General features: G+C 39.5%; 6 protein-coding genes across 12 annotated transcripts; 1 reads left to right on the forward strand and 5 right to left on the reverse strand.

Annotated features, from left to right (window-relative positions):
• Positions 1-270: 270 nt before the first annotated feature.
• On the reverse strand, positions 271-43,085 carry st18 (ST18 C2H2C-type zinc finger transcription factor). 4 transcript variants are annotated; one of them, XM_044369006.1, is made up of 23 exons: positions 41,587-43,085; positions 40,414-40,588; positions 22,675-22,790; positions 20,132-20,183; positions 19,280-19,310; positions 18,846-19,033; positions 14,399-15,112; positions 13,493-13,627; positions 12,545-12,635; positions 12,357-12,449; positions 11,602-11,810; positions 11,094-11,293; positions 8,268-8,513; positions 6,894-7,006; positions 6,171-6,233; positions 5,778-5,846; positions 5,474-5,536; positions 4,961-5,041; positions 3,370-3,591; positions 3,116-3,201; positions 2,875-2,978; positions 2,626-2,772; positions 271-2,492 (listed from the first exon to the last, which is right to left on the reverse strand). In XM_044369006.1, exons 1-23 carry the CDS (start codon positions 41,638-41,640, stop codon positions 2,352-2,354), a joined length of 3,393 nt encoding a protein of 1,130 aa, XP_044224941.1. In that variant the 5' UTR covers positions 41,641-43,085; the 3' UTR covers positions 271-2,351. The 4 variants fall into 4 exon arrangements, with proteins under 4 accessions (XP_044224941.1, XP_044224939.1, XP_044224940.1 ...); XM_044369004.1 differs by having other exon boundaries at positions 40,408-40,588; XM_044369005.1 differs by having other exon boundaries at positions 2,626-2,769; positions 40,408-43,085.
• A 5,299-nt stretch (positions 43,086-48,384) lies between these two features.
• rb1cc1 (RB1-inducible coiled-coil 1) lies at positions 48,385-66,658 on the reverse strand. 2 transcript variants are annotated; one of them, XM_044367536.1, is made up of 23 exons: positions 66,429-66,658; positions 62,654-62,786; positions 62,425-62,551; positions 61,854-62,024; positions 61,420-61,622; positions 60,757-61,171; positions 60,476-60,646; positions 60,200-60,384; positions 59,848-60,034; positions 58,574-58,655; positions 58,376-58,440; positions 58,163-58,266; positions 56,997-57,123; positions 54,596-56,523; positions 54,168-54,354; positions 52,967-53,075; positions 52,375-52,678; positions 50,938-50,989; positions 50,788-50,835; positions 50,267-50,325; positions 49,920-50,047; positions 49,548-49,617; positions 48,385-49,280 (listed from the first exon to the last, which is right to left on the reverse strand). In XM_044367536.1, exons 2-23 carry the CDS (start codon positions 62,722-62,724, stop codon positions 49,190-49,192), a joined length of 4,884 nt encoding a protein of 1,627 aa, XP_044223471.1. In that variant the 5' UTR covers positions 62,725-62,786; positions 66,429-66,658; the 3' UTR covers positions 48,385-49,189. The 2 variants fall into 2 exon arrangements, with proteins under 2 accessions (XP_044223471.1, XP_044223472.1); XM_044367537.1 differs by lacking the exon at positions 66,429-66,658 and adding an exon at positions 63,804-64,149 and having other exon boundaries at positions 48,385-49,278; positions 49,547-49,617.
• Positions 66,659-72,866: 6,208 nt separating this feature from the next.
• Positions 72,867-194,405, forward strand: agap3 (ArfGAP with GTPase domain, ankyrin repeat and PH domain 3). Of its 2 annotated transcripts, none has more exons than XM_044367844.1 (18): positions 72,867-73,729; positions 127,630-127,688; positions 130,900-130,987; positions 134,415-134,500; positions 138,122-138,263; positions 138,802-138,936; positions 141,669-141,796; positions 142,103-142,258; positions 147,379-147,462; positions 152,187-152,291; positions 154,043-154,214; positions 160,721-160,870; positions 166,889-167,044; positions 176,893-177,047; positions 177,514-177,604; positions 178,969-179,191; positions 189,267-189,522; positions 190,629-194,405. In XM_044367844.1, the coding sequence occupies exons 1-18, from the start codon at positions 73,360-73,362 to the stop codon at positions 190,857-190,859; spliced, it is 2,787 nt and encodes a 928-aa protein (XP_044223779.1). In that variant the 5' UTR covers positions 72,867-73,359; the 3' UTR covers positions 190,860-194,405. The 2 variants fall into 2 exon arrangements, with proteins under 2 accessions (XP_044223779.1, XP_044223778.1); XM_044367843.1 differs by lacking the exon at positions 72,867-73,729 and adding an exon at positions 118,624-120,647.
• A 6,928-nt stretch (positions 194,406-201,333) lies between these two features.
• Positions 201,334-203,875, reverse strand: gbx1 (gastrulation brain homeobox 1). The gene is made up of 2 exons (XM_044368313.1): positions 203,117-203,875; positions 201,334-202,424 (listed from the first exon to the last, which is right to left on the reverse strand). Exons 1-2 carry the CDS (start codon positions 203,565-203,567, stop codon positions 201,910-201,912), a joined length of 966 nt encoding a protein of 321 aa, XP_044224248.1. The 5' UTR covers positions 203,568-203,875; the 3' UTR covers positions 201,334-201,909.
• A 1,834-nt stretch (positions 203,876-205,709) lies between these two features.
• asb10 (ankyrin repeat and SOCS box containing 10) lies at positions 205,710-210,369 on the reverse strand. Of its 2 annotated transcripts, none has more exons than XM_044369359.1 (5): positions 209,922-210,369; positions 208,289-208,556; positions 207,674-208,178; positions 206,997-207,110; positions 205,710-206,439 (listed from the first exon to the last, which is right to left on the reverse strand). In XM_044369359.1, exons 1-5 carry the CDS (start codon positions 210,232-210,234, stop codon positions 206,254-206,256), a joined length of 1,386 nt encoding a protein of 461 aa, XP_044225294.1. In that variant the 5' UTR covers positions 210,235-210,369; the 3' UTR covers positions 205,710-206,253. The 2 variants fall into 2 exon arrangements, with proteins under 2 accessions (XP_044225294.1, XP_044225295.1); XM_044369360.1 differs by lacking the exon at positions 209,922-210,369 and adding an exon at positions 208,819-209,152.
• A 6,012-nt stretch (positions 210,370-216,381) lies between these two features.
• Positions 216,382-217,044, reverse strand: zgc:92591 (uncharacterized protein LOC436997 homolog). Its single transcript, XM_044367140.1, has 2 exons — positions 216,804-217,044; positions 216,382-216,715 (listed from the first exon to the last, which is right to left on the reverse strand). The coding sequence occupies exons 1-2, from the start codon at positions 216,966-216,968 to the stop codon at positions 216,479-216,481; spliced, it is 402 nt and encodes a 133-aa protein (XP_044223075.1). The 5' UTR covers positions 216,969-217,044; the 3' UTR covers positions 216,382-216,478.
• Between the last annotated feature and the right edge of the window lie 2,853 nt (positions 217,045-219,897).

Below are 219,897 nucleotides of genomic sequence, written 5' to 3' on the forward strand. Positions count from 1 at the left end.
TGATACCACGTGGTCAGAGTCTTAAACCTCCTAGGACACCAGGACCGTCCTGTATTTTGATTTTTACCCCCAAACAGCTCTGGATGTGCAGCTTTAACTGTCAGCATCTCCCCTCCATTGACCACTCCCTGTTGTTTCAAATGTAATGCCTATTTTTCACCACTAGGTGCTGCTAACACCAAAGGAAAGTTGATACCTTTGACTTGAGGAGTAACTGGGTTCACATATATTTGATTGACAGCAGAGTTAAAAGCTTTGAGAAAACACACAACCATTTGAAAAGTTTATTTCTACCATACACAAACTGTACAACACAGCGCATATCTGTTTATTATGAAATAGTAAAAGTAATAGGAAGTTTCAATTTACAAACTACGTAAACTGAAAAAGCATTACATTTTAATGTAAAAGAAAAGAAAATACAATACAATTTCATATCATACTAATATCGTTCCACAAAAAAGCATTTCACATTACAAAACATCAAATACTAATAGGGAAAAATAAATATTATTCACAAAACTTCCTGAGCAAACAATGTGTGGTGTAGGAATTAAATATAAGAAATTATAAATAAAGGATTGTTAAGTTTAAAGAATGTGATTCAAATTTAAAAGATTAAAATTCTTTAAAACATATTTGAGTATTTGGATAAAATAGGGTCATACGTTTTTCTGTAATTTGGCTCTTTTGCTGTTACATTTTTTTCTTCGAAATGTCCTAGGCTACATGTCTTTGACTTCTCTTTGCAGAAATGAAAAATGTATTGCTCAAATTACTGTCTTTTTTTTTTTTTATTAACCTCATGTAAAATTGAGACCTGTATATAATACGGTGATATGACTACATTGTCCCATTTCCCTCTTTTTGTTGAAGGGCAGTGTGGTGAACTAAAAATACAAAATAATTGAAATACAAAAGTGCAATTGATGCAGACAAACAACTGATTAGCCAACAACTATCATTTGTCTATGTTTTCATTTCTTTTCTTTTTTTTTTTTTTAATTTAATGATTGAAACTGAAATGTAAGTTGTAGTGGTAGTCCGCTCGGTTTTGAAATAGCTACTATTCAAATCTGCCCCAAGCTTTTACAAGAATATTCAAACTGTAAGACTGGTTGAAATGTTAAGGCTTGTAAGCAGTTTAAGATAAACAGGAGTAGATGTTTGTTTTTAATTCACTCCTTCCTCTTTTTTTTTGTACCTCTCCATGCTAACAAAAAGTTAAAATAAACACCAGACTCTTCAGTCTCAGTCATGATATTTCAAAACCTGACTTTGAGATTACAGCTACTGAGACAACAGTATTTAAACAGTCATCAGGAACATTTCCTCCTATGAAAATAATTGTACTGTATAATAAATTAGACACCATCCACATAATACTGTCCTACCACAAAACATAGTACTCGTATATTTTTATGGATTCATATACATTTAGGCACATACTATATGCACACTCCAAAGTGTGTGCACAGAAGGCAGTTTAATATCTATATTTAAAAAAAAAAAAAAGAAAGAAAAAAAAAGAAAGACATCTCGACAAAGTGGATTTTTGTTGCACTCTTCTTGTGGCACGCTATGCAAAGCAGATTCTGACATTCAGTTCACTGAATGATACATTGCATGTTTGCTCAGTGTCACCTCCTGCTTGCATTCAGCTGTTATTGGTTTAAGAGAAAAAAAAGGTACAGTACAGTTGCATTGCATTTTTTTTTTTTTTTTTTTTGATCTCAGTGTTCACTTTGTCTTACCATACATTCAGTTTCCAATAAAGAATAGAAAGCAAAAGCAATGCTTAAAAATATCAATGCTTAGTAGTTTTGGTAGGTTTTACTTTCAAGGGAGATCCAACTTAGGGTCTAATAATATACGTTTTTCAACACTAGATGGCGAAAGTATGCCATGAAATTGGAATGTGCTTCTATGTAATTTACAATGTGCAGAAAGTCAACAGATTTTTTTTTTCAAATATTAAGCATTTACAATTCTAGAAATAAATAAAAATTGAGGAAATAAATACACTGATGAACAAATATAATAATAAATAGCGGTAATATAAGAATGACATGAACACATACAGATTAAAATCAAGCAAACCATACAAAATAATTAAGTGCAAGAGGAGTAAAAATCTCACCAGGATAAACATATCAAGTGAATGCAGAAACAGTAAAAGCATTACAAATCTGGCTGGTAATTTTCTCAGTGCAGTGTATTTACCGGGAAATGCCAAACACATTTCCAAAAGCCTTGTCTTATACATGCAGCCAAGCCAGCACTCTTCAGTAAAATAGAGCTATCTAGTGCCATTATCCCAAGTCAAAGAAACCTCTTGGTAGCTCTACAGCTTAAACATGGATGCCCTTAATAGCCTGTTTGATATTATCCAAGAGGGCCTTGCACTCTGGAGAGTATTCATGCTCCGAGTTGTTGTACATATCAGTTAATGTGTTCACATAGGCTTCAAAATTATGCTCACTGATGGGTCCCTGCAACAAAAACATGTTTGACTATTAGTGAAAACAGCACAGCAAAAAATGACAATTTTATAGAACATTAGATTTCATCCAGGACAGGTTAGATATAATGAGTTGTAGAGTCTTTGGTCAAAGCTTACTGTACCATTTGAGGCAGCTGAATGTCTGTTAGACTGTTAATGAGGGCTTGGCTAAGGCGAGCGAGCTCCTTCAGAAGGCTGTCATTGTGCTGTTCGATCATCTTGTTCTCCTCTTCAATTGTCTTCAGGTTACATTCCATTGACGAGATCTGCTTTCGGGTAAAAAGAAAATAAAAAAGAAACTAGTCAAAATTGGGCGACTAAAGATATCAAGCCACTGTCGTCAAAATGAACTTGTCGGAGTAAATACTTACCTGGGTTTGGAGTTGCATCATATCTGCCTCTATTTTCATGTTGGATTCATTCAGTTCATTTATTTCATGATCCAAGTGTTGAATGTCCTCTTTGTTTTCAACACCTGAGTTAAAGGAGATAATCAGATTTATCATATTCAAACTGAAAATCTTGACATTTTTGACGAAATAAATGTAACTGGAATAAGCTGCAAAAATACTCATGTAGTTTCACACCACACAGCATGTCAGAGTAGCTTACCGCTGCTGGCTTTCAGTTTGATAGTCATCTCTTCCTCTGAGTGCTTTTTCTTGATACTCTGTGCGTTCAGTGGGCAACCCGACAAGCTAGTTCACCGGGTCATAAATGACAATTTTAGGTGGGAGAATAAAACAAAACTCACCAACTTAAGCATCAATAGATATTGTGAATGAGAGTGAAGGTGCCATTGTAAGGATGCAACATGTCGACCAGCAGTATTGTTCAGAGATAAAATGGAGGACAGGCGACCTCACCTTCTGTGAGTGGCAAACACATTATTGGCATGTCCAAGGCCATTGCAGCCAGGCAAGGGACAATGGGGCAATTCCTGTTTATTGGCCTTCCAGGCAAAGGGCAGCCCATTGATGGACGACTCCTTCTGTCTTTTGGCAGCAAGTGGACAACTGCCTGCACTGCGGTGGGATGTGTATTTTCCCGATATATGGCCCTGTCCATCACATCCAAATACTGGACACCTACCAGAGAAACAAACAATCATGCATGTTGTAAACCTGCATTTTGCACACATGAGTATGTTTTTGTCACTTGCTAGAGACGTCTAACAGCACCAAAAATAACAACACAGCTGTTAAACTGCAAAGAATATTTTTAAAATACTGAAACCAAATCAGTCTCTGAGATCATTAAAAAAAAAAAAATCTCTCTTTCAATAACTAGACCGGAAGATTTGTTAACCATTAAGTTGATTAATCCAGCCAAATGCTGATTAAAAATGAAGTCACCAAAACTAGAAATGGACTCAAATAATCGCATTAACTATAAGTTACTAATCCACTAAAACTTGACTTAGAATGAAAGCTGTGTTCAGTGCGTACTGTACATTTTGAGGTGACTGATATTTGTGCTCGCAAACATAAGCTGAATATCATTAAGAGTTTGTCAGTTGCATTTCCAGCCCTGTTTTCTGCAGGTCAGTAATGGAGTGACATGAATTACAGATAATTGTCATGTATCCCCTCATGCGAAAGAATGTAATTTGGAGGTGGCTAACCCTTTCCCTTATTGATAAAGGTGAAAGGTCACCTGAGATGATACAAATGGCACACATACTGTAGAGTGCTGCTGCAAAAAGCCTGTTTCAGCATTTTGTTACTCAACAGCGCAGCAGCACTTAGAGGACAAAACAACACCAGTCCCATTACTTACTTATCTACCACAGGTAGGTAGCTTGATGCAAGGCACCAGGACAATGGAGGGATGCCATATGGCCCACTATTTACAATAATCTAGGGGCATTTGCTACCCTCCCCCTTTCTCTCCCTTTCTCTCTTAATGTGTATGAGGTATATTCCAGTCTAATTCCTAAGCTCATGCCCTTGCATTAGTAATTAAAAAGAAAAAATCAGTGTCCAGATGTATAAGTAAACAAGGGCTCATATATCTGACTTTGGATTTAAACAGCAAATCAATTACATTATTTTTTTTTTCAATAACACTTTCACAGACAACAGAGAGCGCAATGATTAAGCTGCAAATGAGTGCAATGCCATCGGAGTGGGCAAATCAACATTTTCTTAATATACTATAATTATGAAGAAAGCACTCAGTGAAGAGTGATAAGCCAGATATTCCATTCAGAAAATAGGAACAAATACAAAACCCTGAAAAATCCCACAAAAACACGCTGCTAATCCTTAGAAAATAATTCACTAATGTTACAACAAGAGAAGTATTATTTTCTTTGTTTAACTTAATGGCCTCCAGGTATAATGCCCCCCCGGGCACAAAAGCATGACGCATTTTCACAATATTTTCTTTGTTTTATTTTTTCGAAACAAAAAAACATGACAGCATGGGATGAGAGAGAGAAAAAAAATCTCTTACTTAAGCTCTTGCTCATCTTTTTCATCCTTGTTTGGTGTGAGCTTCAAACCTCCCTTTCTGGCACGTGGACATCCTGACAAGCTATAAATGTTTAAAAACAGCATTAATGAAAACTATCCAACTGTTAACAAAAGCTGCTATGAAGTTTCAGTTGCACATGTTTAAGCAAATCTAAATCTATAAAACTAAATAAATATAGTGTTCAATTATTGTAAAAGTTGTACTCTGCATTAGTATGTAGCAGAATATTCTGTTGTTGTAAAGTTGTACCAAAACTGCTCTGATAGGTAAAACAGTAAACAGATTTTAAAACAATAAATAAATGCTTAGACACATAGACGGATAGATAGATGAAAAGGCAGCCAAATAAATCAATAAAAACAAGAAATCAAAAAGTGCAGCATGTTTGCAGCATAAAGTGAGACTTTCACCATCTGTTTGAATGTCATGCATCTGACAAATGTATTTCATGCTCAGTTGCAATGTTTTTTTGTTTTTTTTTTTCTCTGCTACCTTCTGTGCGAAGCATAGTTCCCAGTCACATGTCCAGATCCATCACAACCAGGTGTTGGGCACCTGCAGGTTGAGAGACACAGGGACCAGGTGCTTTTTACAGCAAAAGACTACGAGCAGTGGATTCATGCAAATGTGCAGAAAAAGTTTCACAAATACCAAACAATGTTCAGTACATAGAATAGTGTGTAGTAGAAAGGAAAAGGAAAAGGAAAGCATTGACCCAAGCTGAGGCAAAAACAAGCTGCCTAGTTTCATGTGAAAAATCCTCAATAGCTACAATAACAGTTTTCAAAACACATACTTTAGTTCCTGAGAGTTGGCTGCCATCAGTGATTTGAGTGTTTTGTCAGCCAGGGGACATCCAGACACACTAGAGAGGATAAAGAGCTAACAGTCATTTTAATGCACTCTTTGATCACAGCTGAATTAAATAATCTTAATACAATGTCTCAATGCATATTTATACAAACATTATTTGGAAACACAATTCACTTCCTCTGTGTGAGAAAGCTTTTTCATGTCACAAATGTGAAAAAAAAAAAAAAAAAAAAGACATATGATATGAAATCTAACTCTACAAGCTATATGACACGTTTTCAAGTGTAATAATCAACATAATTAAGCAATCAGCACTGTTTCCCTTGTCTGTATATCTGCTAGCTGGTGCTAATGAGAGTGTAATTAATTACAGTACCTCCGATGTGATGCATAATTCCCCGTCACATGGCCACTGCCGTCACAGCCTGGGGTCGGACAGCTGCAGGAGAACACAAAGCATTTAATACACAGATTACTCTACTTCCCACAGACTTGCCAAGCTTGAACTGAATCTTTCTCTTACATTGAGAACCTTTTCATGGGCATTAAAGAGAAAAAAAAAGAGTTAGTACAGCGGGAAATTTAGTAGAAATTTAATTTGTAGCATAACTTTCAGTTTAATAATGTCTCTGAATGTCACTGAGGAAATCTGAGGGGGTACTGCGCTGTGGAAAAACTAGAGGATCCTACTTTTCTTGTGGTGTGATTCTCAAGAGGAGACCCAGCAGAGCATGCACTCTAACTACAAGAGTCAAGAGTTGTAAGCTTTGTACAGGACATACAGGGAGGAAACTCACTTTCAAATAGATATATTTCTTCTCCACATGAACCTGCAGACATACCAGTTACAATGATATGTGATATATCTTGCAGAATGGGATAGAAAAGGGACAGTTTCAGTGTGATTTGACTCAGTTGTATCACACTGCCCTACTTAAATAAAGTTAAGGCCTGGAATTACACTTATTATTATTATTAATACTGACCATCTGTCAAATAACATTTTCAAATGGAGGCTCACATTATGCACAGTTGACTGAATAAAGATGCCTTGAGATGTTTGACTCTTCCCTTTACAATAGTTTCTCACATATCATACCTCAAAAGCTCCTTCTTTGAATCTCGTAATAGCAGCTTGGCTTTGGAGCTCTTCATGCTAGCGTCTCCTTGATAGTGTTGGTCCTCCAAGGAGACCTGATCAAAATCCTCCGGCTAAGAAATAAGTGAAAACACATCCAAAATATTAATCCTGACCATAATATGCAATGACCTAAAAGTCAATAATTAATGAAAAACCCTGTATAATACTCTTAAACCACAAGCGCAGGGGTTAGAGTGCAAGGCAAAGAGATTATGCTTTAGGATACTTAAACTGTAGTAAACCATACATCCATTTAAAGTCATACTTAATCCACATAGTATTTAGTATGTATAGCCATGACATATGGATTTCCTTTTTTCCCTACAGACAAGATTCTGTAATCACCAGATCTTGTGTAAAAGCAGGTCAAATGTGACAACCCCTGATATCAACTACAAATGAACACCACCTGAGAAATAAAAAGAAATCCTATAATGTGTTGTGTTAATGTTCTGTGAGACCAGATTAACACTAGTAAATATATTTGATATATTTTATAGATTTACATATCTGACGAGAGAAGCTGCTGCTTTGTCTCAAAAACTGTCAGAAAAAATGTTCTTATCAAGTTTATCGTTCAATTTCCCTTGGAAATTTGGATGTTTTAGCAAACTGCTGGATTTTACATCGTACAATGAAAAACTTTTTTAAGGCTGATTTGTGTATGTTTTGACTAAATTAGACTACTTTTAGGCCATATAAATACATAAATAGTGGATGCAGAATTTCTCCACCAAATTTTGGACCTTCATGTTTGGAAATTAAATGTTAATGCTTCAGTAATTTCTTGATAATTCCTAGAAGGTTTCCCAGGATAATGTAATGTATGACAGTGTAATCTAGTACTAATTACAGGGAAAACAAAGACAAAATTGTCAGACAGTTATTTTATTCAGAGTTTATTTTTTTGTGTTGAGTTTAAACACAGTCGTTGATTTAAAGAGGAAACTTACAAGACATGTAAATAAACAACAAACTGAATCAATAAAATATAAATAAAAATTAAACTTCTGCCTATGACACTCTTACTAGGAAAACCATTAAACTTAATCTCTGTCTTGTTTCTTAATCTTCTTATGACTCTGCTGTTGAATCTCATTGTTTTAGTTGCACTTTGTTTAGCTGAAACGCTTTTGTTTGATGACACCAGACACTCTGCACCTTTTAACCCTCAAATTCATTCATTGACCCTCAAATTCAAATCCTATACCACACATTTCTCATGCTCTTAATGCATATATTACATCTTTAGATTACATCTAAAGTGACAGTTGTGGTTTTTTTGTTTGGGGGGCGTGTGTGTGTGTTTGGGGGGGGCGAGGGGGGGGGTACCTCTTTGTCCTGTAAAACGTGTGCTTTGCTGAAGTTAACAGGGATGGGGCTCTCCCAGCTGTCTCTCTCACACAGCGGATGGTAGAAGGCGGGGCTGATGAGCACGCTCCCGCCTTTGGCCACAGTGGACTCGGGAGGAGACATCGGGTCGTCTGAAGGTGTTTTTGTCTGGGCCTTCACGTTATCCTTACATTTCTTCATACTCAAGTCCAGGGTCCCATTTTCATCCACTTCTATGAGCATGTCCTAAAAGCAAAGAAGTTTGATCAATCAATTAACACATGCCACAACATGTTGTAGAGGAGCACAACAAATAAAGTAGATATGATTGCAGTCACATGAAAACAAATGAATACAATCAGTCAAAGGATAAAAATAAAACCTTTTTCTAATTACAGTGAAAAGCATGTAAATAAAACAGCACGATGCTCCATTATTATGACAGTAGCGATATGGTAAACTTGAACCCTAACAACATTTCTCTGTAAACATGAAAAATGACTTGAAATTCACTGCAAAACAAACAATGTATTTAAATAATACATACAGTGGTTATCTCACACCAGACAAAGTACCAAACTAAGCCAGCGTTAATTCTGCTGAACACAAAAAAAAAATAATCACTGGTGTGTAGTTTTCCAGTGACAGCTGTGTCATCTATTTTCTAGGACACACAACCAAGATGGCAGCTGGGGGTGGGGGGGGGTAGGGGGGGAGGTGGGAGGGGGGCTGCTGGTTTTAGGTCATCATTATTACAGCAAAAATTAAAAAGCTTAATGTGGCATAAGTTTCCTTGCTGACAGATGTGTTTGTCGTTTTTGCGCTGAAATGCAATAGCGTGATGACTTATGGCTGTTTTATGGTATTAAAAGTTTTACCTCATTAAATGCTGAAATCCTTTTCCATAAATGAAACCAATTATTCAACGCATATGTTTCATTAAACCCTATACATCATTATTTTTTTTTGTAACCAAGGGGAGCCTTTCAAATTAATTAAAGGGGATCATTTTCATGAACATTGGATGTGGCTGTCCACTTTAATTATCCAGCCATTTGATGACGTGTGTACCTAATCAAAATAACACCAGTGTTAAACTAAAGGATGTACGAGACTTCTAGTGATTAATTTTGATTTTGTTTTTAGCCTCAACTAAAAAACAAAACGGAAGACTTAATTCTTTCTTTTTATATTATTGATTATTTAATGATGTCATTTAAGCATCTCACGTTGTTAAATAAGTCAAATCAGCTTATATTCACGCTTTAAAGGCCAGCTTTTTGTGTGTGTGTGTGTTGTTGCGTGTGATATTTCAAAGTGTAACATACATATGCAGATGAGCATCCAACGACATATAACACTCTAAATATGGTCCCCTTTTTTCAGTCTTGAAAGCTGCTCTTTATTTTGTACATCTCAAGACAACTAAGCTGTAAATGAGAACAGATGATTAACTTGCTAACACTGTTTTATTCATTCAGTGGGCTGGTACCTGGTACAGGGCCACATTCTCAGCTCAACAAGCTGGGAGACAAGGATCTGTGCTGTGTAGGTGTGGAAACCTTGAATCATCTACAGTACAGTGAGCACGTATGTAACCCACAGAATGTGATCAATGTTAATCACGGAGTTTAAGTTGAACACAGTGCCACGTTGGAGATAATAACAGCAGAAGAAGATTTTGGATCCGCACACATTTCCGAGAAGAGTTTGGATTTTGTGTGAATTAAACTTTTCAGATGTTAACTCCTCTAACTGATTGGCTTAATCCATGAAAATGCTTTTAAAGACTATCTGGTGTAGACACACAGCCTATGTTGGATCATATAACTAAGCAAAATATCCTCTGCCATCTGCAGCGTGCAAGATGCGGTTTCAGACAAACAGTTCAGGGTTTTTACATGCCAGCTGATGTCGAAACAAAATACAATCTCCTCTCCTCTCGGCAGCTCCCGTTAGGGGTCGCCACAGCGGATCATCTGTTTCCATGTCTTCCTGTCCTTTGCATCTTCCTCTGTCATGCCAAACACCTGCATGTCTTCCCTCACCTCATAAACCCCCTCTTTGGTCTTCCTCTTTTCCTCTTGCCTGGCAGCTTCATATTTCTCCCAATATAAACAGCATCTCTCCTCTGCACATGTCCAAACCATCTCAATTTCACCTCCAAACCGTCCAACCTGAGCCGTTCCTCTAATATATGTACTCATTCCCTACAATCCTGTCCATCCTCATCACTCCCAATGAAAATCTTAGCATCTTAAACTCTGCCACCTCCAGCTCCATCTCCTGTCTTTTCATCAGTGCCACTGCCTCCAAACCATACAACATAGCTGGTCTCACAACCCTCTTGTAAACCTTCCCTTTCACTCTTGCTGGTAGCCTTTTGTCGCCTTTTGTCACCCACTCCACCCTGCCTGCACTCTTTTCTTCGCCTCTCTTCCACACTTCCCGTTACTTTGTACAGCTGAACCCAAGTATTTAAACTCATCCACCTTCGCCACCTATACTCCTTGCATCCTCACCATCCCACTGTCCTCCCTCCCATCGAAACAAAATACAAAACCACATGTAAAAATAAAAAAAAAAGAGGAGTATTTGTAATTGGGAAAGAAGGCTGATTGTATTTCTTCTTTTGATGTGATTACACAAATTTTCATTTGTGTACATTAAAGCTTTATGGAGTGGAAACCTTGTTTTTCTGCCACCAGAGCACCAAGCTCCCCTTGCCAAATTCAGTCTTTTGATGTCTTCCCTTTTTATACACAAATCAGAGTTCCTTTAAAATGACCACATTAAATACCTTTCCAAGTGGTCTAATTTGATTACCTTTGTGGAGGTTGCCAAGGGCCGGCCAGCAACAGCCTCCATGTTCTTCCGGTAGCGAGTGGAGAGGTTAAGGATGGCGGCAGTCGCTGCGGCGGCTTGGAGACCGTCTTCTTTTTTGAATTGACTCGGTGGGCTGTGTTGACCGGAGGTGGGCAAGCGGCCACCTGGAGCACCAAGAAAGCCAGGATACTGCTGAGGTGCTAAAAGACAAATAATTAGCGAATAATTTAGTTACTGAGACACCAGGTGTTCCAACAAAACTTAATAATACACAGCAAACAAGTTGTAATTTGATCATTTTATCTGTTTTCAACCATTGATTTAGAAGATAGATGCAAAAAAAATAACATTTAAAAATTATAAACATGGATGTTGTGGACTAATAGGCTCCATACTTAAAAAAAATACACATGAAAAAATTAGTTTGCCTCATTGATTCATCTTCCATAACATGTTAACTTGCAAACAAATACATTTCTTTGAGTGAAATAAAATATATGAAGCTTACAATCGGGGAAATGTGAGATTTCCTGGTCCTGGTTGGTCCCCATCAGAGGCTGTTTCCCAAAGACCTGTGCATCAAAGCTAGCGTAATCAAAGCGGATTCTGCTGTACTTGTCCATGTCTTTTGTGAGGCTCGTTTGCAAGGCTGCTACTGGATGAGAGAGCCTGTAGTTTAACTGGTTCATCTCGAACTTCTTTATCAAGCCGATGTTTCTGTGAGGAGACAAATTGAGGCTTTATATTGTTGTGTATAACTTGTGAAATAACGTGCCCAACAAGTCATTATAAAAGAGTTAAGTATAGACATTGTTTTAGAAGCACTCAGGGATGCCAGTGCTTTTGTACACATCGTCTGGGATCTGATGTGTGTTGTAGATCCACAGCCAGGTTGCCAGACTAATTAATATAGTAGGAGTGGGCATCCTGCCCATGATATATCCACAGGGAACAAAGAGTTCTGCTCTTTTATCATCTCTAATAGAGAGGAACTCACAGGAGCAGTAACCATTGCTTGTGTCTGCTTGGAAAGCTCAAAATAGACTGCGTGTTCTTTTGGAATCAGTGAATAAAAATATCCCACACTCTCCTCAACAATAATAGTGTTTATCACTTTTTTGCATAACCTCAGTTACGCTTTTAGAACTCCAGTCCACTACAGAGCTGCATATGATTTTTGGATGCTTGTAGTAATTATTTTTTTCTGCAAATGCAACCACATTTATAGCAGTTGGAAATCCCTAAGGTTATCTGGCATTATACCTCGGTGAGCGATCAGGTGTTTGTCTGCATTTCAGGCTCTCGTCCTGAGGTTTGGAGACTTTCACTGCAGCAGCGATGGGGCAGCCTGAGAGACTGGATGAGGAGGAAATCAAACACATTAGCCTAATACTGTAACTCATCTATGAACAGGGTGCAGATTCCTAATGGCTTTCTACCGATGCATATACCTCCGGTGGGTGCTACGGTTGCTGTTGACATGGCCTCTTCCTGTGCACCCGGGTGTAGGGCACTTGAGGACGTTCTCATGCATGGCCAGGACTGAGGAGACAAGGACACAGAGAGAGGAGATAAGCTCAGTAAGGGAAACACGTAAAACATAATCAAGCTGACAGATTATAAGATGGTAAATACACATACTGAGCATTTTGGCAATGAAACAAATAGAAATTTTCATACATTAAATGATGATTTATGTAACTGGTTGGTACATTAGAGCCTATAGAGAAAAGATCCTACAGAGACAGAAACAGGAGAAAAAAGCAGACAGCTTTTCTCATTGTGAGGAATGCTGTAATGTGGCTGAAATGTAAATAGCTTAGTGCAAAGAGGAGCGTAACAAGACAGCTGATTATATTCTTCAAAACAAACGCGTCGTTAAAGGTCCGCTCTGTATCCTTAGAAACTTCCTTTCTGTACATATTCTCCAATTAGTTTGTTGGAGTTGTCTATTTATTTTTGAATACTGCGTTAGCTAGCCCTTTGATTTGCAAATACTGCCTCCAGTCTAAGAGCACGCGCTTTTTTGAAAAAGTTAATTACTTTTTCTGTTCCTTTTGTAACATTACTGTTTAATGTTGAATGTTTGTTGAGTTATATTGAAATGACTTAACAATCGCCAATGTGAAAAAAAAAAAAAAGGAATTCAATATTCACACATTACAACACATTACGAGAGAGAGAGAAAAAATCCTTTAAGTGTATTTGAAAAGTTTCATGCACATCTTTGAATTGAACTAAATGTATAAGCAAGTATTTCTTGTCTTTGGGTCGCTGCTAAGAGGATTCCAATTACTGTGGTTGATTGTAAATCCTAAAACTGCCTGTTTTTACATGTAGGAATCATCCATTATACAGTATACACTGTATACACACACAGAATTGCTTGTGTGACTTACTCTCTGGAGGAACTCTGACTTTATGAGGACATCCAGACAAACTCCTGTGATGTGGGTACAGGCCGGTCACATGACCAGTGCCATCGCAGCCAGGAGTTGGACACTTTATATCCTTCTTATCTGTCCGTGGAGAATCTGTAGACACAGTGAAACAAGATGTTACACTGAATTAATACAAGTACTAGTGCTGCCTGGATGTACTGTAGCCTATTTCTTTATATACAGTTTATAGATTCTATTAAGAAATGTAGAAATAAGTGAAAAGTAAAATATACATCTAATGCACTTGTACTGTCCTGTATACATATTGTACAAAGGTCAACAGATTGAAATATCATGCAAAGCCAGACACTTTTTTTTTTTCTTTTTTTTTACAAAATGCATCTATTAATCTGTCATTTTAGTTAAGGCTGCAGTTCAACACAGAGCATTCACTTCTTAATGCCCATCCATCGAAAGATTACATCTAGGATTACACATTTAGCTGCAGTCATTTGAAGAATCAGAGGGAAACATGAGAGGTACTTTAGGAGGATTTAAGACTTATGGTCATGGTTAAATATCCAGTTGATTCCTATCAAAATCCAATATTCTGAGTAGTAGCAATTCCATCAGAAAATTTTGTTCTTCTTTATTTTAGTCTGTTTATTTATTACTTCACTTGTTGCCAAAATGTTTTTAGTACTTAAGAGGATTTCCACCCTCTGATTCCCCCACCCTGAGTCTGGTTCTTTTATTCCTTTTAATGTTTTTTGAGCACCCAATCATCCAAATCACAATTGGTCTGATTTAAACTGGATAAAGGTGCATTTTTGAAAGCCACTAATTCCTATACTGATCACTTTTTCTTTTCTACTTTAGATCAACTTTATTTTGTATAATAGGCGTTTCCCTCTTCATTGTTACCTTTTCCTCCATGATAGTTGAGCCTGCTGTCCATGTCCATCATCCTATGGTGCCTTCTCTCATTGGTCATCTGCTCCATGAGGAACCGGTCCATCTCCCTGTAGGCGTGGTGCAGGACCTGTCTTTGCTCTGTCTGCAGAGCTATGGCCTGCTCTAACAGGCTGAAGTTCACTCTGCCTCGACTCATTTCGAGGCCTCTCTCGTGCAGGCCCAGCGCCCAGCCCTCCAGCCGAGGTGGCCTCTCCATCTCTGACTCCCCTTCGCTGTCCTCCTCTGTGGGGAGCGGCCTGTATCTCAGTGCCTCAGCCTGAAAAATGCTTCCTCTACCCATCGGACCACCTAGTTCTGCGTGAGGCTCTTCTTTCACATGGCCGTTCCTGCCTGAAAGGTCTTCAGAGGCTCCAGAGGGGCTGCAGTTGGAGCCGTTCACCTTGGCAGACAAAGACAGAGGCTCCCATTCAGCTTCCCTCATGTCTCTGTATGGACTCTGTGGTGACGGTGAACCGCTCATCCTGTCTTGACTTTGGTCTTCTTCTTCGTTGTTAAGGAGCTCCTCTTCGTCTTCATCTATCAGAGGTTCGGGTGTGTCGACCTCACACTGTGGAGAGCCATTAGATGTAACTTCAGACCATCCGAGTGAATCGTTTGACTTTGCTGCCGCGTCCCGGCAGCTGTTTCTGTTGGCCACTCCATTGACTGCATTTAAGTTTCCATCTAAAACAACAAGAAAACACTCATTATTTCATGTGCTTTAACAGACCAAACATGTTCCTTTGTGACCCCTCAGTCACACACAGGATAAGAATTGTATGTCCTTGGTAATCTTCTGCAAATCCATTTAAGGTTTTAGATTTTGTGTTACTTTTCTATGAATAACATCTTGAGAAAAACATGTTTTTATAACCATCTAGAGGATTTTAAGAACACATGCTGCAATAGAAATGATAATCATAAGGTTGCAAGATTTCAAAGCAATTACTTGAGTATATTCTAGATAACATATGTGACCCTTCTTTCTGCTAGTTGAACATGAAACCCGAACATGAGAAACACAATTGTTTTCTCTTTCCTGTGTGTCTCCAATTGGACAACAACACAGATTTAGGACAAGATTATGGAGGGATTTTGCAGTACGGTGGACAGTTAGTTATGTGTATTTTTAAGTGCAAGCTAAGCAGCAACATGTTGTCATGTGCGCAAAAATGATTTAAAAACACATAATTACTGTTTCTAGGGATGAGAACAAGGAAAGTGAAGAGGATTCCTGAAAACACAGATGGAGGAAATCAAAAACACGGAGATGAAAAGAGAAAATCTCTGTGAGCTGCTGCTGTCTGTGTGGCAGAACTTGGTTTAGGAGAAGCCAACCGTACACCTCATTCAGAAAACTGACAATAATTTTGCTAGAAAAAGAAAATGATAAGAGCACAACAGCCAACAGTGCTGACAGAAATGACTGCTTTGTGAACATGACCCAAAACAAAATAGCTGCAAAAATACAAGTAATTAGATTAATTTTAATTAGAATATGTCATTTTTAATTCACTTGTAGTTTCTTTGTAGTATATTTGAAAAATGATTATGAGCATGGTTGTGAAACTGCTTAAAAATCGGAAATGCCAAGGTATTAACAGTGCATTTGATTGGAAAAAGTAGCTTTTCTATTGGTGTGAACTAAAACAGGATGCTTTTTAACGTTGAAAAGACAAAAAAAATAGTTAAACATTTTTTTCTTTTTACTACAAGCTCTCTAAGTAATTATTTATGTGGGTGTCTTTTTGATATCACTATTATTTCAGTGTAAAATGTTAAAAACCTACAATTATCCAAGATGCTGCAGAAGATGGTTGGTAGATTATTTAAGAGGAAGTTTTAGCGAATTAGAAGAGTTTTTCTAATGATATATTATCATATTATATATTGGTTTTGGAAAATGGCTTCTGTTTCTTACATTTTGGGATTTTGGCTTTTAAAAAATCCCTAAGGGTGTAATAAGATACCATTTACTGTATGATAAATGTAATCCCATTATTACAGATTTATAAAATACATACTATATGTACTTTTCATCTTAAATTTTACACTAATTTCATATAATCTTTTTTTCTCTGGCTTATTTTGCTGAGTGCTCTCAATAATTTAATTTGCATTGCCCTTTAGCTGTCTGTCTTTCAGCAGAAATCCCGGTCACATGTACAGAAAGCCACAAGATTGTGGGAAGCCTTATGCACTGAAAGTCTGATCAGCCGAACAGACAAAGAGGGTTATGGTTATCCCCCAAAATGCATCTGAAACAACACTTTATTAACACCACTGATTATATTAGGTCATGGTCAGTGATTAACAATGGAAAGCTATCATCTGGATTGATTCAACAAAATCTCTCTTGATCCTCCCAAAACCATTCAAACTTATGCTCTATTAAGGCTCTTTGGGCTGTGGGGCTTTTTACTTTCAGTAGGCTGTACTGTAGGTCTCTATCCTCTTAAGTGGCTAGACATCACAGACCAAACTGAAAAGTAGGATTCGATAGGTCGAGATAGATAGAGATGGATTGTGTGAATCAGATCACACTGCTGAGGATGATACAGATACAGGCATTATCAGACAGCTACGACTTATTAATGGGTGCAGCACAAAAAATTAATCCTTGCCAAAAGAGCTTTAAAATCTATGAAATAAAATATGTGGCACTAATAAATAGGCAAATTGTCTTTGCAGATAAACGAGTTTGATTGACATGTCTATAGTTTTATATGCATTTTGCTCGGGCAACATTACAACATGTTACTGTCAGTTCCTTGCTGTAGAAATATTTGAAAAGGGACATTTAAAGACAAACCCTGTTGAATGAAAAACTAAAGCCAGTTACACGTATTTACATTTATGAGGCAAGCAACAAGAGTTTTGTTTTTCATCCAGATGGACTCCCAGGCCTGACACAGCCGCATACAGTCAGACAAGCACACAGACGTATACACACACACACACACACACACACACACACATAGAAGTGCAGTGAAAAAAGGAAAGAGATGGAGGAAAAAAACTTGGATCCCTCCGGTGGTTTGTGTGTTGGAACAGGTGAACAGTTTGTACTCCAGAATAGCCATTACCAGCACTCTGCAGCAGGACTGCAGTTGGCTGGAGTTGAACGCAGTGTGGCTCGACCAAACGAGAGGCTTATTTTTCTCCCTTTTTGTTAAAATGCAGATATGACCAGCTTCCCGCTGCAAAAATTCTTACAGCCTCCGGTCCACTTTTCCAATTTTTTTTTTTTTTTTTTTTTGACAGAAAATAACCCCCTCAATCTGACAATGACAGCAAAATATGTTCTGAAAATGTTTATCAATATCCGTGTTCATTTGACACTCTTCAGACTTTGCAGTTTTTATTCTGGCAGGATTCTGTTTTGTTTTAAAGTCATAGTCCATTGAATGTGAGGTTGAAATAAGGGAAAATAGTCAATCAATGTTGGATGATAAAAAGATAAAGTATCTAGAATACACAACAACAAAGGAAACCTGATGATACACAGTGAATTACTTAGATAATTGTAATGTAATATGAACCCAGGAAACAAATAAATTCCATTTCCAATGAATCCACACAATTCAGTGAGCTACTCTCCTGGTCCATTTAACAACACACATGTGTACTATAATGAGCTGTAGACATTATGCCTAATTATGTATTAGACTGTGTTAGAGGGCCTAACAAAAGCTTTTGAAAGGGACAATTACGTTTGTTGCTTAGTTACATTGTTAAAAATATACCAAATCAGTGCAGATTATGGTGGACGAGAATGCACATGTACACCACAAGCATTGTTGCCAAAACGCACAAAATTCAATTCATTAGGAAAAAAGAAAACATTTTTGCTCCTGAAAAGGACAGTAGCATAAGTGAAAATAAATAATTTTAACTGTTGTTGATGAAATGGTTTGTGGTTGAGTAAAGTCTTTGTAAAAAAAATAAAAAATAAAACATTGGAACATCAGCCAATCTTGCCAAACAATGCTGACAACTCATTTGTTTTCCACAATAGGCAACTTCAATAAAAATTCAATTTAAAAGAATGGGAGAAGTTTAATTTAAATCAAAGTGAACTGGTGCACTCCCCCATTCAGTTTTTCATTCTATGGATTCAATGGGTTTGGACTGGCTATTGAAAAAGGACAGATGAGGGGTCTGAAATCTGGCCTCATCAAAAGAGGGTAAAGCCACGCCAAAAATATCATGGCAGATCAGCTGTCAAAACTTCAATTTGTGGACGTGAGACACAACTAATGTGGACCCAGCAGTGTAGTCTTTCACTTCCACTGCACAATGACTGCGGCTGCTGGCTGATGGCAGAGGGAGGGAAATATGAATGCAACAGATGGGATTTTAAAATTCAGCGTCAATTGTTCATCAAAACAGACAAAACAACAGGACATCTGTTTACCTGCTGGAGTGTCAATGTTCCTCAGCTCGTCTTTGTCCTGTGGCAGTGCCAGGTCCTCACTCTCCTCTTCACATGCCTCGCTGGGGCTGTAGTGGCGGGGCTTCATCAGCAGGGACTTTCTCTTGTTGACGGGGGCGCCCTGCACCCCTTCCTGTGCACTCCTCTTCCTAGCCATGGACCCATATGGGCTGGAGAGAAGAGGAGAACGGACAAAAAGCGCAGCAGGGTCAGCAGAGGCCTCGGTGGCTGCTTGGGCTCACAGTTTGAATAGTCCAACTTGTAAAATTTGGGGGTTGAGACAAAAACTAAAGACTTTTTTTTAATACATTATAAAGTTAAAACCATTTTAATGAACCCCATCTGTGATCTAGCAGGAAAATATTTAATTTTTGGCAAACAGATAAAAAAAGCTGTTTATGTCGTGAAATTTTTACCTGTGAGTCTCAGTGATGCAGTCGGCCAGCCCTGTGAAATACAGGCCAAGAAAGAACAGATAAAAAGTCGTGTTTACATTTCCACTACAGTAGCACAGCATCTGTCGACATATTCTTCATCAAAGGTTCAAGGCGACCGACTACTTTTGGACAATTGCTTATGAAATTTTACAATGTTCTGTAAATATTTGTTTTGTAGATAATGTTTTAGGGGTGATAGCACCTGAGCTAAAACAGCCTTTTACCATAGATTTTATTCTTTTTTTTTTTTACAATGCCATCGGGTGTAATCAGCATAAGGATGGAGAAGTGGTCTCTTCATTGATCTGAAAAGCTTTTCATTCTGTCTGCTTATTCTCTGGGAGTCCAACTGTAGCTCATCCTTTGACAGCGCTGACAACATGATCTAAAAGGGTAAATCAATTTTCCCAGAGGCCTGCGTGAATCTCATTCACAAGTTCTACCCCTACTCCTATGAAGCACAACCAATAATAACACTTTTCATGAATTTCCCCAGATGTAGTAATAGCTCCAGCGTGAACAGGCAGGCCTCAGAGGCCCTGAACACTTGCATAATGACATATCCAGTCTAGAGGTTTTCAATCACACAATATATACACACTCCTTAACTAATTTGAGCCAGTGTTCCAATTTAATGAAGTTATTCCCCTCTGAATAATGAAATAGCAGTGCAGTGCTCTTCAGACCGGTAAGATAATACATAAAATTGACAGTTATAAAGTTGGATTGTTGAACTGATACCCCTAACCCATGGCGATAAGTGGAATATGTGTGTGTGAGCGTGTATGTGTGTGCAGTTAAAAGCAAACTAAAACTGAAAGCCATACTCACCTGTGCTGCTGTTACATGTTTTCAGGGTTTGGTCCTCACCGTCAGAATCCATCTGTAAAAAAACAACAACAAAAAAAAAAACACATTCAATGTACAGGTGATGCCACAAAATAAAAGATTTTTAAGTATGTATTTTAATTTATTTCTTTTATTTGAAGTGGAAAAAAAGCTTTAACACTAAACAGATTATTGTTTTGTTAGATAAGCTTGGAGTAGCCCACAGCCAGTGAGCATTAAAATCAATTTGTGTGCAGCACAACATCACAAACAGCCACTGAAAAATCCAGTAATATGCAAACACATAAAGTATGATGTTAGGGGGAAAAAAAAAGTTTCAAAGGTGAGTAAAAATGTAATGACACTAAATAATGACATTAAAGTACGGACAGCACCTCGCAGTGTGTGTTTAGACAAAAATAGTTGCTAAAATCTATCCACTCTCGCTGGCTGTTGCTTGTGAGTCCCAAATAAAACCTATTAAACATAATTATTCCAGGCTGATGGTGGTGTATAGTGGTCACAGGCCAGTGAAATCTGTGAGTCATAGGATATGCTGTTACTTTTCCCTGGTAATGGGAAACATGACTCCTCTCTCTCGTTTGCTGTTGTGATTGAAGGCACTGACCTGTCATACATTTATAATAGGGGAGCAGGTGTGGCAGTGATGGACCTTAATTTCCTTTAATAAACCTTTTATGTGCCACACTCTTAATGCCACGCCGGGCCCTCAGAGGTCCTGCTCATAATAGGTTCATTACTTTTGATTACTACAGCCTATTGAGACAAACAACTCCCAAACACTATAGATTACATTCTGTAAAAATGAATGTACCTCATTAGTTTGTAACACTTTTCCACACAGACATGCTTCAACATTTTGTATAAATTTGTCGTTCTGAAGGCAAAATGTTGCTCTTACATCCTGCAACCCGAGATTGTAACATGGACATTAATCAAAGTTCAAATGATGTTATCAGTGTACCTAAATATCACCACTGACTCACACACGTTTATTACCAGGGTGTTTTTTTTAATTTTATTTGACATTTTAGATGTGCCCCTCACTACATAAATGTTTTAAAAACAGTATTTTATCATTAAGTTGTTTTACTTCTTTATATTTCTCTGGTTAAATTAATAAGACCGTATTTGTAAAAATAAAAGAATGATTCAGTTTAATAATAAAAAAAATGCTACACATATCAGAATCACCTAAACAAAATGTGTAATAGGTGCAAATCCTCAATATATAGTCAGTCATATGTCCATCCAGCCAATAAAAGCAAATTACACAGACTCACAATTTTTTTCATCATAAGCTGCGTATCCAGTTTCACATATAAGTTTGAGTCAAACAAGCAAAGTCAAACCTTTCTTTTGTCAGCGCTGCTCTTAAAGGACGTCACATGTGCATTTATTTCATAATAATGACCAAACGTACTGGTGGCAGTGATTTAATGCCCATAACAAAGAATGACAAGTAACAAGATGAGGAAAGCCTCGGTAGGTATCCGTGGTGGACTAACAGGTACTCCTGGCACGGCAACAACATGAAAAAACATGTGACGCTGAGTGTTTACAAAAGCAGAGCAAACAGACATATTCAGCATCAAATGGGAGTTTTTACTGGACATTCCCTACGCAATCTGGTTGAGAACTTTATATAATTAACCTTTTCATTATTATTGTATGATGATTCTCTTGATCATTTTTTAAACACACTATTAGAATATGTGTTGTCGATTAACAGTGGCCTTATTCCAGCATAATAACTTACTGAATAAGAGTGTAAATACAAAGCAATACCCCTTATTTTGAAGAAAAACGTTTTTTTCAATGATTTTTCAGTGTCATAACTAAAAATTACATCATGTTGTGTCACAATAAGTGTTAAATTGCCAAATAATCACGTAAAACATGGTAAAGACACAATAGGGATTATTGGAGCGTTGCTTTTTTTTACACACAATAAGGCTACCATGTTGAAGAACGATACCAGTGTTTTTGTGTATTCTATTACAATTCTTGTTGAGTTTACATCACTGCTGAGCATTTCCCATACAGCATACAGTCTTAAATCTTACATTAATATGTTTCTGACCTTCTAGGCAGTCATTGATTGACATTCATTTTTATATATAGTTTGATGTTCAACTCACAATGACTTAAAACACTGGCATAGTCCTTTAACAAAGTAAATGTCTCTCTAAACTTTCTATTAGGGCTTCAAAGAAAGTTTTACAGGTTCAAATCCAACTGAGGCAACCTGACAACAAAAGGCAACGGAATCACTTTAGAAAAGCAGACTCAGCAATACCTTTTAAAGAGTATATTATCTGCCAGCCACCCACAGCTCTGCATAAGTAAAACTAATCTCAGTTTGTGATCACCGTGGTCAAAGGAGCAGTGACACTCCACCACTTAGCATGCTACTTATCCAAAACACTGTTACACAATAATTTATCCCCAGAGACTTTTTGTCCCTAACAAAAGTTACTTTTCACGTTGTATTTAGAGTTTAACATCCGCGCCATAAGGTTTACCTTTGATTGTTGTTTTCCGAGCGCTCTGTAGGATAAGATGCCAGATCCACACTGTCCACCCTGGTTGATGCTTTCACACTTCTTATCTCTCAGGAGGTGATCATGTAATTCATTCTCTGTAACAGAAAACACATCACACACACACACATATATATACTGTATATATATAATGGATATATAATACCGTGAATAATATTGTAAGACTTTTTTTGCTCATGAAAAATTGATTGTATGTCTTTAACCCTTGTTTGTTATTAATATTTTATAATCTATAAGACATGGATGTCAGTCAGAAAAAGGTGGAAAGAGCATATTAATACCTCACATGGAATAAGGAACACGGTGCCAATTGATTGCTTGACAGAGATCAAATTGCTTGCTTCTAATTAATACAAAACATCCAAGAGGGAAAACAAGGATGAACACAATGAGTACATTAAGCCTCTTCACTTCACAGATCTTATTATGGAATTATTTATTTCTGTTAGCTTTGAAAAAAAAAAAACAACATCTTCTTAATTATAGCTCACAGAGCGTTTCCCCGGAAAAACAAAACTGGGGGAAAAAAGGATAGCGGGGGGAGGGAGGGGTATTCACTCAGGTTCATTAGCATATGAAAAAAGACTCACTACTATTTGAGCTGGTTCGTCATCTGCTGAATCATATTTATGCACCCCACCCCCCCTTATACACACACATACACACACCCCAAGTCCAACACAAATAATGCTTCTCAGAGGACGGTTTCCCTGCGTCTAGGGCAGATTTCTCAGGGGGAAAGGAGGCAGCCTGATGCTGAGGGTCTATGAGATTTTCTATGTGTTAATCTGGCTGCTAGCTGTCCTTGAGCCCAACCCATTCCCCCCTAACCCCATCTGCTAGCATTCCCACCACAGAGGAGAGAATGGGCTGCGACTGGGGGAGAAAGAGAGAGACCCTTCCCAGTCCAACAATCATGAATAACCATTGCCTCGCACCATTATCACAAGGCTGGATCCAAGCTGAGATGGTGGAGAGGAAATATCTGTAAAATACCCTGACGCTCCTGACAGTACTCTAACCACACTCTCGCATTTTGTTGTAAGTGATGCTATTATTATTATTTTCATATAATGCCTTATTAATACCGTGCAGCTGCTGTGGATATTCATCACTGACCTTGAGTCTTTGTGTCCCCTTGTTCCCAGCTTATCCGTGCACTTGGGACGCTCTCACGTAATTAACACAGACATTATTGTGATGGAGTAAAAAACTCAATGGTACTGGGCTGATACCTCATCTTGAAACCAATAAAGCAGGCCAGAGTAGCAAAGTAAGATTCTGGAGACCATAAAATTAATTACATTATTTACATTTCCTTTAGATAGTGGGGTACAGGCGAGATGATAGAGGCAAATGAGATTACACCAAAATAAGATTTCAAAATGTCAGTGCTGCACACTCAACCAACCAACTGTTATGATTAGATTACTCTTTTAATATAATTACTGTCTAAAGCTGTGTGTGGAAACAATGCATACATAAAAAACAGGAGCCGCGTCTTAACTGATTCACATCCCTTTTTCTCCATGAGCCTTTTTCTCTTAACCTTTCTTCAACAGTATCATTTTGAATTATAGGGAACGGATGGGTGCTCTGTGCAAGGTCACTGTCTGGTGTGTACTCCCCCCCCCCTCTCTCCTTGTTTTTGTTTCCTCTTCCAGAAGCACACTGAGTGAAGGGTTAAAACTGGAATGGATTTAATTATGGAATGAATGGAATTATAATGCGCCTGCAGCAAGTTTTCCTCCTTATTTATTAAAGCAGCTGATGGGCCAGGTTTGATGAGCCACTTCTGGCATAATTGAGTCATCACACAAAGAGGGTTCCTCGCATTCAGAGTGGTTTTATCAGCAGCAAACAGACCTGATTACTGGCAATTACACTCTGATCTAGGGGAAGGAGAAAAAAAGGGTAAATGTGCGGGGTAACTTCTGTGTTTATAGTTTACCCCGGGAATAATTTTCACATTAATTTTACATGCTAAGTGTTTTCTGTTTATGTATAATAAAGAGCAAACGGCAAGAGATAGCACTTTTTACTTTCATATTTCCTTGTAATGAATGTCTGAGGATATAGAGAGTTGATCTCAATTTATATTTACCCTGTAGGTTTGAGCTTTAGAGGTTTGAGCAGCGTTACCATCCACTGTGCAGAGAAACAGCTAAACATAAAGCCTAAAGGTGAGCTGGCAGAAATATACCTGCTCACACCTATTCTGTTGGAAGAAGGTAAAATTGTATACAGAAAGCAGGCGATTGCTTTTGCCATTTTCCATTGACATGCAAATGGCTTCGTGGTGAGTAAATTAAGCTCTGCCGAGAGATTAAAATCAACTTCTGTTCAGAGAGTATTTAGATAAACAACTTTTATTTTTTTGTCTTCTTTGTGAGGTGGCCAGGGAGCCATCAGACGGCCTGTGCCTAAATACCAGCTGGACATTAGAATAATAGCCGAGATACATTTTAGGAGGGGGGGAGGGGAAAAAGAGCTCCATAATGTCTAATTTATGTTTAAAGCATGGCCTACAATGATGGGTTTTTTTTTTCTCAATGTTTAATTATTGATTATATGAACCTAATCAACACTTAACAGCACTGGAAATTTCAGTTGCATAAAGGGGCATAAGATAACAAACAATTTTGTATAAATTTGCCCCCTTGAATGCTTTAAACATCAAGGCGAGTTTTATTTCTAGAGCTAGATCAAAGCGAAAGAAAAAGATGGCGACTTTTACATCTGCCTTGTATGTATATGCCCTTTCAAATAAAAGGAAAATACACACTGTATCTACAAGAAAATTATTCTGCCGACAATTTATGAGCATTCCTCCGTTTGATGAAGGTTCTGGATTCATGCAGACAGTCAAAAATCTTGAAGTCAACTGCGATTTCAGATATAACAGCCTCACAGCTACCCTGACGGCCAAGCAAAGTGTTTGTGCCTTTTGCCAAAGAGTACTTTTATAGAGGAGCGTATTGGCATCTTATCACTTCTCCAAGACAGAGATGCTTCAATAAAAGAACACAGCTCACAGAATTCTTAACAGACAATTAGGAGCCTGGCTAGCCACTATCGCTTCAATGATTTGTTATGATGGCATAACTACAGGGGAAACTTGTTATTGGATGGAGTTAGCAAGAGTCCCATAAAAGAGTCAGATGGTGACACCTTTGCCGAGGTGATTTATGAATCTTGTAATCGCTATCCAAAGTCATCCCAAAGCCTTCCCTCTAAATTGAGTTCATCTGGAGCCGGACCACACAGAGGCACCAAGTCCAGATTGTTTCTTCTGACATCAAAGAGCCAATTTCTGTTTTTGACCAAATTTCTGGTGCTCTTAGTTCCCTCATTGTATGAAAGGGGCCTAGATGATATGCTATTTTATTTGTGAATTTCAATCCAATTAAGAACACCAAAATATTGAGACAAATAAAATTAGTATCTTCTTGCACTACACTATGCATCAATAGCATAATAAATGGAGCGGCAGACAATTCATCCATTGGCAAGTCTCCAGTCTACCAAACCACTCTCATGTTAGTTTGAATCTTTGAATTCTGTCGTGAACATGGTTTTTCAAACCTGTCTAATTTGGGGACAGGTGTTTGGGGAAAAAGAAGTTCCAGCCCTGGTGTAACAATGAGCAGAGTAATCCTGCTCATTGTTCCTGCCCAAGGAGGCCCTTTCATGGAGGAGGTTGCACCAGGTGGTCTGCAATTTGGAGAAACGTAGTAACCGTTCCAGCTAATCCCCCATCACAAAAGGCAGGTCTCCAGTGCTCCAGGGCTCTCCGGGGCAAAGGGAAAAGTTTACCTCGAACACACAGTGTCTGAAAGGAGTCAGGGACTCGAGCAGTGATTCCTAATCAGATTGCGCTGAAGTGAACAGCTCGCATGGCAGCTGTAGTTTTCCCAGGGTTAATTACCTTTCACTGCTCTCTCTAAATGAGTCAGCTGTTCCTGTCATTAAACAACTCCACTCTATCTCTGCTCCTCTGTCCTCCACACACATGTGCACATGTGCACACGGACACACGCGTTCACACACGCACACTCGCCCATACACATATAGAGATGCACCATTGTTTTTCCTATAGTACATCTTTTATATAATGGGGTATGGTGATCAAGCTACAAGCCACTAAAACATTAATTATTTGGATATTATAGCAACTTTGATCACCTAACTAATCAGCCAATAGCCATTTAAATGGAGGTTGCTATCTTTTTATTTATGCTACTGATGTTTATGCAGATTGAAGGCAGTATTCCCAATACACCTCCCCTACCCTGTTAAAGGAAAATAATACCAATCTGTCAAGGTCTTATTCTAAACAGCCCCTTTGGTACTAATTGAGTATATATAGGAAGCAAACATGTTCACATATGCGCACACACAAACACGGGCATACGTACACACACACAAACACGCGGATTCACATACATGCACACACACAAACAGAGTCCAGCTCTGATATAGTTGTGCTGTCATCAATTCTGAACAATCTGTCTGCTTACTGAGCTCAGTGGCTCAGGATGTTGGGGGAGTTTTAAGTGATTTTTGCCACTGTATGGTAAAATCCCTTGGCCACCTGGATTACAAACTCTAGTCCTTTAACTCATGCCAGTATAAATCCGTGTTAACTCGGATTTACCTCTGGCATATGAATTCTCAATCTGCGTAAGCTTTGTTTGGAATGAGTCAAACATAAGTATTTCATGCAGTAAGGATGCCCAATGGTGAATTCCTATTTCTGTGAAACACATGCTGGGAAGTAGTTCAGGACTAAATCAGTTATCAGAATAACAAGAAGAAAAAAAAAGCCTTCAGCAGTGTTTTATTACACTGAAGAGGTGAGGCCCGTGCTGTCGTCCTCGGTTCACAACCAGGTGGAAGTGTGCAATACTGCGCTGTGAAATCCACGTAACCATGGTGACGGATATAAACTCAGAGCTGTACGCTGTGGTCAAGAGTTTAATCAGATTCCTTATACCAAGATTTTGCCTTGCTTATTGTCAGACAAACATTATTTGCTCAGTTGTTCAAACACAAGCCCTGGTCTGCTACCAAAGCGATCATGATAAAATAAAATATGGCATGAGCAGCCTGGAGGATCTAAATTAAGTATTATCCAATATCCATACAATCTCTCACACTCACACACACACACACATACACGCTTCTGAGCTAGCAGAGTTAAGCCAGACTATTTTGTACTTAAAAGGTTAGCAAGGCTGTTTTGTGAGTTTGATCCATGCTTGCCAAATCAGCAGATGGTCCATGAATATGATTATATGCATCAATAAAAGGAGTAATCTTTAACAAAATGTAAATTTGACTTAAGTCCAGGGTTTAATATACACGATGGACTTTAACCCACTTTCCTGCCTGACAGTAGAGCATGATAAGCTAATGCACTTAAATTTTAGCATTACAGCAATCACTACTGATGCTCCAGTGCTACCATTCAGAGATCAAAAAGTGGAGACCGAGGAAAGGTACATGATACTGTAACTGCAAAGTGCTCAAAATGTGCATGTTTGTGTTGAAACAACATCTATTCACCTTTGAGTGAGTATCTTGAGTTCAGTAATCAATACAAACTGAGTCTGGGTGCTTAACAAGAACCTCTCTTGTGCTGTCATGCTTTTATCTATTATACATCTCAATGCTTTTTAGATAAATCCTTGGACAACACTGAGTCAAGCTTTACTTAAGGATCAACAACATTAAACTATCTCTGAGTAGCCTACAATCTTAATACAAATACACACACAAATCTATTTGTGAATAAAAAACAAGTCATAGCTCCTCTACAAACTAACCTGAAGTTCAAGTACAAAGCAAGAAAGCGGCTTAGAGAAGGAAAAGTTTTAGTAGCAATTGAGAAGTTAAGAATGGTCGAGTAAAATGTGATGATCTTATTCTGAGTCACATGAAAAAACAGCATCACTGTTATTGACCCTTCCATGAATCTACTTATCTGAGCCAGAGGCTTACAGCACAGCATATCCTTAAACAGACAAACAGAATCACTTGTCTCCCTCATCTAAATGCACTCATGTTAACATGTCCGACAGGGCAGAATCGCGAGCTCGACTTACCATGCCCCTTTTAGCCTTTGTTTTGCATCTCATAGTGACATCGGGGAGTAGACGGAGCAGAAGGATATCGAGGTGGGGTACAGGGTAGTCCAGAGTCTCGCTGCTGAGAGTGTGTTTGGTGTGTGTGCACTGTGGACACTGTGATATTCTCCCGAAACGCTAAGCTTTTTTTTTTTTTTTTTTTTGTAGCCTTTGTGTCATTCACTTAACAACCAATCTCATTAGCTGCTGGGCTACAATGGGCTGAATTATTTTCTGTGTAAATACACCACATGGTGATCCTCAAGGTAAGACCTCTGAAGGTCTTTTTAATCACATAAAAAGATAGATTCTCCCCAGAAAAAAAAAAAAAAAAAATCAATGACTACTGGAAAGAACAGACTGCTCCTAAAAAGAATTGAATAAAACAGTCATTTAGAGTGTTTTTAATTGAGGAATGGGATTATTTATATTCCTCAGGGTCTGTGGTGAAGAGAGTATGAATGTGTAATTATGTGACTGTAATTAATATAACATGATCGTATAAACATGTAGCCTTGACTTGGTGATATTTGGATCACAGATGGGTAATGTGAGAATGAATGTATGTATGCCTCTACTCAGCTTTTTATTTTATTTTGGGGGTAAAATATATGATGATAGGTAACAACGCATATAAAAAAACTGGTTGTTTTCAAAATCGTGAACAGATTTAGTTTTTTAACAAATCTCTAGCTGCTTTGCTTGTTGGTGCAGAACCATGAATCCATGTAAAATGTAACTATTGTAAGTACTTGAAGTCATGACAGCTGTCTATAAGCATCAGGGACATGTCTATTGGCCAACTTGACCCTTGTTAGAAAACAAAACTAATACAAAAAGAGAATACTGCAGCCTGGGACTGCCGAGCCGGGTCACTGGAGATTTTCCAGACAAACGCCGCACAGGGGAGGGGAGGGGAGGGGAGGAAGAATAAAAAGGACAGGCTCAGAATCTCATTTTAACAGACCGCACACAATCTGGGCTCCCACAGAACTATCTCTGCCTGACCGCTTTCTATTTATCCCTTATCAGTGTTTACCAACCGCTAGTTTTCTTTCATTCACACTGTGAGGCAGTTCTCTTACTATCAGTCAACAGCTGACACCGTGGAACAGCCTCAAAGGCAAGAGGAAGGGATCAAAACTAAACCAAAGCTGTTTAAACAATACAACAGAGGAAATAAATTCATAAATCCTAATTCTTCCCAACCCACAAGGGTATAAGCAGATCCTTTATAGTTAGGCCAACAAACAAAACCAGAGCCAATGAGGTACATTACAATCAAGGTAAATTCTGAAATATATTTAGAAAAAAGAAAGGCGGAAAAAAATCCCATGTAATATTAATTGGAACATTTCATAGTCTTGCCCTGTCAAGCAAATATAACTATTCACTAAAAGGGGTTTTCTGTTGTGCTTTATTATCTTTTTTTTTTTAGCAAAAATCCCATTTGATTCAACCTTGTTAACATTTTTAGATCATTTTGCTGTATAGTAGTACCAAGCATGAAAAATGACATCATAACAACACTATTAGGATTTTAAAAAATATATAATCATCATTAAATACCAAGTTTGTTTTTATTTTTTAACGTAAAGTGTTTCGTTAGGATCAGTCCACTCATAAAGGAACAACCAGAAAAAATAATGAAAATTACATTTTAAGCCTGTATATTTAATATAATGAGGATTACTGTTATCTAGAATTCTAACTTATTTCTATTACGACATTAAATTTATTATAGGCTGAATTCAAATGTATGTGCTAATACTAGTATTATTTTAAAGTAATACATAGCTACTGGAACAAATTCCTGACACTATATGGATTATACATTTACACGAGACCAATTATAAACTATATTATAGGCTGCATGGAAAGACTATTTATACATTTTTTCAAAAAGCTATGAGTACCAATAGAAGAAAAAATAAATTTGAAAGGAATTGTTCACACTGTTGCTTTACATTTTTTTCCAGTAGGACACAGAAGCAGTACTGTTTTTCTGGAATACTGTTCAAAAGTTAAGTAATTAATTACATTTATCCTTTCACCAGCTGCTCAACAGCAGATGGATCATTTCTGAGACCTTGTTGAATTAAATCCACATAATTCATTTCCCTGGATTAACTAACTGAAGTTTAGGGGAAAAACAGGTAACACAATGTGTGCTAGATTGACATGCATGCTGGGGGTTTTTCGTGCGATTTTGGCGTTTACATTGTGTGCACCCGACGGCAACTTTCATCAACGTTTAATTTAGAACTAAAACGAGCTATTAGAAATCAGAAGATCCCGAATTATAAATATCTTTATTTGTATTGTTTTGCTAGATAAAACATTTTTTTTTCCATCAGACAAGTTCAGAGTGTATTGAAACTATTTGAGTAAGTTTTGTGAATCCAGTTTTGGTCAACACTGTTGGACAGCAGGTACCATGGACATTTCCTGGAGGCGAACAGAGGTTACATTAATGTGTTGTGTAGCAACTAACATCCCTGTGCTTTGAAGAGGAGGGTGGGGGACAGAGAGGAATAATACCTCTTACTTATCACTGTTTTACCACGCAGCCCTGCCATTGCCTGTGCTGCTTTTGTGATTAAAACAACGCGTAGAGGTGTAACTTTATAACCTCATTAACATCTCCTGTCTTCATATGTTATAACCTCTACATAACTTGCCAAACTTTACCATGGCTTATCAAGGTCTGACACTGACAATGTCTTTTGTCTTTTTCAAGCAGAATGACAACTGGCATCTCAATTTATTTCACCACTTAAGTTTTTCACTGAAATTCTCCAAATTTAAAAATGATTTAAAACCCCCTTCACAGGGTATAATGTCTCTGAAAGGCAGCCAATTGATATGAAGAACAGATATAACACATAATTTCAGTTTACAGAAATATTTTTTGAGCCTAACCTGTATTGTTTATTTTCTGTTTCAGTTCACAGAATCAAAAAGACAAGGAACAAAAAGTACAAAGACATTAAAGGTGTTATAATATCAGGAAGAATATAAGTTCACCCACTAAGCTAAGCCTGCTCTAATTTGAATAAAAGCAATCCTACCTTTGTTTAATAATGATCAACTTAAAGTTGGGTCATTCAAGCAGATTCTGAGCCATTAGTGTGCCACAACTTACTAGTAAATGATGAACTTTTCTAACCAGCATCCGTCCTCCTAAATCAATAGTTACTCTGGAGACTGTCGAGTGCTTTGGCCCCTCAGAATCTGTTCAAAGCTAAGACTTGCCCACATATAACACAAAAGTTCACTTGTAGACTATGTTACTATCATACTACATGCAGCATTAGCATATAGTTTTCAAACTTTACCACAGTTACGATGCAAATAATTACAGAAATTAAGAACAGATTGTAATACCTTGGCCCTGCTGAATTTGTACAAATTTGTAAAAAGACTTGCCCACAGAGTATAACACAAAGGCTGATTTGTAGACAATTTTACTATCACACTACATTCAACATTAGCATACAGTTTGCAAACTTTACCGGACTTACCACGCAAATTACAGAAAGCCAGAACAGGATGCAATAAAATACTTGACTGACTGTTCAAATATGTTATTGGAACATGGAGTCAATGTTTAAGTGCATTAGGCTCAGTGGTCTTGTATGTACAGCTGTCACTGTCAAAGCCACAGGCAACCTGACAATGCTTTGTCTCTGCACACAATACGAACATGTGTTCTTCTAAGACAAGCTTATACTCCACACAAATGCTGTGAATTTAATCTAGGTAGACAGTATCTCATGCTATCTGGATGATCAAAAATAGGTCATGCCTCTCAAAAAACAGTTTGAGCCATTTAATCTCCTCTCAAACTGAAACCTGGACAGAAGCTGCGTTCGCTTTCCAGCAAAGATTTTCAGAACACTGATTTACATCAAGCAAACAATGTTCATCATCTCTGCAATATTTTCTAAATACCCACTGACACAGTTCCAAACAATTGCCAGCATAATTCTATTTCACATAATCGTGTAAAATCCACAGCACATAAGTTTAGCGGTTGAATAAATCTAAGTGTAAATCTAGATAAGTTTCTAACACATTTCAGCTCCTGTTTTAGATTTCATATGACAGCATCTAACAGCATGAGCTAAAAGGCTTGTCGTTCACATATGCGATACAGAGTATCAGTGATGATAAATGCTGACCAAACTGACAGTATATTAAATAAAAAGAACTTTGACACCAACCTAGTGCTGTGATCCAAAAAGTTTGATTTTCTCCCAGTCTCTTGATAGCTGAGCTGGTGCTGTGGCTTTGAAAGGTAGTCCCCAGGAATATGACATACTGTGCCTTTGACAGCCTCGAGATAAGCACCTGCGTTCGGGTCCCTTTTTACGTCACACCTCCCCATTCACAGCCCTTCAACATGATGCACATTTGCACATCAACAGCCACCAACCCCCCTCCTCGCTCTACTCCCACATCAAAACACACAAACAGGCACACAAGAAGGCAGATGCGCGCACTAGCCTCTACTCATGCGCGTGTGCACACTCGCACAGACGCCACAGATTCATGTGCGCTAAGTGGAGATGCAACATACATGCATGCAAACGCACACGTGTGCACACATACACACTCACAGGTGATTTATTCCTTTTTTTTTAACTCTTTCATCCAGCCCTATTCCTCTATCGATCCTTATTCTATGTGCTGTTTTTTTTAAACTTTCACTTGCTTTGTCATAAGACCAGGGCATATGCCCCCCCAACCTCCTCATACATCACTCATCATGCAAATGAGAGGGAATGTCACTCCTCAGCAGCAGATGGCCAGGGATGATAACAATGGCTCAACAGACCAGTTTCAATGTCTGCGACTTTATCGCTACGGCAACAACAAAAATAGATGATATGAAATCCTTGTCTGTTAATTTGATTTCCTCCCTTTTAATGTTTGTACCTGTCAGTCTGTTTCATTTCTCCTGGTCCATTTGAATGTAAAAGCTTTGTCCGAGGTCTTTCTGTCACAAGAAGTCTAGCTATCAGTAAAAGGCAGAGACCTGGAAATGATTTTTGGTGACTACGGAAGGCTGCTGCCTAGCAGTTATTCAAGTAATTAGGTGTAATTCCTCCCTGTAGGCCATGTTAGCCTCCTGAGTTAGCTCATGCGTTCGACAGGCCTGGATAGAGACGGGGAAGAATAAAAGAAGAAAGGGGCCCCGAGAAATCACAAATGCAGCTTTTCAAACACCCCCCAGCCAAAGTGATGTCACCCTGCGTCCTGCTGACTCCTGTTCATACAAGCCCCCATAGCAGAGAGTAAACAGTGGAAGCGTTTAGCAAACAGGGCCAGATTACAATGACAAAGGCAACCACACTTCTGGGTGGAGCCTGGGGCGAGAGGGGCAAAAGAGGGGGGTGGGATGGTGTGGCTCAGGATTTAAAATAAGTGATACCCATGAGGGGGCCCCCCCTCAAGATCCAAGCGTAACCCTTCCCCAGCTGATGGTAGGGGCCACCCAAACATGCTTATCTCTCGGTGATGTCCCCCCCAGTCCCCGGGGACTGACGTGTGAACACAATATGTAATAATAATGTATTTTCAGTTCTTTTTTCTGTGATTTGTGCATTTGGTTATGCAAGGCTGGAGACTTGAGGATGGAGAATATCATTACTTAAGGTTTGGCAGTTGATCATCACCTTGTTTAATGCCTCATTTGAAAGTCTAATTTCTAACTGTCTTCAAGAGCCAATTCATGGTACACTGTGAAAGAGACATACAAAGAGGGTTAGACCTGCTCTGTTCTCCCCTCTTTCACCATTGGTGTCTGATAATCGTACAAACATATGAAAGTAAAGAATCATCTATCTAAGCATCTTATCAAATAACATGTTCCTTCTTTGTTTGCTGATGCAGACAATCTCGCTGTGAGGACACAGCAAGCTTGTTCTAGGGAGGATTATTTCATGTTCTGAACTAGACATCACTACTGCTTGAAGACGAATTCACAAAAAGAATCAGCTCATGTAAAGCAATCTTGACAAATTGTGAGAGAGCAACATATTTAGGACTACACAACACTGCCATTATAAAATGTAACATTTTCTTTTGGCCCTAACATCTGTTCAAATCTCTAAAAAAAAAAAAAAAACACAACCTCATTCAGAGCCAGCATAAAACATAAACTAGTGTTTTGTCAAGCTTTCATCAACTGAAAATGTGGGCATAACTGGCGAGAGCTGATGGAGAAATGAAAGAGGAGTGGGTTGGACAAAATTACATGTCAAACAAGGGTTCACATTTAAAAAGTCCTGCTCATATTTGTAGAAAGTGTTTGATTGCATTTAGAAAGGTATTACAATGGGTCACATCTGTGTCTAAAAGCTTTTTGCATTCTGCTGCAAATTATGTAAGCAAAGTGAAGTGTCACAGCACCCTGTTGTTTTGAGCACTATACCTTCCTCCTGTGAAACCTACACAAATATGTTTAACTGAATTCTTCTAATGCACTGCAGGATCAAAATGTCAGCGGTATAACTTCAACAAACCCCCTCACTCAACACCGCACCCCGTAATTTCAACAAAGCAATGCGACTAATTTCACATGGCAGCCCGTACACCCAAACAACAATACATATTCACACTGTGCCATAGAATATGATAGATGTGTAAAAATCTATATTAAACTGTGGTTAATTTCAGCTATAATGCTTTAAGCTTGGTCTAAAATGACACAAATTCATCTCCTTGGTGGTACTGAACCCTCATTGTTCAACCACTTGATGCTGCTTGTTCATCACAGAAAGTCACATAAAAGGACTGAATTAAATTTTAAAAAATGTATTTGCATATGCAAATATGAGGAACCAAACATAAGTGCATGTTGTTGATATGGCTCCAGGATGTAGAACTATCTTTATGTTAATGTCAGCAGACAGGGAATATTCTTTTGAAAATACAGTACATTTTTCATGGGGATCATTATCTACACTGCATGTCACTGTGTCTCAGTTAAAAGAAATGATTAGATTACTTCCCAGCAATCCCCTTTGGGGTGATTTGTGTGTGACTGTGGGCAACCTTACAATATGTTTATTCAGTGTCCTTTGAAGACACTTCAATAACATTTCAAATGTTTTATGGACAAATATAGGATGTTTTCTATCTCTGCCTTGAACTGCCGCCTTTAGAACAAGGGCCCTAGCTATATTTGAGTTTGTTGTCCAAACTCACTGAATCCTCTTCTCACAGGGTTAATACATTCAGGTAGTCCTCATAAACTAATAAAATGACCAACGGGCCAAAGATCCAGTTTTAAAAGAAGTGATATGTGACAAAACTTCAACTTCTGCAGCATTAAAACTACAATTATATGTTGTGAGTGTAGATTAATTCCTAAAACCACGTGGATCCAGAAAAAATGTTAATCAATATGGCCGAATAAATAATTATCTACATAACTGCAGGTCTAATTTATTCACTTTATCAGTAAGACTGAGCATCTGATTGCTTACATCTGAGAAATCAATGCTTGACTGGTCAGTCGATGCGTGGCTTTTGTAGTTCATAGGCCATAGACTCATTGTGTTGTGTCATTGAGAGGTTAGGTCCAGATCTGGGCGTCTCTAGGGGTCCCTGCCCATCTTTTCTACTCAGGCGGGCAGACAATGAAGCAGACACGCCTATAAATGGCCAGATAGAGGCTTGGATGTTCAGCCAAAAACGAGCATCTAAACAATGGTAACAGGTGTGTATAATGTGTGCTTTGATAATGACCTTGGTGGCCGTAATAGTATGTCTAGACACAACTAACAGGAGGCATTTCTGTCTGGTCTCACAAGTCCCGTGGGTGCTCAATTGCAAAATCTTAAGGAGTGGTTATTGGTCGGTGATCGTTAGTTAAGACTAAAAGAAAAATGCATTAGATGATATAGCCTGTAGCAAGCCGGCAAAATGTTTTACTATGACACTGGAAGCAGGAGATGCATCAAAAAAGTTAAGTCTGCCACTCAATGGTAATTTTTTTGTTCTGTCTTTAAAATATTTGTAGGGCAGTTTGCATAATAAGCTAAAATCATCTTGAGTATTCAGAGATATGCACTTGAATAAAAAGAAAAAACTCCATTAATGTGGATGGCTTGCATTTTTTGATTGCGCCAGATACAGGAAGCTTGCTGACATGAACTAAAATGCAAATGCCCCTTTCAGCAAAACAAAGAAATTGATTATGAAGTAAGTTTCTTCAGCGCAAGTAGCTGGCTTTGAGTGATTAATGGGGGTGGGTCATTGATTTCCTTTTGTTTAGATCTTGGTTAACTTTCTGGAGACACAATTATAATTTGTTTCCAAACAATAAATCCAATCTAGCTTGAGCAAATTAAATTTCCCTGTGGCCTCTTCTGCGTCATTTTACATCTGAAATGGATTGTTATCAAAAGGCATTGCATGTAAATGTCTGCTGTTTCTGTTTATATTTGTTACATTTCTGATTAGATATTGTTTTTCTCAGTGCATTGGAAGGTGAGCACCTCCTAAGATTAGAAAGAGCTGTTTACAGAGATCTGCATGACTTGTCAGCTACATTGCCAAGGGTTAATCTTCCAATTCTCACTTCAATCGCTGTATGTCACACACATCAACATTTCTGATGAGCCATCTATCTACAGTATGTGAGAAATACTGTCTACATGTTATCTGAAAAACACAAAAGTGTTGTGTATATGTTGAATGATGAATCTCCACATTAGCTTTGCAAAAGGTTGTTGAGATGTTTTTGACTTATCGCAGCACAATGTACCTTATATTTGTGTATATTTGCAAGTCAAATTGCAGTGTTCAGACTACTTTATTGAAAGGCTTTTGCCACATTCTTCAGCTTCATAACTTTGAAAACTTCCACAGATCCAGACATTTATACTTCCTGATTTCTCGCATCATCTCTCCAAGATAGTGATAATACGATTTCTGTGTTTTTCGCTGTTGAGAAACAAACTGGATTATGAGCAGATCACTACATAAACAGCTTTCTAAAAGGAGGCAGCTATTTTAAAAAAGGCTGAAGAAATGCAAAGAGGGATTTAAATTTTAATTTGAATTTATTCCAGCAAGTGAAAGGTTCTTTTGAGAGGGGATTTCAGCAAAGATGATGGTATTTAAAAGTGATAAACAAGCATCTAAACCTCCAGTGGAAAACAGTCATTTTGCTTCTTTCTAGTGTAGGGGAGGAATTGGGCTTGCTATGGTCACATCCAAAAAATAAGAATAAGTAATAGTAGTAATTAAAATGTAAATAAGCGAGATCCATGGAGATATTTCAACTGATTTCTGTGATAAATTGTGTAATTAACATTTTGTCTTGACACACCTTATGACTCTGGATGTATAGCTATATGTCCTCAGGTGTAAATTCATGTTCTCTGTGTACTTGGCATAGAGTACTTTATACTGTATATGGATGCTTAAAAAATCTTTCACACTTATCACATGCAATTTGAATCCTGTGCCTCAACACCGGAGAGGAACATCAAGCAAAGTTCAAAATGAAATGCCTTACAAATTAGGAAGAAGATGAAGAATTGTGGTTGTGCAGTTTGAGGCAGTATCCGGAAAATCTAGTGATTTTTTTTGGATGAATAATTCACTCTGGGCAGTCACATGTCACATGTATGTGACGAGGATGATTAACCAAGGCTGTCATCTATTATAATTGTAATATATGGATTATAATGATGTGACTGGATTTCAAATGTTGCTATTCTCTTCTGGATGACCACTAAACTTAAGCAGAGAAACCTATGCCACACAAGAAAGACAAAGAGTTACATCATTTTGTTGAACAGTTAATCCGATCATGGACAGTGTTTGTGCATTTGCTATCTTCGGAAAATGCCAGCAAAGGCGCTAAGTAAACCTATTTTACAAGACTCCCTCACAAGGATACAGTGCCAGTATCGGGATAAAATTTCACACAGCGGCATGGCTCAGTCACATAACCTAAGCAGGCTTAGGAAAATGGAACACTACAAAGTATTGCACTTTCTTCCTGTATGTCTGTTGCAGCATACAAAATGTTTGGATGACTGATGCGAGTTTGAGCATGAAAGCCAAAGTGAACTAATGGCTGAATAGCATGTAGATACTGTTGTTAATGCTCTGAGTTGTTTAAAATGGTAGATTATGGAAGTGTGCACCTGGCATTCTGCAGGCTAGCCTGGCAACACTCCTCCCTTATAATTATAATGAACACACAGTAATTCAGGGTTGAGGCTGAAATACGAATGATGTCCTCTGAGACAGCTTGTTTTAATGGTTATGCAGAAGAGTTCCTAGAAGTGCAGATGGCAGATGCAAAGCCTTTGAAGCTATTTACAGATTGTACACTATAAGGTATGGAAAGACCCACAGTGTGAGGCCATATTGCTCTTTTGTGCTTCTGAATTAGACATTAGGCTGGCTCATGAACCACTAATGAAAGCTTAAGATATATTTAAGAATATGTTTACTACATTATTGATAATCTGTTATACTAACAAGTTACATAACATAGCAGTAAAGAGAGACAATGGTATGATAAGGACTGCATGGCCTGTTTGTTTCATCCAAATACCCCACTGTTCTTACTTTGTCCACATAGGGGTGCATTTGCTCCGAACTGGGCCCTCATTTATTCTTTAATTTCACTGTCTAAAGCCCTACATCAGTATGTTAGAAGGATAAAAATGGAAAATATGGAACATAGTAAGCTGTAAATAAGATACATGCTACATGAAATAAATTCACAAATGGTAGTCTGAAAACCATTTTGCTTTGTCACTGTCACTGAACCACCAAAGCTGTCTCATCTGGCCATCCATAGCAACATGATTCATTTGCTTTAACTGTAAACATGTCTCATAATTATACTTTAGACTATTTAATTTCTCCTGTCTTGCTCATGAATTTAAAATATTTGTACCTGTTTGCACCGAAAATATTCCACCAGTGTAAATGTTTCCTCATGTACATCATGGTTAATGTATGTCTATCCCTGGCACAATCCCAAAGTCATATAAACGAGTATGAAGCCTTTGAATCAGTCCACAACTGTGATACAAGAACAGGTATTGAAACAACAAAAATGTTAAACTCCAAGAAAAAGTTTTGCCGCATTAAAGTCACATAGGAGCCACATTAGCATGTGAAAAGAATAAACAGGAGCATTCTCAGTTACACACTCCACCTGGCTGCTAACCAACGTCCTTGTCAGAAGTCCACCCACCGCACTGGCTAACACTGAAAGACCTCCTGGGGACCGCAGTGACCATTCACTCGGTTCTCTCTTTTTCCCATGCACCTGTGACTGTTTTTGTGTTTGCTATTTTTTGCTTTGTCTTTTTCTGGCAACACCATATCATCGGAGACACACTTTCCCTCAAAAGGAATTCTCTTGCCCAACAATGTGGTTTGTTTGTTCACCGGATATGGCAGGCCACAGAGTCAAACGAAAAAAAAACAAGTCACCACAGTAATAATTAAAATTGCCACAAGAAAAATAAGCTAAGAGACACAGCAGTATGAATGAACTTGAAATAAGAAAATAAAGTACTTTTACCAACTGGTTTCTTGCCGAGTTGGGGGGCTTCACAGGTGCAGTTGGATAGGTTCTCCTCCTTACTCTCCTCGGACGGCTCATCCGGCTTCTCCATGGTCCTGGACCTTAGAGAGCTGCTTTTCCATTTTCCAAAGGACTTTGCCACAATCGCTTTGTCCGCTCCTTTCATTGTTTTCTGTAAAACACATTTACAGCATGACTTCCCAGGTTTATCCCTCTTGTGAGCCATCTGCCCCCTTTTTTGGCTCTCAATAAACCTGGGCTCATCTTTCCCAAACCCAAAGTAAGAGAGAATTAGGGCATTGTGTGCATATGCATTCTCTTAAGCATTCCAGAAAATTTCCTGATTGCCCTGGCATCTTTTTTAGAGAGCGCTTGGACATTGTTTTTCTCCTGACATTTTGCAGTCCTGTGTGGAGAGAACGGTAGTGATTGAAACAGTATAAAACAATACTTTGCAAAGTACCCACACAGTAAACAGTAGATGGAAACTGAAAAAAAACAAACATGTTTTCACATTTAATCCAACTTAAAGGAAATAAAAATAGCACATTATGCCCTAATTGAGTGCTGTACAGTCCGCAAATACTATTACAAGGCCGATCAGGATTAGCAGTGGAACATACCTAGTTATCTATTTCTGAGTGCCAAGACTGCTAGCAGTGGGCAACTAAATTTCAAAAGCTGGCAAATCCAGTTGTCTCCTAAATACAGAAAGTACTTAAATCCAGAGCTAACAGAAGAAAAAGACGGATAAAGGGTGCTCTGCATATCACCGAAAAGCTTGTGCACTTTTCAGAATCACTGGCTAGGTTAAACAAATATGCTAAGTAGAGATCAAAACAATCCTTTGATCTGCAGCCTAGTTTCCAGAGGAATGGCTTGGCTGTTGTTGTAAATAACTTGTATAAATCTATATACCATTTGCCTTCAGGTAATATCAAAAGTGCCAGGGATTCACAGGCAAATACCTTGTGGTTAGGAAATAGATCAGATAAAAGCATATAAATATTTCAGCAACACTGCACTCTGTCATTTTGTGTATTATAGCTGAGTTTTTAACCCCATATGATCATTTTAGTTGTTTAGTTCTACAGTAAAAACATGAATGAGTAATATGGTAAAATTACATTCTACCCCTTTCTATTTTGTAGTTAGTAAAAATGTTCCTACCTCCAGCATGCCATTCAGGTCAAATACAGAGTAAAACATTGTGCTAAACTTCATACAAAAGAGGCTTGAAGAATCAGAATGCAGAAGCTATGCAACTTGCTGACTAACTTTGCCCTCTGTTTTGATCGAGCACACAAAGAAAAACGCTGTCCATTCAAAACAGACAGCATAACTCTTTTCAGAGAGGGGGGACCGTGAACAAACGAGGCCATGTCCTGAGCTGCAGTCAGTTTCCCGTCAGGCTTGGACAGTGCACGGTGAGGGCCACAGGGACTGGGACCGGCTGACACCACACTCACAGGCAACAGAACAACTTTTGTGCACACTATCTTCCTCTGGTGATTTTTTTTTTCTTTCAACCCAATTTGGACCAGTGTGCTTTTTGGTTTGCAACTTGCTTTACTGCAACCTCTTCGCTTATACTTCATAAATACATTGGCAAATTTGACAAACTAATACTTTCTGCAACATAATTTAATAGTGATACATCCTTCTTAAGAGTAAAATATCGTCATCATAATAAAACATGGCAAACAAAACAATACAACAATCAAAATTAGTCACTCAAGTATTTCCTAGATTGAAGGTCACCCAAAACACACTAAACTTTTTTAAACAAAAAACAACATTGAACTTTTTTTTTTTAGCTTTTAGCTTTTGATTTTTAGCTTTGATAATAATGTATCATCTACATTAATACAAATAAAGCTGATCTGAGTTTAGTACCATGCTGACTTACTGACATTTTGTCGCTAACTACTCATTTTACAATCTAGCTAACGTCCTTAGTAGCTGCTTACTTCTAGCTTATTTTAACTTTGACTGAGCTTTATTTTTTATCAACTCAAGAAATACTGTAACTAAACCATACCAAACTGGTTAAATAAAGCCTGACAAACAGAGAAAAGCCAGTTGCACAAAACCAAACTTTGAATTTAAAAAATTGCAAGTCTTTCGGATAAAACAACCAGCTGGGATCAATTTTAACACCAGGCTAAGCTAGCTAACGCAACAGACAACATGTTAAAAGATGTAGATGTTAACTAACTTACATCAAGTATAGACCAAACTTTACATGGTTTGTCTGGTCTGTTCAAATTACAACATTTTAGTATTTTTTTGTCAATTTTTTTGACAATGTCATATGTTGATTAAAAACACACACAACCCCAATGTTTCCCAATATTGCACATATTTGCTATAGCATTACGACTTGAGACTGCACACCCCGGGTTTAGAATATTTTACAGGATAAACTTCATTCAGAAACACTGTCTTCACATCACTTTCAAATGTCACATGTATGATGAAGAATGTTTAAAGTAGTCAATCTTTCTCTTCCATGACTCTCAGGTCTCCCTAACTGTGCTATGAATGTTGTAAATTATTTGGGTTTGTATTTAAATTATGTGTCCTAACTACAGACTGCCATTTTGCCCAAGTTTTTCCTGTAGAGATAATGTATTTCAAGAAACTTAATAGAGGTGCAATAAAAACTTTATTCATGACTATCAAGAATCATGATAAGATTAGTGAAAAGCAGAAAGGCATTCATCTTCAGAAAGGAGATAATACATTTTTTTCATTAATATAAAAACTTTTGACTCCCAGTTAGTGTTTTAAATCCTAAAAACTCATCTTAGGTGTTTGGAGGATATCATAGGAGCTTTATCTTGCCTCTCTAGAGTCCTAGAAAAGCAATTTTGAGAGAGAACAGAATGTACCATATTCTTGACCCGTCTGCCTCAGATGCTTGCTGTATATGGAACTGAATACTGGACGTGAATTGTATCATTCTCTGTGTCAACTTGTTAGATGGCAGTTGCTGTAGTGGAGTGGTGAGAGCGGCACATATGCATTATAGGAGAAAATTGTGAAATGACAGATTCCGGGTGTGATACTGAGGGAATGACTAACTAATAGGAGGGGTGCTCCAGGCTGTTAGCTTTGAAAAGCAGTTTGCACATTACTTTATCTTGTCAATCAGATTCCTGGAATGGAAGAGGTGACTGATAACTTGAATTAATTATTTTCTTATTGCATGCATGTGTTAATTCATGTTAATTTATGTCCTTTACAGGCCCAAGCCAGAATATCCAGAGTAAAGCGCCACCTCTGGCACCCAGATCACCACACCACTCTCTTTGCATATATTTATATCAAATGAAAGACTTTTTTTTAATCCTGTTGGAACAAGGACTGACTGCCAAATTTGATTTTTAAATGTACTTTTAAGCTGTTCATGGTTTACGTTTGCATTTTTCTTAACAACTGAACAACACGGAGCAGTATTTATGGCTATGATGGGATTTAAAAGTTACAGATTATTTTTTATAAGAAAATCCTACCCCTTAAAACATACCCTCATTCTCAAAGAACACAGCTAAATAACGTAGCAAAAGGTCAACACTCCTATCTCCCACAAGCCCTCTACATTCTTAAATCCTGTACGTACTAAATTTAATTCATTTTAATTATGTAGTTCATCCGCCAAAGCAAGGGTTACGTTTATAAGAATAGTTTTTTGTAGCAACAGCAAATCTGTATAATGCACAGAGCCTACTTTAAACAATTGCATTTCACTAAACATCTTTAAACATTTTGACAAATTTAACTTCCCCTGAACACAGAGGATAAGAGGAAAAACATTTCTCTGATGAGAACAGAAACAGCAAGAAGTTCTAACAAGGAAAAGCCTGCCAGGTGGCGAACTGGCTGCACCAACAGAACGCACAATCTGTCTGCTTCTCCTTCCAAACCATTGACAGCTGCCATCACCAGCCTTGCACACTCGCACTCAGTGGCTCCTCAGCTCCCTGCCCATCCCTCTTTAGTGTTTCCTGCTAACCTCAGAGACAGGGTCACCTGGCCCCCTAGTTGCCCGTCTGTGGGGCCCTGCTGGCCCCCTGGAGACCTGCCTGCATGGGGATGCATGGCTAACAGAGGTCTAGCAAATCCTCTTTAATATGCAAACCAAGGGGCTATTCCTTTGACCTGAGACCATAGCTTTTCTAACAGTGAAATCCAAAAATATTCAAGTGATGTATAACGATGAGATTTGATGAACAGTTTTTGATCTGCTGGTTATTTGATATTAAGTATTATCACAGACAAACAGCACCATATTCAGGTTTTTTAATCTTGAACCAGGTAGGTTATTTCAGTTTAATTAAAGTAATATGTTACATGATTGAATTACATTATGTTCCCCTCATGTCATCTGAAAATAAAATAACCTACAGTTTTAACATTTTTGTCAAATTGGAACAGCATTTCTCCTCTGAGCAAACCTAAGCACACAGATGCACAGAGGCTAAACTGAAGAGTGTTCCACAAAGCTAGCATTGCAACTGGGCTAAAAATAAAACCTGGCAAAGTTATTCTGATCCCTTATTGGTCCCATAGTTTGATTTCACATTTAGCATTTGCATTCCCCTCCGCATAAACATTTCATTCTTCCCTTCCTGCAGTACAATGAGACTTGAGTGACTTTGGCAGCAGATTTTGGATCGGTGCTCCTGAATCCACCAGTGTATGTTATCAGCAGGTAAACAAGCTTTCGAACAAAGCCATAATGGAACTGCAAGCGGCATAAAGAGGCTCATCTCAAAAGCTATACAACCCATCAAAGCTGGTGTCATTTCCTCAACACTGCACTGCAGCTGGAAAATGCATGGCTGTTAGTTACAGTTTAAATCGCCTGTCTATTTTCAGACACTTCAGAACTATTTGTATTGATTATTTACTTGTCAGTAAGCAGCCAGATTACCAAAATAAGACAACAGATTTTAATGTTTACTGGATTCTTTTCCATTTTGTTGTGTGGTAGGAAATCAAAAACTGTGTCATGCACTAAATTAATGGGATTTGCACTATAGGGTATTTGAATAATTATTTTCTACTGAAAATGAAATAGTTCTATCTATATTTGGAAGGATTACTGATGGCATTGAACTTAATGTGAAAATAATTTGCCCTTTAAATACATAGTTAAGCTATATCCTACACTTTCTGCTCACCAGATGCAATCTTGTTAACCACACTCCTGGATGCTTGTCACCAAACTTTCCACATATTTGCCTTTTGGGTACAGCTCAGATGCACAAGTAAACCTACGCACTCTCCTCCCAGTGAGTGGAGAAGCCTCAAAGCTCTCCTTTCATATGCTGCATTATCTCTATGGCGGTAATTATCCATAAAACTATGCCATCAGATGGTGATGATTTCCAATATGAACCCAGTAAATGTGTTTAAATTTTTGAATTATCATATTTATATGGATATGTGTTACTAATAGTGATTATGTTCGTCATGTGGGTAGAAAATCAACCATCCTTATATTGCGCATTCTCACATATTTCTCAGACATTTCATCACACATTTAATCTGCCCCTGTCTAAGATTTTCTACTGAACCTGTAGTCAAGGCAGAGAGGGGACAATAACGGATGAGATTATGAAGCATGTCTGTTAAAGCATGTCTGTTTGATCATCATTCTGTTTAGGTGAAGTTCTCTACTTGGTCTCTTCAGTCCCTGACAGCAGATATATAACCTAATCTCTTTCCCTAACCCTTTTCTTAGGCATGAATAGGGTGGAAATGTGATGGCATTAAGTCGATTTACTCCTTGGTTTGCAGTTTCAGCCTTAATGCCTCTTGGCTCTTCTTCAACACACTCGTTCCATTTAGATTTCAAAAATATAAATGTTATGTTAAGGCTTTCCTATTTATTTTCATTTATCCATCATTTGAAGTTCATGCATATATTTGCTCTACAAATAATGCTTGTTTATTTGCAGCTCCATCTATCTAGTATAGTGTCAAAGATATTGGAAAATCAAATACAACTTATGTATTATCTTCAAATACAGAAGATATCAGTAACAAAGGGCAAGATCTGAGACTATATGACATTCTTTGTGGATCGTCTCTGACATCATTTTGATATTTCACATTTACTCATCTAAACCTTAATTTAGTGCCTCCAGCATATTGACATGCAAAGAAAAGCCATTACAATGTGTCTTTGAATCTCAGCTGATGCCATTTAAAGCTGCATTAACATACCTGTCCTTATACAATTACTGGAGTGTATTTGTGATGAATTTATGCTTTTGTACATAGAAAAGTTAATCACTTTTTAACTTTTTTGCGTGATAGTGATAAGGGACATTAAATGTTTTGCATTTTGATACAGTATATCATTCAGAAGGTCAGTACAGTGTTGTGTTTATTTCTGTCTTTTCCTCGTGCATTTGTTTATTGCAAGGGTTCAACAGACAGTAACCTGGCGTTGATATAAAGTAATAAACATTTGTTAAAAAGAAATATTAAGTCTTACAATCCCGAGCACTATCAGCTGTCTACATGAGAATTGCGGGAGACAATTTTTGTTTTGTCTGTGATTGTCTGGACGTCTATTTGAACAAGTTCTTAAATAAAACTGTACTGTCAGGGGATCTCAAATCTGGGAGGACCTACCTTACTAACCTGGACTTGCAAAGTCTTATTTAAAATCCCCTTTAAAAATGTATTTTTTTATCAAAAGGCTTTTATTTTAATTAATTTGGGTATTATGTGTCTGTGTGTTTATGTTTATATGTAGGTTGGTATATGTATGTATGTAATACATATGCAGCATGAATATTTGTATATATGACCTGATTTAAATTTTTATGGTTTGCTATTTTCACTTTGTGTTAATTGCTTTATTTCCTTGTAAAGCACTTTGTAATCTCTAGTTTATATATCTCTGATATGTGCTATATAAAGAAAAGCAGCATTATTTTTTATTCTGACAGTCCTAAGACACTTTATAACATGTAATGTTTTTAATTACATTATTGCTACTTTTCTCGTTGAATTAAATGATAAATTCCTGTTGAAATAAATATTATAAAAAATAAAAAAAACAAAGACGCACACCACATTGTAAACTGCTATGCACACTGCTTAACAACGGCCAAATTTATGATACACCACTGAAGATAAGTAGTCAAGTGTTAGAGAAAGAAGTTTGACAGCAAGTCAAAGGCAATTTTAATGGTGGAACTAGCAAGAGACTACACATGGCAATGTTAAATCCCATTCAGCCTGATGAGAGTGACTCCCAGCAGCACTGAGCTCAGTGGGGGGTTGTAAACATTTACACTAAGAGCCTGTCCAGTGCACATGGTTGGTGCTTGCCAGCCACCTCGGTATCGAATGTTGTGTTGCATATTTTGTCATTCAGGCCTGTCCCGAAATTGTAGGAATCACACCATCAATTTATGAAGGAGCCATCCAAATGTGACAACAGGCTTATGCTAAATGGAGAAAATAGAGCTAAACATTGTTAAAACACCCCTAGACCCACATGGTAGAGAGTGCTCGGCGGAGAGCTGCTATGCTCCCCGCTGTGAACTGGGAAAGTGATGTTGGTGGGCTTCCTTCTCCATGAGGGCCGCATCGTTCTTGGGCCCCGATTTGAAGCCTTTTTGAAGTCTGTTTCCTGCAGCAGTGTGCCAACATTAATGTTTCCACAAAAGCAGAAATGCTAAATCAAATGAATACACTATACTGTGCTATTCCATGTTGACTCCTGAATCCCCCAGAAAATATTAAAAGCATTATTAAAAAGCTATTTACTACAAATGCCCTTAAAGTCACTAACATTTTATTTTTTTAAATACAGAAATCTGTTTTTATCCATGATAAAAACATGATAAGTGTGAGTCTATTGTAATTTATATTTCTTATCATCAACTATAAATACCCAACAGTGTACAGTAATTATCCATGATCACAAAAACAGCAGAATATGTTTGGGATCAATCCTTTATTGTTTCAAAACTCTATCTTTTACAATACAGTCATTTATTGTTACATGTGTGATTTGATGGGTAATGTACAATGTCTTCCAATAACGAAACACAGTCACAAGTATTCCTTTCTACATATCAATATTCTATGATAGTGAGAAGTTTGTGCTGATATATTTACTTAGTTCTGACAGCTCAATTACTTCCCTTTTCAAATCAACAAAAGCATTGTTTTTGAAAGTGCATTTCAAGGATTGCAAAGACTGCTTCCATCAGTCAGTCATAATGTACATTTCAGTATTGACAGAGGGCCATACTGCTTTGTGAGTAACAAACAGCATTAACTACATTTCCAACTACAACATTTATCTGGATAAGTAAATCAAAGAAAATATATCAATATGCATGCCATGAACATTCCTCCATAAACATTTATAATAAATGTATATTTTTATTTAATTATGTTGATAATGACACAGTATTTTCCACAAAAGGACAAATGCTGATAATGAGAACTAATATTTAACATCCAAATTTTGTTCAATTTTACACACAGGTCAAATGGCAGAATGCCACAGTGTATAGGGGCAATGCCCTAATAAGGTTAATAGCATTTGGTCCACAATAACAATCTGGGTTTAAAAGAAAACAAAAATGTGGTAGCGGGTGGGATTTTGAACTAAAACTCAAAATTGCATGATGGCGATCTTTCCATTTTTAAGTTCTTTCAATTTTCAAGTTATGAATTATGTTGTGAAGTTTCTTTTCAAAAATTAAGCAATATAAATATACATTTTAGCTCATTACTTGGCTATTATACTTTTCTGTTCCATGGAACAGCTTTCACTCTGTAGAACTTGGTTCCTAAAGGAACCTTGAACCTGTTCTGGGCCTGGTGAAGGAAAAGAGACAAAAAGAGAGACAGCTCTGTGAGACAGCAAGAAGATTCAAACCGAATAAATACATGAATGTAACAGCATTACTGACACGGATCAAGTCTATTCATCAAAAATGAAATCCCTCCCCAATGTGGAAATCGTTACAAAAAAATATAAAGGAGACTTCCAGGAACACACTTATTCTATGTCAATATCTTGGTTCTTAAATAACCATTAAAACATGAGTTAAAAAAATGTCGGAACTTTTGATTAATTCCATACCTTTTTTGCCTGGCAATACTCTTTCTCCATCACCTTTCCAAGTACCCATGGCCGTCTTGAGGTCCCTGATGCTAAAAAACAAAACAAACAGACTCAGTAATCACATAGTTAACCATTAATCAATTCCTGTGTGCAACATAAGGTTTATAAAGCAAATTGTAGGCAAAATACAACCCTGAAATAAATCCCTGTGGCACAAGTATTATTTGAAGACATACGTTCAGTCCTTGATATAAATTGATTCATTCCTGAGATACAAAAGGCATTTTAGCAACAATTACTGACACTTCTTTATTCTATTAGCGCATCACAAAATAAATGCCGACACTACAGCTCTAATCATGGTAACAAAAAGGTACAAGGTGAAGCTGACCTGGTTTGAGGTCCAGTGCAGTGAGAGACTCTGAGTGGAGGAAGTAGAGGGTGGGACCAACTGTGAACAGCACGTAGTTGTCATGCCTTTCATCCAGGATGATTAGAACCAAATCGCCTACCTGGAAACTGAAACATAAAAAAGACGGGACACGGAAACAAAGGGATGATGACACTGGATTCTGTAAACTGCTAACAAAAAGACAACACATTAATGGTAATTATATAATAATATGAATAATTATACTGCATTTCATGATGGTCAGGGTTTTAGCTAAAAACAAAAACTGCTAAAAATCACATCAGCAGGGACATGTTAGGGCCCTCTGTTATTATTTATTCACTTACTCTCTGATGGCGATTTTGTCTGAATGCCGTGACGATACGGACGACATGCTTTGAGACATCTACAAAGAAAAGGATTAGGGCAATGTTACACATGTTACAGAGAAGGGTTAACAATACTGGCAAAGGATGACTTCCTAAAGGACTTAACATATGTCTGATTAGGAATTTGCTAGAAATAGGCTTATAATTAGAGTTAGTACTTTTACCCTACTGACAGCATTATACTAAAATGTAATTTCAGTTGTTTCCTTATGAATGATGCAATGTCAAGGATGATGAAAAGAACCTTTCAACAACAAAAATGTATTTTTTTTTTTACACTTAAACAGTACATATGTTTGTGTTTCAAGCATGTAATTTCACTAAAATTCTGTTTGCACATTCAAATAGCAATCTTCCTAAAAAAATGATTTTTCTTCACTGAGCTCTTTGGCCTCCTGGGTCAGGATTCTACTCTTTCATGCTACTGCCACCTAGTGGTGCAGATGTTACATAGCCCACAGTGATGACGATTAACTGACCAGTCTTTGACTGAGGCGCTTGTTTTCTTCTTCCTTCATGTGTAAAGTCTGAAACATATATTGGATTGATTAAATAGAGACAAACAAAAAAAAAATCTTTGCTTGCTGTGCAATAGAATGCAATGTGATGGATAGATTATGTGTATTTACCCTCTCGAGTAAGAGTATCCGCTGTTTCTCTTCTGACATCAAGATATTGTCACTGCAAAAAAAGAAAAGAGTATTCAGAGATGTCTAACAGATCTCTATGTATTATGTAGAAGGTGAAAAATGATTAAAATATGAAGATAAATCTGTCATTCTGAATCTTGCAAATACTTAATAATTCTTAATCTCAATAGTAATGAATGGAAGACTTACTCTGTCTGATCCTAGCCTGCCTCCACTGTCAAATGTCCTCTCTGTCCATCCACTTTTAGCTATTTTACACAATGTCACGGTCTTTTGAAATCCCTCAACAACACAGAAGCCTCTTTCTGTCACTGACCGATGACCAATCTCAAATCATCATGACAAAATGTTCTATATATTGTATATAAATGCTGCCATCTTAAAGTTTGTTTTAACTTTGCTATGGGTATGTTGTATATGACTTACACACAAAACAGTTTTCCATAATTGTTTCTTATATACCTTTCCTTGCTTGTATTATATATATAAATTGAAATGGTAAATAATGTTATACAATGTCCTTTAGTAAGCCAAAAGGCCAACTTATTTTTTAAAACATAACACTGTGGATAAAAAAACAAAACAAAGGACAAGAAAAAAGTGCAGCAATCTAAATAATATAAAAATTATATCCCAGTTATGACATAGTAAAATACCTGGGACATGGATACGTGCCTAAATAAAATCTACTGGTGTCTGTGTTATATTTGCTGTCATATTACCTCCATTCTCACAAAAGCAGAAGAAGCAGAAAATAGATTTTAAACCTCTGATGGATTAAAATATGTCTATAGCAATCTTTTCAAATTAGTTTTCCCTTTTGGTAGACAGATTGACAGATGAGAGAATAGAATTATATTCTTTTTAAGACAACTACACTGTACTGAAGACAGAACTGTAATTCAGTGGTATTCATCTTTGATTGCACAAGACTCTTTGTATATACTTGTATTGTCCTCTCAGTGCTCTGTCAAACCACTCTGACCTAAAAAAAAAACATCTTTTTAGACTGCACCGTGGCATGTCACTCAACAGGTTTCTTATATTACATTTAGAACACCTATAATTTACCAACCTTGGTTAAAAAATAAGGGGTGGCGTTGGGAGAAACACACTGACTGGCCAAATTCATGTTAGCACAGGTTTTGTAACAATAACGTTAAGGCAGTTAGTGCATGTAAAGATGTTCACCAATTTCCTGCCTTGTCCTGATTTCTCCCAGTAACCATGGTTCCAAGTAACCCTGTTTTTCTGTTTTTTGTGTGTATAAAAACATCATCATAGATAAATAGGTAGGAAAAGATTTAAAACTTATCTAGCCAAACTGTTTTAGCTGGAACTATATCTAGTGAGATAATTATTACGACGCATCTCAAACTATTATGAACACATGTTTATTGGAGAGTAGATGCTTACTGGACTGTCACCATACTAGCTTCCACTGCTGAGTCGACATGTTCGTCATCTCTAATGGCAGCCACAGAGGCCAATCTCTCAGTTTCAGCCAGGGGCTCAGAGGAAGAGGCTCCAGCGACAACCAGAGCTCTGGATGCTGCTGCGGCTCCTGCTCCAGCTTCTGTGACCTCCTGAGCTGAGGGGTTAGGAGTGAAGAAGGCAGAAGAAACCAGAGCAGTGCTGCGGAGGCGGTTAAGCTCTTCTTCCAAGTGTTTCTTTTCCTGCATGACGCTAGCCCGGTCCTCGGAAAGGGTCTCTATCAGAGCTGCAAAAGGTTAATACAAATAAGCAACACTGACAGGCACAACATGGCAAACTATAACAATATAACATCAAAGAATGGTTATTCATAAAATACTGTAGCAAGCAGTAGAGAAAAAATATTAGTGACCATTTAATAAGTATAACATAAGAGATTCCATTTCTATGCTCATGTTAAGACAACAACTTATATCTAAACATGAACAGGGTTCAAAAATGCAATTTGTGTCAACAGTATCTTGTGTTAGACGTGACAACATCATAACCCTCCACTCAAAGCTGGCTCACTCACCTTTGTCCTTCTCCTGCTGTTGGGTAACTTTCCGCAACTTCTCTGTAAGCTCATTGATGATCTGCTCCTTCTTCAGCTTCTCTCGGGTTAGAACAGTGTTGAAATTAGTCTGGAGAAAGAAAGAAAATAACCTTTTAGGAGGAAAAAAAAAAAGCTTAATAGCCAACAGGTGATCTAGATCAAAATATAAATAATTTAGGAGGATGGTTTTTAACTGCAGAGTTCTAAGGATGCAGATGAGCTTGCAGCCATGGGGATTCGTTGTTTTAACAAATCTGTTATATTTTGTGTATTTTCTCTATAACTGATGTTTTATTAATTCATTATACCTGGTAATAAAAAATGAAACAGAATTATGTGAGCTCAGCTGGTATTTCACTAATAGTAATGACAGTATAATTATAATATGCAATATGTTGTATTTTGTCTTGGGAGGACAGCAGAAAGAGGTCTGATATGTCAAGATATCAGAGATGCCACAAATTACCAATTCTAGACTTGTTAGGAATTTGAAAAGAGCAAAGGATGAATCAAAAGTTAGGAGCAAAATAATTAATAAAAGTTATGCCAATCCATGCAGAGTTGAAAAAAATCTTCGCCTGCCTGTTTGGTATCATTTGGTGTAAAGAAATCAGACTTTAATCGGAGATTAATGCCACCACAGACTTACTTCAAAACATACTGGGCTTTCCAGACAAATAAACTGATAGATTGAATATGTGAGGACTGAACTTGAATGATAATGATAATGTCAATAAATATTAAAAATGAGAGGTTTTACTGGTTAGTATTTATCATAGGATTGGTATATTGGGTTTATATTTGTCTGTTCACTCAGTGTAAAATTGACTAGGCAGTGCTTGTACATAGTTGGAAATGCTTTTACAAAAAATACTAAATATGTGAACATTGGGTTGCTCACATATTTCAAAATGCTAAAAATGCTGTCTGAGTTAAGTGAATCGCAATGCACCCAAAGCAGTCACACGTCAAATTGTGAACAAAGTCAACAGCTGTATGTGATTGTGCAGTGCAGATGGATATGAGGTGCTGATAAAGTTTCAGGCAGTGTGTAAACATAATAAATTACTTTGCCATTACTTGGTCTTACAAGGAAATGAGATAAAGGTTTAGTTACCAATCTACTTCAAGCTCATGTGACACAGTGTTTTTCCAGCCTATTTTAAACCTAAATACAAACCTGCTGCTCTGCGATTAGTGATGTCTTGAGATTCTGTATCTCCTCATTCTTCTTCTGCTCCAGGAGCTCCATCTGGACCTGCAGGGAGGCTCTCTCCTGCTGCAGCCGCTCTTGTAGTGCTGAGTCTAGAGACAGAGGTGCTCCGGCATCTGCACGGCTGTCAGCGTGCAGCGACAACCCTGCATCACTGAAAAGTACAAAGAACAATTAAATTCTGACAAAGGCATTATGTATTCTGGACATAAGAGCACACACAAACAGATGAATTAGTTAATTCAGTACAGCAGACTATTTACATATTTAATCTCAGATTTCAGTGAGCAAGGATAAACCATCAACATCAGTTTTTATAACTTGAAAAACACAAAAAAGTGCAAAACAATAACTAGACTTCTGTGTGCTGTTTGTTATCGTGAACAAATATTTACCTCTTTGAGGATTGTCTGTCCTGAAGCTTATTCTCAAGTTCTCTAATTTTGTCTGACAGTCTCTTTTCCATCTCCTCCTTTTTCTGCTCTAACTCTTTAAAGGCATCTGGTGATGCAACCTTAAAGGCCTCTTCCTTCTCAACTTCTTGTCTGTCCTGCTCTAGTTTTTTACAGAGCAGGTCATTCTCTGCCTGCAAATTACTGATAACAGTCCTCAACTCTTGCTCCAGTTCTTGAGAACTCCTCAACTGCTTTTCCTTTTCTTCACTTAGAGCAGACACTTGCTGCTCTAATTCCTGCTTAAGTTTCTGTAACCCCTCAGCGTGGGTCCTGACAGAATCCTGGGCTTGCTGCTGCAGGGAGGAGAGCTCGCTGCGCAACGAGATAGTCTCCTCCTCGTGTCTGTCAACCAGCTCTGAGATGCAGTGGTCCTTCTCAATCCTCATGAGAGTCCTCAGCTCTGCAAGGTCCACTTCATACTCCTCGTTTTTTACCTGAAGCTGTTTTTTGATATCTGTCAGCTCTTCGCGGAGGACTTTAGTCTCAGCCTCTACCTGGGACTTTACAGCCTCAGTCTGCTGCATCTTGGCCTCCTCAAATAAGAGCCTCACCTCTTCTGTCTCTGACTCTTTGAGGGCTAACTCCACCTCTAGTTTGCAGCGAAGTTCTGCAAGCTCAGTAATACGAGCCTCTATGTCCTTGATTTGGTTGTCCTTCTCTCTAAGAGCAGCGGTATGCTGATCAGCTGCCTGGCTTAACTTGGCCCTACTTTCAGCAGCCAGATGTTCCAGAGACTCCTGGTTATCCTTGGTAAGGGTCTCCAGGTCTGCCTGGTGTTCCTGCTTCAGTCTGTTTTCCAGATCCTTCAAGTGTGACTGCTCAACAACCTCCAACTCCTGCCGGATCTTCTGCTGGCCACGTTCAATCTCAAAGTGCAGATTCTCAAGCTGGCTGGTCAAAGAGTCTCTTGAAGCTGAGAGAGTCTCAAGCTCTTCGGCTTGATTGCTGATCTTCTGCTCCAGGTCTTTGATCCTCTCTGTCTGGCTGTTCTCAGTCTCAAGCCATCGCTCTTTCTCACTCTCGAGCTGAGTAAGTTCTTTCTCTTTGCGCTCCATGAGTCCCTCCAGCTCCAGCATGGCGCGCTGCACGTCTCTGACAATATTCTGGTTTACTTGGTTTTCCTCTGTTAGTGTGTGGACCTGTTTCTCAAGCTCTTGCCGAAGGGAGAGAAGCTCACTTTGATGCTGCTCCTTTAACTCCAGTTCATGGGTCTGGCAGATGTTGTCCACAATGTTGTGCACTTCTGTGGTCAAACTCCTCAGGACAAAGCCAAAGTCATGTTGTTCTTTTAATACCAGACCTCGTAAGTGATACAGATCATCCTTTACACTTCTTAAGTTGGAATGGGACTCCTCTGCAGCAGATCGGTATTTGTCGATAACTTGTCTGAGAACAATGATCCTTGAGTTCTCCCTCTCTAGTATTGTGGTATCATGCATACGCTTGTTGTCAATAGCATTGATGACAGAAGAATACAGCGACTCCACCATCATTTCAGGACTAGTAGGGTCACTGATAGGGTTCGGAGAGGTCAAGTTCTCTTCAATCACAAACTCATTGACAGCAGACATGAAGTCTGATTCCGGGCTCTCTGCTAGAGAATCCAGGTCAAGGGAGCCCTGCTGCAGGACTGGATCCATGTTCGGATGGGCAATGGTTTCAAAGTCAAATGTTTGTGCATCAATGCTGTCTGGAGATAGGTCCTCTAAGGGAGCTGGGACGGGAACATGTAGGGGCTGGCAGCTGGGCCCTTGAAGGTTAAGTGAAGCGGGGGTTTTGGAGGACATCGATGCGGTGGTCCCAGGTATGCTTTCTGTGGACTGTGGGGTCAACGGAGTTGATCTCTGGGCGCTCTGACTATAGGATACCTTGAAAGACAGAGGACATGAAGACCAGGTGAGAGCGTATACAAATAGGTGATTTGAGTTCAATCATGAAATTAGAAAGAATAGAAAATCATACTAAGAACAATTTTGTATGTGTACAAAGGGCTATTATCAATCAAAAACGTTTAATGGCTTAAAATGTATGATTTGAAGCCAACATTACAACTAAGTTTAAAAGTTATCAGCCTGAATTTCCACTAACTTTAATGGCCACTGTATCCATTTCAACATAATTGAGACTTCAAACATTTCTCTATCTTCCACGTTTTACTGGTATCCATAAACTACCAAACTGCAATAAAACAGCAAAGGCATCACTGTATTTCTGTGCAGTATAAGTTCTACAGAGAAAGCAGACAGACAGAGAGGAGGAGTAAGCTGACATGTGACTTGACAAAGTTAGTTAAAGTTTTATTTGCATTTGGTTTCAATGCATTGTGTGAAGGCATCGTTACCCTTTGTTCACTTAGCAGGTCGGTTATAGTTTGAGACATCTCATCCACACTCTGTGCAGCTTGGACAAGCTGTTGAAGCTTCGCTACATGGTGATTCAAGGGCTCGAAGTCACACATTGTAGGAACCCTACAAAAATACCAGGAATTAAATCAAGGACAGAATGTGGTTTTCTTTTAGTACAAGCAGTCTAGGGCAGAGGTTGCAACTCAGAGCTATTAGGACATACTAGCCTGTGTTAACGTTAACTTTATAACATGTCAAAAACAAACAAACAAAAAAGCAGCCTGTATATCTCCCATACATTTCCCTGCATGGACATGAATCCCGGCCCCTCCTCAACCAACATACTCTGTATGATTTTACGAGCTATGATGTCTCACACAGGGTGTGGAAAATTGGCTTAACTGAGAAGTGCCTGATGAAGTTGGTAGTTCCTAAAGATCCACAGAAAATGTAATCTACTAGTTGATGAAGATTTAGTGTGAAGAAATGCAGAAATCAGCAAAGTTATGATCAGAGACCTGACTAATGAAGCAAGATATTTGCATTTGCTGGATAACTATCCTGTGTAAAATTCATTATTGGATTACTTGAGTTGAGGCTGATTTATGGTAGGTTGCTTGACACTTCTGAAAATGTCGCTCAACAGAAACAATGTGTTTGACAGAAAAAAGTGTCGCTCAACACTTTCATGTCACACACCTGGAGGATTTTGTTATGTTGTGAACACCGTCATTTTGTCACGCAATGTGAATGGGTAGTGTTACCAACGTCACTATGGAGATTGTAGTTTTCACTGAACTTCCTCATTGATATTTTGGTCTGTAACTTTAGATAACTTGTAACGTCCTTGTTTTATTACTCCCATCAGGATGATATATTGTAACTAAACAAGCTGACTGGAGGATAGCATCTGGTTACCATGGAGACAACTAAAATTTTTCGTCAAAGCATTACTGAAAACACTGCGCAATTCTTCAATTTCTTTTGAGCGACACTTATCAAAAGTGTTGAGTGACCTACCATAAATTAGTCTAATAAGTCTCATTATCCTCCGAGATTCAGGAAAATAAAACTTCCAAATGTATCCGTTTTTGTTGGCCATATCCTTGGACACTTCTGGTTAGACCGAAAAGTATTTCAATAGCCACAGCTGGTGACTTACATGAGGAAAGGCTGCACCTCTAAAGGACAACAAGATTTCAAGTACTGCAGGTCCTCAAGTGAGATGTCTGGAAGTTCATCATCAAACCTTCTGGGCTTCCGTGTCTATGAACAACAATGAACAGAGCAAAAGAAAATAGACCCTGTAAAATACTGTAAAAATATTATTATACATGATTTCAACAACTCAAAATGGTCTTAAATTCAAACTTACACAAAATGATGTTGGAGGCCACGAATCGAGTCCTCTGAACAAACGATTTCTGAGGAATGACTTCCCTGAAAAAGGAAAAGTTAACAGATCTCAGAGCTCTGATCTTGGTCGGAATTGATTTGTGATTTCAAAGGGAGCGCTACGTTGTACAGTAACAGCTCAAATGTCATCAGATGAGAGTTTTCAAAAGACACCTACTGAAGAGTTTCCCAAAGGTTTCCCTTTTGAACTTCTCCGCCTCGTACAGCTGTTTGCCATCTTTCACAAGTGCATAGGCCCACTGAAAAGGGTAAAAGTGAAGATTTTACAACATCAAAATAATTCATGTCTTTGATGGAAGATGGAAATGTAGTTATATCTATGTCCATGACTGTACAATCAATGGCTTATTGTCCCCGTTATTCATGATTCAAATAAATCAGGCTCTTCAGATGAAATATGTTAAAGATGCAGTTTAAAAATAGAAAGGGAAAGCAAAGAAATGCAACAGGAGCAGCTTCCTGTTGCATCAAATATGGTCACAGAGCAAAATCAGCTGTATAAAAGAGATGACAAATACGAGCAAAATTAATGCATTATTAGTTTCCAAAGATTTCCCATGTTTACAGTGCATTTAGGCATCGTGATACAAAGGGAAAAGAGACAGCCATTGTCAGGTGAAGCTAAATACACTCACCGGCCACTTCATTAGGTACACCTGTGCAATTTAATGCAATCTAACACAACAGCTCTGCCATAAATTCTACATTTACAAAGCTTATACATTTTCAGTTTTAGTTGACATTGTCAGAAAGGTGATAATTCTACTTTATGTATATTATTGAGGTTGTAGTGGATGGTGGTAGTGTACTGGGGTGCATTATATTCAATGGTGTTCCTAATATTTTGTCCACTCCATTAACATACATGAGGGAATATATATATATATATATATATTTATTTTATTTTATTTTTTTTGGCGTTATGCAAGAGGAGCAGCAGCATATGGCACAGCTCCAAAACTACACTGTGGTAGACTCCTAGTCCTTCACGAGCCTGCAAAATAGGATGTGCCACATCAAATGCCATCTAGACAAGGTTTAATTCTACAGATAGATAAGATACAGAAACACAGTGCCACAACGCCAGTTAATCTATGCCTCTTATCATATTATAATTTTCAACAGTTTCAGGAGTGTTAGATAAATTGCAAGGTAAAAAGAGCAAGCAAGTATTCCCTCAAATATCAAAACAAAACAAACATTTGGTAATGAACCTAATTGTCAAGCACCAGTGAACAACATAATTCTCTCTTTAGCACAGTGGCAAAGTCAGACAACAACAGCCCAATTACAGCTAAATATGTAAATTATGTGTTCAGCGCTAAAAACACGCCCAAAAGCCACATATTCAGTGAGGCAAGAGACCCTGCCTGTTTGTATCAGGATGTCTGAATACATAATTAGTGTCCAATAATAACATTTAGCACTGACCTCTCTGTAGTGGCGCATGAACATTTTTCTCCTGACGACCTCCACCACCGCCAAGCAGTACATCTGGGGCACGGTACTGAGGGCATCCACCACCCTCACTCTTTCAATTAGCTCTGTCAGAAGTCTGAGTAGAGCCTGAAGCTTCTCTCCATCCTGGTCTGCATGAAGCATCACATAGCAGCACCATCTAACGCAAAAATCATAAAGTTAGCAACATGTTTCTCTTGACTTTGGCATTTTTAAAACCAGCCTAAATTCCATAAAACAGGCCAAAATTACAATATATGGAAAGTAGTGAGTTATGGAACAAGTAGGACAGGCATTAAATATTAGGAAAGATTATGGGTTTTACTTGAGTCGAACTTGAAGGTTGTTTGCAAGTTCTTGTTTGGCAGTGGTGCACTTCTTTTTGATGTCTAGCAGCTTCCTGTGGTTGTTCAGCATGATCATCAGCTGGTTGGTGTGACTCAGACACAAGTCAGGCAGAACAGATGTATCCTTCAGGTTTTCAGCCCGCTTCTGATTGGCCAAAAATCCCTGTAAGAGATACACGTAAGCACAAATCTTGAAAACTAGTAGAAAATGTAGAAAGTAAATTAAAAAGCGTTTTTTCTTTTCCTTTACGTACCTGAGCAAGTTCTTTTTGTTCATTCACCAACTTCTTACAGCTCGCAATCATTTGGTCTAGAGCATACAACCTGTCCTCGAGCCCTTTGATGGCTTTCATGTTTTGATTATCTAGCTTGGCAATTGTGTCACGACAATCTGCCAGGAAGGGTTGAATGATCCGTGGGTCAAGCTGAAAGACAACATTTCCATTCAGACTTCCATGATTTCCTCCACCACAATTTACGACTTCATATTTAGAACTCTATTTTAAAAAGGCCTATTCACAAAACGGTGACTCACCCGAGTGATGGAATCAAAGCATTTCCTCACAACTGATTCCACATCATTGGGTCTATCTTGCACATTGATCCAGTCTAATAGTGTGACATTGAAGAAGGACGGGTTGGCGAGCTCGGGAGTGTCATCATCTAGTAGGGCAGCTCTCAGTCCACCACTGTCAGTCATTTCATTTGTTTCCTGGTCACCAGTTGGCTCACAGGTGGCTGTCCCCGAAGCAGAGAAGGATGTTGATAACTTGGAGGGCCTTTTTGCATCAGTAGCACAGCGCACAGAGTCAGTGGATTTTTCTTCTTCTGTCTCATCTGATTCCTTTTCTGGGGTTGAGCTGGACTTCTCCATGCTTTCTCTGTAACTATGTCTTGTCAAACATTCCAGCAGTGGTATCCTGGCCATTACAGAAACGGCTGTCCCCAACCTGTAAGAACAGGAAAAGTTGCATTCAGAAACCAAGTTCAACCTCATTTTTTCTTTTTCAAAAATATATCATTACTTACATTTCTTTACTGTTATTTCTGAGTTATTTACTTGAGCTAAGATTGTTACTTTAAATGAATGTTACATCAGCAAATGCAATATGTAGACATTACAAATAAGCATACAGCACTTTGTAACTTAAGTTCAAAACTGTTCACAAAATATCATTTTCTAGGTGGCAATACTTACTTTGTAAGTTTCAACTTAATTTCTTCCAAGTCCTGTTGATAATTTGAGTATGCGGTGTCAAATTTCATGAGCAACTTCTGATAGGACAGAGTGCAGTCATCCAGATTAGCCATAATAGCAGCCCAGCCTTGGTGTTGGAGGTGTTCATCATGAACCAAACGTTCACAGAAAGAGCAAAGTTTCTTGGCAACTTCAAACATTTCCTGGAGAGGCACAAGGTCAGGACAAGTCAGGGGTATTCCATATTTAATGGGTCATTTAGAATGATTTTATATTACTCCTATATTACACTTAATAACAATGTACATCATTTAAAAATGAGTTAATTTCAAAAGGGTAATGCACAATAACAGAAAAACATTCCAAACAAATTGCAAATCCAAACAAAGCCTGACTGTCCCAATGAAAGGCAGGTTTCCAGAAAAATAAATTACCAGAGCAAGTTGTGTTCGCGAGGCAACGGTGTGAAAGACAGCTGGCATCAGTAGTGACTCCTCCACCTTGACCTGAATCTCACTCTCAATCGAGAAGGTGGTTTTGGGGATTGTTGGATCCCGGTCACACAAGATCATCTCTTTGTTGAATAGGAATATGGGGTTGGTTTCCTAAAGATTGAAAGCAAGACATCAACGATCAGGGCATAACATATAGAACCTGTTTACCTTTGAGACAAAGAAAGGCGTTTTCAAACCTGTGTTGTTTAGTCTGGTTAAATCTGAGACTGGTTTGTTTCCCCTATGGTATATTTAGTTTGGGCAGATCTGAAGATAGCAATCATACTCGGGTGTGGACTAAAACAATTTGTGGTGAGAATGTGATCCAACATTGATCTGACCCAAGAAAAAGGCAATTACAACTGCATTTTGTTTCGCTTGAATTTTTTCAGTGTGAAAAAAAACTGAACCAAGGGGGAAAAGCAACAAGTTTACCAACTAATCCACTGTTTTGGATCAGAGCAAGCGAAAGACAGGTTTGAAAATGCCCTGACAAATTATATACACTTACAGTGCCAGCACTGTAGCTGCAGACTCGCCTCTCCGCAGCCATACATTCCCCTCCATTGACAACAAGGACTTGATGTTGAATTGCAATCTTATATTTGGCTTGGATGGCATGTTTAAGCTCCAGTACACTGAGACAAAGAATAAAGAAAGAAGAAAATATTTAGGTAAAAACAGCCAAAATGTACTGACCAATATTTCAGAGTAATATTGATATAATGCCAGTTTCTTACGTTTGGACAGCAAGATCAGTGTCAAATGTCAATGTGCTGCCATTGTTGACCTGGAACACATACAACTTCATGTTGAATCTCCCAGAGTTCTTCGCTCTTGGCTATCTTGCTCATTTAGTCATTCAAGGCCACCCTGCAAAAAAAACACAATCAAACATGAACATGAGAAAGCTGATAAACTCAGCTTTTACATTTTATTGTCTTCCTTTAATGAGTTCTGGTGACAGGTGATGCCATTCACTCACAGCACAAAGCTATATAGCTAGATGATTGATACCTATTCTGTGTGTTTTCTTGTTACAACATAGGCAATAATTATAAGGATATTTTTTTTATCATACTCTATTCCTTAAAACTGTTTGTATCAATAGTTTTCACAGAAGGCAAACATATACCTTTCCACCTTAATTTGTAAGGCCCTTGCATTTTCTTGTCTACCGAGTAATTATCTAAGTAGCTGAGTCACCAGTCGTTGGTTACTGCCTATTGTCAAGTTTCTGACATACAAGAGGTCACCTAATACATTTGTCTACTGTGAGTGGAGTACAGTAAGACAAAGTCAATCTTTCTTAGCGGCCTCACAAAGACAGTTCACATTAGTTTCGTTTTAAAGGGGAAAAAGCTGCACTAATGAGACACCAAATTCAACGGTATTATATAATAGAGTTAGTGCTAACTAACCACCAACAGCTGACTGTTGTTTACGTTACATTTTAAACACCTTAACAGCAAAGTTGCTGTCACAGACTATGTCACTATTAGTTAGCTACGTTAATTGCCATTAATAACGGCTTGGACGTCTGCGGGCCTGCAATCATTCAGGGTTACGCGAGTTCAAGTGTGTTGTTTTTAGAGCTGGAAACACGTAACCGGTCCTATTAACCTCGAGGCCTCCGGTTAGTCATAGTTTCGGTGCCAAAGAAGAGGCTACCAGCAACTGCTAGTCAATAATAACCCGCTGACGGTGCTAACTGGCTATTAGCTAACACAGCTGTCAGGCTAGCGCTATATAGCTGTTTCTAACGTCGATTAATTTGACAAACATAGTAAGATTAGCCAACTTATCTAACAACACCTGTTTAGACGTATATTGGTATAAGGGTGATGTTCCACACTGGATTAATTAAATAAATGATTTCGTTGGTCTTACCTCACTTTGCTCGCATCTCCCTGCTCTTGGTCTCCACCTCGCCTGGGCGAGTTGGCTAGCTAACAAGCTAGCAACAAAGCTAGCTAGCTAACCTGTTTTAGCTTGGCATACATAGAGCTAGCTTAGCAAGCCATTTAGCCACTGTTAGCTGTACTAAACTACACTAGAATAACTGGCAGCCATGTTTAGTTGTACATATTAACCATACAGCTATAAAATAAATTTGTAATTTGGCAACCTCCACTCGGGATGGTGTAACAAACGGAGTGAACCACCAGTTGTTTATCTCAGGTAGCTAACTCCGCTAACACCCTCTCAGTGCTCGGTCTGTTTTGTTGTTGTCATCTGCTGGTGGGCGGTTCAAAACGATCCGCTCAGCAGCGATCCAACTAAAGGCCAGTGTACCACATTGTTTTTGTAAGCTTATCTTAACTTCTACATTTGATAACTTTGAAAGTTCAGTGTCCTACCTTTTATGCTGAATTTATCAGCTTAGTTGTATGCTTATCCGTCACACTTATAAATAGTTAACTCTGTCACTGTGCAATAACTCTTTAAAACTATAATACCCACGGCACCTACAAATTATATTTATTTTATTCTAAAACACAAAATGTGCAATACATTTAATTCATTATTGTATATTTGAACAGGCTGTGCATACTGTACATAACCACCTACTATATGTGTGTAAAGCAACATGTCACTTTTTTACCATTCAATATTTATCTCTTTGCATTATTTGTATCCTGTTAACAGTTTACAGAAAAGATTTTGCCTGCTTATAGACATTCTTTGTACAACATTCTGGAGATTGATGTGTTGTTATTCTGTGTAATCACACTGAATCATTAAACTGGAGGTAAATTTCTTGTATGCGTAAACATACTTGGCCAATAAACATGATTCTGATTCTGATTATTCATTAGTCATTTTTTTGTATATTTTCAATGAGCTACATCAAATATTTAATATGCAAGTTATAGTAACTTAGCTAAATTGTCTTGTCCCATCATGTGAGTCTAATTTCATAATAATTTTTATATATTATCTTAGCTGTCATAAATTAATTATTGAGATTTTACTACTCTATTCATTAATTCTAATTGTATTTTAAAATGTATTCATGTATTTAAATCAATTGTTATTTGTTTATTCAATTATTCTTTTGGCACATCAAAATAACATTCAGCATGAAATCAACCCCTTTATCAGTCAAACATTAAGAGATAATCTCTGCTTGAATCATTTTGATTATTTTTTTAATATTTAAAATTTTACTTTTTAATTAATATATTTAGTTTATTATTTGTTTTTATTTACCATACTGCTTTTAGGATCAGTTAAGTAAAAATAAAAATGTGCACCTTTTTGATTAAGTTCAAAAAGTTAGAATCTCATATTAGTGTCGAATTTTCCATCAGTATGTTCGTTCGTCACTGTATTTTTCAAGGTGTATTCTGGGAAAATAACAGGAAAAAAACGCTGTCGAGTGTTTTGCTGCAACATGAGAAGGGGTGTGGTTAATGTAAGGCTGCAGTGTGTGGACGATTCTCCTCTGCTGCAGAGAGGAGGTAGTTTGGGGATTGGAGTTTTCATATATAGAGAACTTTTCATGTACATATTTCATATTTGTACACATTCTTATGTGGATATCATTTGCAAGCTAAGATATAAAAGCCGAAGAAATGCAAATCTGCTCTATGCAAAAAAAAAAAAAGTACAAAGTTACATTAAAAGATTGTCTTTTTTTTCTCAAACAACAATCAATACCTTTATATCCTTTAGTGTTCTTTTTTTTTAGTATGTCTTGATTTTAATCAATGGACATGGGTTGCTGTCATTCTTCCAGTTTTACTTAGTGTATGGTTCTGGGACATGGTCTAGATTTTGATCTCAAATATCATCTCTGTACATTATGTATTAACATTGATAAATCTGTCCTACATAAATTGGCTGACTGAAAATTATGCTTAGTACCGTCATAACTGTCAATGCAATTTCTGATGCACAATATGACAAACTTTTACTAAAATGTGTAGGAGTTTGTGTATTACAAATTGTAAAAGCAACATCAACAGTAATTAAATTGTATTTCTACTAACGGTAAGATATACTGAAAACTTTCCATAGGCACATCTGGATTACCCAGGGCCATTGTCTCTGTTTCTGTTCTGTGTATTGATTATTTTAATATAATTTAGCTAAGCTGATCTTTTAATGAAGGAGGTTAAGTTTTATAAAGCTGAACTTCCCCTAGAGGTCACTGTATCACCATAATTTATTTCAGCCAAAGACATCAGTGGAAACAAATGGGTGTTTCCTTTTTTCTCCTCTGCAGCTCTTGCACCATCATATATCACCTAAGTCAAAAGTGTTGTGACAAAAAGATCTGATCCTGATCCTGATTGTTGATCTTGAAGAAGGCCTGAGGGCCGCAACATCATCAAAATAAAAGAGAAATACATATGGAGTCAGAGTATGTGACACTTTTTTCCTGTTTTTGAATCTGCTTCCAGTGATCAGCACCCTACTACAACCTTTGGTGTGCGTTACTTTTCCACTATATGTGACAAAAAGATTTTATTTTTTTATTACAGTGACTAACAGTTCAGTTACACTCACCATGCAAGGGGCCACTGTACAGGAGGTCACTGTAGTCCTTAAAATGTCCACAGATATGTTGTAATCCTGACGCAACATTTTAAATAAAAAGGCAGTTCTTTGACCAGAAGTTCAAGGTTCAAATCCTTACATTTGTTGGTATAGACTATTCTATGAACCTCCTGTGGGTTCTTGTTGGTGCAGATGAAGAGAGAATTTCCATATGGGAATGATTTAAACTAATTTCAGTGACTTTCACATGCAGGTCCAGTATTCAAACATATCTTGTGTGGCCAAGCATTTTTCAAACCCACAGAACTTAATTTTAAATTCTGGTTAAGATTCCAAGATTTCCAAAGATTGCAGTTTTTATGCAGAGTTGCAACAAGCAGATTCGAATATTCTGTAATCTGTATGTGATTGAGTGTTGTAGCATGAAAAAAATAGTTTTGTAAGTATGTTGCTATAAGGATAAATTAAACAGCTTTGTTATATGTATCATAAAAAAATCATGTTCTAGTTGACATTGTGGATGTATGTGATATGCTATTGTGTGTAGCTTTATATTTTGTATTATGTGTCCTGTGTGTTTTTTGCTATGTACTGTTTGTTATTGTGCTGTTATATGTTTTAATTGTGACCTGCCTAAGGGACTGCAGATAAAAATTAGCTATAAGCTAACTGGCACAGTACATCAAATGGTAACATTTATGTTTAAATACATAGATAAATAAATAAATAAAGTACATTTTGTGATACAATGCAATGTTTGTGTGTGTCATTTTAGTCTCCTCATTTAATAATAAACTCAATACTTCTGTTATCGTGTCCCATCATCTCCTAAAGTTCTTGCAGCTCATCTGTGATATTTTAGCAATTGACTTAGAACTCTGTTGAGGTTCAAAAAACATCAATATGTGACAATTCTGAGACTTGGAGGCACTAATGGGCACTGTGCCTGTTTTCTACTCATTATCCATGCACTATTACAAAATAATTGTATCTTTAAGATCAAATTTGACAATATTGAGCAAATCTGTTACATTTAACAACAATTAATGCAACAGCAAAATTATTCCTCTAGACACACGCACATGCAATCAGTAATATGAAATTACTTGTTTTTCTTGCAGAGTCTTATTCAGTGTGTTTGAAATCGTTTCATAATTGTAACCTTAGCAAGAAACAGAGTGAGTCACTCAGCAAAAGCAGCCAGTGAGGTCACTTACCTGATCCAGCCACAGCTCTCTGAAATCTCTCAGAAGCATGTAAGGCCAGTCAGTGCCTTTTAGAGCTGCATTGGTTACATCTTTAGACTGACTGACTGTGTCTTGATGGCACAGAAGAGTGAAGAGAATCAATACAAACTCATGCTATTAGTTCAGTTTGCTCATGAAATGATGCTGCCCTCGAGTGAGCTACTAGATCAAGTTTTTGCACTGAGAAACATATTTTTGTCCTTTATTACTAATTCCCTCTTTTCTCTCGTCAATTAATGTTTGAAAGGTTTGTAATGTTTTTTTTATGTTATTATGTATTTTTATTTTAAACTCTGTTAAATGAAATTTTCCACTGGGCTCACTCAAATATCATCAATAAACCCAATATGAGAGACCAAAGCAAATCACACAGGACTCATTCTTAGTTTTATGTCCATGGAAAACAAACCACTTCAATGTGTGTATGACCACATTTAACAGAAGATGATTGGACTAAGTAATGTGGCTCTTGCTCCTATATAATTTTATATAAATAAACTATCTCTTCTTTTCTGCTAAATCTGAGGTTTAAAAAATATATAAAGCTCCAGCAGACTGAAGACTGAGCACACAGTGCATTATACTTCAATAAAGGGATGACATTAAAATCAGCCTCACATGGTTCATCAGTTTGACCTACGTTATTACTTTGCCTTGTGCTTTTTCAATGAATAGTTTACTAACATACATTAAAGATTGTTTTAAGACATACAAAAGACTCTGCTTTGAATAATAATTTGCGTCTGTCTGTTCTTTTTCAATATAAAATTACCTGGTTAGAAATTCTTAAAATTACATCTCCTCCTTCTACCTCATTAAAAATCCAAAAACTATGAATATGCAAATATTTTTCATTTCAAAAGTTTAACTGCTGGACACAAGATGCTTCCTATTACTACGTTCATTCTCAGCATATGTGCACTGGAGGTTTCAAGTGTCCACATCACTCTTGTGTAAGCCGCATACTGGACTAGAATTGACATCAAAACTAGTTATGATGTCATGCACGTAGGTACACACCTTGAACTCAGATTATCGGTAAGCACAGAGAAAATTTCCACTTCAGTAGCTGAATGTGAAAACAGCCTTCCTGTGTCAAACTCTGAACATACATCATTCTGCACAGTGAAGGTCAAACATTCAAGTGAAGTAACAATGAACAAAGCACATTTGCGGAGGGGGACTTAAAGCTATGAATAAAGCTCCATATGAACCTCAATGAGTTGCTGCTGACAATTACCCGCCTATTACACAGGTAAGTCAATAGGCTCTTCCTTTTTTGTCAGGTAATACTCTATATAAACAGGATATCTCATTGAGATCAAGATCATCTATTTACATACACAATAGACACATCAAAGTTTTTAAAAAATCCCAAGTGTAGGGTTTTGAAATCTTCCACTTCCACAATTTTGAGGTTTGGCTGGAGGAATGACACATAGGGAAAGATGTAACCAGATGAAGAGGAAACTAAGGGAGCCAGGAACATCAGATGACTTCACACACTGCCATAAATGTATCACATAATGCTTTGTCTATATTTTCTGGTCAGCTGGAATGACATCGCTGCTTACCATTGAACTAAAGAGCTTCTATGCATGTGTTTTAAGTGAAGAAAAATAGCAGAATTATTAGTAAATAAAGCAATCAATGTAAAAATGGAAGTATGTGAAATCTTCCCTGCATCTGGCTGAATGTGAAAGCATGAAAGTTCTTCCTTTGATTCCATTGCTCAGCTGTGCGTTATGTGCAACTATGGCTATATGATTTAATAAATAAATATGCAACTTCATTTCATTCAGTGTGCATGATGCATTGCCAGAAGGCGTTTCCACTAGATCATCTGTGGTTGATGGTTAAATATGCAATGATTTGAGACTGGCTCCATCTTGTCTCCAGCAAAGCAATGTTATCACAGTTCAAGAGCAAGATATCCTTCATGTGAAATGGTTTTATTATGGGGGCCTTTGTAAAGATTCACATGAAGGTTTTGGAAACAAGAACTCACTAAGATGAGTAAAATTCAGCTTGAATATTTGGATTTTGTCCTAATCTCTGCAACTGAAAATGAGAATCAATAATTCAAACAGGTTTCATAAATATTGCTGTCCCACTTTTCTTTCTGCGGGTGTAAATGAAACTCTTCTAGTATTCATGGCAACTTCTAGTGTCCCGGGGCAGCTCTCAGACGCTCTTGCAGATCATTTGGAGCCAGAAGCTTAAATTACTCAGCTGTGAGATGAAACACTTTAACTTGCTAAGGCCATTGTGCAGCTCTGTGAAACAGACCTAAACTTATTTTTTAACTTATTTAAATAATTTAGGAGGGGAAGCGTTGAACATAATTAAATACACAATCTCCTCTTGCTTCTTCTTTCAGTTAGTATTTATTTGTACGTTTGCATAAATAAAACTGGGTGATGGCCATGATATTAAGGGACCTAATTGATTTGGTAAATTCTCTTTCCAGACATATTGTTTCGTATTCAGATATATAATGTGATGAGAAATCAGTATTACTTATAATGCAGAATCTATGTGCCACATTACTGTTATCACAACATGTTAGATTAGACATTTGCCAAGAATGAAAGCCCTAAAGCAGACTCTTGTGTCATATCCCTTATGACACGAGGAGCCTGGATGAAAAGATGGGTCATAATAACAGTGCCAGCATTAACATGCGTAAATACATATTAAATGAGCCCGAGAATTGTCTGCATAATTTATATTATTGCACAGAGCTTAGAACCCTGAGTAAGGCTTGCAATCTTCAGATAATAAGAAAGTTATTGCATCAAGTTGTTTTCAGATCCGCCAAATTTAACTTTTGGCTCCCCGCTGCTTCCTATTTATGAGAAGAGCTCACCTACAAGCAGGGCTGGCATCATTATGCAAATAAGTCATAAATGTAACATTGTTATGAAATGAACTGGAGGGTGATAAAATCCTTACAGCCAGATTAAACAATCAATGTTGCCTTAAATGTTGTTTACACTAAAATGGAGAGCAACAGGATGAGCATAGTAATGTGTTTATTGGAAGGGAAAGTTCCAAAATTGGTCAACAGATGGTGGCAGAAGGCTGAAGATAATGCACACAGAATGTGACGTGCAATATGTTGAAGAAGTAGTTCACTGTTACGTAAACAGAAGTATGTGCGTATGTCTGCGTCTTCAAATTTTAATAACTTATAAGTGTCCAGAAATGTATAATCTGCCAACTTCAAACATGCATTAACTAGGTCTCCCTTATCAGTAAGCACAATGTATGGACATAAAGGAAGTTGTTTACTTAGCAAAATATCATTCACTATGAAAATCATAAATAATGATCATGATGTTCAAAACAACAGCTTGTTCTTGGTCCTGAATTTGTAATTGCTCAGGCAAGATGCTGCTGGTACCAAAGAGTAGAAAGTTATGTGTCATAATGCAGCTGCTCAGTGATGTAAATTATCATCTCTGCTCTCACAACTGTTTTGGTTACATAATGAATTAGGTAAACACAATGAGATTAACATAGGAAAGAAAAACAGACTCCAGTACTGTCTTTTGTAGTATGTATTGTTTCTGAAAGATGTGACAAATAGTTATTTTGATCACTAAGATGGGTGTTATCTTAATTTCATACATCTATGTACAGTCAAATTCATTCTTGACTTCAAGATGGCGCCGTGCTGGGTGGCAGCCTGTTGCGGCAGCTCCTGTTGTGTGTTTTGACTGGTTCATCTTTGCTGTCACAAGGACCGATACACCTGCCCAAAGCAATAACTCTCTACAATACCTCACCTCTGTCTAATAGAGACCTCTCAGCTTTATAGTTTCTGTCTCAACAAAAGTCTGCTCTGTTTTTCTCCTTCAATAACTTTGCTCATGGTGAATTTGCACATCTTCATACTCCCACTCTACCTCATTGCATCTATCTATCTATCTATCTATCTATCTATCTATCTATCTAGGGAACTTTATGCCAAAAAGACTAAAAATATTGCAGATATCCACTTAATATGACTCAGACTGCTAAAGCCTCATATAAGGTTCGGATAAACTTTTAAAAACATTTTTCACTAAATGACTGTGGGGATACACTGTGGATTTGGGCCCAAATCACTTACATTGAAAGCACATTTGAAGGAGATCTTTTAATTGCTATTATGAACAGGAGGAATGATTACAGCAAGGAAAACCTCTTTCACTGTTTGTATAGGCACCTGACTGCTGTTTTACTGTGAGACAGACTGTGAACCTGTCCTTTACAGTGTGACATATGTTAATACATGATACACGTGATACAAATGACATTTATGTTTATTTGTCTCAGATGACCAACGTGTACCACACTGCTGCACCAACAGTGGAACCTTGACTGTCTGTGTCAGTCATTTGGCCTTGAACAGCTGTTGTTGTGATGTGCATTCAAACCAGCAGGTGGCTCTGTCGCTGCCTCTTCAGTGAGGAAAGGTTTACTATGATCCATACAGTATCACATCACTTCTTCTGAGATAAGACCTTTTAGATATGTAGTGATGTTTATAAAACATTCATGATGTGGGGAAACTTGGTCTAATGACCAAATCCTGTAGCCCATTTGTTCACAATAAGAAGACAGATGTGTAATACCTTTTTGTGGTTTACCTTTAGTGATTTTTTGCTTATAAAGACTACTCTTTCTTTTTTCATTTACCAACACAAATGTGTGCACGTGCATGTCCAATAAATAGGACCATAATACCTCTAGCAAAATATACCCCTTGCTTGTTTGTTGAGCTAAATGTGGTTTAGAAATATGTTGTAAGATATAAAATGGAAGATAAACATGCAGTATTTTTGCATTTTTTGCATATATATTGCAATCTGCGCGCGTGCGCGTGCACTCGTGTGAAAGTGTGGATGTGTGGGCCTACAACATGAGATATAGTACTTAGGGGGCTTTGATCTGACCGCGACAATAACACCTCACAATAAAATGCTACTCCCAGTGTAATTGCAGCATCTACATTTGTATCTTGCAAGCAGCCAGTTTTTATGTATTTATTTATTTTTTTTGCGGTTGCATAACTGTCAGGTAGGTTATTATAATGATGTGCACGTTGCGATTTTCTCTCCCCCCCCCCCCTCCCCACTTCCCCCCACCACCCCTCCACCAAATCCAATCACACCCTCCCCCATCTCAAGTACAATTACGTGATGGGTGACGTTTCAGCATGCGGAGGAGGGCGCTGGGCAGGGACCACTTGGACCAAAGAGGACTAAACGCTATTTCATTTCAGCGCAGAAACAACGCATTCAAGGCAGTGGACCAGGGCGCCTTGCTGAAGCCTAGCCCATTGTCTCCCTACAAACAGAGCAACTAAGGAAACGGCTTTGACCACAACAGCGGTGTAGCCCATAAAGGAGTGTCCAAGTGGTAGGCATTGCGGGTTTGTAAGCCACAGAAAAAAAGGGCCCTGGACAGATCTGGCCAATAACGGAAAATGAATCACAGTCAAGTTTTAATAATATGAACAAAAGCCGCGTTTTGTTGCAATTGGCGACCAACTATTGATGCTTCTGCGCCGATCGTTTTCCAGACCATCAGTTCGCGCGGACTTCTTTTGTTCGCATCGCTTGAATCCTAAATCCTAGTCTGCATATTTGTGTTTGCCGTTGTAAAAAAAAAAAAAAAGAGTTAGTCGCTCCAAAAACGCCAAGATGAATTTTCAGTCGAGCGTCCCAGTGTCCGGTATCTCGCAGCAGTCTCAGCCAGCCATGCCCACTCCAGGAACGGTCCCGGCTCCCGTTCCCGTCCCAGTGCCCCAGTCCATCCCGTCCCAGTTTGGATCCGGATCGTCTGCAAGCTCAGGGGCTGGCCAGTTCGGTTCGGGGACTGTTTCGGGGCAGGCTGCCCAACCCGGCCCAGCGGGCTCGCAATTTGTTTTGTCCAACTCAGCGGCCATCAGGGCAGAGATCCATCGGTTCGAGTCTGTCCATCCGAACATTTACGCAATCTACGACCTGATCGAGCGCATTGATGACCTGGCCCTGCAGAACCAGATCCGAGAGCATGTAATCTCCATTGAAGGTGAGTAGTGGCGGTGGGGGGGTCATACTGTGTTTTCACTATCGTTTGGTGCCTTTCATTCATTTAGGGCTAGGGGGAAAAGGGGGTTTATGTGTGTGTTTAGAGGGGGGTCTCCTTCTCATCCTTTTATGCAGACTGGTAACACTGTGGGCGCATAACAGTGTCAACAATCACACTTTGAGGTTGGGGGCGTAGCCGATCTCATAGTCCCTGTTCAAGTATTGAATTGCCCTCATGCACTGCAGTGTTAACAATAAAATATTCAGTTGCACTCACAACAGGCAGCTTGTGCAATTGTAATTAGCTCTCTCTAAAAAAATGGTTCTGCTGCTTAATGGGATTTGATAAAGAGGACAGTGTCTTCTTAGCATATCCACTGTTAGGTCTGACCTCCATCCTGATATCCTGATATATATATTTTTTCTTTAATTCAAACCCCTGTCAGTAATACAAGGCTGCCAAATGTGAAATAACGTGTTACATGAAACTAATGATTGCCCTGAACAATGCAGAGGCACATTCACACAGAGAGAGAGAGAGAGCAGGAGGGAAAGAAATAATAATGTGCCACTAGAAATGGTGTGATGGACATCATTAGGTTTGTTATAAACTCACTCAGTGGGCATATTCTTATTTCATATTGTTACTACCTGTGTGAGGAAGGATGACCGTGACTGTATACCTGACCTCACGGGTATTTGGAAGGCTGCACGAGCTTCAAATTCAACTCAAGATGATGTACTGTCAGATGTGAGTGTCTTAAATGATGGTAGTGGTTTCTTATGTGTTTCTCCCTGCTACTCATCCATCCATGTATCTGATCAGTGGCCGTGTGACATAGCGGTGAGTCTACTGTACGACAGTCAGTGTACTGTCCGTCAATATCAGCTGTCATGGGTCTTCAGAAGGATTGCAGGAGCCCTCTAAATGTCAACATTTGCGCCAGTGGTTCCAATCCTAACTTAGGTAGCATTATCTACATTTGTACGCATTTCTTATGGTTAAATTGAAGGAATCTATATGCAGTTGGTTTTGAAAACATCACTCATAGCAGTCATTAAAATATACCAACATATGCAATTGTTTAGTTATGTATGTTACATTGGAAGAGTGTGTAAATTAACACTCAGCAGTGTTATTGGCTAGTAGCTGACAAAGATACAGAATGATTATTTTGTTATCATTTAACAACTACAGTTCCCATGAAGTTCTGACAGTATGCCAATAGCAAAGACTCATGGGATATGTTGTTAAATGCTGATAAAATAACCACTTAATGCATCTTTAAGGAAAATAGGGCAAATGATTGATGTAATGTTTGCTTTAACATAGATTAGAAATACAAATATCCATGGTTATCAGCAGGCCTCAAGATTGTCAGATAAGTTTTTGAGAATATTTATGTTATCAGGGAACAATCAGTATATGCAGTCAACATTGATAATGCATCAGGATGTTCGATCTTTAACTGTCAAAGACACAGCAGGGACAGATTTGGTACTTTTGGTTTTGCTTTTGATGATTTTTGAACAATCTGTTTTGATTTTTACCTGGATTTACATCCTACAACATACACTAATGGTTTTCAGAAAATCTTAAGGCGGGATCAGACTGTTATGATGGGACAGATCAGAAGGAAAATTAAAATCATCTTGATGTGAAAATAAAGCATCAACTGGTGGGCCTGTGGTGTCTCAGTTCAACCTGAGACACCGACCGTTTTTTCTTTTTTTCTCTGATGTCTTAGGATTGTTACATAATTTTCTCAATGAAGGCATGTCTTTATTTTGTATCTTGATAGGACAACACTGGAGCCTTTTATGAGTTATCTCTTAGATGTGCCTTTTTTAAAAAACACGAAGGTTATTGCTCAGTTCATTCTCAAATCACTTTTGAACCAAATAGTTTGTTTCTTCCTCCTAAAGAATTGCCAGGAAAACTCCACCTTCAGGATGTTTCCACTGTTCGATGTCATACATTTGGAAAACATTCCAGGTGTCATTTTGTGATGTTGAACTTTACTTTTATGGTAAGATCCACTCCATCAAGCTGGTGTGTCAAATTTCGTATTTTAAGGATACAATGTGACTATATAAATAGATTGATATCCAGGCAACTAGTTCATGAACATTGAGCAGAGTAAGAGGTACAGTGGCAAATGTACATGTGGCTGCATTGCATGTATTGTCTGTTTGGGTTACTACTCTTTCTCTCAAAAATATTAGAAAGAAGCCCTTGTTTTCTTATTGCATGCTAAGGCTGGTGTTTATTATTGACGTTTGAGGCTAACTATGATATCACATTGTCTGTATATTTGGTCAGGCATCGTTGGGAATGAAAACAAAACTATGATTGTTGCATTGTGTCCACACCTGCAGGCTTATACTAAGTGTTAAACTGGAAAATATTAAACCCCAGAGGAAAATCTGCTACTAAGCAGCAAGACAGGCTCAGAAATGTATCTATTTAGCACATTGTTAATAGGTTAAGGTGTGCTTTGCTTTTACATGTGTGGAGAATGTTGTTGAATTGATATTTCTAGATCCTGCATAATGGCATACACTGCATGTCAAAAAGGCAGATTTTGGTGTCCCTCTCACAAAAATATTAGCTTTGATGTACATTCTGGTGCTTTTTCGTGCTGTTAAATGAGATGCAGTCGCCTTAATAACTGTAACTTCGAGAGGCTTTGAAGAACTGCAACAGGAGACATTGGCCGACTTGCCTTCACCTGCACTGTGGAACTGCAGATCTGTTCCTCTTCAATCTTGCATCATTGCGGAGTCTGTTGCTAAGGAACCAGTGGCTCATGCATTTAGCTGGAAATGCTGAAGAAAGAGTGAATAGAAATGACAGCCCTTACAAAATGAATTCCCATCGTTACTAAGGTTTCCCAGTTGTTCTGTTGATTAATAAGGCCTTCATATGACGATGACACACCGTGCTCATTTATGTATATGTGCGTGTGTGTGTGTCTGTGTGTGTGTGTGTGTGTGTGTGTGTGTTATTCCTTCTGCAGTGATTGATATTCAGGACACTCTTTGGTTTCTGTGAGCCAATTCATATTACAATTCCAAATAGCATTTTAGAAGAAGTGATGGCTTGTTTTTCTCGTTTCTCTTTTTTTAAAACAACGTCGGTGAATACAGGATTACTGAAGCTCTTCAATTAAATGAGCATGTAATTCAGGATAAGCTGTAAGAATGACCCGGTCGGGAAATGTGCAAGCCAAATGGCAGTGCCAAAATATAGAGAAACACTAAGTGGTTGGCCAAGAGGATTCAATGGTAAAGTCTTGAGGCTTTTGCCGCTAATCCAAGAGTCTTGGATAAGGAACCTAAAGTTGATGACATATGACCCGGATTATTGAGAATGTTGATGCTAAAATGACTTCCTCAGGATTAGGTGGTGGGGTCGCTGGTGTGGCAAACCTGTGCTTTATCAATGGAGCTAAATTAAAAGGTACAATTGTCTGGTCAAGGATTTGGCCTAAATGTTCTCCAATGCCTTTGTTAGCAGACCTTTGTCCATAATTTCGGAATGAGTCTAGGACTAGTCTTCATCTCCATGTAGACACCTATATGTACACTTTGTAACTGTGACCAGTGATGGATAATATTCCACAGTTAATTGAAACTAGTCGGACACACTAACCAACAGATTGACTCACATTAACTTGCTGGATGCTGCTACAGCAAATCGAAGACAGAATCAACCATAATTACAAATCAATCATTGATTCACTGTATAAAAGAAGAGAAAAATCTAAAACATATATGAAAAATTTAGGTGAATGTCATTAAACAAAGAATAAAGTACATAATCTGTTAAGAAGTTTGTTGAGTCTACATGGAAACATCACTAATGAGTTGGTAGCCCTGTCTTCTTATTGACAGCCAAATCTCTTAATTCTCTTGATATTCCAGTGTTCATCATCACATCAGTTACTTGCTAGTGGCCATCTTGAAACCTCTTTGAGTAACATTGATGATGCAGCAGAAACTTGAAGTTTGTTGCAGGGGAGTGTTCAACTGCCAACCGAGAAAGGCAAATCCAGCGGAGGATTGCACCATAGCAGTGGTAAAGAGATAGCAGATTAAACTAAAACAGTATGCGCCTGAGTCACACGTTGTCATGGGGAGAATAAGAGAAATAAATAGCAGCATAAAAGCATCTGCATCACCAGAGTGTTGCAATTAAGGCACAATGTGCTATGCATGGTTGGACAAAATGTTTTCTTGCCCTTCACATGTAGACATAATTATTGGGAATTACATTCTACAGAGTTAGAGATATTCTTACTTTGTCCTTAAAGCTTGCCTAAGTGGGAAATTACAGTGTACTTGATACACAAGAGTTGAGTTCAAATAGCTAAGCTAATGAATACCAAACATCTGGCAAGACATTGGATACCATGCCCTTGCTGCATAATTAATTGTTTGGAATAGCAGATAGGTTAATTTATTCAGAGGAAAATATTATTTGTTAATGTGGGTTTTACTGATTCCAAACTGGATCAGGAGCTAGGAGAGGAGGTTGGTTTTTACATGGTAATATCGCTGTTTACACCTTGAACCTCGAGCTACAGTTGGCGAGTGGTTTGTTCAGGGAGTTGATTGGTAGGAATATACATGTGTCCAGGTTTGTAAGGAGAGTAAAATCCAGATCACTGAGATGGAGATGGAGATGGAGACAGCTGGTGAGGCGGTATCTGTAACGTGATTTCCAGTATATTTTTAGCTATTCATTTCAATGTGGAGGAGTGTTCCATTAACAAGACTATGTCGTGGGAATAGTTTGGTTCTTTTTACAAAGGAAGTTCTGATTGCTACCCTAATTTATACTCTTATCAAACTTATATAATATTCTCTAGTTTTTAGTTCTTGTGTAGGTAGTATAAGAGATATGTGGATATACGCAGGTATATGAAGTATAAACGCATCCTTAGACTGTGTAACATGACTGGCATGTACAGCAAAGGTCAAGAATTCCCCAGATCAGTGATAGATGTTGTGGCTTAAAGGTTTGACTCTTTCCTGTGATTTTAGCCTCAAGGTGGCATTGTACTTTCTCAACAGCGGGTTATGATTTCAGGACACTGACCTGTGTGTGTTTTTGGTGATATCCTTGAGCCAAGTATTATGATGTTACATTGTTGTAATGTTATCTTCTGCATTCAGCAATAACCGTTTCTCTCAAAGCTGCAAAAGCTCACGCTGACATTCATATTTCCATCTGACAGCCCAATGTCAGAGCAACGCCGGTCAAATCCACTGATACTCAGAGGGGTGCTTTGGATTTCAAGAAAGGACTAATAATTCTGCACAATGGGACGTTGTGTGCTCAAACAGCAATAGGGACGACACAGAGAGATACAAAAAGCACACAGACTGAAGCCTGAGAGCTCTCTGTTGGCATTGCGTGGCACCTAAGCAGCTTCCTGGTACACACTGTGTCTCTCTTGCAGTCAATTGCCAAGGAGAGCATGAGCAGAGTGCTCATCTGCTAATCACAAGCAGAGCATGATGATAATGCATCTTTTCCATTGCTGCTGAAGCGGGATTAATTTCCTCATGACCACTGGGATGTAAAACTCTGAAATATCTTAATTAAGACTGTTATCATTGACCACATGGGGTCATGGTGTAGCAGAAAATATGTATAATACTGCTTTTGTAGTTTAAATAATCATGGTGGGAAAATGGACAAGATTAATAATCATTCATTAAACATGAAATAACAGACTGGGGCTGCAGAGGGTTTTGAGTTTGAGGTGTGTTTGAGTGTGTGGTTCAGGGGTTGGAATTTGATTTGGTGAACTGGGCTTACAGTTGTCACTGTGGGCCATCTGTGTCAGGAGAATGCCGCTGCTACTTCTGGCAAGTGAAGTCTTCACAATGTGCTCATTATATTTCAAAACTGTATCTGTGAATATGGATTAGAAACTGTTATAGAGTTAGAATGTCAGTCAATACCACCAGCTGCGTTTCTTACACGGTATGTCAATGTAAATTGCTGTTAAACGTGGAATGTTGGTGTTTATAGAATAGCTCAGTAAGTATTTACTAGTCGTAGATCTTGTGCCTAAATAAAGCCTCACATAAATACATCTGTGAAGCATGGAATAGGCCCAACCCTGCCCTTCTTTTTTCATTTTTCTATGTAACAAATTACTTAGAGTGGACAACTGGAGATGATGGTAACTTTAGAAATAGACATTATTATATATTATATTCAGAGGCATTCATCTAAAACACCTTGAATTTCTTGCATTTTGTGAGCAGGAAGTTCTTTTTTATGCCACAACCTCAAAACTTACAATATATGTGCATGTACAGTACAAACCAATAACTTATCCTCTTCGTCCCAGCTCTGACATAAGGCCGCAATTATATGCCGCCACTGAACCCTGTCTCGTGCTTTGGCCTGTACTTCGTCCCATGAGAGACCCATCTCTTTCAGTTCCGTCATCACTGTCCTTCACCAAGTGTTTTTTGGTCTGCCTCTCTTTTTCCTCCCAGTTGGGGTCCATATCAAAGCAACTTTAGGTATCCTTTCAATGGGCATTCTCAGGACATGACCGAGCCATCATAACCTGCGTTTCTTTATTTCAAGGGATGTATTCATGCTGCTTGTCTTCCTGTACAGTTCCTCATCTGAGATCTTCTTAGGCCAGTAGATATCGCAGATGTTATATAAGCGGCTACTTTGGAAAACGTCGACCTTTCTCATGTCATTTTTCGTTACTCTCCAGCACTCAGAGCTATACAGAAGGAGGGCTTTAACATTGCTGTTGTAAAGCCTGATCTTAGTTTTGAGGCTGTATTGCTTGGATTTCCAGATATTACGAAGTTGACTAAAAGCACCTCTGGCTTTGTTAAGATGGGTCTTGATGTCTTTTGAGTGCCGTTCAAACCAATAAGGTGGTCAAATATTATGTATGACAGCCAAAATGTAATATTAAATTTACAAAAATGTCACATGTCACATATTTACAATAACCTTTAGCCAATATACTTTTTAACATGATCAATTACAGGTCTCAGTGCAAATACTCTCTACATTCTTTCCAGCACCAAGTTGCTCTGTGCCACTTGGTTTTTAATCAAATAGTGAGACTAGTCAACTGGTTGGTCAGCATTACTCTATTTATCTAGGTTTGTTGATAACCTTAAGAAACTCTCTTGCAGAAAGTTAGATGGGTAGCTTAATATCACTCTCATTTGTGTGCTAAGAGCTAAAGCCAGATTAGCCTAGCTTAACTTAAAGACTGGAAGCAGGGCTAAACATTTAGCTTGGCTCTGTGTAAAGCTGAAAAATCTGTTTACTTATCTAAATCTTACCTATCAACATGTTGTACAGTATATTGTTTGTTTAATATGTTCACAAATAGAAAGGTAGAGTACTCCAAGGAAGTCACTGCTCCTGGATGTTGTTCGCCGAGATATAGTTACGACACGCAACTCTGAGTAAAACTACAATTTGTTGTTTTTACTGTACATATTTGTTTGTTAGGTTAAAAAAATGAGGTTTTGAGATTTTGCTTTGAACTCTGGACAAAGCCAGGCTAGCCATTTCTTTCCCGTCTTTATGCTAAGCTAAGCTATCACCTCCTTGCTTTTTCTTTATACTGAAAGCAACAACATAAGTAGTATTGTCTTCTCAAATATGGGCAAGAATGTTAATAAGCATATTTTTTTATTTTTATATTTTTTTTATGGCCTTGTCACAAGAAACACAGAAGGTTAGGGGGGATGACGTTTACACTTCTGTAATCAACCCTGGGGTCACTATAAATGGCGTGTGTCTTATGCCGTTGGACCTCTAAAATGCTCAATTTGTCCTTTTATAAGTCTGGTGCATTTTTCTACAGTACATGTGAATATCTCTTAAAATCAAGAGAGCCATACAGATTGCCTACAAAAATACACATTTCACTTTTGTTGCATCTGTGTTTTGAGAAGAGATTGATTCAGTAACTGTAGGTGTAAAGATGTCTCATGTGTCTCAGAGGTCCACAGCACCACTGTCAAGCTTTCAGTTGGGCCTGTTGATGTGATTTAACACGGATTAATCTGAACACCTGAAATGCATATGAAGCTCACATGTCAGTTGCCCAAGTGGGGATTGATAAAATGTAAGCTTCTTTTGATTTCAAATTCAGCTGGAGACACTTTTAGATCCTCTGTAGCATCTCAACCACCTCTGTGTTGTGCATGGCAAGTATCAAGCTTCGGCCATGTTTAATCCTTGAGAGCTGTGTTGAAAAAACACTTCACATCAGGTTTACGTCACAGGTTTATTCTCGGGAGTGTAGTAGTAACAGACTTTCCTCTGACAGAGGCACTCCAGATAACAACGTTTGCACATGCCTCACTCTCAAAAGACTCCCCGTTTTGTGATCAGCCTATACAGTTTCTCCCCTCTGCAGCCTCAGAACGTTTATTACAGCCCCCATTGAAACGCACTGTGACACTGCACCCGACTCTTGACCACAGGTCAGCAGAGATGAGCTGAACTGGTGAGCTGTAAACAGAGGCTCAGCCTGGGAGGTCTGCAGGGTCAGAGTGCCACTTCTACATCAGCCCTGCTCCCCTCTCTCTGCTGCAGCACCATAGCATTGGCTTATTGAATGTGACGCTATCCTCCACAGCAGAATGTCCTCCATTGTGCCATTGAACAAAGGCTTTCTCTCTCCCATTGATGGACAGCTAATTTTTTTCTTGTGTTCTGAATGTTGATGGGTAGGGGTGAGCTGGTCAGGTTTTTTTTTTTTTAAGGAATACTATATATACTCTAGACTACGTATACTCATTCTAATCTCTTACGAGCAGAAAGTGGAGGGGTTTTTTTTCTCTTTCATATTGTGACAATGTTAATGGGTAGCGTGAAGTAGTTCTGATTTAATGTTTTATTAAAGGGAAGAGCCATTGAATTTCTAAGCACGGTTCATTTTGAATGGCTTTCACTAAAGGATGAGAGAATAAGAGCGGTAAATGTTTGTCGCAGCCATGCATGAATCCGTGGTTGTTCAGCATTAAGCAGCCTCATTAGATTTAGATGAAAGAAAGATTGAAAAGAAAGACTTTCTGGGGACATATGGTGACGTAATATGATTGATATTTTTTCTGCTGCAAATATATTGGGAAGTTAAAGGATGTGACTCTTCCAATTAAATTTTAAAGTTATGTGATATGAACTAGGATATGGTGATGAAACGGCATGCTGTATTAAAGGGGGAACTCCACCGATTTTACACATGAAAGTCTGTCTGGGTAGCACTGCTACATATATGAAAAAAGTTGTATGAAGCCTTTTGTAGTTTCAGAGGGAGCTGCGCAAAGAGAGATCGGCAGTGTCGGTTGGAGCTGAAGACTACAAGTTTGAAAATTAAAACAATTTCGGGATGAAGAATTAGAAACAAGTGAGGTTACCAGACCTCTCTAGCCCGCTACTTGCCTCTGCTTGAGGCTAGTGGCTTGAGGCTACATTAGCTGTTACTAGCATAACACATGAGAATCTCCAACGGAAGTATGGGCGGTTGAGTTGCATTGTGGGTAATGTAGGCAGCAGGTTTTGACAAGGATAAAGACTGGATGGACTTAAAAAGATAGTATTTCTGATTCTGCTACATCGATTTTGATACTTTTTTTAACTGTCCATCCTGAGTTTGATAGTCTGTGTGTAATGAGTGCAATGTTAAATCGGTGGAGTACTCTTTTAATGTACAATTTATACCCTTTAAATTACCATAGTACACATCATCTTTTCATTCCGTATAAGTAGAGCTGAAATGATTTGTTAATTAATCTTGTAGTTGACTTACAGAGAAGTAATTGACAAATATTTTGATAATTGATCAGTTTAAGTAATTTTTTAAGCCAAAATACCAAACATTCCCTTTTCCCATCTCAATTGTGAGACTTTGCTTATTTCCTTTGTCTTAAATTATAATAAACTGAATATCTTTGGATTTGGAGTGTTGGTCGTGCTTAAAAGGCAATTTGATGACGTTTCCTTTGGCTTGAGGAAATAGTAATTTTTTCTGTTTTTTAACATTCTATTGACCTTTTTAAAAGGTTAATCCAGAAATTAATTAGATTTTTAGATAAGCAGATCACTTATTAATGAAAATGATAATCAGTCGCATCCCTACATCTAAGGTTGTATTGTCTTGTGATATTTCTAATTCCCTTTTTAACATCTTGTTTTGTTTTAAGGCTGAGACAGTCAATTCAATTTTCCTTTCTTCAATGTGTGCATCGCCCATATCCAATGGTGGAAGTGCTCATGTTTCCTGCCAGTGGGGTAGGGCTGGAAGCAGATGGCTCCTGACAGAGGAAGGGGTTTGGAAAGCAGTGAGTGAGCAACAGATGGAAAGGCGCATATGCCTCCAAGTCCCCTCAGCCTGCCAGCAGTCCCGTGACTAACTGTGGGAAGATTCTGGCCTCATCCAGGTTGGGGATGGATAGAGGATCATGGTGAAGAATGAAGTGTCCTTAGAATAGAAATGGTTATCTGAGACCATTTTGTCTCTGGAAATTTAACTGGGGAAATTCAGATCTCATTTAATTGGGGATGAATGGAGAATCATGGCAAAGAATCAACCTGGACCGCAGAAGCATTTTTATGTAGCACCATTTAAGAAGTGCTGATCTGTTCAGCAGTGATCTTGTTCTTTTTGGAAAAAATGCCCTGTTGTCCGTTCTCTTTGAAGACAAATATCATACTTTCTGGCCCTCAGGGAGCACATTTTTCTTCACTGTAGAGGAAAATACTGGACAAAAGAAGTGTTGCCTATGTAAGGCCACAATGCTGTAGAGTATCACAGCATACGCTATGTTAGTTATAGCTTTGAGGTTAGAAGTCAGTTACTCCTGACTTTGGAGTGCTTTGTAATTGAGAACACACAGACTATTTAAAGGATGCATGGCTGTGGAAATTCAATGTAATTCCCTTAATAGCGCAGGGACATGTCAGTTTTTCTGCGTCAGACAGTCTTCAAGGATATGCCTTGAGTTTGTTTATTTCCATAAGCTTGAAAATGGCTGGTGGAGTTATTCATGTAAGTCACTGCTCTGTTGTTTGAATGGATTCTGTTGAGCAAAGGGTTGAGGGGTTTTGTTGTTCCTAATCTGGCAGTGTTACTACTACCACAGCCTGACTGAGTGTAAAACCCCACATAAAGGTCTCACCTTCTTAAACTTGTCAAATAAACTTGTTTTAGTGATGATAAAATCAGTTCTACAACTCTTTTCTTCTTGCTTTAGCCACCCCCAAGGGTGGAATCATGTGGTGCATTTGTAGTAGTTAAGGCTAGATATGTATGCAGCAGTATGACATTTGCTCTCACACTTGGCTGTAAATAGAATATCCTTACTGTACGAATAATGTTATTTCTTTTCAGTTTATTTTTCATTGAACTGAAAATAGTTTAAGCATTGTCAGCACTGCTTTTCTGCGGTTAGCCATCTTGTCAGTACAGCTTGTTAAACATGTGCCAGCTGAGTGTTATCACTCAGGTCCGACATTCCTTTAGTAGATGTCACTGTTTTGATGGTGTTTCGACATGTCCTCTGGCCTTGTGTACACTGCCTTCAAAGGGCTCAACTCAGGCAATGTGCCAGGTGCTTGTTTGTCAGTTTATTTTTTAAGCTGATTGTGGGGAAATAGATGTCTTAGTGATTCAAAATGCTTGATTGCACAGTTGGTTTCAATAAAGTATAAATTTGAATCTGCACTGTAGCATCTGTTACTCAGCTTAAGTCTTGATCAAACTGTGATATTTTGGTCACTTGTTTTGCGAATCATAACAAAACTCTGAGGAGGGTTTGTTGTGGAGAGATGTTTTATTCTCTGGGAATCACTAGAGAGGAAGTGTAATGTGACCCCCATTACTGTTTATACCCCCGTTTCCTGCTTTCCATGACTGGAATAACCTAAAGTTGTTCCACTGCTGAATCCCCCTGGCCATGACCCAGGACTAATGTCATGTGGTGGGGTATGTGAACTGCATGTACTACAACCCCTCTAGGAATACAATCACAGTCCCATTTTGGATGCAACAACTGAGGAGTTTTCAGAATGGCCTCTATTAGCACAGCTCCAAGCTGTAAAGATTTACTTCCTGTGGCACTGTGTGGCTGAATGTTGTCCACTCTTTTCATGTCTGAATTTGTATTTCCCCTCTGTGATTTTTTTTTCAACCATAGCTTTAACATTAAGGTTTGAATGGACCCTATTGTTAGTGGTACAGAGACCAGATGCTGCCCATAACAGATAACCGCATGATTAATGAGATTCCACTTTAAAACTGTGGAACATTTAAAGTATGAAAACATTTTTCTCTACTTTGCAAGCAAATAATGGCTTGTGGTGAGCAAAAATAATAACGTTAGTGCATTATACCCATGTGGTTTAAGGGTGTAAGTTTATGATTGCATGCTAAGCCTTCATTTTCTAACTGTTATAGAGGCGAAATAGTCTCTCTGTTTGTATGTTACTCGAGTGTGAGAGAGAGCTTAATGACTTCAGTGCTGCAGTATTTTGTATACATATGCATAAATCATGAAAAGGACTGTTAGGAGAGTTGCCCTTTGTTAAAAAAGTAGAGCCTCTGGCAGAAAGACAGCACATTTATCTCAGTGTTCAGCCAGAATTACAGCAGGACCGCAAAATGCCAGGACACAAGAGGCCAACACCAAACATCAGAAAGCAAATGTGAATAAAATCTGAAGAAGTCATTCACAAGAGTCATATTCTTAATAGCCTGCCACTTAGGAGCGATGTTACTATGGAGATTTGGAGGAAAAAAGGTTACCAGAATGCGACAAGCACTATTTTGTCCTTTTTTTAAAAATGCAGCGTTTCTGAGATTCGAGACAGTGCTGTAAACTGAATGACTGTATCGTCCTCTGTGTGAGCGGACACTCTGCAGTGCCCATTTGATATAAACCGTTGAGAGTCTTGCTCAGGGCTGTGTCAGTGCAGCTTCTCCATGGCACCGGTTTGGATGATGAGATTTTCCTCATTGAGGAGTCTGGCATGAAAAGTGCACTGTTCAGCAGCCTGACACTGCTCTCCGAAGATGAGCTCTCTCTCGATTTTGTGTTCGCGCACTGGAACGAACTACTGGCCTCAAATAAAATACTGTACAGTTAAAAAGCAAGAATTATGACACTTGTGTTGCCACATAGTACATCTCAGGGCCCGCTGTGCTCTTGGACCCATTCTGTTGTGAAATTGGACCAACTGGTGTCTAGAGATACTGCACCCTGCTGCTGTTTTAAGGCATAGTGAGCAATTTGTATCCATTTTGCAAGACATTTACAAGACATTTATTTCCTCAGCATATTGTTTTCTTAGTAGCACTGTGCTGTAGACTTGCAGGGCCCTGTGCTATTTGTCCAGTTCTTGCACAAAAACTATGTTTAAAGCAAGAGATAACTCACATTACTCATGTTTGTTTAAGGCCTTTGTGAGGATATTCACACGACTAAATGGTGACTTTTCACATATTTGGCTTCAAGTGATTGTCAGCTTAAAAAAAAGGTATCTTTTGTTGTGTCAGAATCTAGCATGAAATCTGGCTTTGGCCTAAAAAAAATTGGCTGCTAATGTAGGCCCAAGCTAATTCAAAGCTACATTTTGTCTGTTTACACTATAAAACAAATCTTCCTGTGGCCTCTTCATGCCAACAGGGCTTTTAGTAAATAGGACCCTACCTTTAGTGTGCTGGCGAGTGAGAGCTTGGGCATGATTAGTGGTCCACTTTGAAAACAAATCCTTTGGCCACACTTACCCTCATTGGATTGTCAGATGTCACGTTGGGAAAAGGCCATCTGACTGAAATCTCAGTTTACGCTGTCAGGAGAGACATAGGTCGTTTAGCATCAGCCCCTTGTGTCAGCAGCCCTGAGGACCTGTCCTCATGTCTGAAATGAGTCTTTCAGTTGGGGAGATGGGGAAGTGAATTGTTATACTTTCGCAGTGTAAGAGCACTGGTGATGCATCTCAGTCGGTGGCTGAGTACAGTGCAAATCTGCCAGTGGATGGGTAGGCAGTGGCATGTGTTATATAACACAAGTAGGTGGCTGGAGTAGCTCTGTGTGAGTGTGTGTGTATGTGTGTATGTGTGTGTGTGGTACTCTTTGGATGTGTTATTTTCCTCACACGTAAGCCTCTGCCCCTGAGGGGGGGGGGGTGGGGGGTTGTGGATGCTGAAAGTATTGGAGTGGTTTCATGTGGTGACGGAGGGTCAGGAATTGGGGTTGTGGGGGCAAGTCTGCCGTCTAGGAAGCCTCTTAACACTACTTGTCTGGCAGATTCAATCTATAGCATTTTTTTCCTCTCAGGGTCTCTATAGCCTCAGTACAGATAATTGCCCCTGTATTGCACTCACTGCTGGCTCAGATCCCTTTGTTTGCAGCTGGTTCAGGGCTGGACATCTTTATTTCTGGCAAAGAAGGGATCAGATCTCATCAGATAGAGTGCCCTGAGGGTGGGTCGGCCTGAGGTTGTCTGAGCCTGAACTACTGGTTAGAGTGGATAATTCAGCACGCTATTATTCTCTAAAACATCTAGTGGTTTGTTTGCAGCAGTGCACTTTGTGCAATCACACATGAGGAAAGTTTTAACCTTTCAGTCACCCCTAAACATTCATTCATTTACTTTCTATATCCATTTAGTCATGTGTAGTGTTACAGGGGGATGGAACACATCCTAGCATGCACTGGGTGAAAGGCAGGAAAAGCAGCTTGTAATAAACAGTCTCACACTGACTGACTTATGCATATACAGCTGCAGTTTAAACAACTACTTAATTGATTGATTAATCAGTCAACAGAAAATTACTCAGCAACAATTTTGATAATTAGTTGTGTTAAGCAAAAATGCCAAACATTAACATTTCAGCTTCTCTGATATGAGTTTTTGCTGTTTCTTTTTCATATATACGATTAAACTGAATATCAATTTGTTGAGGACTGCTGGTCAGATAAAACAAGGAAATTAAAGATTCTATCTTTTGCTCTGGGATGTTATAATGGGCATCATTCACCTATCTGACGTTTTATAGACAAAACGATCAATCAATCAATTGCATCACCTCATTTGTTTTTACTTTTAGTTCAATGGTGTGTTGCTTTAATTTCCTGGTATGTGTTTTTGTTGGACACAGTGTCTCGAAAATGCATCTACACGACTGCTGGAAGAAGTGAGCAAGCTATTATATGATGCACTGTGTGAGATAGCTGGTATGCTGATGACTCATTGAAAATTCTTCTGGTTGCATATGACCTTGCTGAGCAATGCAACACCTCAGCCTGCGCCGACTTAAGAACAGGGACAGCAACTGTGCAAACTAAGCCAAACATGGAGTGGTTTTGGATACCTATGAGTTATGGACATACAGTGGAACCAAGAAGAACCTTTGCACACATTCATTTTCCCTTGAAATGGAAGCAGTTTAGTTTGTTTGGATGTTTCTACGGAGGAGCCTTACTTGAACATCCTGGATAGTTTTGTCCTCTTGTGTCCATCTGGAGAAAATAACACCCACTCTAACCAACATTTTTGCTGGATCCCTTGCTTATTAAGGCTTTTATGAAGGAGATTTCAAATGCTTTGTACTCAGAATGTTATAAAATGATAAAAACCTTTTTATATGTTTCCTAATATCAATCATATTCTGCAAATACATGCAGTAGAGAAGCATAGGTTCCTTTCTACTTTGGAAGCTGAGCTGGTTCAACTGTTTAAATAAAGGTTGCACTGGCTGTAATATTTAGTCTGTCAGACCTGGATGGCTCTGGATAGACAGACAGTTACTCTAAATACAGGGCAGTGACATAATGTCTGTTCTGAGTGGCATTTTTTCTGTCAGGCCTTTTTCTGTCAGGTCAAACAGAGGCAGAAGAGAAGAGGGGCTAGGATACATGGAATAGATGGAGAATCAGTTAACTCAATTAAGCATCTGGGCGTCAGCAGATTTTGTGGACTGGAGATCGAACAGCACAACCAGAGATGATCTAAATTCAATAAAGAACATCTCTGATGTGATTATTTTGATGTGATGTCACTGAACAGTAATGTTGTTTGATATCAGGTTTTGTCAAAAACATTAAGCTGACATAAAAGTGTTGAATTTTTAGGCAATGCTGCTATTCAAAATTGACCGTTTACCACATAACTCCTATGCTGTCGGCAATGAAAAGGTTCTTGAAATACAATCTATCACTAAGCTTCGATGTCTGACATCTTACTTATTTTTGACATATTACAAAAATGTGAAAATGCCAACCATAGCGTCTTGTCCTGGATCTGTCTTTGTGATGATTTCATGAATTATTCATGTAATATTTTGACATACATTATTCACCTCCTTTATTGAGTTAGCTGTGACAGATTGCAGTGTCATAAGTATGTATCAACAGACTGTCAACAAAGGAAACATCAATTGCCAACCGAAAACATGGATTATTACTCAAATGAAACAAAACTTATCAGGTGGATGGTCTAGAATTTACTGTGAAAGGTGACTGTAATTATTTTGGCTAGAATAAGAAGAATGGAAGATAATAAAAATGCCAAGAAAGCAGATATTTGATGACAGCAGCCCTTAAGAAGTAACTGTCTACATTTGGCAGAATATCAGCTCTGTCCACAGATTTTAAAAATAATATTCTGATATCACTTGTTTATACTAATTATACTAATTCATGGAGCCATAACGTTTGCATGTGGTCACAGATCCTTGGAGTAATGTGGTCGGATGGCATATGTCAGTAAATAGCCTCAGGGGCCCTGTATTTGCTTTATTGGGATATACATATAGGCAGATAGAAATAATTGATTCATAATGGAAGACACTGTCTTATTGAGTAACCCACTACTGAACTGATTTATTTTCAATTTAACATTTATTGAACTAATTGATTTTCTTTTCTTTCCTCTCCCTCTTACCCCCGCTGCTGTTGGCCCATCTTGATGAATTCCCTACATGATACAACTCTGCAGGTAAGCCTTGCAAACATAGACCATTACGAACACACACTCAACAGCATATTGTTAGATATCAGGATGTACAGTCACAGCATAATGTTTGTTACATGACACACCAGTGCAGGGTTAGCTAGCCTGGGCTGACTAGAGTTTCACCTTCGTTCTGCTCTGTCGATCCTCAAGCAGACAAGGCCTTGACTTACTGCCCTCTCACCGTCAGTACCTCTAACAGCCAGCTGTTATATTGTAGTAGCACCTGTATATCAGTAAGACTTTGCTTTGTGGTCATGGCTATCTGTGTGTGACAACAGGAACCCTGAGGGTCTCAGGACTCAATAAGGACTGTTTAAGAAGTACCAAATTTTTGCTTTTCATGAGCTCAAGAGCTTTCCTTTCTGAATTCTGACCTTCTTTTTTTCAATGTGCAGGTAGTCCATCTACCCATAAGCCTCCTAATATATTAATATGTTGACTTGGCTGATTTGACTTTCAAATCTGTTTAAGAATCAAGTGCAAATAAGCGGGGCGTGCTACTAAAGCTGCTGTTGTGGGTGCACAGCTGCCTCTTTTTGGTTTCTCTGCTGAATAGATTTTCAGCGTTATTATTTCTGACATATGCTCTGTGAAGGGGTCAGGAGCGTACAGCCCAAGGCTGGGTATAAGCAGGGCAGTACTGATGAAAGGTCTTAAGAACAGGAGGGTTTCTGGATCTTGCAGATTCTTCTGGAGCATGGGGATTGCTCATCGTCATAACCCCCAGAGAGGATCCCAGATGGGGATGCCATCCTCTCAGCTGGCCTACTTCCCTGTCATTTGTAATGCATAGGAATTTGTCCAATCCGCCTGCTCCTCTTCTCTTGCTAAGCCAGCCATGTAATTATTGTGTATATTTTGGCCTTGCTGCAGTGGAAGACACTCTTCTCATGCAGAATTTCCATACGGTTAGGACGCTCGTGCTGTGCTGTACTGTGGGCAGCTGTGGTCAGGGCCTGGCATGGCACGAGTGACGGGAATGGCACAGTAGAAGGTGTTGCTGACGTGATGATGTTATCTGGCAGATGAAAGTTAGAAGAGGAACGCGGCAGTGGAACAAAACTCCAAACCACAGAGACTGCTTGAACACAAGAGCCACAAAATACTGAGCACCGTGAGCCTTTGAAAAACATCAATTTCTCTCCAGTCACCTGCATGACAACAGATGTTAAGCCAATGGGTTTTCTCGATAGCACAGCTTTGTTGATAGCAGAGACTGTCAAAAGCAAGACCTCAATATTGCAGGTCAGCTCCGGTATCTGCTGCTGTTGAAATGATCACAGGTTGGCATGCTATACTGAGGCAGTGGAAATGGGGCAGTGTTCAGTAGTAGTCACCTCACATTTGAAAAGGGAACCCACTGTGTATCAGGAACTGACTGCAAGCTCATGATTTGAGCTTGCATGTGAGTAATTCAGTCGTCTGTCACCTGATAACTGTAAACTCACCAGTACAAAGTACTTTTGTATCTGTTTGATATAAGTAATATAAAATATACTTTGATTTTTTTTTAAATGTATTTTTATGGTAAAGATATTTTGATTATATCCTTTGATTTAATGGATGAGTTTTGATTCCGAATAGGAAAAGTTTGGAACAAATTTTGATTTTATTGCATCAATTTATTCTAACAGCAGTTTTTTTTATGTGCAGTTTCTTATTTTGATTTATGAACATGAATGATTTAATTTACTGATAAAATGTCATTCATTACAACTCTGTTCACTGTTTATCATTCAACATTTATACTGGTCTGAGTATTTCATGTGACGTATCAGTCAAATACAACGCCTATGACTGTTCAGCTTTCATTTTATGGACTGATAAAGCTCCCCAGGGTCGCGCTGCAGTTGGTGGTAAGGGTCTGTGGTTTTTGGAGCTGTTTGAAGCTCTGTTTGGCACCTGATGTGGACTTTCTGTTTACTTCCCTTCCCTCATTAATTGCTTTCTACATATTGACACTGACAATGTGGACAATGTGGCAGTAGGTGGCCACATAAACAACATCTAATGTGTGGAATAAAAAAAACTTTTTACTGTGCCATGACTGACAAACTGGACAGTGCACATATTATGTGATAAATGCTCATACTGGTGCATAGCTGAAAATTTTTGTGGAATGACCAAACAACAAGCTAGTATTTATGAATACTGGTCCTTATTGAATCAAGTTTGTTTTAATCAGATCTCTCATGTCTTTGTCAAAACAAATCACAATGAGAGAGAAGATTTTACAACCCGATTATACTTAACATTTGATTTTATGATTTCATTTATCTGAATTCTGTGAAAAGAAGAACTCCTGCACACTGTCTCACTTACTGCTGGTCTGCCGGACCTTCATCAGGCATATGGGCAGCACCACAACACTTCCAGACTTTCCTTATGAGTGCAACCCATTGTCTTCTTCAATTTTTTTTGTTCTGTGAGCTTTGGTTACTCCACAGCCCTGGAAAACGTATGTAGCGTTAGTAACTTTGCCCTTAGTTTTTAGATTAGGTTGCTATTTCCCCACCTACCCAACCTCCCATTCTTCAGTCCAAACATACACAGAGGAACCCACACTTTAAGCTAACACTTGCTGTGTTAGCAAGTATGTTTTTATGTATGTTTTGATTTCCACCGACTCCTGAGAAAGAATATCAGTGCTTTTAGTTTCCTGGATGCTTGACTAGCTGGTGGTTAACTTGCAGTTTGCTGCTGGGAAAGTTATGTGCAGTTGGTTTATCAGAGCCTTTTGCTGGAAACAGCTGCTCGCTGGGGCTGTTTTGAGTGACTGACAATGACCTCACAGTAAATGTGCAGTACAGTTAATGTAAAACCAAAACACTAAAGCTAAAAGCTAAAAGGGCTAAAAAAGCTGCATACAGCCATAAAAAATGGTTGCTAATACCATTTCAAAGCCACAGCTTTTACCTGTTGGGTGAGAAGCTCTGCTGCAAGAAACAGCTGCTCAAAAAGTAATTTTTTTCCATGTATATGCCAACATGCTGATGTGTAGTGGGTACAGTTTTGACCAAATTTACCACCCTGGTTTAGCATGTTAGGATGCTGACATTTTCTAATTAGATAGATTAGTTTGGGCACCCTAAGAGTTCCGAAGCCTCAGATTCTTCTTATAAGGTCTCAGATGTTAATCAGCTCATTAGGCCTGAGGCTTGCCAATGACTGTCATTAGGAAATGTCAGCTGGTGCCAATTTCAAATCTTTACAAATACTCTTGACTCTTCAAACCTTGTGCGAACACTCAGCAACCATGGGTTCCTCTAAGCAGCTGTGTTATAAGACTCTGAAAATGAAAGTTATTGATTCCCACAATGCAGAGGAAGGCTACAGGAAGATAACAAAGCATTACTTAGTCATCTTGCAGTTTACACATTTTGAAATGTAATTAAGAAATGGCAGTTCAGAGGAACTGTGGCGGTCAAGATGAGATCTTGAAGATCAAGAATACTCTCGGCAATCACTAATCGTATGCTGTTCAGAAAGCCAAATCAAACCCCCCATTTGCCTGCAAAAAACCTGTAGTAAGATTTAGCAGACTCAGGAGTGGTGGTGTATCGTTCCACTGTGCAATGATGCTTGCACACCCAAGACCTCCATGGAAGAGTCAGTAGAAGAAAATCTTACCTGCATCCTCATCTTAAAATCTGACGTCAGAAGTATGCAAGCCTGATGCATTTTGGAAGCAAGTGCTGTGGACTGATGAAGTTAAAATAAACTCTTTGGCCACAATCAGCAAAGGTATGTTTGGAGGAAAAAAAGGAGCAGTATTTCGTGAAAAGAACACCTTGCCAACTGTTAAGCATGGGGGTGGATCCATCATGCTTTGGAGTTGTGTTGCAGCCTGTGGCACAGGAAAAATTGCATAAGTGGAGGGAAGAATGGATTCCACTAAATATCAGCAAATTCTAGAAACAAACATCAAATAATATGTAAAAAAAAAAAAAAAAAAAAAAAAAGTTGAAGCTGAAAAGAAGATGGCTTCTACAACAGGGTAATGATCCTAAACATACCTCGAAATCTATTATGGACTATCTCAAGAGACATGAACTGAAGGTTTTGGAATGGCCCTCACATACTCCCTTTCCACCAACTAGAACCTGATGATGGTGCTGGGCTGGTGCTGGTGTTGATTCAATTTGCAGTTGGTTCAACTAGTGAACCTTCTAAGAACGAGCTTGCTTTTCCACGTGCTAGAGAGCCAGGTCATTACGTAACTGTACACGCCTCAGGTTTCCTAGCAACGCTAACACCAACTTCAAGCACTTCACACTCATATTATCATAACATATTAGACAGCCGTCGCCGGCACCCAGCCAGCAGCTCCTCACATCTCATAAAACGTTGTAGCGAATTTTCAAACAGGTGTTATTTGGATAAACTGACCACATATTGGGAATCTACATGGTTACTTTCTCATGACATATTAACAGCTTTTAGCCTGGCTCAAAGTCTCGCAATGTATTTTGGTTTTGGTTGGTCACGGTGATCCCACCCCTAGTCCCTGACATAAGCAGTTCTTTATTCTAGGCCAGCAAAGTGTTGGTGCCACTCTGGAACCATTTTTCCTGGCCGAGAACTGGTTCTTTGGCTTTGAAACACAAAGAACTGGTTCAAGATTAGGCACCGTCTCCAAGCTGGCCCGGGTCGACAAGGGGTAACAGTCCGCTGACTTAAACATAATTGAAAATCTTTAGGTAGATCTTAAAAAGTGGTGGACCAAAGTGGAAGAACAACTGACCATCCAACCGACACACTGCTAGTGTGGCTAGAAACTTTTTTTCTTAGCTTTTTTAGTTTGTATTAGACACGCCCTCAGCATTTATTAATCATTTGTAGCTGCATGACTGACTGTGTCTCAAGTCCTTGTGAGGCTACACAGGAACACAAACTGCCTCAGAAACTTATGGAAGCTTTGATTCACTTCTTTTATCATCTTTTTTTCCACCAAATTGGCAAATTTAAGCACCACTGATTGATTTGTTTTTAATGAATTTCTTCTCCGTACACTCACAGTATTTTTTTTTATGAAAGGGAGCCTACAGTGTAATAATGATTTGGCTGCCCTTGACTGTTAAAAACCATGACAAAATTTAGTGGTGCTACCTCAAAAACAAAAATTTATATATATATAGGGGTGGGTGATATGGCCCTAAATAATATCATGATATTTCAGGGTATTTCTGTGCTAATGATATTCTTGACAATATGAAAAAATACTCTTTGTGGGATTTTTGGCTGTCCTCGTACTCAACCGGGTGCTTCTGCTTGAGGTGGTGAAATGAGTTTGTTGTTGGTTGTTAAAATCTTCTCACACTCCACATATTATTATGGTTTGTTGTACATCTGATCTTTTGTAACCAAACCACTTCCCCTTTTTGGAACTAAGTCCTCCACCATGGAGCCTATAGCAGTGTTACTTTTGCTTTCAGTCGTGCTTGTTGTTGCTGTGGGTAATGGTATGACGTCAATATGTCAACATGTCGAAATATTGCCATTATGACGATATGATTTTTTTATTATATTAAAAATTATACCAATATTATTGTGAACGAAATGATATAGCACACCCCTATACCAGTATCATGACCATGGGTCATTGTCAGTATGTACATACATTTGATTCGTCATTCACTGTCTTCCCAGGTTGCTTTGCTCTTTTGATTCCAGCTTCGGGAGAAACACAGCTCCACACCGCACTGCCTATAATCACGTGCCACATATGATTCTGTTTTAGCTCTTGAAGCAGTATTTGTGAAAATTGCCTAATTGACTTAAATACACACCATAATACTATGCTGTGTCAGATCAAAAGAGAAAATGACAAAGTATGCTTTTAGGTGATTTTTGGATGCCTTTTGTAAGATCAGATACTGTATGTGTTGTAATTGGCATGAAGACCTGATGCTTGACAGCAGCATCTGGTGATGGGAGGCTTTTGTGATCCAGGTGGCTAAAGTCTTTCTTTGCTTTCCAGTCCTGTTTCTGTAATGGCTGTAAAATCAAGAGATGTGACAAAGAAGCATGGGCGCAGGCGGCCCAGGACTCATTCATTACCACCCTGTGGAGTGGCTCGTGGCTTCTCCAGTTGAATTGAGTTACATAAGATTTGGAAGCTCATACTTTAAGAGAAGAGTCATAAATCAACCTGCACAGTCACAACAATGCAGCAACTTGTGTCTGAGTTGTTCAGAGTGCTTCTCATCTCTTCCTCTTCTTTGTCCTCCACTTCAATCTCTTTTTACATGCCCTTTATGTAATCTGGTGGAGATAGAGTTGACTATGAGGGAGATGATGGTAACATTTTTATAAGACTAGCAGTTTTGGTGATTCATAGCGGTTCTGTCTGCAGAGCTCTGCAGAGTATGCATATGGATAATGATAGCAATTTGGCAAAAAATTAGTAAAGTCATGTCACCACTTCCCTTCACATTTCTTCACTGCAATGCGTTTTGAGCCCATAATTTGTAGGCACACAATCTTCTTTGCAAGACTTGCCACTTTTCCTTGTCTCATCAACTTTTCCGAACAAAGGGGGAAGTCTCCGATTCGTTATTTCCCACTGTTTTCAAGCATTCTTTCAGCATCACATAGCAGGGTTTTGGCGGGAGCATCTCTTGAAAGTCTTCCAAAACTTGGAGAAAATAGAAGCTGACGCAACTCTTTCCACGCTAGTTGAATTTAGCATTTTTGGCCAGGTGATTCGCTCTGCCAGTCTTGGAGTGTGAAATTTGCTGTGACGAGCTCTCTCGCTCCCTCTCACTCTCTCTCTCTTACGCTCTCTTAATCTTTTTGCCGTCTCTTGTTTATTCTGCTTCTCAGTCTGCATCACATTTTCTCTTTCTCCCTATCTTTTTCTCTCTCACACACACATTTTACACACATTTACTCAGGCCCTAAATTATTATTTTTTTGTTATTATTAATTATTAGTTTCTACTTCTGTTTCACTATAATTATCTACAATGAGGCTTAAGTCAAAAATGTTTTCTACTTTTATGTTGCAGAGAGGGAAATGTTTTTGTAAAGAAATGATTTATATACTATTAGACAGAACTGTTGCTCTAATAGACTTTTACTTTAATTACAATTGTACAAGTTTCATGTCAGCTTTTACATTTCTCATTTATTGAACAAAACATTGGCTGTGTAGAAGTAAACAAGTTGTGATGTGTCCTGTGCATTATATTACAGTATTGTGTTTTTTCCATTTTGTTCTGTAGGGGTTAGGGTTTAGGGTTTGATGACTTTAAGTGGCCTCTTTTAGTGTTTGTATTGTGTAGACATTACAACCCTATGATAGCATCAGGTCATGTTCACTAATAAACAGCTTAACACCTCGCCGAAGTGCAAAGACAGGGAAGCATCCGGTCTCTGTGGCCTTGCCTGGCATGTGATGGGAGGAGGAGAATGGGACTCAGCCACCGGATGTGTAGTCAGGAACCAGTCATCACTCTCTTCCTAATCTCCCTGTTCACCCCCCTGTTCACCACCATCTGGAGAGGATGCCAAAGACTGGCCTGGTGGCAGAATTAGACTTGCGGGCTCGGAGCGTTGCCAGGCTTGAGAGGAAAATCCTGGAGGGAAAAGGCCTTTTTGGAGTTCACGCTTGTCTATCCTGCGTCCCTGCTCTGTGGAGTTGGACATCCGCCGGCAGTGCTGACGTAGGCTGCCCTGCCTCTCAACAAGACAACATCTAGCTCATCTGGCATCCAAAACATGCCCATAAGAACAAATCCCCTGATCAGGGATTAGTTACAGGCTGCAGTGAAGCATCAGTTCAGGGCGTATTGCAATCAAGCTGCACCCCAGATCAATGCACTTATCCTGTAATCTTTTTCTTTTATGTTCTTTGCTGTGCAGGTTTTGTTCAGCTGTATAAAAAGGCTCTTCTTTCCCCCTTTCCCTTCTTAGTGATAACCACCTAATTTAAAGCAGTTAAGGTCAAATTTGAGGTAGAGGTGCCCGGTCTCCTCCTAAGCTCTATTCCTCTGGAGAGCACTGAACTGCAGAGTGCTGTATTTCTCTTAAGTAATGAGAATGCTAGCTACCTAATACCTGGCTGCAAAAATAATGAGCCCAAAGATGCACTGAGCCTGTGTGCATGTGTTCATACTCTGCACTATACTTTGTATTGCCTGACATGTGCACACTCTTTATTAATAATGCTATTCCTGCTGCGGATAATGGAGAGTGCATCAGATACTGTCAGCTTTGACCCTCTTGTCATTTGATTCAATACAGTTTGGCTAATTGGTGATGTGAGGAGAGATGGAGAGTGAAGTAATCCCCTCTCCATGGTTACCCAGGTTTTACACTTATAGCAAGCTACAATAAGGAACATTTTGTCTCTGACAGTGTGGTTGGTAAGCCAGATGGAATTCAGGCCGCATGGAGAAATAATTTTTGTTCACTCAGTGGACTGCTAGTGCCAAAACATCTGATTATCTCCTTTCCGCATCTCTTTGCCTTCATAACTACCAGTCGAACTAGCTACAATAAACCGGTGGCCGCTGCTCTGCTTTCACCTTTCATATCCTGTCAGCTCAGTGGTCTGCAGGGAGAGGAGATGAGGACAGGAAGTTATAATAGGACATTTGGGGGCGGGAGGTGGGGGGGGAGCCAATGTTTGTATGTGTTCACAAACGAGCGGCCTTGAATATGAGCCATGAGTCTCATCCCATGAGAGGGGCTCATCCTCAGTGATGAACTGCTTCTGATGGATTCTCCCCCTCAGTAATATGGGTCACGGACATAAGGAATCTCCAGACAGTAACACAGATCAGTCAAGTCCAACATGATTCTCAGACTGGTATATTTTTGCTGTAACAGGCCTGCGCAATCTTTGCACCGTCTACCGTCACACCATTTTAACATCTTAAGTCACAGCCCAGCTTTAGGATGGAACATTGTTGGTGTTACATAACACAGCGGCACTTTGTTTTCTTTTTTCCGCTGCTTAATTATGAAAGCTGTGTTTCATAAAAACAGCTTTCATAATTATGCCGCAATATTCAGGATCTGAATTTGAATCTTGTCTAGACAGCGTAGTAGGAGTTTATTTTGAAGGTAGGGCTCCGTGTGTTGGAGTTGGTTTATTCCTCCATAAAAATCAATGTTGCTCTGTCCTGAGGGATAAACAGTACCTGACTCCTCCGAATTGGCTCCTCAAGTAAAAGTTATTTCATTAAAATTAATTTGCCAGGAAAATTGCTGATAAACATGTTTCCATTACATAAAGAACATAAACATAACCTATCGGAGTACAGATTCAGAGTGCACATACTTCCTCTTGGCTCTATTCAGCCATGCGGCTAGGGCTATAGTAATCAAGGCCTGGCATGCCGCCTTGGATTTGTACAATATGTGCGCACATTGTTCGGTCATGTTGTGGTTTGTAAGAAAAACAGCATGGAGCAATATGGTTTGTCCTCCCATAATGTATTGTTGGTCTCTGACTGTGAAAGCAAGGTTTTCTCTTCTACCTCCCTCCCACTCTCTCTCTCTCTCCCTCTCTCTTTCCTTTCTCTCGCACTCCGCGAGGGTGAACGTGGGCGGCTGTACAGAGCATGACAGCAGTGCTCTGTTGAATTTAGACTAGAAATGTGGAATAAAGAAATACAACACCCATGGAAACACTAAGGTAGTCATGATAAAGGTGCTTGTTTGTCTTTAAGGCCGCAGAATTGTTGAGCTTTTAGTTTTGTTGCACCACCATTTTGTGGTGGGTGTGTTTGTTTGTGTTGTAGAAAAGGACAATTGCGTGCTTTTTTTAAAAAAAAATTGCAAGTGAAAGTCTTGCATTGGCGCTGATTTGTGTATACCAATCTTAAGTTTGGTCTTTCAGAAATGATTTTTTTTTTTATAATGGCTTTTCACTCTCATGCTGTATATTTTGTGTGTGTTCATGCCAGGGGATGTTTGCATCCCATAAAGCCTTTGTTTCTATGTTCGCCTTTATGTAAGCATCCTTTTCCTTCCATCATCTGCACTCCTGCTGTGATTTGTGCAGCGAGGGGCTCGGCAGCAGTGACACTGATGAGCACAGCATCAGCCTCCAGCCGTGTGCATGTGTGTATTTGTGGCTGTGTGTTTGTGGCTGTGTGTGCATGCGCTTCATAGTGAGTTTGCCTGTGCGAGTCACGCCTCCCTTGACAGAGCGCTGGCATTGATGAATGCAATAGCAGCTGGGCTGAACTGAATGTTACTTGTGATTCTGTCTCTTTCTTTCTGTTTTTTTTTTTTCCATCTCTATGACACAAAACCAAACAGTAGACATTTTTTCCAATTTCTTAACCCGTGTTATTTTCTGATAGAAAGAGGAAATGGCGTTGGTTAGTTAGATGGCTGTGCAGCAGTCACACTGGTCGTGGAGCCGAAGTGGCTCGCTGGGTGATGAGTGACAATGCAAAAATCACTGTAGAGTGGTTTAATATTTGAATGGTCCCTGGAAATAATTCAAAAAAATGAGTTGTGGGTACATTATTTTAATTAAATGTTTAGAATTGGTGAGTCTGCAGGACATTTCTTATCAAATTCAAGCAATTTGTTACTTTGAATAACGCTAGGTTTATTGACAATTGTGTAGGTTTATGAAAAAGTGTTTCAATCTACTACAGACACTTGATTTTAGTGTATTTATTACTGTTACTTAACAGGTAAGTTGCACAACGAGACAGTCTCCTCAAAAAAATCCTGCACTTGTTAGATAATTGGAATGATCCCATTTACTGATATCATGCTTACTTAGTTGTTTTTGTTTGATAATTGTTTTTGATCTTGACTTTGCACACAGACACATTTAGATGTCGCTTTGGTAGAAACGGCACACAGTAATTGGAATCCTCAATCAGAGCTATTTGAAGATGATCTCAATCATTTTTTCAGCGCTCATGGCCTACTTCGTGAAGATAGAAGATTGTGTCAGTTTTATAAGTTTTATGTCATCTGTAAGACTGATAAAAAGAAGTCTGAGTGTGTCTGTTCCTCCAGTTTTATCTGGAAACTGTAGAGTTAAAATTTGAGCATGAGGTCTGCTCACAGAAAGAGACAGGCAGATGTGGAAATAAATTCATGAATGAATGGATGAATGAAAAACAAACTGTTGTGCAAGTAAAAATGTAAAATGGAATTTGTCTTGACAATTAAACAGGCGCGAGGGCTTTGAGGTTGCCTAGGCAACTGGTTGCCTGTGCAATGGATGGGCAAGTGGGCGTGGAGTCAACAGGGGTTTGTGGGCCGGTGAGAGCGGAGGCAGGCGATTGGCACAAAGCACATGCACACGGGGGCTAACGCTGATGATCTGACAGCGGTGTTGACCCTCCTCCATCTGCTGGGAAATGAGGAGGATCACCACAACGTGACATGTTGGGAGTGCACACACCCCTGCCTTTGTGCCAGGCTGCCGCTGGAAGCCAACAGCAGTTTGTGAAAACATCACAATGAGGGAACACCTGGTGGTGAAGGATTTGTCTTTTCTTCAGCCGATGTTGATTTTTAGATTACTGTGTTTAAGGTCATGTTGCTTGCTTGTTTGTCATTTTCTCAATTAATCAATTTATTGGCCAATAAACATCCACATTTTCTATAGCCCAAAAACCAGCAGTGCAAAACCTAAAGGTATTCAGTTTACTGTATGTAATGACAATAAAAAGCAAAAAATAACTGAATTTTGGGCTCTTGGTTGACAAAGCAAGTCATTTGAGGATGTCACCGGGCTGTAGGGCGTATGATTGATTTTCGTTTTTCACTATTTTCTGACATTGATAGACCAAAAGACTAACTGATCAATTGAAAATACTCTGCATTATTTAAATTATTATTTAGATTATTTAAAAATGAAAATACCTTTGATATCTTCTACAAAATAATGTCTCCATGCTTTAAAGGTTAAACTGTTTCAGCATGCGGTGGCATTTACACATTAACAAAACATCACAGTTCGTTTTGAAGTCACTCTCTGGTACACTCACACACACCAATAGTGATAAGTGCTCTCAATACTATGAAATCTACTGTACAGAAAAAATGCAGCCTCCCATTTAAGGTCAAGGATTTTGTGGTTTTTACATTAGTATGTTCTCTAACCACAGTGAACATCACACTGACCACACTGCTGTCTGTCTGTGTAAATGACATCCTTAACTATACAAGCCAGGTAGCAGGTAAATATGGAAACAACAGTTCCACAGGTACGTTTATTATGTTTGTTTTGCAGTAATCAGCATTGCACCCCTGTAGCATTTGATCTTATGTGTAAATACGTTGGGCGTATGGGGAATGTCGGCGGCTGTTTCCCCTGAATCATATAGCAACCCAGTTCATTTGCACTGAGTAGCATCTCGTTAATGGCTAATTATTCACATAAATTTGCAGCATCTCTGCCGCATTTCCCCTTCAGCGAGTCACCTCAGCCATTTTGTTCTTACTTTGAGCGAGAGGCCGATCAACAGTGAGAGATTCCACTGAGGATGCGGAGTGCGTGGGCCACTACCCCACTGATGAGCTTCTTATGTAATATCCGTCTTCCAACCTCTCAGTGCACGCCGGTGGTGGATTGTCCACAGTGAGCACAAGCTGGCAGACTGTGCTTTTGTGTGGATATATTTTATATACACTGGTAGTCGAAATATCTGCATATAAAACTTAAATAGTGAAATGTCTTAGATATATTTTCCATCTTTTGACAGGCTTTTAGAGAAAATGAGCAAGCAGCATCTTGGGATGGTAACACTGAATGGTTGGCTTGGAAACATGCATGCAAAACAAAAATGCTGTATTATCTGTCAGAGTTCATCTTTAGGATGTTTTTTTTGTTACATTTCAGTGCAAGCAGCAAAAGAAGCATGTAACTGCAAATATTTTTATGTTTGTCAGCCTAAATGTGTTTTCCATTCTCATACAGCAACAGTGACCCCCTGTGGTGATGCTCTGCCATTGCGTACACAAAAGGAATAGTTTTCTTTTTGACCTCTGATGAAACTTTGTTTATACATTTCAACTGACTGAGGGACAAAGTAGGTAGAGAGACTACAACAGAGCCAGTGCAACAAATGGTATTACGCCGGATGCAGAAATAGAGGGTGTTTTTTTTGTGCCCGTCTCTACGCAGTACGTGGGCAGAGCTTATGTTGGGATTTAGATGAATCTCCTCCGTTTATTGTGTCAAGGCAGTTCTCAGTTGTTGGCTAAAGTCAGATTAGCCATTTGTTTACTCCCTGCAGTTGTCCCTTCTCCAGGGGCTGTGCGCTGATGCTATTGTGTTTTGGTTATTATCTGTGAATCTGGCAGTCTCTCTGGAGTATCTGCGAAAGGCCAATGTGTCAGAGTAATTTGGTGATACCGGTATTTCTTGTTTATTTTAAGACTTTTAATTGAGGATGTCCTTTCTTTACAAGGAGGATCCTGAGATTTCCTCTGTGATGAAGAAGTCCTAAAGGAGGGGTTCACAATTTTTCAAGTCTGTCCTAAAACAATAGTCAGGTGCCCAAATGAACACTGACACATGTTTTTCTTGCTATAATCATTCCTCCTGTTCATACTGGCTATAATAGATCACCTCATAATGTGCCGTCAATGTAAGTGATGGGGGACAAAATCCACACTCCTTCTCCTATGCAAAAATGTGTTTAAAAATTTATTTGAAGCTAATATGAGGCCTCAGCCATCCGAATTAGTCAAATCAAGTAGATATCTTTCAATGTTGCTGTCTTCTTAGTGCCAAATGACCTCTTTTTGTTACAGTCCTTCCACTGCAGCTGAATAGGAAAACACTGTCGAAACGCAAAAAGAGAAATTTTTACTAAAAAGACTGTAAATGTGGAAGATATCCACTGTGTTTGACTAACGCAGACTGCTGAAAAAGTCAGTGTTTGGGGAGCAAAAGATAAAAGCTAGTGTAGCAAAATCAATGTTGATATGGACACCTGACTATTGTTCCAAGAGATACTTGAAAAACTGTGAACCCGTCCTTTAAATTTAAACGGCTGTGATATGACTTTGCCTCTAGCTGCATGTTTGATGACACAGATAGATGCTCATTGAGACACTATGAGAGGATGCTCAGTGAACAAATCGATTAAAAGAACAGCCGGTGGAATCAAATCTAAACATTCACATTGCACCTCTGGTGGTTTTTACATGAACCAGCTTTGAAATATGTGATGATTTCCTCTGCTAATAAGCCATAAAACAAGTAGGAATTTCTGACTTCATAATGCTGACATGCTTAAAGGCGCCTGGTGACATTACTCGTGAGTGAGTAAGCTTTGCCTTATGAATACCTTGATATATGGACTCATGTTTCTGTAGGCCTTAGATCTATTGCAGCATGAGTCATTGTTGGACCATTAGGATATACAGAGACACCAACAGTATTACAGAGGGCCGAGCAGCTATTAACATGTGAAGAGGATAATTAGCAATCCTTCTCCCACATATTTTTTATTATTAGAATAGAAATTAGAATAGTCAAGAGAGTTTATTCAGGGTCAGTGCCCCACAGTTTCCCAGCTGTAGCTGTATGCATCCTTGGTGGTGTTTGTTTCATACCAAATGTGCATGTGTCATGACTTTTGGAGTGTGTGCAGTGTGCTTTCAAAGTCTACTTAGCGCTGAGAAAGTCAAAGCCAGCTCAAATCAGACTGAATCCCGAGAGCAGCTGCTTATCTGTCAAGTATTTCCCAAGCAAACGTGTGTTTACCTCCTTACACGGTTTACACAGGGAAGTTAATTTGCCATTTGAGCAGCAGGAAATTACCATCAAGATTGACGCTGTATACAATCGCTTGTTTCTCCTAAATATTTCTGATGTCGCTGCTCACCTCGCACATTTATCCTGCCAGGATTTCATTTATGACAGTATCATCACAATAAAGTATATTTTACCTTTCCAAGTAAAACGACCATAAAATCATTGAATTGTGTCACTTTTATATGCAACTGTGGAGGACTGTAAAAAAGCATTTCCATTACTGACAGACTGACTGTCATCTACAATAAGTAATGAACTGATATCCACCAGTTTGAGAGCTTAAGACTCACTTTAATTTATGTATTAGAATAAAATCAATTTTGATTATATCTGATCACCTTTCTGCTTTTCCTTGCTGGAATATATGAGGTGAAGATGATGATCCTTAAAATAATCACTCATTGTGACAGTAAGTTTGACAGGCTTTGTCTTCCAGGGCACATTAGGTGAAAGATTATGACTTGACGGCAGCACAAGATTAAAGTGATGATGTCACCTGAATACATGCATGGAGATGCTCAGCTGGTGGTTAGTTGATAATGAAATATGCCGCTGTCAGAGTGATTCGGACGTAATCTGAATAAAATAAACATCATCTAATAAAAAGATGTTATCATTCTTGCCCTTTACATGCAGCATAATTGATACGAAAAGACGCAGTTTCAGCTTGTTTTCAATTTAAACTTCAGCGATTTTATTAGCTTTCAAGGACTTTAATCATCTGTTTGATCTTCTTTAATGGTACCCGGTGCACTAGGTAGTGCACAGTGCTTCTGACTGCATTTCAACACAGAGGAATAACATCAAAGGACATTGACTTGTTTGTTACACAGTCCTTGGGAAAACCTGTTTTTTACTGCTGCTTATAATAATTTCAGTAGAGCCCATTCAGTTTTCATTATGTTTGTTTCCTGTTACATCATTTCCCACAATGTCCCAAACCTCAGGATTGCATGCTTTTTATTTTGGGTGTGCCTTGGACAGGGGTTTGCCACAAATAAGCAACAAGTCTTTTATTATTATTTTTATTTGTGCACTTAAATTATTCTATTTGGTCACGGAATCTATTTTGGAGTTTGACCTTTTATACATTTGGTTGATTATGCAACTGATGCATTTATGTTTCTTTACACATGGAGGGTCGGCTTAATGCTTAAAACAGTAAGTGTATCAAATTTAGTTTTCTGCTTGACATGATACACACTTCTTGGGTTCAGGACAAAGTTAACACTCAGACAGCGTATGGCTGAGATATTAGATAACTTTCTTGTTCAGTGAAATACACTAACAGATTTTTGATATCCAATATCAAAAAAAGTCGATTCAGTTGACTGCTATCTGGCCTTTTCTTTCCTTTCTTTTCATTCAGAAAGTTCTTTTTCGGTCCTCTGAATGTAGCAGCCCTGTGTTTCACAGAATAGACGAGGCTCGGGTTGTGAGAAAGAAAGACTGATGTCGACATAATGCTGGCCATCCTGCAGCTGTCACTACGATGAGGCGCAAAACTGACACTGCTGCTGTGCTGATCTCATTAGCATGCAGCAGCAGTGGCCAGGCAGCCGGTTCCGACTCAATACAGACAAAGGGCCTATCATTCAAAGATAACAGCGAGCTACACTAGCCTTTACCTTTTGCTCCCCAAACACTGACCTTGACTCTCAACTGTTTAAACTGAAACTGCCTCCGTCACACAGGGAGGTGACTCTTTGTTGGGATCCCAGTGATTTTTTTGCACCATGCGGTATCTTTCCACCATCAGCACTGAGTCTTATAGCACCTTTCAGCAGGTTTCTCCCTCCACAAGCGCTCACACCTGTCTCTTCCTGCCAGAAGCCCAGAAATAGTGCACTGCAGCAGTGTGGATCTCCAAGGGGTGGGCAGCCATGTGACCTCAGAAACTATAGTACCTATGGAGATGCCTGAGTAAAAATAGCAGAGCCGTCATCTTCTCCTAGTACTGTAGATCAGGCAGTGTGGGGGGGCTTCCCCTGAATTTCATTAATCTTGGAGTGTCTGCAGTTATTTATCACGCAGGATTGCGTAACAGAGAATCACATAATAGAATCACTTCTTCCCAGAAGGTGTGGATATAGATGAAGCCAGTGCATCTTTGTGGTTTTTGAAGTGGCAGTTATTTGTAAAGGTCTAGTTAAAGAACAGGTCTCCCTTCTCCTGGGGTTGCTGCTGATGCAGTGCTCAGCAAGCACGGGGAGGGTGGAGGTTTGTGGGTGGATAGGATCGAGTTTAGGATGAAGAATCGCAGAAGGAGGAAAGAGGAGGAGGAGGAAGAGGAGGAGAAAGAGGAAAACCTGGAGATCACATTTCTGTGTCATTTCTGCTGCTAAGGATTGTTTTCCAGTAGCCCAAGGTTAAATTCTCAGCTCATTAGTCTGCTTATTTCTCTTTTGGATTACACAAGGGAAGATACAAGATGCATGTGGAGAAAGTGTGTGTGTGTGTGTGCTTGTGTATTATATTCAGACACAATCAACCTCAGTCACAGGGGGGAAAAATCAATTTCTGAAAACTTGGCATGGACTGGAGGTGTAGGAGGTTATGACACTTCAAATCTCAATGAGGCAGTAATGTTGAATAATAATGTAGCCTGTGCATGTTCAGCATACAAGATACTTGCCATTAAGTGCGTACTTGAGGCCTTTGCTAAATGAAATATATAAACTGGGGCACATCAGCATCTAAAGTGCAGCATATTTTGCTCTTACTCATTAAATGGCCATTTGTTGCAATTTAGATGCAATTTTCTTTGCTGTCAATGATTTGTTTCAGGTGGAAAGGTGCTGGAATTGTAGACATATTCCTCAGTTATTGAAATGAGTGCAGCCAAAGCCTACAATCAGCAGTGTTCTGGCTCTGTGACGCACAGAAATATGACGTTTCAACTATAAAAGTGTGGAGATGATGGCTGCATCATTCCCATGGATGTTTGCTTCAAGGTCTTAACTGTACTTGTATGGCAGCTGCCTGCTTGGACACTCTCCACAGAGCCGCAGAAGTTATTAAATAAATCTCTTCGGTACAGCAGATATGTGCTTCCATTAAATTGACTAGATTCTGACACTTCCTGAAGGGAGAACTCCCCCTTGTCTAATAAAGATGGCTTGTCAGCATTTGGAAGAATTCAATCTCTAGGCTGGATGTAAGTCTGAACAAGCTGAGTTGATCTTTTGTGGTTATTCTCTTGAAAAAGACTCAGTGTTTAGATGAATATCAGTTAATATAAATTCCAAGTGCATTTTTTTTTTTTCCCTTCAGGTTGAGTACAAACCACTCATCTCCTCTCATGATACCCATATCTCACTCGGGCTTTTCTCCCCTCAGGTTTCAAATTTTTGTATACTTTATTCTTGGTTTTGATGATTTGGTGTGATTATAAAGGTGCTGTTTTGCGCCAGTTGGTCTGTATAATGTTTTTTTTTCAGTCGTCCGTGTCAAAACCTGGCTGCGATAAAATATCAGATGGAGAAACAGAAACTGTGCAATCAACACACAGCGTTGCCCCGCGGACAATCGGATCTTCTGATCAGCAGTTTAAAGACGACGAAAGGAAAAAATGACAATGATGAGCTTATGTTTCTGGGGTTTGTGAGTATGTTTAGCTGTTTTGCGTCATAACTGGAGCCATTTTTACACTTAGTTGACATTAAAATAAAAGCCCTCCAGCAGGCCTCATTTATCAAACAGCAAGTTGCACAAAATACAAGTTGGGCACCATCACTCAGTGTCTCCATGTCTGGTTTAATCACATTCAGGTTACTTGGTTTACCCCGACCTGCTCATGCCCACACTGCACCGGACCAGAAGGAACAAGCATGATGAAATGTTTCCTCCTACAATGTCCCCTGGCAGGGATTGGCTGATGTGTAATTATGTTAAGGGCACCTAAAAATGCCATGAAGAGCGTAGGAACGTAACTGCCTCATACTGACTTTGACAAATAGAGCTGTCATAAAACTTTACCAATTAGGATACAGATGTTTGGGATGGCTTCTCCAGCCTCGATGTCTGTGTCATTCAACCACTGTAGATGCCGACTGAGCTGGAACTAAGCCTCTGTGTCTGGCTGGCTGACTGAGGATGTGTGCTCATCCAGAATACTGATGGAGTGTAACAACATTTACCATATATGATTTTAAAGTTATTTAATTTCACGCTAAAGCCCCACTTTTGAAGCCTTGGGGCGATATCTGTGCACACTGTGGGTGGAGAATCTGTATCTGCCAATCAGGTGTTTTTGATATTGAGATATTATAAGTAAATAGAATATTTGGAGTGATTTTGATATGTTTACCTCACTGTCTTCTCTTTTGTGCCAGTCACATCTTCTGAAGCATACTAATTGTTTAGTAACCACGTTACCACGGTGCCCGTCCAACCAAGCGTCATTTAACTTGAACTGGTGGAGCGTAGCTTAATTGTCAGCCACCTGTGGAACTAAATCTCCTAGAGCTCTTTCACAGGCTGAGGATTTGAGATTTTCATCAGTCACAGATATGCTAGTTAAACGAACATAACAACAATTAATCCCACATTGAATACGGAATCGATGATGCGTCACTATCCTGGAGCCATTATCTGTTGATTGCATAACTGTTTCAGTAACCAAACGGCACTGTATCAAGGGAGGAACATTGAATCCTTTCACACACAGTTTTTATTTTGTATACAGGTTCATGAACTGTATGAGCTTGATTTAAACAGAATAAATATTCATAGATCAGTCAGCAGCTGCTCCATAAGTCTGCATGTTATTAGCTCTGGAGGGGGAGGGGGGCACACAGGAAGGAATGATAGTATTCCTCCTGACTCCTTTTGTAAAATGGTGTTGTCAGGTTTATAACGAAGCTCCCAGCTTATTGTCTCAGCATGCATGGGCGGCACAGGAACGGAGACAAAAGGCGTGGGAAATTACATGGGAGCTTGTGCCCAAATGTGTCGCTATTCTTGGTCCTCTTTTGGAACAGCAAGGAAGGACAAACCTTGAAAGGAGTTAAAAGATAAGGACTGAGCGGAATTAGACAATATACTGTAGATTTATCTGTTGTTCTATAGGGGGGAAGCAACAGTATGACAGACATGCGGTTTTGCACCTAAACCACAACAAGAACCAATGATAAACCAGCATCCTCAGATCATTATTATCACCTTATGATGAAGTAAAATATGTAAAAATCAGAGCTGAAGTAAAGTCAACTGAATGGTTTACCATGTCATAGTGAGAGGGTGACTGTCAGATCCATTTCTTTTAACAACTGCAGGATCGTTACGGCAAGATGGTGGTGATATACATGAATGCAGCTGAAAGCCAGATGGTGCATGATATGTTGAAGATATGTTGCTGTTAGAAGAATGTAAGATGATGGTCCAGGTAGCATGATTGCTTAAAGGCTGCAGATATCGGTGAGTAAGTTAGTGAGATGAAGAAGATGAAGTGTGTGGAGCTGCAAATAGTTCTTTGAATACTCAAAGCTCTCCTCCTAAAATGATACAAAAGCTTGATTGACCTTCCTCAGATAACAGTAGTCTGATGCCTCGTGGAGATTGCCCAAAATATCTGTGAAGATTCTCAGTCCTCCAGGTCATCGTTATCTGAGGAGGGTTGAATCGACTGGACTTCTTGGTTGTCGATACTTCCAACCAAGAAGTCCAGTTGCCCGAGACTTAACTCAATTACCCAGTATATGGGTCAAATCAAGTGTATCTCATCCCTGATTCCTGAAGATCCTGATGGTCTTTGAGGTTGCTAAGGCTGCAACTAATGATTATTTTCATTATCAATTGATCCTCCAATTGTTTTTTCAATTAATTAATTGTTTTGGTCTATAAAACATCAGAAAACTGTGAAAAATGTCACAATTTCCTGAAGTTAAATGTCATTAAATGTCTTTTTGTCTGCCCAACAGTCCAAAACTCAAGGATATTCAGTTTACTATCATGTAAGACAAAGAAAAGCAGCAAATTCTCATATTTGAGAACATGAAACCATCAAATATTTGGCATTTTTGTTTTTTAAAAAATGGTCTAAATGAGACCATTATCAAAATAGTCGCCGAGTGGTTAATTTTCTGTCGATCAACTAATGGATTAATTGACTAACTGTTGGAGCTTTAGAGTTTTTTTCCTATGTTGCTCTATAATAATACCAAAAATAATACTGATATTTTGCTACTACTCCTACATTATCATAACCATTACAAAATGCAATACCACATCAAAGCTGTTGCATAAAAGTGAAGGCAAGTTTTAAAAGATGACACCAGAAGCAAGCGGGGGTTTGTAAACTCATGTGTAGAGGAGGAGGAGTACTGGGAGCCACCAGCCCACACGAGCCTTCCTGTAAAAACTGTGCATCTCTCCGCAGCCTCCTCCTACGTTCCCTCACTGGTCATTTTGTCATCTCCTGCAATCCAGTACATGCCTCCGTGATTCCCTGCCCAGTTCCCAGTTATTGAAATTCAGACTGACCTTTTCTTGTGTTCAGTTTTAACACCGTTGAATTTTTTTTTCAGCTGACACGAATGAACAAATGGGTAACATATTGCCTGTCAGGATGGTTGGGATGGTTGCAGGATTCAAAAAGTCAAAAAGTCAAGACTCGCAGCTGTTCATCCACCCGTGCATTTGCAGTAAAACACACAAATACTGATCCTTAGTACTTACTCTCTAGTATTATTTTCTGTCAAAGGGAAATTAGCGGTGAGCATCTTGGATGTCAAACATATTAATAAGGAGGGCTTCATGCTGCTTACACAGCTTTGGTTACGCAACAGATACACACTCTGTCACTGTCTCTCCCCCATTCAGTTTCATACATTCTCTGTCTCTGTCTTTCTCTCTCTCACACACACACACACACACACAAACACTATACAAATGCACAAGCTCTCTCACAAAACCTGAATTTTAGAGACAGAAGCGTCTGGAATTTTTTCACAGCCTCCCACAGACGTCCTCGAACCTATCATTTTCTCTGCAGTGGAGCAATGGTGACGTATGCTCGTTGCTAGTGCAGCTGAATTTTAAAAAGCTCTACACCCACGCTCAATACCACTACTGCAAGCATAATTATCATAAACTTTCCTTGCTGTCTGTAGCCCTTCTGTCTCTGTGTATGATTCTCCTGACTTATTAATTCAGTGTCGGTGCAGGAAGGGGAGGGTGAAACAGGGTCTGGTAGGTTTGTGTCTTTTTTTTTTGAAAATGGGCAGGTCATTGTGTAATCACCAGTGCTGTGTAATCACCTGGGTGTGGGGGAATCAAAAGCACATGTTTGCATATTTTCACTGTGTGTGTATTTGTGTATGCTGGTACATGAGTTCTTGCATGCACAGATGCACAGATTGGTTTCCCAAACTGCAGTTTGTTTACATTGCGTCTGTGAGCAATTCTCATAGAGGTGGCGTTTGGGAATAAATACTGGTGAACATTAATTTGGGGGAAGAAACACCTCATTTCAGTTTTCAGCTATAACAAGCTTTCCTTGTGTTTTTTCTTTATCTACAGTATACTGTAAATCCTTCAGATGTTGCTTAGGGGATTTGCTGTTTGACAGACCTGTTTGTAATCTTTTTTGGAGGCGAGCCATTGCAAGTGTTAATTGTGCCACAGAGAACTGAATAGTCACACCCAGAAAAAACATCAAGGATCCAGAGAAACTCCCTCATGAGTGCCCACATTTCTAATGAACAGTGATAATTTATTCCACCTTTGTTTTTAAAAGATATTGTGACAAACTTTTAATTTGATTTCTCTTTCCCTAAAGTAGGGATGCCACAGTTGTGCTATGATCAGTCAGCTTATACCCGGGTGTTATGAAACTTTATTATAATATAAATAATTTGCATACATTTTAAAGTGAATCCATGCACCTAAGAAACCTTGTTAATAATACTTGGAATATAATTACACATCAGGAATGATTTTTCAGACAGCTACCATAATCCTCTTGTTGTATGCAAATGAATTCACACGTGACATGACTGAAAACTACTTCTGCTTTTTGCTTCTATAATATCGCATGGATTGTTGCTTTTTAGATTTGTGCAATATTGATTATTGTTTTTACTTTACATGCTGTATATAATGCTAGAAGCCACTGAATTGATAATAGGTTGTAATAGCTGAAAGCAGTTTTAATAATTTGGCTGGTAAGGACCTTAAATTGCATCACAATAATCCTAATGGCGTTAGAGCAGAAAAATGTACCAATACAGACATTCATGGAGTCGTGGACCAGCCTAATTTTGCTTATTTTGGTGATTTTTAAAGTGTGCTTCTTCAGATGCTTTAATGAACTGTCCCTACAGCTACACATCAGCTTAAATGCTAAGGCTTTCATTTATCATATTTAAAACATAATCTTTCAGTAGATTATTTAAATGCAGCATTGTAGTTATCAGGGAGCAGGGATGATATTTAAAAGGCAATAATTTTAACCTTTTTGTAATTATTATTGAGAAAAATATGTTTAAGTATTATTTATGATGATGTGATTATGATGTGGATCCTATAGCCCAGATCTCATGTCTACATATTATTTCTAGGAATACTCTGTGAGACTTAATTAGTATTTCCTGTATTTTCTGCAACAAAGATTTTTTCCTCCTTTGCCCAGAAAGGAGCAGAGCTACAGTAAGTGCTGGCATGTTGTGCTGGCAACCAGCTAAAATTAAAAATCCAAAAGATGGCATCAAGAGTCACTTAGTGTGATTGAAGGGTAGATTAGCAATTCAGAGCTCATATGTGTGTGTGATGACGCTAATCACGGTTTCTGACTCTGTCCAGCGAGGTCAGACATCTCTTCAATCAAGGACATTTTTTGACAGCTCTGAATAATTTCCTCCACTTTGTCCGAGTTAGGCTCCCTCTGCAAGACATTTGTTTATATTCACATGAGATATATTTACAGCATGACATCAATACCTATGAGAAGTCGTGAACATTTCTGTTCCCATTACACTTTGTGAGTCACTGCCATAAGCTTTGACACTGATTTGTCATGCAAAGCTTGCATCGAACACTTCTGAATAATGCAGATGACATGATATTTGTCCTTTCAGAAAGTTGATGACACCAAAGGTTTAGTCGTTCCACGCAATGCTGAAGAATGATGGATGATCGTCAGGTGTGAATGTTGCTGCTGTTGTGTGAATGAGGTTGGCAACACCTTATTGACAAAAAAATATCTTCGATTACAACCACCTATCAGCCTAATATAGATTATCCTCCATCAGAAAGCAGCTTTGGTCTATTCTTCTTGTTACCTCGATTGCCAGAGGAAGCGAACTGTCTTCATGAAAGACTATACATATGTGAATAACTGTCCTTCTCATGCTGACTCATATTCTAATACTGACGAGGAGTTAGTAAGCTTTACTCATGTGGCGGAGATGCATCATACAATCTGCCAGACAGCACCAGCGTTTGTCACGCATACTGTCTGTGTCCTCATATAAACACACCAGCGCTTCCATGTCTGTCATGTCAGCTGTTCATAGCTTTCCGGTGGTCCCTGCTAATAGGTATTCAAAAGGTATTATAACTCCTGAAATTGCTCAAACCTTGAAAGTAATTGATGATGCTGTGAAAATCATTCTCAGCCATCCAGCCACTTACTATTTCCAGGCTTTACAGTAGGTGACTGTATCATGGAGACATCTCCGTGAGGTTGTTTATTTTAAAAGTTGCCTCAAACTTTGACAGGAATTTTCTTACACAAGTGTTTTGCTATAGAAAATGGTTTTAAATCAGTATACTGTTCTCAATGATGTGACTGCCCTCCTCTGGAAGGGAATATATTGTGTCAGATTACCTCAACTGAAAATGCAAATACTGTTAAGTAACATTAGACCTAAATGAATTCAATTAAGAAGTGAAAAAACACAGACAATCTAACTAGGGACTATAATGGGTATTTCCAATAAAGCCTTATAATAATACCTGTTCTGAGTTAAATTTGGGTGTTGATTCCCATTCAATAACAAAAGTACCCTCTTGTATTGTAATTTATTTTAGATATACTACGTATAGTTCATTCACAACATAATGTATTTCTAAAATGCTGGAAAGGTAGAAAAGACTTTTGGGATATTGAACAAAGCCGATTTTAGCATCTTTTTTAAATTAAATTTCTAAAGAAAAATTACTGATAGAGGTGAGATCTGTGGAAAAAAGAAAGGAGCAAGAAAACCTTTTAGATGGTGAGCACTTTGAATGTAGCCTAAGGAAAGTAAAGGACAATGTCGGGTCAGAGCCATGTTGACAAAATAACAACAGTACACTGTACACATGTTTGTCACAGTGACGCACAAAGATGAGATAAATGGCCAACACACACAGTATGACATCCGTTCACAATGGCGCAGATGTGTACACACACACACACACACACACACACAGACACATACAGAGGAGGAGGGAACCTCAAAACATGCTAATCCAGTTTTTCTGGGAAACCCTCCCAGCTGCCATCAAGATACAGTTACAAGAGGGAGAAACATTTAGCCGTGGGACAGAGGAGGAGAGAGGGTTGCACACAAGAGAACCTCTGTTACCTGGTCAGCACGTTAAAATCCCAAGATTTCCCGCAGCGCAGATTTCCTCTGGATCAAGCCACAACAAAGACAAGACAACAGTGGATTAACTTTAATCCTATCAGTGTTTCTTATGTAGTATCTTGCTAGCAAACACCTGCATAACGAGTTACCAGGAGGAAACGACTCCTGAGTGAACCATGACACTTGGGCCAATTCCTCAGACTGCCCAGTAGCTGGATGGATTTCTGCTGGTAACCACATTACCAGGTCTGCATGGAAGGCACATCATGACCACAGCATGATGCAACAGACCAAAGAGAGTTTTCTGGGTTGTTTTTTTTTTTTTTTTTTTTTTTTTTTTAGAGCCATGCTGGACAAAACTGTCATGCTGGAACTGAGAATTGGGCTGCAAGGATATTTTTACAGCAGTGCCTGGTAGAAGCACAAGAAGACAAATGAAAAGGTGACCAACAATTTGGACTGACCACCTGAATGTTTTTTGGGGGTTTTTTGACGGTTATATTGTGAGTCATGGAGAAGTCCCTTTGAGGTTATAGGTGGACTATGTTGCTGTGCTTTGGGAGTCGAAGACGAAATCGACACCACCAGAACCAATGGAGTGAAAAGGATTGTCTGCTTAATGATGAGCCACAGATCATTTCAAATCCCTGCTTCCTAAACACAGGTAAAGCCCAGCACAAGTTAATGTTATAGTCGTGAGCTTCACTGTCAAAGCATCTGGACATTTTATTGGTAAGATTCAATACTCTCTACATCAGAACTTTCCTGATTGTACAGTACGTGCTGAAAAGTAAAGCTACGGGCTTCCTGGAGCAATACTTGAAATATTTTCAATTGTTTTCATTCACACACAACTCAGCCTACTGATAACAACACAAAGGAAAAAAAGAATGTGTCAACAAACACCTCCAATATCAGGAATTTACTCACACATAGATGAAATGAAATGACTAAGGCCTTGATTTGGCCAGCTATTAGTCATTTTGGAGCATATTTTTCCCTTCAGAACTATGGTTTTATGAAAAACAAAAGTTAAATCAACTTTTGGTGAGAATCAGCTTTTGGCACAATGTTGCTGTGGTGCTTGGGCTGCGACTTCTAGCTTCATGGTTATAATGGATTTTCCCATTGTGACGCATTCATGGTTGTTTTGGATTACTCACAGTGATGCACTCTGAGAACAGCTAGTCATTGTTGACATTTTTCTGTAGTTTTTCTCTGCCAAAAACCCTCATACGCAGTAATGCTAAATTCTGATCATGCACCTGCGTCAGGGTTTATATGTAATATGGGAAACATTGCAATGAAAAGGTTTTAATGAGATCCAATAGTGGGTTGTTTTGATCTTGTGTCATAAAAAAACATTATTCTGGCAAATTAGAACAGTGTTGATTTTAACTAACTGAACATATTGTGTCCTAAGGGAGAATTTTCCAGTTTTTTCAGTTGTCTGTTTGCTACCAGCATTTTTCTCTTTTTGACCACAAAGGGGCAGTGTCCCAGCCTTAACCACACAGTAACTAGAGTGCTGCAGAGATCAGCAGGTAAAATCTGGCTTTATTCAGATGGTGCTTTTTGTAGTACGTGGCGGCAATGTATGATGGGCTCCATTTCAGTTCACTAATGCATCATAAAGCACCACAGCAATGAACAAGAGGAAATGGAACAGGAAAATGTAAAAGGCTCCTCTTCTCACGGCAGAGTTCACATCAGGATTTTTCTCAGTGGCTCAATGTGCCAGTTTTCTCAATGAAGTTAGTCTCGGCAGTAAATGTGTAATGGTGTCGAGATGCAAAAAATGCCATTCTACATAATGCCCAATATACCGTTTTTTTGCTGAAGTAACTACCAGTGCTTTAAAGAGAATACAATTTACCCTACCATAAATAGCTGTCATCCAATCTTGGAATTAAGCTTAAGCTCTCCCACAGTGTGTGGGCTCTGTAGTGGGAGCCACTGGAAGCGTGATTGTGTGGATACTCCATGTTACTAACACAGGTTACGTGTGCAATAGTGTTCTCTTAGGTCATGTAGTAAGAGGTGAGTATCTTTTTATGTTGCAGTCTTTTACTATCAAAGATATCTCACCAAACTGTGTACAACACAAGCTGTGTCTTTGCTAGATCCTGGAAATGAATGTTTATGTGGTTACTAAAATGTGGGTGAAGGAATGAAGAAGATGAGGATTGTCAGACTATTCTCCCTTAAACATGGGAAAGTATCGCTCTTTTTTTGTTTCACCATTGGTCAGAAGGGCAGAGAGCACAAAGTATTCATGGCTGTTTGTTGTGGATTGTTTGTTGATTACAGCAGTGTATATTCAGCCCAGTCTTCTCTCAATCTCATGCTCACTTTTGTCTGTTTATGTCTCTGGGGGCTACTAGCAGCTCTAGAGAAATCAGGAGGGCGTGTTTAATGCCCGTGGGATCCGCTCCTTGTTTTCCATGTGTCCCGGGGGTTGGAAGGCAGCTGAAAGTTCAAACAGAGACACACTCACCCATGCTCTGCATGGCAAGAGCTCAGAGATTAAGGGGTTTGTCTGCACCGCTAACAACAAGGATTGCTCACAGTTCGCAACTTGCCAAAGAGGAAGGATGATTACATTTTTTAAAAGTTGCAACTTTCGCAGCTATTACAGATATGACGTGGATAATTTATTTTTCTTTTGTCCATCTGCTTCTGCAAGACAGGTAGAACAAAGTGTGGGGAAATGCCTGTGTGAGTCCGCTGAGTAAAGGAGCCAAAGGATGCAGGTGGCAGCGAGGCTTTGCTCTAACTTGTTTGAAGTTTTTTCCCATGTCAGAGGTGAAGGATTATTCCTGGCATAGGAATTTAGTCTTCAAATGAAGGACTTTGAGCAGAATCTCAACAATTCCTGGGCAGAATGTGAGCATTGGCTTGCGCTATGCACTTGTTTTTAGTGTGTGTGAATCAAGATGTGTGTGTGAATCAGTGTCAGTGAATTGCAATGTTATTCCTCAGTAGTGGGACGGTGGATGCAACCCCAAGGAGTACAACTATTAGCCAACAGCAGCAGGGGAAAACCGTTTACCACATCTCTGTAATCCTGAAAGAAACACAGGGAGATGCACCAGAGTCAGAGCTAGGTATGGGCCGGGTCACCCACACCCTGGTGGACAATTGCCAGCCAGGAGGAGAGATAATTAGTGTAATGCCAATGGAGAACAGCCCGAGGCCGGGCAGGGCACGACAGGAGCTCAACAGGTGGCCCTCCCTGAACTGCTCAAGCAGAGCTGGGAGGCAAAGAGAGGAGGTAGTAGTGGAGGAGAATGAGGAGGAGTTGGAGGAGGTGGAGGGAAAAATGAAGACCGACAGGTTTCTGAAACAGCCTACTAAGAACTCAGACAAATCCTCACCGCAACACAGAGACGTGTCAGAGCTACCTGCTCAGACCCAGGAGCAACACATTCGGAGCTCAACGTTATGCTCTGTCAACGTCCACACTAGAGGACTTGTCTTCGGACATCATGGCACTGTTGCAGGACATAGTTCTCTGCCCCGGGCCGTGTTGCGAAGGCCACGTCAGGCTGAAGTCTCACTCGGCAGGAGAACGGTGAGCATGTATGGCGACCCAGTCAAACAGCAAAAAGATTCTCAACCTGAACGGCTCCGGAGGCCCAGGAGTGTGTGCATGCTGGCAGGCCCAGGCCCAGTCCAGACGGGGACTCACACCCAGCACCTTTCAAGACAGGAAGGTATTTTAGAGAGCAGCCAGCTGTACAGGAGCAGGAAGGCTGAGTTGAGGGCTGTTGATGGCCTCAATCCTGTCGTGGCTCAGCGGCCTTCAGTCACTGCAGAGGTGACCCCCAGGGTCCGCCAGAGAAGCTGGAAGCAAAGGCCTGTCAGTATGACAGTACTGGAGTTAAGGAAGAGGGGCTCTGATGATGAGATAGACAGCCAGAGGAGCTGCAACCACATAGGAAGCGATGGAGAAAGCTTTCTCAAAGGGGGTTTCCGTTGGAGGCTGTTTGGTAAAGCACCTCAAGATAAGAACAAGGAGAGGGAAGACACTAAATCTTCTCCCAAATTTGGTAAATCAGACGCTCCGAAAAGTACACTGAGCTCACTGAGACGGAGCCTCAGTCTGCGCATCAGGAGGACTCGGCCACGGGAAAGAGTTACTTTAGGGTCTGAGGGGGAGTCAAAGGAGTGCTCTCGAACTAAAAGTACTGCTGAGGAGACAACAATGCCTCCACAGCCTTTCTCGTACCTCACAGGAAGAATCCTTCCAACTTCCAGTGAGAAGATAGAAGATGGGGGCATGCAGTACATTCAGTACCACAGCAGGGGGAAGGTGAAGGTAATGGAGGTACCCCTGTGTCCAACAAAACTGTCTAAACCAGTTCAGGAAGAACCAAGCATATGGCAGCTCATAGCCAACCGTTTCAGGAGGAAAGAGCAGCCATGCAGTGGCAAATGTGAATCCCAGCAGTCTGAGAGCAAAGACACAGGCCAATATCCCCTGGACAGGAATAATAAGTCACAGCCAGTCACCATAGAGACTCTGGCAGACACTGAGTCCCATAAAGGTCAAGGTAAGACCTACAAGATTGCTGAATTTATTTCTGGGCTCATTTAGAGCCCCTCATTCGCTGCACAGAAAGTTTCAGCTCAAGGGAAAGACGGAAGTGCACTTTTTTTTTTTTTTTTTTTTTAGGACAGGCAAATGAAAAACACATGGGGAATTGTGAGTTTGGATGGCATTCAAAAACATCTGGTTCCAGAGAGTCCTTGTGGAATTTCTATTTTGGGCAATTTATTTCTCCAGTGTTTTTCATGTGTGAACCGCCTGTTTGTTTGTACTTACACAGCAATTACTTTGCCTTACATAAGATTTTTGAAGTTCAGTAAATGAGTAGGTAAGTACAGTAAACTCAAATCAGCGGTTACTGATAAGACAACATCGTTATGATTTGTTTTACAGTGGTGCAACTTTTGTATAACTCTGTCCCAGTTCTGTCTCTGTGTCACCCAGACACAGGACATGGTAGTCTTGATAATGCTGTCTGTTGGCCTCACAGAGACACAGCTTAAAGCAGCAGCATTAAAGTAGTTAGTGGCTGTAATGGGGATGCGTTTGGCAGCCTTGCAGGGCTAAATTAAGAGGGCTTACATGCCGTAATGATGGGGAGAAAAGAAGACGACTTAAGTACTGTGTTTAAAGGTTAACTCTGACAGTAGAGTATGTTTGTCCAGTTTCCTGGAAGAGTAGTCAGGGAGAAGCAAATATTTGTAACTATCTGAATTAATAGCTGTGATTTTCTACGTTTTGTGCGTCAAGTTCCAATTTCACACCTTCACACAAAGAACTAATTAGTCCTCTGTGACAACTCAGTGACTTCTACTAATGTCTAGTCGCACGTATTCAGTGTTCATCCTCATTAAGCCGACCTTTGAACTGGCACAGGAGGTATTTCATTCTTATGCTAACATAAAGCTTGTGATAGGTCCTGAGTTCAACCTTGTTGATCTACCAGTCTATTTGTATTCTCGCATGTAACCAAGGAAACCTTTTGCTTTGTCGCGGAGTGTGAAGTGGTTTTTTTGTCCATTTATTCCACTGCAGAGTCAAGTCAGTCAGGCATTAGGAATGTAGGTGTGCCGATCAGTCTGAGTAAAGTTAAGTGTTCAATGCCCTGGGCGGGCCTCGGTGCCTGTTTCTACCTGCCTAAGTCTCTGCTCCTAAATTAAATCCAGAAAGTTTAAGCCCGGCCCTCCCACAACTAAACACACACACACATATATGCGCACACACTCCTCAGTTCAAGTGCTTCCTGATGATAACTTCTAAATCTTGTTTGTCAGTGAGGTTTTTTTTTGGTGGGGGGTAAGAGGGTGAGAGGGTTGAGGTGTGCAGACTGTGTCCCCACCCCCACCTGTGGATGAACAAAGCCACTCTGTTGTGCTCGTGGATGCATGAGTGATCAGTGAACCGTGCGCTGAGATGGGGGCTCTCTGGGGGGCTTTGGGTTGGAGGAGGGTAGCTGGTCATGAGGCGTAGGTGGCCAGCAGCGCATTTATCAAGTGAAGGTTAAAATACTAGAAATGGGACTGTAGATAGAACACATAATAAGTCTCAGTATGTGTCACTGGGATCTAGCAGACAGAAAAATGCTCACTGATGCGTTTTTATTCTGACTTGCCTTGACTTGCCATTACCTATTGACAATTTGAAGAAAAACCCCCATGTGTGTGATCCATCCTCCTTTATCTCCAATCTGACATAAAATATATTCACGAAGATGGAATTCCCTTTGCCTCTTCCCTTGCCATGTCTCCTTTGATATCACTTGTGATGAACTCCTGCCAACAATATTTCTATAAACTGTACCAGCCTCTCCACTTCAAAAATGTTCAAAGATTGAAAATAATTTTCAAAAGATACATTTGCTTCCTTCATTCAAACCAGCAAGGTTGGGTGATCCAAACTCCCAGCAGGTAATTATGTTCAAGGCAAATAGACACTTTCAAGGAAATTGGGACAAACAGTAACACTGTGAGAATTCCCTCTAACCTCCAGCAGGAGAAATAGGGAGAAAAAGAGATATCGAAAAATCACTGAGTGATATACAGTCTGGGCATGAACGAAGGGAAATCTGTTAATAACTGAATAGAACTCATATTTGAGCATCTGCCACTGCAAATCTCAGCTAGGGTACATTTTGTTCCTCCGGATTGTGGTTCAGTAGGTGAGCAGTGTCCTGCTGTTCTAGAAACACTAAGAAGTCAAACTGTTGTTTGAGTTGGGGCCTACATTTTGTAGTACTTTCATCACTTTGTAAACAGTTTTCTCTTTAATTCATGGTTCATTGTTTCCATCAGTTTGCTCAGTTGCACTTTGCAGGAAAGACAAGCTGAATCTGACACTATTCTTCCCCAACTCTACAAATTGAGTCAATCAACCTGGGCATTGTACTGCAAGACCTCTTGAAAACCCAATTTGCAAATCTTCTGTCAAATGAGAATCCTGTTTGAACCAGGGTGTCCCATTTATTTTCAGGGAAGTGATCAATGTCTGCAGACAACACAAGGTTTTAAGAGCTTTGAGTAGGGCGGGCCATCCTGACCGCAGTAGACTGGCATGGCATAAAGATTTTTACCTTGTTCTCTGCTGATTGTGTTTGTCACTTGCCTCCTTTGATGACAGTTTGGTGTTTGGGAGCCCAGCGGAACAGAGATAAGAGCTCTGACTGGGTTGTTCGCTCTGTGAATGGCTTTTTAGAGCAGCATACAAAAGGGGTATACTACGGGACCATTTTGTCAAGACGTGCATGATAAAAGTAGTCAGACAGGGAAATGTGGGTTGGTCATGAGGTTGGCAAATGAAGGAAGCAGAAATACTAATTGCTAGCTAAATTCTCACTCTGTAATTTATGACAGTGGGAAAGCATGTTTGGAAAGTCAGTCAGAGAGCTATAGTGGAAATTTAGACCTCAAGGTTGTGCTCTCTCATTCCAAAAACCACCGCACATTCACTGCACGTAGAAACGTGTGCATGCACACGCACTCGAACAACTATATGCACAAGGTTTCTGCTCACATTGCATTTTCTTTTCTCGTGAAATGGAATAAGTGGGGGGCGATCGTGCTTCACTACCCTCAGACTGAATGGTCATTTTTATCTGAGTAGACATGAGCAGTGAAGTGAAAAACCTGACAAACAAGCGGGCAACACAGTTTTCCCCCCTCAGAGACAAAGACACTGGTGTCCTCTCAAAGCATCACTAATGCCGGGGCTTTCTGTTTCCATAGGCATTCTGGGACACAGTAATGTGGGGACGCTCATACTTAAAGAATGACGTAACACAGAGCACATGGATTCAATTAGGCCTTTTTTTTCTTTTTTCTTTTGCAGGATACCAAAGTGGTTGTACTGTATCTGCTCCAAGGATGGCAAAAGTCGGGCATCTTTTTCTGTGTTAAGATTTGTTATGGCTGTGTTCGTGAGAGGAAATGTATCAGATAATTTTCTAAAAAAGATTTTAACAGGTGTTTGGTCCTGTCCAATTTTGTGTAAAAGTTCCCCATTTCCTCTACCTCTCTTCTTTCCTGTGTTTTTTATGTCCTTGAAAGCGTAAGTGCTGTTATTATGGTCAATAATAAGGGAATGTGCTGTTCCAGAGACGCAGCTCCTGTCAGGGACCAACAACTCCATCTCTCTGTCGGCCTTTGATGACACTTAATTTCCCTGCATGGTTATCTATGGGTTGGCTTTGTTTGAATGTGTTCCACTTCGAAAGTATGATAATGTGAACTGTGGAAATGTGGGGAAAATGTCTCTGCATCCGGCTGCTTTTTGCTGTTTTTCTTTGATTCCTCTCTTCACTGATTGTATGTAGATATTGTGGCAGTAGGTGTGACAGTAGGTGTTTAAGACTGGAATTGCTAGTTGTGACCTTTTATCAACCCTCCCATTAGCTGGAAGAAAACCAATATAAATAAAAACAATGTAATAGTAATCATTTAAAGTACAGATAATGCATCTGGACATAATAGGCCTGCACAAAATAACAGGAAATCCAAAAAAAATGAGGCAACAGCCTTATCTGAATTTGACTTAGAGGGCTGTGAACTGCATTCAGTTTCCTAAACTTAAAAAAAACAAAAACAAAACTGAATCAGATGGGTGTCTTCGTTCATGTTCTAACTTGTCAAACCCACACTGAGAGGGCTTAACATGAGACGTGCTGTTTAAACCTATTCTGCTCCACACAATGCACGTTGAAAGGCCTCTCTGTTAGGGACGCACTCTTCTCCTCTCCCACAACAACTGAGACATTCAGAGCAGCACGAGGCTCGTTGTAAAAGGAGGTCAGAAATAAGTAAACATTTTAGCTGAGGTTGTTTTTTTTTTTAAACTTTAATTGTAGTAAGGATTTTTGGCACGGGTCTGCTCAGCTGTGAGTTGTGCAACACCTTTTAGTGTACATTTTTGAAGAGAAAATAGAAATGCGTCTTATAGTGACAGTGGATGGTTACCTCAATGTTTATGCTGTCATTTTTTTCATATTAGCATTGCCCAGGGCAGAAAGGGAAACCACTATTGCCGCAACAAACAGGCTTACTGTAATGACAGCTCCCTGTTTTTGTGTGAACGCTTTAATTGTTATGGTTTAGACATGGGGAGGGAGTAGGGGGTTTCACCTGGTATTACGCACCTTGTTGCCTGGAGACAAGGAGTCTACACTCCTGTACTGGAGATGATATCTTCTTCTTGGGGGGTTCAAATGGTGAGAAAGCCATGATTCAAAGTCAAGTCAAGTCAGCTTTATTTATATAGCGCCAAATCACAACAGAAGTTATCTCGGGGCACTTAGACCGTACTCTTTAATTTACAGAGACCTACTATTCCCCCATGAGCAAGCACTTGGCGACAGTGGTAAGGAAAAGCAGGAAGGTGGTCTTTGTTCTAATAGTTGTTATGACACATAGTTTTGTACTCCATCTCTGTGGGAAATAAGCACAGCTTATGGCATTTCTGCTTAGTTCTGAGAGTTTGTGTTGTTCTTTTTTAGTGCTCTTTCCCATTACTCCTTTTTCAAAGTGTGATTATCTAGTCAAACTCTCCAAATGTCACTGGAAAACTAAATAAGTTGAATCAAGCCTGATAAGGGCTGTCTTTTAAAACGGATTAGCCTAATCCCCTTCATGTATTGCACTGCGTTGAAACTTTAATATTGAAATAGCCTGTGTAGAATGTACTTACTGTCGGTGTTTCACAAGTTTAAAATCGAGTCTCTGAGTTGTTGTTACATAGATACGGATACATAAACGAAACTGGACATGACAACATTAGTCATGGAGATTGAGAAATCATTACTGCCTGGTTGTTCTGTCTTGTTCTAATGTGTTTTATTGGATGCTTATTATTGATTAATGTTCTTATTACCTTTTTGATGAATTGTTTATTCTCAAACATGTCAGAAATCACTATTCACTCAATCACTATTGTCATAGCCCAAGAAAGCCCAAGTTGACTTATTCAACCCAAAGATATTCGGTTTACTATCATAAAAAACTAAGAATGACAGCCAGCATTAACATTTCATACTAAAACCAATTCATTTTTAGCCCTTGTGCCTCCAAAAATGACCAAAATTATTAATTGTTGCAAATTCATTTCCTGTTAATTTAAGTATTGCCGCATTGATGTGTTTGGCTGTTTGTTTTCTGATCATACTGATCTAATCCTCTTTGGAAATAGAATGGAATAGAAAAATCTGAAAAAAATGATTGCTTGTCTTGGAGTACAGACTTACTCTCCCATAGCATAGTTCTGCAAATCTATACTGAACTCCATAAAAGTATGACACAATCCCACTGTAATCCTAATGTTTTGTGTTCAGGCAATAAGAGATGAGGGGAAAAGGTGACCTGATACTGCACATTTTCTTTTCAAGCTCTTCCACTCCCGCCCCTCTACCATAGACCCATTTTTAGGGGCCACATAGCAGTGGTATATATCATCTGAAAGCCAAGAGTTTTTCTAGTAATAAATCTGTAAAAAACATTGTGTTTTGGTTAGGCGCCTATTCAAATTTTGAAAGTTTAGAGTGTAGAAGGGACTTTATGAACTTTATGATAGAAGTATATGATGGCCATTCTCATGCTCAATTATGTCTCATAAGTTATTACAGCAATTTTTGGGTTGATACCATTTATTACACAGATTTGGCGCAAAATCTGATTTTGACCACTCAAAAATTGATAAAAATGGTCAAAAATCCCTCCAAAATACCACATTAAGACACCAAGACCTTGAAGAACACCATAGATAAAAATCATGCTGTAATTTGGTATCATTTGGAGACATTTGGAGATTTCTGTAAGAATCGCATTTTTCAGCAATTGGATGGTGAGCACTACTGTTCTGGAAATTGCTCAGACACCCCCTTATTGTCAATATACCTGGGAAAGCGATACATCCTCTGAATGCCCTCGCTCTTTAGTTTGTGGTTATAAAGTTTCATGAGGCTGTGATTATCCTAGAGGTCACAATAGGTAATTTTATACAGTGAGGTCAAGTTTTTTTTTTTTTTAAAAATGCCTCTTTACAATGAAATAGCAACTATGGGGACAAGCTAGCATTTAGTGGTTCGTAGCAATGGATGCCTTTAAAACTGAGCCCGCTAAAGCCTCTGAAATACAGTAATGTCACCCACGGATGATGGTGTCCTCCTCACAGTAAGGATTACAGTTTGTTATGGGTGTGTTCATGAGAGGAAGTATATCAGATGATTTCCTAAAAAGACTTTTCTCAGAGTCAAAATGTACTAAATACCAGACTTGGCTGTAAATAGACTTTGTCAGTTGGACCATAAATCATAAAACCTGTTGCACACACTATAGATAGTGTTTATTATTACAGCTGTGAAGTCACTTTGCCATCATCCAGTGGAAAACACTGTTATTGCCATATGACCCAAAGCTGAGGTCAAATGAGACATAAACAGATGGTTTAGCTTTCAGTGCTGTTTGACTTAATGTTTTTGTTGGGTTTTTTTTTTGTCTTTTCAGACTCTTTCGTCAACAGCCAGGAATGGACATTGAGTCGGTCAGTGCCAGAGCTGAAAGTGGTGAGTAACTTTTTAAAATTCCTCACAGTCCCTCTGTTGACTCGCCCTCAAAGGGTTTCATCTTACTGATAGATTTAAATGTCAGCGGGAAAGCATGTTCTGTTCATGTAACACTGGTTTTGCATTTTACATGAGAGGGAATAGTTGAGAAATTGGCTGGACTTTTTCCCTGGCAAGTAGTGGGTGATTTTTAATGAGATGCGTTGGCATGGAGATGCAGGGTGGCTTGCAGCAGGACGCGAGATGAGTGACAGTTTTGGGCTAGACTAGTGACACATCCTGGGTCTGATCCCACCCGCCAGTGAAGCGCACACAGCCACTGCCAAATGCACAACTAACATCCTCACATGATTTAACGCCTTCCACCCGTAAAGACGAGCAGCCCTGAAAACTGCACTCCGTTCTGCCGCTTGATGTAATATTTCCGTGTTAGGTGAATTCATTGTTGCGGCACCTTGCAAAAGAGAAAACTTCAATGAAATGGGAAAGGGGGGGAGGGGGGTGGGGGGGGATTCACAGGGAGCTCAAAGACGAACTTACTTCTTTGGATTCAAACACTTTTTAATGCATCGGTTGCTTTTTATGTTTCTAAGGTGTTAATTGGCAGCTTCCACACAGGGGTTTGTTAAATGGACCTGGACGGAATTAAGTGTCGGAAAGGAGCCAGCATTTCTTTCAAAACTTTCAAAGAGTTGCTGCTCAGAGAGGAGGTCATACTGAAAAGAAGCAGGTCATATGTCTCAGGAGATGTTTAATATGATAGCCTTTTCATGTTACGATAACAAAATATAGAAAGTGGGGTCAAAACTGCAGATTAGTTGAAATGATGATCATAAAAACATAAGAAAACCTCTAAAACATTCACCACACTGACCTTCACCGTGCTATTGTAGTTTCGTGACAGCAACTTAACTTAATCTTTTGATCATCATATGCAGTCTTTATGTCGAGACCAGCTCTAAACATCCATAAAGAAAAGAAAAAGTTCTGCGCTGGAATAGTGCTGATACGGCATTTTGATTTCATGAAGGCTATATACCAGCAGGTCACAAAGTCTAACAGTTAAAACAGCAGGAACAGTGGTTCTGTGGTAGATTCAAAGTCAGTTTTTTGTTGACTCACTGCTTTCACAGCACACGTCCTACAACTTTTGTTAACTCAAAGCTTATTCATAGTTTATTCTGTACCTTATGGTATATACTTCAGTTACAGAGAGGGGTAGGCTGGGAAAGGCCTTGAAACAGATCTTTCCTTTTGCACCCAAAACTTCCCTATAATTAGAACCATACCTGACTTTAACACCCACTAATGATCTGAAGAAGAGGAGGGCGATGGTGGGCAGAGGAGGAGGAGGAGGAGGAGGAGAGGGAGGAGATGAGGCATGTTGCAAGCCTTTGTTCTTCCCAGACATGCTGGCATCATCAGCCCACCCTCCGCCATGCATCACCCTGAAGGCGCTGTAGTTAGGTCTGGTCTAGACACCAGGGAGAGGAAGCGGGGGAAAGATTGCAACCAAACCGATGTATGCTAACTGACTTTCTTCATAATGATTCAACATCACACGGCCTGCATAAAGAGCCAAACTGTGGTTTTCATACAAATCAAGTGTACTTTCCATTACTGCCCACTGTTTTCTGAGCTTACCATAAGATTTTGGTTTGATTTTCGACTTTCCAAGCAGCAGTTGGTTTCACTTCATACCGATAAAATAATGTACTTGCAGATAGTTAAACAATCCGTCACACTGAGTCCAATTTATATTTTTATGAAAGTTTGCTTGGTAATTAGGGCTTGACATTTTTATAAAGTACCCTTATGTTTGGTATTTAAAGAATTGTTACCATGACATGTACTGAGTGGGACATTTTACAGTTGAAAAATAAATTTAACTGAGTTTATTAGAGACATACCCCCAAACTATTATAAAACTTTTGCTTCTTTGTACAGCAATGTATTGTTATTCAGACTCTTAGATATATGTTGATGCAACTTCATCTGTTATAAGCTAGTAGCTGATTTATCAGCCTGGCGATTTATCAGTCGGGCTTGAATGGTAATGCTGCTGTAAACAGGAACTGTTTCACCAACACTTTCTTAGTGGTGCATTCAGAGAACCTCAAACATCCAAGATTTGAGAGTTGACAACTAAACAGCCTATTCTGTTCATTTATTTTCCCAATTATATACTGTAGCTCTTGATTCAATGTTTTTTTTCGTTGGCTGTAATGTAAACACAACTTGTAGATAATGGGCTAAAACCTACAAAACCACTATGATTTTGAACCTGCAGTGCAGAACTTTTAGATATAAATGAACATCCGTTACATTCAAGCCCTTGCCAAACGAGTTCACATAATACTGATTAAGCCTATCACCGCCAGATAAATCTCTCACAGTATACTGGAGATTTTAATCTGGTGTCGGGTTTGACATCCCCATGCTGGTCTGTGCATACTGCACATGCTCTATGGGCAAAGCATGCATGCTAGAGACTTCAGCTGGCCTAGCTGGCTAACTTCCAGTTAGCTGTCTGCTAACTTGAATGGGGATGAAATAATTTAATCACGCGGCTCTTCTAGACTTTCCAAATGTTATCAGGCCAAATGGATCAAATTATGATGAAATGAGTCAGTTTCGTAGGGGCTGTGTGACACTAAACAATTTACCTGCAACAGTAGCGATGGAGTAGGCTACAGTCCAAATCAGACATTGCAGCGAAAACGCCAGTCCTCCCGTTCATTTGAATGGGTGTAGTTAATTTAGGTTGTGGAGGTTTTGGCTACAGGTTTTGGCGGCTTTCTGAAAGAGGGCAGCTGTGGTTGAGTTAGCTGGAGAGTGAATGAAGAGAGGAAGCGGTGGTAGCGAGAGAGCCGGTGAATCAGATCAATAAAACTTTATTTTCTAATTGTTGTATTCTAGAGCACAAATAAATATGCCCTCACCCCCACACACCTCCACACAACCCTGCGGCGATGCGCTGCAACGCCTGATTTGGTCTGAATACGGCGTAAGCACATGCCGACAGTGTTTTTGTAATTAATCTCCCCGCCAGACGGAGGAGACAAAAGTCTCACTCTCCAGCTTTAATTTTAAGGATAATTCTGCCCTTACAGCTCTTCATTATGGTCCTTTAAATCAACATATGCTTGTGGTTTGTGCCTGTCATGTTATGCTTGTCACAAATGACCAACCTATTATGCTTTTCTTGTAGGGCATTGTGGGAAATCTGTCCAGTGGGAAGTCGGCCTTGGTCCACCGGTACTTGACAGGCACTTATGTGCAGGAGGAGTCTCCTGAAGGTAAGAGCACTGCAGGCCTTCTGTCGTAGGCGTGGGTCAGGAGGTGATTATGAACATGAAAGATGCTCAAACACGAATGTTCAGATTCATGCAGCTTGTTTACTGTGGCTCTCGTGGCCTTAATGTCACGCTGCTAATTCACCTCACAACTCATCCTATAAAATACATTGCTGCAAGTAGGTGAACACCTTGTATTTCCAAAACACCTGATGACAAACTGATGTGTTTCGAAAGAGTTTGGTGAGTCATATTATAAAGGAACCTGCTGGGTGATGAGTCAGTTTTCTTATGTTTTTCACAAGAAAGTTAAGCATGTTGGATCCGATTGCTACACTGTGCCAAAGAATATCCATATTAGGGTGGGTGTATCAGGACATTTATATGAAGTATAGTGCTGGTTTGCCCCATGAGAGTATTTTTCTAATTAGTTTGTATTAAAATGCTGTGCATTGGATTGAATCAGGCTTCCGGATGAGAAGATTGATAATTGGCTCAGTTCAGTTTATAAATTCCCTTTTTAGTCCTCCACCAAACCGGCGAGATAATGATGAAGCGTAATATTTCCAGTAAATTAGTTCTGTAAAGATTACTCATTGTTAAAACTTACCCTGTTAAACCTCATCATTTCCCTAAGACTGTAAATTGAAGTTTTTTTTATCGCAGTCATAAATCTGGATTTCCTGATGGTGAATGAGCCGGTTATAACTTGTTCAGGAGGTCCCATCTCCAGAAAAGAACCCTTTGCCATCCTGTTTGACTTACTGAGGTTTGAAAATGAGATTTTCTTGAATATATCAGCAAGATCATAATGAGAATGCCCCCTTTTGGCATGAAAGGTAAGTCCTCCTCTCAGAAATCCACAAAGATGTTGGCAAACCCAGAGTTTACTGATGATCTTTGAGGGGTTTGCAGTGTTTCATTTTAGTGTAATTATAGTGAGGATGAGACATGAAGCACATAATAAGTTTCTGGCATTTTGCTGCACTAAGGGAGAAAAATCCTCGTAGCTTAATTAGTCCTCGAGAAATCAATGGTGGAAAATCACTGGAAAAAACGAACGAGCGTTGTTGCTGTAATCAAGGAAACATGTCTGCTTGGATATGCGTGCGTGTCGCTTTACATTTCTGCCAGTTGCTGTGACACAACATACCTATCTCATGATTAGCAGCTGCTCGAACTCTCTTTGTTTTTGTTTTTTAACGCTGGCGTTGCTCCAGATTAGGAAAAAGTATTTACATTACAGAAGCATTGCCCAGCAGAGGAAGGTTCAGCAGTGGCTGTTCCTGGGCTTTTGCTATGATATCAGAAAAAAAAAGGTACTGGGGTGTGTTGCTATGGCAACACCCGATGGAGCTCTGTTGGATTGTGGCTCTGTGTCAAGGTCTAAGCCTCCGTGTAAGCAGAGTATGCTTACTGCGTGTTAACCATGCCTACCAACTTACCGTCTCTCTGTGGGCTGTCTGCAAGGTTATTAGTCGCCTCTTTTTTATGTGTGGTTGAGCAAACAAATTCAAATAATTCATAATTACTTTTCATCATGCTCGGTAAAATTGTATCGAGTATGGTCTGCCTCATTTATTCACAGCACAGGCTTTTTTTTTCTTTCTTTGGATGCATTGTATTGGCTCAGCTCTAAATAAAGACATCAGCATCCCAGATGATTATGTAACTGAAATGTTGACTTCAAATTCCATCCATGTTTTCACCCGAGCCGTATGCTTTCATTGCAGATACTCATTTCAGAGACTCTTTCCATAATCTGTTTTGGCATATGAAGGTACAGCTAGGTTCCATACAAACTCTCTATTCTGATAAATCTTTTGCTCCCTGTGTCGTTCTGATCCAGTCTTTCTCACTGCGTAATGAGATCCTCCTCATCTTTTTTTCCCTTTTTTAAACAGGATTCGGAGACATACAGACACATAGTTTCTGAGTCCTTTGTTTGAATCTCTAAAGCTCTGTGACTTCAGTAAGAAAGTGAAAAAAAAAAAGCTGGCTGGGGGTACGTGAATCTCTGTTACACAACCAGCATCCAACAGGGCTTGAGAGCCTGTGCAAAAGGCTGGAGAATCCCCTATTTGCCAACCAGGCTAAAGTGGACTTAACAGGGTGGAAGTGTGGCTCAAGTGGATATGAATTGCTTGCTGAGACAGGAATACTGTCCACCTATTAAAAATTACAGGCCCCAACTACTCTATGACCCTTACAACTCCTCTGTGATGTGAGAACTATAGTTCTTAATATTCTGTTTTAATAGTGTGATCACCAACACTATCTACATTATCTTATGATATGTCATAAGATATAAGACCTTGGCTAACATTATGAAGCTCCTAAAAAATCTGATAATGGCAAATGGTGCACTTTTTTTCTGCCTGAACATATGCTGTCTCCAGCATATTTTTTGTTGATACATTTCATGATCATTCCTAGACCTTTTTAAGATTGTGCATTATTCAATTTTGTCAAATTGCTTTCAGCATATTTCCGCATTCATAAGTCAGTGTTTTCACTCTCAAGGACATTTCTAGCCTCACAACTTTCTCATTTGAATGTTTTTAATCTCCACAGGATCACAAACCATTCAAATGATATGCAAAATCTAATTTACTGCATGGTTCTCCTATTGGTCTCTTCTTTATCTGCAGCCAGCTTTGCTAGCGGCAAGGAATATGCATTTGTATTACAGAAGAAATGAAGAAAAGGGGAGAGAAACTCAAGGCTGCACAGGGGCTTTAGCGTTAGCTGTTCACCACTGTCCTGGGGACACGGTCTGACACGAGGCACTCCAGTTCAGGCTAAAGATGTTTTTTTTTTTCATGAGATGTTATCTCCCAGTCCTTCCTTCCTTCTCCTTTAGTCTTTTTGCTACATTTTCTTCTTGTCTTACCATTTCATTGCAAAGTCTTGAACACACTGTAGCTCATGCAGTGAAGTGATGGAGACTGAACATGCAGTCTCATATTGTTTATGAAGGGTAAGTTGGGCTTTTGCAGGACTTGTGGCAGTGCAGTGACAGTGGGGCTGAACTGGTTCCCTTAGCAGCTGTGCATTAGACACACTAAATGGCAATTTCTCGCCCACATAATTGGCTCCAGACAGACCTGGTTTCCTGTCAGCATATGATTGTGACAGCGACACATTCAGGACGTCTAAATTGAGAAGCTGCACTTAAACTCGTACACATCTCGCCAAACTTTTATGAGCCATGTCGGACTGCGTTTTGATATTGGATTTGGTTTATCTGGTGCATCCACATTGTTTTTATGCTTAATGAGTGTGAAATGTGTCTGCGGTACCAAGCAAACCCCTGGTGATTTGTAATTACTTCCTAAAAAAGTTAGTTTTCCAATATCATCTTGTACCAGCACTGACCCAGACTGAACATACTTTCAGAATGACCTTTGAATAAATGTCTCTTCCTCAGGTGGACGGTTCAAGAAAGAAATAGTTGTGGATGGACAGAGCTATCTTCTTCTGATCAGAGATGAAGGAGGGCCTCCAGAATTGCAGGTAATACTGTTGATCCTTAAAAACATATAATATCTCTTTATTCTAAATGTCTCTTAACTTTTCAAACTGGCATGCAGACCAACAGGAACTTTTAAGAGACAGACTATTACTTGCAGCAATGTGAAAGCACTCTGTGGTTGTTCTACCAAAAGCACTTAAAGGGGAGTGACAGATCAATGAGCAAGCCTGGCCAAAATCATTTTTGTGGTCAGAGGGACAACACAGCGCTTAATCGTCCTATTAGTGTATGAAATGTCAAGAATAATGGAGCCACTGTTTCATCCAAAGTGGGCTTGCCAAGTCTCCATAAGAGAACAAGCTATTGATATTCGGATGACACTATTTGATGCTTTTCCACAGGGGGGTATATTTAGGAAGTGCTTCCGTAATCCAGCCTCATGTAATGACAGAGCAGCCATCAGACTCTTATCCTCAGTTATACTTAAAGATATGTTTCTCTAGAGGGTGTTGTGTCTTGTCTCCCATTAACATTTTTTACAGGACTTAAATAGGCTTTACATTGGGTGTTTGTGTTTTTGGATACATCGCCCAGCCTGGGCTTTATGAAGCCAAACAGTCAACATTCACTTTTACATTATTTCACAGAGTCTGAAACAGACTGTTTGTAAGTTTCTAGAAATAAGTTGCCAGTTTCTAAATATAGACCTAGAAGTAACAGAAATAATAAGTTGCTCAAAATAATTTCAATATTTTGGCGTTGCTGAAACAACCAGTGGTAGAAGAAGTATACAGATCCATAAAATGTGCTTAAAATGTGCTAAATCGGGATATGAGATTTTGGTCATATCGCCAAGCCCTATACTTAACTATGATAAGATTGCCTGATGTTGACTGCTGTTTGTTAATGGTTTAATACTGTGTGTTTGTATTGATTACTGATGGTGGCTGATCAGGCTAATTATCAGCTAATTGTTCTCAGTTTCTAATGGCAATATGCAGTAAATGGTTGTCATTTGTGTGTGTGTTTTTAACTACTTTCCTAATTAAACATGATGCGCTTGATGGAGTTATTAATGACTCCTGATGAAACTTGAAAGCTCAGCATATTCGTTGCCGTTAAGCTTCTCTTTTTATGAGTCACATTAACAGAAAAAGCTAATATTTCTCTGTATAATATGACCCCTTTCTGTCAGCTGCTGTGTGTCTGTGGTGTATTTACAGAGTTGGGATTTATTTAGTTTTCAACATACATTAATAATAACTATAATTATAACTATATAACATCAAACAAAAGTTTAACCCTGCACTTTGTCAAAAAACGCTAATTTTATTGGGGACCCACTCAATTTCCCACACAAATGACCACCTGTGGGTCCTGGGGACTTATTACATTGAAAACCAAACAACATCACTGAATAGTACTTTAGTTACTTAGGAAATATCTAGATTTGAGTCTAACAAAAAATCTCTATTGATACTTTTATCTTTCCCCTTCTTTTTTATCAGCAAAGAGAAATGTACAATACTTCTATTTATTTAGTTAAAAAGGAAATATGTCAAATAAAATACATGGCAAAATTTTGAGTATAGAAATGTCAGTCTTTGGATTTAAGTTCTTAAATATGAATTTAAGTGTAAGTTGTTGCTTAAAGGTGTCAAAAGCTAAACCTCAATAGATTTTATAAGGGATTCAAAAGGATTCAGATTTAATTAGCAGATTCTATCAAACCCTAACTCTACAGACTGTCAAGAGGCTTGCTTGTCATTCACAAGATTCAACGTTTTCTGGTCACATACTGTATAAGCTCGATGAGAATTTACCATGCGGTTTTATTAGCAGCTACTGATAACCTGACCTGGCAAAGTTCAGATTTATGCTTGCATTACACTCTGTGAGATTGGGGAATAGAAACGAGTTCAGCTCAGTTGTCAGCTGCCTGTATAATTAGTAGCATAATTAAAGGCCTGCATTATGTTCCCACTCACAGGAGGCTGAGCAGAGTTGTGGCTTGGAGGCTTGATTTGCCATTCATTCCCTATGGGGGTCTGGGTGAGGTATGAAAGCTGAATGAAGAAGAGGGCAATACAGAGGAATAGTTATCACTTGATTGTCACTGTTAGTACTACTTCTGCTTAGCCTCTTTCCTACAATGGATGGTGATTAGGATTGATTTCCTCTACTCAAGGGAAACCTCACTTTCCTGTTTGATTGTACGCTACACAGAGATTATGACTGTATATGATGCGTCAAATACAAAGATTCCTAGATTATGATAGCAGTGGGAATAACAGAAAGGAAACAGATAAGGCTTCAGTCGTGGTGTTTAATCTTTCACTGTCATTCCACCTAGTATTTGTACTGTGCCTTAAAGTGAGACGTTCAATGTGCTATAGCTGTTGCTACACTGCCCCCTTCTGTCTGTATATATGAACTTCAGTCAAAAGATGGCCTGCAACACTTTTAAATCGCTAGTGAATATGCCTGCATGTCAATAACAACAATGCTTGTTTCCTTGACGCATTATAAGAGCAAACTGAATTCATTCAGACTTTTTTAGGACATATGAAAAATAATTTGTATTTGGTGTGTTTTTTCCACAAAAAAGTTCAAATATATGTACCTTGTTAAAAATTCAGAAAATTACATCTACTTCTTCTTTCTCATTAAAATAAAATCCGGAATCTAATGATATGCAAACAATTTTATTTCAAAAGTTTAACTAGTTGATGCAAGATGTTTCAGTGTATATGCACTTACAGACCTGCAGAAGCCACGATTGGCTCCAACCTAGTTTTGACATCACAAAATCATGCTTGTAGTTTCACTTGAATTCTACTTTAATTTTACTGAAAAATCTTTGCATGATTTACAGTTCAAAAAGCTCCTTCTTTATCTTATGTTGGTCCTTTATGCAGCCCCTCAGTTCAGCCTCTGTCTGAAACAGGCCATTTTAGCCCCTGTCTCTTTAAGGCCTCCTGACGACCCCACTCTGTTCTGATTGGAGGCCATGTAAACAAACAGTAGTAGTGGGATTTTACTTATTTTTCTTGTTCTTTATTCAAAATGTCAACTTCTCAAATACATTCATACATGTTCAAGCCCAAATCCAATCCAAAATATGCATGTGGACAACACAATCAACATACAGAACAACCTTAGCGACAACCTTAGCAACAAAGGTTACAGAACGGATGGCTGTTTTTTGGGCACACACGAACAATCTGATGTCATCACAGGGAGGAAGTAGAGCTAACATTGCAAGTGTTCAGAGCAGGCTGAAGCCTGAGCTTTTGACTTTCAGGAAGCATTTTACATTCATTCACTTCAAGTTTTGGAACACATCTGTCATTTAAATAAATGACAGAAAGTCACAAAAAGCACGATGTGTTCCCTTTAAGGCGAGCACAGTGAAATTTTCCCCTTTCACTGTATGAATTTGAAAACAGCCTTTGAGATTCAAACTCTTCACATACAGAATTCTCCACAGTGAATCTCAAACATACAAATGAAGTAGAGGTGGAGGGGGACTTGAAGTTCCAGCATTTAACTGGAGTGGAGGCAATGTTTCTGAAGCAAATAAAATCTGCTTTGTGAGTGTTGTTCTTGTGTGATGACAAGGCAGCTTATATTTCACCATGCCACCTCTGCTTTGTCCTCAGTTTGCTGCCTGGGTGGATGCGGTGGTTTTCGTCTTTAGCCTGGAGGATGAGATCAGCTTCCAGACAGTCTACAATTACTTTCTGCGCCTATCCAGCTACAGGAACACAGCTGAGGTCCCAATGGTCCTCGTTGGAACACAAGGTGTTTGCCCTACGTCTGATAGAAAGTTTTGTCAAGAAATTGCTTCGTCCAGAGTGGAACTACACACTCTTTACACAGGAAATAATGTCTGATTAAAGGATAACTCTGGTGATATTCAGTCATTGTCTTACTGTCAACAAATCCCATGGAAAGACCAACAGTGACCAACAAGTTCCTTCATTACAATGAACATGGGCACTGTAGTTGATTTTGACTTGATCCCACATTCTCCAACCTACTGCCATAAATACTCACTAGCACACTAAATCTGCAAAAAATCCCCAACAATTTTACAATTGTTTTAGTAATGTTTGCTAAAAACTGCAGTGCCCAGCTATTCTAGGAAATGATTTAGCCTTTTTTTCCTCCAATGAACCGTATATTCCTGACCCATTTTAAAGATTTATGTCTTCAGACACACTAACATGTTGGCTTTTTGTGAAATTTGTTGACGATAAGGAAAACATAGAATATCATCAGCCTTGTCCTTCAAGTTGAATGTTTGAGTAATTGAGTTTTTCTCACCCTATTCTCTTAGATGCCATCAGTGCTGCCAACCCCAGAGTGATTGATGACTCGCGGGCCAGAAAGTTGTCCAATGACCTAAAGCGCTGCACATACTATGAGACCTGCTCCACCTATGGCCTGAATGTGGAGAGAGTCTTCCAGGATGGTGAGACGGGTGTCAAAAAAATGAGTGGACATGAGTTAGACAGATGCAAATGACATGTTACCTCCTCTGGCATGTGATACACTTTTTCAGGGGCATTACAGTTTGAGAGGCAGAGCACAACATAGTTGTTGTGAACTGTATTCTTTCCTTCTGTAAGTCAGATCTTTTCAAATTATCCTACCATATCAAGGTCCTAACTGTTCATATTTAAAGATGAACAACTTCCCAGTGGCTGATAAGCTTGTTTTGGAAAGACGACTACCAAGATGTCTTGACAGTTTCCTGGATTAGACGTCAAAGTTGCAGCTTTTAATGAACAGTATTGTGTGAGAACAGTGTGAACACTTTTAGGATGCAGGGTCTTTTCATCTGCTTTCTATCTCGAGTGAAGTGGTTAAATCAGGTCTAACTTAGTTAAATGCAAAATTATGAGCCATTTCATGAGCCACTTATGCCCTTTGACTAAAATCATATATCATCATTTTTCTTCTCAACTTCCCTATGTCACTTTGTGAAACATGAATAGAATTTGTTTTAAAATTCAATAATTGTGATGGTAGGGAGTCCTTTCTCTTCAACCAATGCTAATTATACCATTCATGAGTTACTGTTAGAAACACACTACTGCCTGTGCATGCTTGGTGCACAGGAGGGGTGTACAAAGACATAAATATACTCCTTATGCTGTGTGCTCAGCAGCTAAAATTAACAGGCTCACTTTAATTGATAATTCAGCAGGCATTCTGCATTAAATTAAATGTTAATCATAGAATGTAAAATCAGGATTATTACATAAAAATTTGGAGCTCTAAGCTCGGAACCAGCTGAAATGTAGTTGTATATAAATGGTGAAATACCCTTGTAATATCTCCTAAAAGCGTGAAGTTTCTGGAAACTCTTGAGTTTTTCCCTGAGTCCATAATTGAAGTCATGAAACTGTCATTTGGAAACTCGGCTGCTTCAACTCGAGCATATTATCCCCTTAGGCTGCAGCTCCTTTTGAAAGCCTGTCAGCCTTTCACAAAACATCTGAATATGTAACACAACCTTCACTTCGCATTTCATTGACTGTTGATGCACAGGCACGTTGTCTTTCCTCCCTGCCTTAATTGCTTCCTGAAGCCCAATTTGAAATAATTAAAAGAGATGAAGGAGTGTTGGCTGTCTGGAGAACTCACTCTGTATCACTCTTGCCTTCTTCCCGCATTTGCCATGCTGCAGCAGGCAGTCAGGCCTTCTGGTCCCAGCTGTCAGCGCAACTTCATATCATCTCTCTTTCCCTCAGTGCTAATTCACGTCTCGCAGCCGTGAACATCCCCTCCCTCTCGCTCCACCCAGTCCCTCATTCAAGTGTGCCCTGAATTAAGTGACAAGATGTACCAAGTGCATGGCAAATCAGGTTGTTCAAACGGTGTCACTCCTCTCATTTGGCCAACATCACACTATAGAGCTCAGAGAATGACAGAAAAAAATAGCAAGTATCATTTTGTGTGATTACTTTCTTTGGCAATGGAAGTGGCTTGTTTTTTTCCCCCTGGAGATATTTATAAGCTACACAGTATGTTGCTTAATACCTGACTGTAAAACAAATGGCCTGAGGTGGTTTAGATAATGTGTTCATATTTTCTGTCTGGCTGGAATTAGCTTTGCTTTCTTTGTTGAGCTCTATTTGGTAAACATGGTTATGACAGTGTCTTTATTAAGAAACACAAATCTTTTTCTTTGTTTGTAGCACATTGTGAAAACAAATTTAGCATTTCCTAACACTGTGTACATCTTGTAAACTTCAGACTTACTAACAAAAAAAATGTAGAAAATAAAGTAGAGTAAAGCATTTTTTGACAGTGATATAATACCACTCAGAAGAAAATCCAAGTGCCATTAAAAGAAAATGATATCACCCTTGAAATCTTTGTCCACCAACAATAAGGTTAACCAGATAAAGTTTGACAAATTGGTCCATCAGCGCATTGTGATTTTTTTGTTGTACTGCCACATATATTTCCAAAGAAAACAAAACAAGTTATAAGTCACTCACAATAAGTCTCTTGGGCACAAATATACTATACTTCCATGGAGAACATCATCTCTAATTACTAACAGTGCAACATTTTTGTAGCTAATTTCCAATAAAGCCAATATACCCAATCTCAGTGACGATATAGACAGCCAGATGTGTATCATTTAAAATTGCAACTAACAATTTTTACCAATTAATCTGTTGATTATTTTCCCAATTAATCTATCAGTCATTTGGTCTATAATATATCCGCAAATACTGAAAAACGTCAATCACTGTTTTCTAAAGCCCAAGGTGACGTACTCACATGTCTTCTTTTGTCCCGACCAAAAGTTCAAAACCCAAAGATATTTAATTTACTGTCATATAAGGCTAAAGAAACCAGAAAAGAATTTTCTGTCCATCCACTGATCAGTTAATCGAATAATCGTCACAGCTCTACTGTTAAGGTTTGTAGCTGCTACGACTTCTCACTTTTGAGGTTTTACGAGCTGCTCGTGCTCACTCAACAAAATAGTGTTAGTGTTAGAATAAAGCAACATAAGCACTAAACTACAGAAGCACATGTGCAGTTCTGATTTCTATGTTCTCATTGCTCTATTCACCAGCCCCCACCACTACTGTTCTTTTACTGGAAGTTATTGATGTCAAGACAAATTTGAAAGGATTAGCGAACAGTCTGTTCATTTCTCTTTGCCACTCTGTCCTCCAGTTGCCCAGAAGGTTGTGGCCATGAGGAAAAAGCAGCAGCTCTCTATTGGTCCGTGCAAATCTCTCCCTAACTCTCCCAGCCACTCATCAGTCCCCGCTGCATCCATCCCCTCTGTTCACATTAACCAGGTAAGATCAAAACCTTCAGTCTGTCAGCGCAATGTTTTACTTACTGATCAAGTAAATCTAATTAAGAGAAATATGTATAGAAGCTTCCACAAGCTCAACACACAGTTTATTATCAGTGCAGGAAAATAAATGCAATGTCCCTTATTATAAAGATTTTGTCCACATCAAATCTATCTTAAATTGATGTGCTTGCTTATTGTTTTTATTTCTTTCTCCTTTCTGACTACTTTCTATCTCTCTTTCTCTTTCTTCCTCCCTCCCTTTTTCTGATTCTGTCGGTTCCTCTTAATCTCTCTCGCTCCCCAGGCGGCCAATGGTGGGGGTGCATTCAGCGACTACTCCTCCTCTGTTCCCTCCACCCCCAGCATAAGTCAGCGGGAGATGCGCATTGAGACCATTGCTGCCTCCAACACACCCACGCCCATCCGCAAGCAGTCAAAGCGCCGCTCCAACATTTTCACAGTAAGTATGCGACAGCTGATGCAAAGCAACACCCACTCACACTACTAGAAGGCATGTTGCCAAGCTCACTTTATCCACCAGAGGGAGACAGGTAGCTCGAAATGCATCAAAGCCACCTCTCCTGCCTCCGATGCAGGCAAAGAAAGCGTCTTGCTCACACAGCACAATGGGCAAAAGGTGAAAAAGACTAAAACAGAAATTATATTAGATCCCCAAAAATGCTCCCAAAAACCTTTTATGAAAGCAAATATCAAAGATAAGCACTGTGGGAAAAAAACGTAAACTCTTTTCATGTCCTTTTTTTTCTCCTAATTGGATGTAGTAAGTGAACATGGATTACGTTTCTCATCTCACCCATAACAAACTACGCCCTCTGCGCTGTCTAAATCTTTGACCTCCCTCCCCCTACCCCTCTTATTTTTACTAGATCCTTTCTTTGCAGTGACTTCCCTTATGGGAAGAGACGGCAGCAACACCAATGCCACTTCTCCTGCCTGACCAAGCTAAACTAAGAGTCCGAGTCAGCCTATGGCCTGTTTACACGCTGCTAATAATGCATGCCCCAACACCACAACCTTAGATAGCCTTGCTCCAACTGCCCCCTCAGCTACTAAACATCTAGCTAGATAACTCCGCTATCCTCACCCCACTTACTTCTGTTCTGGCCCCAAATTTGATCTCGACCACCCAAGATCCCAACCCCTGCCTGCCTGCTCTTTACCCCATGTCCTGTCGTATTTGCCCTTTGCTCTAACCAATAGCATATGTGTGCACTAACCACTCTAATTTCCTTAGCTGTCCTAAGCTTGTCTTTTTACTTGTAGCCTCTGCCCTCTTCTTCTACCCAGCCTGCACCTCCTTTTCCTCCTCTCTCTTCCCTCCTACACCAGCCCTCTTTGCTGCTAAGCCTCTCCTAATCTTGCGTAGCCAGACCTCTGTCTCCTCAGGCTCAGGGAGGTCTGTCGAAATTCTACCAAAAACTGCGTTTTTGTTCTTTTCTCGACTGAAATAATTCCACAGAGAGCTTGTTGGTGCTCAAAAAGAAAAACCAGCGGTGCGTTTTCACAGTCACAACTAACAGAATGGCTGAATCAGGATTTCCAAAGTTGCATCTGAATTTTTTTTCCAAGTTTTCATGTTTTTCATTCTCCAGAACTTTGTGAGCTTTATAAGACAGAGATCAGACTACATGAGATTACTCCTTTCCTAACTCTACCCCTTCCTCACATAAAATATTCCTTCTCTTTCACCTATCTTCACCTCTTTCCTCTTTTGCCCTCCTCCTATGATGCCCCCTAACCCCTGTCTCCTACCTCCTGCCTTCCCTCTCTCTCTCCTTCTAACTAACTCCTTCTCTAACCTTCCCTATCCACCCCCCCTTCCTCTCTTTCTCCTACCGCCTTCACCCTGTTACCCCAGCTGCTGTGGGAGCCGCAGGTTTGTGGCATCCGAGCAGTACAGGCTGTGTGCTAGCTCCCCTTGTTGTCTCCCTTCCCCCCCTGCTAGGTAGTGACTAACCATGTCCACCAGAGAAATGAGCCTCTCCCCGTCCGCGTCATGGAGATGCCGAAGCACGCCACCTACCCAGTGTGGGTGCCGGAGTGGCAAGCCGAGCGGGAGTTTCAGCTCATGACCTTCTGAGGAGCAGCGAGCGGAGGGTGGGAGGAGGGAGGGTGAGGGAGTAAAGGAGGAGGAGGAGGAGGAAGCAGAGGAGGAGACGGAGGAGGAGGGGACGGAAAGTTAACGGGGCGATGTCGACATTTCTTCAGTGACACTTGAAGAGTGCGATGGGCTAAGGAGAGGAAGACTTACAGTGCCATTTTACAAAACAAGAGAAAGAGAAAATATTTCATCAACCCAACAATATCAAGGATTTCCCTTTCCTAGCTTTGTCTGTTTTAAAAATAAATTGGCTTCTGTGTTTAAAAAGTACGAGTTCTCTAGAAGTCCTGCTAGTAACTGACAGATAGCAGGCTGCCATTCATGTTTTCTAGCCACACTCTTGTAAGTAGTTCACTCTATGTTGATTTCGGGAGAAGTACTCAATGGAAGAAAATATGCCTTAACGTCATCAGAAGACGAGCTTTGACAGACTTCAAAAGATAAAACTCACTTTAGTCATTGCATACCAGGTATTTTGTACTGATAGTACAGATGGAGAAATTGCTGCAAGAAATGTATCCCGTCCAGTTGTTATCAGATATAAAAATATATATTTGTCACATTCATGGCGCTGGCATTGGGACTCTTGAAAGAAACATCCTTTGCAATGTGCAGTTTAACAGTGTTGGAGAATCCAATGACCTTTTGGCCTAAATTTAATGTGACTACAATCCAAGAAAATGTAATTTATCTAAAAAGCCCCTTGAATTAGTGAATGAACAGGTGAATCCATCTTGATAATGCAGTAGGTTATCTTCTTTTAAGTAAGTGATTAAAACTCAAAGCTTTACTACAGAAGATCTTATCATTTTGTCTTTTCACCGCACTCACAAATCAATTTCACCAACCACAACCATTTCAAGCCAGTTTCTACCATAACTGTCCTCGGCCACTAGGTGTCAGCACAGTACGCATTATTCTTTCCTAGTGCTTCCATAGTCAATAACTCTAAACAATCTGTTTTGTAATCTGTCTGTGGTTCCCTGACGTCTTCAGGCTGTCTGTCCCTTTTTGTGTTGAAAAGCACACTGTTTAGGAATTTAGATGAATATTACAGCATTTTTTATACTTAAAAATTCATCCCACTCATTCGTCCGTATTCATTAAATCCATTTATTAATGTCTGCCATTTGGTGTTTCGCATTTCATATTTTTTAGTCCCTTGACTTGTTACTGGATCTCCACGTATGAAACAAAACAAAACAAAGAAAAAAAATAACCATTTGACACTGTTTTTCAATATTTGCAGATTTGTGCTTCTGTTTCCAACCTTTCTTCAACAAAAAGGGCTTTCCAACTCCTTCCGAATTAGAAGAGCATGATGGTTTTTAAAAAAAAGAGTCCCCCTGCTTTGCCAGTCCTGATAGAGAGGAGATTATTGATTGAGGACTTACAGCTTGTCGCTGCTTTACCCTCGATGCTTAATCGCATTTAGGGTAATGCATAGAACTTGCACTATACGGAAACCGTAGGACTTTGCGTCCAACGCAAAAAAAAAAACAAAAAAACTCGAGTCCATTTGAGTGTTTGTGTGCACTCAAAGTAGACCGTCAGATATCATGAAATGAGACAGACTGTAGGGACTCTTCTGGAAATGCCCCGTCCACCCCTGCCCACCAACCCCCCTACCCCCCCGCCCTCATTCAGACATCCCAATACAAAAACACGCTGTACAGTCAAGTCACTCTTGGAACTGTTATCCAGCCACCCAAAGGACACAACCTTTCCTTACATGACATCACACTGCCTTTTGCCATAAATGAGGACTCAAGGACTAGAGGTGCCAAGTTGTTTTTTGTTCTTCCTTTTAGATTTTCCTCCATTCATTTGGTCCGTTTTTGATTTTGATTCCTTCTTATTTTCCAGGGAGTATTGAAGTATTGAATGGAACTGAAAATGTGGTATATATGTGCTATCGTAGAGGTATTTTAGATTAGAGTAACTTTGGGTAGTTTTATGAAGGCCTTCATAAAAATCAGGGTAGTGTGTCAGGGTGTTACAGAGCGATATTATACTGAAAGTTGCCAACAAATGAAACTGGGTTGCACCGACTTGTATGAATGTAGTTAAACTTAACATTTGTTTTCCTTTTATTTATTTTAAGTTATTTATTTTTTGCACATTCAATTGTTTTGTTTTTTTCATTCATTTATTTATTTTCATTTTTTTCTCAGTTTAGGTTTGGTACAGAGATTATGAACTCTTGCATAATCGCTTTTCTATCATGAACGGATTGACGAAAATATAGACTGCTGTATATCTTGTATTGTATTTTATTTACAATGGTACTCTATAAAAAGTACATATATATATAAGGAATATATGAAATAATGCCTTTATTGTCCATCCTATATTTTGTGGGAACTGCGATGTTTGGCTCAATCTGTTGAATATTTTGAAGTGAATTTGTGACTTGCTTTGTATGGTGTCTGTATAGAAGCTAAACAAGTCATCATTAAAAAAAAATAAAATGTTGGAAAAAATATAAAGCAGAGTTGGTTTAATTGAACTCAGACTCTACCTCTCTCCATTGGTGACTGGACATTTCTCATGTTCTGAGTGAGACCATACACACTCATGTCTGTCCCTACCTGTGCCTCATCTCTTTATTTGTGTTTGGGTGGGAAGGTTATTTTCAAATGACTTATTTCCATATAAGGTTATAATAACTGTTTAACCATTTTTACCTTCCACAGGCACAACCAGAAACTTAAAATGTTGAAATGCATTTTAACCTTTTCTTTGGCATTTGAATTGTTTGACATGTGTGCAGGATGATTTCATGTCCCCCCTAGGTTTTGTAGGTCAAAGGTCGGAGGAAGCTACATGTACTGAAGTCTGCTGTAAAATAACCATTTTCCCTTCTCTCCTTTAACCTGTTTTAAACTTAAACTTATTTAACGTGCTACAAAAGCCTGTATCAGTGCAACAGTGCTAAAGGCACAGCTGATCCTACACTGGGTATAGCAGCAGTTGGTCTGCAGGTCCACTAAGGGCCCACTCTGGGTCTCACACAGAGGGAAGGATCCCCCAAAGGGTTTCAGGGCTGAGTCATGACTCAATGTGTGATCGTCCTTGGTCTCCTCTGTGTTGAGATGTGTCTATTGTGGTCTTGGTTTGGTCTCTTTTTTTAATTTTCTTTTGAACTTGCACGTCGGTGTTACTGCTGTTTGTTCCGCTGGTCTGCTTGTCTGTTAATTTCGAGCTTCTTTTGAGACTTTTTTTTTGCAACGTCGAGTTTCTCCACAAATACTGCAAATGCTCAAACACAAACCCTCACCTCCCTCCCCCTCATCTCTGACCCCCAGTCTCTCTCTCTCTCTCTCTCTCCCTCACACACACACACAGACACCCCAACATACCCACACCCAGACTCACCTCGCACCCTGCAACTTCCACTCTGCTTCTTCATCAGTGTGTCGCTGCAGTTGCTGACTGACTTTCTTGTTTTCTTGCAGTCACGGAAAGCCAGTGAACAAGCAAAGAGCGTTGACAGTAAAACAGACAGCATAGGCAGTGGAAGGGCCATACCTATCAAACAGGTAAGCAGTTTTCCTAATCTTTTTCTCTATACTTCCCATAGTTCCCTGGGTAAGTATGATCCTCTTTTTGTGTCACTACTTGTTCCTTTTCTGTTTGATGTTGATATGCCGTCTGTTATAGATTTAATCACAGTGCTTCATCCATAGAGTTTGGGGAGAATTGTTGGGAAAAGTCGTGTGTTACTGTAACCACTAGATGGCGACATAATACAACCTAACAAATAACTTCAACATCAGTGCAAGTGCAGATAACCACAAGAGAGATTGGCTGGGGGTTTTAACATAGCATTAAAAAGATATTTGCAAAAAATGTCCCTGTTTTTGTAAGTAAGATATATTTCAAATAAAAAGAATATACAGGTTTCGATATACTAAAGGCACAATCAGCCATTTTTTGACCTTATAAATTACATATACATTTATATATGTATGTGTGTATATATGTTTGTTTACACTGGTAATGTTTGTGAACGCAATTAAAACAGTCTTGTATTTTTGAAAATTTAGGGCTGTTTTGAGTGTATTCTACATTTTTTTGTTTAACAAACCTACTACAACATAAGAAAATAGTAATAAGTTAAATTTATTCTTGTCTAGTGGTTACTATATTTAAAATCTTGTCAGTCAATTTTTTAGAGATGATTCCAGTCTGGTAATTTCAAATTTAATATAGAATTTGTTCATATTTGGATATTCTTTTGCAGCCTTTTAATATAAGTCCAATTATTGCTAATAATTGTGCGTGGGTGTTATTTTTTTCATGAAGGTTTACTCATGCATATCCATATAATCAACTTTGACAGCCATGATTTGCTGAAACATTCATTAGATATCCCACTAAATATAATTTTCTTTACCCTGACATAATCTATCACATGGTGCTACATAAAATACTACAAACTTAGTGACATCACAGTGATTTCTATATTAAAATAGTTATAAATAATTTTTATTAGGATTTTCTTTATTATTTTCTTTATATTTTATTTCTTGTGTATTCGTGTGTTAGGTAGAAATAGGTAGTAGTGAGCACTGAATTACACATCTGAGTAAGGATCATTTCCAAAGGTCCGACTGTAACCGTAGGAGAAGTAATTGACACATTGATTACTAATCACTCATGATTATATGAGGGCTTTTGAAAATGGGTCAGCATCCTTATATTATCCTCTTTACCTGCAAATGATGGAAGATTATGTCCTTCTTTTTTTTTTTTTTTTGAAATGTTGAGCCAGACCTTCTCATTCCCTTTCGAAGAAAATTGCAGAGGCTTTGGTCCAGCTGAAATAATGGCAGGGTGTCGCTTCCAAGCCCCCTCGCTCAATCAGAAAATAAGGCTTTGGGGAAACTACACTTTATCAGATGCAATATCTATCTGTCCATCTATGTGTCAGTGATAGTAGATGTTCGTGTAATAGAGACAAGTATTTCATGATAATACTGATTAACACAACAGAAGTTTAAATTGCGGCTTCATACATCCATAGCAACGTGACAAATTGTTAAAAAATGCCCTCAAAAAACAACATAGAGATTCAAAACTTCATGGTGGCCGTTCCACACACACACGGTGTCTCCATTTGATCTGCAGATTAGTGTAATTCCCTGAAGAAGCCGCTCATTCCAGGTGAGCAGGAGTTTCACAGATCAGAAAGAATCCCCCTCTGAGCAATTTTTACTGTAAACTCTCCCATTCTTACCCAGTGCATTATATAGAGCTCCACTTTAAAGTGCAGGGCCTCTCCCTGAGTATCATGGCAACTTTTGACAAGATAAGCCATCTCCCCTTTTATCTACAAAGGATTTTTTTTTGGGAGGGGGGAGTTTTAGCTACAGATGGGGAGGGACGTGGGGGAGGAGGGCAGTGGTGTGACTAGCTAGGCCCGTCAACTGCACAATCAAGGAGATCAAAGTGTCAATGTGAGCTTAATTACCACTCCCCTCACCCCATCGGGCCAAATTACACACCGCATGCCCCCCCACCGCCTCTGCTCCCACCCCCCTCCCATCTATAAAAATAGTGAGTAAGGCTAACAATGCAGTCATTGCTGAGGAGCTGTTGGCAGCTCCTCAGCAGTGCAGTGAGTGTATTCTTACCCCGCCACCCCACCCAACACACACACACACACACACACACACACACACACACACTTTATATCCCCTTCTCCCTGGCCTGTCACAAAGGGCCGGCCTATCAGTCAGCCACAGTGGCAGGATGCAGCTTTTCTCCTGGTAGTCTGACAAAAGAAGGCAGCGACACTATCTCCTCTGTGTAGATATGACAATTGTGTGGACACAGAGAGTGCGTCTGACAATCGGCCTGTTTCCTTATGTCGCACAGGCTGAACACACTCATTTCTCTGCGTGTGTGTGTGTGTGTGTGTGTCAGTGTTGTAGGGAAGCACAGGACTCCACACATGTTGCCTTTTGATGTGTCCACTGTCAAACTATAATTTAAGGAGCACACTGCTTGATTCAACGTGGCACGCAACAGAACAATTATGATAAACTGTCCCAAATCATTTGTCAAGGTTCCAATTACTGAAAGTGACAACGGTTTATGAAAGATATATTACAGCCATGATGGGCTGATTCAAGTAAAACAAAAAATTAGCCCGCACGTGTAAAGATTTTCACATTATTGTCTTTAGTACCTTTATTGATCTGCTTCATAGCACTGATTGCACGTATAGATTTATGTATGCTCCAGTAAGACTACGAGATGAGCAACATATTTGCTTGTAAAACATACATTATAAAGTCGCCAGAGGCCCTGTGACTGGATCATTTACTTTGTATGATTAGAGAGCCATTTGAAAGTGTTTTGCAGTTCTTCTATTGACTAAATTGAGAAGAGTGTGGGCAGTCAGCAACTATTGATTGAAGGACACAATTTTTCTTCCTGAAAAATCATCAAAAGTATCAATAAAAACAAGACTTACTGGAACATGAATAATTGACATTTAACTTTATTGCTTGTCTTTTTATTTAGTAATTATGTTGCAATTCCTTGTGAGCTGTACTTGTTCAGCATCTTAAAGATAAATAAATCAAAACATTGTTACACCGCAGGTCAAAAAATAGTTAATTTTTTTCATTTTAGAATAAGATGATATTCAGAAAACATTATTTTGTAGTCTTTAATGTCCCCCTACACCCAAAAATGTTGCTTAATGTTCCTTGGAAGTTTGAGCTTCACTGTGCAGAATGATGTTTGTGCAGTTTGACACCTCATCTGATGAAGGAGAAAATGTCTCTCTGGGTTCACCCTAAATCTGAGTTTAACATGTGCACATATGAGCAACTAGTTTGGAAGCTAATTATTGTGTCATATGAAACTTAATCAAGTTTGATGTAAAAACTTGTAACCTCCAGTGCAAACACTGGGACTTTGCAGTAGGAGGCATCTTGTGTACTTAAGTTAAACTTTTGAAATGAAAAATGTGGAAATTCATAGATCCTGGATTTTTCAATGAGGGTGAAGCATTAGATGTTTTTTAGAAGAAGAAGAAGAATTTCCTCTTTATTTATATAGCACTTTTCAAAACCAGGATTAAAAAGTGCTTCCCAAAGTGCAAACTAACTAGATTATTGAACTTTTTTATTCAACTTTTTTGTGGAAAAATCATATCACACAAATTATTATTCAAAGCAAAGTATTTTTATACATCTGGAATGGATCTTTGAATATCACCGATGGTTTATTATTATAATTATGAAGTCCTGCTCCAGAAGCTATAAACAGGAGAGTATAGTGATAAGATATGAAGAAGCCCAAACTCTTGCGTCCCAGCATGCAGCCAAGAGTCACTACTTGTCCCCCCACCTCCCGCCTCTCAGAGGAATCAGGGTTCGGATTAGGATGATTGTCGGCAAACAGCCTGGTGCCCAGGTCACCGAGGGTCAACTCTTCCTGATGTGTTAATCAGGATTAAAGCCCGCAGGATGGGCCTGGCTAGCAAAACACTAACCCTTCACTCCCCCCCCACCACCACCCCTTTTCAGCTCATACACACACAGGCCCTGGCTGTAAAAGCACAAACATTGCCCCCGTCTTAATCCCCTAATTAAGCGGGCCCCTCCTCACTATTTAACCCCAGAGAGCCTCCTGGCCCTTGCACTCAGCAGCGTTTGGTCACCTCCAGCAGAGGAACTGCATTGTTTACCAGTGGATTTACTCACCAGATAAGGAAACCCTCTGAGGCCCTAAAAGGCCCCAGAAGATAAAGTAGAATAGAATAAGAGCTGAGTGGGCTTTGAAGAGGGGAGATCACACTCCCTAATCCCAGGATTGAGAGGTCTTCCAGAGTTCAGCATGTTATGTGTATGAATGCAGGGAGGTCTGGCAAATTGGATTGTCTCTCTTTCTGAATGGCCTCTCTGTACCAGAGGAACGTGGAGGTTCAAATTGTCACCGTAGAAAAACGAACATGTGATTAAACCTGTCAGCCAATAAATTATAATAATAAAGAAGAAAAGTTTTAGGGGATTTGATTAGAAGCTACTATTGTGTTTTCATATTTCTTTAATATAATCACTTTCATACTGTTTCATAATTGTTACTTAAAATGATGTTTGTTTGCTTTGTTTGCAACCGCCATAATGAATCTGTAATAACAATAATAATGCTGTTTTATGGTATTTAACATCCATAATGGCTCATATCATCCACCATGCTGCTTTGAGAAGAGCATATGCTCACCGTGATGCCTTGTCTCTTACAGGGAATCCTTCTGAAGCGAAGTGGCAAATCCCTCAACAAGGAGTGGAAAAAGAAATATGTCACACTGTGTGATAATGGCGTCCTCACTTACCACCCCAGTTTACATGTGAGTCTCATCTCCACCCCCCTCTTCCTATTTCTTTTCCAATCGGCTTTATGTGTTTGTTACACTACTGTTTGTACTCGAGGGTGCTGCCGAAGGTTTTTAATGTAGGACTTTTTCAACCGCTGAGCACGACTCTCTTGATGCAATTACATTTACCAGCACTGCTGCATCAAACTGAAAACGACCACATACTGTAGGTTCATGATTTCCCTGAGCCTGATCGCTGTATATAATGGCTATTTAAACCAATCCTGTGACTTAAGCTTTAGTATTAAGAAAGAGGGTGTCCTAGTGGTCATCTCTGCCCCCCCTGTAGCGCCCATCCTCAGTGCCAGTTAATGGAGACATGGCTGTGCTGCTGCCTGCCCGCCGTGCCCAGACTCCACGCTGGCTTGTATTTATAATGGTTCTCACCGCATGGCAGCAGAGCCTGACCAGCCTCCCACATCCATCTTTGTCAGAATCCCGCTGGGCCGCTAATACCTCTTAAACACTCGGCTGGCTGGCAGCAGACAGCTCAGGAGCCCGATGCCACGCTCAGAAATGCCCGTCGTTCTCCCAAATCCCTCAGACTCCTTCCATCACTCTCACTCATTCCTCCAGTCCCGTGTTTGGGATGTTGACTTAATTTGGCGAGATAAAATGAAAGATATTAGCGACTCCTTGTATCTAACGAGACAGCTAAAACTTTTAACACAAGCCCAACAGTTAGAGACGTGAACCTTGTGTGTGGCCTTGCTGCACTGACAGTGTGTTAGCGGTTTAATTTACAAGCAGTTATTAGTAGAGCAGTGCTGTGCTACAGTGATGTATGTAATTGACTGAACAGGCTATCTCTTGATCATTACAGCTATTACAGGTCATCAGGGCAATCTATGAATCTATGAATCTGTTGACTTACGGAGGGAGGTGAAATAAGGGAGACAGTTACATTAGCACAGTAACAGCTCGAGCTCATTTTGAGCAGTGGAGCAGAGACAGAGTGAGAAAGGCAAGGGGAAGAGAGAGATTGAGAAAAGGAGAGAGGGAAGAAGAAAGAGGGAGGGAGGCAGACTGAGAGTGGAAGAGGGGAACCTTTAATTTCGCAGTCAGCCAAGCCATCCACACAATCACCTTCTGTTAATTCTATCTGCTACATCAATTAAATTGTTTGTAGAAACTAATTGAATGTGGCTTAATCACACATCTTAATAGCTTTGCACGCTTCGATCTGGCTGTTAATTCCTGCAATAAAATGAAATGAGAGCGCTCACTGGGTAATTAGCGAGGAGGCTTGGGAAAGAAATGAGTGCTTTATGACACGGTAATAAAGCAGAGGAGCCGGTGGGGGGACGGCAAAGGCCGAGCTCGCCTCTATCTGGGTCTTTTTCTGCTGAGCCCAATGATTTTCACCTTGGCTTCCCACATTTGGGCGGTAGTCGCTTTAAACCGAATCAAATGACCAAATTGAAAGAGAATGAGACTGTTTACATTCATTAAGCCTAACATCTCCCTATTTGGAGAGACAGCGTGGGCACAGGTGATGTATAATGGCCTTACAATCATTTTTCCACTATCACACACCCTTAGTGTAAGGTCTAAGATGGGTTGTGACTAATGGGGATGGAAATTGACTTTCATTTCTTTTTCTTCCATAATTCCTTGACTCTTGTTGGTCCGCTGTGTCTACTGTCAATTCCCTGAATTTGGAGTGTTACTTGTGTAGAGTGCAGACCGCTCATTATGTTCTTATGTTTTTCTACTTACTACAGGACTACATGCAGAATGTGCATGGGAAAGAGATCGACTTGCTGAGGACAACAGTCAAGGTTCCTGGGAAGCGACCACCCAGAGCAGTGGCCACCGTCGCCCCCACTGCTAGTCCCAAAACCAACGGGCTGACCAAGGATCGCAGCACCTTGCAGCTGGGCATAGGAAACACAGGTACAATTATGTACCTGCCTCATTACAAGGCTAAAGGCCAGATTAATGGATGAATTATGGTTCCTTTGCAATTCTAATATTCAAGATACAGTAAATTAAGCTGAAATAATTTCGATAATCGATTTTGTTCCAGCTGTTCAAATATAATTTAATAATACTTTTCTGTGTTTTATATAATTGTAAAATTAATATTTTGGGGCATGTTGGACAAAACAAGCAATTTGAAGATTGGATTTTAAGAAATTGTTACAGGCATTTTTCAGTATTTTTGATGTTTTATAGATTAAATCATAAATCAAGAAAAGAATTGGCAGATTACTCAATAATTAAAACGATCATTAGTTGCAGATCTAGGTCTGACACCTCTTCAAACACAGTTTTAGGAGTTATTTTCAGAAAATTATTGGTGCTTTTGTACACTTTTACAATCTTAAGTCAAGATTTGTAGTTGTGGTATTGAAATGACTACCTGCATAAAGAGGTTTATTTTTTGTTTTACCTAAATGAGAAAACAAATCACAGGTACAATATGTAATGGTTACACAATGAGCCTTTTATTACTGTACTCATTTTCTGTGTCCTCAGTTTGTGATTAATCATAAAAATGGGCCCCAACAGGTTAATTACCTACTTTCCATATGTTTCATTCATGCAAATTAGCTGCCTCATAGTATACACAATGATGACTTAATGAGCATCTATGAGAAATCTATTAATTCTCGAAATTACTAAACAGGGAATTAAAAATTGTGTTTAAACATTATGCTGATGTTTAGGGAAATTATATCACAAAAAATGAAGGTTTGTTTACCCTGGCCACTGTGCCACTATGATGACACTGACCTAGTTATTTTTCATCCTCTATGGTGGCCGGGGTCACAGCAACACAAAACAGTTTGGTCCTGAGCATTATGCCAGGGTTTTTCCACCTTTCAAGTTTAAAAATAGAGCTCCTCTCCTAGCTAGCTGTGCCACCGGAGGCTGCAGAGAGTCTGGCAGGCGTATAGAGGGGAAGCCAGTGATTGGATTTAGGGGTTAGGATTAAGAGTAATTAATACTAATTAGCAAAGTGATCCCTAGAGGGAGGCGGGGTCCTTCATCGGCTGTGAAACGGGCACAGTGTTTCCATCACTTAGGCTAAAGCTAGGCTGAGAGTGGGTACAGTGCCAAAGACGGGTCAACAGGGACTTTTAGCACTGTCCAGGCAGGTTACTGTTAAACCTGGCCAAGGTGCTGCCACCACTGAACGGGTTAATCAGTCAAAAGCAGAGAAGATGTAGGAGTTTACAGAGCAGAGGACATTCGATCGAGGTTGTTCCATCCCACAAACTGTTAACCTTGAGTGTTGCGTTGAGGGAAGTCATCAGGACAAAAGGGCCACGGAAAACAGGTCAGACAGGGTTTTGGGAGAACGACACCAACTGGTTTCCTCTTTTAGTTTCAGTCCTCTTCCTTCGAACACAACAATGTTGTTTGCTCCTGGTGTTTCGTTTCTTGGAAAAGACTCTTCAATGACAAATTCCCAAGATTATCAGTTGCCATCCATTTGTGCATCAGGGAACAATGTGAGGGCGATTTGCCTTAATCTCCACTTAGGAAAAGAAAGGTTACAAATCACATCAGGTCTCTCTCCGGGTGGAGGACCCTCTTCTGATTATGCGATCGGGATTTTGATTTCATTAGACATGCAATTGATGAAGGGAACAAAGGGGTAATTTTTCATTCATGGCGTCCAAATCACAAGCCTTGTCTTTGCCTTTGGTAATTCATTCATTCCTTAGATCTAAAGACCTTTATAATCACTGGGAGAAGAGGGATAGCGACGGAGAGAAGGAGGGGCGGAGTGGATGGGGGAGATGGGAAGATGAAGAGGAGAGGTTGAGAAGACAGAGAGTAAATGAGAGAACGCATGCGCCCACGAGTTTGCCAAGCGGCCAGGTTTAATTCCTTTGCTGGGTGCTGAGCGGAACCATTTTAAATATGATCCTCCCTGTTAACACGCATCCTGCCGTGTCACCGGCGACAGATACATTGTATCAAAGTATTAATGGGCCCAGTCACTTTTAATCAATCCTGTGGAGGAGAGAGATGCATGTGGAAGAGGTGGAGATCTCAGGAAAGTGTTTAGCTCATTCGCTCTTCACTCTGCACTACACTTTGTCTTCAGCTTTAATCTATTGCTTTGTAGAACCCAAAGCCACATGCCTACTGACCAGCAGACCCTGCCAGTGCCCACATTAGACTTTTTTCTGTCAGTACCGTTGCAGTCTGACCTCTTGCAGATGCTAGAGCAGAGGTTCCCAACCTTTTTTGTCTGATACACAGAACTATCAGATGAGCTCAAGTCCCCCTTTATTAACACCTCTTATCATGCTCCAGATTTATTCATTTGAACAGATTTTAAACAGAACACTATTTATAATATAAAAGTAGGCGTTGTTGTAGTATTTTTTCACATGAGGAAATGTCAATGTTTAAGCTTGGCCTCTTTTTCACTTTTTTCGCCTTTTGTTCGACTTTTCTGCTCGCTTGCTAAGTGGTTTTCATGCACTCCCAATCACAGCACATTGTGTTTTAGGTGTAACAATTGACTCAAGTTGGTTTTGGAACTAATAATTTCAAAATGTATTGGTTATAGTGACACAGATCAGCCTAACACTAATATATGATCCTATTTGTACGTTTATTTTCCTCCTAGACACAAATACGTGTCTGTATTGGTCTATATATATTTTAACCAAATTATCATTTCTATTTGCTGCAAGTACCCCCTTAGAGCTGCAGAAGTACCCCTGGGGGGTACATGTACCCTCGGTTGGGAATCACTGCTATAGAGTAACAGTTAGAGTATCTAGATCTTACTGTTTTGTCTGTAGACATTTATTCTGTCTTTAGTTTTTTTGCATTACATAGCTTCATCTCTTAGGAAATCACATCCAAATTTCATCAAACTCATAGTGACAGTGTAACATAAAAGCAGTTGTAAGATGGCAAAGTCTGCAAGCATCCTCAGACAATTCAAAATCACATTATAAAGCCTAAATAGAGAAAGTAAATTTGTCCAAAAAGCAAGATAACTAAATGTCTAAAGAAGAAAATCGGGTGCTTTTGCCATTTACAAGGGTTAATGTAAATATCTTAGTTATTTTGTTGCATACAGTGTGTGAAAAGTATGACTATGAACGTGTGAGTGACTTGTGTGGGGACTGGCAGCAGCAGTAGCAGGGGTGGTGGGGGATGTCAGGGCGTTGGTCGGGATGATGGTGGTGGATTACACAGCCCGCAGATGATGTGCTGCCCGGCCCACATTAGCATGAATGCTTCATTATCGCACTACTTGTACATAATGGCAACAACTCCACGGAGGGGTCAGGCCTCGTCACGGCTCATCAGCCCACTGACGGCCCGGCCTAAAGAGAAATGAGAAGCAAGGCAGCGCTGCTTCCCGCTAATCCATCGCCTCTACTTAACACCCCAGCCCTGGATAGCCTGCAGAACACACTATATGGCTTTTGCTATCTCTTTATACACATGACGAGTCAGTCAGTGAGAAATAATCATAATGGTGTTTTGTACTTTTAGGTTTTTATTCATTTTGATAAGAATTGTAAAGGAATTAATATCAAATGTTTTCATGTGGCAACATCATTGATAAGAAAAGTAACACTTTGAATTTAGTCTAGAAGTATTCAGATATTTTATTCAAGTACAAAAGTACAATAGAAGTAGCAATACAACAATGTAAAAAGTTCAGAATTCAAAATTTTACTTAAGTAGAAGTACACAAGTATTATAAAACCAATATCCTTAAAGTGTCAAAAGTAAAACTACTCCTTATGGAACAGAATGGCTGCTGTCAGTGTTATAATATTAAATATTAGATTATTATTATATTACTGGTCCATAAATGTGATTAAAGCATTTTTAAAATTGTAGCAGGTTGAAGTTGAGCTAATTACAACCACTTTGTACAGTTGCGTTGTTTTTACTCTATAAATGGATGATATTTTATAAATTAACCATGTCTTTTGTATGTAAAATCTTAATTTGCAATGGATTGGAAAGTACAATATTTACCTTTTAAATGTAGTGGAGTAGAAGTATAAAGTAGCAGAAAATGGGAAAGTAGAAGTAAATTAAAGTAGAAGTACCTCCAAATTTGTAATTACAAACAAGTACAGTAATTAAATAAATGTACTTTCTGCCTCTGTGTACATGTCATGCAGTTTGACAGTAAATGGCTGGATTGATGTTGAATTTTTATCGCAGAAAAATAGAGAAGATACATTAATATGCAGGGGCGACAAAATCGGGCCTCAAATTAAGGTTTGGTGTACTCATCAAATGTTAAGAAATCATCAAAATGAAAATAATGTCGCTCTCTGTTTCGTAAGTAGAGAGCCTTTATGAAACAGACCATTATCTTTATGCACTATAAAGTTAATAGTTTAATTAAAACTATTTATATTTGTTACTCTAAACATTTATTCCATTAAAATGTAATAATACTTGATGTATTTGTATTTGACCCTCACGTCACTCTTGCCGTCACTGAAGTTGGCGACAGTCGGTATTAAATTTGATTCTTTGGCCTTCGCTTTGCAGTTGTGAGGTTCATCCGTGTCCGCACTGCCACCACTGCTAAATCAGTGAAACGTACTGTAGTCAGGCCTGGCTGGAGCTGCTCGTACAGTGCTCTTTTAATGCCACAAGCTGATTATTTCTCCACTGTAATTACATTATCCTCCCCTTTATGCAGGAGTGGTCTCTGGGGACTAATGGATACAGCCATGTATAATTCATTAATCATTAGCATCCAATTTGACAATTAGACGTGATTGTTGAATTTTAAATATCAATCGAAGTTGCCTTATAGTTATCTACAAGGTTTTTTTTTTCAGTCTCTTTTTTTTGAGGCGAGAGTCAAACTTCACACTGTGGGAATAAAGAAATTTGGGTATTTAATAGTAGAAAATAAAGAATTACCTCTTAACAATGAGGTGATTAAACATTTATCTCTTTAATATTGGGTTTTTGCTAGAAACAAAGTGGCGCAGTGCTGATGTTGTTTATAAAAATCATACTTGTAAATACTCCATGGCAACAATTTTTAATTCAGTAATGATAAAAGCAATCAGAAGCCTTTTTATACAAGTCACAGGCTTATTTTATGTATCATTCATCCATCACTTTTTGAAAAACAAAGTTTCACTATTTTCTTTTCAATACCCCTACTCCTCGGCTCTGCCTCCTCCTCCTCCTCCTCCTCCTCCTCCTCCTCCTCTGCTCTGATTTCAGCATGCTAATTTAGTCAGTGCTCCTCAGCATGATTCCCTCGCTCTCTCTCCCATTCTTGCTGCGATTCTGCTCCCTCCCCTCTGGGACCTGAAGATTAATATTCCTGGGCCCAACAAGATAATTACTGATACTAATTAGACATGATTATGTGAATTTGATACACTTATTACTCTAGATAATGAGTAGGACATATTATCCTAACAAGCACCCGTGCCGCTTAGTTTACTTTACACACGACCCACACACTATATTTTCTGTTATTGTCACCTCAATCAGAAACTGATATTCTCTCATAATTATTGAATAAAAGGCCTTGATGTGTGATACCTGTAAGATGGGTAAGCGTTGTTGAGAAAATCAGAGATACGGCTTGTTTTAGAAAACAACTCTCTGAAATTTTTAACCGTTCAGCGTCAAAGAAATATTGATTTACCCAATTAAATCATATTGTTTTTGAATGTAGCTGTGCAGTCTGTAAAAGAGGTGTTGTTTAGGAATAAATACTGTGAAAATTAACTTCTGTGGTGGCTAATTGTATTTATAAGCTGTCCATTTTTTACTAGTATAATTTTTAACAGTTCTTATTAGTGCAACATTATGTTAGATTGAAATAAATAAATTTTTCAGAATAAAATCCAGCAATTTCTTCAGCAGTTATTATGATTCCCCTCACGTGACTGGAAGTGAATCGATGAGTTTTTCAGAGTAGTTAGGATATGTTGTAGCGACTGCTTGTGAACAGGAGGGGAGGACCCCACATGGCGCAGCCTAGCCCATGAATTAGTAAAGAGAGCCAGGCGTCTGTGGCTCGCCTGATTGGAAGTTAGGGAGAGAACGCCTGCTGACACCAGTGGAGATCGATGTGGCAGTCAGAGGGATGAGGCGAGATAATTAGCGTTCAGAGTGTATCTTGTTAATTAAGGGCTAATTAGAGGCAGAGGCGGAGGGAGAGGGGTTTTGTGTGTGTGTGTGAGTGAGTGAGGGGGGTTGTTTGACACAGAGATGTGCACAAATAAGGTGGCGGCAGCATTTCAGTGCTGTAAGAACTACCAAAAATTTGTGGAGTCAATTAAATCATTATCAGTTCTTTCCAGACTTTTTTTTGTTGTTGTTGTTTATAGAAAACAATCCTACCAGTCCTTCAACTACATTTAGAAATCATTGAATCGCTATTCCTTTTCTTTACTCGTTTGTCTCCTATTTTCCAGGCGCTCCTCACTCCAACAGCAGCACGTCCCTCCAGACGGGCGGGTCGGCGTTTGGCGGCAGCAAAGACGGCATGCACCAGCGCTCCTTCTCCGTGTCCAGCGCCGACCAATGGAATGAAGCCATCAATACCAGTACAAGCAGCGGAGCCCGTAAGTCCTCCACCCCTCATCTGCTATGCTGTCATCCCCCTAATCTCTTCCACCGTTTTCACTCCTGCCAGATTCATGTATTATTACCATAAAGAAAATAAAAACAAACTGAAGGGAATCTGATCTAGAGGTGTGGATTGGTGGAGTTGCCGTTTCCTCACTTCTTAGACAGGTGGAGCTCATTTTCATAATTAGGTGATCAGGGCTGTGATCGCTGTGACCTTTTTGGCTGCTGCTCTTTGATAGAAGCAGCGAGGAGCGTGTTCAGAGGAGAGGAACAGTGAAGGTTAACTTCCTGCCATCGATGCATCTCCACTTACCGCCTCCATGTCACATTGCGCCTTGTCACTGTACTTGAGTGAAGTAAAATAATATATTCACCATGCATGTCCCCCCCCCCCATCCTGTCTTTACCTTCCATCTTACTCGTGTGTCGTCGCCCCCCCCCCTTCCCATCTCCTCTGTTTTCCCCTCTTTTCTTCCGAAGAGGAAAATGAATGCTTTTCGGGGGTACCATTCATCACCAGTTATTTCCCTCTCTTTGTGGTTGGCAGTAAAAAAGCACTTAAATGCACATCAACAGAATAACAGTCATTTCCATGCATGTTTGCACTCTGGTAGTTCTCATTAGCACGGCGGCGGCTCCCCCCCTCCCCATGGGCTCCCAGGGGCCCCGGCAGTTTAAAGAGCGCACTTTACGAGCGCTGCTGGAGTCCAACTGCACGGCCCTCGTGGTTCCGCAGACAAGCCTGTCTCTCATTTGGAGCTGCCAAACGATCAATTCTGCCTGGACGCAGGCACTTCCATCACCCCCTACCCCTGTCTCCCATCAGCAGCATGCCCAAAGCAGAATTACTTAGATTCGTGGGGTCCTCAAATAAATGAGCGCGAGTGTGTGTTGTGTATGTGTTCTCTGAATTTTTAGTGTAGCTGTTTGTATGTGAGTTTTCCACAGAGCGTGTTTGCATCTGTATTACGATGTGTATGTGAGGGGAAAAAAGGCTTCATACTGGATGTTTGTGAATGTGCGTTCAGAGGCCGGTCTGCAGAGGACAAATAGAAATTCCTTAACGCTGTGCAGTGGAAATAAAAGGGCCAAGAATTTCCCATTTTCATGTTTGTTAAACTGAAAAGTCTTCAATATCAACATAGCTCATTAACCAGCATCCAGTCTTCAACTAAATCAGATCCACAATTTGCTCCATTATTCCATTTTCTTCAATTATTTTCATGCTACTCTTAAGGTAACCACAAATGAGCTCGAATGAGGCAAATGAGCTGAAAATAATAGTAGAAACATTGTGTCAAATGATAGATATGTTGCTCGTCCTTGGAAAGAAGTGTCTCTGTAATCAGTGCATAGTCAGACAGTTTAAGAGGCTTGTAATATACACACAAAGAAAATACTTTTTAGTTTAGAAACTTTCTTTGAAATTCTTTGAAATGTCTCCTTACAATTTAAAAATCTGGATTAAAGCAGGACAATATGTCTACTGTAAAGTATGACTGGACTATCAGACTACATAAACTTGATTGAAACACGGCCTCTTATCTTTCATCCTAATGTGCCTTCAATAATCAATACAGGGTGTTCTACGGTGAAGGGTGCTCATGTTTTGCCATTTGAATTGACTTGAACCAAGCCCAATCACTCCATTATCCTTGGTGAAGGTTGCAGGTTAACATAAAATGTGATTCTGAGATGCAAAAACAGCAGATTGATGATTCACTGGAGAATGAATGCATCTTAGCCAGGTAACCATTTCCATATTATTTAAAGAATGTCCTCATTTGTAAACCTATTGAGCAAAGGCAGAAGCAGAGGTAGTAACGTCTCTTGAATATTGAGCACAGATTTTTGATTAAATCCCGGCCCAATTTTTCTATTGCTTGCATTCATAAAGACATTCATTCTTAATGCACCGGATGCTTGTTTAGATCCTGCTCTCCTTGGTACACCTCAATCTTTGAACCTGAATTAAAAGCAAGAGGCTCAAGCTGTCATGATAATGAAGATGACAAAGACTTAAGTCATGGTCAAAGCGCTGGTAATGTTTCATTCCCAAAGTCAAAAGATTACTGCAGATCAGTGCCCTCTTTTAATTCAGTAATTAATTCAATATTACTCTATTAAGATATCATGGCTCACAGTTCTCATGGCCAAAAAAATGATACCAAGTGAAATTATACTAGTAGTAATAAGTCTGTCCTTTTTTGAGTGTTAGAATATACATTATTGGAAAATTAGACAGTTTTGTTCCAGTAAAACACAAAAACATTGCAAAGCGAGAAATGGAGCTGAAAGAATTAGTTGATTAATAGATAAGAAAACCAAAAGAAAATTAGTGTGCAACAATTTTGATTTTAAAAAATGCATTGTTTCAGTAACTTTATTTAAGCAAACATTCCCTGGCTTCAGGTTCTCAAACTGTCATACATGAGAGTAAATTGATTATATTGGTGGTTTTAGATAATTGGTCAAAAAAAAAAACAACTACATTACCTTAGGCTCTTGGCTTTTTTCACTATTTTCTGACAATTCATGGAAAAAACTATTAATCGAGCTGATTAATCCGTAATGAAAATAATCAGCTGCAGTCCTTGTGGGAAGAGCGTTATTTTAACTTTTTACCATTTGAGTTTGAAACTAATTATTTTTGCATTACTTGCTTTTTTCTTTCCATTCTCCAAGAAATGTCTACTTCAACTCTGTTCTGCACTGTTCTACTTTATTTATAAGTGCTTTTTCTCCTCGTAAGTTTGCATATCAGGACACAGGTAGTTAATGCACAGATAGCCTTTTCCTGTGGCACTGTGTTTTATACCTTGGCCTCCCGATGTGAAGGTGATAGCATGTGGGGCGTTTGATTTCTACGCCAGGCCGTAATGAAGTTTGACATTTAGTTTGGAGAGAGCAGCAGAGCGCGATCAGGCCTTGATTAGCACGCTCTAATTGAGGATAATAAGGGGGAGGCGGTGATTGTTTCTAATTTTTGCCATTAATTGCAGCCGTTGGCTTTGATTGAGGACAGGCAGGGCTGCCATGTCAAGGGGCCTGGCGGAATCATAGTGCTCCTCACCCGAAGCCTCTTGAATAACAATGAAATTACCCCCCCCCTCCTCCTCCTCTTTACCCCCCTCCCCTCTCTTTCTCTCTCTCTCTCACCCTTTTTTCATTCTCATTCATTCAGTGTAGTGTTGGTAAAGTCAGGAAGCTGTTAGCAGCCCCCTCTTTGTCTCACCCACAGCCTTTATCCTGAAGCATGTTTAAACTGTCATCTCCGTGGTGGGAGTGTAATACACTGTAATCACAGGTTAGGCTGATACCTATTCTGCTGCCCAGGTGATCTTGGCTGAGTGGGAAAGAGACTCCTGATCCACAGTGTGCTTCATTACCCAGCTTGGTCCTGATGGCCCTCATACACACTAACAGCTAACTAATAATGCCACAGTGAATTTCTCTGCTTGCGGGATCAGTCCAGTTCTAACTTCACAATTCTCAACTTAAGAAATATAATCTACCAGTCATGCATAGTTGAGAAACACCTCAAGGCAGGAGACCTTACATTGTTTAAAACCATCAGGTCTCCGGTGCTTTGATGTTGTTGTTCACTGGTGTGTGCTGTAGTTTTATCAATTTCTTGTTCCTATAACTTCTGAAAGCCTTATTGGCCGAAACAAAGGGAAGTACGTTACCCTGTATATGTTTCAGGTGCAGGATGAGCAGGGCCAGGGTCATTTTCCACAACATTAGGGGCAGAAATTGATAATTAGAGGTGTTTATGACACGGTTGGGGCCCCTGAGGGGCAGCCCTCCCCTTTAACCTCAAGCGACATTAAACAAATGCTGGCTGTCACATCGGAGGCAGGTTGGAGCTCAAGTTTTCCACCCGCCATACGGAGCTGTGCTGGCGGGACAGACGCTGGGATGGAGAGGGAGGAGGAAGCAGAGGGTGGGGGGGGGGGCACACGGAGGACCCCTGTGCCCCCAGCTGTCTGAGCCAGCTAATGACTCGTCTCAGGGGGGCTGTTGTAGGAGAGCAGGGAAATTGAAACAGACGCCTCGACTAGGAGCTGCTACATGTGTGGCTGTGTGCTGCCATTCAAAACACCAGAGAGCTTAATGCATGTAGTCCAGCACAAGCACCAATGTTATGTTTATTAATGTGAGGCCATATAATAAGTGTTATTTCTCAAGTAGCACATTACTATTTATGCTGAAATATTAATACAGGTTGTAAGGATGGCCCTTTATCGTATAACAAATTAAAAATTTGTGAATTTGTTCATTTTTTCCAGTAATGACTTTCTTGTTTGTATACAACTCTCGTCATGATGAGTCTTTTAAGTCGAGCGCAGACCTAACAATGTGTGTCTCAGGTGTTGTCTCCTATGTTTTTGCCCACGCTCAAACAATGCGTCCCCAGGCCCTCTGAGCTCCACTCTCCCCCCATGTTAGCATCTTCAATCCCCTGCTGAGCCCATCTTACTCCTCCAAGACAGCCCCATCTCCCTAAAGGTAATGACCGAATTAGGCCTAATGTTGTACACTGGCTAATGGCACAGTGTCGCACATTATAGCATGTGCAACTGGCAACGACAACAGCAATAATCCCTGAGCCCCTTGTCCTCCTGCACTCCACCCCTGGGGCTGGGACGGTGCACAGGGAAATGAATGGAGTTTGCCACACTACAATGAGCTTTTGATGGGAGACAATGGAGGAGGCTGCCAGCACCACACAGGGTGGTAAGAGGAGAGCAATATGGGGCCCATCTACCGGCCCTCCCTCCTTGCTTCCCCCAGGCCCCTGGCCCCCGCTCCCAGATTCATAATGGCATCCGGAGGGGGAAAGACGGGAAAGTGATGTCAAATGTCAGGAAATCAGAAAGATGGCAAGCTGACAACCCCCTCCTATCGTCCCATCCCTCCTATCCCTTTGCCCAACGGTAGCACAGGTTAATATCACATTTATAAAATCACTTACAAGAAACAAAGCCAGTTCTTAGCCCCCTGTCTCTCTCAGACAGTCATATAGAGAGCTTTGCCGGGGGCTAACTTAGGTAACCATTTGTTCACTGATGGCCCCATACCTGTCCTTCACTCTATCTAAAGCTGGAGCAACACAGTTACTTTTGGAGCATTCAAAGACATCTCCAACTCTTTACTACTGTAGTCCAATTTTGAGGTTGTGACAAGTCTGCCTGTATTTTGCATGCATCTTTCAATAATGTAATTCATTATTCATGCTCACTGTCATTTCAGTGATTCATACACTCATACATTGATACTTTATGTTAAACACGTTTTCTCTCTTTTTGAGTTGAGTATGTACTGAGAAAAAATGTAAAATGCGTGATAAGTTTATTTTTAAAGCAATAGTTCACAATTTTTCACATCTACCTCTTTTTAATGCTTTACTCGTGTAACACAAAGGTTGGATTTTGTGCAGTTATTGGGGGACAAATCCACAGTCTTCACAAAGAGTCCACATGATACTAAAGAACTCTGCCAGAGCAAAGTCATATTTACAGCTAAATTAGACACTTGCTCTCTTTGCTTTGTCGTCTTTCATGTTCTGCAGTTTTTTTTTACCCATATTTTCTGGTTCAATTGGTATATTATTAGTAATAGTAATATTACAATTAGAAGTAGTTAAAAAGTTAAAAAGATGTAATTGTTTTGATCGCACATTATACTCAATTCAGCAATTTTGTGTATAATTTTCTCCAAGCTCCCTGGTAAATCAGTATTTTGGGCATTTAAAGAGCTTAAATAACTACTTGAATTCATGAGAGACTACTGTAGCATCATATTAATTTGGCATTGTGCTTAATTGTGGAGTTTTTCCTGGTTATTTGAATGGAACCAGAGATACCGAGCTCAAGCTGTGACAGTGAAAATTAAACCTATCTACATGTGCACTGAGTATAAAACATAGATCAACTTGAAAAATCCAAACTATTTATTTGACATGAAAAATAATGACTGTCTTTGCCTCTTTGTTTTATCTTTTTCAGCCAATGGAATGAGTGATCCTGCAAATTCCAGCGTAGGCAGCGCCACGAGTCCTAAACTTGAGCCACCTCCCTCGCCACATGCCAACCGCAAGAAACACAGACGGAAAAAGAGCACAGGCATCACAAAGCCAGATGGTGTATCTGCAGGCAACGAAGGTACAAGACAATTATTTTGCTACAGTTTTGAAATAATGAAAACTTCTGAAACTTTACACACTTTACACATAAGATTAATATTATTATATATGTTTCTATATGTAGTTAGCACAGTGGCTTTAAACACACAGGCTACTTCTTCAGTGGGCAAAATTTTAATTAAATTAAAATAAGCACTTTTTGCTGATGGGAAGCCAGTGAGGGATCATGCACTTAAGACTGCACAAGCAACTCCTATTGATGCATCTGTATGCTTGCACGGAGGTGGGTGGGATCTGGGGATGGGGTACAAACCTCCTGTAAACTAAACTCTCCTGGTGAAGCTCGTAATTCATGGTGAAAGGAAGCAGTTAGTGACACCATATAGTGTATATTAGAGGAGTCATTTTTTATGTCTTAGGCGAAGAGTGTAGTTAGTAACATGGGCTGCAGTAGAAGGGAATTGTCTTTACCACATTAGGTAGAACAACTGAAAAAAATACATTTATATAGAACTTAACAGGCACTTCTCATGTTTTTTCCCTCTACGCATCATCATAATTTATTATTTAATTGAAGATCCTGCATGCCAGTCATAAACCAGACACACAGTCATGCAAAGATTGTTTCAACTTTGAACTTCTACTCACTTAAGATTTCTTCACTTCCTACTGAAAACGAACATGATTATCTTGTATATAAAGTACATAAAGGTGTGTAGTTTTGTATGTCCATGTGGCCCCCCTGCAAGCTGCACCCTCACAGCCCCCATTTCTTTTACCGACGTATGAATGGCCTGATCTCCAGAAGCCGTGGCCCTCCTCAGCAGGGGAGTGGCAGTCGGCTCTCCACCCAATTAATAATGATTCTCCGGCCCAATGATGAATGGAGTGCCCTAATTGGATGGCATTGTGAAAACACTGAGACGCATTTCAGAGGCCATAAAACTGATGTCACCAGAGCGGGATTATCAATCAACAAGATTGATACGCTGGATAACAACAACAATGGCATTGACGCCTCCTAAATGGGGCTTAGCATTTATAATCATTATACTTTTTTATCATGGTCTCTGACAGCTTCTCTTTAAAGTCTGAATAGGTCTGTTGACCACATAGTTTAGAGTGAACATCATCAGCATCTCGGAGATAAGTGGTGCTGCTTTTATTGTTAAAGTAAGTGGTTAGATCAGCATCAGTAGTGGTAATCATAGCAGGCAAAGTTCTTGTCATATCTATGGATTTTGGAGATTTGGCTTAATGTTTGACAGTTGCTATAAATGTATAGAAGCAGGAAGCAGCTCCCAGCATCTTTTCAAGCTTTTTAAGGTGCCATTACTTCAGTTTTATTTGACATTACTTAGCTCTTAATGGGCCTCTCCTGGCAGAATTACACAGTCATATTAAAGCCTTGAATGAATGATGGCTGGCCTTATCAAACATCATCAAATCTCATCGATAAATCTCCTACACATGTTGGCATAATTGAAGACAGATTACTCTTCCTGAGGAGGGAGTCTACAGTAATCAGACTGGAGGATGCAGATTCCGAATGTTTCTCACGTCATCAAATACAGATCTCTCTCTCTCCCTCTATCTCTCTTCCCTCTCTCTGCAAGGTTTTATATTAGCATCAGCTTGTCTGTTCTGCTGAATGCCCTGAAATACGGACGTATTGCTTAAATATTGGATTCACCCAAGTCTAGGATGTGAGTTGTGTCTCCTGTTGAAAGAAGAGGAGGGAGAGAGAGGAGAGGTGGGATCTTTGAATAAATTGCTATCAGTTTATCTCATTTACGGGGCAATCAGAAGCGTGCAATGCAGGCTGAAATTGAATTTTAGTAGTTGTGAAGCATCATAAATCAAAACAGCGTGAGCATCTTAAGGTGAGAAATCATTTTGGTCAACATGGGACGTGTAGGATGTACAAGGGAGTCTGGAGAAACTGTTGCTGCACTATCGTTTCCAAATAAGGTACTACGGTACTTAGCGAGAGTCTTCTGTGTGGCTGCTGAAGTGGGAGAAAATCTTTTGTACATGTTTTACAACCTCATGTTCATGATTACGAAAGGAGAAATGTCAGACAGTAATTGCACAGAAATTATATCTTTACAGCAAACTGTCAAATTGATCCACCCCTTGCAAAGCTAAACTTAAAGCTCGAAAATCACATTTTAAAACACATTTATTTCAAATCACATAAAGCCATATTTATTTCAAATCAATTTAGAGCTGTATTATTTGGATAATACATGGCTTTTCTGCCATGTCTACAGTGCTACATCTCCACCAAGGATATGCACAATGGACACAGTCCCTAATATCCTATGCACTGTCAGAGCTGTGTGGTGTAATGAACTTCTCATGTGCTTAAAGAATGATGCAGGATGCATGGCGAGACAACTGACAGCCCCGTAATGTGTTTCCCAGCAGCCGCCCGGCGACGAGCTCTCTCGGTGTGTCGCTCGCCATAAACCCACTGGAAAATCGATGGCCGATAAAGAGTTGTGTTCAGGGGGAGCCCCCTCTGATTAATGCAGACTGTCAGGGAGCATCATTAATGTATTTCTCTTTTAAAGAAAGTGTATCAAATGCTCATTGTTTTGGGGGTTTTAGCTTGTCCAATGTGAGCAGAGAGGGAGGTGTAGGATTGGAGGGAAATTGGGATGAGAGGCACCTTCTTGATGCATGCAGTTTTATGGATGAAGATATTTACTCTCACTAAGGTCACAGAAATCAGGGAGAGAACAAGGACTAAGTGTGTGCTTGAATATATTTAATGGCAAGAATGTATTAAGGTATTAATGTACATCTACATCACAACTTTATAGACATACATTAAATTAAACCAAATGGCATCAGACTTTACTCTTACAGGCCTACAACATGCTTCACATATTACATATTACTTCACATATTACAATAAATTACATAAAAACACACGAGAAAGTAAAATAGTTCTAAAACAAGATAAAAGACCAAAGGAAGTGTGTGACCTATATTGAGCTCACGTGCACAGAGAAGGACTTGGGTCAGCTCACTTTATTTGCACAATTACATTTTTGAATCAAGAATTTTTTTTTTTTATCTATCTTTTTAACTATCTTGAATAACTTGATAGATTTGAACATAGTTGAATCATGAAGTAGTTTTATTTTACATTTTGAATTGATAGAATTTAAAGTGATTGTTTCAACAATTAAAGGAGAACACAGGGAAATGATTTTTACGTTTACAACTTAAAACAAAACCTTTAACTACTACTGTTACTGTTAACTACCTACTGTTAGCTTTTTATCTCATATTGTGGAATAATATGCAGTCTGCCCTTATGAAATCTGTGGAGATGATTTAGTAGAAATCTAGCTGCTCAATAGGAACAAAACACTGACATTAATGCACACTTGTAGTAGTAGGATCACTGGTGGAATGTGACTGTAAAACTTCAATGACAGATATTTTACAAAAAATACTCTATACTACTATACTATCACTATACGTGTAGATTTACATGTTTTCATGCATGCACCTCTTGAACCAATTTACTTCTCAAAAAGACTAAAAGGAATAATCTGCTGCAACTCTGCTGCTCCCCGTATGTCCTTGAATGAATATATAAATATGAAGAATATAACACAAATATGTAAATGTGCAAAAGTTGAATAAAAAACAGACTTTAAAAAATAAAACAGAATATTTCAGCTCACATTCCCAGTCAGGGTTACAGAAGAAGGAGGCTGTTAGAAAAGATCATTTACCATTAGATGAGGCTGTGGAGCATCACACACAAACTAGCTTTATTGGGATCAAGGGCAAAGGTACATGTAACTGCACATTTATAAGTTTAAAATAAAAAAGACATTTCTGCGCAGCACCAGTTTGTTGTAAGTTGAATGTAACAAGCCAACAAAGCTTTAAGGTGGAGAAATCATCTCTGTGGTATTATCGCCACTTTTTGTCCTTTTTTGTTCTTTCATTATTTTTTCTCTCTACTGTGCACTAACAGTAAAAAAGGGCAAATCTACTACACTACATAAGTTATCCAGATTTAGATAATAAGAAACCAAAGTTGGGCACAAGCTAGTTGTTACTGGCTCATCTACAGACAGACTGGAGCAAGAAATCATTTTCTTTCACACTACAAAGCAACCAGCGCCGACTGTTCATCAAAAATTATGTTAAGTTTTTATATGGCAAGGCCAACTTAACCCAGTATCCTATTGTCCTGCACCTTTAGTAAACTAAGGGTTAATATCCTCTGGAGTCCAGCTGAGGATTAGGAAATGGAGGTTTAACTGCCTGTGCTAATGGTGGGTGTTTATCTCAATACTTTGTTTTGTCACTCCCCGATTCGCTCTCATTTCCGAAAGCTGTCCCTGGAGCCTCCACTCTTGTAATGGCTTAGCTTTCTGAGCACCACAGTATGGAGGCAAAGGAATAACAAGATTCTCAATTTGGCTCTATACACACTGCCCACAGATACATGTATAATTGGCCCTGTTTTCATTCTGCACTGTTGTTAAATGCACTAGCTATTAGGGTAGTGGTATAGGTACTGATTTCATGTGTTTGTTTATTGTTGGAAGGGGTGCTCCTTGTTTGCTTGTGCGTGTGCATGTAAAAGTGTCTAGAAGTGTGTGTGTGTGTGTGTGTGTGCACGCACAAGTGTGTGTGAGTACTTGTATGTGTGTCAGATAGATAAAGAGTGTGCTCTATCTCTTTCTCTCTCCCTGCTCTCTTCTTTCTGAGTTTGGTCGTGGTTCCCCTGGGGCCCCTGTCGCAGTAATGGCCTGCTCCTGATTGTTCTGATACAGGTTAGGAATATTGGCTTTAATGATGTGTAAAATGAGCAAGCAGTGCCTGTGACATTTACAGATGGCACCGCCTTGGCCTGTTCTTCCCAACTGCTCGTTAATTCACAGGAACGGCAAGCACTTCTTTAAGTGACTGCCTGATGCATGCATACGACACAACACAACACAACACATCCTGCACACCAAAACAATAGCTCACCTCATGTTCCTCTGCACCTTGTCATCATTTCAGCCAAGTGTTCACACAAATGGATAAAAAAAAAATGAGAGAGTCCTCAAGGCTAAGAACTGTTTGCTAAGTCCTTTCTAAGGGTTTGTCACACCAGTCTCCAGAGGTCTTTGAGAGGCTTAGACAGAATAGATGCCGTGTTGCTGTCTGCCATATAGACAGCACAGCTGGGCTCAGCATCAAATCCCCTGAGGTGCTAATCTGGTCCACAGGTCCTCGATGGTGCATCTGCTGCAGATACACAGCGATAGAGGGATCACTGTCCTCAGGTCACCCTCGTTTCTTTCAGTTTCCAGTTTGATTTTCAGCTCAAACACATACAGGAACTGGTATTAAGATATGATGTGCAGCATGTTAAAAGTAGAAAAAAGGCAGAGTTCCTCTTATTATAAGTCTGTAAAACGCATTTAATGTCTTTTTTTTTTTTTTTGGTCATGGAGCAATTATTTATTAATACAAAACATTTGAATACATTTGAAGTGCTGCTGTGTTGCTTACGAGAAGCCATCAAGTAACTGATGAACAATATCTGTGACTTAGATGTTCCCTAACAATTTTATGATGCATGTAAACGGTGGACGATGTGTATCTGTATCTGCTCCTTACTCTTTGTAGCTCTATGGCCATTACACTCTAATTTCCTTTTTATTATAGCATGTTAATTAAGGAGAATCATATTTCGCTCATTCTTCACAGTTGGCTCCTCTGTTGCCTTTAAATTGTGTTCCTCCTTGTCCGCCCACTGGCAGAGCTGTGTTAATTTATTTCTAATTGGCAAGAACTTGTTGATCGTAGGCTCGTAGATAGATATGGTCAGGAGGTTAATGCTCATATTAATGCGATAAGGTGATTGTTCCTCTGCTAGCCATGTGCTAACTGCAAGCACTGAGTAATAACGGAAAGCACTAATGGCCTTTTTACAGGCTCATCATGGCAAGTGCCTGTAAGATAGCGGCGATACCTTCAGCACATCGTTCATGCTCAGATTCACTGACTCTGAGAAGAACACTTTGACCTCAGCATCATGCTGACGTGGAGCAGAATTATTTTGGCCTATGGACTATATTAAAAAGTAATATCAGTGTGCTGGAGCTGCATGTAATGACAATACCTGTGTCTCAACGACACATAAGATTCCTGCTGCACATGGTCCTCAGTCTCTTTAGTGGCTACAGTATGTCTCGCGTGTGCATTACTATGCATGGAGAATTAGATTTGTTTTCCCTTGTATACTCATCAGTTTAAGAAATCAGCCATCCGTTGCTTTTTTAATCTCCATAATGAAAGTGTTTTAATGCCTCCAATTTATTGCCTGGGCAGCCAACAGAATAATTAGCTTTGTTCAGGTTTTTAAAAAGATGAAAACCCAAGTAGAACAACATTTGAGTCTGGGAACCACAAATTATAATCAAATGCATTAGTTATTGTACCTGAAGGTATATTGGACAAGAAAAAAAATTGATTTCTGTTGCTTGTATTACAATTAATCAAGTTTTTTTTCTCTCCAAATTTAATTTTCTTTCCATATTTTTTGCCTTTATTCTCTTTCAGTTTTTGGTTCCTTTAAATGAAATTGACCATTTTTCCACTAAATAGATATTTTTCTTATTTTCATCCCCACCAGTGCTTTAAAATGTCATATCCACATAAAGACTTTTTCGCTGTAAGTCTAAATAAAGAGGCTCCCAAGTCTTTTATTGATTCTCTGTGACCTGTAGTCGATTCCACAAACTAAATCAGATAATTGAAGTCGGTGTCGAGCTAATTGGATTATTGCTTTCCCCCTGAAGAGATGGCTCTACCCCACAGCACAGGGATTGCTACATCAGTAGCGTCCGTCAGACATCTGTCATTTAACAGCACCGTCACAAAGTAGGGTTATGTCTCGCACCAAGGAGGGTGAATTGATTATAAATATAGGCTGTAGTAATTTCTTTGATTGGAGGATCAAATCATCAACTTATCATCATGAGATTGCCATCATTTTATAACTCATACAGAGATAATTTAATATTGAACATCCTCTCACACATCAAATGTCACAATGGATTATAGTAAATGTTTAAATATATTTATGCAATGAAAAACCTTTTTTAATGATTAATGGTAAATTATATCGGAATAGCTCACTGATATATTGAGAACTATTCCTAGGACATAGTGGTTTGTAGCTATACAGGAAAAAAAAACATCCCCCTTGTGTCTACTTGCCTCCAGTCCTCCAAACATGGTTTATGCAAATGAGATCACTATTTGCATAGACATAATTAGGTAATTACAAATCATTTGGCTATGAGCTCAAGCATGTGCACAGACCAGAGATGTTACACAAGTCACATTGTACAGTATGGAGTTAATGAATTGCTTCTGAACAGCAGAGGCAATACGGCATGTGTTACAGCATATGTTGTGTCAGACCTCTTGTTGGAAAATGACAGGTGACATTTTCATAAATCTTAGTTAAATGTGGAGAGTGAATGTAAAAACCCGTTGCCTGCTCACAATTTGTAAAGACAGTTTGAAGCAAAATTAGTTTTCATCATATCAAAAACTACAAATGCATTTAAGAAAAAAATCATAGATACATGATTTGTAAGTTGTCTTGGAGTTGTTATGTTAAATATAAACAAATAGTTGAGTTTGGAGTTAGCAGCTAAGCTAATAATATTACAAAACATTCTTGGACTCATTATTGTCTTCTTTTCAGACACTAACATACTGTATAGTAATGGAAACCAAAGAAAGTCTTTTTTTAATATGCCAAGCCAAGAAAAGTTGGTCAAGGTACTTAAGAGGATTACAGGGGAATAAATTTAAGTCATAATTAGTCTTAATAAAATAACAAAGAGGATTTAGTTTAAAGCAAAGATCATGAAACAAACACCCAATACCTTGCCTTGTTGAGTATGCTCAAAGACAAAATATTAAAATGCCATGATTAGTATTAGTTTACGTTGAAATATCATTTAAGTGAAAAGGAGTTCTAGTCAAATAATCTAAAAATTTCCTCCTAATAATTTACAACCAATGAAAAGATATTCATACTTTTCTGCATAAGCACCAATAAGTTGGTCTCAGTACTGTAAGTTCACCTATATTGTCTGAGTGACATTAAAAGGCATTCAGGGAACTGAATCACAAAGCCTAGACGATGTATGATTCCAGGATCAGAGCTGGGATGTCCCGATTGATCACTCTACTGATGTCAACACAGAAATCACAGTCAAACATCATATAGTGTGCATCTAACCTAACGGAGGCAGGCTGTGGGGAACTGGACATACCAACATCAACACAGATTATATAACCAATGATGAGAATAAGACTCAAGTGCAAAGACTCAAAAGTTAAGAAAATCTTGAAGCTTGTTTATTCAACAATGCATGCAGAATAAGACACAAATCTTGTGATTTAAAAAGAACAACTAAGGATTTCTTGAACCAGTAGACTAACTAAATGTATTAGATATTAACTGTAACTGAACTCAAGAAAGTACAACTGAAACAGCTGGCTTTGTGTTGCAGGCAGAGAGTCTCTGTGGAGAGCACACAGGTTATAAATGGTAACATATAGGTGAATGTGATAATATGATAGCTGAGTTACTCTAGTGAGAGGTTGTTGTGAATGCCGACACACTCAGGGGCAATGTTATTGACAGCTCCAGAGCACTCAATCTTGTTAGCTGCCTGGATAGCAGTCCTGACACTTTGATACAGTTAAAAGATACGTTCAGACTGAACACAATTTTAGCTTTGCTTTATTTGTGAAAATTGGACCACCGGAGTGTTTTTGTAGTCCATGTTTAATCTTTGCAAAAGCCTGTTCATCAACAGTAGAGATGTTAGCTGTGTCTAGCTAGTGGCTAGCCACCAGAGTGTTTTAGTAGTCCATGTTTGATTTTTACAAAAGCCAGATAATCAGCAGTACAGACGTTAACATTAACTGTAACTAGCTAGTAGCTAGTCACCAAAGTATTTTTGTAGTCCATGTTTAATCTTTGCAAAAGCCTGTTCATCAACAGTACAGATGTTAGCTGTGTCTAGCTAGTAGCTAGTCACCAAAGTGTTTTTGTAGTTCATGTTTAATTTTTACAAAAGCCAGTTCATCAACAATACAGACGTTAGCTGTAACTAGCTATTAGCCTACATCGTACACACTGGCTGTGTGTTTGCAAAGTGTGTCTGACTATGTGCCTAATAGCGAATACTGATTTAGTATTTTCACTTATTACGTCTCTAGACGCCTTACATTTTTCTCCTGAAAAGCATGTATGTATTAAGTATGTAGAGTCTTACAACTTTTGATTAAGTGCAGAGTAAATGCTAAAGCATTTAAAAGCCTGATTTAAAAAGGTGATATTGTTTGTTGCTGTTGATTAGTAATTGCAGTAGGTCTTTTAAGTTGCCTCCAGCGGAATGAAATTAAAATGTGTCCAGGCATTTATGAGTTGGAGATTTTGAGGCATTATCACACAAAACCAGCAGCGCCAGGGAGCACAGAGGGTGCCAAGAAATGTTTTGAATGTGCTGAGTTTAACAGAAGCTCATTCCATCATGCATTCATGCATGGATGGGCCTCAATCACTGAGCTGTGCCGCTGACTTGCAGAGTCAGATTGCACAACCGACATGCGTGTTGCTCCAGCTAACGTGAGCTGCTTCAGTGTGGTGACAGGTGCTGATTCCCCACCATACAGATGTGAAGCACAAAGAAGGTTTTTGCTAAACATGTGCCTAAGCAATGGTTCACCCAGAGGCCTGAAACAGCACAACACAGACCTTTCATCTCTGCATTAAGTACTCATTTATTGGTTGTTTGTGTTTTTCAGAGCAAGAGGATTCCTTTGAGTTCATCATTGTGTCGCTGACGGGTCAGACGTGGAACTTTGAAGCATCTACGTATGAGGAGAGGGAGCTGTGGGTCCAAGCGATTGAGAGCCAAATCTTTGCCAGCCTGCAGTCTTGTGAGAGCATAAAGAACAAGGTACAGCAGGTCAAGAGATATCAGAACTGGACAGGATTGGTGATTACCATCTAATTGCAGCAACGTCATCATCTCACATTGTCTGCTGCTTCATTTACATTCCTCTTTTTCCCTTCTCTCCAACCTTTATTGCGCCCTTGCCCTCCCCCCGCCCCTCCTCACCCACTTCAAGCTGTCACATGTGGGAGGTTGTCAGACAGGTGCACCGCAGTGTGGGGGATCTCTTATTAGAACTGACAGACATCAGAGATAGAACACGGCTTGTGTCAGCATACTGGGGAGACACGGCCTCATTTTCATATTCATATTTTCTCTGCCTCAGTCTTTTCCTAAGACTTTGAAAAACCTCTTCCTTCCTTCTGTTTGTTGGTTTTCTGTGATCTGAGTCCAGCTATAATTGTTTGCCTTCTCTTACTCTTGCAATGATTAGTTCCTGTTGACTTATTCTCTCCTTCATTTCTTACAGTCTCGGTTAGGCAGCCAAAGTGATGCAATGGCCATTCAGTCCATACGAAACGTGAGGGGGAACAGCTTCTGTGTGGACTGTGATGCACCCAGTGAGTATAATTCTCTACACGACAGCAAATTTGGTTGATAAAGGTCTTGTATAGTAAGAAATCAAAGTTTCCTGTTTATCTATATATGATCAAGGTGTCCAGTGACAACATGGACATTTCTTTTTGAGTGGTTAAAAAAGTTATTGTATTAAAGACCACAGTATTCTCATTTTCATTGCTCGCTGTCACCAAAGAATTACCAAAATCCTTCCAGTAAGGCTGGTTTTCAGTGGAGCATTTGAAAAGCGAAAACTCCACTCAGAGGGTTTAACTGTCTTTTAAAGACATTCAGTCAATCATTCGATTCATTTGCAAAATATTATGAAAAATGGATTAGGTTTGGAATTGGGTTTACTGCTCAATCACTGCAATTGTCACTTATTAGAGTCAGGAAATCCAAATTTGGGCACTGGTAACACTTGTCAGTCAAGGGACACATGCCCCTAAACATACCCCTATTTAAGCCTTATTATCTTATTAGAACAACAAATTTTAAATCATTAACAACATACCCTCTTGAAGAAGCAACATTAGCTATTGAGAGACTTATTTCTTTTGAAAAATATTTATTAAACTTGTGACTGTAACATATATGTAACATATCTTACATTATTTTATCTTATCCTTCAAATCACTCTGATATTTTCCTTTAGTACCTTGTGTTTTCGCTCAGTGTTGATTTTATAGCTAGTAACTTCATTGAACTTGATAGCCTATTCCTATTCTTTTTTGGGACCATGTTATAATGCAACTATCTGCAGTGTTTATGGTGTTTTTTTGATAAAATGGCATCAGTTTAATGGGACTGTTTTAAGTTTTTTATTCTATCCCCCTGGCTAATATTTCTGTATTGTATTTTGCCATGTCTGTGCTTCCTTCCCACCGAGAAAATAGACTTAATATTTATTTGCCTGTTCTGGTAAGATATGGCTGTTGCAGGCAGTAACAAATTAGTCAATCTTGCACCAGTTTACTTCAAACTGGATTAGCTGCTGTTAATATTACCTGCATCTTAAGGCACTTCCTTGTGGGCAGTAAGACTCATTGTGGTTGCTGCTTGTTCTAATCCTTGTCCATTGTGTATTTGAAAACAAAATTATAAAAGGTGAACAATGAACCGTATATGAACAGTGCAGATGTAACATCTACACAGATACAAGTTCACAGTGTAAAAAATCTTGTACATATTTTGTTTTGTGTCATTAGTAGTTCTTGCTTTTCTTACCATAACTAGAAGTCCTTCCTGGAAAAGTTTGAATGCAGTGTAACCCTCACAAATCCACTGCTCAAACTAATTGATGAATCTTCGCTTGTTACTTTTCTTTCTCCATTGTCATGATCTTTTCTTATCCCCTATCCTACAGACCCGGACTGGGCCAGTTTAAACCTGGGCGCCCTGATGTGTATCGAGTGCTCGGGGATCCACAGGAACCTGGGCACCCACTTGTCTCGTGTCCGCTCCCTAGACCTGGATGATTGGCCGGTGGAGCTCAGCATGGTGATGACCGCCATCGGTAACTCGATGGCCAACAGCGTGTGGGAGGGAGCCTTGGAGGGGTACACCAAACCGGGGAGCGACAGCACCAGGTTAGCATCCCTTTACAAAAAAAAGTGCTGCTTAATGAAGCCTACAGAGATTATAGAACGAGAAGCCAGAACTATCTTCTCTCCATTTGCTATTAGCCACTCACATTTCAGCAGAGGCAGTTCACACCACAAAATGCTCCATAAGAAGCACCAGGGGTCCATAAATGTCAAGCTACTGAGCCAAGAACACAGTATTTCATGTCCACCTTGTACACGCTGATCACAATGCCTCTTTTTTTATTTGAGTCAGTACTTTGTTATCACCTGCATCCCTTCTCCTAATTTTAGGATATGATATTTAATATTTCCTCTACAGTGTCTGTTGTCTTGTCCCTCCACTGACTCGACTTGAAAACTATAATTCATGGAAGGAGTGTTGCGTGTGACATCATTTTGCACCTACCTGATAAATGCCCTGACTAGCTCCAAATCCATCAAGTTTGTCACTTGACATGTAAGTGCTAATCCAGAAAAGATCTTATAATCTAAACCGCATCTGAAACCAAGCCCTTTGTCCCTGCAGGATTTCAGCATACACAGATAAACAGATCAGTCTCGAGTTTAGTAGCAATGGAAGATTTTTTTTAGAACTTATTTAACATACTTAACAAACCCAGTGTGAAACTTCCACCGCAGACTTTACTTTTTTTTTTTTAAATTTTGCAGCCCAACAAGTAGCTTTCCATCGTTTTAATATGAATCTCCTAAATTATACTTTTCCACTTACCCCACACTGCCCCGTCTTAACTTACCCTGTGATTATCTGTTCCCTTTCCTCTGAGGTACCCAGATCTTGTAGGAGGATTGTTTATCTCTTGGTGACAGGTGAGACCTAGCGTCCTAGTCTGACTAATGACCTGCTGTGTGGCTGTGCAGGTAATTAAGCACACCATTATTGCTAAACCCCACCCCAAGAGCCAGGCCCTCAGGCCTCAAGCTGCCCTGTCACATATCCATCACACAGGTCTGGGTCATCACTCTGTCTGTCACAGCACACACTGTCTGTAGGGTCTCGCTGGTGGCATCAGACTGTTTTAACGTCATAGTTTTGTAACTTTGTCAAGAAAAGTGGGAACGCAACATAGCTGTTTTGTTTTTGTTTTTATTTTATTTACTACTACTACTGCAACCTCTTCTGCTGCTGCAGCTATTCTTACAAAAAATTATAGTTATAATAAAAATACAATCCTAATGTATATTGTGATATCTGCTGATAGCACAATATGATATTGATACCCCATAGATTAAGGTGATGTATTTTGATAGCAAGAATCTACTTGTATTTGAATTATTAGATAAAACATTTATTATTCAGAGCTTTTGAAACAGCACACATGACCAAGATAACATTAAGCTATTCTGACAGTATAAGACGTTTTTTGTCTTTCCAGTATCTTGTCCTATTTGTTTTGTTGTTAGCAGGATGTTTCAAAAACTTACAGAATTTTAAGAAATTTGATGTGAAGTACATAAGTAGAGGCCATGGGTCATAAAACAAGTGATAGGTTTCTAAGGATTTAGTGGATTGTGGAAGTATCTGCTCTTTGAGAGCTGGCTTGGTGTTATATGTTCAATTTCAGCTTGATTAATAAAGCAAAGCACAGTACAGTATGTTTATTTCCCACTGTAATGGCAATTTGTCTTTCACTACACCTTCACAGAATATAACATTAAGACATAAAACATTAGAAGCAACATGCAAAACAAAATACAAGTATTACTGGTATGTAAACCATGAGGTGCTCATGACCAGTGGTAACAGCTGATATGAGTGGAAGCAAAAAAAAAAACAAACAAACAATTTTATAACTGATAAATCACTGCTTATTCCAGATTTATATAATTGTAAATGGAATACATTTAGATCTTAAACTGTTAGACGCAAAAAAGATAAATAACATGCAACTGTCACTCTGGGAACATGAAATGGGTGTTTTTCACTATTTTGTGACATTTTATAGAGTTATTAATGAAATCATAAAAATAATCAATAATTTGGACTTTGAAAATATACTGTGGTCAAAACAGTATGGGCTCTTTTCAAGGCAAATACAGATTTTTTTTTTTTTTGCACTAAAGTTGCTGATAACAAATACTTCACTTTGTTTTCAATTTTTCCTTTTGAAGCTAAAAATTACAAGTATGCAGTAAATCTTCCACAATTGTATTTTTGACAGGGTGGAAACAATAGTATGATCATGATGAGGCATGAGAAAACAGCTTCTTGCATCTTATGATCATAAGACTTAACGATTTTAAAGCTCTTTAAGGTGATGCCTGCACCAGTTTCCCACAGTAATGATTTGATGGCAGGGATGTACAACTAAAACAGATGCATCATGAAAACTAAAGAATTAACATAAAAACATGATTAAATAATTTAACTAATACATCATGTGTGCAAAGAAAGTTAATTTTTGCTTTTATGTAGCTATTAGGCAAATCTGACCCTAACGATGACCTTAATTCATATTCCGTGAATTGTTTTTGTGGACTTTTACTCACATCTTTCATAACCAGAAACAAGAGGGGATGGGTTTGGTCCTCCAATCTTTCAATCTTCCATCTGTCAAATCAGTCACACTAATGCATGGCTCCGGTAAGAGTCATTTAGATAATACCAAAAATGCAGCTATGACAGTATCCATTTTCTGGGAAACTGAGTACATTTTATGATTTTGAACTTATAGGACTACAGTAAATAAATAACATAAGGTTCACTTAACTGTGAAAAAGTTCAAGTAATGTAAAGGATTCTGATCTTTTCATATGCACATGCTTGGACCAAGTTTTCAACACATACTCTTAATTTTTAGCTAATTGTGCTTTTTTTATCCAGTTTTGCAAGAGCTGCTTAAAAGCTTAATTTCTCTTAGTCTCGGCAAACTCTTTCTTTCCTCTTGAATCCATTCTCCGCTCTCTGGCCAGTTCAGAACTGAATGATGGCCTACAGTTATTTATTGAATGGTATCTGTGCTAAAGTGCTCTACTCTAGTCTTGATGAAAGATTATTGATGTTGATTCCTCACCCTACCACTGTCAGTCCCATGTCGCCTCGGGAAGGAAGGTTCTTCATTGTCTAAAAAATCCGATCTTATCCCGCAGCGGCGTCTCCATTAGTTTTCACTGTCAAACAATAAATCTCATTTGCAGCTTAACTAATCTTCAGACAAAAACAGCAGTTGTAAATATCATATATGGCCACTGGTTATTGAGATGCTGATGGTTTTCGTTGCTGATAGAATAATGTACCCTTGTGGGGTAAACGTTAGTATCAAATTATTTTGCCTGATCATGAATGATGAATTATAACCAACTTAAAGGGATATAGTTCTCTTCTTTCTTTCTTTTTTGTTACACCATAAATCCTTACTTGACTGTTCTGTGTGTGTTACCCTTAACTTGAGCGGTGCATATATGAGAGGATTTTAATTGTGTCACATTGGTGACATGTAGCAGCTTTGTGATGGCACCTAGGCAGGCAGTATATGGCTCCCGACTCCCACTAAACATTAGTGACACCTAATCTAAACGATTCAGTAACTACCTGAATATCAACTCGGTGTCTGATTGAATGTCTCCTGCAAGACTAGTTTTACCCCTTTGCATTTTGGAGATTTAACTTAAAAGCATTCATCCACAAGATTGGTTTAGTTTATGATATTCTGGATCGAAAGAACACAATATATAGATTTGTCATACGCAGATCCGTGCTGAAAGACTGAAATTTCTGGTGTACACAGATTACAGGCATCGTAATGGGAAGCATGTTTATTTCCATGCATATGTACTTTGATGTCAACTGATCGCCTGTTTTTGCGCCTCGTAGAAGAATGCAGATGTCAGAACTGGCCAGGCTACAGTTAAATCTGTGATAATAAATTTCTGGGTGCCCTGAACTGTGGTTTATCTCTGCAGTCAGCATATTGGAGGGGAGTTGTTCTTTTAATTAGCACCTGGGAGTCGTTGTGTTTTGCACTTCACCTCTAATTGCTTGGCATGTTCGTGATAGAAAACACCACACACTATTTTGACTGATACTGTGGGGGGAGGTCCAACGACTAACTTTGCCCTTATCTCCTACTGGCACACACATACACACACACAAACACACACACAGACACAAGTTCTCATTTGGGGGAGATGTCCTGGAGCGTGGACGGATGTGGACGGCTATCCCTCACTGACGCAGGCCTCTCACTGTCACCCTCTGTAGGCTCCGCGCTGCCCTCGGCCACAGGCAGGTAATAGCTCTGATGAGAGCCCTCCACTTTGTTTCAGAAATAATTTGCCACTCCTGCCGCCTGCAGGGGCTGCGTGGTAATAAAAATGAATCACACCGCTAACCTCTCCAAACCTGGCCCCCGCTGCCTGTTTTAACCCCTTCTGCTCCGGCGTCTTTAGTCTCTGTTTACAACATCGGCACTGGTGGCCATTAGACTCCAGTAAAAACCTGTTCCAGGGTTTGTCCACAGTGGCCTTTGTCCTCCATGTTAGTCCCTTAAACAGTGAGCAAAGCTTCCAGGCTACTCACAGGTTAGAAGTGCCAGAACACCAACTCTCAGAAGAGCTTTTAGAATAGCCGGCCTTGCCAGGAGCCCTGTTGGAGGAAGAGTAATTAATTAAGACAAATGAATGACTGGGTCTTCCCATGTCCTCTCTCTCTCTCATTCTCTCTGTCTAAATGAAACCCACAGGTCAGTAATTAGCCCTGTGTGGGAGAAGTGGTACCACAGTCACTAATTACCCACATGCCACTGTGTTTCAGAGCCAGGTAGACGTAAAGAGGAAGGACTCACTCATTATGGCTTAGTCCACTTAACGGCGCAATTTAGCTTCAATATTGTTAGCATTACAAAATCATGACAAAAAGTTCTTGTCTGGTGACCTGAAAAGAAAGCCGTCCTTTTATGTGAATTTTGAAATGCGTACGTACGTGAAGCAGGCTGCATACATAAGAGGGGCATGTGTTATCGTCCCCTCAGCTTTGTATGTGAGGCAAGGGTTCAGCAGGGGTTAACAGCATGAGCATTTAAGGGTGTTAGTCTTGCTGGCACAAAAACACAGCCACTCCATCATGAGTAGTCTGACAACCTCATTAATGTCACAATATATTCAACTCATCCCTCTGCCTGCCTACGGCACCCAGATGCTCCCCTGTTGGCCTCTCTATAGCGCTCGACACAACAACCTTTTGAATTCTGGTCCGAGCTGTTACATCTGTTCAGACGGCACTCTGGAAGGAAGAAAAGTGGCATCTTTTCCACTGGTAAAAATATTTGTCTTAATTCTTTCGCAGCTGTTATTCTCAGAAAGGAGCATACTATGTCTACACTGTACCCGCTGGACCATAGGGGGCGGCGTTTACTGTGTTGCTCCTTCATTTCTCGCCCTTAGCAACCTTTGATGCTTTGGGGCCCAGCTTTCTTTCCCTGTTGTGTCCGCTTTTTTTCATCTCTGTCGTTTCCCTCTCAGCCCCCTCTCTGTCTTTCTGCTGCTGTCCCTCTTCCTCACTCTCTGTCTCTTCCCTCCCCTCGGTGTGTGGAAGTGAAGCCGCTGGCTGCATGGGAATCGGCCCTATACAAGCTGCCCACCCCCACTGTGAGGTCTGTTCAGGCTGGTCAAAACCCAAAACACCCCCTCCGCCTCCCAACCCCAACCCTCCACCACTACCACCATCGCCATTTCTCCCCTTCAGTGCGTCTATTTGATGTGTACACAGTGAATTTGGAGGCGCGGGGTAGAAGAGGAGGAGCCAGAGAAGCTTTGATTGTTTAGGAGGACTCAGTATGTGTTTGAAAGATGGGCGAGTGGTGGGACGGACATCCTCCTCTTCCTATGGACCAATGCACCTTAATTGCAGGCAGTCAGATTGGTCATTCTGTGGCTACTCCACCGCTGGCTCCACCTCCTCCGTCTCAGTTTCCCTTCCTATAAATTCCCGTTCGCCTTTGTCTTTCAGGCTTGACTAATTATCCTTGTTTGTCCCTCTTTATTTGGATTCAGTCATGTGTTCTTGACTCCGTGGGCTGGGTTTAGGAGAATCATTCCGCCATTTGCCACTTAATTAAGTCAGGGTCAGGATCCATTGCTCAACGGAGAGCTGAAGGGACGGAGCTCTAATAGAATTATAAAAGAGGCCTTTCTCTAAGGCTTTCTACTGTTAAGGCTGCCTTTATCTAGATGGGCTCCGCATAGACAAATGAAAGGGGACACCAGCTCTTGACAGGAATCCCATTTCCACTTTTAGACTCAGTAAGGTTTTAGGGGTTTTGATGTTTGCCCAGATTTCTTTCAAATCAGATCCAATGAAAGAAAGTTAAACAATGATTATCAGCTGTGAGATAACTCTCAATGACGGGGGAAGCTTGTGGCGAAGCAAACACCTCTTGTGTTTTTTAGTTGAAAGAGACACAGGCATTTTTATTGGGAACTTTGAGCTCCCTCTGTCCCCTGAGCAACAGAGAAATTTAGAACAAGTATGTGCTCAAGGGTGGGGAAATTGGTGTCTGTTGGTGCCTATGTGCCTGGGTGTGTGTGTGTGTGCGCGTAAGAGTAACGACCAGTTCAATTTCCCAAATATCCCCCCATGCTGAGAAAATTCACTCTCTTTTACCTCTCCACCTCCCCTCCTACTCTGTCCTGGCGCTTTGACATGCTAAATCTGCTGATTTTATTTTTCTTCCTCCTGTGGTGAGGAAGTGTCCTTTTCAAGAGTCTCAGTTTTCCCCCTGACTGTCTAAACCCTACCTCTGTTTGGATTGTTTTTCTATTTCAAACAAAAGACAGAGGCGGGATTACCATTTCACTTCCTTTCACACTCTATCTTTCAAGTGGCAGCAGCTGAGGATTTTTCTAAAAACCACTGCCTGGCTGCTTTTCTGTGTTTTTCTTCTTTTTTTTTTTTTTTAAGTGAATCGTCTGAAGAACTGTGGTTGAATTTAGAGCTCAGCATCAGCAGTGAGCGAGGCCTTTTCCTGCAGGTCTTCAGGGCTGATTTTGAAGCGGAGGCTAACAAAGTGTCCTCAGGGCTCCTTTCTGAGATGTTGACGTCCTCTTAATGGCTCTCCCCAGCCTTTTTGTTTCACATCTTGGTGCTAACTTTCTGCCTCATTTAGCTCATATCAATTCACTCGGCTCTACAGATTCAGCATCTCATTCATGGTCTAGCTTTGCTGAAACAAACTTTGGACAATAGCTCTTACTGGTTGTTTTTAACCATGCTTACATTTTAGCTAAACCTCTCACAAGGTCGTAGATTTTACTTTACCCAGTAGGTTATAGAGTTTTCAGACATACTTTATCCTCTTTGACAGGGAAAAAGAAACTCGTTTTCAAAGAGTCCACCGGAAATAAGAGGGGAGGGCAGGACGGCCCCTTCCTGTTCTGAGCAGTCCGCTGGTTCTAAGGCCAATTGATTTGCTAACAGGCTTGTCCACACATAATGACTGAGTGGGGATTGATGGAGGTCTTACACCATAAAACTCAGCCACTGCAATTGCCTGCCATTAGGGCTGTATTGTTGATCACACAATACCCTCATCTTTAAAAAAAGATTTGCTTATGGTTTAGCGGGGTAAAGCACATTCTCCTCCACATTTTCTTCCAGGTCATAACAAAATTGTTACCATATGCTTATAGATGTAATAGCTCCGGGACTGTATTAAGATGTGGGTTAAGATGCTTTATGAGCTTCCAGTGTTGTTTTTGTAGTTAATCAATCCGTGCTTGTGCGCTGATAAAGGCTTGCCCCTCTTCCATCACATTCTTAACTCGAGAAGGGGCCAGTGCCAGGCTCCTCTGTGCAAGACGGACTGCTCTGTGAAGTGAGCCTGGCAGCTGACATATGAGTCTGAAAATGGTTGCTGTCTGTGGTAAGTTGGCAGGCTTGACACCTAGCTGCTAAGGTCGTAATAAAAGAGAGTGACTAATGTTGATCTGGTTACTATTGTTAAAAATGCTGCTGTAACAGAATATTAGCTATCTGAGGGGTGGGGTGGGGGGGGTGTACTTAAAGGACCAGTTCACCAAAATTACAGAAATACATTTTCTTACTTAGCTCTAGTGTTGTTTAGCATATATTTTGGTTTTATTTTAAAGATTTCTGACTCTACCCCAATAATACTTCTCAAGTATAGAATTTCCAGTGATATCTGTCACAAAGAGGTCTGTCTTTTTCTAGGGTAGCCGCACCATTATTCTATAATAATTAAAGTCGGTATTTTTATTATTGTTAACAAATCTCATGAAAAGACCAAAACCAAGAATTAATTACTAACAAGTATTGTACCATATGTGTACTCAAAGTGTGATATGAATTATTCCTCTGTACCATAGTCCTCCATTGTCATCCAAAAACCAGTTAAAACACATAAATGAGCCAGCTTGTTGCCCTGGGTGACATGTTCTGTCATTACGAGGAACATAGCCATTGAAGTTTATTTTGAGTCAATCTGGGTGCTGCAAAAATTTAGTAGAACACCAAATGTGTATTAATCTGCAGGTGAAAATAATCCCCAATAAACACACTGTTTCGTCCTGTTCTTGTGGCATTTGGTATAAACTACAGTGCCCAGCTGTTTTAGGAAATTACTTGGCCTTTTTGTAAGAATGAAAACATATATTTGTTATCAATTTTTAAAGATTTACTTCATAGGAACCAATGGGTTTGGGCCTGAGTGCCACAGAATGTATTAAGAGACAAAGTAGCACAATGTTGTTTTGGGTCTTTTCATGGGATTTGTTGACAATAAGAAGAATATAGAATTATGTATGTAGTTTTTCAAACCTGTGAGCATCACAAACTAAATTTCTCTCACCTTAATAATTATATTGGTGCAAAAACCTGGGCAAAAAAAACCCCAAAATGGCTCCACAGCTAAATACCATATACCCATTAATATAATGAGAACACATTTTTTCAATTATTTGGATGAATCAACCCTTTGATATATAATGTTTCGCAATGTTCTGCTGTTCATTTTAAAGATAGATTTTACAAATTGAGCTCTACTGACTCTATGATTTTCTTTTTACCGTGATTATGATTAAATAGAAGTGAAGTGAATTAGACAGTTTGAACGTGCTGCTAAGCCTCGGCCCGCTGATAGAGATTCCCACGAGAGCCTTGTCACTCCAACCGGCGTTGCCGCTTCAACTTATCCGTACAAACCTTCTCCTTTCTGTCACTCACCCACAAATCCAAACAACAGCCTCTTTCTGCTCCCCTTATCACACCGGCTGACAGGGTCACGGGGTTAGCGCCACACTGGGCATGCTCAGTCATTCACATATTGATATTGATTTTTTTTTTTTTTCTTTCTTATTTGGACAGTTTGTATGTGGGCAGAGAATGAAACGGGGGGTCAAGATGGAGAGCAATAGATAGAATTCTGCCTGGCGATAGAGGATGGAGCCTTCCCTCGGTCTCTATTCTCTGCTGCAGGCTGGAGTGAAGGAGCCCCTCATCCCACCGTCCCTCTCTGGCTGCCATTCAGCCCCATCGATCTGACTCAGGGCCCAGCCACCCCAAGGGACACTGGGGCTCTGAGACACACTGCCTCTTTTGTGGGGGGATCCACCAGTTCAGACTGACAGCCGACAGCGCTGATAAAAATATGTCCCCCTCCTTCCTGTATTGTCCGCAGCAGACATGCTGTTCAAGATGTGTAACCTTTAGAAAGCTGGCCAGGCTCTAACCGTCTTGCTGTCGACCGTAATCACTAGAAGTGGAATACTGCCCAAAGCATCACACCCTTTGGCATTCTCTCATCTCTCCAGCCTATCTCACTGTATTATTTCCCACTGTGATAGTAGAGGCTATTGGCTTTCCCGTGCTCTAATAATTTAGAAATGTCACTTTACAGCAGTGAGCCTCTAAGGCCAATTACTATAATATTTCCCTCGTGTGCCTATGTTCTTACTCTTATACGTGTTATTGCCTTTAAATTACTGCCTCTAAATAATGAGATATGTATTGAAAGTTCTTTAACTTAGGTGCTAAATTGCTCATAGTATGTTCACCATGTTTCACCCTGCCTGACCTGTAGCGTCTCTGTCATTTCCTTCTCTCCAGGGAGGAGAAGGAGCGCTGGATCCGAGCCAAGTACGAGCAGAAGATGTTCCTAGTGGGACTGCCCCAGTCGGACGTGCCCCTGGGGCAGCAGCTGCTTCGGGCGGTGGTGGAAGATGACCTGAGGTTGGTGGTGGTGCTGCTGGCCCACGGCACCAAGGAGGAGGTTAACGAGACCTACGGGGACGGAGACGGACGCACTGCACTACACCTCTCCTGCGCCATGGCCAATGTGGTCATCACACAACTGCTCATCTGGGTGAGTGGGCTCCTCTAGCTTTTAGGTCAGAGGTAGATGGATATTGTTATTATTGGCATTTGGTGTTTGGGCAAGTGAATTCAGAAGTATATAAGCTGTACAATTACAATTACAATTCTTTCAAGGAAATTCCTCAGGAAATCAGCAACTGCCTGTAAACTCAACACAACTGGTGTAATCTAACTAAAATACCTGTTCCAGTCAATTTTCCCTGATAATTTGCACTACATTTCATAGTTCTAGGAAGGAAATAATTAGGGATCTGTGAACCCATACAATAAAGTATTACCATTTTATTTTGCAACATTAAAGTCTAAATGTTTTTTTTCAAAATGTGCTCCACATTGACGAGATTAAAATTCTGGTCAAGAAATACTGAATCTTTTTATTTAAAAAGTAATTAGATTAAAAATGTAAGTCTAAAACTACAAGAATCTGACAGAAAATACCCAACAGTTACTTTTTTTAGCTGTGTATATAAACTTACTGAAATGCCCAAATTCTCAGAAAAAAATGCATAATCTCCTTAACTACTTTTGATTGTTTTTCTACAAGGACCCTGTAGTCACTGTATGTTGTGTGGCAAAGTATCGTTAGAATTTGCAAAGCTCTGTTTTGAATTTTGTTCAATGTATCTAGGCATCATATTGCAGTTTAAAGGTGTTGGCAGAACCAGATGAAAAGTCTAAAAAGCAGTACCACGTGTTATTATTTGTTCTAACTTCACTACTTAAAGAAAATGTATAGGCTTCAAGAAGTTCAAGTAAGGTAAAGCTTATTGTTGAAGTTTTGCAGATTTTCCCTGAAAATCTGAGAGAATTTTATAAAAGGGTGAAAATTTAAAATGTTTCCAGTCACTCAAAAGTGCAAGATCAAGCACAATACAGAAAATACTACTTATAATAGAAAGTGAAGATACAAATGGGAGAGACAACAAATGAGCTGTTGATTATGTACCAAAGTTAGTCAAATTTTTTAGGGTTTCACTTTTTAATATTCAGAATCTAAAATTATGAATTATTTAAAAATTTCCCTAAATAATATGCCTCCAGTATGTAAAATCTAGTCTCTTATCTGCCATCTGTGCTCGTCATTTTCTCCCGCAGTACGGCGTCGACGTGAAGAGTCGGGATGCTCGTGGACAGACACCCCTGTCTTACGCCCGGCGAGCCGGCAGCCAGGAGTGCGCTGACATCTTACTTCAGCACGGTTGCCCCAACGATACAAGCACCCTGTCCTCCATGCCCACACCCAACATGAGCCGCCGCAACCCCAATCCCAACATCAACAACAACAACGCCCAGTGTGAGCTCAACCGCAGTATCAGCATCATGTAGGAGCCAGATAGCAGCTGTAAACAAACAAACAAACAAACAAACCCTGAACCCGCCCATGTCTCTTCCCAGTACTTCCTCCTCTGTTCCACACTGTGTAACCCAGAATCACTAACAATGGAGAGATATCAGGAGTGATGGACTCATTGTTGATATTCCACTACACTGAAAGAAGTGGGTGTTTGGGGTTCGGACATTGTACATTGTTTACTTTTTATTATTATTTTGTATCTGTTTTGTTTGTTCATTCAATCTTGGTCTGAGATGATCATGATGATCAGCTTTAAGCTTTTTTTTTTTTTTTTTTTAAGCATCAACCAAACAAATGACTTCCTTTGGCATTCATACCTACCCTACGAAAAGCATTTCCTTAATGCTTGAACATTTCCTTTTATGTCTTCCCCTTCTGCAGCGTGAACTGATTTTATAACGAGTGTGAGCGAGAAACTTCCTTCAAATTCCAAGCTTAAGTGTAATAACATGAAACTGTGAGGAATAGTTTCACAAAGTGACAAAACCCTGATGCAGGAAAGAAACTAAATCTTCCATGATAGCAGTGGCTGTTTAGTAATGATGCATGCCTTCAACACAGCTATCAAACTCTTGACATACTATTCATATACAAAGGCAAAGCAATTAGAGTTGAAGACTGCAAATGATTTAGATACTTAATTCACAGGAAAATGGGTTCAGATCATCATAAAGGAGTTGATTGCAGAATTCCTATCGAGTGAAAGTGAATCAATTCCTTCGCCACCCTTATCGTGATCCTCCAGTAAAAGTGTCCACGACTATAAAGGAATTAAGGGGCATAATGTTTTATCACCATTGAGCCACATGGCTTTGTAAGTGTGCCTCTTCAGGCAGAATTCATTCAAATTCAAAGGTTTGATTGAAACAGTGAAATTGTACCATTATGATGTCTTTGTTGGAATAATTTCCGATTGACTAGATTGTGTTGATAATTGTTTGACATAGATTCACACAATTTCAAACCATAAGCGTACTGGAATATCCTTTCACCTCCTGTGGCCAAAGGCTATAATATTGGTACTCTCAAGAGTATCTCCTCTATTGTTGCTGTGAAATACATATATGGTACTGTGTGTGTGTGTGTGCGTCCGTACATACTGTACGATACGTGTGTGCTTACGTCTTCGTCTGTGACCGTGTGCAGCACAGAGCGACTGGGCATTTCTGTTCGTAAACATTGGAGAGAGGACACTGGGGAGAAGACAGAACACCCGCAGTGAAGATTTGGGAACATAACTGTGTTTTAATGTACAGACCACTGTAAAAAAGTAGTTCTTGTTCTTCACCTTATTCCTTATATGAACAGTTTGAACTTATTCTGACTTTTAGAGTCGATAAAAAACAACCCTTTCCCTTTTCCGTGAACCTATGTGCCCTTTCCCCGTCCTGAGAACCTGTCAGCCTAAAAGCAGGGACATAATAAAATGCATTCAAGTGACTGAGATGAGACTAACATTTAGAAATTAAATGAGCAAGAAGGTTTATAGAAGGAAGTGTAATTACTTTGACACTCTTTGCATTAATACAAATGTACAGTATTCCTGTGAATCAGCTCAGACACGGTAAGCCAATTCAAGTAGTAAGTCAGACTTGGACAAGACATGAATTGATGGTGGAGCTGGCACAATGACCGTAGTGTATTTTCCCTTTTATTCAACTGCCATTTTTAAGGTTTTAAACTGTCTTTGTTTTATGGGATTACAATGGCAGGATGTGTGTTTACAGAGCAAATTATTAATGTGGTACTTTACGTACATGACTTTTTTTGTTTTTTTTACAGTATTTGTTTTTTTCAGAGCCTGCAGAAAATGAATATGTGGTCAGTGGAGGATGTTTTTCACTCCAGGACATAGCTAAATCTTAAAGGAATTGTTTTATATTTTCGGAAATGTGCTTATTCACTTTGTTTCTGAGAGTTAGATGTGAAGATTGACACCACTCTGCTGTCTGTGTGTTAAGTATGATGCTGGAGCCAGTAAGCGATTAGCTTAGCTTAGCATAAAGACTGGAAGCAGGGAGTGACGGCTAGCCTGGCTATCTCAAAAGTTTAACAATGTGCTTACCAGCACCTCTAAAGCTCACAAATTTTCACGCATCTCATTTCTTAAATTTCTTAATCTGTACACAACCAATGTCAAATGTAAAGATGACAAATTTTTGTCTCAGGGAGTTATGTGCTGTAACTATTTCTTGGTGAACAACTTACAGTCGTCACAAGACCTCCAAACTGAAATGGTAACACCACATAACTCTCTCTGACACCACAATTTTCTTTTTCTTTTTTGGGGGGGAGAGGGCTACCTTTAGACAGAGTCAGAATAGCTGTTTCCCAGTTCTTCCAGTGGTTATGCTAACCTAAAGCTACCAGTATACTTCATCAGAAGTGCCTGTCAGATGGTCGAACAGCTTTGGAAAGCCCCAACCCCAACACATCAGAAATTGGGCGGTTGCATCCGACAATTAATGTAACTTTCCAAAATCATCATTTACATACACATCACACATCAATTAGCCATCTGTGCCATGATGAGAGAGTAAGCAGGGTTTGAACTTATTTCTTTCTTTACACAACTATTCTGGCGCTTCTCGAGTGAAACTCTATGACTGCCTTCCAGAAGAGACTGCCTGACAATGTGCATGTTATCCATTCAAGTCTGGCGTCATGGAACATCTATAAACACATTTTGCCTTTAGTTCTTTTCAAGTATAAGCCAGCCTTCAGCTTACCGCCTCCTGGCTCTGGCTTCGTACTTTACACTACACATGAGAGTGGTATCCATGTTCTCATCTAACTCTCCCAAAGAAGGAGAATAAGCGTATTTCCCAAAATGTCAAACTATTCGTTTAAGACGTCCCAAAGTCGACCACACAACCAGATTACATTTTAACTCATTAAACTCGTACTGTACAGTGGTACTGGCCCTTTTTCTAATCTTTACTTGATAAACTTATATTAATAAGTACATTTCAGTGTCGGGAGATTACTGAGGGGAGCTAAATGTGTACAGTGATTACCTGAACCCTTATTACATACTGTAGATGCTGAAAAAAACACTAGAAACCTGCCTGTTTTGCCCCCAACCACAACATGAAGTGTACATATTAGCTTAATGCTTTTATCTGAAGACAAGCTCCTCCTAGAGGAATTTGAACTGGTTTTAGGTCAACAGTCCTCTTGACCCACAAACCATATTTTGATATGTTGCTTTTTGTTTCTCCGTAGGGATATTTTTTAAGGTACCTCCGTTTGGTCTCCACATTAACCGGCCATCTTTGGTACTTGTGTATAATGATGTACATTTGACATATTTATAATGCAGTATGTAAATATCTTTTTTTTTTGTTTGTTTTTGTTCAAGTTAATTTTCCTATTGTAATTCCTTTACGTTCAGAACGTGAAACAAAGCAAAAGCTAAAGAGTAACTTGTTGTATGCTTGGATGCTTGGCTGACTGTTGACCTATTAATAAACACTCAAATAAAACAATGTAGCCTTCCCTGGATTTAGGGAAATCGACACATTTGTCTCGTGTATGTATTGTTCATTCATCATTCATCTTCTTGACCTCCTAAAGCCTAACTGACGAGGTGAGACTCTTTCATATGAAAAGTCACATACCATTTCATCTTTTCCCCTTTTACATGTTCCTTCAACAAACTTCATGGAGAAATTGAGGCTCACTGGAACAGACTCGGTCCTGTTAATGTGATCAAGACAACTTAACCAGGCCTGTCTTGAGGTAAGTAAAGTAACCTCTCCACTTCCTGCCCGTGGGACCCCCAACAGTTGCTGAAAGAGGATTAAGATAAAGAGCCAGGCTTAGTGTCAGGCAGCACGACACTGTGGGGAAAAGTGAAAGGTCTCAGTGTTGAGAGGAGTCAAGCCCTCACTAATCTACTTCTTATTTCCTGCTAATCTTGTCTCAGCATATCTTCATCTCCTTCCTCTCTCTGTTGGCTGGCATTGTTTGCTCTTTATCACCTGGTTTCTCTTTAGTTTTTCCTCTTCCTCCCTCAGCGCTGACTTCATGGAGCCACAATGCACCAAGTCACGCTTAAAAGCCCTTGAAAACTTATTTTCTCAGTCAGCTTCTTACTGTGAGTATGTAATGGGGTCCTACAGGAACACAAAGTTAAAACAGTTTTACTTATTTTTACATGAAATTTTTTAGCCTTTTTAGCCTTCTTCAATGCAGCATTGAAGAAGGCTATTGACTGAATCGAATTTTATCAAACCAGGCTGACATTTATGTTTTTGAGTGGAATATATCAACCATTGTATGGATTGCCATGACATTTTGGCTTCTCCTCAGGATTAATTGTAATAACTATTGTGAGCCCCTGACTTTTCCTCTAGCTCAAGTATCAGGTCACAATTTTGATTTGTCAAACACTTTGATTTATGACCAAATACTTGCAAAATTAACGACATTCCCATCAGCCTCAGCTGTACTTTGTGTTTAGTGCTAATTAGCAAATGTTACCAATGTTATCACACTAAACTAAGATGAACTAAGTCAACCTTATGCCTGTTTAACATCACCATGCTAACATTATCACACACTTTGATTGTTGCTTATTTATTCATGACTATTTCATCTTATAAATAATGAAACCTGTAATAACTGATGATGTTTTTGGCCGCAGAGATGAGTTATTAAACATTTTTATCTCCCTATAAAGTTGATATGGCAAATGCAATGAGCAGTGGCTTATTTACACATCGAGAAGACAGAGCAACATGAACATTCATTTCGAATCTTGCATGTCTTCAAGATTAAGACTAATAATATTCACTCTCCTTTCAGTTCTGTTTTGCTCCTCACTCCACCAACTCCTGAGGCAAATATCTGACTTTAGTTACTAAATGCTTTACTATGTTCACCAGCTAGTGGCTAACTTTGTCTGCTGTTTTGTGCCGCCAGGTAGCATATAGTGTTTTTATCAGAACTCTGTCACTAAAAACTTCTGCTGCTGGAAACAACACCAATGAAAGTGGTGAGAGTGAACAAAACAGTGATGTTGTGGGTCCAAAAACTGACACAATGAGATGAAATGCGTTAAAAACACTCACCAGCCACTTTGTTAGGTAGGCAACACCTGTTCAACTGCTCTCAACACAAATATCTAATCAGCCAATCGTGGCAGCAACTCAGTGCATTTAGGTAGGTAGACATGGTCAAGATGATCTGCTGAAGTTCAAACCAAGCATCAGAATGGGGAAGAAAGGTGATTTAAGTGACTTTGAACATGGCATGGTCGTTGGTGCCAGGCTGCTCTGAGCATTTGAGAAACTCCTGATCTTCTGGGATTTTCGTGCGCAACCATCACAAGGGTTTACAAAGAATGGTCTGAAAAAGAGAAAATATCCAGTAAGCAGCAGTTCTGTGGGCGAAAATGCCTTGTTGTCGGCAGAGGTCAGAAGAGAATGGCCAGACTGGTTTGAGCTGATAGAAAGGCAACAGTAACTCAAATAACCACTGTTACAACCAAGAGCATCTCTGAACGCACAACACGTCAAACCTTGAAGCAGATGGGCTACAGCAGCAGAAGACAACACCGGGTACCACTCCTGTCAGCTAAAAACATGAAACTGAGGCTACAATTTGCATAGACTCACCAAAATTGGACAACAGAAGATTGGAAAAACATTGCCTGGTCTGAGGTAGGGTCAGAGTTTGGCATAAACAACATGAAAGCATGGATCCATCCTGCCTTGTATTAACAATTCAGGTGGTGGTGTCATGGTGTGGAGGATAGTTTCTTGGCACACTGTGGACCCCGTAGTACCAACTGAGCATCATCTAAACATCACAGCCTACCTGAGTATTGATGCTGACCATGTCCATCCCTTTATGGCCACAGCCACAGTGCAACTTCTAATGGCTACTTCCAGCAGGATAATGCGCCATGTCACAAAGCTTAAATCATCTCAAACTGGTTTCTTGAACATGACAATGAGTCCACTGTGCTCAAATGGCCCCCACAATCACCAGATCTCAATCTAACCGAGCACCTTTGGGATGTGGTGGAACAGGGAATTCGCATCATAGATGTGCAGCCGACAAATCTGCCGCAACTGCGTGATGCTATCATGTCAATATGGACCAAAATTTCTGAGGAAAGTTTCCATCAACTTGTTGAATCTATGCCATGAAGAAGTAAGGCAGTTCTAAAGCAAAAGAGGGTCCAACCCAGTACGAGCAAGGTATACCTAATAAAGTGACCAGTGAGTCTATATCTGAGGATAACAGGTTGGTGATCATTCTTTATAGGTTTGTCACTATTAGAGATCCCTTTCACATACACATAGTCATTTGATCTATTGTTAAAATATGGATTATAGCAGCTTTAGGTTTTTAGGGGCTTTAAATGTCAACATTTTAAGGCCTGGCGTACGCTAACTAATGCATATTTACTCCCCATCTCCTGAGTAATATCACCCCCCAAAAAATATCTGTCCTGTAATTTATTACCATGCCTCATGCCTTGGCAGAGCTGGCCACTTGTGTTTGTTGTGGTGAGGCTAGAGCGTTTGCTTGCACTGCTGTGTGTTTTGATATTTCATCAGGGCCTGCTAAACAGTGAGGAGGGCTCTCTGCCGCCCACCTCTTCTCAGACAAATTGCCTCCAAGATTGCAGAGGTGGGTCTGAGGCTGATGGATGGGTACACAAAGACCTGACGAGACCATATTTGCAAACATTAAATCCATATTTCCATAATATGTAGGAGCTCCTTGGCCACAAGCCACTTTAACAGCCTGTTTAGCAAGCAGTCAGTGATGTGCCCGGTCGTAACATAAATGTTGCATCAAGGTGGCGTTGAGCAGAGGTTTGTCTAACGTGTTTTTTCCTGCCTGTCTTGATTTGGATAGGTTACTGTTGCTTCCTGTGTTTTTTTTCTCCTCCCCTCACCCTTGTAACCTCTTTAACCAGTAATTATATCCACTCTACTACCTCCATCTGACCATCTCCGCTCTCCCGAATCCCCCCAGACTTGAACATCCATTTATCAATTTCAATTCCATCATGTCTGACCAGCACATCCATGTTGTACCCTGCCCTTTCTGACTGCCCCAAACCCATGTCTCCATACTCATTTCCATATCCTTGAACCTCACGCTAATCAGCGGATTTCAGTGCATCTCTGTCTCTCCCCTGCTGCCAACCTGCTTGTTTCATACTCACCATACTGCCTTCCTCTCCATCCTCCTCTCTCTCCTTTGTCTTACATAAACGCTCTGTTCCCATCACTCTCCTCCATTCTCCCCTTCTCTCTCCTCTCTCTTCCTCTCCCCTTCCCCGTTGGCTTTTGCCTGCATTTCTCTGTTAATTTGCCTGAGAATGCATTAGCTGTAATGAAGGCTGAGGGCCGAGGGAATCCTCCAGGGTTCCATTAATCATCCCCCCTCAGACAGGCAACCTTGATTACAAGTGGCAAGAAATTCATTAGAGCCGGGCCTCTGACAACTCTTATCTCCGCCACTAGATCTGACTCATTAGGCAGCCAAATTAAAGCTATGATGGCCCTGATGAAACTCATCGCTTGTTTATCTTGTGCGATTTGATGCATCTGCCCATACATCACTGTAGCCATGACCGTCCGGAGCCTCCCAAGAAGTCAGGCCTCCAGTCAGCGCTGAGCAGCCTGCACTCACACAACCAGCAAGTAATGAGGTCCCTCGCTTTCCTCTCTCGCCAGGTGGGAACGTGGAAATGGTTTAATGTCTTTGCTGGAGAGAACTTATGATATTTCAATTTGAGATTCAAGTGGCAGAATTGAAAAATGATACACATACTGTCTAGAGGCTGAGATGTTCACTTAAAGGCGCAGTGTGTAGAATTTAGTGGCATCTAGTGGAACAGCCTTGGCCGAAATGGAATAATATTCATAAGCATGTTTTCATTACTGTATAATCACCTGAAAATAAGAACTGTTGTGTTTTTGTTACCTTAGAATGAGCCCTTTATATCTACAGAGGGTGCAGGTCCTCTTCCATGGAGCCTGCCATGTTGCACCGCCATGTTTCTACAGTAGCCCAGAACAGACAAACCAAACACTGGATCTAGAAACGGCCTTTCACATTTTCTGTGAGTTTTGCAGCCACTGTAGGTTATCCTACATGCTTGGAAGTGGAGGGGTAGGGAGTTATTCAGTTTGTTGCAATCTGCAACCTCACCGCTAGATGCCTCTAAATCCTCCACACTGCACCTTTAAGATGTATCATTAATGGAAAAGAGATTATTAAAACTCATAAAACATTAAAAAAAAATTGCAAGAAACCTCTTAGAGAGGAGTCATTCCTAAAAAATAAAAGAATTTAATTATCTCAAAATAAGGTGTTCTGAATAAGCAGATCCCTTTTTTTAATTAATCATTTCACAGATGATAATGTTTTTACTCTGTCACTGTAGCCCAGAAACTCACTTTGCAATAAAACTGGAATGACCAGTCCCACTCACAGGATCTTGATAATAACAACCAACATGAAGACAGTGGCTGAGCTGTGTCATGGCTCCTCATCGTCACCTCCACCATGCAGCTCATGGGGACTAAAATAGCAGTTGCACTCTGGCACAATGTTGTGGAATTGACCGTCTATATTAGTCAGCTCTTTGGACCATAATAAAACTTCCACTGCTCCTTCACAGGATCATCACTCCTTGAATCCCCATCCAAGTGTCACAGTCTTGATGTATGAGGTGGACAGTGGAATAAACTTTACTACTCATGGGTGCCCAGGTCATGAAATGTCTGTTTACGCTCTGGGGTCAAACTGAGAGAAAACTGTTGTCAGTGTGTGTATCCATGAGAGGCTTGAGGGAAATGAAATGTAAGATAATAATGAACTCTGACTTAAGCTTTCATGCTGTGTCAAAGATTTTTTTTTTAATAACATTAACATCCAGACACAATTTTTTGACTAAACACTGATTCAAGAGAGAGCTGGTTAATCTGATAAAATATTAATACTAATAAAATATTTGAAGAATCTCACCCCATCACCATACTTCAACAGGTGCTGCTGCAGTAGCTCAAACATGGCTTGAGGCCTGAGTCTATTTTGGAAACAGGGAAACCAATCACTCTCCTCCATCTGAGGTGAGGTGAAGATTATTCCAACATGATCCCTTATCTGGAAGCAGTTCAGAGAAGTCGTGTAAACCCAGAACGAACCTGGCATATAAAAGTTTGCATAAAACATCAAGCCACCTTTTCCCCTTTCCTGTAATGGATAGCCATGTGGCCAGACATTATTTTAGTTACAGTTTTTTTTTTGTTTTTTTACAATTTACTATTTTTATATTGCTGCTCTATAATTCTACATGCCTTGGTTCCCTTATTTGGTCTGACTGAGCAGGCTGTTGCATTTATTTGTCACATAGTAGATTTCAGTCATCCTTGTATAATACAAAGTGTATTTATACTCAAAACTGCAAAAACTGCCATCCCCATAAGCCATCTATTGCCTTGTCTACAACTGTAAATATCTTATTTTTCTCCAGATGCATTAATCATTCTGAAAATGGCGAGATTCACTCTCTCTAATGTAGTTTCATGTGTTAAAATTTGTTTACAGGTGTCAATATTTTCAGTAAATAAAATCTGTCATAATTTTCTATCAAGTAAATTACACATTATTTTTCAAAGGTCTTGTACAATTTGATATGCCACAAATAAAACCAAAAAAATATCTTACAATTGTGTTTTTTAAAATACACATTTAAGCCTTGACGTCTTATTAAATGACTCAATTTTTCCTTATTCTCTTTTTTTATAGTTTACCACGTATAAATCAGTATCAGATTAGGATGTGCTGTTGTCGGTTTGCCTCTCTGTTGTGACTGATAGAGAAGTTCATTACAGTGTGTTGAATGTGCCCAATCTAATGAAGATCCATCAGTCCACTATAGACAACATGGCCTCCTCAAGAGAAATCAATCACTGCTGCTATTTAAGAATTTAAAAAAAAGAAGACCCATCTACCTTTCAGGTCCTGAGGTTTCTGAAAACAATTAATTTATAACAAATGTGTAAACGACGGTATGATGTTGCATCAGAGAAAACATTTTTATATCACTGAACTTTTAAATCTACATGCTGAAGCTCTTTAAATATTAAAGATTAAAACACTCCACTGTTGTTCAGTGATAGACATCAGTATTTTGATATCTATCACAAATATTCTGATTATCAAATTTGAAATAAGGCTTTTAGGATCAAAAAACGTCATAGGCCAATATTTTGTTTTAAATGCGTTAAATAATATTAAAAATGATCTGCTGTCTTTACTCTTGTAGGTCTAAAATGAATCGCTATGTTTAAACATATAGTCCTGGGCCTTTGTTTCATTTTAGCAGGGTTAAAAAAATTCCTTCATAATTCTCACGAAAACCAAAAACACTGTTATTCTCCCCTCTGAATAATAAAGATTCAACCTGGATTCCAACTTTCGTATAAAGCGATTTATTAGGTCAATATACTTTACAATTGTCCCTTGTTTGGTCTTTATTTCCTTCACATCTTTTTTTTTTTAATTATTTCTCCACAAATAGCTGTCAAAGGCGGTTCCTACAGTTGCCAAACAAAATGTAAAAATCTCTTAAGTTACATGCAAATGTGGTCAACAAATTGTACGAAACACAAAACAAAAAAATTCACCAAATGAGTAAAGGACATGCACGTAACCAACAGAACATTTTGGCCCTACATATAAATACTTAGAAAAATCTTTACAGTCTCATCTCATAGTGCCCATTTGTAGCAGTTTTTTTTTTACCCATTAATATTTACATATTCACAAAACAATAAATAAAAATGACAGCATATTGCCAAATAATTGATCTGCCTGCGAGCCAATCCTCTTCACTGGAGGTTTTGGATCTCTGCTCAGTCTCACCTCTCAGACAAAATAACTGAATCCTCCTGTTTGTGCTTCATGCGTTCAACAAATCAGTGGAACATAGAGTCAATGTAAGTGTTTTTTTTTATTATTAATATTTTAGATTTTCATCTAAGTTCATGGCCTGGTCCCTTGTTCTATTTGTTGATGCTGACTCCTCACAGCAAACCTGTTGACGTGCACTGGGATGGGAACCACAATTTTGGGATTTCTCACCGGTTCTCCTGACCGGTTGTTGACGTTGCCGGCTTTGATCCGTTTCCATTTGGCCCTGCGGTTCTGAAACCAAATCTTCACCTGCACCTCGCTCAGTTTAAGTGCATGTGCGATTTGGGAGCGTTCAGTCAGAGAAAGGTACTTTTTACAATGAAACTCCTTTTCAAGTTCGAGCAGCTGTTCGCTGGTAAAAGCTGTTCGTCTCCTCCTGCTCTTCCCCGCAGAGCTGCCGGTCGGTAGCGCCTCCTGCGAGCCGGTTTTTAGTTTGCTCTTCTGGGACAGGGAGCCACAGTTGTTCCCGTCTGAGAAACTTTCGTTCTCGCTGTCTGCGGAGCTGTCCTCTCGGTCGCTGCACACTGTGTCTGCTGATTTTAGGTCCAGCTTCTCGTCGTCTGAACTGTACAGTTTGGTCTCACCTAAAATGTGGAGAATAAAAGAGGAACCATTTATATTTAATCACTTGTTCATTAGTCTGGAAGTCACCGTTACGCAATGCCTCACAGCGTCAGACATCAATCACTGCGCTCTTGAGTTGGCTGGTGGAGATAAAAAGCAACAGAAATAGCTAAAAATGTCTTAAAATGTTAGTTTTAAGTAGCAACATTAGCTGAACTCATATTGGACCATTACAGCTGTCCTGTGTAGAAACACCGAGTTTTTTCTGCAAGTTTTTACTGTTGTAGAGTGCAACTTAGTTGATTTAACCTCCCAACAAACCCAACCTCATTAAAATGTGGTTAAACATGCTCTACAATTTGTTTTGATTTTCATAATATGAACAACAATTTCTCAATCATATTTTTAAATAAGTAAAACTGAGTTCTCATTTCGTAACTTCCACCAGGCTGCAGCCTCAAGATGTGGGCCAAAATGAATGTCGTGTCATTAATATTTTTGTCACCCTACAAAGCTGACAAAACACAGCCAAAACGGGTTTACTTTTCATTGTCCTCGCCAATTATAGAGTACATCAGAAACCAAAGTCTTTCGCCATGGGTCAGCAATCTCTGATTTAACGAATTTTACGCACAGTGGTGACTTTTTACGCAAACCCCTGGAATCTGTATATGATCAAAGCAGCATAAATAAGTAATGAGACCGAGCTTACCTGATATTGTCTGAAAAGTTTCCGAGAAGTTCAGCAGCTCAGAGCCCTTATCCCGGCTGTGCAGCTCCTCAGAGTGCGGACTTTCTTGCCTTCTCGCTCCCGGGTCGGCTGCGCTTAATCGGGGACCGGGCAGCTCTTGGGGCGGGTAGAAACTGTCCGGCGGATCCGAGAAACTTGGCATCGTTGTGGTGAGCGCGACCATGGATGGCACCCCTTGTCCCAAACTGGCACAGAACGTGTTGGTGAGTCGCCCCGCAAAAGAAGCCAAAGGCGCAAGTGGAGGTATACCAGACGATAAAGGCGAGTGGGATAAAGCTTGTGGAATAACCAAAGGTCTGTACGGCATGAACATAGGATAGCCCGTGTAGAGCAGGTGTCCCGGTCTGGGCTGAGGGGTCCCTATCAGGGAATCGATTGAAAACGCCGTCCCTTGGCCGCCTGGTCTCTGCATTTTGCAGGCAAACACTTTTATGTGGTGGAAACTTGAAAGCAGGTGTCCTTTCCTCGATCGAGCTGCAAAACTTTCAGTGCAAAGACAGAGTGAACTGAAAGTGGATCCTCTGCCGTGTTGTCATCCCTGGGAGTGGACTGCTTCTCCGGATCCCTGCACTCTATATGCGTCAGTCAGTCAGTCGGGCGCTTTGTTGTGTGCCCCACCGTTACCTTTTCCCTCTTATTTGTCACACACTGAGACATAAACACACGCTCTCTCTATCTATCTACCTCTCCCCCTCTCTGCAACTCCTCCCTCCGCCCCTCTCCGATGCACCGTGTGTGTGCGCGCAGAGAGAGAGAGAGAGAGAGCGAGAAAGAGAGAGAGAGGGCGAGAGCGCATTGGTTATCATCTGCAATACAAGAGGAATGAAAAGGGGGTGTTTCCCTGGGGGCTCATCCATCTTCCTCAAATTACGCTTCATTTCCTTATTCAGCCTCTGACTTTTTGGCCGTCTTGAGAGGCGGTAGTTTCCCAGTGGAGACCAAATAGACGGGTCGCACACCCCCCCCATCCTCCCCCCAGCCCTCCTCCCCCCCCTTTTTTTTCCAGGTTCACCATTGACTGCAAAACGGTGTGAGAGACTGTTCCAGCCCTTCCCCTTCTATAATCGTTGACCACACCAACCCAATCAGCTATTATTAATTTTGATTGATGATAAGTAATTACTCTGAATTCAAGGGACAGCGTAAAACAACGGCGGCTTTTGTTGAAATATTGGGGCCGATGGGCATCAGAGGCAGGAGGGTGGAGAGGCAGATGTTTCTCCGCTCTCTGTCCCATTCTCCGGGGCTAAAAACAATACGTTTGGCTCCAGAAAAAGAAGTGCTGCAACAATTGTTCCCTGGAGAGAGATACTCTGTGCGAAATTAGATTCAGATAAAAGGCGTTTATGCGAGGTCAACTGCAGTGTGGACACGGACACATAGTGGCCAAAGTCAAAATTGAGCGGATTTCCACTTTGTTTGAGACGGGGAATTTATTTAAATGGTGCGAATTTAAAACTTTAACCTGCCTGGTTGTCCTCTGTCAAAACACCACCGAAGGGCTTTTTTAAAAAATTAATTAAATGACTCACAGATTTTGATTTGCACTTTGGGGATTTCTCCCTGATCAAAAATGCATGTGGAAGGGGGAAAAAAAATCACTTTTCTCTTTTCTTTAAGCACGGATTTAATCGCAGATCATTTCACCTTTTAAATGGCAACGGGAACTGATGATGATTAGCCCTATTGAGTCCTGGGTGCCCGGGCTCTCCAACTGGTCGTCTGATTGCATGAGGACATAAACATATCACCACCGACTCTGATTAGCAGTGGAGGGCCAGGCCAGGCTAATTCCTATAATTGCAAGTGACTTCAGCAGCACCTCTCTGTGATCTATTGAAACCATTTGCCGAGCTCCTCTCACCTTTTTTGTGAGGAATTCTGGTGCTCGCCTGCTCCTCTTCACGCTTTTTATTAACGTATTTTTAGTCTCTTTTTCCCCCCCAAATCCATCCAAATCACATTTACATTAAAAGAGCTCTTATATTTTGGATTCCTGCTTGTTATAAAAGTCTTTTTTTTCCTTTTTTTTGGTATAACTGGTTTCCTCCTACAACATTTTCTAAGAATGGTCACGAGACGTGGTGAAAAGCTTGTTATTGCTTGTTAATTTAGGCCTGCAGATATATTATAATTTGTTCATGCCAGATTACTCACACATTGCCCCTCCAACTTTTTTTCGACAGAAGAATGGAAGTGCAATGAACACTTTCTTTTTCGTTTTGCAAATCAAATGACCATTTAAAGATTTTTTTTCATCTCTTGATAAAAGCATAGATTATAATCTGCCTAAAACCTAAATTATTCAACTCAATTTAATGTAGTTGCATCTTATTTTTAATTCGAAACGTTTAAATTACCATTTAAAATGTGAGTGCTGCTTGAAAAAAGGCTCAATCTAATTTTTAAAATGTGTTGTGTCATATTTTGTGAATATTCTTCTTGGCAGAAAAACGTACAACACTGAACAACGACCAATAAACACTAAACAGCACGAGAGAAGAGAGAAAATTTATGACAACAGGAAATAAATAAAGAGCACTGAGAGCATTGCTGTATGTTCAGAGTGGTATATTTTATTTGATATTAAGCCAAATGTGGATATAAAAGGTTACAATAATATCGGTAAATAATTATTTATGCAAATATAGCCTTTATAGCAATCCTCAGTGTGAAATGCGCATTCACGCCAAACTGTGAGGATTATGTATAAAAATACAAAGCAACTGAGCTTCTTTAATGACTATCAAGTGCGGAAGTAAAAAACAAAAATCGATCATAAATAAAATATAAAACATACAAGTGCATACCCACTATATACTTGATCAACTCTGGTCTATAGCTCCCTCTTGTGGTGAAAAATCAAACGTGTCCAGTGCTGAAGGATTGATCTGGAATAACAGTGACAGACAACAAAAGTTTGCATTTTCCTCCTGAAAAGCTAAACATATAAAAATACATGGCATGAAAGGCCTTTAAACATATTCTCAGTGTGTTACTTTTCTCTGGAGTAATATTATTTGCCAACTACAATTCCCTCCTCACATTTAGCAGCACTCAATCCTCATCAGGACTAACTAATACTGCATAAAGTGCTTTCAGTGGACGTAGCCTCTGCATTCCAGCAGCAGGTAGTTTTTGATGAAGGTGGGCAGATCAAGCTTTGGGACCACCTTGTGTACCCTTGCATCCAGGAAAGTCCTGAGTCTGCAGCGTGCCAAGTGCTGTAGGGAGCGAGGAGTCCGTTCCAAGGCGAAGACCGACTCATAGAACTCCTTGTGCTCCTGAAGGAAACACAGATTAATTTAGGTTAATTTCACTGATATTATTCCTCTCAATTTACAGAAAATCAACCAATTTTGACCAATTTTTTATTTTGACCAATAAAATAAACACACAATAAGAAGTTCATCTTCCATTTACTATATCCTAGATATTAGCCCTTGGTGACTATCAAAAACCATTTAGTTTGTGTGCTACACTGCCACGCTAACTCCAGCTATAAGCAGTCAGCACAACCTGCACAACCTACATTTAGATTTTTTCCATCATTATGTTTTTATAAATGTATGTCATATATTTGTCATTTAAAAGGTCTAATGTATTTTAAAGTTTCTTCTCCCACTAAATACCTTAGATGTAATGGGCCTCTTAAAGTTCAAGAGCTGTTAAATTATCAAAAATAATTTAATTAGGTGGAGCTTTCATAGTCTTGGTGCTCTGAAGATTGTTAAATGTTTCAATTTACCATCATTAAAAGAAATGAAATGTTGGTACAATACAAAAACATAAAGTCCAAACTGGGTAAACCCTTGTCAACTTAATTATTTAACAAGCTTGCCTTGAACACCTCCTCGGACACAGACTCAACCCAGGTGTCATTGACTTTGAGGTGACTGTAGACGTTCAGAAGAACCTCGATGGTGCGTGGAGATATAGAGCAGTGCCTCAGAACCTAAAAGAAACACCACAACACAGAGCAAAGCGAGAGGATTCATATAATCATCATCTAAGTTCATGAGCAAGCTTGTGACTCCATAGAACTGCAGAAATAAAGTAATTAAACACTTGTGAAATGAACAGATTGGTCTTCCCTCCAGGGGTTTAACTGGAAATTATGCAATTAGTGCTAATTAATCTCCTATTAACACTTGCCTAATTAGGAACCAGGCATTTTGTCTAGTGCACGTGGGTTCACTGATAGTTGTAGTCTGTTTCCCACAGAGAGTGCAACACTTCATGTTGTGTCATGAAATGGGAATGATTTTAATGTGAAGTTGTGAAGTCTGGAATATTGCAAGGAACGGTTTAGTGTTTCAAGACTCATACTCAAGGTGTTAACTTGCTAATTATGCTGAATGAGCCACCTTGATGAATAATTCAGTTAATCATTTACTGTAAATACGATATTCTACTATAAACCAAGTCAGGAATGCATCAGCCCCTATGAAATGCTTGTGTGCATTTTATCGTTTAGCAATCTGAGACAACAATTCAGCTTTTGGCACATTTTCCTACCATGGGTAAAGCCCCAGGCCACACCCGAATAGAACCGTGGTTGAGCAAAGCACGGACAACCCTCTCAGGATGATGGGAAACCTTGTAGCACACCACTTTCAGGATGTTGTGCATAGGGGCTTCACCTCCATAGTCCATGTCGTTAACAGAGGCTCCTTTAGCCAATAGCAGATCTACTATGTCTGGATTTACATTCTTGCAGGCCATGTGCAAAGGACTGTGTTTGTCCTGGTCCGTAGTGCGGATGTCAGCGCCTGCCCCCAGCAGCATCTGGCACACCTTGAAGTAACGTTCAAGGTCCTGCAACTCCTGGGGCTGAGAGCAAGCAGCGTTCAGGGGTGTGAGACCAACGTCATTCCGTTTGTCCACGGCAGCCCCATAGCGTAGATAGAGCTCGATGTGGTCTATGAGGCCGTTCCTGGCTGCCGCATGTAAGGGAGTGTCATCTTCATCTACAGTGCAACCATTGATTTCTGCACCATACTGAAGGAGATACTTGGCACATCTGCAGACAGAATTACACAGTCTTGTTTTGAAAAAAGAACACAAATTCCCATGCATACATCTGGATAAAGCACTATTATACATGTTCTAGTTTTGATCTGCTTTACTCACTCAAGGGATTCAGGGCTTGTACACAAATGCAAAGGCATTAGACCATCTTCTGAGACAGCATTGGGGTTGGCACCGTGGCTTAGCAGTAGTTTGGTACACTCAGACTGGCAGTTTTCACAGGACTCATGCAGAGCGGTGGTGCCACCAGGTGCCAGGTCTACATTGGCCCCACGTTGCAGCAGGAGTCTCAGGCAGTCGGTGAAGCCTCGGCTAGATGTGATGTGAATTGGTGTGGTCAGCTCTTGCTCATAAGTCAGTGACCATAGACCTGCCAGCAGGGAGAATAATTGGCATAAAGGCAACTCTGAGTTCAGACCTTAGGACCACTATAAATAAACAGACATGTCAGGTATGCAGTAAGTACTGTAACACAAGAGTGGCATTTCTGTTAATTAGTGCATACAACAACACAACATTTCAACATATTCCTAGTTGTATGATTTCTCTGAATGTCAACACTATGTGAGACCATGACATTTTAAAAAAAGCAAGTCTTATAAAAAAAAAAATCAAAGCACTGCAGAACCTACTTAAGCCTCTGAAGTTAAATCTGAAGTTCTTCCATTCCTCTACGTTGCTGGTGTCAAAAATGGCATCAACCAGGTAGACATATTCGTTGTCATCCACAATGCTGAGTACTGTCAACTCATCACCAACAAGCAGAGAGTTCCAGTACTGCAAGATACAACCTGTAGCCTTGGCTGTGGCAATCACATCGTTGCGGTAGTTCTTTGGTTTGCGCCATTTCACCTTCGGTGCTACATAAGCCATACTGTAGCTAACTAGTTTGTTTTTTTAAACGTTTCAGTGGTGTGGTTTCTCCAGAAGAAAATAAGCACGTATGTGGGTTGTTTGTTCAGACGAGGCTATTTCAAGGTGATGTTATGTGATATTTTGGTTGACCTGGTGAACCTCGCCAGTGCAGATGGGAGCCAATGACTGGTGCATGACATGGATCTAGGCCACTGATTCAGCTGACCCACTGCAATCAATAGATAATGAATTCTTCTGTCGGAAGACTTTAAGAGTAATGCATTCTTTTGATACATATAAAAGTATTGGTGTCACCCTGTGATGCATGGTTCCATTATTAGTGTTATGTATCCAGTCAGAATTAGAATTTGTAGTCTTTAACATTTCAAAATGACTTAACAAGCCTTTGCATTTGAAAACTCACCCCAAAATTTTATTCTTTCATAAAATAATAGAGCAAACTACTTATTTCGTCTACAGTGAAAGGCCACAGTTCAATCCAGTGGAGTTGCACAAAGCAAACAGATGACCACTGTTACTGTCTGATATTAGGTGGACATATGAGGGTTTCTATAAATATTGCCTCGTGCTCTGTTTCTATTAATATCGCATTACTGTGTTTTTAAACACTGCCTCATGGTGAGGTGCAGGAGTTGCATATTGCTTTTAGTTTATGATCATTTTAAAGCAGTGATTTACTTTCTTTCTTTTCCATAACACTGTCAGCGTCTGTCATTGCCATTAAAATAAGAAGCGCTTTTTGAATTCAGGATTCTGCTGTGCTCCTCTCCAGGAAATACAATGAAGCTACAAGCTATGCTGTGCCAAATCACATGAGTTCCTAAATTAATTCCTAATGAAGACAGATGTTGTCTCTTACCTTCCCCTCTGGCGACCCAGCGCATTTCCCCTCCCCGTGGCTCAATGATGAGGTTTGCTATGGATCCTTTAGGAAAGAGGTGCTGCATCGCCTCCAGGTCTCCTGTATACACAGCGTTGTGGACCACCACGTCTTGGCATACAGTTGGTGGCCGGGCAGTGCTGGACCTCAGTGGTGGCTCCCTCTTCACCATATAGCTATTGAGGTGATGGGAGGCCAACTGCTTCTTGTACTTGTATCTCTCCAGCATGTCCTCATCGAGTTTAAGAGAGCGTAAGGCCGTAGGTGTGAAGACAAAGCTGCCTCGCGACATGTTGAATGGCTTGCCTCTCACAGAGCAAAGTGGAAGTATAAAATGTGTATGATGAAGTGAGAGAGAAGGCCCGTCTCTCTGTCTCTGTTGTTGTTTCACTCTCTCTGGCTAATGTCCACTATGTGCCTCCCGGCTGTTCATAGGGTTGGTTCACAGAGTTGTTTTGATATTCGGTATGAGACCCTCCCTGCAGTGTGACAAGTAATGCTATTTTTATGTCTCACATGCAGCCACTCGAGCCTCTCCTGTTTGCCTCCAGCAAAGTTACAGCCATGAAATCTCTCTGTCAGGCTGCAAGTGTGAACTGAGTTGAATGAACTCTTGCTTTCTAACTACAGCACATGCTGTTTTTGGGGTGGCAGAACATGATTTCTGATTATACAGTATCATATTAAGACAGAACTTTAATGAGCAGCATATGGGAAGTTTGCTTACTTCAATTACAAGCCACATTTGAAAGATCATCATATAAAAATACAGTCTATTCTAGAGAGTATTTGGTGTGTTTATGGTTAATGTGAACGTTTACATGAACGTAATAGTTTATCTAAATGGGCAAGATTTAGTCCAAGCAGGGTTTGCACTGTGACACTAAAAAAAAATCTAAATAGAGCTAAGTTAAGCATTTGGGTCAACTTTTAAAGTTAAATTTTGTCTTAAGATTTTTCTTACAGGAAGCGCAAACAAAAATACCCTATTTGCAAGCCCCTCTGTGTACAGTATGTGTTTGCAAAATGTCTCTTTTCTTCTCAGTATTTTTTTTCTTCTGTCATGAGCCTTAATGGATTTTGTGTATCCACACGGCTCCCTGCATTAGAACATTAGGCTGAATGACTGTCAACCGCTGTGTCACTCTGCCCCACGTGTAGTGTTCTGATGGCGGAGGGACGGCGCATAATTAAGCCTTTTAAGCCTACTCTCTAGGCATCTGACAAACATCTCTTTTGACGGATGGACCACCATTTTCCAGTGCTGGTAGAAATTCTACCCAGCAGCAAAAGGGATATTATAAAAATATTTTAACCCTCTAGACACTGTGGATCGGTATTTATGGCTTGCTATGGCTTTAGTTTTTGGGAGACTGATAAACTTGCTCTGATATTGAAATTAGTTGGACTGGATAGCCAATGTATTAAAAGTACACATATTTTAATGTCTGTTTATCTACCTCTGTGTTGGAGTCCATCAAGATGACTGTAAACTCTGTGGCAACAAGGTTTGCACCACAGGTGGAGAAATACATGATATTTGTGGAGAGGCTTTACCTTTTTTCCCCATTTGAAAACACAGAAGCATAGCTGCGTCTCATCTATACCTTAACGACTGTTCTGGTATGGAAATCAAGGTCATTTATTTTATGTTACAGTTTGGTAATAGATGCCACATTAAACTGAAGGCGAGTAAGAGTTTCAACTTTGAAAACACACATTACCAGAGAGAGACTAGGAATATTGTTTTTGCGGCTGTAGTACATCCTTTTAAATGATATACATAATGAGTTTATAATATGCATCTGGGCTACCTCCTCTCTACTTTGATGCCTTCCAAATGGCCCGGGTGTCATCAGCAAAACATGTAGGCACTTTCCCGCCTCATTGACTCCCAAATGTATTTTAAATATCATTCCTGGTAACGCAATTATTTAAAACGCTGAACTAAACACTTACTAATGGGGAAAAAGACAGCGACTTCAATAAATTCATTTCTCAAATGGTGGGCATTCATGTTTTGTTTTTTTTTGTTTTTTTTCCTCTGTGAAGCGGAGGCAACTCTGATGACAACAAAAAACATCAGCAGTGGTAACACCCCCTGCCCTCACAGGCCCCCTGTGGACATATTAAATCTTTGGTTTCTTCACATTACCCACCAGTAGCTGTTTCTGCGAGGTTTTCTGCATTGTGGTCAGCTGCCTTCCTCTCCCAAGGCGATAAGAGGCTGGACATCAGCAACAGCTCTGATGAAAGTGAGGCACTTCATTTATGCAATCATAGGCAATTAGTTCCCTCTGATTATGTGCCTCTTAATGCTGTTTTGAGTACTGTGGCACACAGTAATACAGATTTAATATACTTTAATATACTGAGAACATAATGAAATGTACACAGTAATTACAGTAATATTAAATGCTAATGGGTTTGCAATTGGGTCTGTTGTTAGTTTAAGACAAAGTCAGTAGACTCAAAGAAAGTCTAAGTTTAGAGAGAGCATAACCATGACGTCAGAGCACTCAATTATCCATCAGGTGTTTCTTATTTTAATGATTTATGTGTTATTTAATGTTATTAAAATCAGAAGAAGAGAGATTTTGTCTGTCGTATCGGAAATTCTGCACATGCAAGAGAGCAATTAATATGCCATTTACAGATTTCAGCCTACATCAAGGGAGAAATAGGGTCTGAAGTTTGTATTCTGGTGATAGAATAACTGGGAGGTCACCATGGAAACATGATAAGAGATAATGAGCATGCTTAATTGGCCAGTGACATTATCTACAGGGAAGTTAGTTTGTGCATTTATGTATTCATTTACTGTTTCTGATTACATCTAGGCTTATCTTAATTTTCTTAACATCATGTTGACTATGTGGTCCATACGGACACATTAAGATAGACACACACAGTCTGCCTCAAGTCTTTGATGCCATTAAAGTGCCTTTGATAGCCCATCAACACTGGTTTACTTCCATATACATGGCTCATCAGAGTCCACAACAGGGCTTAGACAAGGAACCCTGTTTGCGAATCTCCCCCAGGTTTCATCACGATGCTTGAGATGTTGGTGGAGAACCTAAATGAATTTATAGAGCCTTGAATTGAACAGTAGCTCCAAACTATTCTGTGCTAGCATGATTACTTTTTCTGTACTCTTTCAGCTCTGAGCCCACTACCTATAATGTATTGTATCGGTCTTTGCAGATTCCAATTGTCTCTCAATGCACTGATCACCACGCAAATAGCCCTCTGTTTCATCATGACAATTGAGAGGTTCATATTTCAACCTAATAGTCCTGTATAACTTTAACCATCTATCACAACCTCATTTCATTGCGGTTGCAGTTAATACGCGCTTCCCTGCCAAGTGGAACATTTTCTAATGATGCACTCTCACACGAAAACAAGGCAAGCCAGCCCGGGCTCTGCATCACTCACTAATGCACCCATCCATAATGTGTTCCTAGCAGTCTGCCTAAAGGAGACAGCAATGACTACCACTAGGCACGGGCATGAAAGGGGTTATGGGGAAGGGTACAAGATACAAAACCTAAATGGCCATGATAATCATGAACAAAGTCACTGCCATCAAAGACTGTATCACCCTCATAATAACATCTGTAGATTTCATATCATTACCAGGAATACTGAGAAACATGCAAAATGGGCATCTCAACAATAACAATCAGCGGTGGGAGTCACATCCAAGTGCATTATCACGGAGAGCCTGGCTTTATAGGATGTTGATAAGGGTAGCCTAATAGGTGTATGTAAAGCCTGATGTAAACACCATCCTAATTAGAGAGACCTTTAGCAGTTCCTTCATTTTATGCAGATTGGACTGGTGCAACTGCTAGAGTCATTATTCTGTAATCAAGTACTATTCAGTTGACAGTGTCGTCTTTTAAAAACTTGATTAGGATGCATAACAAGGGTACAACGTTGCATTATTTCCTCTGTCAGTTTATAAATATGTCAATTCTTTAAAGCTAACTAAATAATGGATCTTGTCAGGGTTTGGGTGAAGGCATCACATGCAAAAAAAGATAACTTTGAAAACAGACTGTCACAGTGTTATAAAATGGGTGTTAGACCAGTTTGTGCCTCTATCATCATTTTTACGTCTTTTATGATGATGATTACAATCAGGTCACAGAGCTATGCATCTGTTTTGCTCAAAAACCTAACTTTGAACAACTCTGCAGATGATTTGACACTTACCCCCGTTTTGAAGACATGTCTATGTAGGAGGGACAAAGGGAATTTAAATTAAAAATCAATTTATTAAAAAAAAAAAAGATTTATGGGCAACAAAGACTATTTCAAACAAGCTCCTAAAGTTGCGGTTTTATTGCACTTTATTGGGAATAACTGTGCAATTTAATGCAATCCAATACAACAGCACTGCCATAAATTTCACTTTTACGAAGCTTATACATTTTCAGTTTTTGTTGACATTGTCAGAAAGGTGATCATTTTACTTTATGTTTATTACCGTGGTCTAGTAAGTGGTGATTGTGTAGCTACTGGAGTGCATTATATTGAATGGTGTTCCTAATATTTTGTCCACCCCGTTGACATCCATGAATGGAGCAAAATATTAGGAACACTTTTCAATATAATGCACTCCACAACACCACACCATAATAATAAATAAAAAGTAGAATTATCACCTTTCTGACAATGTCAACGAAAACTGAAAATGTATAAAGTACGGAAAAGTAGAATTTATAGCAGAGCTGTTGCACTGGATTGCATTAAATTGCACAGGTGTTCCTGATAAAGTGCTCAGCGAGTGTATATTAATCCTACTTCTCATGGCTTTATTTATTACATTATATTTTATATCTAAAATGCAATAAAATGCAAAATGGATCAGGCTACATAATGTTCATATTTTTATTGCCAAGACCGACACTTCCGGTTGCCATCTTTGTTTAAAGCCTAACTTTTGAAATGAGTTAGGTTAGACTTTTCTTTTATTGTGCTGCAAGTGAGATATTTTTGTTCCATTTGGATGAAATAATCATTTGGATATCTAGAAATGTCTTCAAAGCAGTGTTGTGTAAGTGTTGCCAAACAACCTGTAAGGGTTTTTCAATGTTTATGACAGAACGTCATCTTTCAGAAACAGGTTATGTTAAGCTTGAACGTTATCTCTATGAATGTCATTATCAAAGCAAACTTCTTGAATTAAAAAATGATGATTAGGTTAAATGCCAGGTAGTATGACCACAATAATGTAGCGTAATACCAATTAGCATTTACTTAGGTAAGAAAGTAACTTACACACCTGGTGTCTGAATCATTGCACAGGGATACATTCAGGAGACAACATACTAAAATCGACAAGAGAATAGCTGACTGACTGTTATACTTTGATCAAGCTCCAATTTGTTATCAATAACCTTTCAGCATCACAGTCACCTGTTTGATTCCACACCTGTGCAGATCTGGTTATTTGTGTCTTGTCAAGAAGCATAGGTGCTGCCTTTGCTATGAACTGACAAGAGTGGATGATGATGTACACACATAGGGCAGATATGGGGATTCAAAGCAAACCGGATCTGACATCATCACATTGTATTTTTCTCCGTCTGACTGACCCAAGTGAGACTGCTTTTGGATAACTGTGTCACCAGGCTACTAGAAGATGTGATGACTGAGGTGTTGTGATCAGCTAGCACATGACTGACAATAAAGGGGGGATTTGTATCTCATGTTAAAACACTTGATTTAAGTTTTTTGTTTTTCATCTTGGAGAAATGTGAAGATAGTTAAAACACAGGATCTTGGGGAAATGATCTGACTTCTTGGCTTGATATAAACATGTCTGTTTATTTCCAGTATGGCAAAAATGAGGTAGAAAAATTATATCTGCTTATCTTCTTTCCAAAGGCAGTCAAAAAGCACCTGACAGATAAATTAATCCATCAAAAATAACAATTAGCAAATGAGTGTAGGTTAAATATTATTTGCAGTGTTACAGCACATACATGGCAATTGTCAAGTTGCACAATTTTCATATTTTCACTCAATATCAATTCCATAATGTATCTTTTAACATCTTGGAAACAAGTGTTTTCACTTTAACATGTTATGTGTCTCTGTCTCTAATCCATAAATAAATCATATTTATGTGCACATTAACTAATTTATAAAATGAGCTACAGAATTTAAGCTGTGTACTATAAATTACAGTTAACCTCAGACTCCATGTCAATTTCACATATGCAATTTGTGTTAACATGACATTCATGTGCTCCGGTTTATAGGCCTATTTATAAAAGGAAACTGACACCTTCTATGAATCAATGTGCCTGCAACATGACAGATGTGCAATTACACCATCTAGTGGTTAATACTAACATTTTATTGCTTGTTTCTATCTAAATATAAAAAGAGAAGCGGGGCTTTTTAAAAAAGAGAGAGAAAATGAGCTTTGTGCATTTATTGAAATCAAACAGCCAACAAAGCCACTGATGCACAGGTTTATTATCCGTGTCATGATAAAGTGGCGTTTGTTGACGTCTTCACTTGGAGCTGGTGTACTTTGTCACAGCTTTGGTGCCCTCAGACACGGCGTGTTTGGCCAGCTCCCCGGGCAGCAGCAGCCTCACTGCGGTCTGCACCTCCCTGCTGGTGATGGTGGCGCGTTTGTTGTACTGAGCCAGCCGGGACGCTTCTGTGGCGATTCTCTCAAACAGGTCATTGACGAACGAGTTCATGATGCTCATGGCCCTGCTTGAAATGCCGGTGTCCGGATGAACCTTTGAAAACATGAGGGAGAAAAAAGGGTTTACGAGAGTCAAACCAAAGCAGTTAAAGCTTTTTTTTCTTTTTCTCCCTCTTACCCACCTGTTTCAAAACTTTATAGATGTACATCGCGTAAGTCTCTTTTCTTTTGGCTTTTCTTTTCGCCTTTTTCTCAGTGGAACTCTTCCCTTTCTTTTTGGATATGTCATTAGTCATTTTGGAAACCTTGTAAGATAACTGAATCTTGACAATATTAAGTCTTAACATGCAGTTTAGGAATTATTATCCCAGTTTTCTGGCTCACAAGCTGCTGTTTATGTAGCATTGCGTTAATTAGTGACTAATTAAGCCCACCTGCTTCGTTTTTTGTTTTTTGGAGCGGATAGACTTGTGCTCTACTTAACGATACAGTTAATTGTGATTAGTAACCAGGACGCATGTGAACTTTATTAGTTTTCAAGGCAGGGTGCTTTTCGCTGTGTTTGTATTGCAGTCTTTCACGGTAGAAATGTCATTATTGACGTTTCATTTGCATCGTTTAAAGGCACATGATTTGCACATATTGGGTAAGTCCACTGGATGGCACACTTACACCAGTTTTTGGGCTGCATCGAAGCTTACAAAGCACAGCATAGTTGCATACGTAGTTTCCACTGTGGTCCACTGTAATCCCATGTTACTTGTAGCTCACAAAATATTTTAAACCTAGGGGTATATTTGAATATCATATCTTTTCCAGGGAAATGCTTTTGAGCTGCTTTCAGATAAATTAATATCTGCATAAGCCACAATTATTAAACATAGATCCTTTGGTTTTGTGAGCAAAGCTTGATTAACAAACAAAGGTGATGTGCAAGTGGTTGGTCTTTGGCAAAATATAAGTTTGGACTTATTTTCAACTTATTCTCTCATCACATGAAAAATACACACACTATATATTAAATTTACAACCATTTTGCATCAATAAATGCACTGTTGTGGTAGTTGGTAGTGGAGGTGAGCCCTTAGTAGGTTTTTTTTCTCTCTCTCTCTGAGGCCCCCTAGTGGGTTCATCTGCCCTCTTGATGTGGTCAACAGAATTGGATTTCAGTCTCAGCAGGTGTTAGTATGCTGTCTGATAGGGCTTTTTATTCGGGCTGTTTCTTTGTTTAATAGCAGTGTGTCTTCATCTCTAGGCTTGTGAGTTTGGTTCTGGACACTTTTATGTGTGGAGTATCCTGACAAATGTAAGATTTACATACTCATAATCGGGATAAAATGTGTCTCTCGAGGCTTTTTCCTTTTTCATTTTGGATAAAACGCTTAACATCTAAATTGACCCTGAGAGTGTGATTGTCCTAGTCTCGTAGTATAAAAGCATATTCAAGGACCGACTAGAACCATTGATTTTAAAGCATGCCTGCATCTACTGGCTTTTACCACACATACACACAATACTACTGACATACAGTAAAAGTAAAAGCCAATAATACAATTCAAAGATTTATCCATCTTGTCTGATGTTTGTGTGTGTGTGTGTGTGTGTACTGTAGTCCCTAGCTGCTCTATCACAGACGTTTTATCTGTTTGATTGATGAGATCGAAGGCGTAGGAAGGAATTGAACTCAAATTATACGTTTTATCATACACACACATCTCTCTAAATGGTAAAGCACTTTATCATGCTTGTTCATTTCTATCATACGCACAGTTGGGGCGGCCTTAAACATGCTACTGAGGTTCCACTGTGTTTTGAGATGATTAATAATCTTATGATAGCTAAGCATTGAATGTGATAAAGTTAGTGCAGCATCACACTCTATAAAGTAGGCTATTAAGGTCATAAAATATGAAGTTAATTGACAGCAGAGGTAAGGCAAACACCTAAAAGCTCTAATCGCTGGGGGTTTGCAGTAACAGTTTTATCATGGAAACGTTTTATGTTTTAAATGGCACTGAACTAATTATTTGAAACCTCTAGCAAGCTGCAGTTATTTAATTAAATGTGTTTATTTTCATTTTCACAAAACAAAGTGTAAAGAGACACATTTCTTTCTGCTCTGTTGTGAAATGTGCTCACAAAATACAAACAACCCTTCAGTGGTAGTCTAAGCATTATAATATATATTCAGCCTGAGCAACATAAAATATTGTTTGTCTGCAGGTTTTACATCAAAGGCTTTCCCTAAAGCACTTTACTGACCATCTGATATTCTTCTAGATTCACTTAAACTTCTGCTTTTATCTATTTTTCTGTAAGATATGGATACATTTGTGTTGATCAGTGACACAACGTTTGAGTATGTAATTAGTGCCAAACTGCCTTGTAGTACATTGCCACTGCTATGTAAAGGGTCTTGGACTTTTTCTTCCCCTCACAATTGTTCTCCACATGCCTACAGCAGATACAGTGCAGTAGATTACATATCAATAGGCCTTTATCCCAGACAGTGTTTTGGAAGGTCATTTGCACGAATTGCCACACACATTGAATAGCAGCCATTGGTTGTATTGTGAAGGCCATCTCTCTGTTGTTTGGCAGATTTCTGCTGTTTGGTTGTTTCATCTGTGAAGAGAAGATGGGGGGTAAAAAAGGTGAGTGTGTGTTTGTGCACATCTGCTACCTCACTACGTCTGTCTGACAGACACAGAAAAATAAAACTGTTCTGTTTCTCACAGCCTTTCATATCAACATATTGCCTGAGGCTACGGGGACTGTTTGTTTTATCTTTTTATTTCATCAGGGTTTGTAGCTTAATAAAACAAAGCATAGCTTGATATCTGCAGTGATTACTCTGTACTTGAGAAATGCACAGTCTTGTATGCAAATATACCAGTTTGTGTCTCTGTGAACAAACCTATAGTCAAGCTAAAGGGTTAGATGTTTGCCCCTAACTTAGTGTGCAATTCAAAACCTGAAGGACATCAAAGCATTCAGTAAAAATCTTAGCGGTAAAAAAATGTCTGTGATCTGTCCACATGAAGACAGGGTCACCAATATTCATTGCTGACCTACATACTAATGCAAAGGTGTTGTTTTTGATTTTTAAATGAGGCTACACTAATAATAACTACTGTAGACTGGAGTTGTACATGGCACATTTTGCTAAATTCCTTTACTTTTTTCCTAACTTGGATGCTGTTGAAAGTGCGCAAGCTGCTGAACACTGTGTAGGAGTGGTGTTGCTCCTTCATACTGGCAATTCACTATTCAGTG

Source organism: Thunnus albacares, chromosome 12, assembly GCF_914725855.1.
Source record: "Thunnus albacares chromosome 12, fThuAlb1.1, whole genome shotgun sequence".
Taxonomy (NCBI): domain Eukaryota; kingdom Metazoa; phylum Chordata; class Actinopteri; order Scombriformes; family Scombridae; genus Thunnus; species Thunnus albacares.

Excerpts from the sequence above, each read along its gene's own strand:
- asb10 (XM_044369359.1), bottom strand. The coding sequence starts at position 210,234 with ATGTCGCGAGGCAGCTTTGTCTTCACACCTACGGCCTTACGCTCTCTT. Across the intron at positions 207,111-207,673 it reads GGCCTGGGGCTTTACCCATG|GTTCTGAGGCACTGCTCTAT; the intron begins GTAGGAAAATGT and ends TGTTTCTTTTAG. Across the intron at positions 206,440-206,996 it reads TGTCCGAGGAGGTGTTCAAG|GAGCACAAGGAGTTCTATGA; the intron begins GCAAGCTTGTTA and ends TGTTTCCTTCAG.
- st18 (XM_044369004.1), bottom strand. The coding sequence starts at position 41,640 with ATGAAGTTTAGCACAATGTTTTACTCTGTATTTGACCTGAATGGCATG. Across the intron at positions 22,791-40,407 it reads CAAGAAACCAGTTGGTAAAA|AGAATGAATTACATGATCAC; the intron begins GTACTTTATTTT and ends TTTCTGTTACAG. Across the intron at positions 8,514-11,093 it reads CCTTGGCAACCTCCACAAAG|GACATGCTCATAGAAGTGGA; the intron begins GTAATCAAATTA and ends CTTTGCTTTTAG.
- agap3 (XM_044367843.1), top strand. The coding sequence starts at position 119,060 with ATGTTATTCCTCAGTAGTGGGACGGTGGATGCAACCCCAAGGAGTACA. Across the intron at positions 134,501-138,121 it reads GAGGGCCTCCAGAATTGCAG|TTTGCTGCCTGGGTGGATGC; the intron begins GTAATACTGTTG and ends CTTTGTCCTCAG. Across the intron at positions 189,523-190,628 it reads TCACACAACTGCTCATCTGG|TACGGCGTCGACGTGAAGAG; the intron begins GTGAGTGGGCTC and ends TTTCTCCCGCAG.
- rb1cc1 (XM_044367536.1), bottom strand. The coding sequence starts at position 62,724 with ATGAAGTTGTATGTGTTCCAGGTCAACAATGGCAGCACATTGACATTT. Across the intron at positions 52,679-52,966 it reads ACAGCAGGAGAAGGACAAAG|CTCTGATAGAGACCCTTTCC; the intron begins GTGAGTGAGCCA and ends AACCTTTTGCAG. Across the intron at positions 50,990-52,374 it reads GCTAGTATGGTGACAGTCCA|TGACAATATCTTGATGTCAG; the intron begins GTAAGCATCTAC and ends CTTTTTTTGCAG.
- gbx1 (XM_044368313.1), bottom strand. The coding sequence starts at position 203,567 with ATGCAGAGACCAGGCGGCCAAGGGACGGCGTTTTCAATCGATTCCCTG. Across the intron at positions 202,425-203,116 it reads AACTTTTCAGACAATATCAG|GTGAGACCAAACTGTACAGT; the intron begins GTAAGCTCGGTC and ends TCCACATTTTAG.
- zgc:92591 (XM_044367140.1), bottom strand. The coding sequence starts at position 216,968 with ATGTTAAGACTTAATATTGTCAAGATTCAGTTATCTTACAAGGTTTCC. Across the intron at positions 216,716-216,803 it reads TCTATAAAGTTTTGAAACAG|GTTCATCCGGACACCGGCAT; the intron begins GTGGGTAAGAGG and ends ATGTTTTCAAAG.